At 33.2% G+C, this 228,780-nt stretch overlaps 6 protein-coding genes across 18 annotated transcripts; 5 read left to right on the forward strand and 1 right to left on the reverse strand.

Moving 5' to 3' along the window:
* Window positions 1–5,955: 5,955 nt before the first annotated feature.
* On the forward strand, window positions 5,956–30,238 carry LOC137921419 (angiogenic factor with G patch and FHA domains 1-like). Of its 5 annotated transcripts, none has more exons than XM_068764175.1 (12): window positions 5,956–6,229; window positions 7,050–7,098; window positions 7,256–7,536; window positions 7,611–7,769; window positions 7,870–7,914; window positions 8,002–8,332; window positions 8,871–9,037; window positions 9,447–9,575; window positions 10,342–10,447; window positions 11,720–11,927; window positions 12,423–12,522; window positions 29,739–30,238. In XM_068764175.1, exons 1-12 carry the CDS (start codon window positions 6,032–6,034, stop codon window positions 29,922–29,924), a joined length of 1,959 nt encoding a protein of 652 aa, XP_068620276.1. In that variant the 5' UTR covers window positions 5,956–6,031; the 3' UTR covers window positions 29,925–30,238. The 5 variants fall into 5 exon arrangements, with proteins under 5 accessions (XP_068620276.1, XP_068620278.1, XP_068620277.1 ...); XM_068764176.1 differs by having other exon boundaries at window positions 5,957–6,229; window positions 8,002–8,326; XM_068764178.1 differs by lacking the exon at window positions 5,956–6,229 and adding an exon at window positions 6,636–6,653.
* A 27,621-nt stretch (window positions 30,239–57,859) lies between these two features.
* Window positions 57,860–88,195, forward strand: Fs (Follistatin). 2 transcript variants are annotated; one of them, XM_068764166.1, is made up of 6 exons: window positions 57,860–58,067; window positions 70,579–70,770; window positions 72,981–73,190; window positions 83,753–83,968; window positions 85,232–85,495; window positions 86,073–88,195. In XM_068764166.1, the coding sequence occupies exons 1-6, from the start codon at window positions 58,010–58,012 to the stop codon at window positions 86,138–86,140; spliced, it is 1,008 nt and encodes a 335-aa protein (XP_068620267.1). In that variant the 5' UTR covers window positions 57,860–58,009; the 3' UTR covers window positions 86,141–88,195. The 2 variants fall into 2 exon arrangements, with proteins under 2 accessions (XP_068620267.1, XP_068620268.1); XM_068764167.1 differs by having other exon boundaries at window positions 85,232–85,477.
* A 421-nt stretch (window positions 88,196–88,616) lies between these two features.
* On the reverse strand, window positions 88,617–180,852 carry Dg (Dystroglycan). Of its 4 annotated transcripts, none has more exons than XM_068763961.1 (20): window positions 180,732–180,852; window positions 127,698–127,745; window positions 108,262–108,433; window positions 106,402–106,548; window positions 104,722–104,889; window positions 102,799–102,963; window positions 100,241–100,360; window positions 99,866–100,030; window positions 99,497–99,634; window positions 97,712–97,873; window positions 97,044–97,205; window positions 96,259–96,606; window positions 95,212–95,354; window positions 94,441–94,581; window positions 93,822–94,173; window positions 93,097–93,321; window positions 92,419–92,589; window positions 91,020–91,261; window positions 90,504–90,886; window positions 88,617–90,163 (listed from the first exon to the last, which is right to left on the reverse strand). In XM_068763961.1, exons 3-20 carry the CDS (start codon window positions 108,364–108,366, stop codon window positions 89,877–89,879), a joined length of 3,624 nt encoding a protein of 1,207 aa, XP_068620062.1. In that variant the 5' UTR covers window positions 108,367–108,433; window positions 127,698–127,745; window positions 180,732–180,852; the 3' UTR covers window positions 88,617–89,876. The 4 variants fall into 4 exon arrangements, with proteins under 4 accessions (XP_068620062.1, XP_068620061.1, XP_068620063.1 ...); XM_068763960.1 differs by lacking the exon at window positions 180,732–180,852 and adding an exon at window positions 144,699–144,899; XM_068763962.1 differs by lacking the exons at window positions 97,712–97,873; window positions 180,732–180,852 and adding an exon at window positions 144,699–144,899.
* Window positions 180,853–190,952: 10,100 nt separating this feature from the next.
* Window positions 190,953–196,674, forward strand: LOC137921443 (carboxypeptidase B-like). 4 transcript variants are annotated; one of them, XM_068764203.1, is made up of 9 exons: window positions 190,953–191,104; window positions 192,103–192,130; window positions 192,749–192,799; window positions 192,912–192,965; window positions 193,069–193,123; window positions 193,359–193,703; window positions 194,452–194,697; window positions 195,387–195,575; window positions 196,267–196,674. In XM_068764203.1, the coding sequence occupies exons 1-9, from the start codon at window positions 191,035–191,037 to the stop codon at window positions 196,456–196,458; spliced, it is 1,230 nt and encodes a 409-aa protein (XP_068620304.1). In that variant the 5' UTR covers window positions 190,953–191,034; the 3' UTR covers window positions 196,459–196,674. The 4 variants fall into 4 exon arrangements, with proteins under 4 accessions (XP_068620304.1, XP_068620308.1, XP_068620305.1 ...); XM_068764207.1 differs by having other exon boundaries at window positions 193,069–193,133; window positions 193,618–193,703; window positions 196,267–196,673; XM_068764204.1 differs by lacking the exon at window positions 190,953–191,104 and adding an exon at window positions 191,113–191,479 and having other exon boundaries at window positions 196,267–196,673.
* Window positions 196,675–202,184: 5,510 nt separating this feature from the next.
* LOC137921355 (carboxypeptidase B-like) lies at window positions 202,185–210,253 on the forward strand. Its single transcript, XM_068764065.1, has 7 exons — window positions 202,185–202,376; window positions 205,474–205,537; window positions 206,198–206,410; window positions 207,438–207,519; window positions 208,068–208,218; window positions 209,051–209,214; window positions 209,606–210,253. Exons 1-7 carry the CDS (start codon window positions 202,340–202,342, stop codon window positions 210,185–210,187), a joined length of 1,293 nt encoding a protein of 430 aa, XP_068620166.1. The 5' UTR covers window positions 202,185–202,339; the 3' UTR covers window positions 210,188–210,253.
* A 7-nt stretch (window positions 210,254–210,260) lies between these two features.
* LOC137921354 (zinc carboxypeptidase A 1-like) lies at window positions 210,261–213,845 on the forward strand. 2 transcript variants are annotated; one of them, XM_068764063.1, is made up of 6 exons: window positions 210,261–210,402; window positions 210,477–210,510; window positions 211,151–211,250; window positions 212,171–212,266; window positions 212,349–212,567; window positions 212,631–213,845. In XM_068764063.1, exons 1-6 carry the CDS (start codon window positions 210,354–210,356, stop codon window positions 213,252–213,254), a joined length of 1,122 nt encoding a protein of 373 aa, XP_068620164.1. In that variant the 5' UTR covers window positions 210,261–210,353; the 3' UTR covers window positions 213,255–213,845. The 2 variants fall into 2 exon arrangements, with proteins under 2 accessions (XP_068620164.1, XP_068620165.1); XM_068764064.1 differs by lacking the exon at window positions 212,171–212,266.
* The last annotated feature ends 14,935 nt before the right edge of the window (window positions 213,846–228,780 follow it).

The raw sequence follows: 228,780 nt of genomic DNA on the forward strand, positions 1-228,780 counted from the left end.
AGGCAGGACACTCCATGCCTCCAGAAATTAGAGGCTGTATCTCTGGTCCTCTCTTGGACTTGCCGCACATCTCGCACGCTTGAAGTGATAATTTATTCAAATACATGCACGTTGCGCACTGCCATTTGTTGACTCGCCTCATTTTCAACTGCATCAAGTTTTTCCTTCTCGCCACAGATTTGAGACGAGCGACTTTGCGGGCGCTCCCTTTCGCCATTCTGGTGATTATGTTTCGGCGGCGATCGGCGCACGTAATCCGGCTCGTCCAGTGTGACTACCAAATGCGCCTTAATATCGTAATTTGGCTGCACATTTGATACTGTAATAGACAATTTAAAATATGATCACGATTTTAATTTTATCAACTAACTAAAAGTTACAAGTGCGAAAAATTCTCAGCCTTTTGGAAGCTATTCTTTTTAGATTCACATTGTAAAACTTTTGAGTAACCCAATTGCAAAATGTATTTAATAGTAATTCCATTTTGATTTTTAAACATATTACTTTGATATATATTAAGGGACAAGACTGATGGATTTATTTTGTTGATTAGCATTAGTGTTGGTTTACATATAACTATGAGCAATTTGCAGTAATGCAGCACCATCAATCAATTCTCCTTCAAGCCAAGTTGTGTGAAATGGTGCTGCATAGGGTCTTCCGGAACTAGCTAAATTTTGAAAGCAATCAAAGAAAAAAAGTGTGTGAACATCTGGTATAAATAAATATGAAAATATGTATACTCACTTGTGGTACTTTTTAGAGCACTTTTCGTTTTATGTACCCCATTCTCCAAAGGTTTGCTCTTACTGGGCTTCTCCACTTCGGCAGCCACCAGTTTCGCTGGTTTCTTTACTTTTCTCACTTCAGCTGTGTTTGAGACTGTACAATTAACTGAATTCTATTGTTTTATCACATCTTTCCTGTCTTTTATTTCTTTTTTCGTTAATAATTTTTCTTTATCCGACGGCACTTTATTTCCTATTAGGCCGTCCGCTTTCGGATTTTCCACAGGTTCTGTTATAAAAATAATTCTGTTATAAAACACCAGTAACGGTAATAAAATGTTAGCGCAAACACTAAAATACCAGTAAAAGCAGAAAATTACTGGAGTAGGCAGTAAAATACCAGTAAAGGTTTTAAAATAACAGTAAAGGCAGAAAAATACTAGCAGCGGTAAAAAAAAGAAAAATCAGAAAAATACCAGTAATTGTGGTAAAATAATGTTGGTAACGGCAGTAAAATTCCAATAAAGGTAGTCAATATTAATGCAGTGTAATTCTGTAAAGGTAGTAAAAAGCATTAACGGTATTAAAATTTTTGTGATTACAAAAATCCATTGAGAACTCACCATTGCTGTAGCCCGAGAGAACAGCAGCGGCTGCACGAACGGAGCCCGCGTGGGTGGCGCGGTGCCGTGCCACATCGGCCCAGCTCACGCGCACTCCACGCCCCACCACCTCCTCCCACACTTGCGACATTATCTAACGCACAATCATTCGCTTACATTACTTGTGGTCTTACATAATTTACAATCATTAATAAATGTGGTGATAAATACATAAATATATTTGTTATAAGTGTACAGCTGTGACGGGTTGTATTGCTCAACTGTGGTCAATTACTGTTTGATACACTTTACACTTAACTATGGGCAACTGATGTCTGACAACATGATAAAGAAATGAAATTAAAAATTAAAATTTAAAAAAAAAAAATATGTTTACTAAATTAACACAATTTAATGATCGGTTCCTTCATACAATGTGATTGAAAATAGAAATAAAAACTTTACAGTTTTTTGCTAACTAACAAGCTATATATTTAATGGTATTACATACCTATTTATAACCACGATGTGTTTCTTACTACATTATTATAATTTTGTTTATTATCTCTGAAACCTCTTTTACATTTATAACCAATTACCTTTTTTTAAAATTTAAAATAACTTAGAGGCATTTATTATCCGAACTCATGAAAGCTCAATTTGATGTCGATAAGATATATAATTGTATGTTGAACAAAAATAAATTGGGCTTTTAACCCTTCGTTTACCACAACGCCTGTCAGTGTTAGGTTAGCGTTAACACAATATACGTGAATTAGGTTTATTCTACATGAAACAAAATGTTCGCAAAAGAAACCGCCCGTAGGGTGCTCGCTTTTAATAACTGCCACCACTACGCTTTCTGGCCGCTCCTAAACTATATATACGTGAATTAGGTTTATTCTACATGAAACAAAATGTTCGCAAAAGAAACCGCTTAAAGGTTGCTCGCGTTTAATTACATCCGCCACTGCGCTTTCTGATTGCTGTTAAACTTTATATACGTGAATTATGTTTATTCTACATGAAACAAAATGTTCGCAAAAGAAACCGCCCTAAGGTTGCTTGCGTTTAATAACTGCCGCCACTGCGCTGTCTGGCCGCTCCAAAACTATATAAACGTGAATTAGGTTTATTCTACATGAAACAAAATGTTCGCAAAAGAAACCGCCCAAAGGTTGCTCGCGTTTAATAACTGCCGCCACTGCGCTGTCTGGCCGCTCTTAAACTATTTATACGTGAATTAGGTTTATTCTACATGAAACAAAATGTTCGCAAAAGAAACCGCCCTAAGGGTGCTCTCTTTTAATAACTCCCACCACTACGCTTTCTGGCCGCTCCTAAACTATATATACGTTAATTAGGTTTATTCTACATGAAACAAAATGTTCGCAAAAAAAACCGCCCGTAGGGTGCTCGCGTTTTATAACTGCCGCCACTGCGCTGTCTGGCCGCTCCTAAACTATTTATACGTGAATTAGGTTTATTCTATTGTACATGAAACAAAATGTTCGCTAAAGAAACCGCCCGTAGGGTGCTCGCGTTTAATCATTTTCTGAAAAATCGTTTAAACATAACACTAATAAATGTAGTTTGGATAAAACTCCCTGTATGTTTTGGTGAAATAATCTAGCTGTGTTTTGTGCGACAGATATAGATGTCGTTTTACTATTAGCACGAGGGACGAATAAGTCCAAATCAGGAGCGAAGCCGCTATCTTGTGTCGCGACATCATCACTTAATAATCGCTTGAGATCAGTTTGTACATATATTTTACATTCTTAACTGGTATTATTCGTTTAGTACTAGGGAAGTAATGTCTTTTGTATTTAATATTTAGTAACACAATATCTCGTACTATAGCTCTACATGTATTTATTTTATCTAGTCAGTATTTATTCCAGTAATATAAATCAGTGCATTCAACATTAAAATCAGAGCATATAAGTTTTAAAGCTTCATTCTTGTATTTGCATATATTAATACGATAATGAAAGTTTCCACATAATATATTTGAGTAAATACTAATCTTGCTAAAAAAATCATACAGGATAGTTTTAAAAATGAAAGGATCCCGGCCATGCTTCCCTGCTAGTATAACAATATAATGAGACTTAGTAAACTTTTTACACATTGTAACTACTCATTCGTTAGGATGCCGGTCACATCAGCGTTTGGTTTGATTGTAAAGGTCACGATATACTTCGTCCCTAATAGTTTAGCCCAGAGTTCCCCAAACTTTTTTGTGTCGTAGACCCCTTGCCATGTTTTTCCGTGTTGGGTAGACCCCCTACTTACCTGATATTGATTTCCTGTAAATTTCTAACTGTAGTGAAGTTTAGTGTTAAAAACTTTAAGTAAAAACACATGTTAATTTTCACATTTATTAATTGAATTTAAATTAAAACTACTCAAAATAAAATTTTGTATCTGTTATGTAAAATATATGTAACATTAAATAAACTATAAATAAAATAACATAAGCAATAAGTCAATATTTTTAGTGAGAAGGATGAACCTGATGATTTAATAATAAATTATCAACATTTGGCGTCAATTTTGTAAGGGTTTATCTCAAATCTCCTCGGCTAATGATGTCCAATCTGTTTCTTTTTTCGTTAGGAGATTGGTAACAGCGCTGAACCCTCTTTCCACAAGGTATGACGATGGAAAGGAAATTAAAAATTTCCTCGCTATATTCCATAATACGGGATAAGTAACGGGTATGTTGTTTTGCAGCCAGAATTAACTAATTACAGTAAGTTACATTAAGTGAACGTAATGCGTCGTATCAGGATGATATTGTGTGTGTATTTAATCAGCAGTAGAGCTATTTTATCGGCGCAGACGTCACTCTCTTTATCTAAAGGAGAAAAAAACTTTGGTAATAAGATTTTTAGAAAAGCTCCACAATTATTGTTCGGTTTTTATAATTAAATTATTGAAACATACCCAATTACTTGCAGCTGTGGATACTTTTAGGTGTGGTGGGCAGGTACAATTACAAGTACAATTTTCTGTTAAGCGTGACTGGCCAAGAGCCTAAAATGGTTTATTGTCACCGTACCTGGTCCAGACCAGATGCGTGAAAAGATGTTACTGCCGTCTAATCAACTTTTTATTTATAAAAATTAAACTCGACATATTGAAACACCGAAATAAAACAAACGCTGTTTTAATTACATTACAAGTAATATCCACTCGTAATGTCAATTACAAATGTGTTAAACAATAAGAGAGAGAGAGAGAGCTCAGCGTCGCTTTGTCTAGCAGCGCGCGGCAGGTGAGAGCCGGTTGTGCGAATTCGCTTGTGGCCGTCGACTACAGTCAGCGTTCTTATCGAAGTTGTTAAGAAAAAATAAACCTTCCTTATTTTACATCTTTACTTAATACTATTGCTAACTTTTCAAGAATCGAGTTCGTTTAAAAGGGGAATGGTAACACCTATAAAAAACGCAAGATGACGTAGACGATATTCGCGGTATGCGACTGTACTGCGTACTGGACTGCCAATCGACCAAGTGTACGCAAGTGTAATTCGTTTCAGCAACGTCTATCGAGCAGTCATTATCCGAACATCAATTGTCATAATATAAAGACAACATATATAGAGTCGATATACCAGTCATTTCCTTTACAGTTACAGGATTTACCATATTCAGTGTTACCACAAACATTTAATTACTGGAGGAGTTTAATGTTTTTAAGCTGGGGAATGAATATTTCAATTCGAGGGTTCCTCTGTTTATGCCGCTTTAGGAGTAGAGAACCTGAGATGTAGAAGAGAGAGATGCTCTATTCTAATTGAATTATCGATAGATAATATATAAAGGTTCAAGTAGATACGCCACATTTATTGGACTCTGCATCTAGAAATTACATTTTTCACTTCCTGTCAAACTAAAAGACTACCTTCGCATATGAAGGACCTTAAAACTCCTTCAACAACTTCTACTGGATTGGGAAAACGGCATCGAAATGTTGGTCGAAAGTTAAGATAAAACAACCTAACCTACCCAAATTCAAAAAATAAAGTTTGCTAAACAGCTGATACGGATAAACTAATTCTATTATTTGCAACGCGCAATATAAACAAGGAAAGAAAAACGTTTTACCCGAATGGTGATAATATTAAAGTAAAAATAATATATGAAAAGCATGTCCATCTTTTGTAATCTCTAGAATTTTATCAAAATCGTAGCACTGGACTCATATTTACGAGATAACTCTGATTTGAAGATGAATAATAATCGACCAGTACTGTCCATTTCCATCAAACCATCTAAACATCCTTGCATCTATTTTCATTAAACAAACCTTACGAACTGTTCCAGTGGTGGTTTGATAAGAATTCAACTTATAGATGTGTTAGCATTTTGAAACTTGAATTTAGGTATTTGGCCACAACAAACAATAACGTGTTTTACCACGGACCAATTAAACATAGTTACGTATTTGGAATCAGATTAGTATTTTGACACGAACCATAACTTTTTGATACATTTATTAGATTTTTATTATTACTGGCAGTCTTGATTTTAAATGTCTAGTGTCATTTTGACGTTTAAAATAATACCGCTTGTAAGCGAATCTTCTTCGGTACATAATATATACATATGTGTATATACATATAAATAACTTGTTTTTTTGGCATATTATATATAGCATTTAAGTATTTTGTAAATAAATTATATTACAATAATGAGTGCAGTGCTTAATAATCATAATGTGGAAACTAAAGTACATAAGAAAAATATAGACACATTTAAACTTAGACCAAGTCTACAGCTGTGTCTTAAATATAGGCCAGAAATATATAAGTTGATTTTAAATATGCATAAATGTATAAGGAGAAAGAATACCATTTTAACAAGATTAAAAAAGAAATTGAAGTTATTGGTACATAATTTTTACTGTAATATTTATGATACGTACGTCATTTCTTTTGTTAAAAAAATGTGTGATTATGACTAGAATAGAAGTTTATTAATACATTTACTGTTATATAAATTGGAGAAAGACTAGGTGTTATTAACTTTTTAAACAATTTATAAATCATAGCATACAAATTGAAGGATATAAAGACAATGGAATAACTAATATCAGTTTTAAAAAAATATTATCATTAATATTGTTTTCGGTCATAGGATGTCAACTGCTTGACTTAGGTAGCCATCAAAGATTTTTCACTATAGTTACAGTAATATACCAAACATTTTCTATGTAATCCAATATTAGCAACTGATTGAGCCTTAGAAATTTGGTCTTCCCAGGTCCATTATAATGTCGAGGCACTCCTTTCAAGAATCTGTGTCCATTCATGGTAGGTCTTACTTTATGTGCAAGTATCTACCTAAGCTATCCCAATAGCCTGTGGTCTCCAAGTCCATTGAATAATAAATAACTGTAAAGCGGGTTAAGCTTTCCAGTGCTTAAATTACTCAAAACTGGTGGATCTGCAAATTTTAATGAAATTTTTTAATTAAATTCTTCAAATATGCTTACAATAAATGGTAATTGCCTTGCCTTAGTCAATTATCTTCTAAATATCAATACTTTATGTTAGTTTTTATTCCTTTGATTTGAATTTTTTTGGGCTTGGTGCCAGTAGACTGCTTATTAAAATATTTCAATAGTTAGGGGTTAGGGATTTGGTAAGGTCTATAACATATTCTATTATGGTTGAAACTTTAAAAGAACATGGATTATTTTTTTTCAGTCAACCAAGAAAGTATTTTCAAGTGAGAAGTTAAGTGCAGTGAAATTAGGTAATTACATTATTTTCGATGTTTTACTTAAATAGACACATACAATCTTTCAATAAGGATTTCATTTTTTAGTTCAATTAATATTATAAGTAGAATATATATATAATGTTTAAATCAAGAAGAGGAAAAGATTTCTGAGAGTTACAAAAAATTTCAGATGGTGATGTCCCAAAAAAAAAAATTGAAGCAAGCACTCAAACTGATCAAGTTCCTCCTCATGACAGCAATACAACACAGCAAACGACAACCTCTAAAGAAAATGAAGATATATTAAGGGATTCAGCTTGGAGTGTGCATAAAGAAGAAGGTGACCAAGAGAAGAGTATTGCGGATCAAGTGAAAGAAGTTGCTCAATCAGCTCTAGAAGAAAGTGGGATGGTGTATGTTGCATCTGCTGGAATGTACTATGATTACAAAACAGGGTACTACTACAACTCTGTGAGTTAATTAATAGTAAATGTAATGTTCCAAGTGAAAATAATGTTTATTGTGTAATCGTTTTTTTTTTCTAGGAACTCGGTTTATATTATCATACAGATACAGGATGTTACTACTATTACTCTAATGAAAAAAAGAACTTTGTTTTCCATTCATATCCTGACAGAAGTGCTGAGATTGCAAATGCTTCCCTAATCAAGCATTCCATAAAAAAAGCTAAAAAGCATAAAAAGGTAATATATCTTATATCATCTTATATCTTATATTATCTTATAATTATTGTTGACTATTAATAAAAAATATGTAGTAATAACACCTGTTTTTATATTTCAGGAAATGAAAACAAATATTGATAACCTGACCAAAAATTTCTCTCAGGTTTCACTCCAAGGCTCAGCTGCCTTAGGTAAATAAGTTAATTAAAAGTTTCCTCACTATACCAACATTTAAAATATTACATTACAGGAGAAAGAAGAGAGCACATCTGAAGAGCACAGCAAGGCGAAGAAAAAGAAGAGCTCGAGAAGAAATATAAAAAAAAACAATATGAAAAAACTTACTAAAAATGCTGAACATAATAATGTAAATCCAAAAAATGATGATATTGAAACTAATGAAATAAAAGATTTAAATAAAGAAGTTTCTATTGAAAAGGCAACTGTAGAAATGAACTCAGAAGTTGATGAGTTAGAAGAAGGAGAATGTAGTGAAACTGATTGTGAAGAGATAATGAGTGAAGATGATGAAGATATAGAATCAATTGCTAGCACATCAACTGCTACAGATGATGGTAAATGTTAGTTATTCAGGTTAATAAGTCATGGATGATGATATTTGTTTACTTTGATATGATGCCAATGATGTTAGTTGGCTATATGATGATGAAGTTTAACTGCCTAAACCAGAGTTCCCCAAACTTTTTAGTGTTGTAGACCTCTTGCCATGTTTTTCCGTGTTGGGTAGACCCTCTACTAACCTGATATTGATTTCCTGTAAATTTCTAACTGTAGTGAAGTTTAGTGTTAAAAACTTAAATTAAAAACACATAAAACTCAAAATAATTTTTTATCTGTTGTGTAAAATATACGTAACATTAATTAAACATAAAATAAACTATAAATAAAATAACATAAGCAATAAGTCAATATTTTTAGTGAGAAAGATGAATCTGATGCTTTAATAATAAATTATCAACATTTGGCGTTAATAAGACAAAGTTAGTTAATAAGATATAGACCACTTTTGGGAATCACTGGCCTAAACCAACAATAATTTTACAAAATTATTAAGTGATTATGGAGCATAGTAAAATATTTAAATTGATTTCTTTACAGATGAAGTTGCTAAGCAACATCCACCATGCATCCGCCTGATAGTGCGTGAAACAAACTTACAGAAGCTTAAAGTTGGCAGTCTTTTCGTCATAACCAAGGATGGTGGCTCCATTGGTAGAGAAGGTGATCAACATGCAGTTGTCATTAGAGATAGTAATGTATCAAGGGTAAGTAGATATATTATCATATTAACATAAGTGCATAATCAAGTGTTTTTAGCTGAAACCGGACATTAATACATATTTTTATTATAAGTTTTTTTATGGAGTCATACCTCTTCCAATTATTGGTAATTTTTAATATCATGGAAATTTTACTTTTGTGTCATCAAAAATTACAATACATGTTCATGATTGATTAATACATGATTATTTTAATTTATATTTGCCATAACAACAGAAAATTGTCTGATAGTGAAGTAATAAGTAACATAATACATATATACATAAAGTCTTTTTAAAATAAAACATTAGTTTTTGTCATCATACATAACTGTTGGAAGGAACGAAAAAGTGTGGATAATCACATTTTATTATTGATTCTAATCAGAATAATTAAAAATATTTTTTTTGCCAGAATCACTTGGACATCAGATACAACTCTGAACGAGATGTGTACTTGGCGACAGACTTGGGTTCTAAAAATGGAACTATACTGAATGGAACCCGAATGTCGGAATGCCAGGACATCAGTGTGCCAATGGAGGTAAGAGGGTATAAATTAAAGTGATGCATTGAAAATTCTTACCAAATTAGCAGATTGCTATGACTTTTTTAACATTGAGAGACAACAAACCAAACAATATACTTCTGAAAGGTTTTTGAGAAGATTACTATTATCGTTATAGAGTTTGGATATTAAACATTGTTGAGAACTAAATTTTACTTAGAACTTTTTTCATATTAACATTTATATTACTACTAATACTGTGATTTATCTTACTTATCACTTCCGTTGACTTTACTAATTAAATATATATAACAAAAGTTGCAGTCTGGCACTGTAACTTAACCTCTTCACACTGTGTTCGAGGATTCTCTACATTTAAGGGAGCCTCGGCTGCGACTTTCCTCGGTTGCGTTCTCGGTGTATATTGATTACGTTAATTATAAATTAAAATTTTGCTGTTGATTCCAATAGGCCTCTGAAGTCTGACAACAAATGTAAAGATTAAAATTAAATTAAGTTCTTCAACACGTACTAAATAAATATGCTGACGATTTTAAATTATTATAGTAATGACATATAACAAAGTTGTTTTGGCATTGTATGTCAACTTGGACAACTTTGGAAGACAATAATTTAAATACTTATCATATCTACTCAATGAAACTGTTGTCTATATGATTTTAGGCCCAGAAAATTGAAAGTAAGCCTTTTTGACAAAAATATACCACGGAGAGAACAAGACCTCCAAATCAGATCATAAATTTAAGTTTGTTAATATTTAACTCCACTACTATTGTTACAGGTGGTCCACGGCAGCGTAATTCAAATGGGAGAAACGAAGTTACTATGTCACATACATCCAGGGAACGAAACATGTGGACACTGTGAACCCGGACTGCTTATGGAAAGTATGTTGAATAATTGTATATAATAAACAATAACAGACATTTTGGATAACTGCTAGAAAACTGCTAGGCTGCTAGAATGAGAGGGTAGGAGAAGAAAACGTGACAAAACATCGCAGTAACAGCTTTATAACGAAAACTTGAAAATATGATTAAAAATGAGGAGATTCCCGTTAAAATATTAATAGATCGGAGTTATAAACTTTACAATTTTTATATAATATTAATTAAAATGAACAATGTCATATTACCTTTAACCAAAAAAAACTGAGAATTTAAATGAGAAATTAAAAAAAAAATCTTACTATCAGCATTCAAGAGTAATTAATTGGTCGAGATGTGTGGAACTTGGTTTGTTAATTCATTTACATGGTTACCACTATAACGTCGTTTATCGTTTCAGCCCGTAGACGTACATTGCATGGCATAGGCTTTCAAATATATTAATGGAGGAAATACCATAATCGCCACACTTGGCAGGCGAGTTGGCGATCGCATTGCCCCTGCTGCCAATCCTCTGGAAACTTGTTTGTGAGCAGTGGCAATCTTATGAAATTAAAACAGTGTGTTTTATATAAGATTGTATTCCGGGAATCGAACCTCCGACCTGCGATCGCAAGTCTCAGTCCCCTGTCGCTGGGCTACCACTGTTACGTATGATAATGTATACATGAAAAATGTTTAAATTTCATTTAAAAATAGCAACTTTTGAGTTTATGGTCAGCTCTACAGCAGTTCAGCATTCCGTGCCGGTGATAGCTTACTACTGCGATGTAAAAATAATCCACGATACCATAGTGCATATAAATGCCTTGTTATATAAAGATATCTGAAATTTTGAAAGATAGGTAAGTAATGGGTACGTTTCTCTTAAACCAGACATAAATCTCTCCTTCGCTTTTATCCCAAAATCGTTCCCCTGGGCTTATAGCTGCACTGAGCGAGGTTATGTAAATGGATGGATTATGTTGGTTCTTAATAAACATCCATTGTTAGACATACTCTCACATCATTGGTAGAAGCGTTGCAGCGTAAGGGGCGCTGGAGAAACAGCAAGGTGTAAAATAGGATCACAACTGCACAGTTCACTTTAACACAAGAGATGAGAGACGATGTATCTCATTACCTTTGTAATTACACCAGGAATAGTACCCGTTATCTTGAACCAAGTGTTGTTTAGATATGATCGTTATGCGCCGGTTAAGACAACTTACAAGATGTCATGATATTTAAAGTTTAAAAAGTATCAATAATAAGAGTCAAGTTTTATTACAGCTGAAGAAAAAGAGCGCAAAGTTGCTTATACGCGCACTTGTAGCGTTCAGCGGCAGTACCAGTTAGAATTGGCCCGGCTTAAAAATAAATATGCAAAGCCGCCGCTGGCTATAGAAGCTGAAGCTTACAACGACAGAGCCCAGGCGCGGAGGGACACCGTGGGGTCGTCGCACCACGCTGAGAAAACACAATCCAGCGACGTAGACTCGTGAGTTTTAAGTTTTGGCAGTCTTCTCGCCCTCTCAAAATCAAGTTTTAAATTCAAAAAATAACTCGGTAGTTATTCTCTTTACTGATATCTAAAAGGAAGTTGTGAAATTTAATTTAGTTTAATTAGTTAGATGTGAAAGCTTTAAAGTGATTTATTTCTTTATGGTACCTACCACCATATACAAAAATCAATTGTATACAAAAGCGTTTTCAAAATTCGGATTACTACATATTAAAATTATTTATTATTTCACATGTGTTACTTGCAGACTATGTACTGCCACAAATTATTTGTCTGTCGCTATTAAATAAAAAAAAATTAAATTACATATTTTACAATAATCACTTAATACAGGCTGTTTTGAAATAGATGTAAAATCTTTAAGAAGCCTTTTGCTGGCAAATGAGCTGTACATTTACGCTTTTAAAGCTTTTACACCTATAACCAATCATCACCCTGTGTAATTACTTGCTAATAAAATTATTTTAATAGGTTCATAACTCCAGAAAATAAAGGATTCAAATTACTCGAGAAAATGGGCTGGTCGAAAGGCGAGGGTCTCGGCAAGGACAACCAAGGTGACAAGGAACCAGTGAGTATATACCATGAAGTACTTCTTATCTATGATGGAATTACTACTCTAATGGTTTTTATTTTTTTCAATACTTCTATAAGATCGAAGTTAGTGTTGTTTTTGTTATTTATAATGTCATTGTTGTTGTAAAAATTCTACCTTAATTTTAGTGTATGGTTATTTTTTATACGAACTTTTTATTAATCTTAACAAGTGAACTTCAAAAATATACATGTTCTAATGCAGACGTTTGACACCAGTTGTTCTTTTAAGACACACGAATGAGAATAAAAAAATCCCATTTCGGTTAATGATTGACGGTCTGCGTAGGTCAGGCGAGCGTGGGCCTACCTGCCTGCCCATTTTAAACAATTTGCGTACTTGTTTTGTTTTTGTGTCGCGTCTCGCAGAGCGGTCCGAATTACGGTTTGCTCAACGGACTGACCATATAATTAAAGCCCAGTTCGGACTAATATAAAAGAGTCTAGTATTATTTACAAGTAGTTTAGTGATTTGCGGATAAAAATAATAAATGTGAATGTGTTTGATTTTCGAAAACGCGCATTTCCAATAAATACACGTTTTTACACGAATTTTCTGTTCTAGCACGAATACCTCCGTTTTTTTAATTCTAATTTTGATAATTTGTACAGAAACTTCTCTGTACAGCAACAAAATACAATGAATGAAAAACGAAGTTGTTTACACCCAACAGTTCTGCATAAATCTGCATATCTGACGTATCTATTGATGATACGTCAGATAGATTTTGGTACAGTCAGTTATAAACGTGCACGTTTGTTATCAAGTAGCGATGAATAGTTGCAAATTTGATTTTTAATCCTAATTTGAATTTGTATATAGAATAAAAGTGAATTGTTTCTCTTTCATAAATAATTTTTCAGTATGGATATTATTTTACCTTCTTTTACATGGTTTCTTTGTGAAAGTATTTTTTTGAAAAGGGTTTTTTCATCTTAGAGGATGTTTTAAAGTTGTGAATCATGCTTCAAAATTTAGTACATATCACATGTATCTTTTAATTGATTTTATTAACGTATATACCGTGTTTAAAAAGAGTTGGATGTATTTAGCATTTGTTTTTATTAATTTTTTTTACATAGGTATTCTTTGCAAGACGTTTGATGCATTTTAAAGTAATGCTTGTAAATTCCGACAAACTATTAACAAAAGGTTAAAGTATATTTACACTTAATGATGTGCGGCACGTGCTGATTGCCTTGGGAGATGAAAAAAAATAGTTTTTGCGATCAGCGTTCTAACGAGCTTCTGGCGCCACCATTAAGCGTTGTACGTTATTTTGCGTTAGTATCTCAATAGTAATTGTTCACGCTTCAAATACTGCACGTACTCGTACGTTTATAAATATCAGAGTGTTTGTTGAGCTTTTTTTGTCGTGGATATTAACAGTGTTTTAGATTTCCCAAATACAATTAATTTTTAAATTTCTCGCTTTAGTTAATACGCACTAGCATATACAGGCTAATGTCCGCCAATCCGATGAAATATATGAATGTAGCGGCACGAGCTGAGGCTCCTTCGAGAGTCCTCGATCGTCGCTACCTCTGTGCCCTTCCGCCTTTAACCCGCGGAATCTGCAAATGCACTGGATTCACATCAATTCACACTAATATCCACGTTTCCAGGTATAGACAACGCGTAACGCAATTACTACAATATTATAGTTAAAAAATTATTTTTAAACAAAACTTTGAAAAGACAGTTTCGGTACATGTTTTTAGAGAGCACGTTCTTTAACGAAAATTTAAATAGTAAGGCTAATCGTAACTGTTGACGTCGAAATTTGCGAACAGTGTACATAGCTGTTAATGGTTTGACAGTGGCGACAACCATACCTTAATCTAATTTGAACTTCATTGTAAATTTCGTAGTCCTTATTTTAATCCTTTCTAAATTCCTTATTATTTTAGCCATTTTAAGTTACTGATTTTATGGCCATCGCAGGCATTCAGTGGTTATTAATTTCTTTTCGTTTCGAAAATTCGTTTTAATGTTATCCCTGACAATATAACTATTCGTTACTAATGACAAATGTGCGTTAACGACATTTTACATGCGTATGTTCAAAATAGTGCCCCCTCAAAATTAAATTTTAATGTCTTGAAGAAATTATAGAAAAATACTCAACGCTTTTGTATTTTGGTAAAAGTCCTGCGTTGAAAGTAGACAAGACTTAATAATAATCAGTTGTAGGTTTCTATGTAATGAAGAAATACTTGCCTTATACGCTTAAGATGCTATCGACAAGCGCAAAGCCTTCCTACGATTACTTTAAACATGGCAGTATAGTTATGATGCGGTTGTAATCGTAGTACCCAATCTTAAAGCAGGTAACTTGTCATATACTGATGTCTTTATTACCAAGCATAAACACCAAGTGTATGAAGAGATGTTTGAATTTTATAGAGAACTTTTCAATTAGGACTTTTATGCAAATTTGCTTATTATTTACATCTCGGTAAATAAAGTTAGTGGATGCAATAACTATGATAATTTATCGCAGTAAGATAAGACATTAGAGATCAAGAGTTAAAAGAGGTACTCTTTGTAGTTTTTACCATAGATTTTATTTTCTCTCTGTATACTGTTCTCTATGTTAGAACATGAAGTGGTTTAAACACGGATATGGAATGGATTTTGTTTTACAAATTCTCGGATCATCATTTTGCTATGAAACAAGTATCGCCTAACTTCAGTCCAAGATTTATTAGTTTTTGATCAAATTTATGATTAGAAGTAAAGGTTCTGGAGTGACGACCAAGAGCCGGTAGACGCGGCGTAGTTAGGCTTCCTAGTAGGTAGACCATCGAAATATCTTCGATATCGCTCGACACGATCTTTGAGAAAGACCTATGCTTTGCAGTGGGCGTCTATTAACTGATAAGATAGTGGTGTTTGTTATGATGTCTAGAGAAATAAAAATGGTTAATTTTATTAGACATTTATATTTTACTTCATATACGAGATGAAATTCAACAGCCTAAATGAAGTGACAGTTGCCATCGCACCGCAACATTAATTTGCGGTCGCCGCACAGTGTCATTTTACCGGCCAGATGTCTCGAATGAAATTTCAATCAAGGCAATGAGACAGTACTATTATTTACGAAGTTACTGAACATTAAACCCCTCAAAACCGCATAACTTGATCTCCATGTCAACCACAGCCGCAGCGTGAAATTGATTGCGCGATTTTACTGTGATTACTTGAATTGTCTTGCATTGGCCTGGTTTTAAATATCACATTTTATTTGTCACTACTGACGAATATTTAAACTTGAAATTATTTGTTAAGTCATTATATTTTAAGTACAGTTTGAGCGACAGCGTCGTGTGAAGAGAACTACTTTCCTCATTATCGAATAATTGACCGTCGGAAAAGACGAATATACGATTTTGTGCTATGACTTTTTCCATTTCATTTTCGTCTCCATGTTGAACACATCGCCGTGCATATTCTTGGGAGAGTTTGTATAATGTTCGTGTCGGTACCGCGCTGTCGTTTCGTCTGCGCATACCTAACAACGCCAAGTGTTGTGTCAACATCTTCAAAACGCACTTTGCGTCTCCACACCCGTGGCTGTCATATTTGTAAATCTATTAACAAATATTATACAAAGATTTTATTTTTTATTACTTCTTATGCGGATATTAAAACAATAAACAATATAAACGTATAACACATGTTTTAACTTTTTTAAGAACAAACGATAAGTTTTTGGTTATTATATTTTCAACCAATGCACATTTCCTTCGCTAGGTTGTAGTATTTAATAACAGTAGTTTCAACACATGTGTTATGTTCTTAGAATTCAGTGCTTAATTTTAGAATAATGTTGACGTTCTTACACACGGACCGAAAATTTATATGATATTTATATTTATTTTTTAATTCCAAAATTTATATGATATTTATATTTATTTTTTAATTCCATTTAAACTTTTTGCGTTCTTAACATAAGCTTTCTGTATAAAAATCAAACCGCTGAGTTTAACGTTTTCCCTGTAAAGGTATCTTCTGTCTACAACACTGCAAGTAAATTATAACTCTGCCAAAAAGCTCGCCAGACTGCATAAGTGTAATTGCGTACCGTCGCTGCCGGCAATTAAAATGAATTTAATGGAGTATAAATCGTCGGTCCTTATATATTTACATAATTGTAAGTTCTTTTCATGTAATGTATATTTATTACGCTTTGATATTTAAAAATGTGTTTTTCAATAACTATATTGTTCTGTGTTATAAATTTTCATTGCAAACAATACTTTCTATTAATAAATATTATACGTTGTGTTATGTCGCCGCAGAGAATGCTTACATTTAAGTACCCTTAGCGTGATGCATTCGTTCAAAGTGGTTCAAGCTCCTCCAATTTACATATGCCGTATTGACAATGAGCACGAGGGCTTAACAAATATCTGTCAGTACATTCATAGACGCTTTATGTTCCAATGCTCTCAAATTTTATTAGATTTTGTATGCAACACTGCTTTATTCAGTCTCGACAAAATGTGTGAAGAAGTAAAAATTTGAAAACAACTAAATAGTTGTTAGGTTTTTTTTTTCTTGAATGGACTTTTACTGCTTCCCAATTGGCATTTGCAAATTCTGCTGGTTTGAGGCAGCAGAGCTTTTAATTAGCAAAGCTTGTGGGCTCCCGGGGAAATCTCATCTAGGTTCAGAGGCGCTCGCGAGGTGGCCTCGGCTTGGGTCGTCAATCGACGAAGTAGTTAGAAACAATAATTACAACACAAAACACAAAGAACAAGTTAGGACAAATTTATAAAATAATGTACGTTTAAAGTAAACACGAAATAGTTTTTAAAGCTTTGTATGATAAAAAAATTAAAAATTGAAAAGGTTATGCGTGGGTCGGCCGCTTCTATAGTGACGTCATAGTCCCGAGGTGAATAACAATACAAAATGTGAGCTGCTATTGTCATTTCGCAAAAAATATTGAAAGAGTAATCCTACTCTATTGTAGACGGATGCAATACTGAACATCGGTCCCTTCGACTGGGTTTCAGGAGGCAGAGTAATAGTAATAGTTTCAAGCGGGAACAAATAACAGAACTTGTTTTTTAAAATTCAGTTATTGTGTAGTGATTATGAATCCGGCTGGTTTTTCCCGAAGTAAAATTTGCCTTTCGGTGCAAGACTAAAATAAGTTGACTCAGGCTCACAATAAAATGTATTCTGTGACTCCACAAAATACGGAGCCTTAAAAAGAACCCTTTTTTATACTTTTACAGCAACCGCCGTTCAACCGGTCGGAATGGTGTAAAAATTAAAGAATAAAATTTGAGTAAACATTAATACCAATCCCGACAGACCCGCGAATGTAACCTGCTTTCAAACTAACTTTCAAGAAACTTTACAAAATTCTTGACATTAATTTACTATGTTAAAATTCTTTCCTTGTTATTATTTTATTAATATTCCTAACTATAAATATTTTAAATTATGCTTAAACCGTTCAAACGTTTGTAATATTTTATATGATATATGACGAATGAGCGTCTGAATGGTTAACAGATTTTTGACAACGATCTAAAAATAATTGTTTATCAAATCAAAAAAGCAATAGATAGGTAATTACGGTGAATCATATAACTAATGTCGATCGTATTCAATTTTGCTGTCAGATTTTGCAAAACGCCACGCTAAACGGATTTTTTGTTTTATTTTAAATCATAACTGTCCCACAAATCCTTAATGTTTAATCGCGTGACTAGGTCCGGCAATTAATACATAATTGTGTATAATTATGCAGTATTAAAGTATGTCCATAAATTCGATCAACACATCGAAGGTGAAACCTGTTCACGATAACATTAAAATATATTTTAATTTGGTTTTGTCTGAATTCAAATCAAATTACAGACATACAGTCTAGCATAGTTATTTAGTTAGTTTTATTTATTTATTTATTTTAACTTCTTTTATTTTGTTTGCGTTAAATAAACATATCATTATTATTATTCTGTGTGTCTGATATGATTCGCCAATTTAAACTTTTGCATTAAGAGCTGGTCTAAATTTTTTATAACCCTGTTCACCTACGTTTCGTGTTCGGAGCATTGGGTTCGATGTGCAGGGTTATAAAATTAAAGGCTGCTCAACCAATAGCAATCTCGCCTCCGTACTTTCTATTAAAATCTATACTTGTTTTCGGATTTTCAATTATGGTTCGTGTAGCGTTTATTTTTATAATCCTCCGTCACATTTGCACAGGAATGGCGCTGACGCGGCCAGCTAACTTGGCCGTGGACAGTCCGCTACATTAAATCGAATCTTTATTTTCATTCTTATTGATATGACATCCGCACGTGTCGTGTAAACAAAACATTACCTCGCGTATAAAGTGAGTCGTTTTCGCTTAAATTTGTCTATATTTTTATTGTAAAGGTCTGATTGTATATACATTGAACTTTTCAATTCATAAATATCTACAAAACCTGAAGTTTACTGCAGAAAGCAGAGATATTAAAACGCATTAAAATAAATATTTCCTACTATCAAGTGACCGACCATATGGTACAAACATGTTCAATTTATGCGGGGATAACCTTTAGCTGTTTATTTTAGTTTTGGTTCTACTGATATTTACTTTCATAAGTTCTTTTCGAGCAGTGGTAGCCCAGCTCTAGAGGACTGAACTGCACGATTGTAGGTCGCGGGTTCGATTTCCGGGATATAATCTTATATATTATTTACACATTATACATTAATCATATAGGATTGCCACTGCTCACAAACAAGTTTCAGTTCGGCAACAGCGTCCCCCGCGTACCATAAAACCACACTACGATCGCTAACCCCCCTGCTTAACATAGCGATTACGCTATTTGCTCCCAGTGATCTATGGGTCGAAGGGCTGAAACTACGAAGACGACTATGTTATTTTTATAAGTTTTAGTTTATTACAGTCATTTTTTTATCAAATTTGTGTTTATACCGCACGTTACGGCTATTTTGTAACTTTGTTCGTTTTTGTCTATATCCTTTCTAAATTTACGATTTAGTAGTTCTTACTATAAAATTCCATTTATTATTTGTACTGGAATAAACAAACCAGCATTTAATAAGCAAATTCTGCGATTCACAGTAATGTACATACAACGATAAGAGAATTAATTCTTTATTTACGAAATAAAAAAGGTGGATGTGGTGTGAAATCGAGTAATGGACACAAGCTCGTCATACTGCAGACGCAAGGTCATTTATATGCAGATATCCAGACGTTCCAACCACGCCACGTAAAGTGTTTGAGCTATAAACTTCCAATCGCTGTGTTTACATGTTACTTACGTGACAGCGGGACGTATCTTGCATTATTATCTTACGTATCTGTTTATGCTGAAACGGAATTACCACGTAAATATCAATTGGAGGTCACAAAACATTTAAAAAAAAATATATAGAAAAAAATGAATCAGTTTACCACAAATAAAATGCATTTTATAGTCAACGGGAGTAGATTGCTAGTTAAGTTACACTTATTTAAAATAAAGGGACTGTAAATAACCGGGTAGATTTAAAATAAATATAGGCAAAGTACTTTTTATTTCCGATCCCATTTTAGCTTTAAGCATTTTTGCATACCGGGTTTCAAAAGTTTCAATACCGGTCGTAAAAATCTTTTAAAAAGCTCACCGCAACTTTCACCACTTGTATATAGAAATTTCATGGAGACTAAAATACGCTTTATTCGCGAACAATTTGGTGTCCGTGCCAGTGCACCAAGTACGGAGGATACACTTAAAAAAAATACAAAGATAACATATGTCAACTGTCAAAATAGGCTTGTGAAGATGTTATACGAGTACGATATCAAAGACCGTCTTATTAACATACAAAACTTAGACAAACTGATTGTGAATATATAATATATATTACTATGATAGTATCGCGTCAAATCGCTCACTGAAAAATGCCCAGAATTTTTCAATAATTTACTTTACACATAAATGACTTTATTCTCCTTTGATTCTACTCGTACACTAACTAAACATGACTCCGTCTATTTTTCGATCAATTTTTTCATGTTGTGCAAAATAGTTTACCATGTGTCATCCTTTAAATAATACAATATACTTCCTAGACAACAAAATAGTTTTTGCTTTAAATTGTTGTTGTGAATTGTAGAAATTGCAAACTAATACTTTGTCCTTTCAGTAAACCAGACTCGCGAATGAATTCAAATGTAATTAAAAAAAGGAAGAGCTAAAAGTAAAGTAAGAATATAATGTTATTTTAATAAATTTAGTTTTTTTTTTTGCTTCATCATTTTTAATTTATATTATACTTTATTTAACACGAAGCTCTCCTCCTCTTAAGAGTCAATGGGCAGTGTACCGCTCGTGCAACTGACGGCTGTTAGGGCCGAAACTTTCTATAGTGGTGACCACGACCCGTAGAGTAGACGTGGCGTCGGCAAGCTCTTCACTAGATGGACCGACGATATAGTCAAGATCGCGGGTAGTAGCTGGATGCAGGCAGCTCAATACAGCATAGCGACCTTTGGGATAGGCCTATGCCTTGTAGTGGGCGTCTATCAGCTAACATGATAACATTGGTAGTGATTATTTAATATATGTTAGGAGAATAACTCAAAATGTGGCAAACTTCTTTGAAATATTTCTCTTTAATACGCAACCGCAACCATGTACTGTTTTTTCTATTAATGTCACTACACCTATCGCTCTCTCCTCTATTTATGGTAAATAAAATTCGTGTCAACAAGAAGTAGTGCAATTTGTGGCAATTATTCTTTTCTGGCATTTGCAAAAATGTCAGTTTCTAGGAATTGCTTCGTTAATTATGAGTTGGCTTCCGTAGTATTCGACTTACCGTACCGTAATCGGTTGGGACGTTCATAATTCAAATATTTCCGACCACAAATTAACGAATAAATATACAAGGATGTACGTTAAATGTTTTTAGGTAACATATTTTCATTACGCGTAAAAATTTTTTTTTCAGTTAATTTACATAATGAAAAAGATTAAAATATAAGATTCTTTTCTGGCTTTGTCTTGTTGCGCAGTGTACTGAATAGAGTTAGTGTCTATGAGCAAAATGACTTTTAAAATGATATGACGAAAAAATTAGAATGTTTACGAAATACAATACTAACGAATTAATTAAAAAAATATATTCTGCTATGCGTTGGTCATAGCCTATAAAATACGGCATTATTAAAAATAGAATATAACTTAAATAGTATGCGGATAGATATTCTTGATATTACGATGATCAGGCGTTGCGCATTTAAAGCGAAGCTTCGAGAGCGATTGCTGGACGGGCTGAAGGAATCATCACGATAGCTGGATTTAATTATTTATTATATTTATATACATAGTATATGTAGATATTTAAACATATATATGATGGTATATTTATATATAATAATATAGTAGCCATTATTATATTTATATAAGGTGTTTTTATGTCATTATTTGCCTTCTCAATATGACTACTTTTTATTTTATTTTTAGTGTTTTATGATATTAACTAGTTCCACTTACCTTTATTTATTTATCTCTGCGCTACCCAAATGGTTAACTGGCAAATAAGGCCTTCAGGATTCGCCGTTATATATACAAATAAATTTAAATAAATAAATAAATAAAATTCTTTGTTCTTCTCTGTTTTGCACTTTAGTCATAGTAGTCGTCGTCATGTCGGTCGGTTCTGCTCTTGCAATGCGACGTCAACTAACCATCCAATAACCGTTCACGGTAGGAATAGCGGTAGAGTGAAACCCAGGGCATTAGCTAATGCGTTTTAGAGAAAATTCCTCAAAAGGAAGACATGTTCAACCATGCCACTTCTCTGGGGCCTTAGTAATCCAATTTCGGTATACCTGGACCAAAAAAAGGTAAACACCTAGTCGATAGCCCGGAGGATCAGACCGAGGTGGACCGAGTAGTCGAAAGGCGCTTCCCGGAGCCATTACTAGACCCTAAAGATCTGGAAGTCATAGGGTACTTAACGCGCTCCGAAAACCGCAACCAATTCCACCACCTATTGACTCATTAGTCGCCTAAAGATGGGAAAATCTACGAAAGATTAATCCTTGTTCGAATTAGGAGATTCACAGGAGCGAAAGAACTCCTTATTCCCGAACGGCTCAGTGCTTGACGGAGTGAGAGCATTCATTTACTGAGTCAGGTCTGTCTATCTTGCGTACAGAAATTATAAATCCCAAAAGTTATCTGAACATCGGCACCGCCTGAATTGTTTGACCTTTGAGGAATAAATGATGCTTGTTAATTGCAAGAGGTATTTCAATGTGAATCGTTTAAAGTGAATTTTTTTTCCTGCATTGCAGACAGGGCAGGTGAGATGGTCGGCGTACCGCGTATCGTTATACACGTGCACTTTAACAGTTATATAAATAAATCATTAGAAATGTAATTTATACTTTTGGTTTTTGTATAATTTTTTTATATAATCCAACTAGTTGATAAGTCTTGACGTTAAGGCGACCATCAACGAGACATAACGAAACATATTTTAGACATAATTACTGTAATGTTTTTAAAGATATATTTCATTCGTGCGAGTAGTTAAAATAAGTTCTATTCGATGGTCATCGTTTTAATATGAAAATAAATAATAGTGGACTTTTTATGACTTTTTTGGGTAATCTGCATATCTAAAATAAGCGCCATAACTTAATGAGCACTTTTTTAATGAACAAAATATGTTTTTCACGCAAAAATATACTTTTTAAGTACCTAAGTTGTATTTTAAACTGTCAAGAAAGAAATATTGTCATGGCTACAAAAACCAATGCATAATATCCATTACCATTTGTTTATAGAGGAAAAAAATTTTTAACTTAAAATATGAACTGTACATAAAATTTCTCTGTATTTTAATATGGTACTAGATGAAAATGATCGTACGATTTACGTAATTACAAAATTACCCGTTGCGCTTATTAAACACTAAACTACGTAAATGTACAGTGCTGATGGAACCATTTATTTAATATTTACTTTAACAACCGGCAATAGTTTTTGTTCACGGAATATATAGTAGTTGTTATCGTATATTCTCGTGTAGGAGGCTTGAACTTGATAAATAATACTACATCAAGTATGTATTAAAATGTTGCCGTGTCTATTTCTTTTCTAATGAATATAAACTTATTTTTCCGTACAATTTCTATTACATCAGAAGTTAAAAAATTTCTTTTAGCTTCATCTGTATTAACTAAACTGTTGCTATTTTATAATGGCAATGACATGTTGAGACAGGCAATGAATGTTTATGATTTTCCTTCGAAAAATAAATTTCAATTCGGTATTTTATAATCATTTACAATTTGAATATCGTTATCGATGATCCGATGTCCGCTGCACCACAACAACCTTTTCGTTTTGCTAAGTAATTTTATAAACAGTAAACAACATTCAAAAATACTGTAGTTAAAACGCGCTCCGGATAGAGATCAGCGGTACCGAGATGCTCTTCCTTACGCGTCACTTTAAAGCCATATAAGGAAGCACATTAATGAAACGAGGTTTCGCGGTTCCGGGAAATCGGTGATGACCTCTTTGAGTGCTGCAAAAGGAACCGGTGACAAATACAATTGAGAATTCGGAATTGTGGTTTTAAGGGAACTATAAGCGATTAAATTTTGTACGAAATCTGAAGCTGATTAAACTTTAAGCTATATTTGTGCTGCAAGTTGCAACTTGTTCGAGAAGGTTATGTAATTTTAAACTTTGTCATTTTTTGTGTGCATGTATATTCTTTAATAATGAAAACCATTTAGTTTTTACACCATTGATTACGCGTTTAAGTATATAAAAGCTTTTACTTAAATAAAATCGATTTAAAAATCATTCACCAGACAATTGAAAATTTATTTAAAAGAACAAAGTTCGGCTTTGCAACAATGGCAGTACTACCTTATATACATGTCAATATTTTAGTCTGTTAAAAAAATCTGTGTTGTTTTTATATATTTTAATCGGCACAAAAAATATTAGTAAATTATTTCTGGAAATATGACATTTTATCCTTACTACGTTACTTTCTTTTTTCTTTCAAAGATGTCGTAGATGTAGATTGAGGCTGAATGATTAATTTGCGTATTGTTAACTAATTTTCCGAGGCTTCCTCATTAGAGTACAGGTTGTTTGTCTTTAGCGGACACCTGGTTGACAGATTGTAATTTTTTACTTTCTCATACATTAAATTTTTAACGTATATTAATCTTTTAAACTTTTGAACATTGAAACAAATTAAACATTATTCTTTCGAGTAGGCTTTGTAAAGCACCTTTAACAAGTCAAGACATTGATAAAATAGATATAATATAAATGATAATACGTAGACATTTACATGTCTATGTATTATCATTTATATCTTATTTTACATTTAAACCAATATTACCATTACATTGTCCCAAAATTACCGTAAAATAAACTTTCAATTGTATATCAATTGAACATCTAAAATGTTCTAATTTTTCTATATATTAAGCCGATATTTACGTTGTATCTATTATTACCATTTTTTTTTCTATTTTGTTGGGAACAGGGTTTGGTTAGGGCTATAATTTTTTCAGTTTTCTTTTTAATTTACAATTTCTTTTCTCTTGTTTCGTTCTTTAACATTTGCTCTATTAAATTTTTCATTTATCTTTATTCCTTTTATTCGTCACTTTTCATCCTATCCTTATTCACTAGTCTAGGTCTACTTTATTGTTACAATGAAAAACATTTTTACTTTAATTATTTATATATACATTTCTACAGTTTTATCTTCAGTTTCTTTCCTTTACTATTTTATTTACATTTTGTTTTGTTTTCTTATTTAATTATTTATTCAGATTTACATGATTATTGATTATTATTACTTATTTATAGCCGACCGTTTTAACCTTAATTTTATTTCTTTCTATGATGTTTTCTACGACCCTCCTACAGAAACTGAGGAAAGGTGTTCTGCTTTCTTCATCTGCTATTATGGAGGCAATACTTGCCTCCTCAATCTTTATACCTCCTTGGCGCTCTGTCTTGATTCGGGCCCTCCCAAATTCGGGACAGTCAGCAACCAGGTGGATCACGGTCTGGTCCACAACCGGTTCACAGAAGAACAAGGGACCCTCCCTGAGCTTGAACCCGTAAAGGTAATTAGAGATCCCTCGTGCTCCGTGAAGAGCTGGACCAAGACCGCGTCCATCCCGATGCTTCGGAGCACGCGATAGGCTGCGATGGCGTCCGGAAAGAATTTCCGCGGTGTCGATGCCGTTGTACCTTGCCCATACCATATTCCATTCGTCAAGCGTTCCCAGCCTAACCTGTCACTTGACGAATGATATGGGGCATTCCTCATAATCTGGTCTTCTTTTACACCTCAGGGCCGCGTCCAGTTGACCCGCCCTCTCATTTGCCTTATCTATTATTATTGCAAGACAATTATTGCGATTGTCATATTGTTTTTGATTATGAAATTACTGTCCCCGTGCTTTTTAATTTAAATAGCACGAGCACGTCTCAGTCGTATCTCGAGCGTGTATCGTCGGCGGGGATCCTTGAGTTAGTAAACTCATTGGCTATCTAAACTGCATCGCGCCCCTGCAAATGTGCGCTGCATCTTGCCGACTCTCTTAAAGGTGTTTTTACATTAAGGTGATATATAATATTTGTTATTTTGGCACTACTGGCAAATATTCATAAAGTTCAATTATTTAACTTTATTATAATACATATAACAATTAACTAAGGTTAAGGCATATAATATTTGTGTAATTACTACTTCATTCCTATTTAGCAACTTATCCGTTCTCTTAAAAAGGGAGGTAATGAATCGTTAATAAATAGCGTTACAGTCACCTAAGTATGTGTGAAATGGACTACAAATTTTATTTCGTGGACGCTGAAATTTCCTTCCGTATGGGCATCATATAGTGTTGTTAGTTCAGTTGTCTACATTACGCACTGATGTGTGTCAACCCGCACTGCAACAAAGACCGCTGCGAACGCGCACGGCCGTCATTAAACGATTTCATTGTAAGCTGAACCGTGACGACGACTCCGTGTCATAATTTAAAATCTTTATAAAATACTTTACTTTCACTTATATGGCATTTATGGCTGGTTAATGTAGCAATTTTGCATTTACAACAAACGATGTCCGCCCAGTTCTACACGACATATAACCGAGGATTTCTCATTTTGCGCCGGCGATGATCTTGGTTTATGATGTCTGTCATTTATTTTATTTTTTATGTTTAAAGACAAGCATCTAAAAATAAAAGGACATACACATTTAGTGTATATATCGTTCGTTAAATCAATTTCATTGCTAAAACAATATGAATAATTTTCTGGCTTGCTTATTAGTACAATGCATATTAGTATTTTTTGAACCTTTAATAAATTGTGTATAGTTTGATATATGATACAAAAAGTTCGGCACTACTAGCTCGGTTTAACTGGCATTGAATGAGCCGAAAAAAGAGATGTTTTGAACCGTGTGGCTCCATAGATTGGCACGTCTACGCCATGCGGTACGCGGGCACGTATGGCACAGGAAATCTTGACTTCCGTTCGTCTAGAATGTTCGCCCGCCATATAATGAATCACTAATTGTCCTAATGTATACATCGTGTAATCGTCTAGCTTTTAAGGTCTACTGCTTCGGTGCGTTTTCTCCCCGTTGAGGCGTAAATCCTGTAGTTATTTATAAATAAATTTTTATCGTACTTTATTGATCTACGAATTAATTGATTCGTAGTATAGTTCATGGAATATTAAAGCAATAGAAAAGATCTCAATGCAAAATAAACCTCTCACATATATAAAATCACGTTAGCAAAGTTGAAATTATCAATGCGTTGTTTGGTTTTTTACAGCAAATAGTAAAATAGTCAAATTATTTTACATTTTTAATGAAACATTTTAAGCTGTTAAATGTAATTTATTGATTACATTATTTTAAAGAGGTACTAAATTGGTCTATAAACCGGACATTATAATTATACACTTAAATCTGATCATTATCATTAAAATGTTGATTCGCAACTCTATAAATTAGTAATAAAAATTTTAAACACCAATTATATTGAAAGTGTTTTTTTCCCTAAATATCTATCTACCTTCAGCTACACGAGCCTTTTCTCTGAGAGATGGTTACGGGTTCTTTTCCAGCATGGAGGTTTTGTATTCAGTTTTGAAATACAAATTCGCGTCGTTAATTCTTCCAAAAATTTGTAGTTATCTGAACGGTGGTCCTCAAAACGGATTATTTTAGATTCGTCGCAAATTACAATAAAAAATTGTTGAAAATAATATGTTTGAAAGTGGGCCCTGTAACTTACCAGTGGCAGAGCAGTGGTAGTGTATTGAGACTTGCGATCGTCGGTCGCGGGTTCGATTCCCGGATTGCAATATTATATATTTTTCACTTTGTGCATTAGTTGGGATTGCGACTTTTTACAAACAAGTTTCCAGAGGATGTGCAGCAACGTCCTCTGCGTACCCATAATACCAAACCGTGATCGCTAACCCGCCTGCCATGCGTGGCAAATGTGGTATATGTTATCTATGGGGGGAGGCCGACGCTTCGCATGGGGCGTCTATGAGATGAAACGAGACGTGTTATTGATATTGTCTGTCTGTGATTTCATTCTTATCAAAATTTTCTTTGTCACACAAACGGAATATAGACAAATTAATAAGGAGATAATATTTTCTAATAAATACAATTTCTGAAAGTTACCAAAAATTTTGAATATATTTACAAACATACGTGCATATGAAAATCATTGCTATTTGATAGGTTAATCTTTTGCACTAATCATCATAACATTTAGAAATGCGCCGACCGTTTTATTATTATTAAACACATTGAGACTTCTTGAAAGTAAACATTTATTCGCTCGCTACGCAAAAGTTATAAATTGGTGTAAAACTGAAGTATACATGTACTTACCGTGATCTTAATTTTATAAATATAAGTTATTGAGTGTGACTTGCAAAATTATTATTTATTAATGGAGTATTTAATAAAATTTCATAAGGTTTCTAAAATTTATTAACGTTTAGCTAGTATTTAATACAGATGGGTTCTGATAATACGACTGTCTACCTACACCATCAAATAACAGATATTCAGTTCAACGGGACTGTAGGACAGGTTCGAGGCAAATCAATTTAAATACAATAAATATTTTGAAATCGAATAATGTAATATATCCGTTCGCACGGGCAATTAGTAAGTCACGCAATAGCACCCGGCATTCGGATGGCATGTCGGAAACATCTGTCGTCGGAAATATTAATCTTTTATAATTACATCGTGCCAAATAAAATGTCGGATACTATAGAATCGATCAGTTACGTTCCACGTGATTTGAAATAGTTTTATAAAAGCTTCTTTAATTGATATACATCAAATTCGCATCCCAACTTTCTAATAAAGTATTTGTACAACGTTAAAACTTTAAATAAAAATACTTGAACGATCATAACGGTTTTACAATAAAGAAAAGGTTATTTTTTACACAATTGGGCAATGTGATAAACATGTCTCTTAATTTAATTAGTATTTAAATAAATTAAACAACCGCGACAGCCAGTCTTACACGCAGCCATTTAATTATTATACACCATTAACGTTTACATAAACAATTTATAATGAGCTTCATGCTAAAAAATTAAAATATAGGTGAAATTATTTGTAATTTTTTTTCTTTTGTAATCTCGAATCACGGATTAAAACGGTATGGTGAAGTTCTTTAAAAGTAGCGACACATTGACGTTGTCTTAGTGTGAAGAGTTAATGAATTATTTGAAATTCTTGTTGTTGCGTTTTGATCAGTTGAAAATATTCTAACTTGTTTTGTATATTATTTTTGCACTCTTCGGACATCATTTCAGCCGTATAGGACGTCGAGTGCCGAACATGGTGTTCCCCATAGATTTCCAATAGGACCGGTTCAAAGCCTGCATGCAGTGTCTTCTGATGAACTTAACCAAGTCCTCTGTCATCATGTTTCGTGATACATGTGACGAATTTACCTTAAAACTATTTTATTGTTAATTACTTCCACATATTATTTGTAGTAATTAGATGTTCCTCGACTTTTGTTAATTGGAGTTCTTACTTCAATTACTTAAGCGTTCCCGAACAGGCGTTTTAAATTAATGACTTGTTGCTTTCAGATACCGCTAATTAGCAACGACGGCAAAGCCGGCCTGGGTTCTGCGAGCTCCGTGGCCGCCACGCCATCGTACCTCGCACCCACTTCCACCCTGGGGCCAGCAACTTTGCGGTTGGCCGCTCGCACCAAGATGTTGCAGCCGCCTGCCAAAGCATTTCAAAATCCATTAAATTATGATTCCGAATAAACGTATACGTCATCATCATCATCATTACATCCCATAGACGTCCACTGAAAGCATAGGTCTTCGATGAAAGCCATAATGACTGGTCACATTACATCCGGCGACTTCCTGTAACCTTGTCGTCGGTGCATCTGGTCGGTCGGTCGCATCTACTAACTCGTGGTCGCTTCTCAAGAACCTTTCGTTTCCGACGGCCGTCAGTTGCACATCAGATATAAAGTCGTCAATCAAATTCTGTAAAATATACATTACTTTTAATTTTGTCCTAACTATGAAACAGTGTATGCCAATGTTTGTGAAAAAATAGTTATTATGAAATATAATTAAATGTGAATATATGTAAAAGTGATTTTATTTTCGTCAATTTTACTTAATTGTTTTTTTCGAAATATCTATAAGGTTAAAATCAGAATCCAAGTTTAGGTCTAAAGTATCGTTATCACAATATTTCATAGGAACATTTTGAGGGTTTCGGTAAGCGGTTAAATTTGGGTAACGGTTAAATTACGAATATTTAGATTGTTGCAAATTAAACTTTTTGATGAGAGTAATGCTTAATTTATTAACTAGGAATTATTAATAGTATATCGCCCTTGGTCACGGTAGGCAATGCCTGAGTTAATATTGACTATAATGTCATAAAAATACCCACGTTTTAATAGGAGATAAATTATTCAACATTGAAATTTTGGAAAAGAATTATTGATCGTCAATTTTTTTCAAATATTTTATTTTTAACTTTGCTTTGCATAGTATTATAGTTGTGAAGTAGAAGCAGGAAGAAACTCTACAGCAACTTATATTTTAAAAAAAAGTTTAGCAGTACCGATATACGCACACAGACTTTCTGTCAGATATAGTCTAAATGTTTAGTTAAATGTTTATTACAATTGAATTAGGGACCTTTAGCCGTTGACATTTTGGTATAGCTAAATTTTCACGGTGCTATTTCTTTGAATGATAATATATTTTTTGAATAAATGTAATAAGGGTAATATTTGTCTAATAACGACCATTTGCAATGTCTATGGGATATTAGCTGTTTGTACGTTACGCATTTGCAAAATATAGGTATAAAATGCATTCATTGGTTCGATAGCATGGGGGCTTGACGGTCTAAAAGGATTCATATATACGTACATAGTACACCGGGCGGAGAGCGCATTACGTTTTGAACAATTAAAACTAGGCGAGCCCGCATCCGTTGCGGCCTTTGATTAATGTATTAGTACGCCGCCTTCCGGATCAATTTTATGTCTGCTTATAAATGTGCAGTACACGTTTTATGGTTGCTTTTATACAGGGTGATTGGTTATAGATGTTAAAAAGTTTAAAGCGGTTGAATATATAACGCATTTGCTGATTGTCTTTCTTAAGTTCAATGATTCCGTTCTTTTAGTGACGTTACCATAATGAAGGAGATTTATATTTGTGTTTTCCTGTGCAGGATTGACGCTTGTTAGAGTGTAGCGGACGATTGATTATAAGCGTAAAAGCTTTACAGAGATGAATGTATAGTTCATTTGTCAGCAAAAAGCTTTAAACATTTATACATTTTTCCAATCACCCTATCTAAAGTCATCACTCTGATGTCAGAGTATATAAAAAGTACATTAATGTTACATAAATATGTAACATTAATGTTCTTTTTTATTGGAATGCGACAGGTAACTACTGATAGTACAAAGTTCGCACGGATAGTTAACAATACTAATTTAATATGTAGCAAACCGAATTTTGAAAATGCTTTTTACTATAATATCATCATTTATTATTTCTCAAACCATTGATTTTTTTTGGTGTTTATTGTTGGACAGCAAATGAGTTATACCTACATTCTACCCTTTAAGGCTTTTAAATCTACAACTAGTCGGCCTGTATATTAATTATGAAATGCTTACAAAATTAAAATCAGTAAACCTTTCATTTTAGTTTTCGTAGACCTTGGTCATTATTTAAATTTCAGAGAGTCCGTTCATCCAGTTTTGAATTTCTGTATGCAACAAAACTTATCGCCATCGCTATCTTCAACAAGGTGATTATTTTATCTAAGTAATCTTATTCTATAAAATTACCAAGCGGATTAGCGCGTTGAAATGGCAGCGGGCAAGTTATACAGCGTGTAGAACAGATGGCCGTTGAAATCTTATGGTTTTGGAGTGGAGACCACTGACCAGCTAGCGGAAAGCAGATCTCGTCCCACTAGGTGGATAAGCCTTGTTAAGGTCGTTGGAAGACGTTAGGTGCAGGTCGCTTCCTGCCGGACCTTTTAGGAATCTATGCGGGAGGCCTATGTCCAACAGTAGTCAGAAGTACAGCCTTCTGGCTGAAATGATGATGATGATGACTCTAAACATATTTTTATAATTGTAACTGGGTGGGTTTTCTTTAACACGCCATGATGTTTTTCTTAAATTCAATGACCCGTTTAGTGTCCTTCTCTCATTTAAGGGGGTATATTTGTGTTTTTCTGCGATATGGTGTAATAATAAAACGTAAATGTAACTTAGTTTCTGAGACGTGGTAAAAATATAATAAAAACTATTAACCATTCTTTTATATTCACAAAGTATCTGAAAGCTATGTATATCAGTTTGGATACATACAACCTAAAAGTTTGTGCACGTTTTGGTGTTGTTTTTCGAACATACGTGTTTTGGAAATTTTTCTACACCTTTGGTAAAGAGACGCACAATTGTAAGATTGTGGTAAAAAATATTTCGTTTTAAAATTATGCTTTTAACTGCAATTGAATTTATCAAAAAGTCGGTAGTACTGTGATTTTGTGAATAGTTTACAAAAACTACTGTGAAATAATGTGATTAATAAAAAATAATTTTACTCTGATGGCGGACTCGCGTGACGCTTTCGCTTAAGTTTATTTTGTACGTGCAACGAGCTGAGCTTTCCGAGCGTTGATTACGACGAGGAAACTTAGCTGACTTGCATGTGAACATGCACCTACACTTTATGCAGAAATATTTATTTCCCAACAAAGTATTTTATATGCAAGGAAAACTTACATGCAATTCTCATCCTTTTTATATAGTAAATTATATAAAACTTGTAATTTTCAGCTATTCTTTGCACGTGGAAACAAGAATGACACTATTCTGCCTTCACCGCCAATCAAGCAAGTGAACAAGCGCCGTCATATTCTGGTTTACATAAAAAAAATATCTGAAACCTAGAGGGAAAAGTGTTTGATGGAAAAATATATTACCATCAATGATATATCTAGCCTTGTTATGTGCAGACGTATAGTAATACATAAATATTAGTAAAACTTTAAGTAAATTTATATTTATCTAGTCTATGGTATACAATAAATAAGTAAAAGTGTTTCATAAATCCAATAAATACTCGACAAGTATAAACTTGTCGAGTATTTATTGGATTTATGATAATTTGAGATTTAATATTGATAAATGCACGATTGAGACGCAAAGAATTACACTACAGGTCAATATAAATAGGTCTAAAAGTTCTTGTTAAATGAATGAATTTTCTCCACTTGTAACTAATTTCCTATACTGTAATGTAATCCTGTATAAAGTAAAAATGAAATATGTTATATTAATTAATTTTTATTGTGGAATGGGCCGTTCCGATGCTGTCTTTTGCCTGTGCAAATAACTTCTGGCAGCATAAAGTCTGAAAGAATAGATAGTGAACATTCATATAAAAATAGACAGAATTCATTTGAAATACTATGAATCCGGAAACTTTTTTTCTCACTGTGTTTGATCGTACATATTGTCCTGAGTATTTATGTTGACAAAAATCCATAGTGTGTGTGCATAGATCGGCACTGTTCAATTTTTTTATAGGCGTGTTGTAATGGAGTTTCTTTCTGCTTATTCTCCACAACTATAACACCTTGCAAAAGCATAGTAGAGTCTAAAACAGGTTAAAAAAAGTTAAAGATACATATAAGATTCATACATATACCTCGAGGGTAATAATTTTACAGCGATGTGAAAATATACCATTGTGGATTAACTCGTTTTTAATAATTTGAGCAGAACATTGCTTCAGGTAAGGAGTCTCATTTTTTTATTTTAATGTAAGACTAACATACTTTTATTTATTATTCTATTTTATCTTCGTCCTAATTATTATTATATGTCTAACATTGATGCAATTTTAATTCGTAACATGTTATTTAACTAAATATTTCAAAATGTTTTTAATAAATTTGTAAGTTTTGAATGAAAAACTGTTTATAAGAATAGAATGAATTATATTACAAATTGATAAATTATCACCAATCGTCTTTGACAAGTTAACAAAAAAGCAGTTCCACACATAGCTAAAAATGTTGGTACACATAAAATGTGTTAATTTAGAGCGATGCAGTTGTTAAGTGTTTGAATAAATTAAATGTACTCGCACATCTCTTCACTAACAGTTAAAGGGCATCACGATAAGCTTTGAATTAGGCCCATTCACACGGTCGTTACATGTCTTTATTTGGTATGAAAATCATTAAACGCCACAACGCTTTGCCCGACGCAGTCTCTTATGAGATTATAAAAGTCAGTTATTTACCGAGTTGAATGTTTCATTTACACAATAAAGATTTTCAATTGAAAGTTAGTCGGATAAGTAGTATGTATGGTTTCTATTAACCATACATTACACGTTATATTTACCGACCGCATTTTATATCAGTTGAATAAACCGATAAGTTAATTTACTATTTATTTCTGGAACCATTGTTTTTTGGATTGGGTGTTTTATATGAGCACATAAAAGCTTTAAAGGGATGAACCATTTTAGAGTTTTTACATCTATAACCAAGCATATATCTTAGGTTTAGGTCAACAACTTTCTGGTCTCGTAATGATGAGAGTTCACAATTATTTTTATCGATGTACCTTTAGTGTGAAATGCCTTTAGTAAGCCCACAATGGGCACTGGACACACGGCGGACGAGTTAGCGACGATCAAGCTCATTGCGTCCAATATTGCTAAATGTCACAAACACTTAACTGCGAACGTAAATACTGAGTTTTATGCTTGGATAACGGAACGGCCGCTTTGATAAATTTAATTGTTCCTCGTTCGGCTTAAATGGAGGTCGGCGCAGAAACGGATGTCAATGACTTCTTAGAACGTCTACTGAACGTCTTCGTCCACAGATTTCTAGAATTCTCCGCCATAACTATAACTGGAAGGGCTAAACATCAGTTGTGTTGTTTTAAAGATGATCATTTTTTTCATTTTAAGTCCCTTATTTTTTACATCTACTCATTTCAACGACCAAAAGTAGTAATAACATGTAATCTAATAAAAAAATACCAACATCCTTAACTAATTTTTTTTGTGGTAAATAGAGTTAAATATGAAATTATTATTTTACATAAAAGTAATAAAAGGGGGAAAAAATCAAGATTAATTATTTATTGTATACGAAGTTCCAACATATTATGTTTTACTGTATTAATTTAAAATAAACAGAATTTAGAATGGTGAGATACCATCATCTAGAGATAGAGAAGAGTTAAAACAAAATTTGATCATGAAATTGTTATTTTACATAAAAATAATAAAAGAAGAAAAATATAGAAATCGCTTTTTAATTTATTGTATATGATTGCAAGTTTTAGCGTTCACTGATAACAGTATTGAGAATCAGTAATTTCAAAGGCCTGATATTAGCGTCTAGATTCTTATAATGACAAAGTAAAATAAAAAATAAAAACGTGTAGTTTAAAATGTATTAACTAACACATAAATAAAAATAAGAACGGTTGAGAAAGTTACGAGGTAATTTTAAAGGCGATATATCTCACTGAAGAAACATTGCTAAGATCCAGATACATATCTTTATTTTATCTTCGATCACAAAAGTTGCGAATACTGTAAGAAAATATTAAAAATTGTTTAAGTATTTGTATAACTGATAAGTGAAAATAAAAAACAGATGACATGAGATGGTTCAGGGCTTAAATGAAAGGTCAGGGTGACCTCGGACGTAGGGCAGGTGGCGCCTGGGACGTGCATTAAGTATGCGTCGGCGGGTGCGCCGTCTACGCCGCTTCCTGTGCGCCCCCCACCCCCAGTCCAACCCGGTCCGCACAGCCCCCATACAACCCTTTGCTCCTTTTAATTAACTATTATATTTTAGAAAATTCGAATTTTAAAATGGACTATAAACGGAGCATCGCTGGGATTAGTAAAGAGAAGATCAACGTAAGAGTAAAGGTCACTGGAGTAGTTCGAAAAATTACTCGTCGGAAATTGCAGAAAGAGGTTCAAGAACCTCTTGGTTCGTTCGATTCGTGGTTCGAGTCGATGGACGCAGCGTAAGTGGCCTATCTTGTCCACTTAGTGGACCGCTGACATGGAACGGTGCGTCACAGGAAAAACTTGAAAAAAAATGGCAAACATACAAGTCGGACAGGGGAAAAGCATGTTCACATGATGTAACAAATTAGATAATTCAAACTTTTTGGTTGTACTATTTGCATCTGAATGGTTTTGATGCCATAAAAATGGACACATTTTCAGGTTCAAAATCAAGTTAGTAAAATTTTATTTCGAGCTATTACCAATTGTGACGGATATGGACATCATATAGTGTCATAAAGAATTTTGTTGCAAAAGATACACCTAACTCTGGGCCCCTAATTAAGAATGAAATCGATGCCATTTTTGCCAAAAGTGAATCAAGAGAGACATGTCAGTGGTTAGACGTAGCTGAAAAAATTAAAATTAACCATAAACAGTTTTGACAAATATGATAATAGCTGGGTATACAAAACAGTTCGGTATTTTTTGTAATTCTTTATTAAGACATACTGATAGCGAATCATTTGAAAGGGATTGATAATTGATGATGGGAATGAATCTCGAATGATAAGAACGTTCCAAAAAAGGTCTGGGTGAAAATTGGCCAGACTTTAAAAAAATTGCAAGTTAACTCTGGTTTGACACAAATCAGAGTTAAGTTGCAAAAAGGTAATGCTTTTAGCGCAGAGCAGAACTGCCAATTCGAATCTTAATTGCCAAAACACCTGTGATGTAAATGTTGTTCTATAAAACAAGTTAGGAGGAAACGGTCGGAATTTATCAATAGAAGGGTGTGGTTTTGAATGATGATAACGTCTTTACACTTCTGTATACGCTCAGCAAACACTTAAAGAGTTTTACTGGGAAGTGCTGAAGCCATCCACCATCTTTCGATCTCTTCAGAATTCTTTAGGCAATGTCTGGCTAACATCAAGAGATGACTACTAAATCTAACTGTCGTGTTTGTTTGGGCAGAATTCTTAAAATTTCTATAGCCACGGCTTTATATTACCTACAAGATTGTAAAAACTTATCGAACGAAATAGCACCTGTAGGCTATAATTAAATGTAAATAAACTAAAAAAAGTCTCGTATATTAAACTCGGGAAAACAAACTTCGGGCGTATTATATTTTCTCTTCTATACGTATACTACAGAGTTAATATAAGCTTAAAATAACATTTGGATAGTAAAAAGTTTCGGCACTGAAACTATAAGTTTCTCGTTGATTCTTAAAAAAAAATTGAACTTATTTTTCTCAAGTAACTTTTTTGAGACTGGAACGGACTCTATTAAAAAAATCGCCCAGCTTATCATAGGTAAAGGTTTCAATGCCACGTAAACGATTTACCTTTTTTGTTTTCATAGAATTGCCTCTTCATCAACATATATGCAAAAAGTCCTTTTTTGACCAATTTAATACATACATACCCCAACCGGTTACACGAAATTACAATTAAATTGTAACACGTGTTATTATACTGTAATGTATTATTAATTAAAAATTGGACAATCATGAGCAAGAATCATAAAAAATGGTGTTCATTTTTTGTTTGAAATTACAGTTAAACTAAAAACTCTCATTGTGTAACAATAATATATTTATCTAAGAAGTGAATCTATTTCAGAATCTTTTCATTCATACGATTACGTACGCACGTAGTTTCATGCCGCAAAAACATTATATGCCGACTAAACATCATCTATTTATAAACCAAAACATTACCCGGAGTTCTGGGATGCGATACCCGTTATTTTTCGCCACCGCGATATTTTTCTGAGTAAGTCCGACAAGCAGACAAAACAATTTTAAGCGGATACTGGCACTATTACGCAGCAGAGCTCGCGGCTCGTGAAACGCATGGACAATAATTTGTAATCAAAAAACAATAAATGTTAATTAAGTATATTCTATAACTAAACAAAGCGAATTTATTGTTTTTTTGTTTGTGAATTTTTCGGCTTGTATTCAATAGATTGATTTTGTTATCTGTGTAATGGGCACGGTTAATGTGTTAATGCGTCTACGCTGAATTGAAGTAGCTCATCAATTCGTTAAAAGCAAACGTTTAGATACGGCTCAATGAGGTAATTGACCATGACATTGATAATAAATTATCAAATAGCATGTTATTGTTGCGAATGCAATTCGAGCGTTGAATCTAAGATGCTAACCTACAGGCTTAATCTGAATCGTCCGGTCAGGGTAGTCTCGATCAGACCATTTTGTGTGTGTGTGCCTGACTGTACTTTAGCAGCGGAAGAAGAGTTGCGGAGTGCGAGGAGTATTGTTTATGGCAACGCGTCACTGTACTACAGTAGAGCATGTTTTTGTGAATACTTGCAGTTCCTCTTGGCCTCTAGCTGGCATAATCCGAACCCGTAGCCCGTGTCGGGCGAAGAACTAAGTAATAAGATGTGCTAGACCGTACTTTTCGGCTTCTTCACACACCTTTCTTTAGCAGAATACTGGCAATTTTTAAATGATAGAGAAATATTTTAAGGGTTTTGTCACTGTAAGTCCAACTCCCTACTCGTCTCGAAAAATCTTAAAATGTATTTCTTTTAGGATATGAAACCGGGGAGTGCTTGCCAAAATAACCTTTTTACAGGATTTCTCGCTTAATTTCACAGTCCGGGCATATTCTCTTAATGTAATATGATAGCACTAGTAGTTGTAATTGTAATCCAATGACCTAAGAATGAAATAAATAAAGTTGTTATGCACATCTGTATATATGACAATTAGAAATAAATAATATATTTTCTGAAGATTGTATATTGAAGTAAAGAAGTAGATTGAATTTTGGTGGTGTTATTTACGCTTTAATAGATAGATATACAAATAAAAATAAAAAAGATTCATTGAGCAGCATTATTCGATGATCAGTGTATCATTTGTGTTTTTGTTACATACCGTTTAAGTAAATATAAACAATTGTTATTTTGTTTTAACGTATTCAATTTCTATGAGAGTATAATAACCTTTCTGGTAATATCTAATAAGAAAGTCGAGAAACAACTATTAAATTCCACTAGAATCAACATCTAGAACTTGAAAGAAGATAGATATGTGGTTCGTTTCGGGCATAATATCTTAGATAGAATTTGATTACCATTTCAGAGGCAGAACGTCCACTGTTGGACCTAGGACTTTTCCATAAATGTCAGGTACAACCGTCGACCGTCCCAAGGTCGTGGGTCCCAACATTGTGGGTGGACAACCTGCGCTGTGTCTTAAGGCACTGAGGTATATTTGAGGAAAAATAATGTTTCGTAGTTTCCCGAAAGCTGTCCAGCTGATCAGTTAGCAGATTACCTAAAATTGAACCATATTCTTGTTGATTTTCTTTTAAAAGTTATTATTATAGTCGGTGATCTGGAAAAAAGTCAAGGTTTTTTTCTCTACAGTAGTTGTGCGATGGAGTCAACTTATGTCCGACGTCTGCACTTGTCTACTCTATGACGCTTGTATCCGCAACAGGTGCGAGCGAAGGACGAGTGCGTCGCGTCCTTTGGGAGCGCGTCTGCCGTGCGACCTTTGGATTTGTTGCCGCATCCATTATCATGTATATAACACAGCTCCTTCAGAACAGATTAAAGTTTACAAAATAAAAATTAAACATTGTTATACATTTTTATTTTAATTACTATTAAATTTAACGTACAAGTAAAAACGTTTTTCTTTTTGTGTAAATAGGATTTTAACTAAAATTGAAACTGATACAAACAACAAGCCTTTACGCTTTAATGATCGAAATAAATGTACTAGCTAAAATATGTATTATTTTTGCGATTATTACATGTAGTATGTAATAAAAACGGTAATTTGAATTATATAGTTCTCAGACCGGATATCCGCGAGCTCCGAGAACAACTAAGCTGTAACAGCCCCTGAACAAGTCCCATAAGGCAAACAGCAACGACATCAAGCACAAAACCAGAGGAATAACAAGAAAATTTTATTAATTTTAATTTGTACTAATTAAATAACAGGTAATTAAAAAAATATATATTTTACAGTTAAGCAATCTACATGAAGGTTGCTCTAATAACCGGAGTGAAGGCCTGTTCAAGCAAAACGTTTCTTTTTTAAATTACACAAAATTACTCATGTGGCGAAAATAAAAAGAAATCGCATTTCACTGCAGACAGATGCGACGAATACGAGCTGGAGTGGATACGCAGGGATAGCGCCGCGAGGGGCTGAGACCGAGCTGGCAACAACAGGTGCGTGTCAAGGTCGCTCGCGGTGCAGACGGCGTAACGAGCCTCATGGGCCGCGGCGACCGCGCGACCTCACAGTTTTACGCTCTGCACTTTTTACGCGTAACTGTATCGTCTCGCGACAATATTCCAGACTCTGTTATACATAATTATTATAAAATGGTGCCCACTTGATAATAATTATGTATTACACATGAAATATAATACCGTAACGTTTCAGATAATCATCACGGGTCATTTTTTGCTCGATTGATATTAGATATGGTCGGGTCTAACGCATATATCAAATGTACTCGAGTTTCAAATTATATTATTGATAATTGGAGTTTTCAGTTTATTTATTTATTTAAAAAATACGTTAGTGCTGAAATTGAAATGATGAAGATGATGATTTCTAAAAGTAATTAATAAACGTTTCAAATTCGTTACCCCATTTCCCATTTAGCGGATGGAAGCCTTGTTTGTTTGGTATCCTAATTCTTAGTCTAATTAACTGTGTATTTGTGGATATTTAGCACTATTATGCAGCAATATAAGCCGTATAGTATCCAGTATTTAATTTGACACGTTGGAAAGAATGTTTATTGCAATTAACAAGCTATTTAGGAACACTAAGTGATAAAGACTACTAAATGCCCTACGAAACTGAACCTTGCCGATCTTTCTAGTAAATATTAAGTTTCTGCTCGATATGCCATATTATATGCCTGCTACTGTAGCAGTTTTCTCTGTGTAACACATTATAACAATGTATTTCTAACTTAGTTATTACTTTGCATTTCAGGAACTGCTTAAGGAAACGATAATGTACAATACAGCAATTAAAAAAGAAGATACATAGTGATTTTTGTATCAACATTTTCGCAAATGGGCTAGTGGACGTCCGGAGACTCAAACGAATAGTAAGCTCAACTGACACAATTAGATTTGTAGTCTTTTCGTCCTGGTATTGGTTATGGTTAAGGTCATGGTCTTTGGGACCGAAAGATTCTCGAGTAGCGACCACGAGCAGTCAAATGCGGAGTGGTTAGGCCCCTCACTATGTGGACCGATGATATAGTCAAAATTGTGGGCAGTCTCTGGATCCGGCAAGCGTAAGACCATAACATTTTTTTGGCTTCTATGGGCTGACATGATGATGAACGACATAGCTTTGTTCATCATTATGCTTACTTAAGTTAAACCATCATTAAGCTATATTTTACGAATACTTAGCTTATTGATGCTACAACTAAAGACGATGTAACTATCGACTCTCATTTTTCTTACTGTTGACCAGCTTATATCAATTTGGATGGATATTCTCGTGAGAAATGTCAGAATGTCCTTTATTGACCAGATACTGTCTAATAATATGTAAGCAGCGGTTTAAGGAGAGACAGAATACTAAAAACATAAGGTAACCAGTGATAAAAGCTGTATTGCGTTATCCTAACAACACTATAATATGGGTGTTCTGAATACTAACATTAATAGTGACGAAATATGCACCCTGTATAATAGCCGGAGAAGTTGGTCACATTTGCTAAAACCCGGAACACCGGACAAGGCGTGCTTTAAATATAAAAATAAACATTTGAAGAAACTCTGTCGGTATTACCTATACAATTTTTAAAATTTGAGCAGATAATAGAAATGCAACCTATTGTAAAAACTTCAAACTGATGAGAGTAAAGATCGACATTCAACAACTGAGACATAGCTCTTACTCACTATTCCTCACCGCACAAGAGACAGTCGCTAAATAAAAGAGTTGCCTCTGAGAAATTTTCGTCACCCATCATACTCTACAGACTTTAAAAGCCAGATCTAGAGTATAGTGATTATATTCACTTCGTCACTTTATGAAAGGAAAATAATTAAATATACATATCAAGTAGTCAAGATCGCCTACCATAAATTATTTGCCGCGCTTTCTTGGTGATTTTTTATTAAAGAAAATCAATGAACTTCTCATTAAATAGCAGAATTACAATATTACATATTTTAAGTGATAATTTAGTGTAACATATAATTTACAAATTGCCTAAACATATATAAAAAATATGAGTCTAATAAATTCGCTATTCATCTACGCACATACACATAAGTTGTTAAGTTATATGTTAATTGTTAAGTTATATAATAAAGTTAATGTGACCAGCTCATGTCTCCAGGCGATAAGCTAAGGCATGGTGTTGCGTAGGATATTGCGTTACAAAACCGTGTGCTGCATCGACTGCTATGGACAGGTCGTGTAACTCACCACTAGGTGAACGCCCCATCCGTCGCTTCGCTCCCGGTACAAGGACCTATATATTATATTATATATATTTAACAAACATAGTTATTATTAAAATAATAAGCGCATAGAAAAACAGGTTTGAAATACTGGCAAAAAACAGTCGCAGATGTAATAATAGTCGTAATGGTTCCACAAGACACAGGCTCTGCCCTATTTGTGGAGCCTTTGGGAAATTTTACATTTGTATAATATCATTCATTAATTTTAATACAGATGTTTATTAGAATAGATACTTTAGTTAAAAGTGACAGTATTGTATTAAGTTTAGGGTATCTGTAATGTAAAATAAAGAAGAATAAAATAATTGAAAATGACAGATGTTCTATTAGCAATAGCTAAGCTAAAATCTTCAATGGATCTTAAATTTAGCTCTGTTCTAAATTCAGAATTTGATGTAAATAATGTATAGAAAACTTTTAATATTAAAAATATATTATATTTTGTATTCATTTGGTAAATATTACAAGTAGCTGAGATTGAGTAAATTTACGAAGTAATTCCGTATTCGTACATATTCTATTCAATAGGACTTCGTCGTTATAAATTGTCGCCTCCTCTCTTGTTGTGTACACCGTACGTCCGAGTACAGAGCAACCGAACCTCTTTATGTAGTCTGCTCTAGGCCTTTGTGTTTTGATATCTATGTACACAGACATACGAGATTCCGTACTTATTGGGGATGTTAGAATATTTCACACGATTATTGCTGGATGCGACATGAATTACAAAAATCTTTTGAAATTATTGTAACACAGTGTTTAACAGCGGTTTGTAATATTTTTGCGCAAGTTAATAATGCCGCTAATTACTTTTGTCTTATAAACATCTAAAGTTACATTAATTAATGTTGATTATAATATTACGTAAGCTATGATACCTTTTTGCTGTCATGGATATTGTTGTAAAATTCAAAATAATCAACAGCCTATCACACACACACATACACACACACATATATATATATATATATAAATATATATACATACATATATATATATATACACGTATACATTTATATAAAAATAGCCTCAATAGTTACTTTCAAAACAACGTGACGACTTTTCAGACATTACTAACATAATTTCGATACATTTGCAATATATATGTACATACTGTTTCAGAGAATCTTCTTATATTATATACATGCTGATATATTTATATAGGTGCATGTACACGTTTACTACGTTTACATAATATAATATACATAAATATTAATATCAGTGGAGAGGTGAAAATGTGTCTAAGGGTACTCCGTTTGCTAACGTCTAACGCGGTGTAAATATTTATTTAAATCAGTTATTCAAAGTTATAAAGGGATTGGACACAAAATGATATCGTTTCTGTTATCTTCTATAATTTTGTAACCATTAAAGTCAAATCCTGCACTTAATAAACACACTTCTAAATTTTAAAGCGATTTAATATATTTAATACAACCGAATCAGTAAACGGCAATCTATTTTCCTGTTGGATACAGTGCAGGCTTCTTTACTCTGACATCAATTTGAATGTCGATTTCATCAACATATACATTCCTCATCGAGATATATGTTTTTATATATGCTTATGTCTCAAGAAATTGTTTTTTTTTGTTTTTAAATTATTGTTCATGTCTTATTTTAATTTAATTTTTTTTTGAATAAATTTTTGTAAATCCTATGTGAAGGGAACTTTTCAATAACTAATAATTTGAGATTTTGTATTAAGATAAGTATTATACACATAACTTCGTTAAAATACACTTTTTGCCAATTCGTAAATAATAATTGAATAATTGTATACAAAATAGAGAGTGCGTGCGGGCGACACATCCTGTATTGCATTCTGCGATCCATGACCTCATGTATGCGGCCAGACGTGCACTTAGCATGTTCGGCCGGCCGAAACGTGATCGCGCAAATCGCAATGGCCCGTCTAGCGTCTAGACGCCGGAGGCCGCCTGTCTGCCCTGCTCGTAGCCTACTAGTCCATACAAAGCCGCCAATTATCACCACACAAGCAGACGTATTCGGTATGCGCAAATTAAATTAACTACGCAGGCACCTACACGCGGACGGGCGTCTGGTGCACGACGACGTGCGAGTGTTATCGTCGAGTGCGTTAACGTCCACCTGTGTGCCGATGTTTCGCAACGGCGGGCTAAATGCGGCTCGTAAACAGAGACGGCGAGCCAGACGGTCATCAATCGAGATCGCTCAGAAAAACGCTTCGCGGAGGCGGTGCATTGCAAACACGGATGTGTGAACGGCGCAGACACGGATGTGCGCCCGCCGTAAAAAACTAGTCGCATCCACTGACTGCTACACCTCAACGCCACTCGCAGTTGCCACCTTTTCATGCACTTTAATTATTTAAACCTGCACCGTTCCAAATGTTATTGCAACTAACGAGCGATATCATTTCGTCGTCTCTCTATCGATTTGAAACGCATCTTTCCATTAAAAAAATCCTAGCCGGGAATGGAAATATCTCGTGCACTGGATTGAAAGTATTTGCAAAAAAGAAAGTTCGCCTAACCATACTCGACTCATGCAGACGTAGTTAATTACAATTACCCCGTTCGAGATAATATCCCCTTTCCAAGATAGTAATTGATGTAACGCGTGGGGGATATGAATTGTAAACCTACAATACACATGTTATAAAAATAATCATATCGTAAATATGAAGAAATTTATTCATTGGGTTATTTTGCACAAATAATACGATTTTAATAGACGCTTAATAATGGCCTTGTATCATAAAACATATTTCTTTGATTGCATCTAAGCATTTGTTTGCTCAATGCTAATGTTGGATCTTCCTTTTTTAATCATATACATCATATACTATTATAACTTATTTTATTTTAATAAATTGGCAGGGATAGACGTCTTTTTAACACCAAGTTATATATTTAAGAAGTTTTTTGGAACTAAAACTATACCGCTTTATAAATTTTATAGTTTCTTATTGATATTATCACCTTAGCATTTTCAAAATAAAGTCTATATTCAACGTATTTACTAATGAAACTATATGCTGCTAGGAACCAATCCGACACTTTGCTTGTACGTAGTGTTGATCCATTATCACTTTATAATATGTATCGTGCTCGTAAATAAAAGCGAGTCAATTGAATGGCGACAAGTCGTTAGTAATTGGCGTTTTGGCGGCATCACTCACCCGTCACGTCCGGCCGTCTGCCAGACAAGGTCGGCCAGGACGAAAAAATAATCGCCCACAATTAAGATAGGTCGCAAAACTGCATGACTAAACAAAATACAGATGACATCACATCGTAAGCTATGCTTGCATAATGTTCTGAAAACAATGACGGATCCGGGCCGGAGATCTAAAGAAATTGTCCGCCCATTATTTATTTTAACACTAGACTTCTTTTTTAGTTGCAATTATAGTAGTCGATGGGAATATTAAGGCGCATAGCCGACGTAGCGTCACGAGTGAGTTGTTAGTGGTTCTGCTTAACGGCGGAGTAATTTGTTCCATTTCATGCAACGTATGCGTTGCGATCAATAACAGAGCAGAGCCGAGGGAAAAAATGAATATAACTGCTGCTTTACAAACGAACTCGTGCCACGGTCTCGCGGTTCGAGGAAACTAGGACAATACATCGTGTGACCGTCTTTATCGATTCATTTGCCTACACGTGGTTCAATTGAAAACTTCTTTGAATTGCACCGCGCTCAGTTAGAGGAAAGTCGCGTATTGTGAAACGCAAACTCTGCTCTATTCGATTTATTTATTCATTAATAAACGTTAAAAAGCCTCGTATTTTATAATAAAGAGAATTTAATAAAAAAGATTGCGTACTTCACTCCCATATGCAGTTCAAAAGCATTTATGATTACGCTTTCTATGATTTTGCATCAATGTACTAATCGACTGATGACTGAGTATGCGAAACTTGACATATATCAAGCATAAATATTTTTATTTATTTTCAGAATGAAAGAGAGTTTTCAAAATAAAATCGAATAAGAATATTACCGTCACTGTTGGAATTTCGGTTTAATTTTAATGTTTGATCTTCACTCAAATGAAGTTAATAAAGTACATAGATACATATATTAGAAGATCCGTCTTTAAATCAGGAATACATTTCTCAGTCTACAATCAGGAATAGATTTCAGAACAGTTTTCTGTGGTTATCCACCGAAAACAGTAATTACTGCCAAGATCGTTTCCGTAGTGTAATGAGTTTATTAGTGGATTTTTTTTTGTATTGAACTAATAAAAGGAAATGCGGGTAACAATTTCTTATTACTTTTCTTATACACTCACAAATTTTTAACAGGAAGAAGTACACACGTGTTTTATGTTGTTAATTCAAATTATATGAAACAGTAGAGGAAAATAGCAATGACATTTAGGGATTGAGGTGTACCATTACCTACACGCAATATTTTTAAATATTGAAACATGCGGGGATATGGGTTGATCAAAAGGAATAGGAAAGGAAATTGTAGGAATAAGCCCGTGTTAATGGTCCCAGAGTGCCATCGGAATGGCCGGAATCACCAGATTAAAAGATAATTTTGCGAGACCTCAATTGTATTCAATAGCTTAATCAGTAAAACAATAAAAGCTTCAGATGCTGGAATTTAAGTTCTAAAATGGGCCTCCTGTATATAATTTAGACGTTTTTTCTATGTCTCTTATATTTGCATGCATAATTTTGTGCTTTTGCTAATTATTACACCTTTCATCATCATAAACATACTGGCAGCCGATAGCAAGGCCCGTTGCAAGGCAAAGGCTTCTCCCACAGAACGCCACGATGTAATGTTTTAAACCAGCCTTGCTTAGGAGGATAAAATAACTATTTCATACATATGGTGTGAAAATTGTTTATAGATGCTGTCATAAAGCTTAAATATAACATTATATGTCTGGACGTTAAGCCGATCAGCGAGCTAAAAATAATTCATTTGACTTGCGGACAGATATACAATTAACACATTTGTTATGTCTGACGTTAAAAAAAATGTCACTCGTGACAGTGCTGACAATTTGTCAAATTATCTACAAAATTGCGGGTCCGGTGTCGTTTCGTACGGCCGAAACTACGGCACATGTTTGTCAACTCCTCGTCTAGACATGATGGCGTAATGATTGTCTACAGACTGCAGTACGTCCGAGTACAATATTGCATGTCATTGCGGATGAAACAAAAAGACATTATTAAAATTGCCTTTTTGTTTCTACATAATACACGCGTCATTAAAATGAGTGTAAGGATATGTTTTAACAGGTAAATGACCATCACGTTTTACGAGTATATTGTTCTTATTATCTCAAGTGTTCATCTTTAATAATTTTTGAAAAATATAAAACCTTTCTAAATTAAAAAAAACCTTTTTTTCTCGCTAAGTGTTAAATTTGAAAGATCCATTGTAACAGAGTTTATCAAAGTTAATTACATAATAACACTGCATCACTGTGATGCATTAATGATGATATATGATCAAAATGGTATTTTTGTAGTAAAGCCTTATTACACCGTGTCTAAATTACGACTTGATTTTATATCCAAGTGATACATTGTAAAAATAAAGGACCGACACGATTATTGCATGTTGGTCTACCTTCATTATGTTACCTTTATTGTCTGAAACCTAAAAATTTAAATAACCACATCTTTATCAATTTATAGTAAATATTGTATCGAGTCTTTTCTACAGAAACTGTATTATGTTTTATTCTATATTATTATATATACAAACAACGACCAAAGTGACAATAATTAATTGAGTGTAAACTGTTTAAAAAAAACGTCGAATCTACTACATGAATTATCTCCAATTAAGAATTATCTCTGATGTCGTACGCTGCCTTTTCAAATTACGACATACAATTATTTGTTGGTGTATTTGTTAAACTATACGTCACCGGAGACCAGAAGCCACTAATTTGTAGAGATTTGTGGAACAGCGGCGGAAATCACTGTCCGGCTGATTTACAGCGTACCAGTGATCGAGCGCCGGCCACTAAATCAGCTCGCGATATCAATCTGCTTATTAATTCAGTTATGTGTAGGTACAGACGGCTTGGCAAATCAATTAGGCGCAAGTCAACATTGTCTTGCTTACAAAACGTAAAATTATGCTGGTATTATTTGTGTTTACTGTTTTAAAAATATTAATTTGTTTTAAATTTTTAAACATTTGTGGAATTATTTAAAAGTGCTTTTGATTATGACTTTTTCGTTCGTCTCTTAAATTCGCTATAAACCTTTGTACGATTTTCTTTGATCATTTATTATATTTACGAAAAAAAATGTGATTTCTCTTCGAATACATAGTAGTGCATATTATGCTCTTGTTGCTGTTACTGTTTACACGATTAATAATGATGAGTAGAGATTTTATAGACATATCTTATATAAACATTGTGTGTTATGTTGAAAGATACGCCCCTTGTATTTTTTATATGATTATGAATCTATTTAAGCGTATCCTAACGTGTACAATAAAGAATATTTAATAAAATAAATAAATAAGTACTACTCTCGGTCACTTTCTCGCACCTGTGGTACAAATATTGGCAGCGTGCGTACGGCGTGCGGTGTGGTCAATATGTAAATATATAAAACAGCGGTATCTCGTCGGTTTAGCATTCGTCGCGAATATAATGTGCTTCAGAAATAGCCTTAGCCAGCGAGGTTAGCAAGTGCAGTGCAAAGTTGTCAATTCGACCAAATTCTTGGCATCGCACGCGCGCCCGCATATTTGTTCGGTTCAAGTCTTGGAATTTGTTAACGGCTGCTATAGAGCGGTTTGTTAATGGTGAACGGTCCGGACATCGGACAAACTACCGTTCACCCACACCGTCGATGTTAGACACTAATTTACGAACACTAGAAAAAAAAATTGGTCGCTCTGGCTATATAATAATGTACTAACAAAAGCGTCTTGAAAATAGGTAGTTTGTTAATAAAAACGATTGTGATTAAAATTTTGTTGTATATCATTTCTGCAAAAAGATGTTAATAATCATAAGATTATAATGAATACGTGAGATCATAGTATAAAACACGTATTAAAACAAATACATAGATGCATTGTTTGATGAACTGTGAGAAAAACACGTAACTACTGCAGCAACGTTTATAAGCGATAACGGATATGTACTAGGCCTTACTTTGGATAATATAAAGAACTTTACGTTTATACACCTGGAGACTGGCCCCACAAGATTTTATGGGGGCTTACGAAACGAGTATCTACAGACCGTAAGTTGGTACTTGTATCACTTACTGACGTGGCAAACGGTAAACGGAAAGACTATTATCTGCAATCCACAGATCCCCTAGTTGCTCTTAAAATAAGCTGCAACTTATTATTATTGCAAGTCTTAAGTAATTACCAAATAATTGAATGTGAACAAATGGATAATAGCAAGAAAAAAATACGAAGGTTTATACAACGCTACAAATTGCGAGTCATGTGTTCAATTGCATACAACCTAATATAAATTTGATAAAAAAGTTCATTTTTGTTGAGTATTAATTACGGAACTTGTTTTGTTCTAATTTTAGAAAAAGTACTCCGAGATTAATGGCTATTGAGTTTTGAGCCAAAATGAAAATATTTTCAGGGTATATAATGAACAGGAAAAATTATTTGGATCGTTCTTTAATTTTTCCTAGCAATTTTAATAGAACATATGCACAGAACAACACGGTCAAAGTACATACAAAAAAACCGCAGTTTTTTTCGAGTTTATGCATACAATCAAGATAACAGACTGTTGATTTGATTATTAATTAAAAATTGTGCATTTGATGTTCAATGAAATTCAAACACACGATTTGCATTTTTATAGTTTTTATAAAAAGTGTTTCAACACAGTCTGGGTAAATAACATTAAACAGATTTCATTTTTGTTTAAAGTCGAATCTAAATTCGCCAGATGGTGACGTGCTTTTAACGTTTGTTTTAGATAAAGTTTACGAAAATTTTTACAAATAATCTACAAAATGTATAAATTAACTTATGCTCTTAAAATACCGTAATAACTATCAAACAAGATATTTATGTAATATAACTTTTAAAAAATATATCTACCCTTTATTTTTATTAATATTATTTATGAATAGAAATAAAAATATTCTTTTAATTATTATAATGAATGTAAATAGATCTTTATTTAATGCTTTGTAAGGTTTTAATTTTATAAATATCACTCTAGAGTTTTAATTCATTATCATCTCTATCTAAATAGACTTTATTATAAATATAATGTTTAAAAAATTTAATGTTTTAAAAAATTAAAATTTTTATTATTATAAATATAATGTTTTATTGTCTTGTCGCTCTATTTTATGATTTTTCCTATTTTGTAACTAATGGTGAGTAAATTTATATATATATCATTTTTAAAAAATAGGTTTCGAGCCATTACTGAATTATATTTAATTTAATTTTAATTTTTTTTTACAAAAAAGGATAAGTCATTGAAATTATAACAATATTAGTTCAAGTTTTTTAGAATTTTTATGTTAAACTGTAGACCTCTTATAGAAATTTTAGGGGTAAAGGTGACGCTATTTTCGAAAAGGATGAGCATGTACAGCTTATTAGTAGACACCGTGGATGCAAGTTGACTGTTAATATCTGATGATGCTCCAACAGGAAATCATAAAAAACCGCTGGCATTCAATTGGCCGAATTAGTGTGACATCTTAACTACAAAAAAATAATACTGACTATTAATAATTTTAAAATTTGTTTATCATATTTTATAAATAAAAAAATGTTATTGGTGCAGTATATTGATATAACAAGAACCATCTCTATATATACACACCGCACATAAAAAGGTTAGCCATACATAGTCCCTTGTTTTTTATTATAAATTCTTGAACCGGAAAAAGCGAGGTTAATTAAATCTATCTAATTGTTACACTTTTAAAATAATTTAGCACTGCTATTTTATTTTAATTCTTATCGAATAATATTAAAAAATGTGTGAAAAAAATTAATGTAATGTAATTTCTATATCATAATATGACTTACTTTTATACCTAAATGGCGGTATAATTAGCGTTTGTTGATTATATTCCTTTGTATTACAATACAGAATTGCACATTCTCCCCACATTTTTTCTTTTGTTGCATTAAACGATAGACAAAAAAAGACTTTGAACAAGGACACGGACGTCACGATGCGGTTTTTGTACCAGCTCGCTATGACAAACGAATCCGTGTTATGTACATTCATAACCGATCAAAATGGTGGAATCTTTGATTCCGTTAATTGAAAATAGCTTATGATTTAACGTCATGTTACTATCGTAGCAGTACTGGAAATAACATGTATGCATAGATGTGTGTTAAACATTTAACAATATTTGGACGCAGACGTAATTTTTATTAATATAGTTTTGATGAGTGTTATTTCACGAAGTGTTATTTAATTAATACCAAAATAACTTGTAATGTTTAGCTCATTTGTTAATGTATGGTATCTATCTAAAATCAATGGTTTTACAAAGTATCAATAATAATAATATAATAAGAAAAACCGTTTTCAAAATTCAATATGATATATTAAAATTAATTATTTTTTACTATCTTTCCCTGCAGACTTAGACTTACTTTAAGGATATTGGCCTGTCGCATTCCAATGGAAAAGTTCACATGCTCAGTAATTATTTTATACAGGGTAATTGTAAAAGATTAAAACTTTTTATGATTTTTTTAAGATGAAATCATATAACAATGGTAGTAAAAACCGTTACTAGACAAATTTACTTAAATCTTATTCCATATAATCATGACATCCGATTATCATAATATAATATGTGGAGCTATTTGTAAATTAATGCATTCGTGCCTTGTTTACCTATTCGCTCCGGACGAGAGAATTGCCATTTGTTTTCGTAATAGGCCTCTTGATCAGCCGACAAATTATAGCCGAGAGTTGGAGTGAGGCCAAGGAGACAAAAGGTAAGTTGAGCGAGGTATTTACATAACACAATGTTGCTTTTAAAAATAAACACTCGCATCACGAAACTACAGATGTTCTATATTCATTTTTCCCGCTCACTAGTGAGCAGTATACCCATAAACAGTAGATAAATTTTATTTATTTGCAAGTAGGTTCTTTGAATATGAAACGAGTAATGTGTAGTCATAGTCGGTCCTTAAGTACTGACACAAATGTAATTAACTATACAACTGAAGACTTTTTAAATGTATTGTTTACTACAACAGATATCGACATAAGATTATTTTTTGTTAAAATTTATTGAAAATATCTGCCTCTAATTTTGACACATTTATTAAATCTGAGCGATCACTCATCGATCGCTGCATAAGGCATATTCGTTTACATTGCGGTCGCTGCTTTTTTCATCATTTTAGCCTCTAAAATCTGACTATTTTTGTAATCCAAAAAATTATATGTGAACTGCCTGTTGAAGTCAATTTATTTTGACGTTCAAAACAGGCTTGGTAGTGTTTAACGGCTGGATCGTGTCTGGCCAGCTATTCTTGTTATCAACTTTCGACTTCATGATATCTCTATATAGTGGGACAAGTAAATCTTTGTGTGATATTTAAAATATTCGTCCAGTTGAAAATCATAGTCGACTAGTGAAACATTGTACAACGGCGTAAAACAATTATAATATATGTATACAAATATATGTATACAACCGTCCAAAAGTTTGGAAGCAGCGAGGTAAAATCACATAAAAGAAAATTTAACGATCTATAATTACTTATATTGATAAAAAATTAAAAATTTAACACAAAGTAACTTAGGCCAGATAGAAAATTAACAATAATATGTGGTAATAATATATGGATAGTGGGAAACATAATCAAATTTTAGCTTCATCAAAGTGACCACCTTTTGCTTTAATTATTTGAGAACAAATTTCAGGCATTCAATTAATTAACTTCTTAAAATAATCTTTAACTTGTTCCATTCACTCTCTAATAACTGCCATTAATGTTCTGAGCTAGTAAGAGACTAATTTTTCACTCTCCTATTGAGTTCGTGTCAGACAAGTTCTATTGGAGACAGACCAGGTGACTGCGATGGCCATTTCATAATTTTTAAAACCTTCTTCTTTCATCTGTATTTTTCGTTAAAAAGTTTTGGCACAGTTTAGACGAATGCTTAGGATCATTGTCTTGCTGAAATGTAAATTCAGGACCAATCAGATTTAATCCACAAATTACGGCGGTGTCCAGAAGAATTTTTAAATAACCCTTTTTGTTTAGTTTTCTAGTTATTCTCACAAGATTTTCGAGTTTATTGTTCCGGAAACATCCCCAAATCATTACACTACCACCACCACGTTTTACTGTTGGCACTGTACACGGTTCGGAAGCTCTTTCTTTTTTTGATCGGCGTACAAACACACCTCTTTTCTCTATTTGGATCCGAAAATCTGAAATTTCGATTCATCACTCTATAGAACATTTGATTGATCCATTGGTCCAGACCATTGATGTGTAGTCAAATTTTTATGTGTCTTTGCCCATTCTAGTCTGTTTTTCTTGTGTTGAATTGTTAATTTGAGCTTCTTAGCAGCAACACATCCTCTTAGACCCACAGCCAGAAGTCGTCGTTTAACACTTGTTACTGAGACGGGCGTTACTCGTCTGCTTAACTGTTGCAATTATTTGTGGCGCTGTTAAGCATCAATTTCGTTTGGACAGAACTCTGATGAAGTTATCCTCTTGAGTAGCTGTGGTCTTAGGCCTGCCTGTCCATTTTCTGTCTGCGTATGCTTCCTTTTCTTGTTTTTTTGCAAGAGTGTAGTGAACACCTTCGCGAGAAATTCTAAACCTTGCTGCAATTTGACGTTCACTGTATCTTTCCTCTCGAAGCATGCAAATAGCACTTCGGTGTTTAAATGTGATTTGCTTGCATTTTGCCATTTTCAGATGAAAAATTGCAGGAAAACACATAGTCAATAATTTCCGAATACAGATAATGTTAATGTCACAACTTGCGCATGCCAATACTCAAGTGCGACTAAACCCAAAAAAGTTAGTAAGTAAGTAGTAAATATAAAAAATAACTCCGACAGCAACACTTTCTACCACAAAAGAATGCGACCGCAATTCTAAGTCATAAAATACCTGTTTCGTCAAAATCTAAGAAATTGACAAAACATGTTTAACGAGAGCCGACGATCGCTTTGTTAATATGTAAACAATAGTAAAAAGCTGCAAAGATAACATTCATGACAACATTTTACCACCTATAGCAGGTGTTGTTTCGTTTTGAGCTAATAACAGATGTGCTTACAAACTTTTGGATGGTTGGTTTATATATATAGTAAATTTATATATAAACTACTAGGTCGTTTTTTTGAACATTCTATAACTTGAGAACGATTTTTCTGATTTTATTATTTTTTTTATTTTTAATTACTTTAAGAAAGGTTCTTATGGAAAAATAAATTGTAAAATGGTACAGAAAATGTCATAAAACATTACTTTTGTTTCTGAGCATTTTTCGCTATTAATTTCATGCGTGTATTAGTTCGCTTGTTGTAAATTTTTATTGACGATTATCACCTACATCAGTATTTATCACTCACAATATATTTATTTTGATTTGCATATTCCATTTTAAACTATTAATCTTTGTAGTCGCCTTGTCCATCGGAATCTTAAATTAATTAAATACGTGTATATAATTACATTTCTAAAGTTATGATGTAAATAAGTACTGAAGTAATCTTTTGTATTCATTTTATAATACTGAAATATTAAGTTTGATGGCATTGACATAATCAAATTGGATGTCAATGGTCATTTATTACCCTTGTACTGTGAAAAGAAAACGATATATTTATCCTCTTTGCGCTAAAATCAAATAATTTAATTTTCAACAACTGCAACAGCTGTGACGAGTCGCCTTTAGAGGGAGATTTAAGATCTAGACTGATGTTGGTTACGCTTTGGTAACTGTATTAGGAATTATTGGGATGCCTATCATTTTATATCATTCGTAATGAAACTAATATTTTTTGTACTTGCGATGCGCTATTAAAATTTAACGTACCGTCTTAGCATATTTTTAAATTTATCTAGTTAAAATTCAGTACAGCATAAGCATTTGTTTATTTATTTACTTAAGGACATTCAATCAAAGGATATACGATTGTATTAACATATGCAGTCACCCCGAAAATTGTAAAAACATTACCAACATTGTATGATGTAAAAGTTTTAATGTTCTTTTGACCAACCATATGTGCTATACATTTGTAAGAAAAAGCTTTAAAGTTTTTACACTTATTTCCGATAATCTTGTATAAAGTGATCACTCTTATATTTTTCAATATTTTTTCTATTGTAATGCCTATATAGGCCAAAAACTTTTGGCATACATTCTGCAGGGACATATAGTAAATAATTAATTTTATTACATAGTAATCGGAATTTGAAAACGCTTCCTATTATATTACCATTTAATCTTTCTTACAAAATTTAAATACTTTTATTCTTGAATAGGGTGTACCATTACACACATATAATTGATAGTAAATAAGCTAGGAATTCACTACTTAAAAGCTTTTACATCTATAATCATTTATAATATGTAGTTGTCAAGCGCTGGCTATCAGAGGCTGGTATTTTATTCCAATAATAAAGATTTCATCACAATATTTTCTAAGAGTTTGTTGAAACGTAAATTTTTAAGATTATTTAATAAATAAACTCATAGTTTTATCGAATTATTTGTGGTAAAATAATTATAAACATTTGTTCTTACATTTTGATTGCACAAGCTAGTTAAATCTAGAACTACGTAGCTCATATTCAGAGTTGTTATCAAGAGGAGTGCCTCGACCATTGCTGCTAATATTCAAGTAAACAGACCACTCGGGTTGGCGAAATCGTTCGTTGGAAAACAGCGTTTTCCATTTAATAGTTTAACTGTGTAATTTGAACAGTTAACGATAACAAGAAAGTTATAACTACTATTAAACTGAATTATATTGGTTTTGCTATACGACACGTATTTTTTACGAAAATGTTTACCACGTCTTTTTGTATAGTATAAGAAGCGCCCTTGAAAAGACTTCAACGCTTAACTGATGTAAAGTTCATTGATCCATCAGCTATGATTTAAAGTCCGTTTAACGTGTTAATTTTTTATTATTTAATAATACCAACATTCAGTTCGGAACCTGGAACCGGTATATACCTTGCGGTAATGCAGTCTTTTGACTAGCGGGGAAGGATAAGAATTTAATTTTAAAAAAATTAATATATTAGGTAATAGGAATAAGTTAATTTTGGTTTTAACTGTATTTATTTGTACTCTGTTTTTGATGCCATAAAAACGTTTTGCTTTGTATTTTTGTGTAGATAATAAAAATGTGAAATTCATTATAATCATCATCATCATATCAGCTGATAGACGCTCACTTTAAGCCTCCCCTAAGATCATCAAGATGACTTACCTGTCGCTGGATACCGGCCCGACCTATAGGTACCGAGGATCTATGTCGTCAGTCTACTTAGTTGGAGGCTACATACACCGCGTCTATTGGCTCGTGGCAGCTACTCGACAAGCCTTCTTTCCCAACTGCTATCGGTCGCACGGAGCATAAAGGCCCCGTCCACTACCACTTCAGACAAGCATTCCGAGCTATGTGGCTTTGGGTCTTCTGTGGATCTTTTTGCTTCTGTTTCTATCTCGGAACGTAGCTCCAAGCTTGACCCTAGTAATTGTAAATCTTTTATTCATACAAACATGGATATATATACATGTACATATATATAAATATAAATATGTGTGTATAAATATATATAAAAATATAAACATATACATATATATTCCTGTATATATATGTAAAAATATGCAATTAAAAATAAAAATAAAATTAATAAAATCATGTCGTTGTCGGTGTGTGATATTTTTTACTTTGTGAATTTTAGATATGAGGTAGTGGTGTGATGTTGTAGTAGTGATGAGTAGTGGAGGAGGTGAGTGATGAGTAGGGCGCGTTGCATTCCGCGGAGGCGGAAGGCCGCGGGAGGCGCGTGTCGCGGTCGTCGACACGGGCAGCACGCGCTGCACCGACACTTGCAGCGTGGGCGCGCTGGGCTCAGTCCGCGCCAGCACGCCGGCGGGGCAGGACCGATGGTGAGGGGCGGCGGCGCGCTGCCGAGCCGGTCTCTGTGTGCAGTCACCTGTTGCAGGCGGTGCGCGCACGTGCCGCGGCGTCGCGCTTCCCGCGCGCGGCACAGTGGCGCGGCAGCGGGCGGCCGTGCCGGCATGCGACGCTAGCACGAGCATGCGGCTGCCCTTACTGCCGCTCCTCGTGCTGCCCCTCGTCCTCCGCCCGGCCGCAGGTCAGTCGTTACCTTTTTATTGTTATCAACTATCCAAAACGTCTCCCTTTATATAAACTTTTCATATGTTCAATTTAACCATATATGTGAAGTTACTATTTTTGACATAAATATTTTTGTATATTTATTATTTACGAAAGCAGCAATATAAGTGTTTTTTTTAAATAATATTTTATATAACAATACAAAATGTTTTAGAAAATATTGAGGATACATAACTCCTGATAATAATTAATAAATAGTTAATGAAAGAATGATAATTACCCAATTGATTTTTAAATTATTTCAAGGCAAATACGTAAATAGATTAATTGTAGGTTTCAATTATTTTTTTTTATCTAACGAATATTGTGACAGCCTGTCATTGAAGTTAAAATGATGAATTTGTTGTTATAATTTTTAGTAGCCTGTATTATTGTGAATTTTGTTAGCAATCCATAACAAAAAAAATTTAATAACTAATTTTATTTTAGACGCAATTAACTTTTAAATCATAAAGTTAAAACTTCATGTTATCGTGTTCGCATTCGCAACAAGCGACGAATATGTTATAAGTGCTATAATTTAACTGTGATAAGACGCCGATTGATGCACACGCTATCACTGAGTAAACAATTATTTTATGTGTATATATGTTTTCACTTAATAAATAATATCTAACAATCTAATATTTTTTCAAGTCTGATTATGTCCAATAAACGATATTTGTTTGCTTATATTCATAAGTTTGCTTATTAATTGAAATTGATATTATCCATAAAATATTAAAAGGTTTTAAGATATTAAATTTTTTTTATTTTGTAAAAAATTGAGAGCATCGCTGTTTATAGACACTATTCACCAAAACCAAAAACTCATTGTTTGAGGTACATATATTTTAATAATTTATTGTGGCACGCAATTAAAAAGATCTATTGATTGATTATTGTTATGAAAATAACATTTTAGTTGTAACTAATGTTTTATTAAAAGATGTATAAAAAATTGTTAACATACTACGTGTTTGTGTCACTTTCAATGAAATATTGTATCATATATTTTTAAATAATTTATATAAAATAATATATTTATTATATAGATGATATATATTATAAGATAGACTATGGTCGCAATTTTTTTCAGAACGCGACTTTCTTGTAACTAGGACTCTACTTTTCAAGAAACGAAAGCGAACAAAATCGACCAATTAAATCTAAAAATGTTATTATTCTTATTAAAACAACAAACATAATTTTGTAACGATGAAGCCGATATTTATTCGCTCAAAAAGGCTTTGCTAAGCATTTTAGAAACATAAAAACATCAATATAATATACATTTTAACATAAATTTAGTCTCATTGGTGCCAATTTTAGCCATATACTACTGCCAGGTTCGGCAAATTTATTTTATTACTAAGAACCTGCAAAGTAACAAGCTAGTTACTTTTTAAACCCCTGTTTTACAATTTTTTCGTGATATATGAATCTTTAATTTCTTATGTTGTTGTCTGTTATTACATTACGTCTTATTCATGTTATTTGTTAATGTATATTTATAACGATTTATATATTGAAAATCGTTATTATATTATATATTTTTTTAAAACCATTGACAAAGTGTCTAAATACCAATAAACTATTTCTTTGTTTATTTTCATTCACTGCAGATGCAAATAAAAACCAACAGTCATCATCTTGAGACGAAAGATGATATGATTTATTATCATTAATTAAATAGGAATATATGAACAGTTTTCGTTCATCAAAGCGTTTATATGTAACTCAATAAGTATCATGAGATCATTCTTTATGCTCTTAAATCTTAAATAAAATTAACAATGGCTTACATGAAACAATAAGAAACTGATCATTGTAAATAAAATTTTAATTGATTTAATTATTACTCAGCCAGAGCCATGGTATTACAACAATGTACTAACGAGCCAGTGGAGGCGAAAAAATTAATTATTTTTCATAATAGACATAGACAATTAAAAGAATGTATAAAATAACTCTTAGGCTAGATTTTAAAACGATAAGAATCCATGAGGAATTTTGATTAACTCTTTAATTATACATTTATTAAAAAATATATTTAATACGAACAGAAATACCTTTGAATCATTTGTATTGTAGATCTTCGAAATACTTTTGTTACAAAAAAAGAAAACCAGCAAAAAGTCGACAAAAGTTATTGTTATATTTTATTAATATAAATACTACTGTACACAAACAATGTAATTTTTAAGTATTAAAATTTACAAAATCCTAATTACGCTATAATACCATACATAATGCTATAACACTATGTTAAATTCTAAATGTAATATCTTTATAATTTAGTTCAGCAGTGCTGCTCACATTGTTCGTAATGTAGATCTAAGATGAATTAGACATTAAAAAAATCAATATTGCATAACGTTTCTACGAAAGCAACGGATTTATCCAGTCACTCTATGATTCTTGCTTAATTAAGAAAATGATTAAATCAACGTAAGGTTTAAAAATTAAACCAGGTTCTTTTAACGTTAACCTTAACTTTTGTTATTCAATTTCTTATTTTTAAATGTTTAATATGATAATCATCATAATTATTTCAGCGATAGGAATACGATTTTACACAGTTATTGTAATAAAAAAAACACCGGCTTTGTTTATTTTTCATAACGATTGTATTCCACTAGTTAAAATAAGCTGGATTAAGCTTAAGAGTTAAACACCTACAAGTTTTCATTTAATAACCACTAACTTGAATAAAATATGTCTGTCTGGAAAACATCCGCTGTGGGACTAGAGCGTCCCTATTAACTACATATATCAATTACATATCTACATGTACAAAGCGTTTTAACAGAGGTACGTTGTGCTTCACGTTTTTTTACGTATACGTGTAATCTTCTTTTTTAATAATCTTTTGCTTCACTTATAAAAGTAATATAATTATTAAACTGCATTTAAAAGTTATCAATACTCGACTTTTGTAATAACTGGTACATGATTCAGCCTCCATCAATTTAAAAATGTAGGCGGATTACGATTTTGTTATAACATCGAATAATAATTTTGTGAATAAAATTTGCTCCGGTCTTGCTATTTAAAATACAATAAATTGAAGGGCCTATATGGGAGCCGTAATGATTATATATAGTAATAATAACACAAATTTTGTGTTCGTATTTTATAGTTCTGTATAAAGTTTGCTTATAAGCGCAAGAATGCGTTACGCGTAAAGTTAAACATGCTGTACCTGAGAACAAACACTTTGTTCTTAGATACTGTCAAGAAGTAAATAATGAAATGTTTAAAAATGTTAGCGTGCCTTTTGTTCCCGAAACATGTTTGATAAATTCATATAAAAAGCTTATTTTCAATTCAATTCCCTGTAACCGTTTGTGTGGCAATGGATATATAGTTATTTTAAAAACGCATTTGCATGTGTAAATAAACATTAAAAAGCTGCGTCTGCTAACCAAGGCAATCCGGCGCAGTAGTGATGATTCGCAAGAAACCACGTATCAGAACAACCACGCTGCACCTGCGGGCTGGTGACGGGCATGTCAGGCTATTTATCGATATCGATAATTCAGCATAGAATAATAAAATAAACAAGGTGTTATAGGCGTCATTTTTTCTTATTTAAACAGTTTACTATAATCGGTCTAAATATAAATTAAGCAAGGGTATCTCATAACTATTCGCACTTAGAACGAAGCGATGATTTGCTGTGATTGTAAGTACCAAGACATTCATGTTTTGGTATTTGAAATGCGTTGTTTAGTGGTCTCCGATATGTTTATTACGTCGTCGCTAACGGGTTTATTACTTTGGAATGAGCGCGACCGTCTGCATGCCAAACGGCGATTCCTGGTGATCGCCCCTTTGAATTATGCGCACAGGCCACAGGCACGCTTACGCGTCTGCATTCAATCGCCTCGCGAGATTTATTAGTGTCCTGCATCACATTCTAATATTTTGCCAAAATAAGCAATACTTTTTAAATTTCATTAATACCTTTAACCATGAGGCTGATATATATTTTCTATATCAGTTATAGCATTTTCTATTACGTGTCGAGAGATATTTATCGACATTTGTTAAACTTGACGCGTCACTAATACGCTTGCACTGCCGGGTTGTGGCCGCCGATCTGTCCACTGTTGCATGAATTGAAAATTTTTTGTTCTTTAATATCGTCATGAGGTTGAACTATGTAACAGAATTAAACTAGTTTCAAGTACTGATTAACGTTTTATGTCATAAAGCATGAAATAAATGTTTAAAGTGCATAAGATTTCAATTGGGTATACATAATTGTATTTTTGTTATAAAAATGCATTAACATCAAGGGATGTTGATGTTAATGTATTTTAACAATGAATGTATTTTATTGTAAATAACTGATCGAGAAAAAAAATCTGTATATCTAGACTCTATTCTATCTATGAACAATGTCAGTCATTATAAGCGCATTATATATGATTACGCAAAGCCGCAGTTGATGGCGACAAAAGTTATGTAGTTTTTATATGCAAAATAATTTTATCTCATTTACAGCAGACAAGAAATTGTATAATGACGATCTTCCCACACACTTTACACTCGGTGAACACTGGCATACTTTTTGATGATGATTACGAGTCTACAAGAACGCATGTAAGGCTTTTGCACGAGACACAGACAAATATTATGTATTGAATATGTGTACTTTATAAAAAGAGTAACTGAGATCGATCAGCAACAATTTTCTATAAATGACAATTATGTCAAATACTACATTTTGTATCAGGATATGATGAAATATCCACTTGAGTGTATACACATATCCAATAAAAAATTCTACGTAGTGTTTGATATCTATTAAGAAAACTTTCCCAAAACTTACTGTTTTACAAAAAAATATATTTCTTACATTTCATAAATTCTTTTATTATGTGAAATGCTTTATTTTGTATCTCATGCACTGTAGACAACAATGCATGAGTTTATTGGAATCAATCATCTACACTAACCTCTCGACAAACAGTCGTGTTACGTCGAAGTTGATAACAATGCGCGCGAAGGAGAGAAAATGTGAACAAAATGGTTACTAAATGTAGGCCGCAATTGCTTCAGGGCGTTTGCTTGTCTGAGTGATTAGGACTGGCTTCGAGTCGTGGATGTTAAATTCAAATGCCGCATTGTTTCATGACAAATTGAACAATGAGATACGGCTTGTCTGACATTACTTTAGTGAAATCTGGGCACAGGAACACGTACACTTATGTCTGATCTTGAATATTACTGTAAATTAAGAATTTTAAGTATTATTACTCCAATAGTTATGATTTTTTTTTAATACAAGGATGTTTTAATCCGTGATTCATACATACATTTTCACACCGATAATTCTAGGTTAAAAAGTCGTTTTCGTAAATGTCGCCTTGAAATGTAATTGAAATAAATAATAATTAAATCTTTAAGTGTTTTGTTTCAAAATAAACCTTGTTGTGCAGATATATCATAACGTATTTGATGCACGGCCACATGTACTATTAAATATAACGTTTAGTGCTAAGGAAATTGTTGGCAAACATTCTCAATTCTCAATCTCAATCTCTCTCTCAATGAATTGAGACCGTTCGTCATTTTGGGATTTACATAAGTCATCTTTCTATCTATTAAGGTGTAAAGAGAATTTATTTTACTTAACTCAAACATGTTGTTATCTAAGATACATAGCAATGAAAATATTTTATGACCTTCGAAAGCTCAAAATTATTTTAATTAGTGGCATGGCAACACGCACGGGTTACAGCTTAGTTAGTTTATAATAAAATAATCTAACATTTGAAACTAGCAAACATATTATACAACACAGTAGCACAAAAAGCTAACAATTAATTGTGAGACGCGTAACCTGCGGCACGTTTAATAATACCTTTTATTACTTGTGGAAAATTTGTTCAATAATTTATATATGAGATTTAAAAAAATCAGGCATTTATTAAACACTCAGGGTAAAGAGAGGTGAAGTTATTCAGCTACCCGCAGACTCATTTCAATAATCATTCGGCTAGACGGAGGGTTATCGCATTATGCAAAATATACTTCTGCTCCAGACACCTGCTTAAATCAGTCCTTTAGTGCCCCAGAACCCAAATCTAGGTCGGCCGAAGGCTGCCAGACAATCACAATTTTAAATTAGGGGCCCTACCTTTCGTCTTGAGACGGTTAAAGCATATTATTATAACATCTCTTCGCGACAGTACCACTGATTTGTATAAGGAATATTGTACTATACAAAGAAGACATTTCCTTAAGGGGCTGGTCGGTAACTTAGTTTATCAATATATAAAGATTAGAAATATAAAAGTAAATATATAAATTGCTGACAAAAGCAACATTTTTTAACAGAAATTACACGTATTGTTTGTTCGTTATATAAATATTTTATTATTGTACTTGGTCTTGACTATGACAATAGTGTTAATTACAATTTATCTTTCTAAGTAAAAAATAACTAATGATAATTTCTCATAATCCAATTATAATTGATTATGAAATTGTTTAAACACGGCATTTTTAATGAATTTCTAACGAAATTGTTGGCTTCTGTAAATTTGATACAAATGGCTCTAATACTGTGATACAAATTAGAATGTGCTCATGTTAGTTTACGAAAACATATTCATAAAAGAACAGAGATATACATACAATCTTATAATTAAAAACATATACTATTACGTTGTATTATTTTATGAATATTTTATTTAATAACTGCGTCGAAATAATTCCTACTCACAAAAGTTAAACGCTATTCGCAGTTTAAAAGAAAAAAAAACAATTTCAGATTGATAAACAATAATTCATTATAAAAAAGCTTTACTATTGCTATTTATACTATACCTAAATAATAGTAATAGTAGTAATTAACTGGCAAGTTGAGATAATTCTGATACGGCATTTTCTATTTTGATTAAACTCAAACGTTTGACGGCATTTGTTTAAAAAAAAACACATATGTGTAGTATGCAAAAAGGGTTGTTTTTATTATGTACCTTGCAATTTAAGCCAAAATATATAAGAAAAAAGATGGAAAATAGAAATAACTGAATTAATTAGGCGTCCTCGAGTTATGCGGTTAAGCAACATTTGGCGATTTATATCTATTTATATAGATTTGTCTTTATATGAAGAAAACGGTGCCTATGTATTTGCATAATGTGTTGATGTCTGTTCTAGCGCCATTCATCTAGTCACAAATATCGATGATAGTAGTTGAGACGAATTAAGTGGCTCGCCGATCTATTTATGGCTCTACTAGATCTGTGACGACTTGTTTGTTTCTCGGTTGCTTCGAATACACACGCTAATTCACTGTACACTTGAATAACAGAGCGAGTCGTTTACATCGCAAATGAAACTGTTCGAACTTTACGGACACGTTTTGTTTATTACGCCACTAATATTCTGCAAATATGGCAATTGTTAGGAAGATTAATTTCGTTTTGTTATGTAGTTGCGCTTCAAAATTTAACCGTGTCATCGCGATTATCAGTCTGCTGTTAGTAATATGCAGCTGTTAAATATGTGCATATGATTATTGAATAAGCGTATAGTTACAGTAAATTCTCTTTGACTGTATTGTTTTAGGAACGTCATGTCTCTGTTTATTCTGCGCTTTTCTGACCGTTGAAATTTGCAAATCCTAAAAAAAAAACCAATCAATTTTAAGGGTTTGTTAAATAAAAACCGAACGAATGTTGCTACATTAAAATGGCATAAAATTTGTAAGTTATATTACCGCAGTGTTAGAAAGAAAAATAGATAATTGGTACTACCATTTTCACTACAAGGTTTTTCTCGTATAGATGGTTACTTTAGTCGACCTGAAAAGAGAAATTCAGTGTCATTTTAGTTAAGATACGGGACGCTTATTTATTTATGTTCATATACTTACTTATTTTTAATGTTTATGAAACTTTTCATTACTAAGAGATTGACTACAAGGTTTACACGCAATAAGCTCGGTTTTTGGATTCTACAATAGTTTATTGCGAGAAACTTAATGAATTGTGTATTTGTTTGCGGATTTCTATCTAAAAATACTGATGATGACAAGTAAAGTAAATGATAAAATACCTCGCGCGAAGGTTCTCGGGACAGTATAATAAAACTCGGAAATACATGTAATATCGTGATGCTGTTTGTATAGTATATAATTGTGCAATCTCACTACTCAAATTTGCTTCTTTTAAGATATAGCAGAGTGCATAGACTTTAACAAAAAAAAAGAAATAATTGCTTTTTACTATGTTTTTATCAATGGCCATGGCAATCTTTTTGTAACAAATAACTGATCTGTTCTCTTTTATAAAACAAGAGAGTACATTACCATTGAAATTAAGAATAAAAAATATGACCTGACTACAACGAATCATACAATTTTGAATTAGGTGTCTGTTTCCTTCATTTTTACATAAGTTGATAATAGTAAAACCTGGTCATAAATAACTGATGAAATCAAGAATCAATTTCCTTAAGCTGTGTCATCATCTTGCATGTAAATAATGAATTTTCATTAGCATTTACATGAATATTATAAACAAGCTAAAAATATTTTACATTACAGTAGTAACGTTTTTTTTTAAATTGTTATTTATTTATCCTTGTGCGTTATGTGTTTTTTATATATATGTATAGTATTTTTAACGAACTATGAATTATTCAATCCTTTTTGACTTGTTGAAGTTTAAGATCTTCGTGAATTTTCTGTGCGTGTCTATTATAGCTCAATGGTTTGCAGTTCTGTAAGAAATAGCTAATGCAATTTTTTATTTATTGCTTGTCAAATGTTAAAATATGCCCATAATGGTTAAGTACTTTTAGATTTTTAAAATAAGATTAAGATGGGAATATTTGTTGGACGTAGTTTTAGTGAACCCGGATAATGTCGCCTTTTATAAATTCGAAGTAAAATAACAAGGTAACATGCACCTTTTTAAAAAATTACAAGGATTTAAATATTTTTATAGTTTCATTTTAATCCTTTCGAACGCATTTATTACCAAAGTTTTAGTTTACAACCTACTAACGAAGCTGACAATTGTTTATGCAAGTCTTGGTTGTTTCCATGTAAAAAGGTGAAGATAATACTAGCGCAGGCTTAAAAAAAACCGTGTATCACTTGAAAAATGATCTCTTTATGAATAAAAATGTGATATTTCATAATAAGAATATAAGTACGGATAGAGAAGTGCAGCCGATTTTGTTAAGCCGTGTTCACGTCTTGTACAATTTTCTTGTTCTATAGTGCGTAGGTAAATAATATGCGGGGCTTGGCAAAGCGAATGTTTCTAGAGCCGGACTCGCGTACGCTCCAAAAAAGTGGCGCCTAAACTGATAGATCCGACGGCCTCCGACAGTAATTATTTATAAAGATAAGATACACGTCGCGGCCGGCCGCGAGTCAACGGCCGCCCGCTGCCGCGCCGCAGAAATCATTATTCAGTTTCATTTGCATTTTTACTGCCGATTACCAATACGAGCACTTATAAATACGGTTCGCTTACGCTGGCATTGCCATTGTCCCTTTTTTCTTCGATAAAAATAAAGGTTAGCTGAAAATGGTTAAGGGAATGACTTAATCAAGTTTAGAAACGTTTTTAAATCATATATAAATACTTGTGGCACGTTGGCGTGGTACCATTAAAAATGTCACGGAAACTTGTTTTATGCCGCCGGTCTTTGGCAGTAGGTATATCACAGAACGTAAAAGACGATAACAAAACAATGTTTCGTAGTAGCAAATCCTTATTCACTCGACGTGTTTTGGAAGCCGAATCCCAGGTAGGAGGACGGGTCGAGCGACAAATGTTGATTTGTAAGTCAATGTGTCGAAAGCACATGGCGATAATAAAAGGAGTGCGCGTGTAGCCAACGATCGGATATCCTTGTAGGGCTGTGGTCGAGCCGGTCGGCGGGCGGCGGCCGCGGGATAGTGTCTGCGGAGCGTCTAGCGCGTCTCGTGACTCACCTCGGATCGGAATCCAACCGAATACGGCTCTCGATCCACCCGTTTACAAGCATCTGCTTTTAATATCGCCCGTCAAATAAGACTTTCTTATTTTAACATGATCGGACGCTCAGTGCCGACCGGCGGATGAGAAATATTTTAAAATATAAATTGCTGATTCTTTTATTAACATGAGTAGATGAGAATAAAATGCAATAATTAAATATTGATTGTAATAAACGAAAAATTATTGATTATTTCTGTAAACTTACTTTTTACAATTTATTTTGATACAACATGTTAGCATGTTTACCCAGGTTGGGTGTCAAAATAAAACGTTATTCGTTATAGCACTTTGTTGGTTTATTTTTTTGTATTGAAACAGGTTTTATTTTATTGCATCGAATGTCGTCATGCGAGGCGTAAAGCCGGTAGCGTATTTATTAGTTTTATTTATTAATCGAAATCGTCACATCCGGGATGGCTCGATCGCTGATGCAATTTTTTGCAGAGGTCACACCGCCCACACATATATTCCTTTGGTGTTTGATCGAACCGTTACCCTACTACTACAAAGGAGGAAAATAAGTCAACGTTATTACCAGCTTTAACTATTTTAATAAACTTTAGCCCATTATTTTATATTTTTCACTTCCATCCTCAAGATTATTTCGTGGATTGCAACAATAGATCCAAGTTTCATCACTTTTGATAATGTCAAACACAGCAATTGAGGCACCACATTCAAATTTCAATGCAGCCACGTATGAACGAACCACTTTGAAATAGTAGAATGAGAACTTCATCACTAGTTAAAGCCTGTCGTGAGTCTGTTCCTAACAAAACTGCATTGAAAGTCGTAAAAAATTATACTATGAAAATTTCACGTTGCAAATTCATAATATCGCTGAAGGATTTTTATATTTTGCCGTCTATTTTGTAAATACTTATTTTAAAATATGAAGGTATTTATTTTTATTTTTGAACTAGTTTTATAAACTTTTTGTACTACCACTTTACTTCATCGTAATAAATTAAAAACATTAAAAGAGGTTTAGATTACCATTGGACGCAAAACGCGTCCAGCCACAAAAACAAGTTCGTTTATATATGTGTCAGTGGAAGAGAAATTACAGCTGATTTTAGCACGATGAACGCCATGTGAAAAATCGAGTATTTCCATATAGGCCATGCGACTTACTGGTGAGACATCTTACTGAACCATTTAAGCCATGGGAGTCAACCGTGAGCCGCGTATAAAGTTTATCAGAAACGTTTCAAACAAAACGCATATAGATGCGAGCTGCGTGACCTTGCTGCCTAACTGGATGGTATGGTTTTCAAATCTAATTAAAGCACATAGGTTTATTAAACGCTTGCAGTGATATATTTTCTGCTATATCGCTAAAACCAGACGGTAAAAGTCGCTATTTTTAATTTTATATATAAATTTAGACTAAATATCAGTTAATAAAAATAACTCATTTCCTGTTTTTTCATTGGCGCGAATGTACGTTTACCGATGGGCTAAAGCATACCTTTATTCATTTATTTATATTATTTACAACGTAGGATTATTATTTATTAAATGATCACTTATGTACGTAATGAGAAGAATGCCAGAAATGCCCAATTTAATAGTAAGTAAATGAAAACTTTTCTGTATATCCTTCAACTTAAAGCTACTGGGGTCCCAAAGGTCTGATCAGAGAACAGCTCATAACAAACTCCGACAGATTTTCCTTTATTTCTTGTGTAACCTTTATGTACAACTCTATTTTTCTTGCATATATTAATTTCCTTATCTTCATATACCTGATTGTCATATACACGGTGCCTGGTGGCAGATTTATGTTTTTAAGTACGATTATTTCAAAAAGTAATTAACAGCGATAGGGTTGGAATCACCGACTGAGCGCATTTCTCAGTCACGATGTCGCTGTGGTCTAGTGAGCATTGCGCGTTTGTCTTTGAGATATTTTTTCAAGAACAATGATTCTTGCTTAACTGACAATGTGATTTACATTTCGGTATTCAACGATTAAGCCGAGTGTAAATTTAATTCGTCCCTGGTTCAGGGAATCCGCGCTAATGTATCAGCTATGAACACCCCTAGACCAGAGCCCAGTTGATCTCCAAGGACTCCTGAAAACATTAAACATGATGAAAGCAGTCTACGTGAAAATAAATTCGATACAGAATAGAGCATACTCACTGGGACATTTAGCCGAGTTACTATTAAAAAAGTTAAATCTGTATTTCTTTTCAATAATTTAATGTATGTTTGTATAAAACTGTGCCTAAAATGAAATATTACATTTTTAATTAAATTTAAGAACATAAATCTGCTACCAGACACCCTGTATATATCGACTAGATACCGTCATAATATTTTTTTCGTTAAGTTTTTGCCTAAGAGAGTCTCGTTAATACTTTGAATATGTTTTTTTAATATTTGGACAGTTCAATAAGACTCATATCATTTAGTTCTAAGCTAGTGAGTGATATTTTAATGAAATGTGTATTTTTTCATCAGCCGGGATTTGTTGGTCGGGGATGGAGCGCGGTGGCCGCTGCAGCTCGGTGGCGGCGCTGCGCGTAGGCCGCGCGGAATGTTGCGCAGGCGCAGCGCGCTCGCCAGCCGCCTGGAGCCCGCGCGACCTTGACAGCGGCGAGATATTTTTCTACAAGGCCCTCTCTGGTGGCGTGCCTTGTACTGCCTGCGATGGTAAGACACTCTTTAAAATCATTGGGCCAATAATATGCTTGTTTAATATATAATGTAACACGTAGTATTACACGGGACGCAAACCCCCGATCATACTGCTGAGTTTCTTCCATTACTTCTCCCAGCGCTAGTGCTTTCCGAAATTGCAGCTTTGGTATTAACCAGGCAGTAGCATCTGGCCATATGGTGGTTCAGCCTTTTGAGGCGCCCTTGCGACAGAATGCCTAAGCAGATATTATCAACAAGTGACCGCCGTGAAAGCCGAGAAAGGTCCTAGAGCCGCCTAAGCGATCTGGAACTCGGTAATCCCTCGATCCGGGGACTCCTACTAAGGCTCCCCAGGGAGTATTCGAGCTTTGTTAGCTTGAAGGCAAGCGCTCTCAGTGGCCTGCGCCTTTGCCTCTGCACAATCTGAAAACGCAACTTGGGCAGCAGTGTAAGACAGGTAAAAACAGTCGTGGGTATAAATGGCAATTCGCCGACGGCACAAAATCAATTGTGAGATGTGAGTTGTCCCAAGACATTGTTACGCTGTCAGGCGTATATGAAAAAACGTTTGTAATAGTATTGTGTTGAAAGTGTGTTGTTATAAAGAAAATTGTATAATACTGGTGATCGGTTAAACTAATATTGCAGGCTAATTGATTTCTTATAGTAGTAAATTTCTTGTTGAAACGCAGAAACAATATATTTACATGTGTATTCATATGTTTTCTTCTGATACTATAAACTGCATAAGACGGGACTGTTACATGACTGCGTGCATTGCTAAAATTGGAACGACGGCGCAATGTCCGATAGGCTTGCATAAGTTGACTCAGTAATGAAGTGTCTCGTCTGTTCATTCATACATCATCATTCATGCATTCATTCACGTCGTCGCTATTCATAAGAGACTTGCAGTCGCAGTCGCCGTAGCCGTCGTCTACCTACTACTCATACATATAAAATACATACTGTCAAACTATAATGTGATTCTTTGTGTCACAATTGTTAAAGTTTATTTAATTATAATACTATCCTTTTTGAATTAAGTTTAAATGGGTTACATTTTTCGAAAGATTACAATGAAATAGTTAATAATAATAATTAAAGTTTCTGTTTCTATGACCTGATTATCCAAAATAATCGTATTACTATTGCTATTCCACTGTACTTCAACAAAAAAGGTTAGAAGGGAATTTAGGGAACAGGCACTTCGGAAGCAGAAATTATATAGTTGTGTGTAAACGCCATAATTTTATTTCAAATAGTTTGTTATATAATAGGATTACTTAGTCCTATTAACAATAGGTAAACGCGGCGTGAGTAGACCTCCCATTGGATGGATAGTTTTACGGTTGAAATTAAGAAGAAAACAGTACTATTCATGTCTATACACGATAAATAAATTCGTTTGATTTTAACCAGGAAAATTTTTAATAGCAACGTTTGATACTATTAATAAGAAACCTAAATTTATAGCGCCGGTCCAACTTTTTTTGCGTCCATCTATGTTTCCTGATGCCTCACAGATTTCGCTTCTAGTAAAAGCGTAGTAGTAGTTCTAGTAGAAACAATTTCATTATTATGTTCAATTTATATTCATCACCGGATTTTCTTAAAATACAAAGAAACAAACTATATTGTTAATTTTTTATGTATAGTAACTTCAGAGTAGTGTTAATATCTTTCCTAAGTAAAGAAAATAGGTTTTATAATAAAAAGATAAGTTAGATTATATAAAGCTAAGAGTATTTCAAGCGGTAATACGTATTTGGCCAATGCCAGTGCGCCAAGCGTTACATTTTCGTTCCTTGCGTAGCGTAAATATTTGTCCGGCTTTAATTTATTTCTCTTTGTCTTAAGATGCAGTAAAAGTAATACTTTTAAAGAAAAAGTGCGATACTAGCTTTGCCGACATCACGAATATAATTTTGTTGATTTAACACACTTTCAATATAACATAATATCGATAGAATTACAAACAATCTTTTTGTATTTAGCTGAAAGCTTTACGTAGGGGGGTCAGTCTAGTCATTTCACGGAGCGGCTGTAAGAAGTGGCTCAAGCCGAGCCGGCAGCATTCAAGCTCCGCTACTAGGCGTTTTGCCGTCCCAAATCCGAGGACCAAAAAAGTTACTTTTGATTCGTTTATCCTCAATAATCACCTCATATCAACGGTCATGTGTTATTATGTATGTGCCGTACAATAGTAAATGTGTGAACAGAATCGTGTGCGGGCGTGTCGTGTGGCGGCGGGCGACGCTGCGCGGTGCGAGGCGGGCGCGCGCGCTGCGTGTGCGCCGCAGCGTGCCGGCGCGCCGGGCCCGTCTGCGGTACCGATGGCCGCACCTACCGGTCCCTGTGTCGCTTACGACGTCGAGCCTGCAGGCGCCCCGCCAAACACCTCGCTCTCGACTACCCGGGACCTTGCCAGGGTAAATAAATACCACCCATTAAATCATTAAAATTTAAAGAAAAGCTTCTTATACTGTAGCCTTCATAAAATTTGTAACTTTTTTGTGGAAAAATGTGTACAATTCAAAAAAGTTCATTAAATAAAAACTTTTGAAAAAAACCATATTACATAGTAAAGATTGAATGTTAATAGAGCTTGAATGAATTAATCTAACTACTGTATTACTCATGTTTCAAAAGTAACCACAAAAAAAGCCCGTTTGAGTTTCTTGTCAACTCTTAGATTAGAACGGATTTGGAACCGTCGTAGTTTTAAATACAAAAATGGCAATGCGGAGTTCAATGTGATTTTATTTTTTTTTCAAATTGGAATCTTCTGGCATTCTTCTCATGACGTACACAAGGAGGTTACACAAAGTGATCCTTTGTGGATAATAATATGCAAATAAAATGATAAATCAAATAAAATTAGGAGAGCTTTGCTCGGGGTTTCGGTGCATGATCAAATTAGAAATGAGGAGATTCGTAGGAAAATAAAAATCGTATAGCTTGAAGAATTGCTTATCCAAAGTGGCATCGGGCGAAGTTACTTAGCTCGGCAACCGACGATCGAAATGTTCTCGAGCGGCGACCACGACCCGCTGGACACGGCGTGGGGAGGCAATGTTGCTGGGTAGACTAACGGCGTTTATAAAATGATAATGATAAGGCCTATATCACTAAGTGGATGTGAAAATTATAATGCAGTTCGAAATTGATAAGGATCGTTGGAAGTCGCTGGAGAAACCTATGCTTTGCAGTAAGCGTATAGTGAATGAATGATGAATTACAATTCGCGTGTAATAAATTCTCAAATGAATTTATGTCTTCAGTTACCGGCATGTAATCTCGCGGTATATTATTTTAATTTTGCGGAGTACCAATGTAGTTGTAAAAGCCACATAGGTTGACAGCATTTACTTCATGTTAAACGAATATTTATAATAAATTATTTGTTGTATGCTTTACAACGCCCCCATGAGCCTCGTTTACTACTTCATCCATAAAATTGAGAAATCTATAATTTTTATTAATTTAGATGTGCATTCTGAATTACATATATAAATGCAGTAATTTTCTGTAGATAAAATAAAATAAAAACTTGAGCTTAACAGAGTTTTACTTTAAGACTTAATGTTAATTTTATGTTGTTCCGCTGCAAAAGTGTTTCTTCGCGAAATCTTGCCCACTTATCTGTGCTTCCTAAAATTTCTACGCGGTGCAGATTCTTAGAAGCAAAGTTTAGATAAATTATGACTGTGCCTCAAGTTAAAATTATTTGAAAGCAAACGATCGCCGACGTACTTGTTCACGGTAACCAACCGGACTATTAATTATTGTGTTGTAGTACTTGGTAATGGTTTTCCCACCAATCGGCCGTTAGCAACAGTGCTGGCATCTGTGGTTCTGACCATTTCTGAAACAATTGCGTTTTAACTATACAAAGCGGTACTAATACAACATTTGATAATTCATTGATAAAATCTTACATCGATTTTAGTAATAATATTATATCGAGGTATTGTTGGACATGTAAATAATATTTGCATCACATTTAGCTAACGGATCCGAGATTTGTGAGCCTTAAGATCGAAGAAGTTGTACCAGCCCTCCAAGACTGCATCTGTTACATCAAGGTCAAACCGAAACCAAGAAAATCTGCGTCATATCTCCGTGATTGTTCAAGAGTAGACCGTGCCATGAGGCGTGCGTTCGTTGTGTAGGCGGGTGTGTTGTGGTGAACGAATATTGCGGCGACCTCGGGCAAGCGGCGTGAGTGCACAATGGCATCATTGGCGCGGTAACGCACCCGCTCGGCCTAATTCGAGCCGCCGCCGTCGGAACTCGCATCGGCTTTTGACTATGAACGCACGCGATTTATGCGTAATGTATATCCTAAATCCAAGATTGCAGCATACATTATCTTAAAAAAATGAGACTCGTTCAAATATACTACGAAATATTTAAGTATAAAGTTATTAAAAATAAAAATTAAAAAATAATCAAAAATAATCTTATGTTACAAAACAAAACAAAATTAGAAAATAACACTTTGCTAAAATTATTTAGTTACGACCTGATACTATTTCATAAGAGGTTTTTAAATTTTGGTAAAGAATTACTGAAAAAGTAAATATTAGATGAGATGTCTTGTGAGGTCATAATACTCTTACGTTACGATACTTATAAGTTTATTATAGTGAAGAAAGGAAATTTAAAAATTTTGCGTAAATTATGGAACTATGCCTTGCAGTGGGCGTCAGCTGATATGATGATGATGATTATCAACGTGTTGTGCAAATGTGTAAATACGAGGTAAACCGAGATTGGGATGTTTTAAAAACACCGCATGTGAAAGAGTTATACAAAGAAGGTGATTGTTAATAGGTGTAAAAGCTATAAAAGGGTGAATGCATAGTATACCCTATTAAAAATTAAAGGTTTTAGGAGTAATAGATACTTTAATGGTAATGTGGTAAAATGCGACAATGAAATTCAGATTACTGCCTATTATAATTAAGTATTTTTGCTATCTGTCCTTGCAGGCTTTGAATTATTAGAAGCTGCCTAAAGTATTTCTTTAGAAAAAATACATTAATGTAACTTAATTTAGAGTGATCACTTTAGACAATGTCTGGAAAAATGAGTAAATACTTTATAGCTTTTTGCTGACTAATGACTTATACGGTCAAAAAAGCTAATTACCTATATTCCACTATCAATATTCAAATCAAGCAAGTTTTACTACATTGTAGAGATTAATCGAGCCGGTGGTATTTATTCTTTTTGTTTGGTAGTTTTCTAATTATAAAATATTTTAAATTATTCTCCATTTCTGTTTATTATGAAAAAATGCTACTTAAATTCCTTCAATATACAAACTATTTAATTACTGAGTTATTATTTATAATGATAAAATCGGGTAATAATCAAATAATACATAATGGCTTAAATTAATGGACTATAAAGTCTTAGTTTTGAGAATGTGCCTGGGTACGGTAGAGGTTTTGGTTATATTTTTTTCTTCACTCTAGATAAACAAACTCTCTGAAACTAAATTGAGCCGGCACGCGTAGCGTGACGACACTTATTGGAACGGTTCCGCGCATTGTTTCTATGCGCACACAACGACAAACGTTTCTCGACTCGACAGTACAAACTTTTCATCGAACGTCCGACTTATAAAGTAGTATTTCATACGGTGTTTATAAAGCAAATGCTTCTGTACTCGTCTGGAAAGGTTTAATTGGCCTATTATATCATTTTCCAAAGATACGTAAGTGCAACGCCCGCCGCCTCGTTGAGGCAGCGTGTCGACCACGCCACGTCCTCTCCCTATCATTATGCGTAGTGGCCTGCGTCTTCCACTGGAACATGAATGGCCTTCTTTATTATTATTGACTGCTAATACAGTATTAAACCGTCACGGCGCGCTGCTTTACTGGTCTATTATTTTATAAAATTAAAACTTAAAATGACGTCTCATCAATTGTGTCCCTTGACTTTACTTATCAAATTCTGAAGTAAGGTAAACATATAAAAATTTAAAGATATATCGCACATTGTTAAGGTCGTTCTGCCTCGATTTTAAAATGTTAAAAAAGAGCTAGATTATTGTACTTGCAAACTCATTATTTTCAACCTAATATTTGAGATTGTTTATATTTACCTTTGATAAGTGTGATAGTTATAAGAATTCAAATTCAGTATGAAGTTCTATATATATACAATACATAACATATTTATTTTAAGAAATCACTCTTAAAAGCTAAGAGATCTTTTCTTATGTTCCATTCGTTGGGTAGGCGCTGTTTTTCAATACAAATTCACGGGAAATATTACAAGTGTAAAGTTGATTTCAGTTGTTGATATTGTCGACGTGTTAGGTGGATTTGTTAGTTATGTCATACAATATAGTCTAGATGGAAGAAATGGTCATTTAATAAGAGTTACGCTTCGTGACTAAAATTAGTTTGTTAGCGTATTCCGGGGTAAAGACATTCAAAATTCTCAACATCATTGCGTTTGCGTCCACTGCATGAGTCACAGGATGAATAGTACGAGAATTTTGTTTATCCGAAATACCGCATTGCTGTTTACGAGCAGAAATAGGCGCCGCGAAGGTGACATCACCGCTGTTCACAACGAACACCTTGCGAGGAATCCTATTATAAAAAACCAAAAGATAATTTACATCCGCTAATTCAAACCGGACTCATGCTGGAAAACGAATCGTAGTCTTTGGAAAGAGGTCTGTTTCACGCGTTACATGTTCGCCCTGGTATGGCTGAAATCAAGAATTTTCACATAAATTCATATTATTAAAGGAATAGTTTTAAGTTGGGACTATAAAACATAATTGGCGTCTATAGCAATTGTTAGCGCTGCAGCTGCGGTGCGGTGGTAATGTAATACGGCCGCGAGAGACGATCTTAGTTGCGGCAAAGCCACGAGCATTTGAGTCTCTGTTTTATGCAATACTTGTACATAGCTGGCCCGGCCTGGTTATTTCTCGCTATATACGCGCTTTGTTTCCATCATAGAAATAGATAGAGAACCGCGATTTGCGATAATAGGTTGTCGCGGGTTAAATTCCAGGGATACAATCTAATATAATTTGGGAAAGGTTTATGCCTTGTGAGGTTCATCTATGGGTTGAAACGTCGACGAAATTAATTTGCCTGGTATAGAAGAAGCAACCTCCTAATCTTGATAAATTAGTTGGCAAGGTGATATTTTATGATGAGACCCGCTAGCATAACGCTAATGTATCACTAAAACGAAACCAAACCTGTGTATCAGTTTTTTCTTGTACTTTATCGAAACTTTCTATAAACCTGTTAAAATCATGTAATATTATCGAAAGTATTTTTTATTTTCCTCTCTTATGTATCAACCATGTATAATTAAACGTAGCAATACAGATATTCGTAATTAATGTACACGTCTGCAAGATTATGTACCTAAAAACATACATTGTGCTTACGATATTCTTAAACATATAAAAAACAATGACCTTACTGTTCCATTTTACGTTTAAATTGATTGCACTAACGTTTGAAATCGTACTTTATATAAATACATAAAAATGTTTACTGCCGAAGCTTTCAGCATCCTGTATTAAATTTAAATGTTTGCCATTACTACATCCAACATTTAAAACTTCTTTACCTAGATTTGTGGAGAACATGTCGTTAATGTTTTTACATCTTATTTCCTCCTTCTTGGTTAACTGGGTGTTTCGAATGATTTCTTCAATGCTTGAAAATAAAGTTTGAAATAGTAAGAAATATATTATATATATGGTGCTTTTGTTTCATGATAAATCTGTCGTCTGTGTTACTGTGTTACTACGTTATTAAGTAAAACCAAACGGAAACTGAACGAACGGTAAATAAAAGAATATAATGTTACTGATGATACTGGGACTAGAAAATATACAATCGCAAAATATTCTTATTTTATCGTTTATTAGATGTTTTCATTTTTATTTTATTGAATAGGGTCTGCTAACAATTGTCACGATTTTAAAATAATAATATAAAATTTAAACACTAATATTAAAACCGTAGCACAACTAAAGTACAAACATTACAAAGACAAAATATAAAAAGGTAAAAAACGACAACACAAATACGGGTAAGTTTATAGCCGTGTAACTAGGGATAAGAACGAAATAAAATTAGGTAGACAATTTCGAACATTGTAGCTGAACCGATGTAAAACATCAGCGAATATGTCACTGTCGCGAATGTATCCGTTTAAATATTTATAACGAATGTGCGTTAGAGAGTTGAATGCATACGCAGACGTTTTTATCATTTTTATTGCTCGACGAAACTTTTGCTTTGGAATTAAATTTTAAACTAATGCCCAAAACAGTTTGTAAGGTTCAAGTTTCTTAACCAAATCTTTCTAGTATGATAAGAGCCACACAATTTTTTTTGGATTCGTTTCAATATTCTATAAACGGAAAAATGCGGACTCCTTAACACGTTACAATATTCTTATGCAATTTAGAAGCATTCCACGATACAACTTTGGTTAAAGATTTCTGGAAACATTTTCAATTACTAATGACTTGTAACAAACTTGTTTTCATACATGTTCTCTATATGTGCCTCGAACGTTGTTTTTCTTTTTAAAGAAAAACACTCTAAAATCTCGGAGACATTTAATTTTTTGTAATATAATATATTACAAAAAATTAATATATTGTTTGATATTCATATACATATACATATATACTTACACGTTTACACGTATTTTCTCACAATATTAACTTCATCCAAGTCAATCTATAACAGATCTTAAAATCTGAATTTATGTGTTTATACCCTATTGTTTTACACCGTTTATGTACAATGTTGGAAGCAATTGATAATAATTTAATTAATGAACGTGTTATCATAGTGAAGGTGACAGTTGGAGGAAGTGTCCGGTGTAACTCCGGAAGTAATGTTTTATAAACCAGAAAAAATCATTAAGAGCTATACGCTTAATGCGATATTTAATATATGACAAAAATTACACACGTGTTCAGAGTCATATGTCTGGATAATTTTCGGGGCAATAGTTTATGTGAAACCCTAAAATATTGCCAAATTTGAAATCGGTCAATAATTGGCATCGCACTGACCACTCTCCATTCCTAAATATTATTATTATATGTTTGTATATATAACATATACTGTCATAATCTTAGCATCATCTTTCTAACATTCAATAAAATACAGATTATTTTAAATAGATCGTGAATAAAATCTGTCGGTATAATTTGTCTTATTCTTTTTACCATTGATTTTTACACTGGTAAGATGATGGCGTTTATTTCTGTCGCCAAGCGGTAGTGTGCAATTCTCTGTTTGGGAGCACTGCAATGCCCGCAATGGTGCCGTGCACTTGCGAGTGATATATACACATATGGGACCATTTTACATCGAGAGCAAGCGTTTGTTTTACTATAGTGTTTTGTACTAAAAATTCATGGCATTATATAATTTTACATAAGTCATATTTAGTCCGTCGCCTGTTCGTATTTAGCCAGCCATAATTTGTGTAAACACTTCTGTTTTTTTTAAAATAGAAGTTTTCTCTATAGAAGACAATCATTTTTCTTTATTTTGTAATCGTAAAAATTAAGCGGCATAAAATTGATTATATGTCCGAGACGTCACGGTTGATAAACTAAATGTGTAACGAGACAAGAGTATCACAATAAATTGCAAGATTAATGAATAGCATATATGTGCATGCTTATGTTATATGTTCATATATTATTAGGATTGTTATGCTCTCATCTCTATAATTAGTATCTGAGTGATGCTTGAGGTGCACGCTTGCCAGCTGCAAGAATACAGATTGCACGCTTTTATGCATATTCGTGGAAATTGTCTCGGTGTCGCTAATACTGCCAAGTCGCCGACGTAACTATTGGTACATATTTATTAGGAAATTCTGCCTCTAATTATTTTGCTTTTGGCGCATTTCCAAAGCTATACCTGTACGCTTGCCGCTCGGTGTTGAAAATTGGCTAACCCTTAAAACATCTGGTCCGTTGCAAATTAAGGCATTTACGTAAGGCGCGAGTTATTCTGAGATAAGTAATGAATTCAATCAATTTAAAATTAAGTCTAAAAATCATTATTATAATCAGATTGGATAGATAAATTTTTTTTTAAGTGGCTAGAATAGCCCGTGCATGTGACTTGTCCGATTTATTTGCCTTTATCTACGCTTTAAATTACATCCTACTTTTCATTAGATCTTTGAAGAATAGATCAAACACTTTAATTCTTCATCAAATTTCCCCTTTGGGATTCTCTCGATCTTCGTTTTGACTCAGAAGTCATCTTTCACAAAAGACTATAATTCGTGGAAAGAACATATTTGTGAATTTATCAAGTTTTCTGATACTGAAGAGTGGATTTTTTTTTCTCAAATGATCGACATCTTTTAATTTGAAGTTTAGTATAAACGAAAGTTTTATTACTTTTTGGTCAATGATGCATGTGAAACCGACATGACTAATTTATTTTTGTAACCTCGACGTTGAATTCGATCGTCAAATTATAATGCATACATTAGTCAGCAGATGGAGTTTTATTTCATGTTTTGATTCATTGAGTTATACATAGTATAAAAATTGTGTAGAAATCCTACACCAACCACTAAGGCCTTGCAAAGTAACAATCGCTTTTCCAGCTAGTGCGTGTTGCTTTGCGGTCTAATGCTCGTGTAGTCTTCATCGTCATTCCTTTTGGATTTTATACATAAAAGGTTGTCAAATATCTCCCTTCCGCCTTTTTGTCTTTTGAATTTCGCGGCTATGTACAAAGCGCTACAGAGCTCGTATCTGGCAATACTATACATAATTTGAAAGGTCTTGACATAACCTACAAAACGACGCTATGCATGATTAGTTTGGATATTGCGTTCAACAGTTATAGACGTGTAAACATGGAGTTCACTAACGCCGAAATTCGCGCTATTTTAAAGTTTTCCTTCGTTAAAGGCAAATCCGCTAGAGAAACGTTCCGTGAGATTAATGGTGTTTTGGGGGATGGTACTCTATCACTTCGAACCGCGGAGGAATGGTTTTGACGATTCAGAGCCGGCGAAAACGACACCATGGATAAGCCAACCGCCGAAAGACCTGTGACGACAAATACCGATCAAATCATGGACTACATCGAGTTAGATCGGCATGTGGCATCTCGTGACATCGCCCAGGAGATGGGAGTTAGTCACCAAACCATTTTAAACCATCTGCAGAAGGCTGGATACAAAAAAAAGCTTGATGTTTGGGTGGCGCATGATTTGACGCAAAAAAACCTTCTGGACCGAATCAACGCCTGCGATATGCTGCTGAAACGGAACGAACTCGACCCATTCTTAAAGCGGATGGTGACTGGCGACGTAAAATGGATCACATACGACAATATCAAGCGAAAACGGTCGTGGTCGAAGGCCGGTGAATCGTCCCAAACAGTGGCCAAGCCGGGATTGACGGCCAGGAAGGTTTTGCTGTGTGTTTGGTGGGATTGGAAGGGAATCATTCACTATGAGCTGCTCCCATATGGCCAGACGCTTAATTCTACCGTCTACTGCGAACAACTGGACTGCTTGAAGCAGGCGATCGACCAGAAGCGTCCAGAATTGGCCAACAGGAAGGGTGTAGTGTTCCACCAGGACAACGCCAGACCACACACTTCGTTGATGACTCGTCAGAAGCTACGGGAGCTCGGATGGGAGGTTTTATCACATCCATCATATAGCCCGGACATAGCGCCAAGTGATTACCACCTGTTTCTGTCCATGGCGAACGCCCTTGGTGGTGTAAAGTTAAACTCAAAAGAGGTTTGTGAAAAGTGGCTGTCCGAGTTCTTCGCAAATAAGGAGGGGGGCTTCTACAAGGGAGGTATTATGAAGTTGCCGTCTAGATGGAAACAGATTATCGAACAAAACGGCGCATATTTGAACTAAATCCGATCACTGTAACACTTTTTATAAAGCATTGAATAAAGAGCAAAAAAGCGGAAGGGAGATATTTGACAACCTATTATTAAGAATACTAATATGTTTTTTGTTTTAACTAGGAAAAAATATTTCTATAACAATTTTCCTTTAAATTATTAATTAATTTGCATATTTATCGTAGTTTATGTTTATTACTGCTGTATATATAATCCGAGTCAATGAACCAGGTAAATATTTTAATTAAATTAATGTATATAAGTAGAGCAAAGATAGATCGAATGCAAATGTGACAGAAAAACATTTTAAAGTTTTAGGTTCTTTACATCTTAGAAGTAGAGAGGGGTTTTTAAAACCTAAATTAAATGCTATTTATATACCCACTGGAACGATATCCTGAAGTGTTCCTAGATTCGCCCGTTGCAAAAGTCGTATTGCACTTTGGACGTTGCTTGAAGTCATTCGTCTGTCAACAAAACGATTTTTTGGCGTTGGCAGATACTAGCGGATTAGCAAGCGGCCAATAAAATACGAAGGTTCAAATCGAACCTACAAAATTTCTGCACAAAAGCTTAAATTATTTTTTGAAAAACAGTGACTGATACATGATAATTACAAAAAATAAAAATAAAACTCATAGCGCTTAAATTTAGTCTTCAAAAAGTAAACAAATCTTCATGGGTCCAATTGTACGCAGTTCCACAAGATATCTTAAATTTTACTTTTCTGAGTCATAAATATAAAATTAAAAGCATGTTACTAAATAAACCCTATTATAACATTAATATATAACTAGGTTTGTTTACTCGTTTACTCATTATTTGATAGATATAATAATGTATCAAACATCAAACATGGTTAAATTTAAGAAAGAGCATCTGTTGAGTTTCTAGCGGGCCCTTCTGTGGTACCTTATTACTTATAATCTTAAAAAGCGATGATACAAAAGATCGTGTAATTGCTTATTCGAATAAAGATATTTTGAATACAAATTTATAGGGATCGTTATTAGGTATGGTTATTGTATTTGTGTGGCTCAAACTTTAGCTAACTTGGTGGTGTGCAGTGGGCAGCTGCGAGGGCGTGCGTTGCGGCGGCGACAAGCGCTGCGTGCTGGACGCGGAGCTGGGCGCGCACTGCGTGAAGTGCGGCGCGTGCAACGTGGCGGGTGCGCCCGTATGCGCTGTCGACGGGCGCACGTACGCGGGCGCCTGCGCGCTGCGTCGCGCCGCCTGCGAGCGCGGCAAGGCTCTACCGCTCGCGTACAAAGGATCCTGTATAGGTACGCTTCAGTAAAAAACTCTCATCTTACTCCTTTTTCCTCGGTAGCCTTAAGTTACTTATACTTCTATGGTAGCGAAACTCGATGACCGCTAAAAACTTACAGCTTTACCGATGCAAAGACTGCCGAACTCCCAGACCGTTGTTTCCCAACGTGGGGCTAACGCCCCACTGGAGGCAAATTTGATTGTTAAATAGGGCAATTCGAAAATGGACTCAATACGCTTTTAATCCTTTCGTTTTAATATAAAAATTGTATATGTTACATAGGGGAAGTCAGAATTTTAGAAAGATTTTGGTAGGGCTTGGCACAAAAAAGGTTGGGAAACACTGTCTTAGACGAACGCATGGAATGATTATGCTGGCCCACTTGGAGTAGACCTCGGCTTGGGCACTAGTCGATAATACCCGTTTAGCATTCCGACTCAACGGTGCCCAGAGAGCTAAACAGAGCTTAAGTAATAGAATCCGACCAAGTCGAATTACTACGGCTATTGCCTAACAGTACTACCACTTCGGACAGCGACCCTGGACCCAGGTGATACACATACCGACTTCGATTTCGACTTGGTTGGTTTTCGAATGGCTGTAAAAAGTTTTTTTTTAACATGCATGCAAAAGTCTTAAGGCCGTCGTGTCATCCGGAGACTCGAGCACACGTCTCGGATTCGTGGCGGCGCGTCGTCTGAACGGGCCAAGTGTGATTATTTTGGTGGAATTAGCGGCACCTTTAATCAACAAGTTTGTGTGTTGACCAGCAGAGTCAAAATAAGGGATCGATGCCCGTTTTAAGAACTGGGCGATCGTCAGCAGTTCCAAGACTTTGTCGAACGTTTTAGCTTCGTCGCAGATAGCTCCCGTGACGGATGCCTTCATTCGCTTAATGAGGATGTGCTCTGTAATGCGGTGCACTTGATGACTAGAAAATGTTTGGAACGAAAAGTCTTTAGGAGATAAATGGATTGTTGAAGGGTTGTTTGCAGGTTCTTAAACCCTATGACCACCATACTCTTCCACTGTTAGGGAAATTATCCGTTGTCAGTGTTAAAGATAAGGTCTAAGACCTGGATGATATCAGTCGGAAGGAGTTTGACCGGTTATATCACCTCAGCCCGGTGCTTTGCGGGGGCATATATTGCGGATGACATCTACAACATCCTCGCTCTTTGAGAGGAGCTTCTGGGAGTGCTTATCAACTTCGAGGTCTACCTTTCTGTGGTAGTCTAGATGGGGAGGGATTTGTAACGGGATCGGTTGTCTGCAGCGAACGCGACGTGCGCGACGATACGGTGCGGCGCGGGACAGCGGTGTGCGGCTGGCGGCGCGAGCGGTGCGCGCTGCGTGTCATGTGGCGCCTGTGGCGGGGGCGGGAGCGGCGGCGGCGGTGGAGGCGCACGCCGCGTGTTGTGCGGCACCGACGCGCGCACGTACTCGTCGTGGTGCCGCCTACAGCGTGCCGCCTGTCACGCCGGCCGCGTCGTCGACACGCTGCACCGCGGCCCCTGCAAAAGTAATCTTTCCACGCCCTGTACGGACCCACACTCACCTAAAATTGAACCATGCTCTCTTCGTACTCTCATTTATTCTCTAGCGACGTCGTCATCGTCATGTCTGCGGTTAGACGTCCGCTGGCAGGCACAGGCCATCAGCAAAGATTATCACGACGGGACTTGCGTGGCTCTCATTCTGCGACTTCAAGCGACCTTAACTATATCGTCCATGAAGTGGGGGGCCGTGCCGCGTCGACCCGCTCGTAGAACTACACGAAAACCTTTTGGCACGAACAGATTTCGGTTGCATGTGCGATGTGCGCTGCCCACTGATGTTGTGGCTATGTCGTATGTGTATCGCGAATTCTCGCGATCTTGGCTATGTTTTCAAATATATATGACTATTTTAAAAAAATTCATAATTTTTTATTAATATTTTTATGAAGCTTTATTTGCTTCGCTGTAAATTTCCTTCCAGTACTCTTCGTGGATGGTTAAGCCATTAAAATTAATAGGAGAGTTGAACACATTTTGCATTGCAAAATAATAAAGCACAGTTTGATGACAAAAAAATCAATGTAAAATTAATTAATTTAACAAATGTTTACCTTCCAGGCAACCGAAACATAACGGACAATAGTGTTACTGATGAGAGAATTGGAGAAGAAATGGGTGCGGCGTGAGTTCTACTTGAAGATGCTTATGATCTAATAGACTTAATACGACAGTGCTCCGTGATCTGTCGAACCAACATGACCGCCTGTAGCCACTGCAAACAACTTTAGGCAGCGATCCAGGAAGTTATCCAGGAACATTGATCCCGTGCAGAGCCAGATACAACGCACATTAAAATAAGAAATAAATCGATTTCGTCTTACTGGGCAACTTCTGTATTGTACCGTTTTATTAATGATAATAGCTAATTAAAATCGATGAAATTTAAATAAAGGGAGTGTTCCGTAAGGGAAGGCTGTATTCAGAAACCGTTGTGACAGCAGATCATGAAACAAACCATATTAATTATATTCTGAACTATCGTAGAGGTGTAGACTAATACGTATTCATATTTTTCGAATTTTGTGGATTAGAGAAATATTAATTCTAGTTCTTTAATATTAACACTTACATAATTAAATTTGAGCACCAAATCGTACTTAAAACTTAGTCAAAATGTTATTCGTAGGGCAGTAGTTAGCGCAATGTCCGGTGCGTGGGTACTGTGACTCGGCCTATCTGTTCGTGTCGCTGACGTCGCGCCTGTGTGACCCGGACAACAGCGAGATGAAGTAACGTTTTTCATCGGACTGATCTTATTATTTTTCTGTTAAAATTAATTTACTTGTAGCTCTTTAGGACTTTAATTTTACGTCACGAAATGTGGTTTTAACGCTTATGCAATATTTATTATTAAGTTATGAAGTATAAAGTTTTAGTGCAATAATGTTATTGAAAATTGAGTGAAATTTATGTTTGTGTTTTGTTTTGTTTTTTTTTTATTATGAAAGTTCACAAATATAACGTGAAGTTATTCGGACACGTGTAGAATAAATTTTTTTTCAGTATTATGTTTATGTAAGATTTTAGAATATTATTTTATTTTCGAAAATTGTTTTAAATTGAAAATTATGTGACTTTAATAGAATGTAGGTAAAAAGTAATTTATTGTTACTTTAAAATTATTTCCAAAATATTTCCAAGAATTTATTTGTACGGATGTTAATTGTGAAATTAATGGCGCGTATGCATGAGACATTTGTTGTCACTTGTATTAGATGTGTTTCTAGACGTCCTGCTTAGCTTTAAATAGTTTAAATTTGATTTTCTAGATAGCTTCGAGTCCATTTATATCATAAGGCCTATGTATGTTATTGAGAGAGCGGACATGAATTATCCAATAAGCAATATTAATTGCTAGCCAATTAAATTCTTTTACATTTCATTTGCATACAATGGTCATAAAATCCGAGAGTAACTATTTTTACTTATATATGTGAGGCGTTCGTTAGATTACGTAAAAGTAAAGTTCAAGGTATATTTTTGCAGCAACCGTACATTATCGTTATGTAGACTTTATTAAATTATTCCAAACACTTAATGTTAACAAACTGAAAGTGAGTGGAAAAATACTCCAAAGGATTTAATTCCTCTTATTTTGTATATGAAATATTTTTGTTTATTTGTCTTAACAATTTCAATTTTTTGTTGATAAATTTGTGTAAAAATGTTTTCGTGTAACCTAAAAAAATTAATAACATTATTGTAATACTTTTATCATGATTGCATTTTATATTACAGAATAGTGTTCAGGCCTGACAAATTTTATTGAAATGTAAAATTAATAAATCTGCTTCTTTCTTAACATTGTTTAAAATTTGAAAATTTCAAATTTACATCACTCAATATTTTGATTATGTAAGCAACTGCAGCTCTGTGTGACAGTGTTGTCAACTGTCAACTACATGTTTACGTAAACTTTAGGCACAACTTGTTAAAATTTTAACGTTATTGACATTTTCGATAGTAATTGATATCGATTCACCTACACATGTAGATGTTACTAAAATTCATAATAGTTGCTATAGATATTCAGCAAGTATTTAACAAAGTATTTTGTGGTGTAGTCAAATTTACGCATTCATTAGTTAAAAGTAGTTCTCGATTGTTGTAAGCGATTACTTGTTGTATTTGAACTATGCAATCATTAAAAAAGGTGTATAATATATTTTCCTTGTTTCTTCGTAAACATTTTACGTGGGGTTTTTATTCTTTTTTATCCTTGCCATCCAACGTTCATTTAATTACGTTATAGAACTCTACAACAGCGATCTGTGACTGAAATGAAATCAGTCGACCTGTATACATCAACTTCGTAATTATTTTCTAAGTACTCAGATTTAATCTTAAATTGGAATGACATTGCTCCTTTACTTTTTCACCAAAAACCAAAAAAAAAACTTTTTGAATTAAGAATATTAAAAATGAAGCTTTGTAAAATGTATTTTATATACACTGTATATTGAATACATGACATATTTATACACAGAGTAATTCCTTAAATGTTTAAAACACAAACTTTTTTAAAGGTCTTTAAAATCTAAGTTTAAAAAGAAGTACTAAGCTTCATTCATTCAATAAAGTTGTAAATAAAACTGCTTTGTCACTAGATCATTTTATTAAATTAGAAAACTCATTAATTAGATAAATTATGTGCGTTGTAATGAATAGTGTTTAACGTAATAACTGCCAGTGTAAGTCTATCAAATAATAAGAAATGGTTCGGTTCTCATGGACATCCTTAAGTACGACTACAGTCAAATGAAAACAAATCAATAAAGGAAAAAAACAGCTGTCCTATCAAATTGTAAAGTTTGCGTAACGCTAAAAAGATCTATAAATGCAAAAATTCTAAATGAGTATACAATAGAAAAAAAATACATCCAAATAAAAAGTTATATTTTAAATAGCTCATTTCGTTCATAGTTCCCTATAATTAACACAATTTGTTAATCTTACATCTATAATAATAGTTAGACAAGTACAAAATGATACTTCGCTCTTAAAAATATCTAATCGTAGACTAAAACTAATATTAGTTGTATAATCAGTTACAACGTTCATTGTCGTCAGTGTTTACGCAAATATAACGTTACGTCTCAAAGTCCTGCGCACTGTGTGCGGTGCACGGCGCTCTTTTAACGAACACACGCGGCACACAGCACATAGATAATGTTTGGAAGAACTAAGCTAAAGGCTAACACGTTACTTTCGATATGTTTATTTTAAATTACATTTTATTATAACAAATTCCCGAACAATGGCACACATCTAGCCAATACCCAGTCGCTGTTCACTTGGTCTGGTCGGCGTGCGACTTGTTAAATTAATTAGCTGCGTAATACGTGTCTTGACAAACACTTTTAAATGTTACGTGCGTGCAGACCTCCGTCTACTTGCTAATATAACCATAGCTACTTCAACAACAATTACTTAACACTGCCTTTCATTGTGAAGGTTCAGTTCTTACATAATTGAATGTAAACAACACCATGAACATGCATACCACGTTATGTCTAAACATTTTACGACTACAATAAGACAAACACTTACATTGTATAAGAAATTCGTAGTCACAAAATTGTGCACAATTCCTTTCTTTACGTTATGAGGATTCGCTTAATTGTTTATTTAATAAATGCTTCGAAACAAATGCTACTATAATCCGACGAAAAATTTGTCAAAGAAAAATAAATATATTACAAATGAAATAGCTGGATCGTATCGACTAGTTAAGCTGCAGCCGTTAGAAAAAAATCTAATGATTAAGTGTATTTTGTGACCCGTTTCACATTAGTGTATTACAAGCGACATTGAAGAAACATGGTCGGTACTGTAAAAAGTGGGTAAGTGTAGGCAGTGTTTTTAAGGCGGAACGTATGGGGGTGGTTTTCTGTATGTAGGTGTGGCTTTAGGTCTTGGCGGCGTCCGGGAGGCCGCAAAAGGGGGTGGAGGGCGATAGGGAGCATCTTCTCCGGTTCTGTATTCTGGTGCGGGGGGAAGTAATGGCGGTTTCTCTTCACGCATAATGACCGGACTTTTGTGAACAGGCTCCGCGTCTGCTCGTTCTTCTAGTTCGTCTTGGAATATGACTGGGATGCCTTTCGACCGGAAGGCCTGACGTTCCTCTTCATCACCTACGCTCATTTTACCTGAAACAGTTAATATTGGTGTGATTACTTTATGTGTAATTTAAAAATGGATCGGCATACGCAACTTGTGTTAATTCTTTATATTTTTCGCTACTCAACTGACATTATCAGTATTGTCGAAATCTTCTGGTTCCCGTATTGCTTGTAATTAAGGAATGAGCTCATAATTCATAAACCATTAAGTTTATGTGCTTCAATTACTTACAAATAGCAACCCACCCTCTTCACAATTACATTAGTATAAAACTTAACAAATGATCTTATAATGAAATTGATTGTTTTCAATTTAAAAATTATTAATTGATTTTATTAATAATTATAATAATCTGTTGTATATTACCTGTGCGGCGTCTCTTGTACAGGACACAGGCGATGACTCCAGCGACCAGGATCATGCAGACGATGACCACCGCCGGTATCACGAAGGTTACTAAATAGTCTGAGTACTCGGGGTCAGCTGCGCTGGTCGCCTTGCTGTTGTGCAGATTGGTACCGGCGTTGACTGGCACGAGACCGCCTTTGGACGTTTTAGTGTTCTGTTCAGCACAGAGACCCTGCGATATCAGTCCAATGGACATCACTTTGAAGTCCTTGTCGAAAATATGATCAACTCGTTCTCTCAGGTTGCCCCCGACTGAACCTCTTTCGTCGACTATTATCATTTTACGCAGTTCCTCTATTTCCTTTTTCGGGCACCTATCCATAGGCAAGCTGGTGTTATACCTACAAACAAAAAAGTAAGTGCCGTGATGCTCTAATTTGTTACTTTTTTCTTCACCTTATCTATATATGTATATTTTTGGTATATATATATTATATATGTGTATATAGACAAAATATATAACTATGTACGAACCAAATGATAGTTGTCGGTCCGTCGGTGATACTTTGAATCCTAATGTTGTCAGTTTCTTTCTGCTCAAACAGCGCAGCGAGCTTCTCAACCACCTTGCGCTTGTTGTTGGCATTATTGGCCAGGCTGGCATAAGGATACTCGAGCGTCATGTGAAACTCTACAGTTGGCCTGATTGTTGGTGCCTTTGCTACTTCTACGATTAGGCTATCGTATGCACTCTTCTTGCTGGAATCCTCAGCTATCTGGAAATCATGATAAAACATCGTCATTTTTGTGTTCTATTTGCCGTATTATGATAAAAAGTTTTCATTAAATAAACTTAACACACAAATTCAAATATGCTAGGGAATTTCAAATGCCATTTAAATATATCGACAAACTATTAATTACCTTGCATAAAAATAGAGAAAACAAAGTCGAAGCTTTTAATAACTCTAGAAGAACATACTTTTAAACAATATGGCGCCAGTTGAATTACGCCGATGTTTAGGTTAGGAAGCTCTTTACTTTCCGAACGTAATCCGGCGCAAAGGCAAAGAATTTGAAAACAACAAGCTGTGACATTCGTGACAGAAACCGAAATAACTGTGGTCAACGGTTGCTAAGAGTTCCAGGTATGAGTATAATTTTACACATCTCTTACGAATTAGCGCCTTTTTAAGTTAAAGTTTTTAAGTTAAGTATATTATTAAATATATATTATTACAATTTTTAGTTCATTGAAATATGAGGATAATTAATATATAATTGTTGGCTCATTAACATAGTTAATATTATAACGAACCTATCGAAAATTATTAAATATTATTTAAAAGAACGTTGAGTTTCTGACCGGCTCTTAATAAACCAGCGTTCCGAGCCGGTGGTAGCTTACTACTTATAGTGTTAAAATAATCAACGATTCAAAAGCACATGTAAATGCATACTTAAAGAAAGATATTTTCAATTTGAACAACACCAACTTAATAAAGTTGCAACTGTATTGCCACCATAATAAACACTTTACTCGTTTAGTACTAGCGTCTACGTTAGATCATGTTTTCTATCTCTATCTAATGGTTTAGAATAGTTTAGCTAGCCCCGGTTCGGCAAGTTTGTTTCTGATGAAGCTATGAGAGCTGCTTAGGCTAAACCATATTATAATAGTGTAACTATTTAATCATTTGATGCAGAATTTTATCGTTGGTTTTCATTTAAATTTGATTTGATAAGATAGACATGTTTGGAGCAAGTCAGAGACGAATGTTCTCTACTTTTCCAGAAAGATCTTGTCACTATAAGGTGTCAAGTTATATAAACACTAACTATGAAATCCACATTTTATATTTTTCATTAAAACCTTTTTTACATCTAGCAAACTAATTTTGTCAAAATGCCTCTTTGTTTAGAGGATACATACGAGTTGATAGTGCATGGTTCCCTCGTCGGAGGGAGATGGCAGCCCGTAAAACTCCTGATTGCGGGCATCGAACTGTAGCCAGTGCGTGGGAGGCAACTCCGAACGGTCGCTGCGTCGTAAAGATAGCGCCAAGTTTCGCGTACCACCGTCCTCCGGATCGAAGAAAGTGTCCTGAAACATATTTTTCGTTGCTTTATACATTTATAATTTTTTCAGTTTTAGCCGTAATAAGTTATCTACTATTTCTAGATGAAATAATAATTTAGCGGTCGGTCCATCGCAGATATGCAGAGATAGTAATACCACACTAAAAATTTAAAGGCAATAATTGTTAATGTTGTTGAAAAATCGTTTCATTACAAAAACAAATACAATGAAGAGTTTAATGATGCTTTAAGTTAAAAAGATGCTACTGATGATTAGATTATTTCTTATTGATCTCACCGGTGCTCAAAATAGATTAACCAGCGCCTATTTTTTTGCCTTCATACATTTAGGCATACTGAGATTCGTAATGTATTTTATAGGAAGTGCGTACATGAATGTTCTATGTTAAGTGTGATAATACGTTATGTGCATTTAAAAGTCTAACACTATTTTGAAAAAATAATTCATTTAATTAATTAATGGTCAAAAATAGCTTCAGGTTAGAAATTGATAAAATAAATTGTCTCGCACCTCGGGCACTTTGTAGATGAGGAGGTGTCCGACGGTGGCGGTGAGGTGGTCGACCTGGTTGCGCGTGACGGGCGGGTACGTGTCGGGTGGGCGTGGGCGTGTGCGCGGAGGGGCAGCGCAGCGTCCTGCACCTCTCCACCGTACCGCACTCACTTTCAGCTCAGGAGACATGGCCCGTGCCAACGCCGCCGACGGAGACCCGCTCTCTGTTTCCGACTCCATTATCTGTAAGAATGTTTTGATTCGATAACACAGAGTCACGTCTCGTGGGCAGTGATGAATAGTGATTTTTTGATTTGGAATTACAGCAAGTAATTAAACAATACTTTGTAAAACTGAAAAATGGATTATAATCATAACATACTTTTAACAAGACATAAGTATGTACACTATTTTAAAGGGATAAATAATTTTCTTATTTATTGTAACCTAATGAAGTGCCAATGATTGAAACCAAAATATAATTTTTGTTAGATGAAATCTAGGGTGAGGTTTCGGAAGAAACTTTTATGCTTATTAATTTATACCATCATCATATCAGCTGATAGACGCCCACTGCAAGATAGCTTCCTACAGAGATCACCACGATGACCAGTTTTGTGCTGCCCACAACTATGTTATCGGTCCACCAAGCAGAGGGTCTACGGCTTATGGTCTCCACTCTAAAACCTTTCGGTTTCAATGGCCTTCTTTATGAATAAAAATGTAAGATTTTAAAAATGTACCTTCATAAGCCTATTAATGTCATCCATAGGGCAGGACGGATCCTTTGGCAGTGTATCGTTCGTCCAAACATATTCACAGAGATCGCCATTGTCGGTCGCGTTCAGTACCGTGAGGTGATCCATGTCGGTGTCTCTAAATAGATTGACGATGCCTTCCAGTGCCCTGATCTGCCAGTCTATTGCGTTACTGTAATCTTTCGTCAGTTTGAACTCCATGACGAACTGGTGGTTGATAGTCCTGCCGCTCTTGTGCTGCTGCACCGTGATGTCCAGAGGTCCTCTGGCTACCAGTCCTTCGCTATCTTGAGCTTCAACTATGAAGTTCCAGCGGGACACATGTGATTCTAGAGGCCTGGATACAGTATTTTGCTTTATACAGTAATACATACTGGTGTTATAAACGAAATCTAAATAAAACTAAATAAACTTTAACTGTATTTCTAAAGCGGAAGACTTTATTCATTTTTTTTTCATTAACTAAGCATAAAAATATTTCAATGAAATATGACATTATATTTAAAATTTATAATTACTATTATCCCCTGACCATAACAGTAATAGGCAGATTATGAAATCACTAATTAATGATTTTTGTTGTATTTGATGAAATGAAACTTACAATCCGTATACTTCACGTTTGGCAGGAATGAACTGTATCCATGAGTTTTTGCTTAACGGAACGTTCTCCGAGTCGTACATTGTAAATGTAAGGTTCGTGCCTTCCTCTGGGTCCGTGAATAGGTCCGCGGGTATAATGTATCTGTAATTAAAATACACGGTTAATGTAAAAGTGATCAGCGCATTACTTCTAAATACTGTTATTATTTTTATGTGACATTTTTCTTGACTAATAGGGACAGTGATTTTATGCGTAATAGATCTTTTATTTTAGATTATGATTTCTGAGATGTTCAAAATATATGGATATAGATTTTCCTTATTTATTTCTAATAGTTTATCTTATAAAGCTCTACATATATGCCAAGTGTTTCTAACCTAAAACTCGAGTGCTACTCGACCAATTAGGCTATTGTTTTGTATATTTACATTAAGAGTTATGAGGAAATAAAATTGTGAAAACAACATTTTTCTTTTTCAAAAGCCCCTCCCTACGCCTTGTCAAATATTGGATGTCATTATAACAAAAAAAAGTCATGTTAGGTCGTGTACTCTTGCAATAAACGAAACACAAAACTAAGTTTGATAAGTAATTTTGTTTATTAAGACATAAAGCAATTACTACAAGCTTCTACCAAAACATTTTACTGTCTCAGACCAAGAACTTTTGATAGTACTACCTTTGAAGAAAAAGCTAGTTATACAATAACAATAATGAAAAGTTATTGCAATCGTAGTTAAGTACATAAGAGATTAGAATTTTATTCAATACCTGAAGGCTTTCCCGGCAGTGATGGCTAATTTCTTCATGTGATACTTGAGCGTGGGTGGCTGATTAACGGGCATGGGGAAAGTGACCGTCTCCGTGGTGCGACCGATTATTGTGCTGCTTCTCTCAGATGATAATGGGAAGTCCTAAAAAATATGGTACCAGTTGCAGGCATACGAACGGAAGCATAAACTGAGAAAATTATACCAATAAACAACATTTTAACTCGACTATATAAAAGGCTTAAATTAATTAAAAAAAACTGTATGATAAATACAGGAATATAGTGTAGTAATTGCATTTTCATAATTAGAATCAAATAAAGTACTAAGACAATATATTAGGGGGTACGCACGCAGAAAAACTAAATATTATTATTAAAGATGTTCTCTTTTAACATTTTTTTAAATTGTACATAAAGCTATGCAACCTTTGGCCGTTGTGACCGAAAGGTTCCCGGGTGGCGGCCACGAGCCTGTAGATGGAACATAGATTGGCCCCCCACTAGGTGCACCGCACGACATAATTAAGGTAGCTGACAGTCACTGGATGTGGACAGCGCAAGATCGGTCACTGTGACGATCTTTAGGAGCAGCCTACGCCTCGCAGTGGACTCCTATCGGCTAAAAATAAGAAGAAGATACAAAGCCATAATAAAAAGAACAATTATCTTCAAAAATAGATAAGCTAAGGCAATCAAAATTTACAGCATCTGTATCATACAAGTGATTGTTGTAGGGTCCGACAACTAGCACTATTGAGTTGTAGGTCATAATAATCTTACAGTAATGGATGCTAGTTTATAAGAGATCTTGACCAATCTTAAACTACAACGAGCTTGTGTTATTAAACTCTAATTAGAATTGTTAGATTAATGATATGAAATTATCACCAAAAATGTGTCAACACCGTAAAAACCCACTCTAACTAAATGATAAAAAAAACAAACCGTGTATTGGACTGACAAATATTGTACTCACAAGTTAATTCCTCGATGAAATTTAAAAATTATTTTCACACTGTAAAATGTTTGGATAAAATTGTCTTAACCTGTTTTGTAACCTCCTGTAGAGTTGTTTCGGGCACAGGAGTTGTAGTAGGCAGAGCTGTGGGCGTGGTCGAGGGCGCGGTCGTTGGCGCTATTGTTGGTGATGTAGCGATCGTCGTTGGCATTGTAGTGGTAGTCGTTGTCGTTGTAGTCGATGTAGTCGTGGTGGACGTTGTCGTAGACTCCGTCGTAGAAGTAGTGGACGGTGTAGTCGTCTCCGTGGGGATCGTGTCGAAAGGAGACGATGGAGGCGACGGCGACGGTGACGGTGGTGGCGACGGCGTCGGTGTAGTCGGCGGTTCGGATGACATCGGCGGCACTTCGTTGGAAGCTCGTATTATTACAGTTTGCTGAAAGTGCCATGCGGACGCTCACACAAAGTGATGTGAATGATGCTACGTCAAGACAACTGCGTGGTATTTCTTCTCGATAATAAAAATCTATCTTCACATTAATTTTATTAAAAAAAAAAACTTTTTGGCTTTACCATGTTTTACTTATAATTTTGCAATATGTATCAATCATTGAATTTTTTTAAATATAGTGATCATATATTACAAAAATGGTTTTTCTTTCTAGCAATCGACATAGTATTTTCTGTTAAAAACAGTTGTCTGTACGTACTTCGGTTAGAAGATGTATTTACAAATTACAATGCGTGTAACATTAGGTAGTTTGTTGTGCTACCCCGTAAGTCCACTTCCACACAAGACAATTATTAGTGTTGTTGAGACATGTACAAACGTGAATTAGGCCCTGATGGTGGAGATATACAATGTGTACGCACCAACTCGGGTTCGCTTGTCGTGGAGCTGTCTTCGGGCGAAATGATGACAGGTGAATGGCCAAGTTTACGCGACTCCACCACGTTGGACTCTAACGCTCTGTCAACTTCCGCAGCTTCTGAGACTGTCTCCGTGTAAGGCGTTATTTTCACTTTGTTCACTACCTAAAGAAAAACAAATAAACCAAATATGTAAGAAATATACAACTAAATCAAATCCGCATGCTTAAGAGAAACTATTTATGGAATCCTAAATGTTAAATGATGTTATGAATTCAAACAAAGTTGCTGTATAAATAATATTCTAGTTTGTTTAGGATGAACAAGAGAAGGGATAACATTCATGCTGAAATATTAACATATATATGAAACTAATAATACAGAGCTACAACATAACACAAAAAATTAACAATGCTACAGTGAAAAATGATATTAATTAATAATAAGTTAAATAACAATACCAACGATTATACTACCAGTCAAAATTACACATATAAAATCTCAAAATATGTAGTTTATCGACGAAAATTGAAGCAACACAACGACGTACAATGTTATATTTATAATAAATACGAAGAAATTCAAGAAACAACAAAAAGACATCAGAACATCAAACGACAAAACAACCATGCAACAATCAACACAAAGCACGAGAGCAGGTCACGACAAACCTCCGTTGTGTACAAATTAGGCGAGACGAATTCTGTGGTTTCTTCGGTAGCGATGACCTCGGTGGTAGGGAGTTCAGTTTGAGTAGATTCGGAGGTGGTAGGGAGGATTGGAGGTATTTGGATGGGTTGTTGTTTCGTCGTGTGTTCGGTGACGGGCTCGGTCTGAAAGTTGTCGGTGGTGGTGTGTGGCGCGCGCCATTGGTCGCCGTGGTGGTGGCGGTGGGGCCGCGGGGTTGGGGGCGCCTGCGCGCGCCGCGACACACACTACGTTAGTACTGCCGCCCGTTTGTACGTACCTCGCGCTATGTCTGTGGTTATTGCCGCGTGGACCTAAACTACGGATGAGCCTTTGTCTAACACGAAACCTGACGTATGAAAGCGACATACTTCAATTGATATGTAACAATAGTTTTAACAGTTTTGGTGTGACAATCATATCTAAATCTGTTGTCTAGGGCATCGCGGGGTGAGGAAGTGGAGAGTGGAAGGGGAGAGTTCCATCCATAGACCATCATTGACCACTGTCGCGCCAATGCAGCAGGCGCGTTTTAATTATTTTTTCAACAATTTGGTTTTGGAGTTATTATTGGAAATTTACAATTGTAACAATAGTGATAAGACGGTCTGGGGATAGTTCTCACCCGCCCCGCTTTCCATTTCCTCCTCTCGGTACATTTTTAGTATTAACGACTTTCGAGGTTCTTCATGCCAACTAGACATTGGCTTTCATAAACTATATACAAAACATTATTAATAATACGTCAGTGTTCAAAGACGAATCCCTCTTAAATCCACGTGATTAAAAAATATCATATAAAATACGCATCGATAGTGTGCTTCTGTTAGTGATATTCAATAGTGCGAGCACATCCCATTAAAGCAAATGTTAAATAACCACACACAAAGCTTGTATTTTAAAGAACTATCGTATATGTTATTGGTACGGATGTGAATGAAAGGTTTATAGTTATATGACAAAAAAGCATGTCTGACAACGTGTTCAGAAAATCAAATGTGAATATAAATGAGTTGGTTGGTAAAGGTATAGATAATCTACATGGAGTTACGAACTGGATTTCAAATCCAAGTTCACAAACAGATTTAAATAACCCACACGCAAAATGAAAAGGTGGTAATTGGTAATGTAATCATTCAACATTCCATGCTGTGGTTTCGGCTACACGATTATATAGGTTGGTGCAATAAATGCATTCATATATCATTATTCATTGGAAACAATGATCAAATTTCAACCTTACTCAAGTAGCTCTTTACATATGACCTTTCTTGTTTATTCATAAATCAATAACAGAAGTAATTCTTATTTAGTCTCTTTTCATATGAAAAAAAAAAGGTTTTATAAATTCCTAGTAATGATATGATTGTATATTGAACTACACATTAAAGCAATAATAAATATTTAAAAAAAATTATGTATAGAATGATAAAAATAATTCATACTTCGATGTATGTGGTTCCAATGAATAAATGAAATGGAATAAACATTTACAAACAAAAATGATTATTAATAAACAACAGAAAACAGTAATATTTTGAAATGATGTATAATCTTAGTTAATTTAACTAGGGTAACCTGTTAAAAATATTTTATAGTTGATCAGGTAAATTATATGGACATCATTTTTTACATCTATGTTTATACTTGATCTCAAAAAATCTGTGTTGGTCTTTATTAAAAGATTTTTATTTCATATACTATAGTGTTTAATACAATTTTGATGGAGGTAGGAACTTATTTGCAACAAAAACAAGGTGAAAACTCACGGATTCCGGCAAGGAGTCAATGTTGAAATCGTCTTCGTTGTCGTCGTCGTCGTCGTAGTCGCCGCTGTAGTCAGCCACGTCGTCCTCGCCGTCGTACGTATCGTAAACTCCTGCTCCTGACCCGGAGTCCAGGGACGACTATATGTATGAAAATAGTTATTCAATTTAGTAACATTTAACTGCCGTAGGTAATTCTCAACAATGGGGCACGGATATTGTAAGCAGTACCTGTACCAATAATTCAATACATTGTAAGGAAAACACCCGAGCGATACAAATTAAAATAAAAAATGGCCCTGATCTCCTATGTGAAAAAATAATATTAATAAATCTTACTTAATAATTTTTCGCTTACAATAGCCAACTCACTTGTCTTTTAGGGCGTACGACAGGTTTATGAGGTTTGACGGCGACAAGGCGCCACCCCAGCACGGGCAAGTTAAGTATATGCGCTAGTGTCCCGTCTCGTGACTGCTCCCGAAGACCGGCCACGAGCACTTTGTGCCGAGTCCACAATTTATCTCGGCAGCCCACCTGTAATGGTTTTGTAAAAAACATTAATTTTGGTTGTTAACTTGTGTAGACTTCGTTATTAACGAAGTTAATACAAACTATATCCTGTTAAAGGAAACCGATCGCCAATGATCGTTTAGTTGGTATTTTTGCTGGAAAATCGCTTAGAAGGTTCGAGTGCGACGCTAAATTAATACATATGTAAGTAAAAAAGTTTTTATTTAGACTCACATTTAAGTAGATGGCGGTAGTAGCGTCGTTGCGTCTACGCTGTGTGGTGCCCGCGCCGCTCATCAATACAGTATGGGTGCGAGCTGATTCTGCTTTGTAAGGCTCCATCCAAAATTCATCCTGAATGAAATAAGTTTTTAAAAGTTGATGTAATATCGAAGTACACGATTTAATTCGATTTTATTAATTTATCTGCTACCCTTTGTGCTGTCATTAAATATCATTTAACGTATAAAATAAAAATAATAAAGCTTCAATTAAGTGTCTAATGCCACTAAAGCTTTATAAAGTACCGGAATAGCTATATCTCCAGCCTACTTAGAGTTGTTATTAATTTACTACGATATTAACGTACATTACGGTGTAAAAGTTTTAATAGTTTGGAAAAAGGCTTTTTTGGTTTCCTGTCAATTATGATTGAACAAGCTAAAAGCTATAGTGCAATTTTATTTTACAGCACAACCATTAATGTTTATTTTGTACGCAAGTACATAGCAGGCAGAGGAGACTAATCGTATGCCCGGCGTTTGACTCGTGTACGCTTTTAATCCGAGTCGAGCGTGAAATCAGATACTTTAGGGCTATAATCCAGGCACTGCTACGTCTACGAAGGGTTACATTTAACGGATAAGTTAAGCTCGAGTCGATTTCAAAAAAGCTTATTTTACAAGGAAGAAATCTAAAACGTTTCAAACATACTGTTACACTAACTGAAATTTATTTTGAAAACTTTATCGTGATTAAAAACAATATTATTAAAATAGTAATCTGAGTTTATTTTTTTACAATGTACTCGTATATTATATTTTATTCAATAATTATCCTAAAAAATTTAAAAAAAATTGTTAACGTGAAGATTATTTAAATTATAGCAGATAACATTGAATTTGAGAGTTACAGAAGCATGTAAAGCAAAACATCCATGACAAACTTATTTGCAAAGAAGCGACTTTTGTTAATTAGCCCGTAGCACGGTTTGCGCTTGCAGCATCCTGTCTGTACACGTTGTCGCATGAACCTCTACACGGACGATTGCAATAAAAATGTATGTGTAAATGTTTGCCATACAGCGACGCAGGCAATACGGACATTCCAATACCTTGGGATTAGAAAAACGGGCAAGCGGTTGGTACTATTCAATGAAAACCGTGTTTACGTCATTAAATAAAACGATTCTTCTGATAAAATCAAAGTTATTTTAATCCATTATAATGTTATTCATTTATTTACGCTTTTTTTTCACACCATCGACAATAAATAGAGGAAAAAAAGAAACAATTCATATGGTACCAGACAACCTTTGGATGGAGATGAGAGACATGAAGTAGAGGGCAGTTTAGGGTGTACGTACGCTATTTTACGATTTTTTAAAATGCTGACAGTGGTTCAGCGCCTCTAACTGGTTCTGGCAAGCCATTCCATAACCTGACAGCGACAGCAGTAAAAGAATTCTCCATAAACGTAGTAGAATGAGCAGGCATAGTCATAATAAAATATTTTATTTTAAAAGCTACAAATAAACACAAAGAACTGTACATTATATTTTTTTTTAAGTATTTATTAAGTAACTTTTAAAGATACTTAAAATTGTTAGTGTCGATTTTGTAATGTTTAATTTATTGCGATGTCGATTTGGAAACGGATGTCCAATTTCCGAGAGTACAAAGGCGAAAAACAAAGAAAGCTGTCTTCATTTTTAATCTGTATCTCTTTATATTTTGTAGTTATAATAAAAATATGTGCAGTTAAAACCCATTAATATTACTGTTTCAATACGAGTATGCGTTTGAAAATCACGGAGCCATTGTTTTAAATTCCAAGTAATAAAAATCTAAATTGCTAGTTCGAGATATCGCTCAATTGAAGCGTTCAAACGACATTTTAATATAATCCATTCAAACAGTACGCTCTGTTTAGCTGGCATACTTAACGATTTCTGCATTAATGCTATTTACTTACTGTATGTTCTAAATAAATTATTTATATCGAAAAATAGATTTAATATTAGTTTTGTAGCATTTAATGTGTCCAGAAAAACATAAAATTTATTACGTTCAAGGGTTGTACTATATACTCTATTTTTTTCAATTCATCCATCATTCATCACCCATGCCAATGGTATATGCATCCAGAATAAATGCTTATAAAATTTGAATATCTAGACTCAAAAGGCAAATGCAAGGACATTTGCCTTTTAATTGCCGTTTAGTTTGCTGAATAGCCAGAAGTCGCACGGAGCCATATAAGACGAATACTGTGCTTGTGGACCGATGTGAGTCGAGTTTTTGGGGATTTTTTTTTCAAAATAAAAAACAGCGATATCGGCACCAATAAAGACTTGACGCATTAGAGACACAAAAGACCCTTCAAAATGGTTTAGGATGAACCAAATGATATTTTATTTTATATTTTGACAAACAGCCGCTTGGCAAATGTTAAAGACATTCATATCGACGTATTTTTAAATGACAATTTCACCTTACTTTTTGATCACAGTACTATAGTTCTAGCAGTATGCAGTGACGTTCTTCTTTCTTTAACATACTGATCGAGCTTACCCCATCGAGTGCCATGAAGGTAGCGAGGTCCATCAGTGCGCGTATGCGTTGCCGTGGGGGGATGCGGTGGAAAGCCCCGTCGATGAGGGTGACCAGCACCAATCTGTTCTCGTCGTGCCGGCACGAACCATATTTAGACTGCGGCTTCTCTTCTGCGTTTTTCACCTGCATATTTTTTACTTTATTTATTATGGATTACCAGCTAAATTAACAATGATAAGTACAAATGCAAAGCTGTTAAAAATACGAGGCTATTTTTAAGTAAAGGGCACATGCGCTAGGTTATCAAAAAAATTTTCTGTAAAAATAGTAATTAGACCAACAGTAAACCTTTTTACCTTAATCTATTTTAAAAAGTTGGGTAATTATTATTTTTACTATTTATAAATTTTTTATTTATTATTATCAGACTGCAATGCGTCATGAATATTTTCTTCTCTTCGTTATATATTAAGGTTGATGTTGCATAGTTTTATTTAAAATTTAATTTATCAATCACAGATTAATATAAATAATATTTATTAATTCCATAACCTTGCCTCAGAGTCGATAACAATAATTATCACTTAGGGCATTTTAACCTTTATTTTTTATTGTTTCGATCTGAGTAAGGTAAAAACGCAACTAGTATAATAAAAGATCGTGAACAATAAACGTTGACGCGATAAATTATGTTACAAATTGTTAAAAGTTTTCATGTTTAAAACATTTTTTAAAGCAGAATACCTCATTAGCCTGATTTCATTTAATAAGGTTGAGGCCCATAGTTGCGAGTTGTGAATGAAACATTTGCGTTAGTAGGACTGTAAAAGTTATTATTTGCTAAAGACGCCAGCATTCACAGTAAAGATCAACTAAAAAAACATGTAAATATAACACGAAATAAAAAAGTACCGGTAATCTATTTGTTATATATAACTCTGCAATTATTTGTTCTAAAGCATAGTCAATGTAAGACTTGATTCATTTATCATATAAACGTGTCCAATTACGTTTTCGAAATTTTATTAATTATTAGCTTCGGATTTCATTTAATTCGTATCATTATATTCTCATTATTAGTTTTACACCAACGTACTGACTCATCACGATATCTTCGGTACGATAAGGCTATGTGACTTAGTAAACATATTCCTTTCGCCGAATAGAAGTCAGCTAACATTAGTTAAGAAAGATTTTATGAAATTCCACCGGTAAGTGCGAGACCACAAAATGAGGTATTTATTAAATGCGTTATCTAACTATATCTCTTATATTATACATAAAGTATATTATATATACGTTTATTATAAATATATGTGTGTGTATATATGTGGGATTGCCAAACAATAAGCTGCGGTCCCGAACCCAAGTCTAATTTAATAATCTTTTCACTCTATATTTCTCGTGACATTACATCGACTTCACGGTTAAAGTTCAAGAAAACAAAAAAGACAGATAAGGTACATTTATGAAGTCATAAGTAATAAGTAATTAAAAAAATAATAAGTAATTAAAGATAAAATTAATAACTAAAAAATAATTTTATCTTTAATCTACACTGCCATCCTGGTATTTATCTGACCCTGATGAAACATTTTCAGAGCTCGCCCAAGGTTTCATGGAATTTGCCGATCTAGAAGTGTAATGTGGACCCTCGCGGTTACCAAATTTCTTTACACTGTATCTATCATGACGATTCTTCTTAGTTATTTCATAGGGTGCCAAAAATTTGACAAAGCTTATTGCCCTGTGCAAATTGGATTCATTTAATTGCGACTAATTATTTCTATAATAAAGATTTGTATTCGGGGCCGCCGCATTTATTGTTCTACAATTCCATACATATTAAGATATTCAACCACATGCTTTTGTAATGTTAATCTCGTGCCCGGTAAATGTGATGTAAAATATGTTTCATCAACATAAATATGTGGTAAATACCTCAATAGTGAAGTAGTCGGTGGCGGTGAGACCGCGCGTGTGGCCATGCGCGACGACCGCGAACCCGTGCGCGCCGAGGTGTTCGCGCTGCGGCAGCCCGCTGATCAGGCCGTGCCTGGAGTCCACGGCCAGCCAGCTTGGTGTCTGCCGCGCCGACTTGCTATACACCTGTTACATTCATTATCGTTATGTTACACAGAAGCCGTTACTCGTTACTCGTCACACGTATGCACATAATTGAATTCATCACTTTGATGAAACACTTAGTAGTGTGTAGACCAGTCAACAAACATAAGTTTCTAGGATATAATGAGACTTTTAAACTCTGAGGCTGTTACATGTAAAAACCTGCATATTCAAAAACGTTTCAATACTCGCAAATAACGCAAATTTCCATAATTATATATAATCTTAATAATTTTTGTCGAATTTGGAAATACTGTAGAAATGAAACTCTACAGGCGGTCCACCGGAACCATTTAAATTTTGATAGTTGTCAATAAGAAAAAATATCAGAGACAGCAATTTTACAAATTAAAAAAAAACGAAACATCATACACCTAAAGGTTGTTAAGTACATACGCACATAATAAGAATGAGTCTATAACCATACAACGAACATGAACATGTGTTCCGTGTGCCAAGTACTGGTTAAAAATAACTATATATCACATTATTAATAATAAAAGGACAGAAGTAAATGTAAATGTAATAGAATACTGTTACTTCAACTAACTTAATTGCATACTAGGTGTGTAAAGTGTCAACTTTACATAGCTATTCAGGTTTTGTAATGACGAAGTAATTTTCTGTTGAATGAATCTTGAAGCACTTTAAGTAGTCGCGAAAGCATTGAGGCAAACCTGGTAGTATTTTAAAAAGGGGAAAGGAAGTATACAAATTTTAATTTTATTTGACTGAACACAACCATATTCGTTTAAATTTTTTGTCATCTTTGGAAACATAATGGTTTGTACTTTCAGCTCATGGAAGTCCACTACAAAGTAACCCCAAAGACATCTATGGGGAATATATACTATGATCGGCACGTTTGGCAGGCGGGTTGGTGATGGTATTATGGTACGCAGAGAATCCATCCCATCATACTATCCTTTTGGAGACTTGTTTGTGAGTAGTGGAAATCCTATATAATAAATGCACGAGGTGTTAATTATACAAGACTTTATCTCGGGAATCGAAACCGCAACCTACGATCGTAAGTCTCAGTTCTCTATCTCTGAGCTACTACTGCACAACAACCATAGTAACTGGTGTTAAATGTATATGTGTAATCGTTAATAAGCAGTTGTTCGGTCAACCGTTTACCAAACGGTATGTGACGTTACAATTTTGTCACCCAGTAATCTTTACACCAGTGACGCCCTCATACCGTAGCACAGAAAGGCTTACGCTTTGCTACCAACCTGTAGATTTTGGAATCGTGTTGGCACCTATCAACACGACTACTTTGAAGGTCTGCCAGTTGTACTGTACTGCTATCAAGTAACAACCTTCTAAATTACTTTGAGAAATGTAATGTATTTATTGATGTTATTTGACGATAAATGCAGAATTTGTCAAGCTAAGTGAACCATTTGGTTTATACGGCCATCGACTTAAACCTCGCCTGTAGGAAAGATTAAAAAAATATGAATAGAAATTATATATCTTTAACTGTACCTTATAAGCTACCACATCTCCTGAAAATGCTTCCTTGGGTATTTCCATACGGAATAGGTGTCCTACGTAGGCCGATGTATCAGGAACGCCCCATAACCTTCTTAGGCCATTTTTTTCTATCTCTGAATGATTTGCTGTGAGCTCAACCTAGAAAAAAGCATTATGTCACAATTCCAATACAACAAAGATCAATCTGAATTTGTAAACTTCATCTTACAATAGATTTTTTGAGAATACTATGACGGGCTATAAAGTAATTTATTCGGGTTGGGACACCAAAAAATGAAAATTATAAGGAAACAAAATGTATCTTCATCATCATCACCACGCCACGCCACAGCCGATAGGCAACAAATTTTGTGTATCAGTATATAATTTTCGACTACAAAATTAATCCTTTGTTTTGGTTCATGTTTAAATAATAAGAGTTCAAACTGTTTGCATTAAGGTTTGTGAATGATGTTATAACTGAAGTGGTAGTATTAAGACATCTATATAAATATGATACGATAATGATATGAGCTTCTATTGTGGAATTATACACTGTAAGCAGGCTGTCGTCTATCAAAGAGGGCCTGGCCTAAGGCAGATGCTCCTTCAGATCGTGAGATTCTATCTTTTAATTTTAACAAGACACATTTATATCGAAAATAACTAATAAGGTTTTGTAGTTTATTTTACAATCAACATAATTATTATCTGTTATATGGATCGGTAATTGTTTGCAACCAATTAACAGAAAACTTTAAAATTAAACGTCAAGTAAACATCAGAATTGTTGCTCTGCCTGTATTCATATAAGTATGAATGTGTTTAGACGTTAATGGTAATTTATTTTTAATGCTTTTTAGTGGCATAATAAACTGTTATGAAGTTTTTACTTTTGTAATTTTAACTTATATGAGCTTAGCATACTACTTTCATAAATAGTAGCGTAGGGTTATAGAAAATCCATTACATATTACAAAAATAAGGGACATTACACAGTCCGTTTTCTTTTCACAGTAACAATTTTTAAATAAGCTATAAGTATGTAAAATACCGTTGTAATGAAAGTAAATTAAAAATGATGACGAAATGACCCTAATCTTTTCCGACAGACTTAAAAAAAATAATGTGGAAGTAGACTAGTGTAAATGGATTTATAAATTTGACACCATTGTCAGTTTACAAAACATTCGTTGCACATATCTGATTCACGTGTGATTTACCTCAAATACTGGACCCAAAGTCAATTCAGACTTTGTTAAAGTTCATAAATTTTCTGCCGTGTGTTAAATCACATTTATTCGCTTTTATCGCGCTCTACGAATATTTAAAAAACTTTGCACCTTTAAAAAGAAAAAAAATGTAAGAATTAAAAATGTCTTTGTTCACAGATTTAATCAATATATACAATATGACACTGAATTCTTTTTACACACACGTCAGATATTCTTTCAATATACAATGTCGCTATGTTGTTAGCATTTCTTTTTCAATACGTACGCTTTACGATCGGCCGTTGAGCCTAGCGTACTACTCCATTCGTGCTAATCGAAAATCAGAAAATCGATTATTTGCGATTGACTCGTCTACACTTCCATCTAGTTTTATCGATTTATAAACCTAAAACTTAAAAGTTATTACAATTGAAAAATGCCACTCAGTTTGGCAACGGGGACACACGCGGCTCACTTCTATGTGCGTTTTGTTTGATAGTTGTAATATAGTTTGAAAATCGTTTCCGATGAACTTGATACGCGGCACACGAGTAACTTCCCCCCTCTCCGTTAATTACATATATAAAATGAGCAATTTTTTACATAGCCCGCAATGTCTTAAAAGGATGCAATTGAAGCGGTAGTTGTATTGACGAACCTGAAACTCTTCATTGTTGTCGAAGTCAAAGTCGTCGTCGTTGCGGCCGATGGCTAATGGGCACAGCACCAGCAACGCGCACGCCAGCGCCCGCGCGCGCGTCATCTCCACGTCTCCCCGGCACTGAGGCTCGCCTCCACCCGCGCTGACCTCATAAACTCGTGCCGATCATCTGTTGACAGATTGAGTCCATTGATAAAAAAATAACAATGCTAAACGGAGCTCTGTTTGTAAATAAATGATAGAAACTAATAGTTTTGTTTTACATACAAATTAACATTGATGATGTTTGAAAAGTATTTATTGCTACATACTACACTTATATTAGTAATTGAATCGTAAAAAGTCAGAGAGTAAAAGAGCTATGCTCTACGAAAGGATCCACAGAAGAACCAAGGTCACCGATTTAGTTCGAAGAGTTACTTGTCTGATTTGACAGTGGGCGGCATATCGCCAGTGGAAACGCCGGTCGTTAGAGCCAAAATGTTCTCCACGAGCCGGTACGCGTCGATAGGTCCCACTAGGTAGACCGACGATAAAGTCATGTTTGCAGATCAGGTCTCTGAACGCGAGCAGCGTAAGGCCGGTCATTGTAGCGATCTTTGTGAGAGGCCTATGACTTGCAGTGGATGTATCGTCTGACGTGATCATTAAAAATCATATAATAAATAGTTTTGTTTATATAAAAAACAGCTTGTAATGTAGTGCATATGGACTGGTGATAGAAGCATAAAAAAATCTTTTGTTAGTTTGGTTGCTAATAGCCAAAAGTTGTGTAGTTAAATGTTATGAATTCTTCAAAGTGTATCAATGTTTTTGACATATAATGATTTGTAATTGACTTAAAACTCATCAATGAAATTGCAAAGATATTTCCTTGTACAAGTAACAAAGGAGTACGTTCAAGGGGCAGGGTGTGCGAGCGGAAACGCTCAGATACTGTTACACAGTTAAAGGCGCGTGTGGCCGCATAATGATCGGACGCAAATAGAATGAGCTTCGAACGCGCTTCACCTTTTCATTGCATACTGTAGCAACGAGAAAAATTGTATATGTTACTAATACGCTCCGTGCCAAGTTACAAAATCCTGTAATGTTCTTTGCGTAATTGATAAGTTTCATCCGCCATTGGTTATTGCAATTTAGTTTTGTGATAGTGGATATCTTCAATATTCTACCAATCATTATAGAGTACTTGCATAATGTCGAATAAATATAGGTACAATGCATAATATCTTCATACACAACAACGGGAATGCTTTTAAAAATTAGTGCCTTACACTTTTTTTTATTGTTTATTCTGACTTGTGTAAAGTATACGCAGAAAATATAATGAATGAATGCCGTATAACATACACACACACACACATGTGTGACACACACACACACGCGCACACACACACACACACACATGCGAGAATACACACACGTGTGTTTGTGTGTATTCTCCTTTTAAATTGTTTGCATATTGCATGTATATGATGAATGAAGACTTAATTAATAAAATTATTATCTGTCCACCGCCCTCTTCGCTTGGTGGTACTACGTGTTGTAAGGTTTATGAGAAAATCCATTTTAAAGTAATTTTTAACATAGCAACAACAATATTCAGGACAAGGATTATACCTATAAAAACTAAAAATTACAAAATAAGTATTTCTTAAAGAATAGGGGTCAGCCCCCTGCAGGTGGATTTTCCTAAAATTCATTCTCCGCTAATTTCTACAGGACGATAGGACCATTTCTAAAAAAAATTCAAACCTTTAATCATTATGGCTCGAGTTTTATAAAGCAATGGCAGGCCTGCAAGAGGAATTCTACTTGCGATTGTAGATTGTCGGGGGATCCATTTCCAAGTTACAATCTCATATAATTCATAATTTGTACACTAATAATATATGATTGCCTCTGCTCACGACAAGTTTCTAGAGGATGGGCAGCAGTGTCCTCTGCATACCATAAACCCGCCGACCAACCGTGGCGATTATTGTATATACCCCATACATATCTTTGGGCCAAGTCCATGCCTTGTAATTGGCATCCATGGATTGAAACGACGAATCATTATAGTTCTAGAGATAACGCGATGAGCAGGTACATAGATGGAAATCACTTCAATATAGTATATGAATAGATTAACGCGCTACTAACAACAGTTTCCTGTCAAATATCTTGAGATTAAGCTTTCTAGATAGATACAATTGCGGTGTATATAGTCGTACTAACTATTATATGTATATTTATAGTAAATATATGGTAATATAATACATAATAAGATAATAAACATTGTTGAGCGGGTTGCATATTTGTAAACCAAAAATATAGATCTTAATCAGTTGAATGCATGATTTAAAAACGTTAACTAAGTACATTTGTTTTCACCGTAGGCACTAGAATATAAACCAATTCGTAATCAACTTTATTTCTTATGTATTATAAACTAAATTATGTTTTTACAAACTAAAGTACGACCATTAAAATGATTTCCTTCCTATTTACCAATGTTAGGACTATAATAAGGTATTTGAAATTTAAATTTCTATAAGTCCAATGCTCCAATTATTGTTGAAGTGGGCAGCTTACGGACATAAATACATTTAAGGATAAAAAGCGCTCAAGTGAAACCCTTGACAGGCATACGTCTCGGTTAGGTCGAAATTGTATTGGTCTTTGAATATTATTTTTTTAGTCAACAAGTTTTCTTTAGTTACAATGAAAATGTTTATTGTAAATAAATTCTTCTTGAATTTAATTCTATTTTTACAAAATTATAACATGTAGGTACTTTAAAAATGTACAGGTCAATAGGTCGTAGGTGTAAAATCTTTATAGGGATGAATGTGAAAGCTCATTTGTTGCTATTAATGTTTGGTACCCGCTTTCCGAAAATAAAAACATTGTAAGAAAAAGCGTTTTAAAAATTTTGTTTATTACATGTTATAACTTTTTTACATGTTATTACTTGTTATACATTAGGAGTCCAGACTTTGTGCTGCCAGAAGTAAATGGCCTGTCGCTTTGCAGCAGTAAAATAAATAAATGTGTCACTTGTGATCAGTTCATACAGTGTAATTGGAAATATGTGTAAACGGTGAAGTATGAACGGAAAATAAATAATAAAAAGTAATGAAAGAATATGTGCGGAATAAAAGAAGAAATAATAATTCACATTAAGATGTAAGAAAGATGATGTAAATAAAAAAATTCCGTGAAAAATTAATAATAATATAATATCCCTGTGTACCCAAGACAGGAGCCGAGCTAAGGAGAAGGCCTCCAAAAAGAGTGTGATTAAAAAAAATAGATGTAAAAAAAATTATTTTAAAAATATTTGTTGGCAAATGAGCCATACATTTATCCTTTAAAAATTCTTACATCTATAATCACCATTTATACCACATTTATGTTATTATAGGCATACAAATTTAACGTTTATTAATTTCATAGTTTTTTTTTAAATCTTTTTTGAAAATACAGATTCAATCTTCCAAAGAAAATTAAATCAAAGGCGTAAAATCGCGTGTATTCTAATGTCTTTAGAATTTAGTCGGAGTGCAACACTCCACGTTATTTTCGCATCTCGGGTTACCTTTTAGCTTAAGTGCACGGAGTAACGTGCGAGTGGAGTAGCAGACGGTGTTAACATTTAAAATCTTACTACAAATGTTCGCGATACGAGGAAATATTTTTGTACAGTAACATTCTTTAAACTTACTGCTAGTCGGAACTTTTATTGATTATTGCCTGGGAATTATGCGAAGGATTTAATGCAGGCGGGAGTTTTATTTTATTACAAATAATCATTACATAAACGTACGTTTATACAATTATAAGTCTTTTCAATGTGCCGTAATTTCTATTTTAGGTGAATCTTTGCATATTTTTGATGAAGCTTTTCAGAAGAAAGATTCTAACCCAGTTGAAGAGAAACGTACTTTTCTACGAAGGAATAAAACAATCAATCACAACTATACATTTTACTATGTATTTTTTTAATTTATCAATTAACAAAATTCAATCGACAGTGTTTAAGACTGCTGTACGATAAACTATAAATTAAGTTTTTATGTAGATCTATTTCTTTATTGGTTTTAGGCGAGCATTTGCCCCCCCCCCCCGTCTCACCTGATTTTAGGCGATGAGGAGGTATGATGGTACATGCATACCTATTCACATTTGACTTGAAGCCTCCCGAGCTATAGCTCGCTGCGAAAAAGACGCTTATAATCTGTCCCATTACTTGACTGTTCACATTTTAAAAGTAGTAGCAAAACACTTGAGGATTTCAAACGTGTGTAGATGTCGTGAATCCATGATGTCCGATGGAAGAAACATTAGATTATTAATTATTATTTACATCGATAATCGTACCACGTATTTATTACATAATCTAAATAACTAGACTTAACAATTATTTTAAATAAAATCTTTATAATACTTTCGTATTTTTAAGCTGATAAGTTTTTAATATTTGTTATTAATCATGTTTAAATTTTCTTGTAGGTGTAGGGTTTCTGTATTGTTTAGTTTTTTCCCTTTTAAGTTTTTGACCTGTTTTAGATTGAAACATAAACATTGTTTACTATAGTTCTAATATCGGAATCATAAAAGCATTTAATAAATATAAGCATGTCTCATTGATTTATCACGAAATATTATTTTAATAATATTTTTCATAACACACATTGTATTTTAATTATTGTAACAATTACTGGCTAAACATTACCTTTTCATCCAAATAAATAAACATCTGAAATATTTATTTCTTATTAATGTAAGTTCTTTCATCTGCCAGAACTACAGCATCATTGAATGTTTATAGTTGTCCAATTAAAAATTAATGGTTTATTTTTAGAAAACCAATGAAAATGCGCATTGACCTCAACATGGATTTCAGATTTACAATCAGGTCAATGTCACTCCATCACGCTTGAGCGAACTTTTCGTAATTTTATGTGTCAAAAATCTCTAACAAGACAATTTCATCTGAAAGGTTATACAGAACGTTTGTTTTTTACAGGTAAAAAAAAAAAATTTAGAGGTGTGAACTTTTAGCTCATTTGACGTCAATTACTGTATTGTACACTCTATCCAAATTCAATGGTTTCAGAAATAATAAATAACATAATAATTACTATATATTAAAGTCAAGTCGTTTACTATTGTCCTGCATACTTTGGACTGCCAGCTGTTATTGACTGTCGCATTCCAATATTAAAAAAAAAATAATGTAACAAATTTTAAAGTGATAACGTTATACAGCGTGATTGGAATGTGTATAAGCTTTAAATTTGTTTGTTAACGAATGATCATTATCTCTTTTAAAGATTTTACAATTATAATTAATCATGTGTAAGTTTTAAGGAAACTAGTTAGAAATTTGTATATTGTTAAACTCCTTTTTACGTATTTAAATCTTGGTGTCCATTTATAAGTAAGATTTTATATTTCGCAGGTGTTTCTAAAGACCTAGAGACTACTTTTGCGAAACGTATATTTTGAGTAAAATACCTACCACCTACCTGTAAATAATTTCATCTAAAAAATCAAAATATCTTTGTGCGAGTAGGCATTTACACGCGCTTTTGAATCGTCGAGTTTTTTCATATTATTATTAGTAGTAAGCTACCGACGGCTCGGAATGCTGATTGGCTGAGAAGAGCCGGTCAGAAACTGAACAATTTGCCTTTTTAAAATTAAATTTAACTATTTTTGATGTGTACATTATATTACCAACCATGTAAAAAAACTAATTTCCACGCATTTCGACAAACTAAATACTCTGGAATGTTGTAAAATTTATTTAACAATAATTTTTAATCTTAGATTCAAAACTAAGAAAAGAAAGGTCTAAGATATCTTGTTGGACTTTATTATATATTGGACTAATAACATTATACTACCCGAGTGTGAAATCCAACCCGCCTGCCAAGCGTGGTGATTACTGTATATCTCCTCACAGAACACTTTTTGGGGAGTTCTATGCCTTGCAGTGGACGTCTATCGGCTGAAAATAGAGAAGAAAAAGAACAACGGTACGTTAAGATTTTCTGGGACGACAATTCTTATCGAGATCATAAAGATGATATAATGGAAAATATAGTAATATGAAATTGATAAATAGCTCTTGTTGCTTACCTTTCATTGTGTCTGTATTACAGTGTAACTAGTTTTTAAGACTCCTCAAAAAGTAATAATAAAATAAATTATTAAAACTGTCGTGAAACAAAAGTTACAAATTTATTTATCCATTTTATTAACTTAAGATTATTTATAGTCATACCTTGCGTTAAGTCACGTCCTAAGAATAATGCTAGAAGAAAACAATTTGATAGAAAATATTATCATATTAAGCTTCCTCATTACGGCTTCTTCTTCTTTCTGTTGTTGAAGACAAACGTGTTGAAGACGACGCTAACGGCCTTGTAGGCTTTTACAGTTTCGTGGACATGAATTCGCGAAAACTATGGCATCCTTAAACTTAAGGTAAAAGAGGGCTTTACATGCCCTTTTGACGTGAAAAAAAAACAATATTAACTCCGTCACTAATAAACCAGTTTGTTTACATAATATGTGCATTTGAATTTATTGAGTTATTGTTATTTTAGATGTATGTTTGGAATTGCGAACGTCAGAAATAGCGTCTATCGAACCCTTGCATAGGGGACGTCTAAGAGGGGAAGTACAATAGATCCCCTGCCCCTGCCGAATCTCTTACGAATATATGTATACTAAAATATTTGTTTAGAAATAATATTTACAACTTTTATGCACAGCTGTGTCTACACGGACAGTAATTATTTGATATTACTGGCCGCGACAATTGATTCAGGAGACAAAAATAATTAAGATCTACAGAGATTGTTTGGATCGATTCGGTCGAAATCGAACTACGGTTAGTTAGATATTCGTCGTCATTTCAGTCTATATACGCCTAATGCAAGGCATAAGCCTACCCTTAGGATATATATGTTGAGATATATCTTAATCACTACGTTTGGCAGGTGTGTTTGCGATCGCAGTGTGGTATTATGGTACTCAAAAGCCGCTGCTGCCCATTCTCTGGAAACTTATTTGTGAGCAGTGGTAGTCCTTTATAATTAATGCACAAATTGTGAATTATATGAAACTGTGTCCCGGAAATAGAACCGATCGCAAGTGTCAGTCCTCTACTGCTAAGATACCACTGCACTAGTTAGATGTATTACATGGTAATATCTAATGGATATACTATTCCGTCAGTCGTGTGTGAACGATGTTTTAATGTAACATAGATATTATTTTTTTTTTAATAATTAAAATGTATGAAAACATTTTTTTTTTGTAGCCCTCGTTATTCAGGGCCTCTAAACATCCCCTGTCTTGAGTAAACAGGGACAATATTTCTGTAAGTTCTACACTTAATAATTTTATTTTAATCCTTACCTTTTCTCCTTCTTAACATCTTCCATACCTCTTTCTTTCTTTTATTCGTCACAATCTTTCATTCCTTTCTGTAATCTATTTTTCTTTCTTACATCGCCTTCACTTCCAGAATACAACTTTTAATATTTTATTTTTATATTTACTTCTATTTTTGCATTTCGGTTTTACATAATATTTTTCTTATTTCATTTTGTTGTTACTAAGATTTATTTTCTTGTATTATTATCTTATTATATTCAATGTATGTATATATTAAAGAATGTCTTCGAGTGTGTCTTATTTTAAAAAGACAATAAGCATTGTGTGAACTTTTGAAAAAACTGTTGTAAACATCTTAAATCATATAAATTGTTGACTGTAATATCATAGGCGGTTTTTCCATAAAAAGATTTCCTGGCTAAGAAATAGGATAAAGCCTGGATAAGAAAATTAAGAAATATTATGCAAAATAATTCTTAAAATGCTTTTCATAACACTTGATAATAGGGAACTGCAATAATGCCTTTTCTTGTGTACATTATCAAATTGCATTTCTATATATTTTACACTATATAACTGAACACATTTTCTTAACCACAGTATTAATGATAAATTATTTTGGAAACAAATTTAAGATAAAAATTAAATATGCTTTAATTAATAAACGATTATTTTCAAAGTACTACCTATGAATATTTATAAAATATATAACAAAAATTAAAAACTATTTATTAATATTTGCTTGTGGAAGGAAACATAAGTTTTCGAAAAATCTTCATTAATGCTAAAACCTCTACATAAAATGAACTTCGAAGAAAAGCACATTGTTAAAAATAACGTTCAAGAAACATTGTACAAGTTTTTTTTTCCAGGTAAGTAAGTAAGCACGGAGAAAAGTCCTTTGGGAAATAAAGCTGGAGTGGTAAGAATTTAAGGCCACGTTTGGTCGGGGAGCAATATCTTCCTGTTTAACTTGATTCCCATATAAATGGTTTGAAGTGACTCTTTCATAAGAAAAAGTTATATAACACAAAAATATTTCATCAACTAAACACATCTTTAACTATAATAAATTGTTAATTATGATCTAAGTAGTGGCAGGTAGAATTGTAATAAAACAATGGATGAATTAATACTCGTAGAGGTGTATGATTGAATGTGTGTGTGTGAGTCGGAGAGTGTACATGCGTAAGTGTACGTGTGTGAGAATGTCCGTGTAAGTTTATTTGTTAAAATAATAGTAACCTAATTACAGTTAAGACGGTCATTGTCGTGTAAGATTATAAATAATTATCTCAATTCGCGTATGTTTTTGTACACAGCTGTTCTATATATATTATATTTATTTAATTTTGTACAAGTTGCCAACATTGCTATTGTGGTTACTAAAAATATAGTATTAACTGCTGAAATTTGAATGATGAAATTGAATAAAATTAATTTTGAACAACTTCAGGGAGGAGTAGGATTATTTTTTTATAGTACATACTTGAATTTATCACTATGTAAGTTTTTCAAAACATATACAATATCGATATACTAAGTGACACTATATCTATATCAACTATCCATCGTATAGAAAACGCTATTTTACATATTTAAACATATTTAATTCTAAAATTAATACTCTATAGTTTTTATAATTAATTGTAAAAGTTAATTTGTTGAATTAATTATAACAGATAAACGAAATTATGGGAATTATAACCTATAACATTCAATGTGTTAATTTTTCACTACAAGTTTCAGTTCTGTATTTTAGGTGGATAGCTACTTTATAAGAAATGGAGACAGATGTTTTTACATAACAAAACCGTTTTAACCCAGTAAAGAAGCTGGAGTTATGAAACATTTTAATACTAGTTTTCGTAATACTCTGAAACTAAATATTAACAATAAAGATTCATAAACATAACATATAAATAAATAAAATACCGCTCCATTAATATTCCTAACCATATAAAAACACAGGAAATAATCGCCAGTAATTTTGTTTCTCCATTTTAAAATATTAGGTGAACTTAAGAAATTGTCGCTGTCGGTGAAATATTTTCTTTATGAATAAAAAAGGAACAACGAGAAAATAAATAAATTGAAACAAAGCAAAAATAGTTTTAATGGTGAAGTTTCCATTTGCGGTAACTTCGCAAGAGAAAAAATGGCCTTTGTATACTAAATTAAAGTATTTCGTTTTATGCAATAAGGTCAGTGCGTGAAGAGATGTCATAATCGAAGAAATTTATGTTTCGGCAATCTGACACCGTTATCGCACCTTGTGACTCGATTGTATTGCAATAATCTGAAATTTGAATCTAGAAACTCAATTTACATTCACCGATTTAAGCAAAGGATTATCTTAAGTCGCGATAAAAGGTAAAAAAAATAGTTTTGTTTTTTAATCAATTAATCTGTGAAAAGTTTTTGTAGTTAAACTAGGTCTTCAAGTTAACCCGGGACTGGCTGTCCAGAAAAACACAGCGCGTGGGACCTTGACAGGGTATTTTGAACATCAAGATCATTCCACCTCCCGAAACAAAAAAAAGGTTTATAGAAGTAACTTTTGCAAATCAGGATCTATCAGGTGTTGATTCCCTTATCAACTTTTGTAATTTAGGGTCTTGCACTGTCCATGGCCTTTTTAATTATACCCCTAATACGTGTTGATATTGGGGCGGAATGACCACCTTCATTACTTAAGCCTTACCAACGATACATTTATTTTATACATAAACGTTTTTTACATTTATTGTAATCGTTAATATCATCGATCAAATACTTATGAAGTCCAAACGTAGAGTTAATTTTTAAATTAATCACAAGGGTGTCTGCAATACTACAGTAATGTTCGACTATAGCGTCATCGTGTAAATGACGTGATTCAGAATGGGCTTGTGACAATGACTTGTTTTCCTTAAACAGCGCTAAGGATCTTGCACGAAGATGACTCATTTTCTTTTAATATTGTTTACTAAAGGTTCTTTTATTAACAAGTAACTAAACAAATGGAATATGAGTAACGAGAAAATATGACAAAATAATGCAGCGAGTATAAAGATTGATAAATATAAGTATAATATAAAAGCGTTTAATAGCTTTAAAGAATTTATATCTTTTTCCAATCACTCTATATAAAGTTACTACTCTGAAATGTTACGTTAATTTTTTTTTCTGTTGGAATGTGAAAGGCCAATACCTTTTGGCAGTACAAAATCTGTAAAGACCTAATTCGAAAATTGAAAACGTTCTTCATTATAATATTATCATTACGCTTAACGTTATTTCTGAAACTATTTTGGATAGAATGTAACGTACATTATTTGACAGCAAAAAGAGCATTGCATTCTTTAAAGGTTTACACCTGTTTGTTGCTGCCGGTAATTTGCTTTGTACGCTTACCGACTTTTATCGTTTAAGTGAAAAAAAAATGTGGCTAAAATGTGAAGATTCTTGAAGATTGAATGATGAATGATTGATGAAATTGTCAGTCTTGTTTTAACTTCAAATGCTTATCTGTTAAAAAATTCGCAGAGGAAGGAACTTCAGGTGTATTTACGACAGCCAAATCTTATTACCTCTGCCTCGGACAGCAAATAACATTTTATTTAGTCAACGAATTTAATCATTATTTATGTTTTTAAGCATTTACAAGGAAAATGTGGCGTCTAGTACTGTCTATTCATTAAAGGGGTGTGGAAATTGATATTTATAAGAGTTTATTAATCAAATCATTCGTTAATGAAAAAATAAAAGTGCTTCTAATGCAGTTACGGTAATAGATAAGTAAAGAGATAAACCGTATTGATATTTTACCAGATGCCTATTGATAAGTAGAAGCATCGAGAATTTGCTCAGATTTTAAGTGATATCTCCCAAAACATCTTTGCAACACTCGTTACTGAGAACCTAAAGCCTTATACTAATCAAAAACCAGCCGTGTGATGTAAGATCTAGCATTAATCATCGGTAATATCATTCCCTGAATATATTCATTAACATAGACACGATTGCAGATATATATTACAGCAACGAGCAATACATTCACTTCTTTAAAGCTTTTACACCTATAACCAATAAATGACTAGATATTTCGTAGTCATATCCGGTCTGCAGCCTGGTCTGACTTTGTTATATATAATATAAAATTAAAATTTCTATTAATTAAATGTTACATGATAAATTGACCAGTTATCTGTGGCGCACTCTTTTTAAAGTGCGCACAGTTTTGTGTCGTCAAAATGGAGTCATGACGACAATATTCGTCAATCACAAAATAAATTGCGCTGGTAAGATATTGGATGAAAAAGATGGGTCTATTTCATAAAATTGAAACTTTTATTATTAATATTTAGTTTTTTTGGTTAACATAAGCATATATTACGTACAAATAAACTAAAACTTAATTAAATCTAACAAATTTTCAATAAAATGTTTAACAGCCTTAAGTTTAATTATCCCTGCTATAACAGTAACAATGAAGTTCATTAAGCAAAGTTAAAAACTGTCGTGAAAAAGTTATCGATTTGCAATTGCAATTTTTCCGGTATCGTAGACAGTGAAATGATCGGGTTCCCCACCCTCGGCACGTGCGACAGTCCCTCTGGCTGAACGACCCATCTATTTCCAGCTATAGTTTAGGTACTGCTGTTATTTATTGACGCAGCCGTACACCTCTCCTTTATGATTACGCGCTCAAAATGTTATCCGCTGACATTTATTATGTGTAGACATTTATAGAAGGATTATTAACATAAGGATTTGCATGTAGGCATAGTGGTACCACACACGAAATACGTTTTGTTAAAAAAAAATATTCAAAATAACAATTTAATTCTAAGGCTCCTATTTATTTAATTAAGTAAAGGGAGCTTTAGCATTGTCAATTATGATTAGTTGATGAGATTTTTATTTATTTATATTTAAAATTACAAAATATAACAAGCCTTGGCTTACGGGCGCTTATGAAATGAAATGTATTTAAATAAAATATATACATATAATTATATTTTATCATCGCGCTCATATTTGCTCTTCTCAAAAAACCAAAAACATGGAGTTAATTTCCATTACAATGTAAATGTATTCAATCACGTGAGCCGATGTTCCCAAGAATATTTGCCGTTCACACATTTTTAAATGACTTTAATTTACATTTTAAAATTATTAAATACTTCTATGCTATAAGTTGGGTTTGGTGTTCTATGATATTGAAAATTCGCTACATGAAGAATAAATACTTGATCAATTTACGGGCAAGCATCATGCTATAAACAATGCGTACGCTTCAGTTGGTATTCTGTTGTAAAGCGCCCACAGTACATAGCAGTAACAAGACAGTAAATAAGTTGTATGTCACACATATGACAAGTTACTGACGGTATAGTACGCACGTTATGACAGTCTCCGTTACACTTTCTTATTACATTCAACACAGCGAAATTATTCTAATTTAAATCAACTTTTTGCTTCAATAGTGATATCTACTTTTTTAACGCTAACAGGCTTAAATATTTAAATATCTGTGAGTTTCACGTTGGTTTTTCAGGAAAAATTCAAATAAAAAAACGTGAAAAATGTTGATTATTAGTAATAAATAGAAAAGTAAATTCCTGTAAAACGAAGTTAAGTTGAGATTCATTCAATAATTAAGATTAATATTTAAGAAAATTTGTGATAGATATTAATATTTGGCGACATCAATCGCTATTTACTTTAAAAATATTTTTTGTGTTTGTTCTTTATTTGGAGGTAAAAAATTATTATTCTATTACTTGTAATTCATTAGTTTTAATTAATTTAAATTTGTAGTACATAATATAGCAAAAAATTTAAAATCGGTGTCTACGTGGTTACTGTTTATTCCTTTACATTTAAGTGTCATATTTCCTTGTAGTTCCTGATGTAATTGTAACCTTTTACAAACAACGCATTCAAGCTATTGCATACATTGTTTCCGTAGCTCCGGAGTGAGTGCGTACGGTAAAGGAGTCGGATTTTCAAGCACCCATACTTTCTTTGTTTAAGGTTGGCAGAATCCGAGAGGTTCTTTGAGTACACGGTCTCCAGAGTTAATTACGACTGGGCTGTGGTAACGGTGAAGAAGAAGAATTGTTTAACTAAGAATGCCTGCGCATTGTTAGTTAAACAATTTTTAGATGCAAATGTACATGTATATATAATGCATATATATATGTAGACATAAATTTAAACGACAATTGACGAAAAAACATTTATAAATGTTGTACGTGTTTCTCTGAATCCTCGAGCCTTTTGAGGTGAAAATAGACAAATTCTAGACTCGAATCAAACAATCAGATTTGACTCAGTCTGCCGGTTTTTCACCACAAGGTTTAGGACAACGCTTACTTAGGCCAACTTAATTAACGACAACATATATTAACGATGCGTTACCTAATGATGTAAATTATCAAGTTCTCTCGTAGTTCTCACAGAAGTTAGACGGTGATTTGACTTGAATCTATCAAGTTATTATGGCCGTTAAACCCCTATAAAAATTGTTTTTGCCCTAATATAGTATGTCGGAGCATTGTCCTAAGGCCACACACGATTTTAACGAGAATATACTTGCTTTAAGTTATCTATCATCATATTTTACGAAAACTTTGTCAAAATTTGGTTGACTTAAAATAAGCAGAGAAATGAACGTCAACATTTACCACAGTTGTTTACGAACGTTAATAAGATGTTAAAGAAAAGATCTTTAAACAAATATAAAGGACACTTGTAACGGTATCCTAATGCACTCATGTACGGAAGAAGCAATGTTGGGCCTAGCTGTTTGTATTCATTAGATGTGGATAACATTTTGTTTCGTGTAAATAGGACATAAATTATGGAGGTGACATATCTACGAATGAAATCACTTATTATTATTAATACTTTAAACAAATAAACATTAAAAAATACAACGTCCATGTTATAAAAAGGGTTCTCTCATTTATGGCCATTGAGAAAAATTTAAAGAGTGAGGTATGCAGGGATGCATATTTCGTACATGACTCGTCGCTTTTGGCTGTCGCGTCTGGGTTGGACCGCAGACTTTGTCGCACAGAGCGCGCCAGACTACCAGTGATTTACGCCGCGGCTGCCAGCACTCGCGCCCGACAACACAGACACGTCCCGTTGGGGATTGGAGCACCCAAATTTATTTGTCTCGCTCTTATTTACTTGGTTGTGCTTTTAGAATGGTAATGACCGTTTCATGTATTTTTGTTGTTAACGTTTCACTCGCCTCGGTAGTTGTATTATAAATATATTTTTTCTAATAATTTTAAATTTCATTTAAGCGAGATATCACCGATCAAAATTGTGAAACATAAACAGATAAGGTCTGACAGTCTGAATTAACAAATAACTCGACAATTACAAGAACATTGTTAAAAATGCATATGTAAGTACTTCAGGAAAATATACGACAGTACTTCGAGAAATTTATAAACATGGTGACAAAAGACAAGTAGTATTTAAGGCAGTGCAGAGTTGGTAAAAGCACTGCTCTTCTGACAGAGGTAGCCGCTCTACGCTTAGGAAAACGTAAAGTCAATATTTAAATTTAAGACTGGTCTTAGTTAAATTGCAACTAAAGAATATAAGTGTGAGGGTAGTGTACAAATTTTCGTGCGTTTTGTTATGGATAGATCAAAGGATAGTAAATTGGGCAAAGAGCCTACATTTACAACATAATTCTGCAACATACTACATCTGTCATAGTACGTTCAGTAATCTACTCCTTCTGTTTCTGTTTCGAATAATAGAATAATTAGAAAATGAGTATGATGCGCGTAACTTTTGCTTATTGTTTTAATTGCTATGCGCGGGTATACAATACTGTTTAGACAGAAGTGTTATGCAACGGGAGCGCTATTCTAAATGGCATGCATGTGCGTGCTAGTTGGCACTGAACTGTTGCCTGCAATACTCACGGTGAAGCCATCACAAATAGAACTCGCGATTTATTTCCGGAACAATGAAACGAGGACTGTATCACAATGTAATATCTAATGCAGAAATAAATAACGTGAGCAAATTAAAAAGAAATTGTAATCCAATTATTTTTTATAAGGAATGCGTTATCTGTTTTTTGGTTCTGTTTTTAAGACTACTATCACAGTCTGTAAATAAATTTGTGCAATACAATAAGAGTAATAAATACTGATTATATCATCATGATGTCACCTGATAGACGCCCAGTATAAGGAATAGGCCTCCTACAATGATCGGCGTCGATAACCAGTCTTACATTGCTTGTATCTTTATCGACTTTCTGCAAACTTTATTACGTCTTCAGTCCACCTAGTACGTGGTCGCTACTCAATAATATCAGACCCCAAGAACTGTCGATTGCACGAGCGATGTGCCGCGCCCACAGTTACACATGACTAGCATTTCTGCTCAAACTATGTCTATCGTGGATCTGCTGCGGATCTCCTGATTTCTGATTCGACTTCACAGCGAAACTCCCATAACCCCTTCCATTGCTCCTTGGGTAACCTTGTACCTTTTTAGAAGGCCCTTTGTAACCAACTGTCTCTATTTTAAAACTATTTGATCGAATTTGATCAATTAAACTTTTCTGCTAATGCATTAACCATTGGTTAATAAACATAAAGGTCAACGACCAGCAGAAGCATGCACATATTGATGTATGACACTTATATACTTTGAAATAAAGCAACAAAAGATGAGCGGATGTGATTTACGAGCGAGCTTGCTCCGTCTAGACGGGGCAGTAAACTTAGGCTCTGGGTTACTTGGTGTTACTGAAATTCTCGCCTTATTGACAACATTTGTGCATTTCTAGATGATTTTAAAGTAAAACGTTAACGCTTTGTTTATTGTACAAGAAGGGAAACCTTTTTGTGTAGAAATAAAAGTAATTTACATCAAAACCTATGAATTTTTAAACATTTTTTTTGTCATGAATAATGCCTGTTGTAATGTTTGCCATTTAACATTTACAGCTACACCCGGTTTGAGGTATAGCGCTTTATAAAAGCGTGACTGTCTCATTCAGGTTGGAGTTTGATATTACATTATTTATCTTTTGCGGTTAACATTACTCCCACTCCGAAAAGCTTTTGCTATGTGATGAGAAGTAGTAAGCGAAGGCAGAAACTCCAACAACGCTTTTAAAATAAATAAGGGAAAACTTGCCTAGTAGGTGGCGGCGAAGCTGTTTCATTGAGTTCTCCTGTTGTAGTCACATCATACGGGAGGTCGAAGACGTCAATCGGTTTCCGGAGAGTGTTCCAGTTTGATTACCCTCACTGGAGGAGGTTGTACATGGCTACAACCCTGATACTAGTGTATGACGGCAAAGTCAAAGTACCGACGCGATGCCTTAATAAAGAATTGGACTTACTGGGTATCTCCAGATACGATACGTAGACTTTAATTGAGACGTACTACAGAGCGCCCGTGGCTTTACTCGTGAATATTTTACATATGATCTGTAGTCTTTGAATGGTACTAGAAGCAGCAGGTGTAAAGATCGGAAAAATATGACGGTAAATACGGTCTTGTATAGTATTTATTACCTTGCCAAAAAAGTAGTTTTTTTAGTTGTTAAAATTATTTAATTGATATCCTAATTCACTAAAGCTGCCTTGTTCCTTACTCGAGCGACTTGTAGACCAAAACGTAGTTTATGATCAAGGACATAAAGAGACAAAAAACTGTTTTATGTGTTTTACTGACTGAAATACATACTAGTATCTTACAAAAGTTGCCGATTAAACGATTTTGACTCGAAACTTCTTCGTACTTTGTAATTTTTTTACAGGATAAGCTGCGCATTCACTCGATGATCTGTGATAGGCCTTCTCCATAACGCTACACAACTACAAAAGCCTTTTTAAGACATCATCAAACTATACTTCGTATTTAATGTGCTCGCACGAAACGATGGATTTCATAATGGGTTCCAGTAAAGTACCTAGACTTTACTGGCTACGTCGCCTGTTGAAGAAGACTACGATGACACTCATTCATTTGTGTATGGCACTTTGCTGAGACAGGTGTTTCGGCGCTTTTCACTTAGACAGCTTCTAGCTAGTGACCACTAAAATTAACATAAGTATTAAAAGATTTGACTCGGTTATATAACACTCAGTAAGACACTAGCAACAGTATTTTGCTAGTTTATTGTATATTATGGTCTTATATTAAAGGGCACAATTCTTGTAAAATGAAATGCAGAGTTTTAACAAACATTTGTTGTTAATGAAATAATGATCGCCATTTGATAATAACCGGTCTCGTCGGAAACGAGGTCGGATCGTAAATCACAGGGACTTCAAGCCCCGATCATATAAGATAGAAGCGTTATTGGAGTTTCTTCCGCCACTTCTTCTCCTAACGCTAACGATTTCCGAAGAGGAAGGAAGGAGGAGGCCGAGGAGGCAATAGGCCGAGCCGATGTTCAGCTCTCTTGGATGCCCTTATGTCGGAATGCTAAGCTGGTACTATCGACAAGTGACGGCCGAAGTCGAGGTCCAATTGTGAGGACTTAGCTTAGTCACTCCATGGAACGTTCACGGAAGCGATCTAAGAGCTATCCGGTAAAATAGCAATATGAAGCGGTCCGAACCGAAGAAGCTCCTCGGGGAAACTACGAGTTTCGCTACTTAGAATGGAATGTGAAGCTATTTGCACTCTGCGCCTTGTCACCTTGTACCTGAAAATGCCATTTTGGCGTGCCAGTGAGAGTCCTTTCAGAAAAAATAGTGATTTCATTACGATCGCAGGTTAAGTGACATTTATTCACTTGCAGGTAAGAAACGAGTAACTATGAAATATTTCCACTATAGAGGGCAGCCTTTGCCGATTTTACTGTGTGATAGAAATCCATCACATAGTCCCGGAGTATCAAACATCGCCGTGTATTAATGTATATGTTAACCTTCACCGTTTGTTAACACTAGTGATATCATTTCACACAAAGCTTGAGCTTGTACGGATCGGACCTTCGATTTAATATTGTTAGCATGACTCATCGGCGAGATTCATTGGGTTAACCTGTTAATATCACATATTAACAGTGTAAAAACATATTTTTGACATAAAAGATAAACCTTTACAAAATTACTCATAAGCTTTTCTTCAAAGTGTCTAAATGGGTTGCAAACACAATATTGAAATATTATTTTTAAAATTTCTTGAACTTTTACATGGTACAAAAGCAATGTACCAAAATTTCTGAAAGTTAAGAAATTGTTTGTTGTTATTTAATTTAAGTAAAAAAGTTTTGTGCACACTTAAGTGAAGTTTACGGACACAAACTTATAACTTCTATAAATCAGTAAAATACCGTTATTAATATAGTTTACGTATATTTAACCTAAATGCGTGATGAATGAATGAGTAAAAACAAAGAAATATATATAACCACGACATTAAAATAGAGAATATTTTTGGTTTCAATGAATCTTCTTAATTGCATTTTCAGAGACATTCTTTTTGATTCTAAATAGACTTGCAAAAAATTAGTGTACCGGCCCGTATTGAACCGCGAAGTAGATTAGTTAATAATAAACAAAAATTGAAGAGCTCTCTATTTTATCCAGAACATTTTATGCGATGTAACTCGTAGTCACGAGTTAATGAACATAATTAGACTTTTTTTTTACAAAAACGTGTTGACTCATTTCATTTGAATTGTGCGCGTTGTCGTGTTTTCTTGATAATATGTCTGATATGCAGACGTTTTGGATTACATGTTAACATGCCTCATTTCTTTAGTAATCGCATTTTCTATTCATGTTTTTGTACTTTTTATACTTTCAGCTCCAATATATACTTACAAAAAAAAACTAATGCAACATCTCATTGTCACCTTATCCTATGCCATTATATAACAAAAATATCTTTAGCTCGTAAATACATTAGTAACAGATTCCTTTATATTATGGTATAAAATTAATGATGTTACTACATTGTTTGTCGAGCGATTACGTCGTATTCAATGCTAAAGTAAAATTATACAAACACATCAAAATAGAAATTGTAATACTTACTTGTCTAAGAGAAGCAACGACGGACGGTCTAACAGGAACTATAAGGATCTGAAAAAAAAAAACAAAAACATTTTAAAATTTGTTTAAAATAAATGTATATCATAGATAGTTCCGGAATATATAACAAATAAGGTAACTTTTTGTCACGACCTAAGAAATATATTTCTTAAGAAAGATTTTCAAATCATGGTTAAACTGAATCGTCTTTTAATTGTTCTAAGTTTTTTAAACTAAAATAAAAACTTATTCGTTAATATAAACCACAAAAGTAGTCTCTTTGAAATAGTTATGCCTATTCATTAAAGCTATTTCAAAAAAGTCACATTTTACAATTTTTTGTACTCACATTAGATAAACAGACTGTTTTGCAGTACGTGACATTAGTTGCATTATTTTTTTTTCAATCATCATTTCATTGTCAAATGTATTAAATTATGTACTAAGATTTTAACGGAAATCACATGAAGCGGTTACGTAAAGTGAGGTTTTACACTTAATATTTATTTCATATGATGTAAATTATGCAACACTTTTTTTTTGCTGAAAGCGTTATAGAACTTAGCATTTTCATAAAGGCCACGTAATAGATACTTTACAGATTACACTTGAATTATAAATTTCTTTCAATTTGTACAAAAGATTGATGCCGTAATAATTACCCAAAAAAGATTAGTAATCTAGTGTCATGCTTCTACAGTTGGTTCTCAATGTAATTTGTTTCCTCCACTCCATGTAATTAGACAAAGTTTATATGTAATTTTATACCCGTGTGTCGCTCCTTTATACCGTCCTCCCTAAACTTGTGACCTATTTGCGGCATTCCAAACTCAAACGGAATGTTCAGCATTAAACAGACGTTTAATTAAAAATAAAACTGCAGAATTATATTGCAGAATAAAGTTTCACAATTATTAAGAAAAAAACTATGATAAAGACAGAGACCAAGCATAGTACTAAACGATGGTCAGATCAAGTATTTCCTACTACTCTACGCAACATCTCGCGAAGCCAACTATCTCAGTTTCCCGCTCTCCGTATGGAAAAACAGAAAAGACGCTATCTACTGACAGCGTCTTTTCTTTTACAGGACACAATCACAATCACTTGTGGAAGTTCGAATAAAAAGATGATAAATGCGTATCTTAAATAATTTAAAACTACAAACAGAAATACTTAACACCTATAGTCATATTATTTATAAAGATGTACGTAAAACACTTGTTATTTTCACCTTCCAATCTCTTGATTTATAACTAAATAAGGAGTAGAAACTGTTAGCAGTAAAAAGAAAAAATGGAAGATGCTTCGCTTGAAAATCGAATTTACTTATTACGTACTACTTACTACTTATTACTACTAACTTATCCAAGAGCATTTAAACTCTTGCCAGTATATCTCCTTTACATTTCATTCTTTTAAACCAAATAATTTAAGAGTTATAATTTAATGGTTTCCTCGAGTAAATAGACAAATTTTAGTCTATTTTTTCTTCAATATTTCGGAAAACGATAGATACTATAACAATTTTAAGAAATACCTAATTGATATTCTTATTGCTAAGAGCACTTAGTACTTGCAATTACGATTATTTCAATATAAAAATATATTCTATATATTTTTTCCAGTTCAGTTTGTGTTCAAAATAATAAGATTATTGATAGAAACATTAACAACAAATCCAATAAGAGTAATTACAAGAGGCTTGAATATATTCCGACGACGGTTACAACTTAATCTGTCCGCCTTGTAGATGGATATATATATATATATATATATATATACATACATATATATACGCTGCGCTTGCAGGCCTTATTTTCCACTCTAGAAGCTTAAGGTCCCTTCGGCCATCTGTTCTAAGCGTTATGTGGCCTGGCTGTTACTGCCACTTCAACTTGCCAAGCCGCTCAACAATGGTTACTTTCGTTCGTTTACGGATCTCCTCATTTCGAATGCGATCCCGTAAAGAAAACTCGAGCAAAGCCTTCTCCGTCACTCGTTTAGTAATTACTTACCAATGATGCCCGCTTTTAGACATTAACTGAGATGATTATAAGGATAAAATGCTTGCACACTTTTCCTCAATCATTTACTTTACTATTTTTTTTCTTTTAATATAACTGTAAAAATAATAAACATAAGTAAAGTAATAATTTAATGTAATTAATTTAACGTACAATAGAATAGAATATTATTGACGTCTCGTTTTTTTATTATTTAGAAAACCGTTTAAAATTGTTTCCCGTTTTATTTAGTTCTTCACGTATATAAGATGGCTTTCTAGTTAGGGCTGTGTACGTCTACAATTTGTCTATTTATATAGACATTTTTAAAGTAGTGAATCTAACATATATATATATATATATATATATATATATATATATATATATATACTTATATATATAACATCTTATATATTGCTGTTGGCATGTCAAAATAAACAAATTACTAAAAAAAAAACCTTTTTAAAGTCTGTCTAAAGTAACATTTTATTGCAATTAGTATCATACCCTCTTTGGTTTATTGTAATCAAAATACAAGAAAATCTAAATGTGAGAAAGTCTGTACGGTTCGCATCGTTTATGGCTACGACCCGCAACCGTACCAGAACATTCGAAAACTTCCAGTTCATTCATTTCAAAACTTTCGCAATAGCCGACAGTTTGAGCTCAACGTTAAAATATTTTTGTACTTTTAAATATGAATTATTTTTTTTTTTAAAGGAATGTATAATATATTCAAAATTAACATGAAATGTGTACATTTTATATACTGTTATTGCGTTAGCTTTATTCGCACTCTTTAGTCTATGTAAAAATATTTGATATTTAAAAATTAAATGCAACAATAATTATTTCATTGCTTTAGATGTTAATATTTGTTTTCCAACCAATAATTACATGGATTATAAATTTCAAGACTTACTATTAGTAAGGTTGAATTGCGGAATCGATCGATCACGAAAACGGAATATAGCTTTATACTAAACATTTGAGAACATAGTACAAATAAATAGACTTCACAACACCATCTAAAACGTAGCTTATATTATGTGGCCCTAAAGCGTATTTGAACGTACGCTACGAACAGACAAATGCCCTCTGGTCTTTGCAATTTTATCGTAACAATTTAAGCGGTAATTACGGTTGCTAACTGCCATAAGCTATAATTAACATTGCCATTAAAATTATCATTTTAGCCGTAAGTCGTCCACAGCTGGACATAGGTCCCACACATAGATTCTTAATTGGACCGGTAACAAGCCGCTTGCATCTAGCGTCTTCCAACGATATTTATGGAAAGAGAGAACACAGTCTAGTATCCACTTCTTGAATTATTTGTATCCATGTGCTTCGTTTCAGAAATACTTTCGAAGTTAATATTTAAATAAACATGATATTTCACGTTCTAAAAGGACCATACTTCCATGTTAGTGAAGACAGTTTTATTTCCTAATAAGCGAGTACACCGGAGCAATAATTCAAAACACAATACAAAATTTAAAAAATATTTACGACTATTAAAATAAAAAAATATTTCTTTGTCTCGATGTTTTCAAGAATTCCTTGATATAGCGAAAAAGTAAGCGCCTTTTTTGCCAACAGCATACTTTAAGATATTGAAGAACTTTTATTATTCAAACGTACATTTTTCGTCACTTAAAAATTTATTAAAATTATTACCTTTTCTCATTGTACTTCGAGTGTACAAATGATCAATATAGACGGTTCTTTATTATCTCTCCTCTTTTAAACCAATAGACGCCCACTGCAAGGCATAGGAATTATATAACAACGAAGTGAATCGAATCCGCGACCTACGGCCGCAAGTCTCAGCCCACTGCCGCTGGGCTACCACATTTAAAGTATAATTATTAGTAATTAGTATCGAGTCTAATTAGGAAACAAATGGGTTCATTGTTGTTGGTTATTATTATCTATCATCGAACTAAAGCTACTCAAAATCTATAAATAGTTTAGGTACTTTTTCCAAATTGCTTTAATTGAGTCGTAAATCGATCGCAGCTGCTACCGATATTAATAAAGGGCGCCATTGGATACAAATTAAAAACAAAAAGTTCTACATGTTAACGTTAGAGATTATTCTAGTTAAAATACTGCTTAACTGAAAACAATCTTAATTTTAAAGAAGATTAATAGATATTAATACTAACGAATTACTCTTTTAAATATCTAAATAGATATTTAAAAGAATAATTCATTCAAAACCATACACCTTTTTAACACTAGGTTTACGGGCGTTTCTTATATACCTATCTCTACGAGCATCCGTCAAATTGACGGGTGGATGAAAATACGTATTTATTTTTAAAAAATCAATTTATTCAAACTAAATTTGAGTTTAACAATATAAGGCTTCACGTAAAAATAAAATACTAATAAGTCAAATTTTTTGTTAAGTTATTACGAAAATGATAATTTGTGTAAATCTGCAACGGGCTTTAGTTGGAAACAGTTGTTCATCCACTGTGATATTTTGATGTGGTTTATAACAAGCCTGGCTGTTACTTATAAATCTGTTCCATACTTCAGAAATGAGTGCAAATTTATCGGTTTGTAACCTTTCGGATCGTTCGGTTCTTTTATCAAAGCGTATAAATCTTAGAATTTGCATAAATCTACCTCTGGTCATTCTACCTCGGAAAAAAGAAGGTCCCCATTTTTTGGACCATAGATAAGATACTTTCAATGCTCTTACTTCGTACGCGCCCCGGGCATATAGTATTGCTAGAAAACTACGTAATTCGGAAACTGTAATTCTCCAGTCGTTCTTCAAAACTCGACGTGCCTCGGTTTCGGTGCAGTCTTTTATATGTTTCATAATGCGAGCGTCAATTATCAATTCAAAAGCACTAGTTACACAACCCGACATAATATTTCTTTTTGTGTAACCAGTAGGCCCTACGATATCCTTGAATATAGTATGAACGGACGGCCTATCCTTAGATTTCCCTGCTTTCAGTCTCACCCACCGTGTCCCGTCAACTGCAATTTCAATTTCTTCCATTACATCTCTGGATGTACTTGGAATACTCGTCCTCTCATCTTCGGTGTCAGAACTAGAAATAATCCGCCTCCTTTTCTTGTTACGACGTATATTGAAGAGGTTTTCCTTTTCACTATCCGAAGATCCTTCCATTTCTGCAGTTTCAGTGGATTCAAAACTTTACTGTAATCATCACTTTCACCTAATTCATATTGATCTTCTTCGTAGGACACCTCAGAACAATCCTCATTGATGTTGGTAATTTTGTCAATTTCTTATTATATCGCGTGTTTCTACTCATGATTGCTAGAAAAGGGTGATCGGTGAAAGTAAAAAATACCGTGCAAAATTCAATTACCCTATCGTAAAAACTTACAATAAGCGGGTGACTACAATAACCAAAACTTTTGCACACTGTCTTCGAAAAATGTTCTTACCACTGTCACTGCAGCGACAATACTGAAGACAGCAGGGATTATCGCAGATTCATATCGCAGCCTAACGTCGGCTACCGCAGGCTGTGAAAGTTCCTTGTGTGTGTTGTTTATGTTTGCACCAACACATGAACTGAATATCTTTTCGATACGACATTTAGTCTGCTGCACGCTTTGAGTTTCGAATAACGCGAGGATTTGACACACGGGCTACGCAATTCGTTATCGAGGCGCTATTGAGATTATGAGTTGGGGGGGGCGGGGTCTTAGACCTTTCTTTCAGTCTTATATTTGCTATTGGAGGTATAATTTTACAAGCGAAGCAAATATATAAGATTTGTTGATGTAATCAGCTAACCCGTCAAATTGACGGGTTCCGTAGAAATAGGTATACAAGATACAATTTTCAAAATTTATAAAGCTTAGGAAAATACTAATTGTGCGTATAAACTCTTTTAATGAAATTATAAATTTACGATGCAAAATAGTTAAGATTAATACTATGGTTTTTTGCGTGTTTCATTTCAAAGTTTGAAATCCGTCAAATTGACGGGTCCCGTAAACCTAGTGTTAAGCATTATTATATGTCAAACTTTAAAGTATAGGATAGCGCAACTTTGTCGTCTACAAACTTAGGCATTGGACTGCTTAGTGCTATTACGTGTAACCCTGCAACTCATACAATAATAAATTTGTTTAGAGTAAAAATTATTTTGCTCAGACTTTTCTTGTTCTTTGTGAAGAATAATGACGTCTACAGTGAAATTAGTAAGAAATATCTAATATCGTCGAAGGAAATTATTTTTTTTCTACGAGTTTGATCAATAAAATCGTAAGTAAAATAATAAAAATACAGTAAGCAAATTTGAATTGATTTAAAAGGGCCGACCGTTCATGCCAGGACCATATTTCAACATCATTTAGTCGCCGTGGTGGAGTCAATGTTTGCGGTGTGATGTCATCTAGGCCGTCGACCAATTGTCACCCAACAACCGTATAACGCATAAGCGCTAGCAAAAATGTGTCATAATTAAAAGTTTCTATTGCAACAACTCGAATTAATAGAGTTCATAATATATTCATGACTTTATCATTGTTTGTTTATTAAGCTTTACAAAGAAAAGGCCCTGCAAAATTTATAAATCAATTTCTTGTCATAATTTTTTTATTTTTACTTTTTCTTCTGGAATCGACCAACCAGTAATAATCAAATTTGAACATTCGTGTTCTCTTTGTGTGACGTGTTGCCCCGTGATTTTATTACGTGAACCAAAATGTGACTAGTAAGTAAAACAAATTATCAAACATTTGAAGATTTTATATAGACTTACATTTAATGTACAATCAGTCATCTGATAGACATTAAACAGTTCTTATAAGAGGAACTATTTTTTTCATTGGTTTTCAAACATTTTATTGTATTTTTTTAACTCGTATTAGAGCAAAATAACGCAAAAAAAGAAAATCTCGAAATTTTAAATTTCATTAAATCGGTTTTATTTGTTTTATATATTATTATTTGATACTTGATCAATTAAAAAAAAAGAAATTTTTCAATCTACTTTAAAATAAAAAGTGAATATAACAATAGTTATTATTTATATAAATCAGAAAAACACTTTTAATAAGTTTCTACGAAACGGTTATCCGTTGAGTTATCGGCGTTATCTTCGAATAACACAGTAGTTAAAAAGTCAAATGTCGAACTGAGATATAGTGTGTGTGCATTGGAATTTTACCACTCAATGCGCTATCCGTATGAAAAAAATATTTACATATTGCATTACGTTTTTGCAACAGCACGACACAGTTAATGATACGCGTGAAATCGAGCTGTTTACCTGACGTAATAAATATTAACTCGTAACTCTTGTTGGCAGGTGCAAATACATATTTTACAACATTGGTTACAGGTGTAAAAGCTTTAAATGGTTAAATGTATTGCTTATTTTTGGCAAATTATGTATAGTAAACCCTATCTAAAAATCCAGGCTTTAAGTAATTATACAAGATGCAATGTTAATAGAGTAATTTTTTTTATTATTGCCCCCTGCAGACTTATTTCTGATAAAGCTGTGTATCTGTCGTATTGCAATACATTTCAGAGTGATCATTTAATATAGACTAATAAGAAATAGGTATAAAAAGTTTATGCTGACAAATAAACTATACATTCAACCATTTGAAACTTTAATACCTACTAGTAAAACTCACGTATTATGTGATTTGCTTGATTGTTTTAATAACCTTTACTCTTCTATTAGAAGAAATTAAAACGTGTTTAAAATGACACATTAACCTACCTCACGGCCAATGCCACCTGTGGGCCTTGTTTGTCCATATTGTTTGAAATGCTGTAAGTTTGTGAAAAACAAACACGTTAAATAATAAACGTAAAAACGTCTTAAAATAAGGAAATTTCGGACAGCCAGATATAAAAAAGACTTTCAAAATTAATAATAATAAACTAGCAATACTAGCTTAGATTGTTCATTAGATAGGAAAATGAAAAAGAATTGAAACTTTTTTTCCAAGTGGTTTATTTCTTCAATGAAGTGTTGAGGCAGTGAGTGTCTGTATTGACGTTGCATGATACTCTGTATTAATAACAAACTAATGAGCATTATCTACAATAATCAAACAAAAAACAAACGCAGTTCTTTTTTCAATTCATTTTAGACTTATGTTTGCAGACTACTTTTCGCCGCAAAAACGCGAATCAGCATAGTTTTGTCTACACGCATGGTGCTAAAAAATGATATAACGGCATATTCCTTCGCAATGTAGTCTTAGCAACTGACCGTGAACTAGCGTATTATGCCGTTAACGTCTGAAATACCCTTTTCAGATCTCTAGTGCAGTCGGTGTAAAAGCTGCGGAAACTTTACATTAGCTCAAATAAGTACGTAAATATAATTTTATTATTCTTACTTAAACTATTCATTATAACTTCGAATATATGTTAATTAATATATATTGTAACTTATCAACAATTAATTAATTGGTAACATTATTGTGAAAATTGTATGTATAACAACATTGTAAAGAAAAAACACAATCACTCAAAGACCCCCGCGTCGGCAAGTGACCGATAAATTAGTCAGCGGGGCGACGCCAGCACGCACTACTTAAAAGGTCATTGATATATTAATCGAACGCAACAAGATATCATTAACTTATTACTTAACACATTTAATGGCGTTCTATAACGAATTAAAGAGAAAAGTGATAATAAATTGTGAGACGTAAGATTCAAAAGTATGTTTTTAAAAACCTAACGAACTGTCCGTTTAAAGTCAAAACAAATTACGATAATCTTCGTCAAAAATAATAGTGGGTGATGGCTAACAGAGGCAGCGTTTGTACTTTCATATTTATCATGATTCTAAAATTCCTCATGACAACATTACCATATTGATCTAGAATAGGCTGACTTAATTTTCTTGATAATATTTGTAAACATTTTTTAAGACCTAGTTAATTGGCTAGGCCTAATTAAACATTTTTTTTAAGTATTTAAACTCTACAATGACTCCAATGTATTTGAATGCCGAAATGTAACCGTGTAAATGTATTTATAATTATTCTTTAAAAATAAATCTACATTTTTTATCCAATAACCATGTTATTTCATTATAACTTTAAAAAGATTTCAAATAAATATATTGTTAAACAACAGTTTTATTAAAAATCTCTTAAGTTAATTGACTTCTTACTTTATAAAAGTCTTAGTAAAAAGTTAAAAATCGATATTTCCAGATTTTTCAGAAACATTCAGAATAAGCAACCTGAGGTTGTATTTTAAAGATAGAGATGTTATAGTATTTACAATAACAATTGATAAATAAATACATTTCATATCGTCATGGCGCGTCAAGTAATTCTTAACTTTAGTAAAACCTACATATGTAATAGTATACGCAGTGATTGTAAGAATTTCAAAGAGTGAATGTATAGTTCACTTCTAAGCAAAAAGTTTTAATGATTTCACATCTCTTTCCTATCACCCTGTGCAAAGTGCACTCTGAAATATGCTACATTATTTTTTCTTTTCGAATCCGACAAGCCAATGACTTCTCGCAATACAAAGTCTGCAGGGACAGATAGTAAACAGTAATAAATTTTAATATACAGTAAACGAATTGTAAAAACGCTTTTTCTTATTATATTATTATAGTATATTTATTATTTCTGAAACCATTAATTTAAAGATATATATAGCAGAGTTTTCGCTCTTATAAAGCTTACCTAATGACTAAAAACCCTGTATAAATTTCAAACTATTCATTTTATTCCAACACCGAAAACAATAAATATACTAATTGTTTCATTTATTAAGTTGAAGTAAGCAGCAAACGTATTTTCATTTCGCTCAGTCGGAATAGACAACAAGATTAACAAGACAAAGCATACCATAATTTGTTTGTCTAATGACTTAATTGTATATTTCAAATGTTTGATATAATTTGCCATCTGTACTTACTTAAGGCAGAATTACGAGCATCTTGTGCATTTTATACGATATTTTCTAAATTTTATGAAATTAATGGTACAACGAAACTAATACGATAATTTGTCACAGAGTTGGCGAAAGTTCTTGGTATCAATGAATAGATATATATGTATCTATTGCATATTAATTTCATGTGCAGCACGAATCAAGCTTATCTTTGCAAACATTATGTGATCAACTTATTTATGCGTCACTGATATCACGACATATTTAAATTTATACAAAATGTAGAAATCATCTATCAATAAAGCGCGTAATTAGTCTTAAAAAGAAACATAAAAAAACTTTGACATAGATGCATGCAACGTATCACAATGTACTATGCAATAAATTAAGTCAACACTGCAGTTTGTCTTGGCTTATCTTTGAACTCAAAGTTACAATAAGACCGTCATGTTTGTAATTTATCGAACAAACTCAGGTTTGCAAAATATGCAATTAAAAAAACTATGAATTCTACGGTTTTTTCATGAGATAATGTCGATAAACAAACAGTTTGTGCAATATACTAATACCTGTACATATATATACTTAAAGAAAAATTTCGATGTTACGTCCACAACATATATGTCTAAGCCTCGTATACAAGGATTGTAACAAATATAAGAAAAATACCGATGTTCATGAGGAATAATAAAACTACCTTACTTACCAAGCTAGTATTTATTTCTTTATCCTTTCTGTAAAACTCTTAAAATTTGTGATTACTGTGAATGAAAATAAATATTAAAAAAAAGTTACCAATTAAAGCTAATAAAAAACTTTATTACAATTTGCAGGATTTTTAAATTACATTACACGTTGGGAATGTATTGCTCTAAATGCTGTACTAAGAAAATTTGTGAAATTCATCACAAAAGAAAATCTAAGCCTATTGTGGACTCTTCAAAGATCAGAACGCGTTTGGATGCAACCCTCGAAACTTGTTTCTAAATTGAAGAATTTCATTAGAGACTTGTAAACACATATGTAATAAAACTAATTAACCCATTGAGGTTTGTTAGAGCGGATGATGTCTTAATTTTGATCAAATTACTAGTGTTAAACAGATACGGTACCGACGTAATTTCATGCATTATATGAAAGTTTAACAAAGGTTAATAGGAAACACGTCTGTCATTACAGCGTTTATTGATATAAAGAGGCGTGAAAAATCTTTTAAGCGGTCGAATTTTAGTGTAGCCTTATTTAAAGATTAGTTTCTTTTAACAATATGTCATTATGCTTATTATGTCAGCCATAAGATATTTACTGCTTGACGTAGGTCCCACCGTAGATTTCTAATAGGATAGCTAGGAAGCGGCCTTCATCCTGGGTTTTCTGACGACCTCAACAATGTGTATCCACCTTGTGCTTGGACGTTATATGCTGCGCTTGCCAGTTTGTAATCTCCACTACAGAATCTTAAAGCTCCAGCAGCTGCAAGTTTTGCACGCTATGTGGTCTACCGACTCCTACACCACCTTCAAAATCCGCTCGACTACACTGGTTACTTACTTTCATTTACGGATCTCCTCGTTCCTAATACGATTTCATAGAGAAATCTCGAGCATAGCTCTCATTATGCCTCTGTGAGCGGCTGTGAACTCTGCAATGAGGCTCCGAGTCAGTCAAATTGGAAGTTATAAATTACTTCACCGAAAATTTCTAAAAACGTTACAAGAACTCAACGAATCGTTGGTTTTTGCAGTTTACAGCACCGAATAAAGTATAGAATGAAATTCATTAAGGACACGTCCAATTTTACATAGTATCATATTTATTTATTAAATAACTAATATTGTCAAAGGACACTAACTCATATTCCAAGAAAATTGTAACCAAACACATGTTCTCAAGTTTGAGCGTCGAGGCCAACTTACTGTTGTACTACGCTCTCATATTACTTAGTAACTTTGTAATTATAAAGTTATTCGTAAGGGAGAAGTTCTTAACTGGTAATTTAAATGTTGAGCCCTCTAAATTTCACATATGTGTATATACATACACATATATATATGTACATGTGTATGTGTATATATATACATATATATAAATATATATACATATAAATATACATACATATATATAATATATACACTACCAAGGGTTTTACTTATGTACTGTCTCGTCACGATATCTGTGGATCCGTGGGGTTAAGAAACTTCAAATTTGCTAGAAATATTCTTTTCGGTGAAAAAAGGTCCGCAATAAAAGGTTTTAAAAAATTCCACCGCGAGAATCGAGGTCACGTTCGTAAAAATGAATATTTTCAATCTATTGCTATTGTAAGGTATAAACCTGGACTAAATATTTTCTTATCGTGTTAAAAATTGGAATGTTATAAAATTTCACCCACAACAAAGCAGTGTGCGCCCCAAGAAGCGGGCGAGTGACAATTTACTACGTAATACTGTATACAGAATAATTGAACATAGGTGTAAAAAAAGCTTTCAAGGAATGAATGTATAGCTCATTCGAAAGCAAAAAAACTATTTTTTTTCTAATAGCTCCATTTACCTAGTTGTATGAAGTCATCACTCTGAAATATCTTTCATTAATTTAAAATAATTTGTTTATCATTTAATCGTTTCGCGGGCGTTTTCAAAGCATTTTCTTACTATGTTATCATTACGTAAATTAATAAAACTATTGATTTTTGGAAAAGGTGTAATACAGAGAGCAAATAGGATATACATTAACTTCTTTAAAGCTTTCACAGCTATTTCCAATCAAGCTGAATAATACCGGTGAAAACATTATTGACGCTAGTTTTTCGCTGCAATAAAAGCAAATATTACAACGCTTACGTACGCTGATTCATATGTTGTTTGGACATCGTTTGACATTTATGATTAATCTCTGCATTTCCTAGTGTTTGTCCAAAAAGAGAAATTTGTGTTATTACTAATGTCTACGCTCGCAGCAGTTTATACCTACATAACCTGAAACAAGGCTTACGTCAAGATCTGTAACAATGCGGAAGCTATACCTAACTCGAATCTGTCGCCTATTTATATTACGAACATGAATTTTTTTTTTAAGGAACTGTCTTTAGTATTTACCAGTACTTAATGTGTCTGTATGTAGACGTATAAAATAAATTTTACGTATGATAAGGGTAACAATAAAAAAAACGTGCAACCAATTAGGCAGTTTGTTAACGGCGCACAATTAAGTTGATAGCGCTGCTAACTCAATCAATTAATTACTTCAAATTCGTTAAAGGAAAATATATAAAATGAAGGAAAAGATAATCTGTTATGTTTGGAATAAAAGAAAGACTGAGTTCGTCATCATTATTTCAGCTATTTATCCAGCTAGATATTAATCTTCGATTAAGTTTAAAATAGGATCAGTTGGAAGCAGCCAACAGCTTGTCTTTCGACAATCTTAAAAGACGTCTGTCCATCGTCTTACGGGCGTACGTTCTACGCTGCGCTTGTCGCTTCGTGGTCTTCACTCTAGGAACTGATGCCCCCGCGGCCATCTGTTATACGTCTATGTGGCCTGCCCAATGCCACTTCAACTTGTCAAACCGCTGACCTTTGTCAGTTAATTTCCGTGTACAGATCTTGTAGTTTCCAATTCGATTGTGTAGAGAAATCATAGCCCTATCCATGGCCCGTCGAGCAAAATTATAGACACGTTTATACATTACGCAAACACGTCGAACACATTACGAATTAATGTTACTACGTAATGACTGGAATTAATAGATTACTCGTCTATTATGTCTATTATGTATATCCATAAATTAGCTATGAAATTTAAGTTAAAACAAATCGATTAATTATTCCTATGTTGTTCATGTAATAGTAAAGATTTTTATACTAGTTTTTTTTTTTTTTAAGAAAAAAAGGGCTGCAATACTCGCTGATGTAGTCTGTCTGTCTGTGTAATGTCTCTAACAAAAGGCCAATACAATGAAGGTGCTGAGTTCACAACCACTTTATACAAAAAGATGACATGTTATCGATACGAAAGTAACAATAAACAGTCTAAAAATAGTCGGTAGCATCGCGTGAAGTCATTCACACAATTATCCTGCATTTGCTTCTCAACTCATTTATAAAGTATCATCAACATTAATCAGTAAAAAGTAATATAAGGTGAACGATGTTTTAGTTAGAAGTAGCCGGATGATAGCAGCGTAACACCGCTCGTTGTGGCGATTTTTAGGGGTTGGCCCATGTCTCGCAGTGGGCATCCATCGGCTGACATGATTGAATTTCAAAAACGTTTTCATCGTTTCCTCTGTAAACATAGAAATTGGAACCTTTTCGATCGAATAATACGAGATAATATTATTTTTGGCATACCAATTCCACACGTCTTCAATGTTTTCCTTAGTTATACCGCAATGATGAAGTATTATTGTAGTATACATTATATCAGGTCCTTACGTAGAAAATTTTCCTTTTACACATACTTGTCTATATTTTCTAGACATCTTTTCAAAGTTCAAATAACTTTGAAAAGATTTTCTTAGCGAAGGAATCAATGAATTTTCCAGGCTCATACAAATAAGGCATATTTCTATCAAATTAACATATAATTCTATAAAAGAACGATTATATACATCTTATTGAGAGCATGTCGACGATATCGATGAAATGGGTTTGAATTTATATTACTAATTTAAAAATGATGGATTTAGAACAGAAATATGGATAATGTAACAACTGACAACACTAGCGGAAACAAGCGTTCAATGGAACATGACGAGTTCCTGACGACGGAGCGTCGCTATTGATTAAAAGACTCGTCAACTTGTAGCGCTTACCGCTACTATTTATCAGTTTATAAAAATGTTGCACGATTCCGTTTTACTATTAGTTTTTTGACGAGCGTATTTAACTTAAGTAACGAGCTATCCACTAACTCACTCGCTGCAAAAAGGCATATAAGAAATGAACTTGGTACGGTGAGTCGGAAGCGACCGCGCGTGACGGCACCGCTTCGCATCACTCTCTTTATGGCAGCACAGGTTTCTAAGCTATCTCGATATCAATGCCTTAATAGACGAGTAATTTTTAATGAAGAGATGAAGAGTACCGCCGACTAGTTCTCGCTTCGCATAACTTACACTACAGCTCATTCACTACACTATACACCAAGACGAGTTTAGTCCCTATTTGTGCGTGCGTCTTCGTTGTAACTGGGGTACGATCACCCAGCGTGAATTTTAGTTCGCGGACCTCTTGTTTCCGCGGACTCAATTTAGATGAAGCTGTAAAAGCCTAAATCAGGAAGGATGGTCATAAACCTAATAGTGACTGAAAAACTCGAAAACTCGAGAAATTATAATCAACGGAAGGTCGGACTAAACACGCTCGAAACTTGGTACCAAACCTAATGCTGAGCTTCACGATAACAACTCCAGGTTCATCATACTGAAGACGAAGATTACACCGTTTCCTGATGATCTTAACTCTAAACAAAGAGGATAACGATACATGAAGAAGGATGTATATGTATAGTATCGTAATTTCAAGACTGAAATAGTAGATGTCGTAATACATATCTAACTTTAGAAAGACAAGCAAAATGTACATCTAAAAGAATCAATAAAACTCGTTTCTTCAACAATTTTTATTACACAAAGAAATTCCAAAAAAATCAACAAGCGAGGCGTACCATTTGCAAATTAGCAATTATTTTCATCCGAATTTGAGAAGTTATGCACTATTTAATTAGTCATTTTCAATTCGGATGTCGATTTTTTCGGCATTTTAAAGCTGTATTTCATTGGCAAAGACGGTTGTGCCTTCCTGAATCTTATAACTTTAAAGATTCTTTACATATTTCCAAAACTATTTCTCATATTTGCTTAGTTTATTTAACCATTATTGAAATCATATTTACGCTAATATTATCTAACAATAAGTTATATGAATTTGTAAATACAGTATAATACTTCATTAAGTATTCTAAAATAGCTCGTTTATGAGATAGCATTATATTAAATGGAGTAATTAAGATAGTATATAGTTATTGCTTTCTGAATTTATGGATGTTAATTAAGGATAAAATAGATGTTTCCTACGTTTCGACAACGAATTTGCAAGATGTGTATAAAATAATATCTGCAAATTTTGAAATTTGTATTTTAAACAGAAAGAAGCAAGGTACAGACAATTGAACATGCCAACGTTTTGCAAACTTTGTTTCAATTAAAATTGTAAATGTCCATGTACTTTAATTAAGGTTAATTAGCCAAAAATATTCAAAGTTTTAATTTTTAAATGTAAAGAAACTTCGCTTCTACTTACTTTGACTTACTAACGTTTTCGTGAATTGAAATAGGCAACTTATATATTTATTGTATTTTTATATGTCATATTAGTGTACGCATACAATAAAACCTGGTAACTTTTATACTATATATAGAAGGCCATATAAAACTTACTATTTACATAATTAAAAGAAAGTACTATATATAATGTTGCATAACAGAAACATTATTCTTATCCTTTTTCAAGTTACAAGATTTGCTATTTTACAATCTATTTTTTTAAACTCAGTTAAAAATGTAAATATTTTCATTAGTCTGTACCTTTATACAATTGAGTGTTATGGTTTATTAAGTTGGCTTTTAAGCGAAAATAAATAAAGTAACATCATATATTATTATTTTTTCAATATAAATTATTTTTTATTTATAAATTCAAGCCAGTATTTTATTTACACAAAAGATTCTAATAAAATTTACAAGATTGACGGTCTGTACGATTCAACCCCTGGGCGACGCCTCCCTCGAAATATACGAAATAGGGCACTTTACAATAGATGGATTTTATGAGGGTTACGAATCAATAAGCCGACCTTACACATAACAATCATCATAACTTTAATTCAAACCACAGAACAAAATTTAATGCAGTATGTAATGACAACATTAATATAGTAAATGATCGATGCAAACTCAATTACAGAATACTCAATTTTAAACTTTAATATTTAGCTTATTGGAGAAGAGTAATGCAGAATATATTCTTAAATGTATTTTCTTGCAAAAGTTGTGATCACCGGAGACGCATGTTATCAAAGACAAATATCTCTTACCTTGAGATTACGCAAAGAACGAGAGAACAAATCAGCACTCTTCACGAATTTAATGTATGTCGCACTGGGTCACTCTACACATTGATACCGATACCAAAGCCATTCATAAACTGTCACTTAAGATAAACCGTTTTTAGCGACAATGAAGCTCGTAAAAATTGACGTCCGACACATTCGACGTGGGGCACGCTACTGCACTTCACGCACAACTCCCCCTCCTCTCTACTGCCCCCCGCACCGCTCGCTATTCTCGCAGAGATCAGCTGGCCACCCTTCTATCGTTACTATTGCTGAACTAGTATTCCCAGAAGTCTTTAATTATCATTTATTTCTACCACTGTGTGAATACAATTACTGACCGTTACAGATTAACTAACGATGTCATTTTAAATTAGAAACCATTTAATACTTTATTCAATAAGTCAGATTAGTTTATTCGGCAATAAGAGTATAAAGTAGAAATGTAGGTGATTAGTTTCATTTGAAATTATACAGGTGATTAGTTGTATTAGCAGTCAATGTATGTCCAATTTTTTTTTAAATATAAAAGAAAATCCTTAGAGTAGCCACTTTATTCTGTATAAATGTGATTGAAAATAGGTATAAACCCTTTAAAACTTTTTGCTGAGAAATAAGCTATACATTTACCCCTTTAAAGCTTTCACACCTGTAACCAATCTACCCGTAGATTAAACAACGATTATTAAACCATTTAATAGTTTAACGAGAATGAAAGTTAAGTATTTTCTATTGAATAGGAGTACAATAGAGATGTTTTCGTATATTTGAAAATATACGTAATGTAAGGTTTTCAGAGCAATGGAGAGGAGGGCTATGCTAGGAGTTTCGCTGCAAAAATTCTGCGCAAAGAATTGCTCGTATGAACTGGCAACATAATTATACATAGTCCTACATATTTTAATTATTATCGCTATCTGATAATGTTGTATCATCACCACGATAACTGTCTCTGCAATAGAATTTCGCGGTGTAGCTTTTGCTATTCTGGCAATATAATAAGTAATTAAACATTGCGATGATGATTGTATTTAATTTTATGTAGCTCACGAAATTTATAAGATACGCTGTTCTATAACTCACGTTGTGAATTAAAAGCTCGTTCAGAACTGGGTTCATTAATAAAGAAACTATTTTATCCATTAAAACGAAAATAAAAGTTGAATTAACTTTCCAGTTATTGAATTTTCTTCCTCGTCATTATCACCTTCTAGACACGAAAAAATCACTGTAAAAATAAATGACTGACGTCTGGATATGAAGAGTTTAGGTTTCGATCTAGCTGTCCTTTACATCCCAATAACATTATACGTTAGCGAAACTATTGGAGTAAATATTGAGACTTTCATGATACTGTCAACACTAAGTATTTCTGATCAGTGCTATATGTATGGTTGTCAAAGAAAATTTTTGATGAATTACAAACCGCATAACATTACTTCGCATAAAAAGAAACCTTCTTCTTTTCAGCCGATAGACGCCTACTGCAGGATATAATCCTTCCCATTCAGCATTCAACGACTTCTCGCGACCTAGACTATGTTGTCTTTCCAATTATTTGTGTTCGTCATTCAAGAACCTTTCGGCCCCAATAGCCGCCTCTTCTATTATATCTTGCCTGCATTCATTTTGAGCTAATCCAACAATAAAAATCTTTTTACTCTTTTTTAAATTACCAAGAACCGAAAATATTTGTCATTTATATTAAGAGTTTAATAATGACATTCCATTGCATTGTTACATTATTTATACTTTCGCAGAAACATACATACACGAACACATAAAATGCAATTGTCGCGAGACACGTCAAGGTGAAGTTTGATTTATGTTGGTCCGGCTTCTTTGATGAATTCTCGTAAGGGAAGTGAGCACCGCAGTAAGTCACGCAACCATGGCAGAATAAAGCTTTGCTGCGACTAGTAGCAATTACACCTCATTTATGTTTTAGAAAAATGAACAAAGGTTTTTGATCTTTAAAATTATTATCATATTGGGGTCGTGTAGTATCGTGTATGTATCGTATATATGTGGTTTTCGATTGATATCAATGCTGTCAGCCTTGTAAAGATGTTACAACTTCGTCAGTCACTGAGCTCGAGTTAAAAGTAGGTATCGTATACAATATATAACCGTGGTGAATAACATCAAACCGTGCGATGTAATTACTTAAGTTTGTACCTACATATTGTTATATCGACATCGAACGAAATGTTATAAACTCCCTTATAATGGACTCATCTAAATATAACTGAAAGGAAATAGAAAATATTTTTCAATTAAGAATGACGTTAGGTATAAAACAGCATGACATTTACACGACAATTCCATTTCGATCTTTACTTGTATTTTCATTTGGGTGATATAATTACGTGCAGCTGACGTATCGCAAAAACTGCCCGTCTGAAGTGGCAGTGGGCGGGACACATTATTCGTGCAATCGATGGCCCCTGAGTCCTAAAGGTTCTCGAGTGATAATCACCAAACTGAGATGTGGCGTGGGTAGATCCCCTCGCTAGGTAATCCGATAACATGGTTATAGAAGTCGCTTAATGCAGGCCGTAAAAGACAAGTCATCGTGGCGATCTTTAAGACGGCCTATGTCTAATGTCTAACTGTAGTTACTGTTTATCTGCATTATTTACATAAATAGTATTAGTACTATACTGTGAAAAATATCCAACAAGACGATTAATATTTAAGTAAGATGTCATGCCTGTGTTAATGAGAGGTTATCCAACATTCTGACAATGTGTTTGCGCTTTCTAATAAGGTAATAAGACATTCCGTTGGCTTAGTAATTGTGTGTCCTTAAAAACTTTACATAAACAAACGCCTCACTAGTAGCATCGCCGCAGTTTTATAACTTAAAAAAAATGTTTTTATAAAAATAGTCGCAAGTATCATCAATAAGTCGAAGAAAAAGTAAACGACCTACTAAAAAATATTTATTAATATAACAATTAATACCATCAATTAAGACCATCATACAACTGCAACATTTACCGATATAAATTCTCTAATTTAATTTTTAACTAATTATTTGCGCAATTGCTACCTGATTTAAGCCGAGCGAATAAAAAAGACAGCAACACAGGTAATACATGCGCCCGGTGATTACGACGAGTAACAATCTGCCCCCAGCGACACAGCCCGGGTTAAATTACTCAGCCCTTTGCCGAGTTTTTCATTATCTGGTTGAAATTAGAGCACAAACATCAACAAGTGATATACGAAGATTATTCGTAGTTTTTTGTAGCATCATAAATCTGATTTTATCTCGACTAGATTAATTATAACTTCTAGATTTAGTAATAATTTGTCATATACGTTATGATTCGTTATAGGTGTAAAAACTTTAAAGGGGTGATTGCATTGCCCATTTATCAGCAACATTATAGTTTAAGAAACTATTGGAATACAACAAGTCTATAACTTATGGCAGTACAAAGTCTGCAGGGTCGGAATAATAAGTAATTATGGTAAATAGAATTTTGAAAAAGTTATTTCTATATACTACGATATTAATTATTTCTAAACCCATAGATTTTTAAATATGGAATACCATACATTAATTGACAGATAGACCCAAAACCAATCAATTTACATCCTTAAAAAATCCAACATTTTTTTAAATGTAGTATTTCTGAAAAGTACTCGATGATGTCTTACAAAATATTAATTTCAATGAAGTTTACATAAATATCTATAAACTTAGGAATCTTCTTCTTTTCAGCTGATAGATGCCGACTGCAAGGTGTAGGCATCCGCCCAAGATCGCAACGATGACTGGTCTTGCGCTGCTCGCAGCCAGCGACAGCAAGCTGAGTGACGCAGCATGGACACTTCCCACCTCTGGGTGAAACGACGGCATAGTACTGACCGCGGCAAGTCGCTAGATGCGGGCAGTGCAAGACTAGTAATTGTGGCGATCTTTGAGGTAGGTAAGGTTTATCAGCTGATATTATGATGACTATGAAATAAAAAAATTAATGACTGTGATTTTAAAACATAGTTTCGGGTGAAATATTGTATGGGTACCACTCATTATAGATCGATATTGAACAAGTGTTAACGGTAAGAGTTCTCTTATATGAGGAATAGTGACAGCTTCAGATAAATCATTTTTACTTGGAGAGATTCTATATGAAAAAACTGTTTGGAATATGTGTACTCGGCATCAGAATCTAAATGAGTCGTTAATTACGAGATACATGGACGAAAGCAACTGATATAGCGGATTGAAAAGATAAACTGGCATTGAGTAGGTCACATAACGCTCGGAACCGATCATCGCTGGGTTCTTAAAGTTCTGGCGTGGACACTTCAGACACGGGCAATCACAGCGTAGGACATTCACTAACAAAGTAGACAAATGATCTTGGTTAATGTCATCGGAAAATACCAGATACCAGGGACCAGGCCAGGACATTTCTAATCATTGTAAATATACAGGAGAGGCCAATATCCAGCAGTCGATATTCTACGGCTGAAATGAAAAGTCGGCGGTTTGTACCTCATTTAAACTGAGTCCATGTTTTCATCCATCTATTTTCGAATGATGGTACACAACCCTTATTTAATTTTAATCATTGTTGACCAAATAGTTTCAAGAGACTCAATTTATAAATAGATATTTACAATAACATAATATCTAAACTCTATCATATCAGATAATATCTGACATAAAGCTTTTATGATGTGGCCATTTAGTATACTATTTAAAAGCCAATACAGGTAAAATTTTCGACGCGATCTAACTTTAATTTATTTTGTCATATAGCACTATCAGATTAAGCTCAATAAATCCAATCTTTCTCCTACAGCGTTCCAGTACCGACGACAACAAACTAAAGATGTTAATATATATAACTTTATTTCTCTATGATGTCAATGGCATAGAAATACTAGATTTGTAGATTTTATAGATACGCGCAACAGGTCGTAAACGTAGCGGTCAACACTGAAATTACATCGCTTTGGTTTCCTAATGCGAAATCTAATAGCTTTCTACACACCGGCGCGGGCGAGAGACTCAAAAGCGTCATTGTCTTTACATAGGGGTGTGCCACAATGTATTGTATTAAGTTTTGCGAGATAAGATTTTCATTGTTTCGGTCATGTTATATAACAGAGACTACTTTCGATGGCTTGATTTGTCTGAGTTTAACGCCAAGTAAAATTAGATACAAAGCTAAATCATTATCATGTCATCTGATCGATTACAAGGCGTAGACCACCCCCAGAGATCGCCACTATTAAAAGTTCTTGAGCTATCCGTATCCAGTAACTCCCTGTTTCCCCGATAATGTCGTAATTCAACCGACACACTCTACTTAAATAATCTAACTACGAACTTAAGTTCATATAATCATACTCCTAGTGCCAATGCCACTTAATTTTACTCTTTAACTCATTACCTTGGATTACCCTAATTTTCAATTATTTTATTTAGATTTTTAATCAACAATATCAACTTTGTTAGCACCTATATAAACCCGGATGGTTAGTTGTGCTATTTTCCTTTCAAAATTATAACTTAACTCGTATTTATAAAGATAAATAAATGAAAACAGATGTATGGACCACATTAAAATGGTTTTAAAATTTATGGCGAAGAAAACACACATTTTATTAACGTTCTTTACCTTTTTTATCAAATAATAACAAACAGTGTAAAAATCTAGTTTCCATATTTAGAATTAGTTACTGTTTATGGAACATTTGGTTCATTTCACAGCTGAACTTATTGAAGTAAAGTGCCCATCTGTGCAAGTTGTATTTTAAGATCTCCATTGTTTATGAAAACATTCTAACCCAGAAAATTTTTGTTGTTTAAAATCTGTTTCCAACCTTAGACATGACTAATATTCAAACCTGCAAGGCTTCTTGTGAAGGATTGGTAAGCTAAATAAAATTACATCTGTGCTATAAAGGCAATGGAATAAAATTGTTTCTAAAAGGGACAAACTTTAGATCGTTTAGGATATTGTTTATAAAATTATAATCATTATAAATTTCAAATACATTAACGTGTTAAACTTTACTTATCGTTACGTTTAATTCACTCTGAATTTGATTGACATATCAAAGAAATAATAACTGGACAAAAAACCAAGCACAAAACCATTCATGCTTGAATGCTCTAAATACAACCATAGTATTGTTCATACGATGTGAGGGAAAGATCAATTTTTTTATTCATAAACTTTTTTAGTATGCTCTGTGAATTATTTTTTGTAATGACGAATCGTTGTTGTCGTATCAGCCCATAGACGCCCAATGTAAGGCATAGCCTCCCCCCCCCCTCCAGTAAATGGGGGGATATACCAGAATCGCCACGTATGGTAAGCTGATTGGCGATCACAGTGTGATAATAATGTTACACACCCTCTGGAAACTTGTTTGTGAGCGTTGACAATCCCATCATCATCAATATAGTTAATGCACAAAGTGAATTTCAATAAAATAATAATTGATCTATTTAATGAACTAAGAATTTAATTTCTTTTAGTAATTATAGTTTTATTACACTATTAAATGTCATTAAGTAATTAGTCTACAAATACAAAAAACGCTGCTGTTTGCACGCAATCGAGTAATACATGCGATTAAACGTAGAGTAAATTAAATAAAAAGAAATAAAAATCAAATGCAATGCAAAGAAATTCAAAATAAATATGCAAGGAAGACCATTCGCCTAGTTCTTTATTTAAAAAAAGATTTATAAAACATGAATGAACAAAAAAAATCTTGACCGGGATTCTCTCTGTATAAAATGTCCTCGCTAACAATCGTGTATAGAACATGTTGTAGTAACAACTAACAAAGGATGCCTTAGACGTGAACACTGGTGAGTGCTTTGTGTCACTATTGTAAAACACAAATACAATACATTTGCAATACCGCATATGGTATCAGTTTGCTTATAGCACATGTTTAGAAATTTCTAAAAATCTCTGATTCATTTCATGGTGGTGCACATGGCAGCAGGTCAACGGCTTTAAATGAAAATAGAACGCAGCGGTCGCGACTGTCTTGAGCCATGTCGTTCAGCGCTCCTCCAATGAACCATTTCGGCATATCGTTAATATGTCAACGCTTATCAATATACGACGCTTTTGACATTTGTATTTTGTAACACTTTCAACGCAGAATAATATTTTTATTAACTTTACCATAGGACATGTCGAATAATAATGTCCATAATAATTTCATAGTATCAATTTTTTTTCGGTACAAAGATTTTAAAAGCTTTAAAGGGATTTATAGTTCATTTGTCAACATAAATAATTAAAGTTTTTACACGATTTTCAGTCAACCTGTATTAAGCGATTGTTCTGAAATATGTTACATTAATACAAAGTCTACAAATGAACTTTTTATTTATCCTTTAAATTTACACCAGTGAAAAATCACCCTGTTTAATATCATGATCAATTTAATTATGTGTGATATGTTTCTGCGAAGTTATGCGTGCTGTTTTTCTGATAGTAGGCGCAATGCATTACAATGTTCCATGTTATTCTAGCCAGCGTTTTAAATTACGAAAGCGGGCGCATCATAACGTTGACTCATTCGCAAATACATAAAACATAAGCAGCTCTTTAGATCAAAAATTGTAATAGTCAAGAAACCGGTTATATTATAAAGTAAATTTTAAGTAAAACAAAAAGAACTTTGCAAAAAAAGTTACAAATAATGTTCTCACCCAACCTAAAAACTATATAATATTATGACGTGTCCCTAATCCAACACAGTGCCGATTATTTTAGTGAAAAACAAGTAAATTATTTAGCGTATGCGTAGAATGTTCAACTAGTCGCGAAGACCATGCAATTATACTTTATTTAAAAAAAAAACCGTTTAAAGTATTTAAGTCAGTTACGATTACTGCACGGAAATTATCAAAAGACTTTGTGTTAGTTTAACGAGAAATTTCCAAGACGCATTAGATCACGGAGCTCACATCACAAAACGAAATAATGTTAGCCTAAATTACTTGACGCGTGAATTGTGAATTTAAAAAATTCTGAAATTAGAACGCCAAATTAAACTTTGAGAGCGTCAAGGAACGTGTTATGACCTACTGGCTTACACTTCGCACACTTTTGTTATTTAATCTTCTAATATAAAAAAATATATATAAAAAGAATTGATAACGAAACAAGAGCATCTATATCAAAATAAGTTATAAATCTAAAATTAAAAGAAAAGTCTGTTATTGCCTAATTTTTAAGTATTTAAATAAAGAATTCCAATTCTAGTCAGAATTACTATTAATAAATTTTTAATAATCATAAATTGAAACAGCTTGAGATTTCTTTACGTGTAAAGAAAATATATGTATTAACACATATCATCATTTGGAAAACTTACAAAGTTGTGGAAACACGGCAGAATAGCCAGAAAAAACACAAAGGTTCGACTCATGCGAAGCCTTGTCTTTTAAATACATCTACATGAAGCTGAAACCTGGCCGGCGATGATTCAGGATCGGCGAGAAATTGATGACTTGGAAATGTGATGCTGAAGGCGGATGCTCAGAATCTCGTTGATAGCACACCGAACTAACGTTTCGATAGTCATAGAACTTAAAATAAAATTGAGGATAATGTCGACTGTGCAAATACGAACCTTTTGGAAGTTCTTTGGACTTTTCACACGTATTGAGGACTCTATGTAGCTTTAGTAGCATTAGTCGCTTGCCTTGCACCTTGTACGATCCTACTAGATGGACAGGTTTCATTAAAACTGCCAGTAAAAACTTGTACACGAATGCTTTCACTTCGTCAGACACCGAGCTACATGGCGATGTATACTGAGAGCATTGGGGGCACCAGAACGGATATGGGGCATGACCGCGACCAATGTCAAGAGTACACGACTGAGAAGATTCACACACATATATATAATATGTATAAAATATTCGGAACCGCAAATATTTCTCATTAAAACTTTACTACATTTTACCATGCAACACAAAAAAAAACATTTGCTTGTTTATTTTCATCAACTATGTGAAATATGTGTGGGTGTGCAATCTCCCAATCTATGTATTCATCAGAAACACTCTTATTAAGGAAATATAATACTCACATGGAGCAATATATTACCTTATCTCGACGTTTTGTCTATGCAAAACGGCCTATACATCACTGTCTGGTCCAAATATGTTTGCCGGCTGATATGCGTTAGGGAAAGTAAAGTAACGATTGATCAAGTCACCACTTTAAAATGTACTAGACGCTAAAACAAACATTAAACGAAAATTATAAACGCATTATTCGTTTAGAAAATAAAAAATCTGTAAAAGTATATATACATAATATTTACTAATGTTAATTATTATTGAACACTTAATCTTGTTGGTAATGGTTTTTTTTCTAGTTAATTAAAAGCTTATGTTAGATATGGCAAAAATATTCATCAATTGGCCCTCGTTAATCCAACGTGTTAGTGACATTACAAGTTACACGTAACACAAAACGATCATTCTTTTAAAACAATTGTAATATATCGATAAAGAGTTGAAAAAAGGTTAATGAATTTTCCCTTATCCCTTTCGAAAGCCGTAAGCAGTATAGAAGTGAATTTATTTTTATAAAAAATGTCGTAGCCTTTCGTCTATATTTTGATTAATTATTTGATTACTTATACGTCATTATACGCCGCCAATTCATCTGTATAGAATTTTTTTTTATAAAAATTGTCTTTTCAAATGTCAATAACCAAAAATAATTAATAAAATTGATGGACGATACAAAAAATATTTACTAAAAAAATTAACAATATAAAAAAAATAAAAAAAATAAATTGGTCATAAAAAAATAAAAATAACAGTTCGCGTTAGGGCAATAGTGTAATAAAATAATTTAACTGTTACGTTAGATGCCAAATTATTTGCACCTACAGTTCTTTTCCATGATATGTATTAAAAATAAATAAACAGAGGGATCCACGTAAAGTATTAGTAAATCATCATTATCATCTTGACATCCGATAGACGCCCACTGCAAGGCATAGGCCTGCCTCATAGATTGTCACGATGACCGGTTTGCGCTGCCCGTTTCCAACTATTTCCCGCGATCTTAGCTATGTCGTCGATCCCCCTAGTCAGTCCCGATCATCGATTGCATGAGCGATGTGCCACTGCCACTTTGGACGAGCAATTGTTTGAGCTATGTCGGTGACCTTGGTTCTGTGGATCGCCTCGTTTCTGATTCGATCTCGCAATGAAACTCCGAGCATAGCTCTCTGGGTAATCTTAAGTCTTCTTACAAAGCTTGTTAACGACCACGTATCGGATCCATAAGTCATTGTCTGCAACACACACTGGTCAGACCTTCGTATTCAGGCAATGGGGAATTTAGGGACGAGAAGATATTTTGCAGTAATTATTTGTTACGAATATGGTATCATTTGATTTGTAGCAGTTGTTTTTGTTATGATATTCGAGATTCGTGCACATGGTACACAGGACAAAACTGTTTTGTTCATGCGAGAATAGTCTATAACAAAACACACGGTGACTCATGTAGACGGCGCTTATTCAAAAAGATAACACTTAAACGAAACTATATAAATAAATATTTAAGCACTTCTAGTTACATTAAAAAAGTTCTTTATTTATGAAAGATAAATAAAAGTATGTATAACAAATATGTGTGTATAGTAATGGCCCAAATATCGATGCAATATTCGTAATTTGTTTGACAAATATTCAAGTAACTCTTTTACACGATTATCAAAAAAACTCGCGAAGTCACGTTTTATTGTAAGTTATTTCAATTATTATCGTTAGATAAAAGTGTTCGAATCAACTGCACATTAGTCAGATATTTAAAAAATGTATGGCCGCGATGTTACAGCTCTTAATTAAAGTTTCAACTTCAAAATAACTTACATGAAAATTTAATACGTGTGTGTTAATAACTTGTTCCCTGAATTGAATATGTGATTAAAAGGAATTCGTTGTAAAGATGAATATGCCATTATAAACCTTTAATAAGAGAAAAAAAAAAATTCTTGTTCTTCTTCTCTTCAGTGATTTTATGGTCGACTGCCTACCTGTGAGTCTGTCCACTGTGTTTATCAGCTAGAGGTCTCGAAAACCGTCCTGCCAAATGGCCATTGATTACATGAGCGATGTGCCTACCCATTGCCACAGACGTGCCATTTTTCGAGTTACTGCCGTATTTTCGTCGATCTTGGTTCTTCTGTGGGCTTCCTCATTTCGGTTCGACCTCGCAGCGAAACTACGAGCATAGACCTTGAGCGTTCTTATGAGGTCCGTCTTAAGCAACCAAATCTCGGATCCGTATGTGATTACCGGCAAAGCACACTGATCAAAGACCTTTGTCTCCAAACATTGGTTCAAACTAATTTTAGTTAACTTTGGTTATAAAACGTGACTTTTTTATTCGTAGTAAAATAGTATAGTCGATCTCGATTATATATTACGTAAATAATAAAAAAAACTCTTAAATCGTACTATATTCAGAAGCATATAATAAAAAATCACGAATTTGTTAAATACTTCTTTATTTTATATGCACTCGAGAATGTAACTTATGCAGAGAGCATTTAATCATATTTCTATACGTTGTATATTTGACAATCGGTTATTGTATGCAAACTAAACTGTCACGTCTTTAAACCCTATCGTTAAATTAACTGGATTATCTGTAAAGGAATCCCTTGCAGTAATTTACTTTTAGATTCCTATCTGATTGCTTTTAAACTCTCTCATTTTATTTCACATCGCTTGTACAAAATACTCTTAGACATTGTAACATAAACAAGTAAATTTGGAATACAGTAAAATGTAATTTAACAGAGAAAGTAAAATTAAGATACATAATAAAAATGGTTATTAACTTAATAAAATACATTTTAATTATAAAGCCTTCTAGTGACTTCATAATGAAGCTTCAATTGCGGGAAGCGGTACGTTATAATGTTGGAGCAAATATTATTACACGCGAATTAATTGCGCTTCTATAAGCATCATAACCAAAATAAGTACACATATGCACAATTACCAAAATTATACTTTCTGATCACTTTAAATATGATCAATTGTTTATATATTTTTAGTTGTAGTAAGGAAAATAGTAATTGGTGGTAAATTTTCCCTCCAAATCACAACTTTAAATTTAAGTTTTAATTTATTAACAGTAACTTATGTGTGTGACAAATAAAACTTATTAGGAGTCGGTATTTCGATCCGTACCTATGAAAGACTTTTTCCATGAAACTTTTTATTTCAATGGCTATGTTTAAGTAGACAAAAAGAAGAATGAGCGTCGTTACTCAACTAAATTTGAATAAAATAGTAAGTTTAAGGATTCATCTCAAAAATTTAACTACAACAATGGGGAGGCAAAGGAAAAACATTACGAACAATAAGAAAATATATTATAACAGAAGCAATCAAAAATTGCTTTTATTGTGACAGCAGTCGATAGGAGTGCGAAAACTGTTAATTTAATTTTTTTATTTGAATTCGGTAACAAATTGAACACAAAATTGTACCGATGGTGTTAAAGTTGTCGCTTTGACAAAACCTCTCATCGCGGGTATAAAACTCTTTATTCTTATTACAATACCAACTACATAAAAAATAGATTTTTTCAGCGAGAATAAAGATGTGTTACGTACGTAAGATACATATGTCTAACAACTTATTAGATCTCACGGCAGAATTTTTTTTATATATAAAAATATCCTGCCGTAATATAAGTAAGTGTGAATAGTAATATATGTATTAATTTGTATGTGTGTACACTCTAAACTGGCCTCTCCTTCATGTCTCTCATCTCCATCCAATGTTTGTCTGGTAGAGATCGCCTCGAGCGATAAAACCGCCTCTTGTAACTCTACATAAATTTATATGGTAATTACATGGTGTGGAATAGTGTAAATGAATACATTTTTAAGGTTTTGGTGTATATATATTAAGTTTTTAAATACAAACATTCTCCTTCTTTTCAGCCAATGGACATAATACAAATTTTTTTTTAATATTTTACAAAAATCACAAAGGTTCGATGTAAACACAGACGATTGCGATCAAATTGATTAAATCTTATTTTGTAGCGATTGTTCATGCGTACAGCACGTCGACGTACTGTAATAGGCTTAATTATTGTACTCGGGCAGCTTCTCGACTGAGCAATAAACATTTTCATTATGGAAACCACGTCCATGGTTATGCTTTCAATCTGTCCAAATTTCAACTTTATTCACTGGATATTATAAGAGAAAGCATGAATGATATTTTAAAATACTTAAAAAAGTATTTGTACACACAACTCTTTTTTACACTATAAATATACGTTCCTTAGAAAAGCGTGTAATAATAAAAGTGGGTAAATTGGATGATAAGTTCCACAATTTTAAAAAATCATGTAAGATGAAAAACTATATATTATCACAAAAAGCCGTGCAAAAGTAATAATTAAATGATTATTACATAAGTATTCATAGAACGAAAACGGTTCATTTTTAGTACAAAAAAGATTAAATTAGTGAAGAGTTGCAATGTTTATGTACTTAAACGATATCTATGCAATATTTATGTACTTAAACGATATCTATGCAATATTTATGTACTTAAACGATATCTATATAATATTAATTGGTTATAAGCGTTCACTGTTATCCTAGTTGAAAAGTATGGAATTTCCAATGTATGGTAGTGACTGTTTTCTAGAAAAAAAACCAATTGGTTTTTTTACGCTAACAGTATTTATCTAATGATGTTTATGTAATCATTTAAACAACTATATTCTACCAGCTATTAGTTAAGGCAATCCGTTCGTAACGGCGTTATAGCTAAGTTATAGTTCAGTCTTAGTAAAGATTTTACGTTTAAGTGTTATTTCTTTGCAATTATTTTTATATATTTACTTTGCAACATTTATTGTGTCGCTGTGCGGTTTTCATTTTCAAGACCCCTTTTTGACTTCTGAATATTACATATTAGGTGTCAGAATAGTGTTGACTAAGAGCTATTGAAATATTATAATTTTCTGGTCGTGACAAAAGTTCGATCATCGTCAAGAAAAAATTTGGTTTATTGACGTATAAAAACGTAATAGAATAATACAGTTTCCTCAGTTATTGAAAGGGCATTACGTGTAGGGAACAGGAAACGAACCAGACGAGGCATCCAATCCTCGATAATAGCCGTCTACAAAGATCAACGCAGCAAGCCCCATATGTCAACAAAATTCGGATACGAGGAGCTGGCGACCGTGGTTCTTCGCTGGCTTATACACGCTAGTAGCAACTGGTCAGTTCTTCGGTAGAGCGCTGTTACCACAACGACACGACGGGATACATACCGCCTCCGCAATATTAAAATAACAGAAATCATTCCAAGTGAGACGTACTGTTATATTATTTATTATATTGTGTATTTTATGAAGTATTGTGTTATGAACGTGATTGATAAGTATTTATACAAATAAAATTTATTGAAAATAAATTCAGAAGTTCATATCTCATGTGGATGTCTAGCAGAAAGGATGATAAATAAATATGACGGAGTCAAATCAAATTTACACAATTTATTAATAATTGTTAATAACAATAACGCATTTGCACTTTTGAATCCAGTTTATAAGATAGTATTTGTATCCGTAGGATTATCTAAAATCAAAGGGAATTCTTTCTACTCTATTAAATAAATCGTTTGCCTCATGGGAAAGGTTAAAAGATTATTTACTAGAGAATTATTCGGAAAAACGAACTTTTGCACAATGAAAGTTCGAATGGAACTTATTGCAGACAGAGGAATACTGAATCTATTTCAAGATATTCTAGTAAAGTCGAAAACTGTTACTTAAAATTAATTAAATCATTAGACTCAAAGCTAACTAAAGAAGCTCGCGTAGCATATGTTGGTTTTATTGAAAAAACAAGCTTTAAATATTTTTATTAGTGGTCTTCAACCGCAACGACGTATATTATTAAGATCACAAAAACCTTCAACATTCGAAGATACAATTCCAATCGCAATTCCTTAAGAACAAGAAATTGAATCTCGTCAAGAAATGCACTCGAAACATTATTATAGCCCATCTATAAAAATGCCTAAATTGTAATAAATTAGGTCATTTAGCATTCCTATGTAAAAGCCAATCTACAATTAGACATGTATATACAAATTCAAATAGTAGTAATATACCTAAATGCCATAATTGTCAAAGAAAGGGTCACAGTGCTCGCGATTGCCGGAGCAAACAAAATACGAATTTTAATCGGAATAATGATAATCAAAGCATTTAATTTAAAATACGAATTATGGGAACAATAAAAATAAGTCATCGACCGATAACAATTCTTTAAATACCAACGATCCGAGACCCGTGGCCGACCCGAGGATCTGAAGTCAGAATCAGGCCAATTAAGATTAATTGATACGCAAATGTCATCATTTATTAAGATTAAAATCAACGAATTTAATAGAAAATAAAAATAAGTTCTTAATTCAAACCGGGGCTCAAATAACATTATTTAAAGTTTCATGTTAAAAAGACTTTAAACGCTATATACAAAAATATGAAAATTAAACTCAAGGGGATGGACGAGAACATTAGCCCAACTGAAACTATATGTTACGCCCATTCAATATTCATGATAGAAGAAAAAAATCTTAATCATACAATTCTTGTTGTACCTGATAAATTTTCCATCGCAGCGATTTTTTGTCAAACACTTATTCGATAATTAGTTATAAAGAGATTAAGATACGAATAAAGGATTTAAGTATGAAGGTCATATAGTAAATGTGACAAAAATAAAATGTTCGATGAAGAGAATCCAAGTGAATGTTATGAAAATGAGACAAATTGTGACGTTTACACAAATTGAAAATAACGAAATCAATAATGAAAACAGAAATTTTGAAAGTGATAGTAAAACGATATTTTTTTTATAAAACCAATGTGTGAAAGGTTATTTCTATAGAAGTAGAGAATTTTAGTTTAAAAGGTGGAATACCAGAACTAAATGATTTATTAGGTGTCTATTTATGCCCGAGCATAGTAAGAATCAAAGAAAATTAAGTGTAGTATGTATACGACAAGTAAAGAAGTAAAAGAAAGTTAACCAATTCGTCAAAAATCGTCTAGATAAACTAAATCAAACGTTACGTACCAATCATTTGAATAAGGAAGAAAAAGAATCATTAATAGAATTGTGTAGAAAATTTTATCGCATATTTTGTTTAGAAGGCGACTCATTAACGGATTCTTATATAGTATAGTGTATTTATTATTAATTCGTTTGTAAAATGTTAGAACAATTAATTACAATTACATTTTCAATTTATACTTTATGAACTATAAAAGTTACATGAAATAATGAAGAAAAAAAATTAATGTACATCTGCCATTAAACATAAATAAAATCGCATTTGTGTTGGTATAGTTGCAAATTAAACAAACAGGAGTCAAATGTCGCAAGTCCCACACTTATTCGCCGCAAGTCATTGGGTCATTGCTATAGCGCGAATTGTACTCACATAACACACTCCCATACACACATACACACGTGTAGAGTAACTGCGCCAGCGCATCAAAATGCTTAAAATAGAGGCTGAGTCAGCCGACGGAACCGGCGCGGGAGCTGAGTTGAATGCGAAGTTCGATATGCTCTATTTGTAAACGGAGATGCATTGTAAGCTCGGATTAGAGCTCGCTCATGAGGTAACGACGTATTACTCACAACTACTTGAGCTAACGCAATGTTAAAAATAGAAAAAAAATCTAATTTTAATGAGCCAATGATAGTTTAGAGGTCATTGATAAATAACTTTCTTGTCTCACCACTGACTTGACAAGACATCATAGTGGCGACTAATTTTGGTACACAGGTTGAATAGTAATGGTGTAGAAACTTTAAATAGATGAATGTTTGGCTCATTTGCCGTCAGTCAAAATATTGTACGTCCTATCCAAAAAATTCGCTTTACACAGGCCGATAAGAAATAGGTGTAAAAGCTATTAAAGCTTTTTGCTGACAAATAGGTACACATTTACTACTTTAAACCTTTTATACCTGTAACCGACCGTCCTGTAACTTGTTTAAGTACAGAAACGATATACAATCTTTTAACAAGAAGTTTCACCGTTAATCGTTTTAACAGCACCTTTGCAGATTATATGTAAAATAAGATGAATTGTATTACCATTTTTAAGTACTAATTCATTCGAATATATTATTATAATATAAAAATACCACTTACAAGAGTAAAATCGACCTGCACACAATGTTGCCGGTCTTATATTCTAATATACTTAAGATAAATAGGATAAGGCATAGGAAAAGGACGGTGGAGAGAGCAGGATGTATTATAAAAAAAGAAAATGAAATCGAAAAAAAGGGATTTATTTAAATATGTTGAACAATAACCTTTCTTTACGGCTAATTCAAGGTGAAGACATAAATTCCTAGATTCAAACATTTCTGAGGACCTTTTTATTCATTTTTATTTGAACCTTTATGTGGATCATATGTAAGATAATCTATAAACAACGTATTTTAATTGACATTTTTAATGAAATATGACATAAGAGCCCCGAGTGGACCACAAATGCGGTAAATCGTCAAAGGAAACGTTCGTTAGCGAAGCTATAACAACCAAGTATAGAAACCGACGCCACTTCATACCGTATCGGGAGACCGGATTTAAGGAGTTAACTAACCCTAATATGGTAGCGCGAGACATAGACAGTGGCATCAGGAACCGCACCTTTTTTCTAACGCAAAAGAAAGGCATCTATTTCCGTCGTGCATGTTTAAAATGGAGAAAAAAATTGAATAAATGTTTTACATTACATATATAAATACATTAATGCAATAAAAACAATAGGTGTGGTATTGCTAACTAGTTTGTAAAAAATTGCCTGTCGCGATCTTAACTTCATCATTATCGGAGCAGTCTGCGCTTAGTGCTACTAGACTGACAAGTATTGCAGATCCGATGGCCTTCCAGTGTAAACTATTCTATAATGCATGGATTTTTGTGCCAGTCCGATACTAATTTTTTTTAGACAATTTTCTCTCAAAATACTGTAATTTTAGAGGCAATTTTAATGGACTTTTTGAAAATATGATAAAATTTTAATAGAATACTTTCAATAACTATTAAAAAAATTATGAAAAAGCTTTACAATGGCATTGATATCTAATATATTGTATTATAAGTTTTACAGAATATCTTATACCGAAATTTAAAGCAATATTTTAAAAATGAAAAAGTGTAAGATTTCTTTTAAAAATAAGCATATCTTTACAAAATAAATAAAAAAATATTAACGCGGTCAATTAGATTTAAATTGAACATGTTATGCGATCCACGTATTCGTTTGTTAAATTTTATTATAGCCAATGTAAAATAACTACGGCAAAATCTCAGACATCATTTTGATTTATTAAGTTCATATAAGAAAACTTTTAATTAATAAAAAATTGCAATTTTAAAATCTAGGACACGACCATGGAAAAGAGTCAATATATTGTACGTTATGTACACAGCGCAATATCCGGTGCAGTTCTCAGACGTTGATCGATTAACGTTAGTAAATCGCATTTTTGAACGAGCCTAAGGACGTTGATATTAACATCCGGTGCTGAAGTCGACGAAGCACTTTATTATACGTAAAAATTTACTTTTTTTATAAGTTACACTAACTCGTCTATCTTCAAAGAGATCAGAACTAGGACCTGGCTATCCACAGTCTGTTGGCGTAGAATCCTCAAGTTCTTCGACCATGCCGCACGGAAGAGCCTAGACAATCTAGTGAAGCTAATAGTTATATATGCAATGTATAAGGTAAAAGGGCTAGAGATATGTCACCTACGCGGTATACTTACTGGCTTACAAAAGCGTGCAACACCACCGTGCATGGCTCCTTAAAACTTTCAGAAAATAGTAAAACTCGGTGACAAAATGGTAGCGAAGACTAACATATTTGGCCATGTCCTTCAGCCATGAGGAAGCGATATAATCAAACACATTCGCATTGTCGCTTGTTTGCAAAAAGGTGTAAGATTTTTTTAATTATTCACGTTTTATAACTTTAAGTAAAATATTAATAAAGTTAGAAGGCAAAAAAAACTTTAGCAATAAAGTATGATTTTAAAAATTCAATCACTTTTGTCTATGAATATTAAAGTTTTATAAAATCTCATTCAAACTTTTTCCATTTTTTTCAGTAATATTCTCAAGAGAAAGTGTTGATGTTTTTTTTTTAGTTCAATATCATTTTGGCCTCTTTCCGAGTCTATAAGTTGTCTACAACTTGCAACAAATTATAAAATAATTTCTTTTTGTGAAACATGTATGAATCATGTATAAAATCGTGCATCATTGTTCGCAAAAAGTATATTCTAACATTTAATTTGCTTTAATAGCATATCATATTTATATAGTTTTTATTAGTTTAATACATTTTCATGAGTGCTTTTTCAATTGTTGAATAATGACCACGAATCTCATAAGCGCAATCAATAATTATAGACAGGATGTTTGTAAATGATGTAATAGAAACTTTAAAGGAGTGAGTATATCGCATAATAACTTCTGGGAATACAGATTCTGCAAGAACAGATAGTAAATAATAATTTATTTTATTATGTAATTATCCAAATGATGAAAACATTTTTTTTCTAATTATATTATAATTCCGTTATTTATTACTTCTAAAACTATTGAATTTGGATAAAGTGTACCATACATTAATTGACAATAAATGAGCTTTACAATTATCCCAGCTTTAAGTGTATCTAAATAGCCTGTATCTTATTTAGACTTTCGTGTCACTTTTTATACCCAAGGGTTTCATTCATTAAAGCTGAATTAAGTAAAAAATAAGTGGCGCATACAAAATTATGCGGCCGTGTTAAGACAAATGACAGTCTCATTAGCTAAGCAATTTAGCTAACTACGACACGTTTTAAACTAAAACAAAGCACTACTTACGCACTACCACTTGGCTTGGCGGCTGAAACGGGCGAGCGGTGGTACCTACCTAAACAGCCTTTTGAAAAAAAACGACATCCACCGGAAAAGTTCTATGTAGATATAGCGATGGCGAGAAGTCGGTTGTTAAGCTAGCTCTTTTGTTTATAACATTGTTACATAGATGGAACTAGGTGTACGTCAACGTCACAAAATACCTTAACTTATAATTATCCAACTTTAACAAAATCCTATAATTAACCTGCGTATATAGGAAGCATTTGACCAAAAAAGTTTTTGATCAAATGCTTCCTTCATTTCACTTTTTTAAATAGAAGTGCATTACAATCAACACGAAGACAAACAGTAGTTTGTATTAAAGTAAAGTATAAACAAATAAAATTATAAAACATCATATTCACAGATCATTGAATCAATACTTTTGTAAGACACCTTGTTGACAGAACACAAATTTTTCAGAAAAAAAAAACAGGTGATTGGTTATAGATGTAAAAGTTTTGACAAGTGAATGTATTACATTTGCTGTCAATTTATATATGGTACACCAAAAAACAATAGTTTCAAAATGGCGCATAATGTACACATAGAAAAAGCGTTTTCTATGTTTGGATCACTACATATTAAAAAAAATTGTTTATTATTTGTCTTTGCTTTTTTTGTTTATTATTGTTGTACGACCAGAAGTGACGGGTCTGTTTCATATCAAAAGAAAAAATAAATTAGTTAGTATTTCGGAGTGTATATATATTCTGTATATTGAAGTCAATAAAAATATATGTTAAATTTTTATAGCTTTTTGCTGACAAATGAGCTATACATTAATCACTTTAAAGATTTTACATCTATAACCCATCATGTTTCACCACAGGTGAAACGCGTCATCATATCCCTGTCACAATTATCTTTCGCAAAAATTTATGTGTAATTATATTGAGGTCCAAATATTAGATTTGATAAACATTGCACGTTTCAGTGTAATTCAAAACAAAAGCTATGGAGCTTGTAGAGCTTTATGAGATAAGTAAAAATAAAGCAAGTCTCAAATATATAACAATTCAATTAAGAACTGAACATAGTTTACATTCAATTCACATAGTTGACCTGATTATAGAAAGTTAAAACACAATTCATACATTGAGTTAATAGCAACATACAATGGCGAAGAAAAAATTAGGTCAATTTTTATTGAACGAGGTTGACTACTCGACTACTCGATACTTTAAAGTATGAAAAAGTTTGAAATATGTCGATGAGATGTAAATAACTTATGTTTTGCATATAATGTAAAAGTTCATAAATGTTTGTAAGCAATAAATAATTCAAAATAACTACCAACTACTACTATAAGATTATAAATAAAAATCCAAAATACATACATGTCCAAAGACAAAGGTCATTTCGACAAGTGTGTGTTACAAGTGAAGACATATGGGTCCGAAACGTGGTCGCTTATGATGGGCCTTTTCATAAGGCCTGCCAGAGGGCAATGGGGAGGGCTATGATCGGAGCTTGGCAATGAGATCCCAAAGCCCAATCAAAAAATCCTGTCACTAACCTAGCTCGGAGAATTGCTCGTCGGAAGTGGCAGTGGGCGTGGCACGTCGCTCGTACAGCCGACGGCTGTTGGGGCCGCATATTTCTCGAATGGTGATCAGGTGGCTAGGCTAACCAGAAGAAAGTCGCTGGATATCGGCGTAAAGGTTACATTTATTTTATAAACAAATCATATTGACAACACCTAAATTGTTTTTCTTTTTATATATTAAACATATTTATTTCACTTTTCTCCATCGTTCTGTAAATATTTGGTAAATAATTGATGACTTTTAGATTCTGGTTTGTTAATACTGATCCGTGTTTGTATTTTATGGTGATATTTTTAATAAATGTAATAATATAAATATGAAAAGGAAACTGGAGTAACTTTATCTAGAGCCACAAATAATCCTTTAAAGAGTAGTATCTGTCTCGCAAGCCGCACGTTGGCCACCCTCGTATCATACTATAGTAATAAGTAAACTGAAAAAATATGTCGCGAGCTTTCATAGAAGATTATCTCTAACTTATTATTAACATATATATCAAATATATGTAATGTATGTTCGTTAATTAGGGCACAAAACTATCGAACCTATGTTTGATGTCCATTTTAATTATAAAATTTTTATTTCTAAGTTTTTATTAAGTTATAAAAATTACTGTAATCTTTTTTGAAAATATATTATACACAACACGGTTGAAATTAAACCTAAGATTCTCAACACAATTTAATATTGTATGAGTAAGATAACCTTAATAGGCATGGCTGCATTAGATTGTCATCTTATCTTAAAGTAAATTAAAAAAAAAAAAATTAAAATTTATTCGTTCCGTACCAAAAATGGATTACTTTTTTCGTTTCACGTAAAATGAATCCAAAATCTAGTAAACTAAAAAAAACTTCAAACTTTTTCTTATAATCTTTTTCTCTAATTCATAATGAGTAAAACATTTAAAATAATTAACCAGCAACAAGATGTTGAGGCCATATAAAAAGCTTATTTCAAAATTAAAATACGCGCCATGCAATGCCATCGAGTAAATATGAGTGAAACACGCTGAGGCACTTCGTGTTTTTTGTCAACAAGCATTCGTTCTGTTTAAAACGTTGTGTCTGTTTAAAATTGAGCAAACTTTTTAATGTAATTAACTACCTATTTTGTTGCAAATAAGATATATTTCAAAAGACACTTCGTAACGAAAGTGTTTGACAAAAATTTATATAATTTTTTTTAATGCATACATTGTAGTTATATCATGCCTGTTAAATATACTTGAAATTGATAACAATTTTATATGAGCATTATAATAAGGATTTTTTTATCAATAATGTAAATGTTATGAATGTAATTAAAAAGAACCTATGTTCTTAAGGTTTAAAAAAAGCGACAACATAAACATATATCATCTTAATCGTTTCTTCACATATGGTTAGATATAAATAGTAACCGAAAAATAATAATACTGCTTTCTTTTGAACACATGCAAACGTGTTGCGTTATAAACACTATATATATATATATTTATTTCTTAAAAGTATTTTGGATAATGTGATAACATTATTCATTAGTTATTTTTTTTAAATATTCGGAACTGGTTCACCAGCTAATAAGAAGTTGGAATAGAAAAGCAAAAATACATGACGCTCGTTATCTCGGACTCGCCGTAACGTGCCGTAATCAAAACTAACAACAGAGGCCTTTTCGTTACTCCGTCGACTGGCGTGCTCATGAGATTGCTATCTACTACCCAGTATGAAGTGGGTCAGCGTACAGCGATGGTTTGACACGCGATGAGCGTACACCGACTGGTATTATCAATCCCGGCGTTTTCTACAAAATAATCCGTCTGAAACCTTTAGATTTTAAAGCCTTTATCTTACAAACGTAAAGAAGGAATTCATCTGTAAAAATTTTAGAACATTTAAATTAGCTAAGACAGTGCAAACACACATTCAGCTTCATACATAGATAAAGATGTGATAGTGTAGGTGATGTTAATGGTGTTTAAGACGCTGGACGCTGCCAAAATTTAAACAAACTTTGACCGAACAAAATTTAAGTAAGAAAAGGGCTAATATATGGCTACTTCCGCTATGTAGCAGTAGTCGTGCAATAAAGTGCACCGCCCGCCAGCCCGCTGATAAATGCGCATAAATTTGAATAAAATCGAACAAAATTTGAACAACCTGCGGCTTCTATCATCATGATGAAAGATGTAGATAGAATTTTTGTGACGTGATAAAAGTGACATACATAGTTTGTATATATATGAGAAACTATATGAAAACATGCATATTTAATAGATTTTAGAACCTGTAAATCTGAAATGATTAAATGTAATTGGAGAAATATCGTAATCACAGCATTGTATAATACATATTAACAAATAAATAATTTAACTAAAGTATTCTTTATAATTATACTACTTGGGACGTTTATGCAATTTAAATCCAACTTATTTTAGTATTTACCAATATTGGTTGTACCCTAAATATAATTAATGTTTATTAATTAAAAATGTCTTCGGCGTATGTCATCTCTAAGACGATGTCCAAAACAATAGACAAAGATGGTTTTGAATTCCAAAACCGTGATATTATTGATATCTTTTATAAGAAATAATAAATTACCCAAAAAAATGTAAACGCACATAAAAGAATACTTGAGGCTCGAATAAAAATAATCCCTATTAGGCCGATTTACGGGAAACCCATTAGAATCACGGTTTCAAGGAAATAAATATTATTTTTTAGAAAACCTTTGTTTACATTTCCCCGGAAAATCTTTCTGGGAATCTGCGAACATTTATATCCTTTCAGTGTTTATTAAGAAATAATGTTATCGCATAAATTCTGTTTAATGTATTGGAATGATTTAATTCTTTGTAGCGTATTTATTTTTATGACAAAAATTGAGGAGAAACCAGGAGTCAAGAGAAGTCACCTGTTGGCTAGTGATGATCGCAAGTTGACTCTGCCCATCATTTCGAGCAATGTATGTTACGACACGTATAGACTAGTAATCTCAAGTCATCAAAGTTTCCCTTCAGAACAGAAATTATTTAGTTACTACTATCACAGGCCATTCAATTATAATTTAAATCACATAAAATTTTCTACCCATAAAATGCATCGACTAAGTACGATGCATTAACTAGAAAAAAATGTGATAGACAAATGTAACGATCGAAAAATGTGATCAACGGTCCGCAACGAAGACAATTAATTGCAGTGTGTACATATCGTGTAGGTGTTAGTCATAAAAAGTGTAAATGTTTCATAATTATTATTACATTAAATATTGTATTTTATTATCTGACGACAACATTTTTTCATGTTCTCATATAACAATAATAATACTAAAATATACAATTCGAACCTCCATTAATAACGTATCCATATATAGCCACAAATAACATAATTTATCAATAATTTAGTTAAACCAGAAATGTATTCAGTAAATGATATGTTTGCAATTAACGAAATTCTTTAAAATATATATTGTTGTACCTAATTTACACTATCCAAAGGGTGTTAAATCTTTTGTTTTAGAAAAAAAACATCTTTGGCTAAAAGCGAATGTTAAATATCAAACACCGCACACTGTAAGCGCCCGTGAACGACTAAACTTATTAATTTGTAAGTGGACTATGTAGTTTAACTCGTGAATTTGGCAGGTAGTAGATACCAAAAGTCTGGCTAAGGCTTACAACTATCAAAACTATATCTACCAAGGAAATAACGATCAAAGAAGCTAAAAGATTAAAGGTTGTCACCTTGGAGAGTATCTGCTAATTATAAACTTGATTTCTGATGTTAGGAATAAAAAATACGTTTTTGTCGAAAGTTTGTTGTTATTTTATAAACATTTGGCACCTGTTACTTATTCAAGTCAACATGAGTCAAATTTCTTAGTCTTCTACTTATGCCGTAAGCGCGCGGTAGAAAGTTTCATCATCATTACAGACCAATGACGTCCGCTGTTGGAAAAGTCTTCTCTAGATATCTAACCCAATAGAACCTTTAAAAAGATATCTGCTCACCTTACGGGCGAATGTCCTACGCTGCGCTTACCAGTCTGTGGTCTCCGCTCTAAAGGCCTGTTTTGCCTGCTCATTGCCGTTTTATCTTCCTCCGCAGGGCTATGTGTCGTGTATCTTCGTTCTTATATGGATCAACTCATTTTTGATTCGATCAAAACGAAACTGAGTTTTTATGCAATAACTACGATATGGAACTCACAATATTAACATAATTACTAACAAAAATATGTTATTAACGTATTTTTATTTAGATAGCCTCAGTTAACGATACGCGAAAAAAATATTTAACCAAGTATTTTTTATTACTACATAAAATGAAACGATGAGCCGAATTCTCCATTTTTGGTAACATAACAACTACTTATTACGTTACTAACCAGTCCCATATATACGTAATGTGGGTGAATGATGTATGATGAATATATGCTGAATAATTAAAATTGTGATGGATCAGAGAGGGAAGGCGAAAGTAGGAGGAAAGAGTGTTAAAAATAAAAAAAATTGACGTGAACGTTTACATCGTAATAAAAAATGTAATAAAAAACCAGTCCCATAGGATTCCTATGGGAAGGGCCCTATTCCCAGCAGTGAACATCTTACGGGTGAAATAATGACAATATAAAATAAATTTTATTTAAGCTTTTGGTTGTCACGAAGGTTATTAATACGCGTAAAAAATCTGCGTAAGACTTGTACATTCAGAAAAGACTATATATATTTTACATGAAGATTCAGGCCTGTTAAAGAAATACATGATTCTATTTTTATCTCTTAGCATTTCACTTTGACAAGAGAAACAAAAGCAACACTCGTTCATTAATCTTTAAAAATGTTCTTACTGTGCTGTCGTCACTGAAAAACCTCGTGATTTATGTAGAAAAATAGGATAACAATGCATTGTCAACCCATATCAGAGACATTATCTGATCTGTGACAGCAATTCATTTTATTAGCCGCGCTAATTAAAAAGTGGAACTTGCATATCCAAACTTCTATTCTGAAACTGCATATTAATGACTAGTGGAACCCGTTCAGTAGATATGCGGTAGATGTAGGCGTAGTGTAGGTGGGCCAGAAGTTGTTAAAATCCACTGTTATTTACAATTTCCAATAGCTTAAAATAAACTAATACCATTTATAGTTTATATGGGTGTAAAAGCTTTAAAGAGATATGGCGTAATTTCTGCCAATTAATTTAGTCAATGATAGTAAGCAAGGACAAATGTCTTTGCATATTTTTTTCTGTTGGAATTAGACAGGTAGTTTAAACGACAAGATAGTCTAAATGACAAAGGCAATCTAAACGACGAGTCAGATAAAACAATATAAAATATTTAAGAATGGTCTTTTCAGCTTTTTAACTGACAAAGGAACTATGTGTAATAAAAAAAAAAAGATGCATTAAGATACATGTTATTATATTTGAAAAAATGATATAATATATAAAATATTTTATAGATACTGTATTATTTACATTCATAAAACAATTTGTATGGTATACACCCCTAACTGATGATAGGGATAATATATTATATTTCAAAAGTAAAACTATTTTAAATTTAGATTTAGGAGATATTTATTTGCGTCAAAGTAAAAATATCCGCATACAAGATGGAGTTTTCTACTTATAGTTAATATACAAGAATTTTTTTTTAATTAGGTAGACAAGTTGGAGAAGCAAAACGCTTAAATGTTGATGATACTAAATATTCACATGTTTAATTATTTATATCGAATGGGTGAATAAAACAATTTTGATCATACACAATCTGCGACAAAAAGGTTTAGATTCTATTTTATTGGGCAAACACCAAAAAAAACAATTTGTATCGCCACATAATAGATCAAATTTAACGTGATTTTTCGGCTTCTTTGGTACTATTGCGAGCTATTGTTAAAAGAAAGCATTTTTTAAAAGAAGTTTTATATGAGAAATATACATATTAAGATTGTGAATAAAATTATTGCTTGAATATACAGTTTTATTTTAGTTCCCTTGTCATGATAATTTGATTTGATTTGACAAAGTGATTTGGCAGTGGCAGTTGTGTGATTCGCATTGTGGCAAACGCATTTATCAGCGGGCTGGCGGGCGGTGCACTTTGTTGCACGACTACTACTGCATGTACGGAAGTGGCTAAATATTGGTCATTTTCTTACTCATGATAATGAGTTCAATAAATAAAATATTATGTGGACATTAACTCCAACTAAATTTAAATACCAATACAAATAATCAAATAATGACATTAAAACTTGTATTGTAAATTTAGTAAGTATGGTAAAAGCATATTGTAAGTGAAAAGATGTAGACAAGAATTTTCCAGATTAAATAGGTGAACTCCCACCAAAACGATTATAAGAATAGTAGTACCCATGCTTTACTTCATTGTTTCAGTCTAAAGACGACCATTCGCTCCTATAGATTTCGGAATCCGGAAGAAGCAGCCTGCAATCAGCATCTTTCGGGTCGTCTTTGCGGGTGGACGTCATACGCTATTGCTAAATTTTAGTCTTCACTCCAGAACCTGAAGGCCGCAAAGGCCATCTGTTCTGCGCATTAAATGGCTTGCCAACTGCCAACCCACTAGGATATGTCTGTTACTATCGTTCATGTAAGGATTTCCTCATTCTAAATACTCTTAGAGAAATCCCGAGCATAGTCTGTTCCATGACATTCTGAGCGATTACAAAATTATCAGTGAGGTCTGAAGTGAGAGACGTGGTCGACTTATTAACATAAAATCAAGATATAAAGACACCCTAGCACTAATTTTATGAAATTCTAACTAACAATAAGATATTAATAGAAGAACATACCAAGGAAGTTTATAAGCCGAGTATCTTTAAAGTGAAGTCAGTATAACTACAAACAACGCATGCGATCAACTTATCCTAAGCCATAGTTCAATGCACTCCCGTCCAAAAGAGATAACTTCAAGTTAAAAAAGCTAAAAATACCTGAGGTTAGTGACTAAAACGGGAATCGTTAATCTCTGTCGAGCTTTATTAGCGATATTCTCTTCAGATATCGTATACATATACTATTATACTTTATTACTAGTTTAGGCTAATTTTGTTAATACATTTTAGACACTTACACATCTTCCTTAAATTTTAAAGTACAAATAAGTACTCACATCACGTAATCACATAATTTACGGTAAACGAGTATAACAAATACACTCTTGCTCCCAACATTTTGACATTAAAATTAAGTAAATAACTACTTCATCACATTTTCAAAAACCAATGCATTTTTGGAACAGACTAAAAGCCGGTGTGTTAGGCTCATGTTCGTCGGGAGACGTGCTCATCTCTGTGTTCTCAAGACAGATCTCCCAAAAATAGATAATGTAGTTACTAAAGGAATAATCATCTTGTAATTTAGTTAAATGTTAATTCGTTATGACAGTTACACGAGTTTAACTGATATCTTATAAGTACGAAAAGACTTAATCACAACAAAGTGAACTATTACCGTGAATCTGTAGGCATTTATGTGGATGCATTATACACATTTCATAAATAATTGGACTCGTGTAAACCATGTTAATTTATTACTCCATTATTTACAATTTTTATATTTAATTGAATCAGGCGTTATTTTACGGAAGTCCATCCTAAGTAAGAAAAGGACCAATATTTAGCCACTTTCGCACATGCAGTGGTAGTCGTGCAACAAAGTGCATAGCCCGCCACGTGTTTTGCCCCGTGGAGGGGTAAAACACGTGTTTAGTGATTTAACGGTGGCAGATGTGTAATTCGCATTGTTTGCCGCATGCGCATTTATCAGCGGGCTGGCGGGCGGTGCACTTTGTTGCACGACTACAACTGCATGTCTGGAAGTGTCTAAATATTGGTCCTTTTCTTATTTACAATTTTTATTTTCATCGTTTACCGCTTACTTTTATGTGTGTGTGGTGGTCGAAAGTTTTTTGAGTTCGCGAAAAGTCGCTGGATGCAGCCAATGTAAGTCCGGTCGTTATGAAGATCTTTGGGGGAGCCTTATGCCCTTCAGTAGTAACAATTTGTGATTGCAGTCTACTTTTAACAATTATCTACTGACACTTTTTTTTTCAATTCTTTGCGTTTGCATGTAATAATATATGATTAAGTAGACCAAATAAATAAATAAAATAGCAATTCAATTTTATAAGCCTTAGACAGTTGGTCGATGATGACGCCACAAGCGTTAGAAATAGTGACCTTAATTTGAAATGGATCGGCGAACGCTGTACCGGCCTGAATTAATCACTTTATTTGCCACAATGAACTCGCCTAGCAATGGGAGCGCGTGGAATGGCCAAAGGATTGGCCGCAGCAATTCCATTGTATCTAAAGTAGAGCGTGTGTTGACCCCGAGTAATATCTGCATTCGTATATTGCCCTCTTATGGACGTCAAGAAACAGACCAGTGACGGATGGGCCATTATTAAATTTTTATTACATGCCTAGCAATAAAATAACAAAAATCTGATGTATCAATAAAATTTAAATATACTTTTGACTACTATAATATAAATCCTGTAGTACACTTTTATGCGAAAATTAATTACGGTTTACACGGAAATTAGCAAAAAGGCAAACAAGATGGATTTATATGAAACTTTTTCGTTCAGACATTTTTATCATTTTATCCGGAGTTTACACAGGACGATTGAGGTATTTACATATAGATATAAATGTATATGGTTATATGTATAGCTTTACATGGGTAAATATACATCTGTCAAGTAATTACACTAAAAATTATATTATCGTCATTTTACCCCATAGAAGCCCACTGCAAGGTATAGGTCTCCCCCAGAGACATCTATTACGATATATATCATCATTATCCACGCTTGGCAAAGGACTTGGCGAACGCAGTATGGTATTACGGTATGCAGAGGACGCTGCTTTCCACCGCTGGCACCTAGTTGGGGAGCAGTAATAATTCTATATAATTAATCCACAAAATGTGAATTATATAAGATTGTATCACGGGAATCGAACCCGCGACCAACGATCGCAAGCCTCAGTTTTTACTGGTTGGGCTACTACTGCCAGAACTACATCAAACTACTACAACGAGAATGCATACAAAATATTGCTAGAAGTTGGTGTAGAATAGTGACCTATACTAGTGAACAATAATTAATTTTACTATGCAGTAATCAGAATTTTGAAAACGCTCTTTCTTACTACTATTACAATAACATTATTTATTGTTTCTGAAAACAATGATTTTTAGATACCGTTTAGCATTATATAAACAAACACCCCGTAAATGCCAGAGACGGAGTTTACCATAATTTAATAGCTTTAAAGAAATAAAACCATCATATAAAAACATAGGTCTACATTAAACTTAAAGGTTAATGAACTAAACACACGAATCTCGGCGTTTAGAAATTAACATAATTGTTTCCGTAAGCGCAAAGCGTATAGGAAGTCGACACAAAGTCATTGTGGTTACGGTCTATTTCCTTTATTGATGACGTCACCCCTGACGTGTTACAGCACATCGGCGTGTTCAAAAAATGGCGGGTCTCTGACCGCTCGCTTATACGATTAAAAATATACCTATTATTACCGTTATACTTGTGAACGAGATAATTGACTTCACAATGGGCATGCACATTTTATAGTAGCGCTCCTTCATCACCGTCACTTCAGCCAGAGGAGGTTCTACGTATAAAATGATCGCTCGGAATAATTTTACTGTATTATCGTTTATAAAGGTTTTTCGTTACATTCGTTAAAAACCATTATTTTTAGCATAAGATTTTGTTCATTTTAGGTATAGACATCAACTGCTGGACATTGGCCTCCCACCCATGGATTTACAATAAGACCGGTTGAAATCGGCTTGCATCTAGTGTCTTCCGATAACCTTAACTTGTTAATCTGTCCACCTTTGTGGAGAATGTCTTGCGCTGCTTGCCAAATCATTTGGTCTCCACTTTAAACCCTTAACGGTTCTTACTGGTGTGGTATCAAAAAAAGTAAGTTCATAAACTGAAAACATACAATTAACCTAGAAAAATGTTTTGAAAACGAAGAGTGGCGTTAAATATATAAATACCGAAAAATGGCCACATTATACAATCCTCTCAAATTGGATCGGTGAGGTAAAAGGCGTTACTCGTTGATAGCCATGGATCTGCGATTTCAATCTAATCAGGAATCTTTATTCGACATTTAAGGCACGTGCACTTTAGCGAAAACAATTCGAGACTTACCCAAATTATTTACGATATTCGCTGAAATCGTCTATTTGTAGTAGTCTAGTAGAAGTCAATATATAGCTCATTTGCTGTTAATTAATGGATGGTATACTCTATCTAAAAATCAATAGTTTCAAAAAATTACATAACGGTAGTAGAGTACGAAAAAGCGTTAAAAATTCGATTTACTATACATTAAAATCAATTATTATTTACCATCTGTCACTTAACACTTTGTTTAGCCAGATGCTATTTTTTTACCCCCGCTATTGGGGACCTCTCGTTCCACCGCTATTTATTTGGGAAGAGGATTTTAATTATGAATTTATTTTTTAATTTTCTAGTTTTATTTCTTTACTCTTCTTTTGTTCGTCACATTGTCTAACTTTCCTCTCCTTTATTTTACAATTTCTTCTATCTTTCCCTTCTGTTCCCTCTCATCCATCCTCAAACACTGCAGTTATTTCTCTTTCTATTACAATATCACAGATTTCATTTAACTTATTTTACTTGTATATATCAATATTTATCACAGATTGTTAAACATTTTTTTTTTATTTTAAATTCAATTAAATTTATTTTATTATATTAACAATATTTTACATTTGGCTAAGTTTTATTCCTGTCTATTGCCAGCCAAATGCTATTTGGCCTTTCGCATTCCAATATAAAAATTAAAAAGATTAGAATAATTAAATCTAACCTATTTCAGAGTGATCGCTATACAGGGGGATTGAAAAAGGTGTAGTAAAAGTTTTAGAAAGATTTTGCGGACAAAACCCTATATTTTCCTTCTAAAACTTGATACACCTATAACCAATCACTCTCTGTAAACAAGACCGAATAATCATGTATATGACAATAAACTATATTCTTGATTATTATGCTCTTTAATCGAGTATAATTTAAAAATTAAAACATGTAAGTTTTTTTATATAAGCGCGCAGAATAATACAGACGAAAAGTTTTTAATTTTTTTAAATCGTTTTAACTATTTTGGAAAATTGTCTCTTCGAGTGCGGTCGCGAAGGAAGTCATTGTAAACTGTTACTCTGTTGGATACATGTATTATTAATGTGTTTAAACTAGAAATAACTGAAATTATTAATACAGGTACATCAGTTTTAAATCATCTTGCAAACATGTGTACATTATAAAATTAGCATGTTTATACGCAAATGGTCGTTAAAAATTAACCACGTAAAAATATTATTAAAAAGAGATTCATAAAATTCACTTTATTTTAAAAACTACCAATAATAATTAAATAATTTTTGTTGATAAATCCGGAAATAGGGAGATTTTTTAAGACATTTTTCTTATGAATTGTCCGTGTAGATCGAGAAATTTTAAAATTAAAGCATCCATGCTTAACAAATTATGTTAGGTTTAAATAAATGGTGGGATCTCAAAAATTGAATTGAATAATAAAATGGTAAATTTTAAAGTAAGAATGACTTCACAAAAATTTGTATTCCAACATTTTCAAATGAAATACATCAGCAATTTAATTAAAAAGGTAAGTAAAACTTGCAATAGATAAAACAATGGATAATTTAAACATTTACAAATATATTACGAAGCTTAAAAAATTTAATACTTTATTTTATTTACTTTATTTATACTTTATTCTTATAAATTTATCACATCTATAAGAATAAAGTATAAATAGCAAGGAGGCGACAATCTTATTAATAAGAATAGTCTACTACAACTGGATTTGTGAGCAACGGTAGACCAGAGATAAAGGATTGAGAATTGCAATCAATGGTTATGGGTTCAATTCTCAGGATACAGTCTTATATATAGTTCATAGATTGTGCATTAATTATATGGGATTGCCACTGCTGACAAACAATTGTCCAGAGGATAGGTAGCAGTGTCCTCTGCGTACCATTATATCACACTGCAATCACCCCCCATAGGTCTCTACTCCTTGCAGTGGGTGATGGAATGAAACGATAACAAGGACAGCAACTGGCTTTATACACTTCTTAATAAAAAAATTACAAATACAAGTTAATCTAACTTTAATGGATAAAATTGTTTTATGGGTATTATAAATGTGGAAGTAATGCTTAATATCTTTGTACACAGCTATTGATATGCATTCATAATTTAGCGCCTCATACAACAATTTTTTTTATTTATGGTTTACTCTAGTTAATTGTATATGAAGTGTGTATATTTAGTCAATCATATCTACTAACAATAACAATAAGTGACTATACATATTTTTTACATGCATAGTATATGACTAGTCAAATAAATAAATAAAAAAAAAAATTTAGTGAGTTATATCAGCAGAGGGCTTTTTGCAGAATAATGTACAAGTTAAGCAAGAAATTATATCCATTTCCTAGACTTTCCTTAGGGGAATAAGCTATCTGCAAAATTATGTAAACAGCAGACCCTTCCAAGAAATACGGACATTGGATAGTCACAGCATCAGTTTTGGATTAGGCTCCAGAATCACTGTTGTTCACCAGAGTATTAGCTCAGACTCACGGAGTTCCCAAATTAAGTCTTAAATAAATTAATAGAAATATATTCTTACAAAACTTTAAAAAAAAGCAAGTCTCAATTTATGAAATTTGACTAGTGTGATGTAGAGTATGCTTATCCCATATTCATCGCATTACATTATGTCATAAGTACATTGTATTTTCAGCCTCTTCTATCTCTTGATCCATACCTGCACAGTTTTTTCATAGAAAATAATGGAATAAGATTTTCATTTTTACTCTCTTTATTTTGCCTATTTCATAGTTTATATTTAATTTCCTGGAAATTTATGTACAATAAAATATTAAATAAATACTGATGTTATCATAGTTGTGTTATTATTAGACAGTTATTGCAAGAAAGATTATATTGAACTTTTGTTTAAATTTTTAGATCGTTTGCTATAGTTGATGGAACGGAAAATGCATTCATCCAATGATAAGTCTAACCACAACTAGTTGGTTTCTGGCAAATTCTTCAATAGTAATATTCGCTACATGGCACAACTTAACCCTATACCACCATGGTCTTTTATTTCAAACTCTAACATAGTAGTGCTTGTATATTGCAACTTGGTAGTTGTAAGGTAAATATTACCACACCTAAATATGCAACATTATTATAAGGAAATTTAAAGACCATCATAAACTAAGTTAGATGATTGCTGTCATATCTTTTTCAATTTGCAAAAACAGTACCTTAAACTAGGTTTTAATTGTAATAACATAATGCACTATATAAGTTTATATAAAATTATAGAGACTTCACCTAACAAAATTATTTAATGATTGATATATCACCAACACCTAGAATATTTTTTAAGTACAGACCATGTAAAATTTAGTTCATGTTCTAATATAAAAGCACAAGTTTACTTAAAATGTTTACTGTATTCCATAGCATTCTTAAGTTTGTTAAGAAACAAAACAAAACCTTTCATTATTCTAGTTGTTTTATGATCCCTATATGTTGGTCTACCATTATCACCAATTTTAAGTAAAAAACTAATAAGGATTTTATTGGTGCCAGCTTCTGTGATTAAATATTGTTCACTATGTCCCATGAAACTGCTTCTATCATGAATGAATAATAAAAACTTCATGTGCAAACATTAGACCTGGAATCTACCAAATAAAGAAAATGGCATGAGAGGTACCTATATATTAGACTAATTATGTTACATTTAATTATTGGAAAACTATCATGTATGCCTTTTTACTTCTAGGTAACTAGAATGCACATTGCAGCGAATATGATTTAATTTCGTTTTATGAAATTATAATATGAAGAATGGTTGACAACTTTAGAAGAGTAAATTTCTGTAAACTTTTGTAAAAAAAACCATATTTGTTACATTTAACTTTATATATACTTTTTATAAATTTGTGGCACAACCTGTATTTTAAAGAATCAAATAAATTAATGTCATGCATGTCTTAGCTAATCCTTGAAATCATTAGATTAGTATATTATTTGATTCTAGATAAATAATTAAAAAGTTATCACTTAGATTTTTAGTGGATCTTAATAATATTATAAATGAAATAGCAAATAAATGCTACATGTTTAAAATAGGTGAAAATACTTTTACATTATTAAGATTAAAGAAACACCTGTTAGTAATTTTGGTATGAACACTATTAAAACTTTATTACATCAACTATTTATACTGTAATAATACTTATACGAACTTAACTTTGTACATGTTAAAAAGTCACTTACCTTTTTCGTATTGATTACAAAATAAATTGTTTTCAAAAACTAAATGCAAGATAAATCCGATCACTTAACAGCACTTTCTTCTTCATATCGCCATCGCCCCGGGCTCGACTTCGGAAGCCAATCGGAATCAAGACTCGAAAACAGACTCACTTTTGACAAAAAATCTCTATCCAAATGAAAGCACAGACAACTTAAAAACTAATTACACTCAAATTCTTAATGTTATTAATTAACTTGGAAACGAAAACATAAATACATAAAATAATATTAGGTTTTGTATATATATTACAAAATGGAAATTTCTGATTTTTTTACATTTTGTAGATATTGCTAATTATACATATAATTTTAAAAATGTTAAAATGTATATAATTTAAAACAACGATTTTTAAATGTTGGAAGACGTAACAACTTTTTTACTTTATTATTATCATAGTGATCTAATAAAAAATAACATTTAAGGTCTGAATAAAGAGCAAATAGATGGTTTATAAGTCTAAATTAACATTAATTTGAGGTGCAAGTAAATTTTTTATTTCTTAAAATTAGATTGTTAAGTAAGAAATTTTGGGTATTATTTTAAAATATAGTATTGTTTACATCTTGTGAATATAAACTAAAGTTAATAGAGCGACATCTATTTATAAATTTTTAAACTATTTTTTTGAAGATGAAACATTTTTTGGGACAATTACAGACTTGTCAAATTTCAGGGGGAGGCAGGGCGCATACGGCATGTGCTCTAAATCTCAAAGCTAGAGGGCTCCCCAAGGAGCCTTGATTCGGCTCTCATATGTACTTACTCACTACAATTTATCAGATTGAGGCGTAGTGACGTTGCAGAAAAAACCTTCGCAAAGAAATTTCGGCTTCTTCAGTCACTCAATGCGTTAAGTATTGCGACTCAAGGACGCCCGACAGTGCCGAATCGACTTGTTCTGTTGTTATTGTCTATCTAATATCACTACTACTTCGGAAAGCGTTAGTGCAACTGAAGCCGCTAGTGAAACTGAAGAAGCAACATCGTTGTTAATATTATATCCTAGTGTATCAATGTTTCTAAATACCTTTTCGAAAATGATTGCTTGAGCGATACATCGAAAACATAGATCTGTATCATTTGTTGTATTTTGTATTGAATCAGTCCGTCACATCAATGGCATTAGATATTTGCTGCCAATTTGCTTTTTTATTCTGATTCATTCTTTTTCTAACTAAAACTAAATTCTATGCCATCTTATATTACATATTTACACTTATTGTATTCGTTTAATTGCAAAGAAGTCAAAAGTATTTTATTCCAATAGATGTCGCTTCAATACATTATTAATTAGTTATAGTATTAAAATTTCTTCACTAGGTGGCGTCCCTACAGAATTTATACATGAAATAATTATATGTTCACATTATAACAGAAAATTATGAATTCAGAAAAATTTATTGTAATACGATTAGTGGTTTATCTGAATACATAGATCATTTTGATCATCCTCTATAAATATAATAAATCCTGAAAAAAAAAAACACTCTAATAAATATAAACAATGAAAGGATCGATACGCACTGGAAACTTACAATGTTACTTAGCACAGGTTGAAATAAAAAATCACGCTGTACATAATCCATCGTTTTTTTTTTTAAATTGCTTAAAGTTTCTTGTTTCTTTATATTGTGGCTATATTCATTTTTAATAGTAATTTGATTGTTATCAATCAAAATTCTTCTAATGAAATGTAAGTATTTTGTAGTGTACTCAAAACAATGATGTTTTTTAATCGAAAGTTTTCAATATTGAAATAACAAATGACTTCGTTGCAAACATGTGTCGATTTTCCCTGCTTCTAGCGATGCGAGGTTATAACGAGCTGTCATGCCACTAGGGCAGTCAACCCGCTTGACACGGACTATCACAATCTCTTATCTATATACGGATTACGAGTCATTTCATTATTTTTCCCCTCTTTAATTATAACATTTCAGTTTTATTTCATATGAGTATAAAAAACGCTGTATCAATTTATTGTCAAATCGTGTATCCGGTGTAGTTGTATTTTTTATACTTTTGAAGCGAGGCTTACAAAGTTTTGAACTATATATTTATTTATTAATATTATTTATAGTGTACATAATCAAAAGAATGGCAGAGAAGCCCAATGTGATAAAAACTAGATGATAACTCCTCTATTATAGTGTCCCCCAACTTAAAGCTACTAGGATTCCGTACTCGCCTTGATTTGAGAAGAACCCACAACAAATTCAGACGGCTTTTTCGTGGTCACTTTTACAACATCCATTTTGCAGAAGTAGAGTAATTAATTACCAAGCTTCATTGTCACTTAAAAATACTAAAATTGATTGCACAACAATTAAGAGACATTATATGAGAGTGTATTGTAACACCGTATAAACTTTTCTTCTTTCACAAAAGAATTAATCAAGAATTTGTTAATACAAAATATTCAAACTTAATTCCAGAAGGTTTGAAATTCTCTAAAATATCAAACTAACTATTGTTAATTTTGACGCTCTTTAATAAGACTTGCATTAAATATTTAATACAGTAATCATTTTATTAAAGGCAAATATAAAGATTTCCGTATATTATAAATTTTATAACAAATTTATAATAACGGGATATTATACAGAAACACTAGGATAAACAAAAATAGCATCTGCAGCAATGATCCGATCGATAAAAATGATCATTTTAAAAATTTCGAAGTAACTCCTTTCTTTAAAACATTCTTTATAAATTTAATAATTATTATAGCATTTCAATATTAATAGCTATAAAATGTATTTACTACATGTAAATATATTATTTTTGTGTCATTATTTTCTGTGACATTTTCTTTATTAATTACTCTTTTAGAAAATCATCCAAAATATTTTTTTAACTTAATCATTGCCTGAGAAGCGCCCTATATATGAGCAAAGATCCGGATTCCTATAGGTAACGGCCTACGTATCGACGTTAGAGGGTGAAAGGCGCCGTCTAGACAAAATAAATGTTTTTTGAAAAACAGTAAATATTTATAAACTAATCATTGTAACTGGTGGTGCCAATGATTGGATAGCATAGTCACTCCATGAAGCGTTTGCTAAAGTCAACTAAGAATTAGGTGGCCTCACAATCCGGTGAAATGTTAGTATGTTGTGGTACGAGCCAAAGCTTCCCCGAAAGCGATCGAGCTTATGTATTAAAAGAGGTTTTAAGCTAGGCGCCCTTTTCGCTCTGCCGCTCCAAACGCGAAGAAAGTCCGATCCCAAAAAAAGTATTTCACACGGCTGCGCCGAAGATGCTTGCCTATGTATTATTATTTATTACTGATCATCGCAAACAGCATTTGTAATTATCGTACTAGAAAACGTTCGCGCTGGACTACTACGCATCTCCAAGTACTTTAATTACAGGTAGTTAGCAACACAGTGTGTGTCGCAACAAACCAAATTCTAATTTTAATGTGATTACAAAAGTTGTAGCAACTCTTGCTAAAGTTTATTAACGTCAACGAGCGGTCACGTGCAACAACCCCGTGAGCGCTTTAGCTATCGCAATAAAATCTGTATTTAGTTCACAAATAAAAGAGGTTAAAACGAAATACGAAATTTTGGCCGCACATAAATGGTTTCTCGGGAAAACTTTGTTCGGAACAATCGATCTCTTCGAATTAAGTTTATACGGGTACGTTATTATTTCTGACGAAAACTTAATCACGCGTATAATGAACCGCTATGAATTTCGCAAGAGCGCCTTAAACGTTCTGACAAGCGTATACATTTGCATTATGTCGTCGACTGCTCACCCAGCCAGAAAACTTACAATTAATATTAAAACATGCGCTATAAAATAAAGGCAAGCAGTCGGAAAGTATTCGCGTCAGTCGGACTGTGCTTTTGACATGGCTATTATTTTACTACGCACCCAAAAGGAACTAACCGCCGCGTAATATCTGCACAGATATCTTTCTCGTGTAACTAACAATAGTGACGATATTGGCATGACTTCACTCGCTCGACAGGATGAAAACTTTCGTTTATGTCCTAGGCGATGAGCAGAACGATGCAAATGATGGAAGCCCGGGGTTTTGTTGTACAAAATGTAAAACAGGTTATATGAATACATTTGAGCATATTGTTTATAGTAAATCTATAAGGAATTTTGTTTTTATTACTAGTCAATAATGTAACATACAAATAAAAGATTTTTTTATGTAAAGTTTTTAAAGTTTTAAAAGTCATCTAAAGATTTGTAATAAGATCAACGCACATAATATTATCGATAAATAACTCCTGCAACCACAAGAACATAATTATATAACTTACAGGGAACTAGATCTGACGGCAGTGACCTATGTTTAATATAATAGTTTCGCTAAAGAGGTTTTATTGAGACAACGCTTATTGATCGTGCTCATTTGTTCGAGCTTCAATTACTCGTTAGTTAGCATGAAATTACAGTTTTGTTAAATTAAGCGGCATTGTGTATATAACATTTATTTTGACAGCGTTTTATAATTTTTAAAGATTCAGTGCAGATTCAGTACTGAAGATTAAATATTTCTTACCAATACTTAATTGACATATATCAGAAATATAAAAACTTATCTTTAAGTCATCGAAGTTTTTAGATTTATTTTGATTTTTGTCATTTACTATATTATACTTTACGTCTTTCTTCATACGGGTTTGACGAGTTCAAAGGGTTATGAAGAGGGAGCTGGTGCATATAACTCTCCGGGACAGACAGACAAATAAATGATCAGAAATTAGAACAGCAACAGATATCGGCCCTAGAGTGGCAAGACTGAAAATAGAATGCAAGTCACGTTGCTATAAAACAAGATTTCTGGTGAAAACTACTAGGATGGAAAATAAGGGACGCAAAGGAGCCACGACAGAAGCCATATTTGGCAGAACCTTGACTTTCACTGCCCAAAATATTGGAAAGTAGAGTGAAATAAATAATATTTATTTCACACTATTTTGCGCCGAATAATATGTTTTATGATGTGATTAGGCGATTTATTGATTTATTGTGTGCTTGTATAATGAATTTGGAATGTGTCCCAATTAAATTTTTACTCTTATCACAATATACTGAAATTTGATATTTTAAAGTATATTTAATTTTGTGATATAGGTATATTTGGTAAAGTAACGGAGACGGGTATGCGGCAGCCGCTCGGGGCGCATCAGTATCTACATTTCACCTCATCATTCCATCTACCCAAGCAATCAGTCCGAGTGCACATGCCACGTTCGTATGTAAATGGGACCGGAGCAACTGAGTTTTCTAATGTAATTGACAGCTAAAATGGAATTGTTTCGACCACACTCGCAATCTATGGACACTTTATTGCAGGGCCAGACCCTACAGTTTAACAGGCACGCGAGGGTTCATTCTGTTAAAATTTATTCAAATAATCCAGTTGACGATTTTGATAACGTCATTTGCTATAACCATTAAGAAATTTTATGTTACTATTCAAGTTGTTTACAAATATCACTTTGATATTAATCTTCGCACCTATGATACCGCCGTGGATGAAACTGAAAAGTCATTACAGTGCTACTCGTGGAATAAGTCACCACGAAGACATGACTGACATGTTTGACAACGACGGACACAAGATACTTTGCCCTCTGGAGGGAAGTACAGGTTTATGTGGGATTCCTACCCATTAAAATCCCCTCAGTGGTCGTCGTCGGTACCTTTGGGGGGGCCGCCGGATCTCCTACGGAACTCGCAGCTGCCTCTCAGTATTGTACCCAGATACATCCCGAGCGGAAGCTGTGCCTCCTCCGGCATTCTCGCCGTGCCGCAGCAACACGAGGTCACTTCATGTTGCCGCTTTTCTCGGGTCCGCATTGAATGAACAATGGAGGCCCCCACCCTTGACGAATCTAATGCTCTTTTGGTTGCCACTTAAGACAGGCAGGGAATATCTCCTCTTCTAGAGAACCCGGGCTAAAAGATTATGTTTCTTTTACCTACGTAATCTGGGCACGGTATGTTTAGTTAATCATTATGATTTCAGATGTATTAGGTCCACTGCTGAATATAGGCGTCCCTTTAACAATTCTAAGACAACATCCTTTAACAATTTTTCTATACTGCGCTGCGTTTGCTAGTCCATGGTCTCATTTTAGAACTTTAACTAGGTCGTTTGTCTACCCTGTAGGCGAATGTACTACGCTGCGATTGCCTAGCTTCCTTTCCAGAACCTTAAGGCACCAGCAGCTGTCTGTTCTGCGCATTATGTAGCCTGCCCTGCGCAACTGCGAGTTTGTAAACATAGCTCAAAATGAGAGATTACATTTTTATTTTAGAGAAACAAACAAGGAGTATAAAATACATAAAAAGTATAAACAAAAATATAAAATACGGTTAAAGACATCCTAGAAATTTATTCTTATGTTCTTAATAGTATAATTTTAAGACCGCATTGACTTATGTTAATTTACGCCTGGTCTTCTGGAAAATACATTTACAGTGTGCTTATAGTTTGAGGTAGATAAAAGAGTGGATCGGTGCTTAGTTTCTAAGGACTGTCGCTTGTCCTCTCGAGATATAGAACCATTTCATCGTATTAGCAGATTGGATTGCCGTCAGCCGTGCTATAAAATCGGGAGCGTGGAACGCTTCCCGTCACTTCATTGAACACCCCTTTATGGTTTTCACTTTTGCTTTTTATTTTAAAACGCAACACGATTCTCGGTTTATTAAAAAATTAACTTTACACTCATGCATGACGTTTGAGGGGTTTGGTCACTACGTATTTTCTCAAATTATTATTACATCAAACTTCGTATTTATTTATTATATGTACACGATAAATACAAGAAATTAAAATAAACTTTTAACGGCTAAATTTTGTTTTCATAAAATTGACAAACCCTTCATGGATCTGGGTGTACGCATACATAATAAAGTTCCACATCTTTTAAATTTAAAATTAAAAGTATATTATTAAATAAACTTTTCTACGGTATAATAGTGATTTTTAACGAAATGCGTGGAACTTGGTAAGGTTGACTTGTTGTTACAGAATTGATATTATAAATGAACATCAAACATTATTAAAATTTCATTTAAAAAAAGGGATTGTTGAGTTTCTCGCCGAATCTTCACATCAGATCAGCATTCAGAATCGGAGCTTACTACTCGTAATGTTAAAATAATTAACGATTTAAATGTGTATGTAAATGCCTACTCGAATAAAGCTACTCTGAATTAGATTTACACATGAAACTAAAATTTTATTAAACAGTAGTAAGAAAGAAAAGATTAAGAAGTGCACTCAACCGTGACCATATAAATTGTTCCGCTGTGAGAAATTTTTTGAATTATCAACGGATGTAATGTTCTGCAGTTTATGGGAAAAATTTGCGTAATTAAATCGTTGTGTAACGTGATTGGACACGCTTTTATACGTTTAATATCGTAACCCTTGTTAATGTCAATGAATTGTGTGCACGCTGCAACAAAATATTATTATTTTTTGAAGTAAAATCCTAATATAATTATTGCTCGAGACAGCTTAGATTGCCGTAGGCGAATTGATAAAGCGATATTAGGTTTAGGTCAACTTTTTTATGTATTATATTACTAAATTTTTCGTTATAAATTTAAAACTTTTATGAAATGCTTTAACAACTGTTCATTGAAAGCCCGTAGTATTTCGTGACCGCTCCGTGTCGCTACGGTTTAGCACCTTGTAAATCTTAGCGTAAAAAATACAATGTTGCTCCTTCGGGATACTAAAATCTACGGAATAATTTATTTGATAAGTTATTATGAAATATATAGAACTTTAAAATTTAAGCATAATTCACTTACATACTTTATGCACATTGATATGTTGATACAAAATCATATTTAAAAAAAAAAAAATTATAAAAAATTGAAAGAAAACAAATTTGTTTCGTAATGTTACCAGTACAGATGCTTCATGATTATATTCACTAGCTGCACTAGGGATCACAGAGGCGATTCATAGACGAAAGATAGTGATCGGCATAGTCCAGCGGATTAATTAAAGTAGGTGTGGGGAGGTAATATAGTACATAGTGGCTGCTGAGGTGTAAAGGCTCTGGGGTGGAGAGTTCAGACGGTGAGGGTGTGAACTGCTACAATCTCAAAATGGTAAACGCACAATGGCATTGATGGGGTTAGAGTGAACAGACTTTCTTAAGGTCGTTGTAAGACGGTGCTATTTTGAATTTTTTCATTAATCTATGAGAGGCCTATGCCCTACAGTTTTTTTACGTTCTATTAAACTTTATTTTGTATCTGCAAAGTTGGTGTTATTAAAAAGTTAAGCTTTAAAATAAGCGATGTCCATTAACCTAATTTGTAAGCAAAAAGCATGCGATCCTTTTTACTTACAGTTTAAAATATAACAGGATAATATATTGTTGATTTATATAAAGGAGCAGCTTTAAAACTGTCAAAGATTTACACAGATTTGATGAATTTTGTTTATAAAACAGTTTTTTATCTGTTTTCTTTTTATGACAGTCTTTATAGAGTCCTAATCAACATCTTCATTTCGGCCATAGAACATCCGCTTGTGTACGTTAGCCTCCCCAGTTCAGTTAGAGTTCCAATAGAACTGTTTGGATGCCTCCAGCGTCTTCCGAAGATTTTAACAAGATCATTAGTTCATCTTGTGGGTGGGTGGGTATACATCCTTCGCTGCGTTCGTCAATCCGTGATCTCTACTGCTGAAGGCACCAGCCGCCATCTGTTCTGCGCGCTTTATATTTAGCTATAATTTTATATTTTGTGTTGTCGTTATTCTACGAGGCTATTTAATTTAAAGCACAGTTCTACAGCTTGAAGGTTCGATTTACAACTCGCCCCCCTGGATGAAGATTGAGGCGGGAGCACTAACAGTTTTTTTGTGTAGGTGTAAATCGTAAGGCGCATTTACGAGGTTCTAACTTATCGGTACAAAAGACAAAAGTCGGCGGAATGGAAATACATTTAAAATACTATTACAAGGTAAAGAAGGAATTGCCTTTGTATAATTATACTCTTGTTCTTCCTTCTCTTCTTTTCATGCTAGCTTTATTAGTTAAACCATACGAACTCCGTCGTTGTACGAGAATCTTTCTTGTTTTTTTTTTAACATACTTTTGTGTTATTGAAATAACAATGTTATTGCAGATTCATAGTCATCTTTGTTTATATTCATCATCATATCAGCCGATAGACGTCCACTGCAAGGCCTACCTCATAGTTCGCTACGATGCTAGTCCTGCGCATCTAGCATATGCCAATAGCCGTCATAGGCTCCTTTTTATGTGTTTTTTTTCGCTTGTGTATGTTTTTTCGGACTCTCAGTGCTGCCCAAATGGCGTCAAGCTGACATTAATTATTAATATTTGTGCCAACTTGAAAATTCAATCCACCGGTCAACACGCCATGCTTAAACGCTTGATATAATGTCTGCTCCAACTAATATTTTTTTATTACAAGTAACATCGTAGGTTCTTTCGGTGGCATTTGTTAGGGAAGTTATATGAGTTATTACAGGTTTCGACAAAATTTATTAACAGAAAATGTTTTAATCTTTTTCATGCCTTAGACCCCATCGCACCGCTCAGCCCGGTGCCATAACAGCCATGAACGGTAAAACAACACTTTTAAGGGGATCGTGAAATTTTTAATGTGCACACGGTCAAGATTTAAGGGCGCGGTCAACGTGGATGGGTCATTTTAGTTATAGCTATTTGTTCGTTAAGTACTTCTTATGATTTCTGCTCATGATACTGGCAATTTTTTTAAAGCAACGAAATCTTTTACCGGATGGTAAGTGACAGTTAGAGTAAATATTAATACATTAAACTAAAAAAAAAAAATATTTGTTAAGATTAAATAAGATGTTTCATAAAATATTTATGTCTCTTTATCGCATTTCTACATATTTTTAATTTTCCCGATGTTTCAAATATTTTACATTATATATTTGTTTCAAGAAGAGAATATATAACGTAATTAAATTGTTTTGAATTAACGAAATAGTTTTGTTGTTTCTATAAACAAAAGAACTTTGTTGTCGATTTTCCTCCACAAATATAATACGAAATATATGTTATACATGTTTTATAACGCATAAATATGCGAAATGCGATTTTATGTTCACGATAGGAAGAAATTTTATTTAAGTGAAATTGAATAAAGGAATAAATCGTAGTTATTGAAATATCGATTTTTAGTAACATGCAATCTTTTGAGAATACGATTTAGTATATTTTCTAAAAAAAATCTTTAAATATTGTTTTCCTTTGAAAAATGTCGCGATACTATGCTTGTCGTCATTTCCTTCTAATTTTATTTAATATAATATTTATAACCATTGCAGGTATAACATGGTAACAACTTAATTAATGCTTAACTTTAAAAGCGTTTTGGTGGATTGTTTAGTGGCAATGGTGTTGAGAGAGAGAGCAATAGACTGAGCTATGCTCCGAGTTTTAATGCGAAATGAGGAGTTTCAGAGAGGAATGAAGATCACCAACATAGTTCGAAGAATTGTCCTTTTAAAGTTGCAGTAGGTGGGGCATCTAGTGAGACGCGTGCAACCGACGACAGTCGGGGTCGAAAGGTTTTCGAGTGGCGAATAATAGCCGGTAGACGCGGCGTGAGTAGGCCTCATACTGGTCGCAGGAAACCACTGGATGCGAGCAGTGCAAGACTGGTCATCGTGGCGGCCTTTGACGGAAACCTATGCTTTGTAGTGAGCATCTATCGGCTGAATGATGATGATAGTTATGAATGGTGTTTAGTTCTGATACATTTATAAGTACCATATTTATTTTATTATTAAGAATAAGTACATTACTAATACCTTTTACGAATTCGATTTTCAATAATGTCTATAATTTATATTATTCAGTGAATTTTCAGTTGCTTACGTAATTTAACTCAATATGCATCAACAAAATATTTCGTATCGACAAATTTTTGGACAAAAACTAAAAGCTTGTTCATAAATTGCGAAAGTTACAGTAGTGTGCCAAACAGATTTACAATGGCGCAAGAAACGAGTTGATAACACGTTAATACGTTAAATTTTCTAGCGTTAGTGTGATATAACGAAAATATGATACTTGATATTTCTTACGCAAATTGTCAACAAAATTATAAATAGACTAAAAGGAAGAGGTTTTGTTGTATTTATATATTTTTACAAGAAATATTTGGGGCGCCTTAACATCTAATGGAAAATATTTTACACACATATTATAATTGGAAGCGACATTAAAAAGGAAAAAAAGATAACACGAGTATTAAAACCGTAACGCGTCTTTGCGTGCTGCTATCATTTAATATTTTATTTTATCTTTATACACTTTCCAGCAGACGCTTTGGGTCCAATTGAATATTGGTGAGTTTTATTTATAAAGTTTTTTTCAATAAATACTTAATTATATATTATTAATACTTCCAAATTAAAATATATATATAAAAATAGAGTCAGTCACCTCTTAAAAATGCGGGTTTATTTTAAATTTTGTATTCAAAAAGTTGGTAAATATTTTATAGTTCATAGTGTATGCATTTATAATAAAGATTTGATAGAAATGTTATACCTTTCTTATCTTAATTTCTATTTTAAAATTAATTGCATATTATAAAATGTATCTTATTGTAGCACTCCCAAGTTTTAATTTAACGAAATGAGTGAAACTTGGTGTCGACAAACCAAGTTCACACTTCGGTCAATTTCACATACGTAAAATATTGGTAAAATTTCATTTAAAAAGAGCATCTGTTTTTTAAGTTTCAAGCATGGTTTTAACTCTTCCTCCTAATTTACTCGCGAATGTCTGTCTCCACTCATTTTTTAAAATGGTAAAAATAATTGACGATTTTAAACTAAGATATTTTGAATTTTAACTAAAATAGTATATATTTTATTAATTATTTTACAATATAATACCCTACAACACTACTTTAATTTGTTATTACATAAACGTAATTAATTCGTAACAAAAATTTTTAGGGGTGGTGTTAATTTAAGGAGAACTATTGCCGAGCTGCCTCAACAAGAAAAGTTAATATCAAATCTAAGTATAAGTTTTTAATTAAAGCTCAGAAAACTAAATCAAACAAAAATTTAATTTGTACATTACAAATAATACATATGTTGTTCATTTTACTTTAAGGTCCGAGCAATCATTAAATATCCACCCAAGAAGCGTACGTCAAACTACAGACCCGTTAGTATGTTTGTATTTTACTAAGGCGGTAACGCTTTAAATAAATTTTTACTTTTGCATAAAAAATTACATTTTGATAACTTGTTATTGTTCCGTTTTGCAGGGAAAAGACGAACCATGAAACCGATGATGAGATATATCATCTCGACCCTTACAACGTTAATATTGGTCAAATATTTACATTTAATTTCAAAAGAATTTTCACTTTTTTATGACTTATTTTCTGACAAAACTTTTCATTGATTAGACGCGTTGAGCTCCAAAACAAGAATGAATCTCCTCACACGCAAGAAATATTTTAGTTTTTCGTTGAACTCGAGTAACATTTAATTGACGATGAATTAAATTAATATAATAAAAATTAAGGTTTGTATTACCTTTTATGTATTCCAGATATACAGACAATTAACAAAGATAGGAAAACTATTGCCTAACGCCAATGTAACCGTAGAAGTTATTGGTAAAACAGTGGAATACAATGATATAGTACTACTTAAAATAACTGAGCGTCCAAAAGGGCGGTTCAGGTCGCACACTGAAGGGAAGTACGCAGAAGATGTATACGAAAAGAAAATTATTTTCATCGTGCACGGTCTCAGCATAAAAGGCTTCGATCAAATTCCTTGTCTTTCAACGGTACAATATTTTGCAGCTCTTCTCCAATATTATTTGGATCATCTTAATAAGTTCGATATATTTTTAATCCCAATGGCTAATCCCGATGGACTAAATTATCCGGTGAGTATTTAATTAATATGTATGTTCTATTGGGTGAGCTTAATGCTAAGCGCACTGATTATGGCATCACTTCGTATACGCCAGGCCAAGATAGATTAATAATGCCCTGGTTAGATCGGGTGCAAGAAATTATTAATAATGTAAAAGTGGTAAAGTGTAAATAAGTAGTGGTAAAAATGAAGTAAATAATGAAACGGAACATGGTATCTGTGTAAGCTATGTCAAAAGATAACAATTTTAATCATACTAATAAAATTGTAAAAAGGTTTAGTTTTTTCTTGTATGTTAATTTCATTCAATTTACCAATTACATTATAATACAGTATAATTTGAGAAGTGATAATATTTAAGATTATATAAATTAATTACATCAAAAAATGTGTAGATTTTTAGTAACAATTGTAGGAATATCAGTATAAATGCCGGTGTAAATGGTAAGGATTGAAAAAAAAAACACATACGCTTCATATGAGGAAAAAAGGAATTCTAAACCACAGTAAAATTTAGAAAATAATCTTGAGAAAGAACTTAGTAGAGAGCTAAGAACTAACAAGATATCAGTTTTTTTTATATAAAATGTAGGATAATATACATAATATGTAAGTCATATCATACGACAATCAAAAGTGCAAGTCCAACAACCGCGTAGTTGTAAGCATACAAATGTTACTGGCAAATTGGTTTAGTTTTTAATTGTGCTCTTTATATCAACGTTAATTACATTAAATTATACTCTTAATCATTGTAGCTAAAGTTTTGGAATAAAAATACGTCTCCGCAAAAAGCATGTCCCGGAGTGGCGCTTGACCGCAACTTCGACGTCGCGTGGAATTTCACGCGCCTTTCAAGTTCCTGTAGCCAACAATATCCAGGTTTCGTCCCTTTCTCTGAAGCAGAAACGCAGGCCATACGCGGTATTTTTCACTACTATCACCATAAAATAATCGCGTACATAAACGTGCACGCGGGAGGTTACGACGAAAAGACTTTTAAGGTATGTCAAATAAATTTTTCATCACCCTGTATATTTAAGTTTGGATATATTTTGTTCGGTGTATTGATAATAAGCGAATAAAATTAATTTTGTCAACTTTTCTAAGTCTGTTTAGAAGTTTATTATACTTTACAATTAAGTAGCTTACTAAAAGATGGTTTGTTTATTAATATATGTACTTACATTGCCGGTGAAAGTCGTGTGTTAGATTTCGCAAATAGCATGGTTTTTCTCGTTGTCATTGTCATTTTGAAAGGTTACGTGTATATAATGCACAAGATGTAACAGCTATAAATAGTTGAGTGTATAATTGCTTTGTTAGCGAATAATATATCAGTGGTTTCAATAATTAAAGTGTAAACCTTTTTAAATTACAGATTACTACATATTAAAATTAAATATTATAAATTTATCTGCTTTATGGATGCATGAGGCACGGTAGCGGGACAGATGGAAGGGTTTAGGAGATGTCTGCGCCAAAGAGACGATTACCACATAGTAATAGAAATGGAGGCTATTTGTATTTTATTAATTTATCTGTATCTACAGACTTTGTACTGTCATTGGTCAAAGTCATTGGTCAGTTGCATTCTAATTGAAAAACTTAATGCAATAGGTGTAAAAGTTTTCTCGACTCGTAAAATTTTTAAAATAAACAAAGCTTTAATGTAAGTTCTTAAATTATTCAGGGTGACGCGGTTTTATATCCAAGGGGTTATACTGACCTTCAAGAGGACGACGACGTATATCTTGACCTGAAGGGAGAAATTGACGAAGCAATGCGAAATGCGAGCTTTCGTGTTATGTCGGTGACAGTTGACACGCTTCACAGTTGGTACGGGATGGTCAGTGGTACAAGTGTTGACTACGCGGCATTGGTAATTACTTTATTATTTAACTTTATTTGTAAACTACGAACTGTAGGCTATGAGACAAGTGCATAGTGACAGGAATCGGTTGATTTCGACTTTACTGTATTATCACATTATACCGTTTATATTTAGTTAATTGCCAATGATAGAAAACGGTGCGATAAGTTTATGTTACAATGTTAAATGTTACGACCTATTAAATCAATGCTGTTTGAAATTCTATTAACATCCCTTTATTTTACTATTTCCACTGGAAAAATAATAGGTCAATTGTCCTAAATCAAAATCATAATTTTGTTTTTGTCTCTGGATTTTTTTTGTTTGAAATGCATGTTGTCATAATCATTATCACCGTTTCAACGATCGAACAACAACGGTCGAACGTTCACTGCTTGATCTCTCCCATAGAATTCCATTATAACAGTTTGTAAGCGGCCTGCATCTAGCGTCTTCTGACCAATTTAATTAGGTCTCTATCTAATCTATGTCCACCCATTTTGCGGGTAGACGACATAACTGACTTGTCACTTCAACCTAACTATGTATATTTTGTTCATTTATTAATTCCCTGTTATAATTCCTTATTTTTATTTATCCATTTTTATCCTTTAATATCTATAATTTACTTACATTTCAAAAAGTGCGTAGTGCGTACCATTAGTGTAATTAATGTTAATAGTATTGTTTACTATAACAGGTTTATGGGATTCCGTTCGCGTTAGAATTCGTAATGCAGCCTTATTCTAAAACATTCAATTTTGAAACTTTCCAAGAAGACATAGCTTACGACACTTTAAGCACAATTTGGAGCAGGATTATCAAAGCAGTTTTCAATTATATTTTTAAAAGTTTGCACCAAACTGACAGGCGACGGTATAAGAAAATGTAAAATAAACATTTAAAGAAATTATAAAGTATTTTTGCTCTAATATTTTCTATGATTTCCTTATGAGTTTTAATAATTTATAAATAAAAATAAGTAAATAATCAAGGTAAATTAAAAGGTTCTAAAAATATTTGTTTTGAGATTTACTTTATTGTATTTCCATAAGTAAAAATTATACAGTGACTGAAGATTCTTTGATGTCATTAAAACGATAAGCTCTGTTTAAAGTATTATGGGATTAATAAATGTTATACTGTAATAAAATAATTACATGTATTACTGAAATGGCAATAATTGTTTTATTTTAAACAAATGCATTTAAGAAATAGTTTTATTTTAAAACAGTAGGTGATTAGAGTAGCGTAAGCCCACAATGTTTGGTCCAACATCCAGCATTTTTATTAAATACAGCCTTAAACATAAACAGCGTTTGATAATGACTTTACTAAGAGTAAATATTAATATTTTTTTTTGGTCAATGTGCTCTATGAAATATTAAACATAGACAGCTCTGCTTTTAAAAAAATATTGTAAACATTTAAACATAAGCTTGAAAAATTCCGGATTTCCACTTCCAGAGCAATAACTGATTCGAAGGTATAGGATTTAACAGTTGTCAATAATTTTTTTGGTTATTCGACACTTTTAGAAAATTGTTTTCTAAAAATATTTTAAAAAATAATAACTTCCTTACATTATTATTTATAGTGAAATAAAATAATGTTAAGTTGTATATTTAACAAAAACAAAAGATGAAGATGACGTGAACGAAAAGTTAATTTCATTTTATTATATTATAAAAAATAGCAATCCTTCGGGAAGGGCCTTGCCTTGCAGTGGGCGTCTTTCGATTAACATGATGATCATGATGGCGGTATTAAAAATATCAGACCCACTTGCAATATTAAATTAGTCACGTGAGTCTAAAATTACCATATTATTTTTTATCTCAAACAGCTTGATTTCAAAGTATAATACGAGGAAAATAAATGTTTGCGTTTTTGGAGAATTCCGGTGTTACTTTCACTGGCTCGCGCTTTGGCGATGCGTCATGGTTTAATGGGTACTTTAAGAATATGAAAATATTAATAATCGTATAATACACATAATACAATTTTTGCCCAGCGGTAGAGGACTGAAGTTTGCGATCGTAGGTCGCGGATGCGATTCAATCTTATAAAATGAACATTTAGTGCAATAATTATACAGGATTGTCACTGCACACAGATAAGTTTCCAGAGGATGGACAGTGGTCTCCTACGCGTATACCACATTGCAATCGCCAACCCGTCTACCAAGCGTGGCGATTATGGTATATGGTGAATATATCATAATTGTCTTCGATCCTATTCTTTGCAATGGGCGTCTAAGGGCTGAAATGATGACGTATTAACACAATAATAAAATAAACTTTAAATGTATAATTCAACAATGTGAGGAATACATGTCATGGTTACTAGCTGCTACGACGGACTTCCCACTATCAATCCTGGCATAGTCCTATAGAAAGAGAAAAAAAGTTTTCAAAATGCATCACTTTATTTATTAATCATAATTTTGTTCCATCCATTCAGGGCTTTAGTACTAATGGAATGTTTTTTTTTGTAACGCTTACAGAGAAAATACAATCACGTACCTGATATTTTTGATTACATCCTAATACGACTCTTTTGGATTACGATTGTTGTCAAACGTTTGTTAAGGACATGTGTTTTAAAAAAAAAAAAACTTTTCCTCAAATTCTTCCATCTTATTTTAAAATTTTTCCCCAGGCCGTACAAAAAATTTGAAATATAAAGACAATGAAATTATTTAACATAAATAATAAAGTAAGGTAAAGATGCTTTACTTTAACATTACCTTGTCCGATCAACCCTCACCAAGCTTGCCGTATAAAAAATCTTTAGTCTTTTTATTTAAAATTTCTTTATAATACGTACTGAATCGCAAAAAGTAGCCGAGAGAATAATTGTGGTATATACTTCAATTTATAAAATGAATTTGTAAAACCATATATGCTGGTGATACGGAAAGTTTTAAGAATTGGCTAGTTTAAGAATAAAAATGTATTTTTATTTGAAAATAGAATTGTTTTATAATCTTTTAACGTATCTTATGTAATTCAGTCATTTGTTAAAAAAATGTGTTATTGTATTAGTTCGAAACGTTAAGACGTGAATATTTTAGTTATTTTCTATTTTGTGTATTTCGTTGCAGTCTCAATCAGCAGTAAATTCACGATAGATTTCATTCAGTCAGCTTTTGGTGATGAAGTTTATCTAATGCCACTATTTATAAATGGTTTAACGGGTCAATCTTTGTGATAATTTGAGTAACATACGTTGTTCAATTACTATTAATAACATCCAAGTTTTGCGGTATATGGTATAGCCAGACAAGAGAGTTATGTATCGTGCAACTTAAGCAAGTTTAAGCATATTGGTAGAAATCAAATTAAAAATGTTTTGCAATCATTAGCCATCAGGAAATTCTTTGTTAGATGAATACCCCACATCTTGAAAAATATAGAAATTCGACAATTTTTTTGTAAATAATAGCCTTTTGTATTATAAATATATATTGTTCATAAACACGTTGCATACTGTGTGTTGTGTAGTAAGTAATTGTGTACTAAGCCACCATTATGTTTCCCTTTTTTCGTCTATCTTTATTTTACTTACACATTATCTTGCATGTGACACATGTACTTGCTTTATAGGATTTGAGTCTAACTTATAAAAAACCACCGGAAGCTCTTTTTAGCTCATGGCTTCTCATAGAAACAGCATCTTTATATTATATCATGCTTGTTGATGTCCTCCTGGATAAACATACACTCTGTGTATCCCATCGTGAGTAACATCGTGAGTCAACAAATTCAGTACCCTTTGAAAAGCATAATGCTTTACCAATCTTCAGTTATCCACTAGACGTGCACTCGAACAAATTCGGTGACTAGATAATCTCCGAGGATTTTGGAGCCTTGACGAAATCGCTGTGGATTCATGCTCAAGTTCACTGTGTTGAGGTTAATTGAATTTATTAAAGTCTGAGTCGTACGGAACCTTTAAGAAAAAAATATTAAGAAAATTAGAATATTAAGACCGTAGATGAACACATGAAAATCACAAATCAGAAATGTATTGTGTTGTATGAATATTTATGTTTTTCGAGCCAATGTGTTTTACTCATAATACATATCAGAAGGGATAGGATCATTTTGAGTACTTAAGTCTCGGTTTTATCAAGTTAAAAAAATTCTATAAGCAATGTACAAAGTGAAAATCCACGCTTTTCTATACCAAAAAGAGCAGTGCCGCCGGGATTTACAAGGGCGATTATATGGGCAATATTCATGAAATTTATAAAAAAGAAATCTAAAATATAAACATTTTAAAATTTTAATTGTTCCACAAGTGAAGAAAGTAACTTTGTTTTACGCAAAAAATTGTTGTCAAACGATGTTGAAGCGTTTTGGTATTGTTAATCCCATTTTGGTAGCGACAAACCTCATTTTCACTTAAACGGCCCCGTCGACATCACAAACTGCCGTTACTGATTTCCAAGAACTCAATACCCGACATTGAAACATCAAAAACCATCGCATTGTTCCTGTTCATTGTACCTTATCCACGAATGGGATAATTGGACCATTTTTTAATTATAATAGTGAAAATTATCGACGCGTGATTACGGATCTCTTTTTGCCGAACCTGCGAGCTCATCCATCATATTTATAACAGACGGTTCCAATAGGATGGTGCAATTACACACGGCTGGAGATACAGTGAATTTACTCCGGGAAGCTTCCCTCCAAAAACTGAGCAGTCGCTTTGGATATAATCCCGTGGCCACCTAGTTCCAACTTAACTCTAATGGATTTTTATGAAACTATCTCAAAGAGAAATTTACGATAAAAATCCAAGAACTTTTCTTTAAAAAAAAGTGTTCGTCGATAAATTAGCTTAATTGGACCGAATTACTGCAGCGTGTGGCACAGAACACCAAGCTCAGTATATGCAATACGACAAGATATTTGTGTGACACACTCTTTAAAATATGAGATCCGCATTGTTATTTTATCGTTTAGCCCTTTTTTTAAAAACTGTGTCAAATACGAGATACTCTTCGGACTTCACCCACCGATCAGAAAGCTTTCATTGCTAAAATGGAAAAAAAGTCCAAAGACGATTGCATGCTAAGTATGATCTTGGAGTAGTCTCGCTGAGTTTGATTTGTCTGTTTTGTCAGGTTTGAGGTATTTGTTATCAGAACAGAGAGATTTGCCCTACTTTGATTTTTGAATTTGATATAGCCGTGTAATGCAGATTTCTTAGTGGTGGTAACAAATTCACGAAAAATTATGGATGGCGGCACAATAGTTGTTGTTAATTGTATAATGGTTATATTCCGAATGGTGTGACGAAGTGATGACGAACGGATAGTAGTACAAGTGATTCCAGAAATGTTTTATGAATAAATAAAAAAAATTTACCTCGTTCCCATTTCAAAGGTTTGAGTTCATTTTTAGGTCGTTGTTACATATCCATATATAAATAAATATAGTATTGTTAATCTACTTACAACATACAACCTGCACATACGTTTTAATAACGCGTTTAATATGAAATAAATCGCGGAATTTATAGATGACGCGGTTATTAAGTCAGAATATTATATATTCACTAAGAATTTATTTTAAAGAAGAAAACCTGCAATAGAAACTAATTCGATTCCTTTTACATATTCAGTTTGCGCATATTTTTCTTGCGTTCAAATTTTATGTTCATATCAAATAATTCCTTTGAATTTCTAGCAGTTTATTTAGTCTTTAGCCATCAAAAGTATGTATATTATTTATTATTATGCATCTATGTATTTATTTTTAACATGTGAAATAAATGATCATAGTAAATGTTCTAGGTTGGTGTGAGTGTTCACCTGTTACTTTTATTATTAAACACTAAGAGTGCTTTAACAAACGGTCAGCGTAGAAAGAAGATATATCCAAGTAAGACAGACTCAGAAACCCAAACTAAATTCCTGATTTAATTTCATTTTATGACAATCTTTGAATCTGTCATATATTTAAAATTAACTTTTAGTTATGCTTTTGAGTTATATTAGATACATAAAAAGCAAACGTAAGTTTTTTTTCCATTGCCTAATAAAGTGCATTGTTTAGTCTTTTTAAACGACTTAACTTAAACTTAAACGACATTGATGCTATATATATCGTGTTTCAAGTTAGTTTGGTAGATAAAAATAATTCTTCGATAACAAAACACGGGCAACATAATCTTACCAATATCACACTACATAACAAATAATTTGCTTTTACAATCTAAGAGACATCGAACAATAGGGCCGTTAGTGTGTGGGCGGACGCGAGCGACACGGCATTTCCATCAATGTCACTTTGGTTCGTTAAACCCAAACTATTTTCGATTAGAACTAAGTAAAATAATACTTAGTTATAATCGAAATGTAGTTGATCTAATAAGATCAGTTTGAAAATAAATAAACAATTTCTCATAATATTAACGATTAAAAATTGGAACACTCAAACATCAAGTTATATTTTATCATTTCGCTCGATTTGTATCGTAAATTGTTCATGCAATCATTTCTAATTAAATTAGAATTATCCTAATCTTATAGCACTCACGGCGGTTGTTAACTCTTATGGCTAATTAGGGTAGCTATACCGTTACGGTAATTTGGAGATTCCTTCGGCTTGCGCACGCGCAGTCAGAGCGCGACACGGCACAACGCGAGCGTCCGTTCGTGCCTCTCTGCGTACCTCTATTACGGATCAATTAATTAATATTGTGTTAAATCATTTTCTCAGTTCGAAACCGTTTAATTTGTTATATCGTGACAAATGGCGCACAAATATGCTTGGCTTATATTCATGTTCGGTAAGTATTTTAGTCATTATTTAATGGTTTTTTTTTTTATTAAAAATAACCTCTTTGATGGAATTACACTAATTAATAGCAAATATAAATCCTAATTTGCTAATGTGTTAAAAAAATTAAGGGGAAAAAATATGGTGTTGGCAAATTTTGTAACATAATTAAATTTTATGAATAAATTCGTCAACATCTTTATGTTTATAATATTATATCAGCAATGTATTGTAAAAATAATTATTTCTTTAGTGCGCATAAAAATTATCAAATAAAAGAGTGTATATTTTTTTTAAATTTTAAATTAATTTTATATTAATCTGTGCTACTATAAAATACCTAAGAAATTATGATAATATTTACACGGAGTCTGTGGATTGACACAAGTGTTAAATATAGTTCCGTTGTTTCATATAAGGCGTGCCTAACACTTTCTCTCTAACAGTTTTATTTTCGTCACTTTTATTGACTTACTTTTGAAGTATCGTTTTAAACAGAGCACAAAAACAATAAATATAATGTTTCAATAAAAATAAAAATGACAGTAGTAAATATCCCCTGAAATTAATTTTAATATTAGATTTTCAAAGTTAATAATTAAAATGCAGAAAATTTTAACCAAACAGCAGTAAATAATATTACAATGAATGTCAAATATGTAAAACGTAATACATCTTTTTAACATATCTACATAATTAAATTTACGAAATTTCTTAATGTCTAAGTTAAATTTGTATTGTATGCGTTTGTTACTTGTTCTTCAATTCAAAACTGGGACATACACAGTAGAAAGCAACCGGTGGAACGAAATCTATTTATTAATGTGCGTATAACAGATAAACGATATAGGTAGGCAATGTATAAGCCTAAACAGCGCGCAGTTGGACTTACAATGAGACGACACAATGACCCACAAGTACGCGGATCACGTCAACCGCTGATTTCGAGAGTGAGTGTTTTAGATCCTGCTTCTTGTGTGGCGTTAAAATATGTAACAGTTAATGTTTTAGTGCGTGTAGCAGTTGCGTTACAGTATATGCGTTTTCAAAATAACAAATGTAAACATTTTTGGATAATTGTTTGAAAAGTACTATTCATGTAAAATTTTCATTTTCATTGGTCATATTATCTAATTAATTATTAATACACATTATTAGTTATAAATAAAATATATGCATTAGTTATAATGACTAGATTATTATAATAAATTAACAGTGCTCTATTATTTTTCTACACAATGTTATAGCAATGTTTAATTTAATAAAACGAAGTTCTAAGCGAAACCATCTATCCATCCAACGGAATATTTCCGATTATACGTATGCTATAAGTCCCTGTGATTTCATAAACGTTTTCTTTAAAGCAAATTTAATTATGAATATACACGTATAAAATTATTTTTTTTATTACTTAAATTAGAAAATATTAATTTTGTAAAAATAAAAGAGATCAAAGAGCAGTTTACCATAATTTTGCTTAAATGTTTTCACAACCTCTGCTGCAGTAAACTTTAATCGAAAATTTCCTTTTTATCAAATTAAAATTATCGGGGATACGCTCGATCAAAGAGCGGCCGCTATTGACATCATTCGGTGCGGAATTGGTCCAGAGCGAAGCCAAATCGAGCAGCTCGACCGATCTAAAGCGATCGCAATTAGTCGAAGCCACACAAACACGATAAATATTCTCGTAAATTAAAGAATCGTAGAACGCAAATAATCTACCCTGAGAGGACCGACGTACAGAGCCACCGGGGGAACCAATATTAATAAATATTAAATACTTCCTCTTGATAATATTCTAGAACCATAATTAAATTGATAAAGGATATCGCACAAATCACTATTATTGATAACTCCTTGAAATTTCAAAATTTCTGCGCAGTAAACTTGATTTTTTTGTATTAATTCGAATTTGTATCGCTAGTGTTTTTTTTTTACAATATTTTTTTTGCTTTTACTAAAAGCAGACAATAGGGAGAGGGTTGCCGCTATTTGTTACGGATTTTTCTTCTTCCAGCTGCGAGTCACTACCGCGTTTTCTCATTATTTACAATTTTTCTACATACACTTACATCTAAAATATATACATACAAACAATACAATTTGGAAGTTTTACTAAATTATACATTAATTGGTACATTATTTTATTTCAAGTCGCTGCCCAGCGCTACAGACCGTTAAATGCTTTGAGGTTTAGAACAATGTGCCAGCCTCTTTTGGTGATACAACTGTAAACATCCATATTTGACGAAAAAAACTGCTATTTTATAAGGACAATTCACGAATGCCCTCGAGTTTAGTCATTAGGGCAAAAATCCTTAAACTAGGCTTCGAGCCACTCTGTCCACCTTTTTTACAATTTTTTTTACGAACCTGAAGAACTGGTTGGCCAATAAGCGATTTTTGTCACATGAAGAGAACCTAATTAAAACAAAATGCCTATTTTGAGTGACAAATTTTCATCAATTAATTACTAGGTAGGAATTAAAATTTGAAATGACGCCGGACTAAATGTATTAATATAAAACTTTTAAAAATTAAAAAAAAAAAATATAAAATAAGTTTGCTGCGTGTTAATAATAAAGATTGTTATAAATAGAAGTAAGTTCAGATGAATGCAGGTACTTCTGACATCGAGAAGTCACGATACTAAATACAGATTGTATCACGATTTAACAATCTCCTTACAATGGAGATATTAAGCTGTTTATTTTATTAACTGTTAAAATTATCCATTTATATTGTTAAACAATGTTTAAAAGCTTATGTAAAAATGAAGCTATTTCTTATTAAGGCGGTAAAATGTTGACAAATTACTAACATAACATTTAAGTAAAAATTGTTAGTAAATTACTGATATAGACTTATTGAGATAATTGTTATTTGTTATCTAAAACGAGCTATCTAATAATTAAATATTATCTCAGAAAAACAACTAAAAGGTGGTTCGAAATGCTTCGTATATTGTTCAACTGCTATATATCAGTGGCATAATTGTCATTTTACCGACAATTATGCCACTAACATATATATGTTACTATAATTTACTACTATAAACGTTGCAGAAACATTTTTACGTTTTTCCTTGTACTCTCCTTTTTCAGGAACTTTAGCATTATGGAAACACGCTGGATGTGGAGAAAGCAATAATGAAGATAAATATGATAAGTACGTAATAGAACAGAATAAAAATCTTTTAATAAATAGTGTATCTAATTTTCGAAATCTTTGGATTTGACATATACTGAAATATGTGAACGTTATGTATATAGGACGATTGGTTATAGAGAAAAAAGCTTTACAGATGAATGTTTAAGTCATTTAACATTAATGGTTTCAGAAATAATAAATAACGAAATGTTAATGTTGTAAGAAAAAGCGTTTTCAAACTTCGGATTACCACATACATTAAAGATTCACCTTTTAAACATCTTACACATGTGTACAACGTTACATATTTTTATTTATTTGATTTATAATTTAAGAACTTAGGAATAGTTCGATATTTAGGTCCCATATTTCAATTATCGCCCGAAGTCCGTTAACTGGCAATAATGCTTTTCAGTCCGCAGGTAATGTACTTGTTACTTACTTCTTAAATGTTATATAAATGAAGTATAAAAGGTTTCTTTCCTTAAATATTCCTTATATTATTTATAGTACGTAGTAGAGTAGATTTGCTTATATTCGCTTGATCCATAATTGTCGATACATGTTTTATTTGAAATGACAAAATAAATCTTAAAAGATGATTTAAATAAGTGAATCCTGGGTATAAAAGAAATACATAACATTTTAAAACATTTTTACACGATCATTTTTTTCTAGTTACACACTCTTTCGGTTATATCCTATGGAAGACGCACATTTTGAGGCCATAAAGCTATTCGATGAACCAAGTAACCACATTGAAGTGCTGAAAAAAAGTCGCGGCTACAACGATAGTACCGATGTCCTGGTACCTCCTGATCGACTGACATATGTTAAAGAGATAGCGAAGAAAAACAATTTTAATTACGATTTTAAAAAAAATTACGGCAGGTATGTAGTATATAACTTGCATTAGAAGCCTATTTATTATTAAGGTCACAGAAAAAGTCCCCTCATTCCTGGGTTAAAACAACTATAGCCTGATGTACCATTACTTCCAGTTCTAACAGTATTTGCTCCACGCTCCGACTTTTATATGAAGCCATTCTTAAACAACAAATTTAATAATTTTAAAAATACATAATGAACAATAGAGAAGTTATAAAATCACAAAAGAACTGTTAATTTAGTCATATTTATACAGCGACAATTTTATGAAAAGCATCATTTAATTATATTATCGTAACGACTTCAATTTTTTCTTCAACTTATTTAATTTTCTTTCAGTTCTGTCTATTATTAGACACGAGCCCATAATGTTACTTTAACTTAATAGACTTTTTGAGACAGACCGTGATTGATACGATTAAGCATAAGTTTAATTGCTGTGTTTCTGATGTTATTAAAATTAAAAATACCTTATTATTGTTATTTTATCTTCTATTTTTATCTATGTTGTACATTAATTATATCCCATAATTAGAATGTGCAAAACGTGCTAACGAATCTCAAAGTTAAGTCGCTTAGTCTCGACATCTTTGGATTATTGCTATGCGAGTACCGAAAAGAAGCATTGACGCATTTGCTTGATAAAGTTAAATAATCCTTTTATTTTTGTTTCTTTTTATTATTTATGGTATATACTTCTTTTTTTTCTTATTTCCTGTTGTATATCGTACATAATGCGAATGGTGTACATATACGCAAGGCGCATCGGAATTTCTTCTAGTGTACTTTTCTAAGTGAATACATTTGTCTACATTCCATATTATACAAAAAAGTAATCAGCAAAACCTTTACGCATATCACCTGAATAATCAATAATGTGAAATTAGAAGATTTTACTTCGCTGCGCCACGCTGTATTATTCTTGAGGCTTGTTTGAAATCGTTACAAGCTATTTATTAAAATATTGTACAACGAACCGTATTTCATTTTTCATGAGTATTTTTTTTACTTTAACGTTAACATTTTTAAGGTCGTTCGAGGCAGCTGAACGGGAACCAAGGAGAAGAGTTTTGCGTGGCTTCAATGTTTATGAATATCATTCATATGCTTCTGTTAGTATCAAAATTAGTTAATTTATAAAAAATCTCAAGTTTTTTTTTTTAAATTATGTCTATGTGGTTTTCTTACTATTTAAGAATTTAATTAGAATAAGAGTAGTTCGATAAAAGAATATATCACGTATCATAATGGTCATCACATAGGTCTTTCCCTAGATTGCAAATAGAGTTGGAAGCGACATATGGTCGAGTATAATTTTGTTTAATTTATTATTATCGCCAGGCAGATATAATCGGAAATTTTTTGTTTAGCAGTGAATAAGTAAATTTTAAATTATCATACACCTAAAACAATATTATATATATTTGGATAATAATATATATATTTGAATTTTTTGTTATGATCGTATTGTTAGTTTTAAAATGGGTATTTTTGTTGTACTGTATTTTAGTGTATATATTGTGCATGCATGTTTTTTACGTAAGAATTAGTTTAATTTTTTTGCTATAATGGTATTTTATAATTTTGTGTTTATTTTCATCGATATGCTTACATTAAAATAAATGATTATGTACATTGAGTTTTCCGAAATACCTTTCAGATTCAAGATTTTATAGAAACAATGGCGAGCAAACACTCTGAATTAATAAAGCTGCAGACTTTAGGGTCAAGTTATCAAGGTCGAAAAATGAAATTAGTCAAGATATCACAGAACCACAATGCTGGTAACCCGATCATATTCATAGACGCGGGTAAGTAAATTAGTCTTTGCGCATACGTTTATAGAATTAAAATATGTTGCGAAAGATCATTTGATTACCTATATTTACATTTTTACAGCTTTTCTAAAATAAAGTTTATATATTTAGGACTACTTTTAAGGGCTTTCCATATATATATAAACATTGTCCGCACAATATTTACATATACATATATGCTCATATATTTATGATCGTTTAGAATGATAACATGATACATAAATAAGTAATAATAAAGAATTGATAAATGTTTAGCTAACGCAAAACCATGGATTGGATGGACACTCACAACAATTCGTACAATACTTGTTTCAATATTTTCTACAAACGAGGATAAAAATAAAAGTCAAAACAAATGTCTTTTCATATAAATAGGTCTTTATTTTACACCACAAACATACACAAACACACACACACCCACAAACAAAACGATTAGAAAAAGAAAACTAAAGACAAAATAGCCTCTTAAAAAAAGCATTACAAAAAGATAAATATTAATATGAAGAGAAAAAAATGAAAAAAATTATTAAAATTTTAAGTTAATCAAAAACCAAAAACATGCGTGTAAATAAACTGAAAAATATCAACAATTATTAGGCAATACAATAAAAATATTGTAACATTATTTCATTACATAATAGTTCGAGTAAGGTAATAAGATTATGACTTCGAAATATGTTTTATTTAAATATTTATTCTATGGAACTGCGTAAGGCCAATACCATTTAGTACTAAGTCCGTCCGGGCAGCTAATTATTAAAAAATATTTTCAAATGGGTCAATCAAGTGCAGAAAAGACACATTGACAATATGCATTTTGTCCCAGGCATCCACGCCCGCGAGTGGGTGGCACCCGCTATGGCGATATACCTCATCCAGAGGTTGGTCATGGACCCCGAGGCGAGGAGGAGCGAGTTGTTCGGCGTGGACTGGTACATCCTGCCGGTCGTCAACCCTGACGGGTATGAATACACTCGCGCCAGTAAGGCGGTGAGTTCATTCAAACGGTTATATATTGTTAAATTGCCGTTATATAGCCATTAAAATTGCATTCTGTACAATAATTGTAATGTATCGCTCTGTTTGATAAACATTATTTCGCATTTAAGTTCCTTCAACTATTTTAATGATCTTTGGTTTTTTCACTATATATAGAAAAGGATATCCAATTAAATTTACATTGTACCTCATCTTACGTAATAGCAGCAAGTAAAAAATCAACACGTTTATTATTGGTTAAGAATTTATTATTTCTTGCAACGCTGCACAGAATTTTTTCAAACAAGTTGGTTTAGTAAAAAAAATTATTAAATAGCTTTATGCAATTTAGCTATTTAAAACTACTGTTATTGCTAATTATTTGATAAAAATATTTTTATAGCATCGTATGTGGAGAAAAACACGATCAAAAAGCCCATACGCCGAATGCTACGGAGTTGACGGAAATCGGAACTATGGATTTTACTGGGCGGTAAGCGGAGTGTCTAAAAATCCATGCGACATGGAAACGTACGCCGGCTATAAACCGTTCTCGGAGCCAGAGACGCAAATGGTAAGGGACGTGATGCTGGCCAATGCGAACCGTATGAAATTGTACGTGTCGTTACATTCTTACGGTCAATACTTGGTGTACCCGTGGGGCTACACGGCAGACTATTTGCCGAAGCAGTGGAAGAAGCTGGACGCACTCGCGCGGAGAGTATCTGCGGCGGTGGAGAAAGCTGGAGGCAAACCGTTTAGGGTGATGAGCGCCGGGCAATGGTACCCTGCGGCCGGGGGCAGTGACGACTTCGCTTTCGGAGCCGCACACGTTCCCTATTCGTACACCATGGAGCTGACGGACGGATACGAGTTCCTCTTTCCAGAGAGTCGATTAAAATACGTGCTGCCTGAATTCTACGAAGGGTTCAAAGTCTTCGCATCTCATATCCGGAACGAGTTTAACACGAGAAGGATTTCGTGAAACGAACTGCCGTAGCAAACGGCTAGACTTTCTGCATTTGAAATGTAATAAAACTGAGAAACAATATATTGACTTTTATTTAAAGATTTATTACTTTTTTATTACGTGTGATTGATGTTGTTTTTTGTTTTATTCAATCAGTTTCTACGATGAAGTTGATATTGTTATGATTAAAATGAAAATTACATTTATTACTGCTTGTTTTTCTTTTGCTGGTGCGCTTTCACTTAAATATCGTATAACGTAAGATCATAACATGTATTGATTAATTAGTGATATTCTATTTTAGCACTTATTCATATGGTTGCTACGCAATATTGTGGGTAAGCTTATTTTTTATATCTATTTCGAAACTATCACTTTTGAAGGCTGATAATTACGAAAAGTCTACTTTTTTCCGAATTAAGTTTTCACAGTTATTTTATATGTACATGTTATACACGCAGAATGTTATTAGCTATAAAAGCTTAGAAGGGTGAATGTATACTGCGTTGCCGTAGATTAATGTATGTTACATCCTATCCAAAAAACAATGGTTACAGTAATGTTAATATAATAAAAAATCATTTTCAAAATTCATATTACAAGCAACATTGATTTTTGTTTACTACTGTCTCTGCAGACGTTGTACTGCCAGTTGACAGCGTGTTCTATTTTAATAGAAAAAAGAAATTAATGTAACAATAATGGTCAAAATAGATGAAAAAGCTCTATAAACCATTTGCAGACAAATAAGCTATACGTTCATACCCTTAAAGGTTTTGCACCTATGAAAAATCACCCTGTATAGAGTGAGAATTGAGACCATTATGAGGTAAAGAATTATGTTTTTTTACTAAGTATTTTGGATAAATCAAAAATTTTTGCAACTGTCTCTAAAAGTAAAATAAATATTTAGATTAATTGAATGTGTCCGTCATTACTTAAATTTTGTTACCCATATAACACGTATGTTTATTTCAGATGCAAAGACATGAACCGATGTTATTTAAAAATGTTAAAAACTTTGCTCAGCGATAATGAAGAGCCTTGTATCGAACACGCTGAAATTGGAAGCACTTCCGTAAGCAAGTTTTTCTCTCAATCTCTATTATTTCTATAAATCGTTTAGGAATGCCGTAGGCGGATTTTGTAACATATATATTTCAAAACAGCACAATGTTGAAGTAAAATAATACGGTTTATGAAAACAATTTATTATTTGGGACATTTTTTGTTAATTATCTTACTTTCTCCTCGACTTACACGTCAACTATGGAGAAAAGGTTTGTTTCAAATATTGATGCCCACTTTAAAATCTTTGAATGTAGAAATTACGAAGCAAAAATTTGTTGTCAAAATATGTTAAGTTTTTTAATTATTCAAATTTAGCGTTTTATAACAATATACGGTCATTTTTGTATTGTAACTTAAATAATTTAAAAAAAAAATTAAGTTTTGTTTAATTAAAAAGCCACAAACGTTGCTACAACTTGCCTCCACTTTTACACGCACTCTTTTAAATATAATAGATAACACATTTTTACCTTTATAAGCATTGAGAAACTCAAATATAAAAGTTATTTTTTTGTAAATATCGGCCGAAGATATTATAACGGAGAGCAAGGATCGATAAGCAAAAGATGTACGATGTATGTATGATAAGGTGGAGGAAAGACCATGCTGAGATTGTAGGTAGACCCTGGATGCGGGCTGTTCCAACCGGTCCTGTTGGAAATCTATGGGGAGGCCAGCAGTTGACTGTATTCGGCTGTAACAATGACGATGAAATGAATGAGAAAAAAATTCTGTAGGAGTGTCTTTATTTGTTCACCAGTTATATTTAGTCATTGGATTTGAAAATGAACACAATATATTAACCGCCTCAAACATATGTTAATTTCAAAGTATGTTTTGTAGAGATAATCTTCCAAATATTCTTTTAAATTTTACGACACATATACACTTACACATTATATATTTTTGTACATAATTCAAATACAGGTGACAATATATTTGAAGGCTCTAGAAAAATTTTGCGGGCGATATATTTCTGTTAATAACGATACTTTAACGTTTCAAAAGCGGCATCTGTATGAGGTAAGTTAAATTTGTAACTATTCACTTTTTCCTCTAAAATGTTTGCACTGCTAATAATAAAGTAAAGACAAATGTGTCGTAGGTTTTGCTCAAACATCCTGTAGATGATGCCGTATTAAGAAACATAAAACCGGTCATTCTCTTAGAAGCGGGGCAGCAGGCAGGAATAGAACCTGTCACATTTGCGTTGTACATCATAGAACAGCTAGTTGCGTGTAAAGAACATATAAACCTGTTAAAGAATGCACGGTGGGTGATTCTTCCAAATACCAATCCAGATGGCCGAGAATTTTCGCGATATGTAAGTTACTTTTTATCATTAGATTCCTTTTACAACTGTCAATAACATTTAATTGTTCTGTAGCACACCGCATCCTGGAAAAAGAATTTTAGGGTGTCCGAAGAGGATCAAAGCGTGGGAGTGGATATAAGTCGAAATTTTGACGAATCATTTAGCGATTGCCCTAAAGTACTCAATGGATTTTCACCTGAATATCCCGGCAAAAAACCTATGTCCGAAAACGAAACCATGTTCATAACACGCGTACTCAATAAATATAAGAGCAGGTTACGAGCGTACGTTTCAATCAGACGCGACGGACATGCCTTGCTGTACCCCTTCGGAAGTAATCATAGTCATCTGTACGACACGGAGAGACTGAAGAAGAGAGCCGCGGAGATAGTCTCCAAGATAAACCATAAATTTGGATTTATTGAACTTTTGACCAACAGCAGCATATACGATATGAACAGGAAGCCACATTGCGGACACAGCGTGGACTTTGTCTTTGCAAAGTACGACCAGCCGTACGCTTACGAGATGCGCGTGTTCCTAGAAACTGATCACCGCATCATGACTAAATTCCAAACACTGCCCCGCGGCTACGACACCACCCTCAGGATTGGGTACTTTGGTGTTATTAAAGAACTTTATAACGCTGTCGTCGCTGAATATAAAAATAAAACGGGTGGCAGAGGTAATCGTTAAAAAAAGTGCCTAATAATAATGAACTTTTTCCTTTCGAGGATTATTTTGTATCATAAAGTACACACGAGCCTTTGCAGCACAAACATATGAGAAAATTTTACAAGCGATATATAAAAGGAAATCGCGAGAAATCACGACGTTCGTAAGTATCGAGTGACGGTAACAAAGAAGTTAGAAATTGCTCTGCCAAAATGATGTACCTACTGGAGCCGGCATCTATTACAATACAATATTTATTTAGTACATAATGGTGTATCTACGTTGGAGGAGTCACTTTTCCACTTTCGGGTAGGATGTCGGGCATGCGCGCTAGGACAGGAGTAAGGCGCCTGCGCCAGGGGTGGGGCCCGTGGCCGTTCAGCCCGCTGTCACTGTGCAGTCGGCCGCGGTAGCAGCCTCGCGTGCTCCGAAGCCTCTCATCATTCAATCCTCAGACCTTCTCAAAAGCCGTCGTTCGCGCTCCGATCGCAAAATTTCTTTATAAGTTTTTTTTTACGTCCAACATATTTTGATTTCTCCGTAGTGTCTTTACGATTTCAGTTTTGTAATAATTTAAATTTAATTTTAGAATTATACGCATTTTTATTTAAATTGTTTTTTTTCCCTGACATTAGCTTTTGTGTTAAAAAACTTTTATAAATTGAAGTCCGGGGCCGTCGAGATCTTCGAAAGGTGAGTGTCGAGTAACAATTTATTTTTCAGAATTTTCGAGATTGAAATTAGTCGCAAGCGATAAGTTTGATTTAGTTCTTTACCCGGAAGCGTGGAGTGGCGAGGGGCGGAAGGCGGTGCCGTCGGCAACAGGTTGCACGGGAACTCACCGCCCGCCGCTTTCTACAATTTTATTAACTGTTACTAATAAATGCACAAGTGCTCTTTAAGTTAATTTTTGGTAACGAAATTATGAAAATAGTCTCTTTGTCAACTGTACGTAGGTCACATAAAAATATTTTTTTTCGCAGCAGTAACGGTTATAAATTACGTATTTTATCGTCGATTATTAATTTTTGTGTTAAAAGTATTGATTAATTAACTATAACAAAAAAATAACGATTTTACTTGAAAACGTTGCGTACACTTCTAATTTATTTAATTTAATACTATTATAGTTGCGGGTAAAATTGAATCGGCGGAAATTACTATTTTATAATAATTATATTTATTGATTAATCTAAAATCAGTCAAGAGCGCATATAAATATATTTACATTATAGAATTGCTTATAAACACATTCTTAATATTTCATAAAAAATGTCTATATTGTAACATTTTAAAACTATTTTCAATATAAAAGTACTTCAGTAAGAAAGACAAGTTTAAGAGTATCACTACTTTTTCAAAAATAAAATCATAAAGTTCTTTAGTAAAATACGTGAATATTTTTTTTAAACTATTGACTAATATTTAAAAAAAGAATTATAAAGCTAAAAACTGTTAAAATAGAATTTTTAATAATAATTCAAGTAAAAGTCTGCCTAACTTGCCGTCAAAAGCCTGAAAGACCCTCGGTAATATTTCGCTTATAATCCCCAAAAGCTCTTCAAAGTAGAGGTTACAGATAACACAAGGGGCTGACATATCGATGGGCCGTATCAGGTGCGGCGTGCGTTGTTCATATGTGGGTCGGCCGGTCGGACAAAGAAGCAAATAGTTTATTGTCATAACTGAAGTTGGTAGAGTTGATAAGAACTGTAAGTGGTATCGATCGCTGCTCATTAACGAGTCCATGCGCGTATCGTGCGGTGATAAGCGTCCGATGCGGGCGCTCGCAAATCATGTCGGCACCTATGACGGTTAGCGAGGCCGCGAACGCAAACCTCAAAAATCAACATTCCGAAGTTGGCAGTAGTCTATCTATTAATACATATAAAATTTTACGTTATGTTACTTTCTTTTCGAAAGTGTTTAGCAAAGCCTATTCGAAAGATTAAATATAAAAAAAAAACGCATCAAAAAAGGCAGCGTAATACTAAATATAACGCTTTCTTCCTTTTCGTTACATTTTCCAGTACTTTACATTCAAAGAAATTTATTTTACATTACAATAGGATAAACTTGCTATACCTTTCTCTAGGCTTCATAAAACTAATAACTCCTTTGTGTGTACACAGTACAATTTGTACTATTTTACAATACATTCCCAAACCATGTATCTAAATTATCTTGTTAATTTAAGAATTTATTTAACAATCACTTTAAAAAAAATTGTATAGTGTGAACAATTTTTCAAGAGATAATCAAGCTTAGGCCTTTATTGTTCTATTACTGTATTAAGGATATTGCAAAAGTGACCACAAAAAAAAACGTCTGTGTTTGTGGAGGGCCTTGCCCAGATTAGAGGAGTTCAGATCCTTGCAGTTTTGATGGACATCATGATCGTGAAGTTTAACCTGATTTTATTTTCTTTCAAATTGGGTTCTTCTGGCATTATTCTCAGCGTGTTTTATTATATACAATTATTATTCTCAGAGGCAGACAATCTTGTCATGATTCATACATGTAGTCACTGTAAATGATCCTATGTGGATTATAATATGAAAAATATGTATTATTTAAAATCCTGTTGCATTATTTCTGTAGAATTTTAGCGAAAATGTTGTAGATAGACTGTGTAAAAAAATCATTTTTATAAGACTAAAATACTGACAGAGTTCTTCCGAAAGATGATGATATTACTGTTTATCATAATAGGAAATGTTGTAACGACCCTTATAACACCAAGCGTACTGAAGTGTAATGACTTGTTGAAATAGTAATTAAGTTGAGGGTTCCAAATCGGTAACGATTTTATTTTAAGACAAAGATTTCTTAAATATTGGAAAATATTATTCGCAATATTAATTTTGCATATTCCGATTACTTCTGAAACAGGAATTTATGTTTTAGTATTAAAATCAGCTTTTTTAAATGTACAGTGCCAAAAATATTTATGGTTTTTTCGCCGCAAAAACAGGCTGTCCCAACTCGCTATCAAATCTGATGTATCAAATCCATCATCAATGGGTCCGCATTACCCAGTTTCTGCAAAATCAACATGTCGAATTTTTTCCATCGATTTTCCAGAAAGTTCATTTCAACATTCTTTTTTTTATTTATATTATAATCAACTCAACATGAATAGTGACAGTCTTCGAAAATCTTGGTCGAAAATTTTTGTACTCTTTCATGACTCGCAATGTGAATCCAAAATTGTTCGATGCTATCCAAATTACTGCAAACTAAAATATTAAACAAGCATAAGATGCTTAAATACTATTAAAATCTCTTGTTTTCTTTATGAAAAAGAGTATCCGCTATACTTCAGGTATTTTCCCGATATTTTTTGCAAGATATTTAATGGTTTATTATTCTATTATACATCTTATAAATATAACAAAGAAACGTTATAATAACAATACAGAAGTACAAGTGATAGTATTTTAGCTGCTCAGTTTCTTACAGACCTTAGGAAAGACGTTTATTTTTATTATCAGTAATTTGAAACTATACTCATTTTTCAGCGTTAAAAATCATACCAGTTTTACACCTGTCTTTTTTACAGCCATCTGTGTCTTCTTTCTTATTCTTCTTTTCAAAAATTGGTTTTACGGATATATATAAATACCCAAAAACAATGGACTGAATTTTTCAAGAACCCAAAATCATTTTAAATAGTGCCCATCTATTGTGACCAGTAAGCGGCTATGATATGACTAAAACACCATAACTACGTATTCAAAATATTCTTAATTTCTCTATCAAGATGACACAATCTACGGTCAAAAGTGCTATTAAAGTTTGAGTAATATACGTTGACTGAATATAGGGAGTCAAAAGATCTTTAATAACATAACTACATTTGTAGCGATAGGCGATCATTTAGGAAATCCACGCAGACCGTTGGCAGTTTTGATAGTGTTTGATTGTACAATAGAATAAATAGATTAAAACATTAGGTAGTTTTTGACGATGCCTTTATTATCCTATAAATACGTCTTTTTTGAAAACGTTTTTCTGAAGACTTGAACAAACTTGAAGATTTGTTGTTCTAAAATCGCTCCGTCGGACTATTCTCCACGTGCAATCAAATGCTGTAGAAATAGTCAACGAATCATTTAGTTATTGGACGATATTCTCCTGTGCTCCGCGAACTTTGAACAAGCTCGGCTTCCTATTTAGTATTTGTTTCTGAAAGTAAATTATGAGCAAAATTATCATGAGATAGGTTATCCTCATATAGTATCGTTTTCGGTAGGTGTTTTATGCCAAAGACAATTTTGTTTTAGGCGGTGGAAACAAAATAAATTCCGTCTTGTGACTTGACAATTTTTTAAATCTCCAAGTCTTCAAAGAGTATTCCAACTTCCAACAAAATTCCAATAACTAGTTTAAACTTTTCATAGAGATTTCCAGTTTCGGGGTTCCAGTGATTGAGTATTTTGATGGAATTTGTGATGTATTATTGAGGATTTTGGAAAATTAATTATTTTATTTATAAATTATTACTGGGTTTGCTATTGAAATAATTCAAAAACGTTTTGCGGACTAAACCCCAAACTAGAACAAATAGTCACCTACGCCATTGATTACATTTAAAAAAATCAAAATGAAATACATAAGAGAAAAGATAAACAACCGTTATATAGAATATTTATTAAATAGTAACAATTTTAGTAACACGAAGTTTGACAGACATTATTCTCGCTTAAACAAAAATTCTGCATAAAATGGTTATTATACATGTAATCGTTGATTGTAAGAAATTCTATTTGAATCGATTATTCGAATTTTCTGAAGTCGTGTATTAAATATTGGACATCCGAGCGGAGTTCGGTGGCATTGGTTGACTACGGAATTTAATTCGTGAAGTTACAATATAACTGCTTAGTTGTCGACCCCTTTCACTATAGAAATACTACAAGGGGTCTATGAGTCGTGCTCGTATATATTTTATATAGACTATTGTGTCACCGAAAATGTTTTACCTTTAATATTTCCAACGATTCAAAATTAGAAAATTTTCATTTTCCATATAATTTATCTAAGCATAATCTAGTTTACGAATGAATTAACCAAATATCTCTTGAAACTTTCTTGTACATGGTTGTATTTAACTTAACTATTGGAGAACTCAAACGGAAGTAATATTCGTCTAGTCTGGCCCTAGTGTCTTCAGATAACTTGATTCAGAGTTACCGTAATCATTTCAAATATTGACTGGACGTTTTTTATTGCATATGCATGCTCGTCAGTTTTCCACTTAAATGCATTACGATGGAAAAATAAGTCTTGCGTTTTCATATAATTGTTATGTTATATTAAAGACAGTACAGCAATCTTAATAATCTTAAAACTTTGTAAAGTCAAACTGAATGAGAATCAAAGTAAAAAAATTAAGGAAAAAGTTTTTTAATTAAGGAAAAAAATTAAGTTTTTAGTGTAATTTTTTTAATTCAATTCATTGCATTCATTTTGCTTTAATCTGCTATTTTAAATACTACGTCTATATTCACATAATATTTCCTATATTTTGTCATCCAAACATAACGAATTAAAATAGTATAACAAAAAAAGATCAAAGCTCTTTCACAGTTTCGCTTATTGCATAGAATTTAAGCATTTTTTGGGCATCGAACAGAATTTAGTGCTTCAATCATTTTCAATGCATCTCAATAATAAACCAAATTTATTCACTCTTCCAGAAAAAGACGTATTTTAAAAAATTATATCAAAATTAAATTAAAATTACACAAAAAAACACCTGTGTGTTTCTTATTCTTATAACATTTTTCTTAATTTGTAGCGAAGTGTTCAAAAGCATTTTATTTGTTAAATTAACATTACCCAAAATACCTTTCTTATCTTTTTAGTGTTAATTAGTGCAAACAAGGTTATTTGCTTAATAAGTTAAGAAAACAAGGTATACATTATTACGTTTATATTTAACAATTCTAATTTTTAGTGTGATACTTAGGCATAATCTACATATTTTTTTAAAACATTTACTGCACCACCTATATACAAACTGTGTGCCCTTCTATCTGTCATTAAGGTTCCAAGTATCAAAGAAAGAATTATTACAATATGCAGTAAATTGTAATTAATAGTTACACATCGATGTGAAAAAATGTTTTAAAGGGGTGAATGCATAATTTTCCTTTTTTCAGCCAATAAACGACCACTGTAATGCATAGGTCTCCTAGGTTCTTAAGTAAGTCGTCGGTCCTTCTCGCTCATTTGCTGTTAATTAATGCTGGTACAACATATCCAAAAATCAAAGGTTTCAGAAATTATAAACAACGTTACATGTTAAATTTAATTTACTACCCGTCATTGCTAGTAGATGCGGTGTGAGTGGGCCCTCTACTAAATGGACCGAAGACATAGTTAGGGTTGTGGTAGGTCGCTGATCATCGTGACGGTCTTTGGGAGTAGGTCTATGCTTTGCAGCGGGCGTCCATCGGTTGATGATGATCTGTACTTGCAGACCTTGTATTGCCAGTAGTTTTTTCCTGTTACTTACTAATAAAAAAATGACTTATGAATATAATTCAGTGCGACTACTTTATACAGGGTCGATGGAAATTGGTTTAAAAATTTTGAAGGTTTTTCCTTACAAATGAACTATACATTCACTCCAGTTATAGTTTAAGCAGAACCAATACAAAAAGCGATGATTCTTTCAGCTACAGTTACATGAGCGCTTATAATATTTGATCCCGAATTCAAAGCCAATTTACCATAAAGCTCGACGGCACAAAAGGGTGCTGGGGTGAGGTGATGCGGGGCTGTTATTAATTCGAAGCGCTTGAAACTTATCCGCTTTTAGTGTTCATTACGTCGAAAAGTTAGTGAAAATTCGTACAAATCCAAGTTCTAATGAACACCGGTCGGGGAAGTTGCCCGATGTAGCGGCTTCCTGCGTTTCTCACTGGCCGCCTTTTTGTACGGATGTACGGTTATACTGCAAAGCGGCCGGCGTCGCTCGCTTTGTCCCCAAATTGATTGCAAAGTACCAACGGGTATTGATTACATTGACGGAACAAGCCACCCATGACAAAGAGCCGCTATGGTATGACGCTTTTATTTTGTTTAATTGGGCTTATGAAAAGATTTGGTTGCTCTTAATAATTTATTATTTAACTATGGAAACAGACCGTGTTTCTTTCGAGAATGAAATTGTTGATTGCTATTTTATCAGGCGCTTACTAAGACAACGTTTTGCCAAAAATTTATGCGATCTCGGGTATAAATTAAAAGGCTTATAAGACTTTAAATAAACCACATGTTTAATTTTTCATTTTTATTTATTTAATATTATATATAAGTTTGCTCGTGATATCCTGCTATACATAAATTTTAATCATTCTTTAAATCATGTGCCATATATATTATCAAATTACTTTTGCAAAAATCAGCGAGAATCAATAATTTTTAGTTTTATCTAAGAAACTAAAAGAAAAGTAAAATTGTTTTGAATATTTCTTAATCCATAATGTGTACTGGCGGATTTCAAGTAGTCAACCCACAGAGAGGACGACCAGAATGCAGGGGTGTAAATATCAAGATTGAAAAAGCTACTAAGCTATAATATATCTGGCTTCTATACCTACTAAGCTATAACTCAAAAAGCACTATGCACTATATCATTTATCTAATTACAAATAAACATACATAATTATATAAATTAATAGGAATATATAACATATAAATAAATTACGAATATGCTTATTCTTTTTTATTTTAATATTCAATTAAAGTGTTAGTGAAACGCAAATTTTTCCGTTTAATTATTTCAAACCATGCAATTAAAATCTCTGTTAGTGCAATATCACCACTACCTAAAATAAATTGGCATGAAATCCCTGTGAGTCGAGGCTATAAGAAACGGTAATAAGACGAGGTTTTGCGGCGGTAGACATTAGCCCTGTTGTTATTCTAAAGGGATTAAGTCCAACATATATATTTGGTCTGTGCAAGCTCGAATTTAACTATGAGCCTTGTGTTTGCATTTTATTTTCTTTGAAATTCAATTAGTCTAATTAAGCAACTTAAAAAATGTACTTCGTTTAAGACATGTTTGCAAATTGACAAACTATTATATTGTTACGAATCGGTTGATATATCGTCGATGGAAGTATCGGTGACGCCCTAGCAAACATAAACTTCATCAACGTGGGGCGCGTTCGACAAACTCATTAGATAAATGAAAGAGTTTACAAAACAGGCGGATCGAAGCTGTTCGGTCGCGCCGGCTGCCATGATTGATCGAGAAGCATTGGGGAAACGAGCTAACTTTATAAACCGAGAAACATCGGAACGTGTCGGTATCGAATTACTCATTTATTCACTTGAGTGTTCGAGGAGCTGCGTATACGATGTCAGGCGAGCGGGAGCGGTGTATTGGAATATTCATTTATATCTTCCATGCTTGCCTAAAGCCCTTTGCAATCTAAATCATCTAAGTTTTTCCTCTAATTGGGTTTGATACATTGAAGTACAATATTTAGTATTATTTTCTTTATAATACAATATTCTATTATAACATCCGACATCAGATAGTCTACTGAAGAACGCATATTTCATAGGTGAAGCGAATGAAAATTCGTTTGTTTATTTGGGAAACGTAAACATCCACTCACTCCTGCGTATTATTGACAGTAAGTACATATTACTCTTGTCTGTTATTACACGAGTCCCATATCAATACAATGAAAGAGATTTTGATAAGAGAACGTTTTTATTTATTCGTACAATTTATTCTATTGTTGTAATCGAGTCCGTACTTGAATCCATATTCATAGAATTGGACCTACTTGTCAAGAGCCAAAATAATTCTTGAGTAGTTATTATCGTTTCATGCGAGGCGGAAGTTACTCCTTATATTAAACGTATATTATATTATAATAAATAGTGTTTATATACATATTTATGAATAAATTATGCTAGTAACAAAATGGACTTACTTAAAAGTTTATACTTTAAAGAAACATTGGTAGCAACTAACGTAGAGTGACATTAGAAAAAATTTACTTACCTTTAAGTTAACCTAAAAAGTAAGACCTCACTTAAGAATATACTGGACGATTCATAAGTCGGATATTATTTAGCAGTTGAGGTGCTGGCGCTTCGTCCAACAGGAAATGCGGCAACGAAGGCAAAAAGAGTAGCAGCTGCTAGCGCAGATAACATAAATTTGGATTTTTTTTGGTGGCGAATGATCACTGATGACTCCCTATTAGCATTTAATTTTACCGTGTGCTTTTGAGCGTAAGGTGCAGACATAGCCTAAACCTCATTTTTTATAGATAGGCACCCACAATTGTATCATTAAATGTTGTCTGTTGCTCCATACTTGTATGAAAGGTACTCATGTTCCTCGGAAGTGTAGTTTACATAATGTAAATATCAAAATCAAAAACAAAATTTGTGTACCTAAGACTCGACTTTATCAATTCAGTAATATTTCTCTGTCTAAGGTGGATTGTTACATTGGTACGGTAAAAACTTTTTTTTAACTCTACCATTTTATATATTTATATAGAAACCATCATGGTATACCCATTTCGATAAGGAAAACTCCCCTTGCGTAAAGGGATGTCGTTAATAATTTTATACAGTCCTGTGCGGTGCATTACGTTTACACACGCTTAGACACGCTTTACGTTTTTGAGCGTTTAGCCAGCGCACTCATTTAAATAACCATGATTTCTTCAAATCAAAGCACAGTAAATCTTACGCAGTCATTATCATCATTATATTAGCTCACGCCCACTTAAAGGTACATGATTCCTCCAAAGATCGCCACGATGACAAGATTTTTCGCAAACTTATCATATCGTGGGTTCACCTGGTGGGCAGGCCATCCACGCCGCGTCTACCGAGAGCCAGTCGAGAACTTTTCGTACTGCTTATCAACGAAAGAATCGAATATTTATAAACCGTAGGTAATAAATAATTAGTTTCACTCAAATGGAAAGCAAAAAACGGAATAAACGATATCATTTAAAGTTATCCAATCTATAAAATGTAAAAGTTCTACTCTTAGCAATCAGTTGGTCGTTGAAAGCAAACGCAGCTGGATGCCGGGCCGCGTTATCTCCAGAGCCGCTCAGAGCGGTTTATGGCTGTGTCGCAGAATGCGCGCGCGCCATAAACTTCTTAATATTCGCACAGTTTCGATGACATGGAAATAGTTTACAAGCAGTCTGAGCTCCGCACACGTTACGGGCTCTGTTTATCTCCTCTTTATTACGCGATAGTACCACGCCGCCTCTAATCTGACGAATAAAACTTTATACGATATTTTTAGGGAGCCTTTTACGGTTAACGCTCGCAGATGGAATTAAAGTTTAAATACTTAATCAGTTGTTTGTGAGGCGTCTGATTCAAAGTTTTAAAAAGATTTGTCATCAAAGGAAATCAAAAAGATATATCGAAGGTTCATCGTACTTTATACTATATGTTTCATAAATTTAAACCATAAAAATAATGGACACTTGTTAAAAACCAAGAGGAAAATTTTATGTCATAAAAATATGTTCAGCTTTGACGTATTTTGGTCTAATTTCATGTAAAAGTTACTTGTTATATTTTTTTTACTTACATTTAATTCACAAAACTAAATTATTCCAAGCTTAATTTTCAACGAGGTATATAATAAGGTATTTATATCAATTAACTACATTTTCACAATAATATTTAAATAATTAAGGTTAATAAGAAAACAAACCTAACAAAAACCTTTTTAATATCGAAAATAGGAGCTTCCAATCAATTTTTGGAGATCTTTTGCATATGTAGCAATTGAGGTTCTACGGCGAAAATAATGATGATGGTAGTACTGTTGCATTAAAATTAGATTACATTTTTGCAAGCAATATAGATGTCGTTTACAACACTACAACCGTTATTAGTAAGTCGGTAAACAAAGTTAAAATATCTAAAAGATCGGACAAAGTAATGCCAAGTTACTTGTTGTACAGGGGCACCAATATAAGATACAATATCGCAATATAACAATATCAAGGGGCTGCTATCACGAGTTTATTCGCTTGCGGAACTCAATAATCGCAGTTTCTAAGTCACTTAACGTGAACGAGGCGGCGTCACGGCTCCGACCACTCCACCTCATGCAGACGGTCTTATGGTTTCGATACAGAATAAGCGCTGTGGAAGCAATATCGGCCGCCCGCTCCCCCGTCGTCACAGAAACTCTTATTGTTCAATAAAAATGTTATGAGGTGACTCTATTCAATGAACGCGACTGTTATTGAAATCGGTATTTCGGTGAAGCCTTTCTCGCGGTGAGTGAATTCCTGGTTCTATTGCTTTTACAATCATTTTGCAGTGATTCATTTGCTAATCAAGCTTTTGTCGAATTGCGAGCGTTTGCACATCAGTTCATATTCAATGTTTTATGTTCGATTAATCACCTTTCTAAACACTTAAACACCTGCCTACTAATTATCTCTGCACCATCGTTGGTTGACTGGTAGAGTACACCTACAAGGCATTAAGTCCACCATTACATAAGTTGTAAAAAGGGTAAATAAGTAAATAACATACAAAAAGATATAAAAAAAAAATAAAAAAAAAAGCTTTTGAGAAATTTTGGCCTCGCGTACATACTTCTACAATTATAGCAAAGACCTGTGTTGGTAAATAAGTTATATTACATTTTAACTAGACTGTTCTTTTTTGTAGACTTTTAAATATCTAAATATTTAATTAAAATTTAGTGTTTATTTTGCGATTCTATCCAACATTAATTGGATTATTTCGCTTATTATCTACTTAACTTACATCTTTAATAAAAAAAAATTATGGTTGCTTATATAATTTTATTCTATATCTGTATATTATTTTAACTTTCCTACATTATACAACAATTAATCCTTGCGTATATTTCTGTTATATAATATTTAACTTGTATGTATATACATGTTCCATTTCTGTAATCGTATTGCATCTTTGTGCGTCGTCAACAGCGATTGTTAAGAACCTATTATTTGAGACGATTTTTTTCATACGTCTAGCGTAGTGAGTACATTTTTTTAAGTACTAGATGACATTTTTACAATGACGAACGTGTCATTGTAAAAGTTAATCCAATTGGTACGTAGGGCTTTATACATATTTTAATTCGATCTTAATAGTACAAAGACGATTTTTCCTATAGCCGAAAAAAGGGTTGCCATTGGAAAAAGAAAGTTAATGATTTATCAATATTAAAAAATTCTCTTTTTAATATCTTATGTTATTCGTTGTTCTTGAAACAGGTAATTCATTTTTTTAATTAAAGTATACGGGATGTTCTTTGAGATATATTATAAGGCTGTAACTTCCAGTGTAAACTAGATAAAGAGACTAAATATAACTTTATTAATATTATTTTGAGCAATGGAAGCCCAGCGGTACATGGTCTGAGACTTGCGGTGGTAGGTTTGTTTTCCGGGATGCAATCTTAAATATCTTATACACACTTTATATTACTTATTTAATTAGTAATTTGGAATTTGCAATTTGTAATTAATTATTTAGGATTGCCACTGCTCACAAGTTTCGAGACAAGAGGCAGAAGAGAAAATTGTATTTTTGGACGAGGCCAATATTCTGCTATGGGTGTGACAGCTGATATAATGTTGCCGAATAATATATCATGGATTGGATGAATTGGCACTGTAAGTTATACATTTATAAAATTTTAGTTCTAACATTTATTTTTAAGAAGTTAAAAGGTAGCGCAAGACGGGTCATAATGCCGATTTTTGCGGAATCCTTTTCCATGTCGTGGGCGTCAATCGTTTGATATAATGATGAAAAAAATATGAACGTAATTAGTCTCTAACAAAAAAAATTCGGATCGAAAAGGTGAATAAGCGCTAGAAGCAATAACATCACCCATTTTAAAAACAACAAAAATGCTGTATCGATGCAATTCCCAAAAGGATGCGCGCCTCTATTTTCCTGTCGGTGGGCAAAGTCAATATGTCGTCGGAAATGAGTTATTTTTTCATAATTCTGGCTGGAGCGGCGATGCTCGACGCGGCGCGCTTCGAGAATTCCCAAATAAATAATAAATATGTCAGGTCGCATGAGCTCAGACATGTAGAGGCATTGCTCCGTAGACTTCCTCTACACACAGCTCTGTTATATTTGTTTTCAGATTTAATATTCTATGTGAGGCTTTGCTATTTTAGTTCTGACGACCCGCTTTTGCAAATTTATCTTTGTGATAATGTTTTAATCTCTGGCTTTGTACTGATCTTAAAGATTGAACTATGATCTTCGTATACGATTTGTACGCATTTTGTATAACAACTAACAGAAACTAAAGATGTTATTATATAATATTGAAATATACCACTATTACGTCTTTTAAAGTATATTAATATAAATAATTAAAATGTAAATATTTCACGTACCAATGTTATACCAAATGATAATAATATATTAATAAATGTATATGTAATTAGATTAATTTTTTACAATTACGCAACTAACGTTTGGTCATTAGAAATTTATAACGGCCGGCTGAACCCACAATTTCTTTAAACGCGAGCTTCGAATTGAAACATTTCTTTGTAGTTTCGGAGGACAGTGGGTACGGTCGCCGCAGGCCACGCGTCCGCAGGGATCCAAACATACGCTCAAAACTTTTACATTCTAAGATGTTATCTACTTCCTTCGAAAGCCCCAGAGACAACGTGAAATATTGAATTTTCCGAGTGAAACGCTTATTACTTAACAAAAAAACTTGGACAACAAAAGAAAACTAACGTTTCTCTTTTCATTTCTTTCTAACTTTTATGCCTTTTATCTTATTAGGCATCCTTATCGTCTGTTATTAGTTTACATATAATGTATCAAAGAATTTAGCTCAACATATCAGAATATAAACATCGGCGATATTTAAGTAAATAATACAATTTACCTAATATATGAAATAATTATTTAAAAAGATCAAAGCTTATACCGCTCCTAACGAACCAGCTCAATAAGTAATAAGGGAATTGTGGGAAAGGTAATGCGGAGGTCCAATTAAAAATACATTCGTGAGAAACCTTTAATGTTGTCTTATCAACAAGCTATAAGAAAAAAGGTCAAACTCAAATAATTGTGTTGAGAAATTGATATAAACGGTGAAGAATAGTTAAAATGCACTTATCAATACTACTCCGACTTAAGTCGGACTAGCAAAAAAGGTAAGTGCCTACTCGTATTACGTCGATTTGCAACCTCATAGTTTGAGTCGCAGGAAGTCCACTGATGGATATAGTCCTCCCCCATTGATTTCTCATAGTGGAAACGGTCTATAATCAGCATCTTCCGACGACTTTAACTAAGTTTTCAAAACGCTGCGTTTGATTATCGGTGAACTCGTCTCCAGAAAGTTAGGCTTTAGCGGCCATGTTCTGCGCGCTGTGTGGTCTGCCCATTGCCAACGTATCTTGTCAAACCGTTGGGTTATAGCGATTATTTTCATTCGATTGCAGATTTTATCATTTCGGATTCGAAATCGTAGAGAAATCCCGAGCAAAGTTATGATGCATAAAGTTTTATATCTCGATGCATTATTGTAAAACTTTAATATATGTTATTACACATGATGCTCAAAAGTACTACTTTAAGTCAGTTACACTTTTTAGTTCGATATTTAAAAATATACCCACCCAACAAAAAAGTACATAACTATCCTCATGTAAGTTAAAATTTATATAATATAAGTGAGAAATAAAACATAAATATTACGTCCACAATTCGCTATTGTTGCATTAAGTCTCGACACTGTACGAAAAGAGCTTACAAAACTAGAATGATTATTATTTCAATAAAGATTTTAAATTCTTTACGAACTTTGCTCTCTAAATTAAAACAAATGTCGACATCAATGATGAACGGACAAATTGAACGTGCTCAGGTATTTCACGGCTCCGAATATAAGGAGATTTCGGGTATTATACCCGCTCCAAACAAACACATTTTATCCCCTATCGGTGTGTGTATGTATTGAAATTCCCTTAATGAGTACAGTCAAAAAGAAAAACCTTACCTGTAAAACATCATTTTGTTATTTCGTTTCAAATGAGTTATTAATAAATACGTTTTACGTTCTTTCAATTACAATGAAATTACAATGAATAATTTTAAAAACATTAAGGCACCAGTAATGGTGTCTTATACCTTATAAAAAGCTAAGCTTAGTAAGAACGTTCCTATGTACTGATAGCATATATATGATGTTTTTAATGACTGTTTATTTAGATCTTATGATATTATGGAGTATTAAAAATAAATCTAAAGAATTAATAAATATAAAACCTAAATAGATAATTGTCACGTTAATGTTGAGTTTATTTGTATTTTAAATTTGAACATGGAGTGACTAACGCGCGAGACTTTGGACGAATCACCCTCGAGTTTAGAGAACGTCTGTTAACAAAGCCGCGGTGCTCTACACGGGAATGTAATGCCATTGTGCCCGGCTTTAAATGTCCAAAATATATCTCCAATTTACGCTGCTCGTAATGTTGCCGAATGCGAT

The sequence above is a fragment of the Battus philenor genome, unplaced genomic scaffold (genome assembly GCF_028537555.1).
Source record: "Battus philenor isolate CCGP_79_NKW_IND1 unplaced genomic scaffold, ilBatPhil1.0.hap1 SCAF_19, whole genome shotgun sequence".
In the NCBI taxonomy this organism is placed as follows: domain Eukaryota; kingdom Metazoa; phylum Arthropoda; class Insecta; order Lepidoptera; family Papilionidae; genus Battus; species Battus philenor.

Excerpts from the sequence above, each read along its gene's own strand:
- LOC137921354 (XM_068764063.1), top strand. The coding sequence starts at position 210,354 with ATGATTAAAATGAAAATTACATTTATTACTGCTTGTTTTTCTTTTGCT. Across the intron at positions 211,251-212,170 it reads CTGAAATTGGAAGCACTTCC|GTGACAATATATTTGAAGGC; the intron begins GTAAGCAAGTTT and ends ATTCAAATACAG. Across the intron at positions 212,568-212,630 it reads GCCGAGAATTTTCGCGATAT|CACACCGCATCCTGGAAAAA; the intron begins GTAAGTTACTTT and ends ATTGTTCTGTAG.
- LOC137921419 (XM_068764175.1), top strand. The coding sequence starts at position 6,032 with ATGAGTGCAGTGCTTAATAATCATAATGTGGAAACTAAAGTACATAAG. Across the intron at positions 6,230-7,049 it reads AAAAGAAATTGAAGTTATTG|TCAACCAAGAAAGTATTTTC; the intron begins GTACATAATTTT and ends ATTTTTTTTCAG. Across the intron at positions 8,333-8,870 it reads TGCTACAGATGATGGTAAAT|ATGAAGTTGCTAAGCAACAT; the intron begins GTTAGTTATTCA and ends ATTTCTTTACAG.
- LOC137921355 (XM_068764065.1), top strand. The coding sequence starts at position 202,340 with ATGGCGCACAAATATGCTTGGCTTATATTCATGTTCG. Across the intron at positions 208,219-209,050 it reads GATCATATTCATAGACGCGG|GCATCCACGCCCGCGAGTGG; the intron begins GTAAGTAAATTA and ends ATTTTGTCCCAG. Across the intron at positions 209,215-209,605 it reads ACACTCGCGCCAGTAAGGCG|CATCGTATGTGGAGAAAAAC; the intron begins GTGAGTTCATTC and ends ATATTTTTATAG.
- Fs (XM_068764166.1), top strand. The coding sequence starts at position 58,010 with ATGCGGCTGCCCTTACTGCCGCTCCTCGTGCTGCCCCTCGTCCTCCGC. Across the intron at positions 70,771-72,980 it reads GCCTTGTACTGCCTGCGATG|AATCGTGTGCGGGCGTGTCG; the intron begins GTAAGACACTCT and ends ATGTGTGAACAG. Across the intron at positions 83,969-85,231 it reads GTACAAAGGATCCTGTATAG|CGAACGCGACGTGCGCGACG; the intron begins GTACGCTTCAGT and ends GGTTGTCTGCAG.
- Dg (XM_068763961.1), bottom strand. The coding sequence starts at position 108,366 with ATGACGCGCGCGCGGGCGCTGGCGTGCGCGTTGCTGGTGCTGTGCCCA. Across the intron at positions 96,607-97,043 it reads CGACAAGCGAACCCGAGTTG|CAAACTGTAATAATACGAGC; the intron begins GTGCGTACACAT and ends TGGCACTTTCAG. Across the intron at positions 95,355-96,258 it reads TACAGGAGGTTACAAAACAG|GACTTCCCATTATCATCTGA; the intron begins GTTAAGACAATT and ends CATATTTTTTAG.
- LOC137921443 (XM_068764203.1), top strand. The coding sequence starts at position 191,035 with ATGTCGCGATACTATGCTTGTCGTCATTTCCTTCTAATTTTATTTAAT. Across the intron at positions 192,131-192,748 it reads TTGGGTCCAATTGAATATTG|GGGTGGTGTTAATTTAAGGA; the intron begins GTGAGTTTTATT and ends AAAAATTTTTAG. Across the intron at positions 193,704-194,451 it reads CCGATGGACTAAATTATCCG|CTAAAGTTTTGGAATAAAAA; the intron begins GTGAGTATTTAA and ends TAATCATTGTAG.